At 41.1% G+C, this 279,699-nt stretch overlaps 7 protein-coding genes across 10 annotated transcripts; 3 read left to right on the top strand and 4 right to left on the bottom strand.

Moving 5' to 3' along the window:
* Positions 1 to 368: 368 nt before the first annotated feature.
* Positions 369 to 22,075, bottom strand: LOC117252775 (uncharacterized). 2 transcript variants are annotated; one of them, XM_033619932.2, is made up of 8 exons: positions 21,799 to 22,075; positions 16,152 to 16,309; positions 9,511 to 9,694; positions 6,408 to 6,551; positions 5,855 to 5,988; positions 3,243 to 3,454; positions 1,473 to 1,579; positions 369 to 674 (listed from the first exon to the last, which is right to left on the bottom strand). In XM_033619932.2, the coding sequence occupies exons 2-8, from the start codon at positions 16,276 to 16,278 to the stop codon at positions 617 to 619; spliced, it is 966 nt and encodes a 321-aa protein (XP_033475823.2). In that variant the 5' UTR covers positions 16,279 to 16,309; positions 21,799 to 22,075; the 3' UTR covers positions 369 to 616. The 2 variants fall into 2 exon arrangements, with proteins under 2 accessions (XP_033475823.2, XP_033475822.2); XM_033619931.2 differs by lacking the exon at positions 21,799 to 22,075 and adding an exon at positions 16,660 to 16,889.
* A 21,059-nt stretch (positions 22,076 to 43,134) lies between these two features.
* On the top strand, positions 43,135 to 67,338 carry LOC117252593 (uncharacterized). The gene is made up of 11 exons (XM_033619627.2): positions 43,135 to 43,311; positions 47,557 to 47,670; positions 50,435 to 50,629; positions 50,730 to 50,907; positions 55,392 to 55,575; positions 55,807 to 55,904; positions 56,077 to 56,472; positions 56,654 to 56,830; positions 57,218 to 57,405; positions 60,081 to 60,304; positions 63,079 to 67,338. Exons 1-11 carry the CDS (start codon positions 43,135 to 43,137, stop codon positions 63,680 to 63,682), a joined length of 2,535 nt encoding a protein of 844 aa, XP_033475518.2. The 3' UTR covers positions 63,683 to 67,338.
* A 15,098-nt stretch (positions 67,339 to 82,436) lies between these two features.
* col27a1b (collagen, type XXVII, alpha 1b) lies at positions 82,437 to 196,448 on the top strand. The gene is made up of 61 exons (XM_033620158.2): positions 82,437 to 82,992; positions 85,953 to 86,017; positions 94,295 to 95,616; positions 101,315 to 101,368; positions 109,177 to 109,230; positions 113,955 to 114,008; positions 114,112 to 114,165; positions 125,626 to 125,670; positions 130,111 to 130,164; positions 133,149 to 133,193; positions 134,162 to 134,215; positions 136,774 to 136,818; positions 138,818 to 138,871; positions 139,736 to 139,780; positions 141,942 to 141,995; positions 142,254 to 142,298; positions 142,514 to 142,567; positions 142,879 to 142,932; positions 150,204 to 150,257; positions 150,369 to 150,422; positions 150,510 to 150,563; positions 150,647 to 150,691; positions 153,002 to 153,055; positions 153,284 to 153,328; positions 153,493 to 153,546; positions 154,979 to 155,032; positions 155,232 to 155,285; positions 156,221 to 156,274; positions 161,349 to 161,402; positions 161,856 to 161,900; positions 164,206 to 164,250; positions 164,449 to 164,502; positions 165,184 to 165,237; positions 165,319 to 165,372; positions 166,912 to 166,965; positions 167,207 to 167,260; positions 171,852 to 171,959; positions 172,058 to 172,111; positions 172,381 to 172,488; positions 172,571 to 172,624; positions 174,384 to 174,437; positions 175,499 to 175,555; positions 175,645 to 175,698; positions 175,790 to 175,843; positions 177,738 to 177,791; positions 177,922 to 177,975; positions 178,083 to 178,190; positions 178,276 to 178,383; positions 181,490 to 181,597; positions 181,698 to 181,751; positions 184,817 to 184,879; positions 185,045 to 185,098; positions 185,201 to 185,236; positions 185,776 to 185,793; positions 185,946 to 185,981; positions 188,432 to 188,458; positions 189,048 to 189,113; positions 190,514 to 190,685; positions 190,781 to 190,890; positions 192,717 to 192,935; positions 194,815 to 196,448. Exons 1-61 carry the CDS (start codon positions 82,940 to 82,942, stop codon positions 194,959 to 194,961), a joined length of 5,118 nt encoding a protein of 1,705 aa, XP_033476049.2. The 5' UTR covers positions 82,437 to 82,939; the 3' UTR covers positions 194,962 to 196,448.
* Positions 196,449 to 196,712: 264 nt separating this feature from the next.
* On the bottom strand, positions 196,713 to 209,030 carry LOC117252900 (3-oxoacyl-[acyl-carrier-protein] reductase FabG). Its single transcript, XM_033620160.2, has 8 exons — positions 208,879 to 209,030; positions 208,553 to 208,723; positions 200,924 to 201,102; positions 197,598 to 197,691; positions 197,443 to 197,512; positions 197,323 to 197,359; positions 197,102 to 197,165; positions 196,713 to 196,926 (listed from the first exon to the last, which is right to left on the bottom strand). The coding sequence occupies exons 1-8, from the start codon at positions 208,900 to 208,902 to the stop codon at positions 196,768 to 196,770; spliced, it is 798 nt and encodes a 265-aa protein (XP_033476051.1). The 5' UTR covers positions 208,903 to 209,030; the 3' UTR covers positions 196,713 to 196,767.
* Positions 209,031 to 210,148: 1,118 nt separating this feature from the next.
* Positions 210,149 to 213,353, bottom strand: ppil3 (peptidylprolyl isomerase (cyclophilin)-like 3). The gene is made up of 6 exons (XM_033620154.2): positions 213,249 to 213,353; positions 212,925 to 212,999; positions 211,319 to 211,412; positions 211,147 to 211,214; positions 210,925 to 211,043; positions 210,149 to 210,766 (listed from the first exon to the last, which is right to left on the bottom strand). Exons 1-6 carry the CDS (start codon positions 213,249 to 213,251, stop codon positions 210,640 to 210,642), a joined length of 486 nt encoding a protein of 161 aa, XP_033476045.1. The 5' UTR covers positions 213,252 to 213,353; the 3' UTR covers positions 210,149 to 210,639.
* A 1,274-nt stretch (positions 213,354 to 214,627) lies between these two features.
* lrrc8ab (leucine rich repeat containing 8 VRAC subunit Ab) lies at positions 214,628 to 226,538 on the bottom strand. Of its 3 annotated transcripts, XM_033619944.2 has the most exons (5): positions 226,403 to 226,538; positions 225,642 to 225,766; positions 225,352 to 225,438; positions 220,681 to 222,799; positions 214,628 to 220,520 (listed from the first exon to the last, which is right to left on the bottom strand). In XM_033619944.2, exons 4-5 carry the CDS (start codon positions 222,790 to 222,792, stop codon positions 220,245 to 220,247), a joined length of 2,388 nt encoding a protein of 795 aa, XP_033475835.1. In that variant the 5' UTR covers positions 222,793 to 222,799; positions 225,352 to 225,438; positions 225,642 to 225,766; positions 226,403 to 226,538; the 3' UTR covers positions 214,628 to 220,244. The 3 variants fall into 3 exon arrangements, with proteins under 3 accessions (XP_033475835.1, XP_033475833.1, XP_033475836.1); XM_033619942.2 differs by lacking the exon at positions 225,352 to 225,438; XM_033619945.2 differs by lacking the exons at positions 225,352 to 225,438; positions 225,642 to 225,766; positions 226,403 to 226,538 and adding an exon at positions 225,010 to 225,227.
* On the top strand, positions 226,506 to 234,390 carry hscb (HscB mitochondrial iron-sulfur cluster cochaperone). Its single transcript, XM_033619941.2, has 6 exons — positions 226,506 to 227,045; positions 227,149 to 227,245; positions 231,542 to 231,631; positions 231,795 to 231,939; positions 233,931 to 233,978; positions 234,142 to 234,390. Exons 1-6 carry the CDS (start codon positions 226,687 to 226,689, stop codon positions 234,234 to 234,236), a joined length of 834 nt encoding a protein of 277 aa, XP_033475832.2. The 5' UTR covers positions 226,506 to 226,686; the 3' UTR covers positions 234,237 to 234,390.
* The last annotated feature ends 45,309 nt before the right edge of the window (positions 234,391 to 279,699 follow it).

Below are 279,699 nucleotides of genomic sequence, written 5' to 3'. Positions count from 1 at the left end.
GCCAGTCTGCGTTTGAGGGGCGGGACTTAGCACATGGTCAATTACCGTCATATACCATATACCCAGGTGACATGTCAGGAAGGTATGAGGCTATGAAAAATGAGATACTACCCAAGCCTACTACTTTGTCTGCTAGAGTATCATGATTAAGATCTAGACGGATATGTGAGGCCAGTGTATAAAACATCCAGTACTGGCTGGGCCATTTTTATGATAGTACCAAATCCAGTTGTTAAATCTAAATTCAAATATTTTACTTATCTGTTTTTTGTGGGGGAAAAAAATCCAACCTGAAATTTATTTGCCGCTGATTCATCTCTATGAAAGAGCTGTGTTTTGTAATCTAGAGACATAAAAAGACCCATAACTTTAATGGTAACCTGGTAGCCTATAATGTGCTTTAATTTAATGCTCGTAGTCATTTTGTATAACAGCCCCTGCCAGCTTTGACTAATGCAGCGATGTCTCATTTTGGAGTGAACTCTTCAATTATTCAGTCATTATGCTGCCTTACTTGAAGCCTATCACAATGTGTCCCAGAGCCTGGCGTACATCCATTAGGCTATTTCTCTCTAACACCTCTGTCCTGTTCATATAATACAAGCATTGTCGAGGCTCAGCACAGCACAGCCACTCTGCCTCCTGGATGCTTGCTCTTCATGCTTCCAAAGTGTCTAAAAACAGATGGAGAGGGAAACAGTCAGACTCAGACATTGAAGTACTCAGATTCTGTAAGCAGCCTGGAGGCATATATAAGATATAGGAGCCTTACATGAGCCTGGTGCATGAATCACAAAGTGACTGTGAGTATTTGTCTGGCTGTAAGCAGCAGACTTTCTTGATGTAAAGTATTTTTGTCCTTAGCTTGAAATTCATTTGACAACTGTACCCAAATGGCAAGATTATCTGTAACATTAATTAACATAATGTTACATAGAAATGTTAATGAATAGAAGTAATTACTTTGGATGATAAGGTTTTTCTCTTTTTCCTTATTCATCGTCACTTTTTAGTAAATGTCTCACCTGACTTTGAACAGTTGGAGTCAATATTTGCTCTCCTTTTATAGTCTGCACCACACTATGCCTGTGTGATTTCACACTGAGTGCAAATGTAAATAATTTTATTCCTCACAAATGTGGGATCAGATGATACATACATTACTTTAAGTTATCCAGCTCACTCCTTCTTAGTTAACTCCTAAAAACAAAGTAGATCCTATTGCTAAAATATTGACTTTAAATTCAGATAAACACAAAATATTCTATGTTTTCTGCTACTGTATTAAGTCTTGGTTATCCCTGCATCCTTAGTGTGTTGCGTGGCTTTTATGCATCTTGCATTAACAAACAAAAAAAAAATATTTTAGAGCTCAGGGCATTCTTTGAAAGATGAGTAATCTCATGGCAGCCAAGTTTAAAAACGCCACAGCACTGAGAACAAAGATGTCACGGCGTTGTTTTTCCTCTTACCTCCATGTGTTAGTTTCATGACAGTAAGCCTCTATTGTTTTCAGATTGGTGACACCGTCAGAGCCTCCCACAGCCAGCAAGGCACCGTTGAAGACTACAAGGGACATCTGAGGCACAATACACAAGAGTGAATATGAAACTGTTATATGCCATTACACTCACAAATGAGATGAATGAAATATGAAATAAACTGAACTTGTTATTTTGACCTTTTCTTTTCAATATATCAAACCAGCCATTCACAGCATGCATATAATAGTTTAGTAGACATCTATTAGACTTGATAGCGGCATGGTTTTATAGATAGTATTGTTGGTCGGTCAGTCCACCATTTTGGTTCAGACTGAAAGATCTAAACAACTATTGGATTGACTGCCATGAAATTTTGGTGATCCCTTGACTTTACATCTGGTGCCACTAGCAAGTCAGTGTTGAGTAAAATGTCTTGACAACAACTGTATGGATTGCAATGAAATTTGTTACCGACATTTAGGTCCGCCTTAGGATGAATTGTAATAATTTGGCAATTCCTTGAGGGGTAATGTTGGTATTTTTCAACCTGAATCCTACTTTCCTATGTTTTTTGTATCAAGGAAACTGATGGGAACAACAATTTTTTAAATTGTCCCAGTATCAAGTGAGCTAGCAGCGGCGAAACAGGCTGCAATATCCTCCCCAGACCCTGTGTCCTCATATGAGGGCAACACATTTTGGACTTACTTGACCTTATACTTCATTCTTCTTAACTCAGACCTGTTGTCCTTATTCGTGGACACTTTTTGTGCCATCTAGTGTTAGTAAGAGCACAATACAGTAATCCATGTAAAAATGTATGGTTAATAATGTTTGTAGTTTGATATGGCAAAAAATTTGACCAATTCTAGCAACAGTAACAAGCTAAGACACTGTTATTAGGAAGCACTCGAAGACAATGGCACTTTATTATCATCTCGTGAGGACATTGGGACTTATTTATCATTGAATGTTTAGTTATTTTATACTTATTGGGTCCTACTAATCCCAAATAGCTAAGAGAAATAAAAAATACATACCAAATAAAAGTTTGGGTCTCAGGAGGGTATACCAACTTATGGACATTTGGCACCGTCAATTTACATCCACTAAAAGTGCTTGTTTTTGCTACTAACAGGCTCATATTGTTATTATGGATGTCTGACAGTATTATGGAAAGCCTCCCTACAGAGACAGACCTTTTTGTTAAAGAGCAGGTGCTTTTTGTTTAACCAGAAACAGCCCAATAAATATTATTGCCAAACCCACCAGACTCCCTTTAAATAAACAGTTATTTTAGCACATGTAGAGGCAGTGTATTTTCACACCTTACTGCATGAATTAAGGATTTGTTTAACCAAACCAGAGTTGGTGATTGTTCAAACAGTGAAAAGACAAAGCAAAATGGCTTTTGTGAGTTTTATTTTGTTTCTGTTGACTTTGAATGAAGTGTGTTTTGTGATGTTGAAACTGTGTGTAGTGTGTGTGTGTGTGTGTGTGTGTGTGTGTGTAGAGGAGTCTTTTTAAAAACAAAACAAAAACTGACTGTAGGATCCAAAAATAGTAGTGAGACCTTAAACCTCTGCTGAAATATTTTGGGTAATCTGTGAAAGAAAACCGTGTTCCTCCCTCTGTCATGTAAGTCGTTTTACTTCTCTCCATCCTCTCTTTGCTTATCATTTGAATGTAAAAATAAACCAGACTTTGAATCAGGAGGGAGGCCTGATATCTGATGTGCCTGAGTGATCCATTACTCACATCATCCCTCTTGCTCCTCATACGTTTGACAGGAGTCCACCTCATAGTGTCCGGGTCAAACCTCTCAGCACTGCAGAGCTTCAAGTTGAGCTCGTCTTTGCCCCCGGCCACATAGATGTGTCCCAGGTAAACGGTGCAGCCGGCGTTCTCCCTGGGACTCAGCATGTGGGCGCATATCGACCAGGTACCGTCTACAGGGTTGTATCGCTCCACTGGGGGACATTTAGAGGATAGCAGGAGTCAAACAAGGCCAAATGTACCATAAAATAAACAACTGCATGAGTAACACTACTTTACAGACAGGTAGTGTTTATATTTATATATAAAAGTGTCTAAGGCCACATTGAACTGCTGCAATTCTAGATGCACATAAAAAGCCTAAAATGTCTCCCAGAAAGCAAGATACCAATTATGTGAATATATTTTCGATTTATTTTCCAACTAAAGCCTATTTAAAACAAAATAATAATGTAATTTTCAAACATTTACCATGACCGTAAACTTGATGGGAACCACATAAAGGTTGTGGGAATTTCACTGACGTACATTTCTCACAGACTGAAATAGTCGGTAGCAAGTGGCAGCACAACATAACCCTTGTTTATCTTTAGCAAGGTCAGGGGGCTAAAGAATGTGTGTGTGTGTGTGTGTGTGTGTGTGTGTGTGTGTGTGTGTGTGTGTGTGAATGCAAATTAGGTGACTCGCCGAAAAATAAAGGTCAGGCCAGTCATCATGTGTGACCTAAGTCCTGCCACACATCAAAAAGCTGTCAAAGAAAGCTGAGATTTATATCAAATAGCATTGGGAAAGAGTCAATTTACAGAAATGCCTTAAAGCAACTATTCTAGTTGAATATTTGCACAGTAACATTCCCACATAAATAAATGATCAGTACCATGTCTTTCGGGTTGTTTTGAAAGTTGTGCTACTTTGTATGATTTGTGCCGGCGGTAACAAGTCACATTATGACATGAAAACTGGCAGATAATTTAAAAAGAGGTGGTTTAATTACATTTTTAATAGAGTTTTCCACTGGGAATTTAAAGAAGTGCTTAAACTATTAATCAGTTAATCAATTAGTAAACAGGAGAAAAATTAATCACTTTTATTTCAGAGAATTAATTAATCCTTTAAAGCTACAGTAGGTAACTTTTTTAGCCAACATGACAAAAGGTTATTTTTTATGTTACTGTCACTATCCTGACAATAGTACATGAGGCAGATAATCTGTGATAAAGATAATTCTCCTCTACCTCTTCATAGAGCTCCTAATGGCATTTGCAAAGACAACCAATCAAAGCAGAGGAGTCAGAGCTGTCAGTCATGTCAGTCACTGCTCGTGAACTTTGATCAAATATAAATAACGATTCTGTCACCCCATTGGCTCTTTTTTACCTCATATGTTTTCAGAAACATTTTAGTGCACTGTTTAGCTTTAAAATGAGAATATTTGCTTTGGTTGGTGGGCTTTGTTTGGGCTTGACTGTGTCCATCATGGCGACTGGGTCACAAACTTCCACATTGTACAGCTAAACAATACACTAAAATATCCATCCGTCCTTTTTCAACCACTTATCCGAAGTCGGATCGTGGGGGCAGCAGGAGGCTGATGAGATATGTAATCCCTCCAGCGTGTTCTGGGTCTACCCTGGAGCCTCCTACCAGTGGGATGTGCCTGTAACACCTCCAACGGGAGGTGCCCAGGAGGATCCTGATCAGATGCCCGAACTACCTCAACTGACTCTTTCGATGCAAAGAAGCATCTGATCTACTCCCAACTCCCTCTGGATGTTCGAGCTCCTTACCCTATCTCCAAGGCCGAGCCCAGCCACCCTCATTCTTTCGGTTACTATCCAGAGCTCATGACCATAGGTGAGGGTTGGGACATAGATGGACCAGTAAATCAAAAGCTTTGCCCTCTGGCTCAGCCCCTCTTTACCACGACAGTTTGGCACAGCGCCCGCATCACTGCAGACGCTGTGCCAAACCGCCAATCCATTTCACACTCCATTCTATCCTCAATGGTGAACAAGACACAGTCACTCACTCCCAACCCGGAGGGGACAATTCACCATTTTCTGGCAGAGAACCATGGCCTCAGGCATACACTAAAAAATTTTCTGAAAACATTTGAAGCGAGAAATAAGCAATGGAGTAACAGAATCTTGATCCATATTTGATCAGCGTTGGCACTACACAGCGCTGACAGTTTGACTGCAGTTCATGAGTAACAATTGACATGATTGACAGCTGCTCTCTCTGAAAATGGCCTGTGTTTGGCCAAAGTCTCCCATCACAGCTCTAAAGGCTAAAAACAGAGCCAAGCAGAGGTGCAGAAGTCTATTTTTTTCTCAGACCACTTAAATGACAATATACTCAAAGTGTGCTCTGGGTTTTTTGCCCAATGACGCCAAAATTAAACTACCTACCCCAGCTTTAAGTCATTTATTAAAGCAATAACAACAGGTATTTGTTGGTGCCAGCGTCTCAAATGTAAGGATATGCTGGATTCTTCTGCTTTCTATCATTGTAGACTGAAAAACTGTGACAATTTGTGACTGACCGACGTTCAATGTCAATGACGCTCTTTCATTTGCAACCTCATCACTCACCTGTGTTCAGAGCCATATCGTCATCATTCCCCCCGATCACATACAAGTAACCCTCCAGCACAGCAGCCACAGCTCCGGTGCGCCTGGTCGGCATGGCTGTCTGCTTGCTCCATGTGTTCATTTTCGGGTCATACCTGGAACAACGACACAAAGGTTGGCAAGACCAATTTAACAAATGGTCCGTCAGTCATTTGTGTTTTTGCATAACTCAGATGAATCATGTCTTTGTTCCTTCCTCTGAGTCAGCCACTTCAGATTGCTCTCAAAGTAATGTGAGATGTCAGGTCATTAAAATCATTATTACTTTCATTCTATGATATATGTAAGACACAGCCTCGTTTTGTCTCACAGAGACAAATTAAAATGTGCTTTCAAAATGTTTTCTTTGCAAAAACCAAGAAACCTTTTGAGTGGAGGATTTTACGTGGAAAGTAATAGATAGTATCCCTTAATATCGTGGAGATGTCTTAAACATAGCCTTTACAGAATGCATTAAGAGGATTCACAGTTTAAGGTAAGATATTGACCTTCTGTAGCGCTCATGCAACAGTACCTCTCCACAGTATTTATGGCAGTAATGCCGTCATGTCCTCCAATAGCATACAGGTATCCGTCCATCGCCACCAGACACACTCCGCTGCGGGGGCTGCTCAAGGGTGCTACATCTGTACTCCAGCTGTCCATGTCTGGGTTGTACCTGCCATGAAGGAGGTCAAGGAGCGGTTATATCAAAGTGTTGGTGGACAGTTATATCAGCTGCTGGTAATAACAACCAACACAGGCAAAAGCTTTCATAGAAATGTGTGTTTTTTTTGTTTTGTACGCCTGCAACTGTGTGCTTTTGAGGAACACATTCACACTGAGAGAAAGTATTTGAGGAGTGTGGGCATCTGTGTAAACATCTGCCGGCGTTTCCTCTCCACTGGAAGGCTATTAAAAAAATGTTTGCTCTCCATTCAAGGCCATTAGATGAAAACCCACATCCCACAAAACAACACTTCTAATTGGCAAATTTCTTGCTTGAGTGGGATGTCGGCAATTCCCCAGAAATATCAGTACTGTGGCCACCAGTCAGAGATTAGATGCACTCTGGTAACCAGAATGAGAGCTAGCTGGTTCAGACCACTGACAGCTGATCAGTCTGGGGGCAGGTCTCTTCCTGCTGGTCTGCAGCCGGCTGGCCGGGGTCATCTGGCTGGCATTCAGTTAAGGAGTGTCCTTCTGTGGGAATTGGGAACAGAGCCAGCTGCTTCGAGACATCTGATAGAGTAGGAGGAGAGGAAATGGGAAAAAATGTGCAACAGGAGAGCAGAGTACATGTGTGTGTGTATGTGTTTATGTTTTATTAACTCTGCTTATGAAGAATTAATACCCTGGCAGTATGAAAAAAATGAGGGGAAATCAGGCAAAGTCAGGATTTTAGGAGGTCCATTGCTCACTAAAAAAGATGCCTTTAGGTTACAACTTGGGTTTAATGTTAATTTTCGCCTCACTGCTGGCCTCTGCTGTTCAGTAATGTTAACAACAACAAGAAATTAATTCATATATCTCTCTCTCCCTCACCAAATCTAGTGATAAAGTAGACAAAAATTAGTCAAAAAGAATTGCTTTTAGCATCAGATTTGTACTGTTAAAAAGCAAACCAAAGGTTAGGCTAAGTAAATTTCTTCAAAAGGGGAGTGGGTGGAAAATTTTGGGAAAGAGGTCTTTTTGCATCATGGGTAGGAAAAACAACTCAGACAACAAAATTACAGTTAGTCCACTCCTCTTATTTCTAAATACAGAAATCCCCAGAACTGTTTTTCCACGAATTACTCACTTTGTTTCTCTCACTAGCATGATGATGGATTTTGCTAGTGAGCACTTTCAGAATGATTAGAGCAGGGTGCCAAATACAGGAGAGCCAAATGAGCTTGGCTTCTCTTGACAAGTCTTCCTTTCTTGGAAGCAAGATTTGTGAAAGTTTGGGGCTAAAATTATGTTGATCTGTTCTGTACGACATCTATTGCACGTCTGTCCGTCCTGGAAGAGGGATCCCTCCTCAGTTGCTCTTACTGGGTTAAAAAGAAAACAAGGGAACTTAAAGATTCAATAGTCAGTTTTGATACCTGTGTGGATGTTTGGCGTGGCCACTAAGTAATTATCATATCCTCATATAAGGACATTAGATTTTGGGTTTACGTCACCCTTATACTTCATTCTACTTAACTCAGACCTATTGTCCTCGTTCGTGGACGCTTTTTTGTGCCATCTAGTGGTAGTAAGACCACAATACACTGATCCATGTAAAAACATGGACATGGACATAAGGACATGAACAAGGTCCAAAACCTGATCACATTTTATGGTCGAAACTTGTTAATTCATGTTTGATAATGTATGTTGTTTGATATGGCAACACATTTGACCTATTTAAGCAACAGTAACAAGCTAAGACACTGTCATTAGAAAGTGCTCATTTGAGGACATTGAGACTTTATTATCGTCTCGATAAGTGACATTTGGACTTAATTATCGGTGACAATGTTAGTTTTTATACTCATCAGAGTTTGAGTCTCAGGAGGATATATCGGATGTGCTGACATAAAGCAAGTAGGCCTATATGCTTGAAGCTACAAATGTGTCTTTGCAATAAGAGTCTCAATCAGTGTTCTCTCTGAAGCATGAAAAAGCTCCACTCCGCCCCCCTATAAAGAAAAGAGTGAGCTCCCCTGAAAGCCATGATTTAGCTCACACACTGGGCAAAGGTTAAGATTAACTACAGACCTGTAATATTGATGGTTACGGTTGACATCAGGGAATAGGGGTGGGTATGATATAAGAAATGAGAAAAAGTGATTCAGTGAGAAATGCACAGCAACATATTACTGTCTGTGTAGCAGCCTGTTTTCTGCGCATGATCCTCCGCTGCAGCATATCTGTAATTCTAATATGTTTTACATAACGTGCTTTGGGGTTAAATGACATGCCTCTTGGATTACAGTTTCCTCATATCTGTAATAATTCAATATTTTTGTGCCCTTTATGTTCTAAAGTGCTGCTGCTATCTTGGCTACTCTCATGTAAAATAGATTTTTAATCTCATCTGGGTCCATTTCATGGTTAAATAAGGTTATATAAACAGTAGGGCAGGGGTTTTTTCCATGTACAGAGGTCTCCAAGTTCAGACTGTAACCTTAAGTAATTTCTTGCCCTACATGGTCTCAAGCCGCAGCACATTCACCACTCCACTGTCAGCACCAAGGTCACAAGTGGCTGACTGATAGCACTTCGATGTCTGCACATGGCACCTACATTACATTTACACGACTTCATCCTCCACAGATCAACCTGGGAGGAGTTCTCTGTAACAACCTGACTGTCAGAGCCAGACAGCTTTTGCTTATTAAGATATGACTGGTATCTCACACTGTCACCGCAGCTTCAACTCGCTTTCACTTTCTCTGGCTGTGATAATCTGTGTGAGGTAATGAAATGTCAGTTTGATTCACCTTTCACCAGAAAATCAACATAAATCCCAAACTATTTCAGTCACAGCCTCTCATGTAGTCAGGAGTTAGATGTTTAACTGGAACATGAGATGTAAAATAATTGCAAAATTGAGACACTATGCGCGAATTGTCAGTAGAAGACATTTAGCAACTGTGTTGTCTCACCTCTCCACACTGCTGTAACATCGGATGTTATCTTCCCCGCCCACTGTGTAGATCTTGCCATCCAGTGTGCCCACGGCCACTTTGCCACGACTGTTGACCATGCGTGCTGCTGTCCTCCACTCATTGTACTCGGGACAGAACTGTTCTACCAAACAGGATGGGTCATCCTGGGTCCATCCTCCGACTGCCAACACAATACAAGACACTCATTATTTTATGTCAGTTCAATCAAAAACATTTTCTGTCCCCATTCAGCTGATGAGCACCAGGCCTATCTTTATGGTGCTGCCATAAAAGGAAAAATAAATCTTTTCCTTGGCACCTGGATGAAAACATAATCTTTAAACTGCAAATAGAAATGTCAATCAGCAACTCACATTTTCAAATGTGACAGTTTCTTTTACAGAACTTCCTCTTCTGGCTTCTTTCTATCATATCTCACTTTTTTTCCACTGCTCTATATGCAGTAGAAGCAGTAAACAAATTTAGGCATGGATCCAATAGTGTTGAGCTGTTTTGACTGGTTTCCATGGTGATCCTTGGCAGAACGAGGTGCGATTCAGGAAATGGATAAATCGCCAAAGTGAACTCAAAATTATGAGTAATTTAAAAGACTGCAAATGCACAGATGGGTGACAAATTACAGGCAAGAAAAAACAACATTAACTGTCTTAGTCAGGTGTCGGGCCACAAAGAGCCTCAAGATTTGATTGATTGACTTCTTTATTTTTTGTCATGCACACAAAAATGTGCACAACTCTCACGGGGTTTACAAGACATCATTTTAATAATGTTGCAGTGATCCTTCCAAAATACATGTTTTCTTACTGCTCAGTCCCAAACAAAACACTCTTCCTTCTATCCCAGGCTTGTCAAATAGAGCCGGCCGCAATAAAGGTTCCCTTTCTGAAACATAGCTCAGATTTTTTTATGGTCATCTAACCAAAAGAAATCAACAAAATGTAGGTCATTTTACTAAAAAGTAAATCCCTTATGTCTAAACTTTAGGTTACCTGGGTAACCCCAGTTCTCTGACAACTTAGTGAGGTATCTCACTATGGGAAGTGCTCTCAGGCGTGACCGATCATGGAAGCTCCAATAACACCACCTCTGTTTGGGGACAGACCAATCATCTTGAGTTGCACAGACCAGCCTGTCCCCCTTTATTAATGCCTGCAGCGTCCCGCCTATCATTCTCACTTTCTTCCACGTGAAGATCATGAGAGCTCCTCAGCTGTCCTGACACAATCGTCAAGATAGTCACTGATCATGGAGATCTGGTGTCAGGACTTTTGGATTGTATTTCATTAAGAAACCTTACAATTGTTCATGTGGGTGTTTTCAGGTTGTGGTGTACCTTAAAGAACAAGTTAACACGTCCAGATGAGCTGTGTGTCTGTTTTTCCTACTGCTTTTAGCCGTTGAGGTTAATTTTCATTTTAGCTAACGACAGCGTTAGCGATGGCAAACACCGAATCCTCTAAAGCCTGGGTCTTCAACAGGGGGTCCGTAACCTCTAGGGGGTACTCAGAGTTACTATAAGCCTCTAAATAATCTAATTAACTAATGAAAGTTTTAGAAAGTAAAATGTGTCTGAAAATCCACATTAACGTGAATCTAACATATTATTAGCCAACATAAATCAGCGTATTCATCAAACCTATTAGTTAACAGTACACAACATTTTTGATAGGTTGACTGTTACCCAGGAATCGCTATGTGATCATGTGAGCTAGCTAACACTACATCACTGTGCAGCACCTGTAATTATTTTTGCACATTAGCCAGTTAGCTGTATTACTATGTGTACAGACATTCTTGTGTGCCACAATGGATTGTTTCATAACTTTTTAACAGACTCTGACACACTGTCCACCGTAGAAACCACCACTGAAAGTGCAGAGGGTGAGGCTAACGCACCTAGCAATGCTACAACTGCTGCTTAGTTAGCAGCTAGGCAACCAAGAGAAGACCTGGAAAATATTCAGAACTATCTCAAGTGCAACTCTTTTTTTAAAAAATATATGCAGTAAGGGTCCCTGCTGTCTGTGTTTGGGCCAAGGGGTCCTTGGCCTGAAAAACGCTGAAGACCCCTGCTCTAAAGGGAACGCTGGTGGCAGCAAAGGCAAGGCATCAAGTCCCGCCCTTGCCCAGCCACTTGTGGACTCACCATATTGGGGAAAGACCCCCATCCTCTCTGCATTACATGTATGGGTGTAAACATGCCCAGGCTTCTCACACAACAAAAAAAGGTCTGTCCTCTGGAGTGGCATTAAACCAGCTAGTCTCTGAGGCGAATGGTAAAGTTTCCTTAGCATAACTGTACACATAGGGATCATGTTCAGATAATATTTCACCTAAGGTTTTATATTGTAGCTGTTCTTTATAAGGCAGTAAGTTTTTACAGATCATTATTCTTCATACATGAGGCACATTTTGCTCCTAATCTCCTGAATGTCACAAAGTAACCTGTTCTGGAAGATAAATTGTTCAAACAGAATAAGGATTTCATTAGCTCAGGCATAACCATACGAAATGTTCCAATTAAAAATATTTTTAGTGAGTCATTGATCAGAGACAAATCACAAATCTATTCCAGAGCCAAAGCATTTGAAATTTATGTCTGATGATGGGAGGTTGCCACCATATATCTTCACCAATGACCAAAACTGAAGTAAATTTATGGACTCCAAACGCCAGAGCAGCTTCAGTTCTCTTTGGCAGAGATGTAACAGGTCTCTGAACATCACTCTTACAAAATATGCACCCTCTTTTTGTGTCATGATTAAGTTGGTGGAGAGAGGACTGTTAAATAAAATCTTCTATTCTTATGAAGCTCAGTGTAAGTTCAATCAGGAAGACTTTCTTTATGCTATATCCATTAACATTTCTCTCTCCATCCCACTCTCACTGCTTTCTATGGGTGTAAGCCAATCAAACTTTGCCACAATCTCCTTCAGCCATTCATGTTGCTCCTGCCAAACTTTAAATTTGTTCTCCTCTCTGCTCCTGTCAGCTGTCATTTTAGACTGAATCGTCATGCCCTCCTCCACCCCATTCACCTCCAGTCACCTTATCCAGAGCCCCGGATGAGCTCATCAAAAGCCCACTCCTCTTCACATCCAGATTCTCACCTCCCTCTTCATGGTGTTCCCCAATTAATACGTCTTTACCATCCTACTGGATTAGATGACATCACGATGGGGTGTAATCGCCAGACTTTTCACATTTCTCGTTCTTACGTGCACATGTAAATTAATATTCTTTTCTCTCAGAACGAGTCTTGCTGGTTGTGAAAGCCTGAGCATTTGATTTACATCATTTTCCATTCATCAAATATTCTTTTTTTTTATGTTTCTCCGCCCCTTTTATTTAGGTTTGTCCTTTAATTTGTCACCTGTCAGTATGTTTTTAATGGTCTTTACTTTCGCCTTGAAGGTTCCACTTTTATTTACCCTTTTTAATTTAACAGTCTCAAACAACTCTCCCTTTCTTGTACAATATGATCAACACTCTCCTTAAATACTACTGAGGCTGAATTTATTGCTACAGAATGTAATCCTGTGTTTGCACAGCAGCTCTGTGTGCCGGTTTCATGCTCCCAGCCTCTTAATAGAGGCAACTGTTGTTTTGTTCTGGAGAATGTGTCGGTGCCGGTGCCGATAATCACTTTCATTATTAACTGTGATGTAGATAATAATGGGCAACTTTGGCAGGGGACAGAAGCTGTTAAATACCCATTAAATATTAACAGAAGATTCTCTTTAGCACCTCTTTAACAGACTGGAGCAATTACAGTAAAAGGTTACCACAGTACAGTAGTCTCTAGACAGCATGGTATCCATACAGTGGCCACGTGAGAACAAGATGTGAGAAGGTGTCACTGATGCTTTCGTTTAATGAGCATCACACGTTCTTTTTAAAGCAGCATGTTTACTTTATAATAAAGATGACACAAAATAGGCCTTTTAAACAGAAAATGTTCCACTGAGCTGCCTCAGTTTCAGGGTCCTGGTATTGTGCATGCTGACTCACGGTCCTGGATTACTGTGATGTTTGAATAGATCAGAGCCATTGTTAATGTTATTAGGAACATTTTCCTAGCATGACAAATTGAAATGTGCTGTGAAAAGGGCCTGATACCCAAAGATTTCTTGTGATTCAACCCATTTTAGTCAAAGTGGTTTTAAAGGGGTTATCCAGCAATTTAGTATTGGGCTAATACAAAGTTTCTAAGGCCCTATTTACACCTGGTTTTGACATGTGTCTTGGGTGATCAGATTACAAGGGTACAGCCAACCTGGTCTCACTCTGAAGTTGTTCAAATCCGGCGTTTGGTCAGTGACTTCCGGCGTTAGATGCTGACGAAAAAGCTTCACATCACCATGATACGCAGCATTAGGGGGAAATGCGTTGGGACAAGAACGATTAAGATGGCGAAAGTCTGACTACGATGGGTGTAAGGGGTGGTGAATGGGTCCAAAAACCACCAACTTTCACCAGGGATGCCGGTGTTTGCGTCCTGTAAGACTGAAAAACCAAACCCTGTTTTTATTCCCTAAACCCAACCACATGTATGCCGGCAAAACGTAACCACGTGTGTTTGTTGATGAAGGAAAAAATACGTCAATTCACGGTGTTGTACCGTCACAGTGTATTTATTTTGAAAGAGACTATATACAAACCGTAGATTCCTGTGAAAACCAAAGGGTTTGTTGACAAAAGACAATGCATGTAACAGGCAGAACTTGACATGGCATCCCAGAACATAAACAACCAATGCACCCAGACTACGTACGTATCTGGGTGTGGAATGTCCATGACCGTACATCGATATATGACGAGGTCAGAGTAAGAACGTGTTGGTACAACGTTAAATACAAGTGTAAATGACCACTAAGACACATTGTGATCCGATCACTCCAATTATATGCCAAGGTGGTCTGGGAAATGTAAATGTAGTATAAATGCAAATATGTCATGATGCTTCCCCGACAAGGACTACGTTCCTCAACAGTACAAGACAGGATTGTTGATGTAGTGACAGTGTGCTAACTCTACATAACTTGCCCATTTTAGGATGAGTTGGACAAAGTGTTACATGACCGTCCATTGTTTTGCACATTGGAAGGAGTCGTGTTGAATTCTGCTGACAGTGATTTCTCCAACTGTACCGACACAACCATAACTTGTCTAGCAAGTAATGAAGTCTAAACACAAGTGGTCAGCTGGAGATGAGATTATAGACCAGGTGTGAAAAGGGATGCGTCTCTGCTGTCCACTTGGGTTCGGATCGCTAAAATGCATGTTTAAGACCAGGTGTAAACAGGCTCTGAAAGACTAAAAAACAGTTCAAAAATATTAGAAAATGGGCAAGGCCCCTATCACACAGAAAGTGTTTTAGCAGCTGAAAGTGGCTTTTTGTAATTGTTTTTAATGAGAATGAAGCTTTTTGCATTGCAATGCACCTCACATTTTTGTCTTCTAGGCACCTTGGATTTTTTCTGGAGTGCTCTGAACTCCTTGAGTTGAAAAACCTTCAACTCAGAGCGGGAGAGCAGCCCACATCATCTCTTTTTTCATCATCTTTTTTTCCCATTGTCCAGTTGGATGATTTGAGAGGTGGGCCTTCTGTAGTGGCCACGACAACAAGTTAACAGTTTGTAAACAGTGGAGGAAAAACTGGTGGTGGCGGTTGCTGGATTCCCAGAGCTAGAGCAAGTACCCTCTGCTGGGCCATCTTACTAACAAGCTACTAATTACTGTAAAAAAAAAAAAACAGTAGATTGATTACACAGGAAGGTCAGTGTAAGGATGTGATGGGGTGGTTGCCTGGCAACAATAAAAGGCGCACAAGTTTTTTTTACTTGTGGCATTCACTTTAAAAAAAAGGCATTTTGCAACCTGCGAAATGCTTTCAGTGAGATCGAGGCCCAACTCTCTCCCAAATCAAAAGCTAGAGTGCTAAAACTCAAATTGGTGATGTCATTAAATATAAAGTGTAAAGCCACTCCATAGACAGTGAATTGTGAGAGATGTTATAGATGACACTAAGAGCAGCCAGGGAAATGTTCTGAGTATATGGGTGAATTTTCTGTTTCACAACTGAGAACACTACATTCGGTGGGTCACAAAAACCAGGCTTGAGCAGCTCCAGACTTCTATCTGATGATATTACAAGTTTGTGACTTTCATCTCTGGTTTCTGGCTTTAAGGAGGAGCAGCTTACATTCCCAAATATTGATTGAACTTTTCTAGGTCATGGAAATAACATAATGGAATTCTTAATTTAGGCATCGTTCCTCTTTAAATTAATGAAGGAATGAATGTGTGCCATACAGTGCCATAGATAACTCTACTGTAAGCTCCAAAGATGCTAGATCCTACGGGTGCATTTCCCATAATGCAACTCAGTAACATCTTTCATTAGACTTCCCCTGCCACTTCTTTCAAACTCCATTCAAACTCCTTTGATTGCTAAAGAATATTCCAGACAATCAGCTCTCATTATGCTATTGAAACTGTGCTCTTTTTCCATCCTCCATCCAGAGAGCAGAACTAGAGCAGCTTAAACTGCACTTGGAAGTAAAATCAGTTCAATAAAATATATATGTCAGATGTATTCAAATGTAGCAACTGACCCACAAACATCATGTCATTGAAGACGTCTTTGGGGGGAAGTTTGCTGAGCTGCTTGTGAAGGGAGAGGGGGCTTGACATGTGGCGACGGTGGCGGGGAGACCCCTCTTTGCAGTCTTTGATCAGCATATGGCGGTGCTCTGGTTCCTGCAGGGCTGCCCTAAAGTATACAGGGATAAAGGAGACATGAAATAAGTGCAGTAACTATGAAGTCACAATTTATTCTTGAGGGAACTATTCAGTAAATGTTATCATTAGAGATACACATTTTTTTAAGAAGTACCATAATTTGTATAAATCATTCAGACTGAACAAAGAACCTGAAATTCATTGATTAGTGTAAAAAATCTGGTGTACTGTATCATCTCACACTGTTTCCTCCAAGTGCTAATTACATTGCAGCAAATGATGATAAATGAATTAATACAATGCAAAACATGCCTCAAAATCAACTTTGTGTCTCTTAAATGTACCACAACAGAGGCTCTTAATCAAGCTTAGTAATCTTACCCTTGTTCATTGTACACCCCCATGTTTTATCTCCTCAGCTTTTTACTCAGGGTCTGAAGTCACGATCTGTGCTTCTGTCTCACAGCAGCACCTTGGTGTCACTCAGGTCTCTAGTATTTTATCAGTACGCGCCGCTCTGTTCCCTGCAGTCTGTCCTTAAACTACTGGCTGTCACAGCTTTCCGCTCTGAAGGACATTGTACTCGACCACTTTGAGTAAAAAAACTCCCCTTCCCTTAGCAACACCGGCAACCAACCCCCACACAACTTCCCCAAGTGATTCATCCCACCATCCCCGCAACCTGAAACCCAAGACTCCTCTCACACACCCTACTTCCAGCTTCCTTTTGACAACTGTCATGCTGGAGGAATTTTTGGCATGTACTTTATTTTAGGTTCAGATGAGGGTCCATCAGTGTCCTTTAAGTTACTGTGTCAATGGTGTGAGTTTTGAACCAGGAACAGGCAACCATGGACGGCTAGTAGATTGAGATTCACAGTAACCAGCACTACTAGTCATGTGCTGGTTACTGAAGAACAGGGATACACAACTTGCTTTGCTTCATGATCAAACATTAATAATATTTATCAGTATTTATTATAAATCAACCAGTTGTTTCAACCAAGCAATAACCTCCAGGGTTATAAAATAAAGCCAATGCAGAAGTGCCAAAAACTGCAGTTTCTTAAATGACCACTTGAGGCTGGCTGAGCAAGTCAATCCCCATAGACCCCCATGTTAAAATGTCCAAATTTATAGCAAAATAAACATGTTTACAGCCTGGTACAAAAACAGTTTCGTTAATTGTTATTGACAACTGCACAATTTAAATGAGAGGTGGGTGCCTTCTGTTGAAAAGTCACTACCACTGTGACAACATTGTTGTAACCATGGCACACACCAAGTTTCCCAGAGTACAGGCGTAACAATAGCTGTTGCTATTTCAGTGTGTTTTCAGTTCACGAGAGTCACCAATTTAATTGTCTAAAAGTCTTGTTCAGTTATGTTGTACTAAAAGACCCTCTAGGGAGTCTGATGTGCTTTATTTTGTTATAATGGCAATGTTTTGTTTTAATAGGTGTGGTGAGGGCCAATAAGTGGAAAAAGTAGGAGGAGGACCGACAATGCCACCTGGGAGAATTAGAGCCCAGGAAATACTTTCTCAAGAACTTTAAATTGAGTTGAAAATTCAGGGATAAGGCACACAGACTGGTTACTGAAGCAAGGAGACGTGAAGTCTAAAAAAACCCAAATGTTTTTGTGAATTTATTAAAAATAAGCAAATAAGCAGGGACTGGAGCTGCTGGGAGAAAAGAAAAACACATTAATAGTCAAATCAACACAATATAGGGGAATTAAAATAGTTTTATTACAATTATCTTAAAAGAGTCTTGATACACAATATAAATTCACAAGTTAAGTAAAATATCCAGTCCAAATAAAGCTAAACTAAACAAAACCAGGGAAAGTGAAGCAGAGTGCCATCTCATTGGAATCTATGGTGAAGTCCCTGCACTTTATGCATGGGAGGCCCAATCCCAATTCCTATCTTAACCCTCAATCTTAACCCTCAGTCTCAAAAATCTGCGCTCCCGTGAAGTGCTAGTGCTGTCCCGATTCTCAGTGGGTTGGGTTAAGGATTAAGATTAAGGGCTGTATGTCCCTTACTTTTGAGATTTTCCAGCACCACACTTGGCGGTGAGTGCTATCCCAGAATCCCTTGCGCATCATCGGCTGAGCCCCACTGAAATCAGCTGAGTCCATACGATTCATTCAAAGCAAGATGGTGGCGGAAAGCGGTAAAAAGGGGAGTTATAACTGTGAGTATTTTCCTTGTAAATACGCATTGTAATATCTTAGTTAAATGTCATTTTATGGATTTTAGACCTCATTGTTGCGTAAACACAAACACATTTTTCGATCGATAGTAACGTTAACATTAGCCGTTGCGGTGCACACAAGCCATAACATTAGCTGTCGTTCAGTTAACGTTCGAAATATCATTTTTCTTAGTGGTAATGTTGTTAAGTTTTACCAATATACGCGAAATGTTTGCACCGACATTTTTGTAAGATGACCAGACGGTGTCATCTACTGTAGCCACAGCAGCAGACAGCATGATTCGTATCGTTCGTCTGTAACCTTCTTCTTCTACGACTACTGATGACGCAATGTACTTCTTCTTCTTGTTCTTTTGAATTGACAGACCGGACGGAGCTTTGGCGTAGTGCTGCCCCCCACAGTGAAGACGTATCTGCCTTTTCTAAGTCTCAAGATAGCCCTAACACTTGGTTTTTAAGGGCCAGTGAGACTGAGGGTTGAGCTTGAAAGTTAAGATTGAGGGTTAAGATAGGAATTGGGGACGGTGGCTACTAACTGGGACACAAGTGTAGATTGCATCAGTATTGCTGTGTTGCACCTTAGGTGAACAGGTGGTGGCACCCCTGGGCTCTCCTCAGTGTAGTCTGCCTCTCCGTGAGTGGCCTCTGCTTTACTAAGATAATTGTAAGAATACCAGTATTTTAATTCCCCCTTATTGTTGTGATTTGACTATTAATGTTTTTTTTTTTCTTTTCTCCCAGCAGCTACAGTTCCTGTTAATTAGCTTTTTTTTTGCTAAATTCAATAAAACATTTGGTTTATTTTTGACTTCAATTTAAGCCTCTTAAAAAAGTATTTCCTGGGGTGTAATTCCCCCAGGTGGCATTATGGGTCCTTTTCCTACTTTTTCCACTAATTGCCCCTCGTCACATGGGTTTAAATCCATTTTCCCTACCAATAACTAGCATTAGTATTAGTATTATCAAAGTAACCCATATCTGTAAATGCACCATGCTAACCAAGCTAACAGCTAGTGTCAGGATTAGCTCCAACCTCTCGTCTAAATATGGTCACTTCTGGCTCCAAAGCAAAACAAGACGGTGTCAAAATGCCAAACTCAAGGCTTCAATATGAGAGTACATCTGTTATTTTATACAGTCTGTGTTTTCAACCTTTCCACATTTTGCTGTCCACACTCATCTTTGCCAATGGGCATGTCCACTCACAGGTCATGTGTACACAGAGGTGTTGGGGCTTAGCCCTGACCTCTGTCCTGCCGTGGCACTTTTTTCCCTTTCAAACAAGCTTTATTTTTATGCTTTTAATTCACTCTGGCACCATATGTGCGTTTAAAATTTAAAAAAAAAGTCACAGTGGGAGTCAGTTTATTTAATGTGAATAAGAAAATGCCCCCACTCAGCACCCTTTCTGTAGGTTGAGTATTACTAGTGGCTTTCCCCTCTATTTTACTCCAAACGCAGCATTAGTGTTGACAGAAGCATCAGTCTTCCTCTCACCAAAGGTCTCCAGATATCTGTAACTGTCTGAAAAGGAACCTGTCAGCTCCCTCCTTCAAAATCCATTCCATCACTTCTCCGCGTGACTACCTATGCTGCAGGACGCCTATATTTATAACTGTGTCCAGCGGAAATGCCTCAGATGGTATGGTGAATCATCTCATGTAGGTCGGGGAAGATAGGTCAGATGCAAATTCTATGTAGTCACTGCTGTTCTGTTGTCGGTACATGACTTCTATAAGGCTGACTAAGAAATCGTGTTTGACTCGTTAGCATTATGCAGATGACTCAGATAGATAGATAGATAGATAGATAGATAGATAGATAGATAGATAGATAGATAGATGTGGTACTTTTGTTATTACTCCACCATATTTCTGATGGACATTATATGTTGTACTTTTACTTAACTACATATTTTATTTCACTACATTTATTTAACAGCTACAGTTACTAGTTTTACTTGTCAGTCAAAGATTTCACAAACAAAATACATGATCAATTTATAAAATATAATGCATTATTGATTAAACCAGCCAACAGTATAAGAAGCAGTTTAAAGTAGTTCTACTTTTACTTTAATAAATGATCTCAGTGCTTCCTCCACCCCTGATTAAAGCATTTTTTAAGTCACTTGGACTTTTTACTCGACCTTTCTTGTGTTGCAATGTAATGAAGTAATAACATGTCATTACACTACAACAGTACTTAAGTGTTTTTTGGGAGTATTTGGGAACAGTTGCACAAAACACCTTAAGATTTCTCCTTAAGTATGACATTAAAGGCTTAAATTCTCCTTAGCTGAGGGACTTAAACAGTTGCACAGAATCCCTTAAAGGGTTTCCTTGGTTAAGAAAAACCCTTATCTGTTTTTTTTTTTCACTCATCATTTCACTAAGTTGTTTTCAAGTTAGATAATGACAAAACGGCTGAAGGAAAGAAGACGAGAAAACCATATTGAAGGAGGAAATGATTATACTTCTGGAGGCATACCATCACACAAAGCACATACTACAAAGTAATTTGACCCCCAAAACAGAAAACAATTGTAGGAAGAAATTGCAACAAAAATTAATTCAGTCAAATCAAAATCGTATCCTGGGCACAAAACACTCTTCCTAAGTTGTGTTAGTTTTCTTCATTTATCACTATAAACTTTGTCATGTAGCAGTTAAGATAGAGTCAGAGATACCTTAAGTATTTTTTTTTTAACCTTGCCTTGGTTGCTAAGGTCTTTTGTGCAATGGTCTAGGGATTCCTTAAGTATAAGACCAAGACCAGGAGCAAACCATAAATACTTAAGTGGACATTTTAAGAAAACCTTAAGGAAAAGACTTAAGGCTTATTTGTGCAACCAATTTTATTATGAGGAAACTTTAACTAGGACTTTAAGGAAAATATTAACTTAAGGTGTTTTGTGCAGCCACCCCTGTACTTTACATGAGTTTTTATATTTCTGTCAACTTTTACTTTAACTTCACGACATTCCCTGAATAAAATGTAGACTTTAGCTACAATACATTGCTCCTGAGCATCTTAGTTACTTATAACAAAATAGGGAAGTAAGAGAGGAAGAAAGGAGAGATGAAGGGATAAAAGGCATGAATGGACGAACGGACGGCTAACAGAATGGGAGGGAAGGAAAAAAGTAACGAACATATCTCACTTTTTCTGTCCTTCATTTTGAGTATGACACTTGCAGAAATAGCAGGATTAAAATCATACATAGACATTTAGGTCCTAATTGTGTTTGACATATAGGTAGACAGACAGACAGATAGATGGATAGCTATACACACACCAGTCAAAGCAGCTGCTGCTTCCTGTTGAAGAGGCCCTCAAGAGTTAATCCAACAAGAGATGAGTCCCAGGTCTTCAGGTATAACAGCAGTCAATAGATCCTTGTATTTATCCAGATATTAGTGGCTGAGACTTCCCCACAGGCCCTGCTGAGGTGATTAAATTATCCTCCTCTGAAATGTCCTGTACATACTCCCCTGAGAATCTACACTGAGACCTAAACACTTGTCTGGCAGCATTGGTATTGCCACATTGTGACCTTGGCAGCTCAGTCTCTCCCGCCTGCCTGGAGCCGCTTGAGCCATTCGGCTGTAAAATCCCAAATTTTTAGGAGGTCAAGGGTTTATTTAGGTCTGTGAGGGTAAAAAATCTGCTGACAGGCTGCTTTGCGGGTCATAAACAGGTCCTTCACATAAAGTCAGCATTTCCTCCTTGACCTGCGTCAACATGGAAACATAAAAGGTGAAAAATATCAGTGAATGTTGGTTATTAGAAAGAACATTTGTTTTTTAAAAAAAACTGCAGCAGTCGTCAGAGAAGAGAAGTCGTGATGAGAGATGGTGGACATTCGATGTTTAATCATAGCCCTTCATGTTAAAAACTCTTTTGTAAAATGCTGTTACCTTTTTCAATTAAATAGCCTTGACTCAGAAACTCAAATAAGTAATGGGAGCTGTCATGAATCAGGCATAATTTGGACAGGTACAGATGGCATTTAAAACAAGGAACGGCTACAGATGGCATTTAAAACGAGGAGCCATGTAGCACAAGAAGCAAAAGCAGTTATTCTAAAAGCAATGCATCAAATCAAAGTGACAAAGTAGATATGAAGGGTAAAACTGTTTATTAGCAGCCAGTGAAAAGTAACTGATGGACATTTTACAGAGAAACAGGTGGTGAGCCGGAGTTTGTTCTGCTATCTTGTCAGTATCTATGTCATGGCAGTGATGCGATGGAGTCTCAGGCAACACATGCTGTTTGAAGGATCACTCCAACATGTTTGCAGTCTTACTCAGATTCTAATAAGAGCATCTATATCGATTTCATCTTTTCATCTTTAGTACAACGATACCCCATGGCCTTAAAGCAAGGGAAACATCAGCCACCAGTCACCAGCTCCACTTCCAACAGCTTCATAATAGCTGTCTTTTTAAATGTGTGTGTTTTTAACACAGAAACCAAAGATGAGATGTTACTTTAAAGAAGTTATGTAGCTCATGAATCTGAGCTATTTCTTGACCAACAGCTGGCTCCAAGAGATGCATGCAACATTTCAGAAGTCCCTTACGCACACTCATAAATCTGAACAAAAGCCAGGTGAAGATTGAACGCCTTTGTGATGAGACTTGGCTGTCTTTGAACTTTGCTGCTGTGGGTTTGATGGCAAACAAGCAGAACGTGAGTGTTCCTTCAAAGGTCCAGTGTTAGGGGGATGTATTGGCAAAAGTTGAATATAATGAAGTATGTTTTCTTTAGTGCATAATCATTGAAGAAGAATCCTTGTGTTTTTGTAACCTCAGAATGGGCCTTGTATATCTACATAGGGAGAAGGTCCTCGTCTATGGAGATCACCATGTTGCATTACCTTGTTTCTAAAGTAGCCCAGAATGGACAAACCAAACACTGTAGGCACACTCTAGACAGGGCCATTTGCAATTTTTTAGTTAGCAGCCCCTCCACAACAAGAGTTTTGGGGAAAGCATACATTTTTATTTGGTATTTTACTGGTTCATATCACTGGATCTGTTGATTTGGAGAGGAAGAGTCTGCTGCAGATAATTTGGCTCACTGTTAAAATCTCCTGAACGTCTGGATCTTAAGGTGCTTTCACACCTGCTCTGTTTGGTTCCGTTCAATCGAACTCAAGTTTGTTTGCCCCTTAAGTGCGGTTAGTTCGGGCAGGTGTGAGCACAGCAATCACACTCGGGTGTGCACCAAAACAACTGGACAAGACCTTCTTGAAGAGGTGGTCTCAGTCTGGTTACAAACAAACTCTGGTGCAGTTCGTTTGTGGTGAGAATGTGTTCTGACCTGGATCTGAACCAATTGCAGTCACATGACACATTGTTTGGGTTAAACATGAGCATGTTACAGTCCTGGAGGATTATTAATGTGCACCTCCTCCTGTACTGCCTTAATATGCACATTCAGCACAGTGAGCTGGGTGCTGGGCTAATGGCCCTTCTCTGATATGCCAACCAGCGTCTCAGTAACCCAAAACTACTTTATTTGGTGTGTGTTTTTTACCCGTTAAAATCACCTCTTCCATTTATTTTGAAGAAGAAGAGACCTCTGTGGGTAATTTGGCTCCCTGTCAAAACCTCCCGGATGGTTGGAACTTAAGTTATCAGATCCAAATAGCAATAGAGACACACGTATTTGTAACGTGGAAGTGCTTTACTCAGTGTTTTTACCAGTTTAAATCACCAGGTTGTTTGTTTTGGAGAGGAAGAGACCTCTGCAGAAAATTTGTCTCCGGTAAAAACCTCCTGAACAATGAACACTGAAGGAATTCTAACCGGGAGAACTTTTAGCAGGTTGTAAACTGCAATCCTCACCACTGCATGTCTCCAAACCCCTCTAACTCTAACATACTGTTCCTTTAACATAGAAAGCAAATGTGAGATGTTATTTAAAAAAAGCTATGGAGCTTGTGCATTCAAGCTATTACTTGACAAATAGCTGGCTCCTTTGAATGCATGCAGCATTTAAGCAGTCTGCACTCACACTCATAAATCTGAACAAAAGCCCAGTGACTCTTGACAGGATGGCAAACAAGCATAATTTCCCAGTGCTCCCCAGTAAGTGTTCCTTTAAGTTAGCCTCAGAAACTTTGCCAATGTATGCGTGTATAAATGGAAGTCCTGATATGTGATCGTAAGCCCTGGACCTTTTTTTAATGGGTGTTAATGCAACAAATGTCCTCGCCATAAGTTTTATGGTTGAGGGAAAAGACCTCATGAAAGGCAAGGCAAGACAAATGTATTTATACACATATACATTTCATACTCAAAGGCAACCCAAAGTGCATTAGGGTCAACGCACAAGGAAAAAACAACAAAAGCAAGGAATCAAAAGCCCAAATATGATAATGTAAACAGGCAAAAGCAAACAGAAAGTTCAGAAAAGTTCAGACAATATGTATTAAAAACATCATATGAATTTGGCATTGATTAAAGTGACCCTCCATCATTACAGTTAGGCATGAGTGATGCAGTTTACGGCACAGTATGGTGGTCATGCATGAAGACCTCAGGCAGCAGCTGACTCTCCTGAGTCGTCGGACCTCTCACATGCCCGCCAGCTGATGACACACTAGCCCTCCTGCAGCTGTCTCTGGACACTTTCCTGCCAATCACAAGTCATAACAATAAGTGAGCCTCAACCTTAACACGTCATCCCCCCAGACAGTGGGGGAAGATGTATTCTGGAATGTGTCTGAGGTGTTAGCACTGAAATGTTAGCGCTGGTTGGGTATTTGTGTTGCTGGGTAAGGTTTTGGTGATTGATGATTTGAATATATTTATTAGAAAAGGGCAGGATCGGAGTAGATAAATAGATAAATCATTTCATCTGGACAGAATGCAAAGAAACTTGCAACCACATGATGATAATTTCTTTTACAAAACCATTAAAGATAACACACATCATACAACTTTGACAGATTTGTGTCCAAGTTATGAGGTTTTAGTCATGTGCATGTCCAAAGTATGGAATAAATTCAACATTACATCACGTTAACTGAGCCCCTCACAAAGTGTACTGTACATTTTGAAAAGTAGGCTAAGTGCTGACTAAGATAAAGGCCACATTTGAGTACTAAAATATCTTCCTTGATGCAACTTCACATTTAATGTGGTTGGAGAGGCAGAGTAAACAGCTGAGGTTAGTAAGAAGCTAAGTGAAAATGGCCATGATGTCATTGTATATAATTCCACATGGAGACACATATCTTCCTAATGGAAATAAAATGTTATTACTGTGTGATATATAAAAATATTTTAGTAATCATACAGTACACATTTTCAGTCCTTCTTCCTTTAAAATAAGCATAAATAAGTTAAGAGCCAGTGGTCGGGCGACCGTGACCCTGCATGCCATGATCTTTAAATGTTCCAGAGATGTCACATGTCATTTTGGTGTTGTAAAAAAAGTGCTGACACAAAAACCCAGTTGAGGAGAAAGTGATCTAGAGGTCATGAAATGGACCTCAGGAAGATAAACCCTTCAGAGGACAGTAAAAAGTTAACAGCTGCCCGGCTTCACTTGGTGTCAGAGAGGAGCTGCTGAGAAGGATATTTAAGGAGGTGCCCAGAAAGTCTTAAAACATATCTGTATATCTATATAAATATTTGGACCTTCATCACCTAAAAACTGTCCAGGCTAAAGCTGCTCACTGCCCTATATATTGAGCACATGCCCCATTAATTCTTATTTTATGAGCACCATGTACAAGATAATAAAAGAGAGTTATTTACATCACTAGAAATAAAAAAGTTAGGATCACATTAGCTGCTAGACACATGTTGTACATGTTAACATTTGAAGAGTGGTGCATGGTATCCTGCTTGAAAACCTAAATGACATGGTGTGTTGTGAGCACCCCTCCCAGGTCTGGCTCCAGTGGGGGGCCCTGGAGTCCCCATACTGGGCGAGGTACTCTTTTCATAAATGTGCCGTTTAATGAAAGTCTTCTTGAATCGCTCTTAGTCTGGCCCCTCCCCTGGGACCAGTTTGCCTTGAAAGACCCTACCAGGGGCTATTAGTCCTGGACAACACAGCTCCCAGGATCATGGGAACACACAAACCCCTCCACCACTAAGGTGGCAATTCTTGGGCATGTCCCACTGGTAGGAGGCCCCAGGGTAGACCCAGGGGAAGCCATTATATGCTTCAGTTTCCCATCTATGCTCTTGTCAAAGCCACCAGACTCCAATGAGAAAAACAGCAATTTTAGCATGCTAAACACAGCAGCTGCTGGTTGACTGCTGCTTCAGTCAGTTAGTTAGTTTGTGTAATTGTGTGACTTTCGTAACCCCAAACTAACCCTTTCAAATGCCAAAGTCACACAGTAACACAAACTAACTAACTGACTGAAGCAGCAGTAGTCCAGCAGCTCCTGTATTAAATCACTGTTTTTTTCAATGAAGTCTGGCTCTGAGTGGAATTATATAACAGCTTCATTTTCCTGTTGGATATCACTGAGTGCATTTACATGGACAGTTTAATTCCCTTTTCATTTGGAATGAAAGTTCATTCCTATTAAAAGTGATCTTGTAAACACCTAATCTGGAAATCCATCAGTAAAAAAAAAAACAACCTTTTTTTTTTCTTCCTTTACCTCTGGAGGCACAGCCCGGAGTTTTTTGACTAAGTGCAGGGGCCTCGGCGATCGCTCACGCCCTTCAATTCCGGCGGCGCCCCCAGGGAATCGCCGTGTTGTTTACAAATACTTTGGGTAGAAAACCAGAGTTTAGCTATATATCACATTTTTCACATCACTATATCACCGTGTAGAGTAATCTGATGTTTGTTAAGTCTATAAACACAATAATTGAACAAATGTTACTATTTCTGTGTGCACGTTTTGTAATTAATAACATGGTTATCGTAGATTAGCTGGGCTAACCGTTAGCTGTTAACGTTAGCCGTAAGCGGTGTCTGTAATAACGATAAACTGTATAAAAATAAGGTAATAACTCAATAAACGGTCTGTGAATAAAATATTTTTTCCAGCGGATATCTTAGTTACAACATGATTGAGCTAGCAAAGCAGTTTTGTGTTGCTATGTGTGGTATTTATTCAGTTATGGGAAATCACAATGTCTAGAAAGCATCAGTGGCTGCAGCTGACAGGGACAGTTAGCAAAGCTAACATCAGGACGTCATCTGTTAAAAGCCTCCCGTTGTCGGATACGACATGAAATTACTCCAGTTAGCTCAATCATGTTGTAACTCAGACATCCGCTGGGAAAAATATTTTCTTCACGTTGACGAGATGGTGTTTTGGGTGGAGCGGTCGCTATGGACGCGGAGCTTGCTGTTTCTGTAGGTACACATTTCCTGGGGACACCTGCACGTCTCGGCCACGCCCCCTCCATTGTGACTGGCTAAAGCACAGCATCGTTCAAACTCAAAGCCCCGCCCTCCCCCCCTCTGTAGTCGTCTTTCACACAGGGCTGCCAACAGATTCTACGATGTAAATTGTAAAATCTGTCTTGAGAGATTAGTAAACACCTAATTCAGAATGAAAATGGCCAATGCGATTGAAAATTCAGTCCGATGTAAGGGGCTGGAATATTCCGTTTCTAAATCTGAATGAAAGAATTTCTTGCACTTGTATACACTCATTCCCCTTTAAGTTTATTCCAGTCTTTCTGCGCCTGCTTGTTTCCTTGCCCTTCTGGTGCGACGATGTATATAGCGCACGCAACAAGATGGCAGCTTCGAAAAGCATGGTCTTCTATCTCCCTTCTCCGACCTTCTACCTCCCTTCTCCTCCTCAGCAGACGAAGCATTAACAGAACAAGGTTGTTGTCGTACTGCTGCTTCAAGAATATAAGCAAAACAAGCCCGAAAAAGGCACTAACAACGGCGTTGTCAAGCATTTTGTTATCCGGAGTGAGGACTACAGTGTTTTCTTTCAGTAAGCGTAAACACGCAACATCCGCCCTGCCCCCTATCCAGTCAGAAACCTTCCCTGCCCCAAACCTTGCACGGACCGAATAAAGGCAACTAAAAGTGTAAACCCTCATTCGGAATGAATATTTCCCATGTAAACTACCTGGAAAAACTTTAATTCTGAATGATTTCATTCAGATTTATTTCATTCCTAATGAGAAGCCATCATGTAACCGCACCCATTGTCTGACATTAAGGTGAAGCAGTGACAATACTCTCAATATAATGTACTCTTAAACTGATATTAATTTTTTTAGGTGGCTAAAATATGTTGTGTTGCTGAACCCTCCACAGCAGTACATTGCTTAGCTTCGGTGTCCCACTTCAGCCTGCTTCTCCAAACTCTGGGCGTGCTGACTGACATTTACTGTATGTAATACACTGTCTATGGACCCCATACAACCCCACTTCAGAAAAACTGAACTCCCCTTTAATGGAGGTAACCAACTGGAGATATTTCATGGTGACATGACCCTGACCTGCTTCACTCACCAACCTCCTCATTAAAACATCATAAATACCCTGAACTCTGTTTTCTGCATGAGCATATGGATTGCTATTATTAACACTGAATGATTATTATGGTTATAATCACATCATTGTGAATCCCATCAACAAACAGCCATCAACGAAAGCCATTACAGACAGACTGTTTATAGCCGAGTGTGGGCAGCTCTAATGCTGCGCAGCAAACGCGAATCAGGAGTTCATTAGTGTATTCCTGAAACACAGGGGCTTAGTAATCAGATTCACGTCGTTATTGGCTTGCCAGACAGGTCTCACAGGAGCCTTATACAGTATCTAGCCCACACACCACTATAAACCTGCACAAGGCTCTGTACGACTGTTACCTTCAGCTTACATTACACAGGGGTATAATGAGAGATTACAGGAAAAGGCATCACGTTGATACTTATACGCTTATATATGTTATATCATCAAGTTTAAGTGCAGACTGCAGGATGAAGACTTTTTTGATGTGTCCTCTCTCCCTCAGCGTATGTTCTCCTTCAGTTAGCAGTTTCCTTCATCCCAAAATGACTTTTGCCAACCAGCAGATTACACCTGGAGCTTGTCAGAACTTCAGCATCACAGGAAATGAGTTTTTCCTGTGGAGGAAAGTCACTGTGGCAACGTTGCGTTCTGGTCTATCAGAGCTGTTGTCAGTGGAGAAATGATAGGGTTCTTCCTGTTTGTTACACTGTGGGGTCTCAAGAAGAAAACATTAATGCTGGCTGCAGAGCTAGTCTTGATATGTGACTTCTAGGTGCGCTTAAGTCTTGAAAGAAACATTTAAGTCTTAGGTCTGTCTAGTTTGAATAATCAAACCACACCAGCTTGAATATTCATGTATTTGGGCTGTTGATTGGATGGTCTCACCTACTGTGGGTAAAAAAGCATCATTCTCACAGCTTTAAAAAGAAAGTGTTCAAATGCTGTGTCACGTTAATGATCAGCATTTAGGGACAGACTCACAGTTTGCTTGAGGAGCTGTGACTTGAAACTTGATCTAACAGGACAGGAACTTGTTGTCTCAGATCACTTGACACTTTACTCACACTTAAAGGAGCTTTATGACATTCAGAGCGTGAATATAAGAGCTAACAACTATTTGCTATGTAAAGATAGTTGTTGTTATGGTGGGTCTTGTGAAGCACACATGTTAATGCATGTGAGTCCTATCCCACTGGTTAGCTAATTGCCACTGCACTGTGCTCATGCAGCAGTTAGCCCACTGCTGATAATGCCATCCCAAACCCACTGTGTTGTCACAGAGACATAGCGCCCACCCTCCGGTTCCTCCATGGTTAAGATTAGCTCTTTCTGCAGACCTTTTTCTTAAGAGTTCTTTTTGCAGCAGACATTCTGACATGTCATTGTAGGAAAAGCACAAGTGTATTCAGCAACATTAAGAAATAGGTGCATTCCACTTATTGGAGGCTCTGGTATTGCTTGAATAGCTTACTGGGAAATTTAATATAACTGAGCCATTGTTAATGTTCCAATTTCTCCTGTGCCTTTCCTACTATGACAAGTCAAAATGTCTGCTGTGGAAAAGGTCTTTTTTGCCATTGTTAAAGCTGTTCATGCTGTTAGCATCGTTAGCTGCTAGCCGCCAACTCAGCCATCTCTATCAATCAGACTTTAAATATTAGATATACAGCTCCTTTAAAAACTGCACTACTTGGCCTAATTCCTTTAAAGAACACACAAAAAGGCAATGAGCAACTTTACAAGAAATGACCCAAAAAATAGCAAGGATTTAGTTAAAGTTACAGGCAAATTTCCTGACAAACAATTTCATTTTCTGGAATATAATTTTAAAAATTCAGTTATAATAATTATTAATACTTTTTTCTGGGCATTTTTTCCCCCCAGTTTTATGATAATTTTCTAATATTTTTTCCCATCTCTTTCTTTATCAGGTTATCTTTCTTGTCATATTTACTATTTTCTTGTAATTTGCAGAACATTTCTTGCTAGGTTCATCATCACCATTTTAGCACGATTTTAAAAGAAACCAAACCAGTTAGCTTTGGGTGTCTCTTAAGGTTTCAGAGGGTACTGCTCCGTTTGGCCCGTATCCGTAAGCTTTATGGAAACGTGCAGAAATACGGACAAAATGAACACGGAGCACGGACAGAAGGCTCCGTCCGTATCCGGATCCGTATTTAACGTTGAGCATAAATGGGCCTTTAAAGGACGCCTTTTTTCTGATGCCGCAAGTCACTGCCCAAGCGCCGGATTTCGACGACTTCGGAGTGAGACCGTGCTCTAGTTTTTCTCTGGCGCTCTCATCGTGGAGGGGCTGCTAACTACAGCAGCTGATGCGAGAACCAGCCAGTGTTTGGTTTGTCCGTCCTGGGCTACTGTAGAAACATGGCGGTGCAACATTACCATCTCCATGTACGAAGACTCACTCCCTATGAGGATATAAGAAGCTCATTTAACGGTACCAAAAACGCAAAGATTATTATTTTCAGTTGATTTTACAATAAAAAAAACATACGCATCCATCCATTTCTGCCAATATATCTTCCTAAATCCTACACACTGGACCTTTAATATCATCTATGGATAATCACTTGAGATCAACACTGAGTTAGTGTTAAAATTCTCTGGGAAAACATTTATTTTAAGACTCAATGAAACTCAGCACCAAACAATATAATAATCCTTGAAATACAAAATTCTTAGAAGCTAGTAGCTACTTCTTTATCATTGTTGTCGTAGGAGTAGATTGTTTTTGTGTCCCTGATAACCACATCTTTTTCTTTCACTCAGCCTGTCTGAAAAAAAGAAAGCAGATATTTGCTCAGTGAGGACACTGTTGTGTGATAAATGGAGATACAGAACCACAGATGCACCCCTTCCTGTCGGTAACACTCCAGCAGGGATTTGCCGATGACTCCACTTCACCTCCCATCAGGCAGAAATCATCTGAGAGCTGAGAAGAGGGTGTCTGTCCTGGTATTACCTGCCGTATGTCTTATACTCTCACTTTTTCCATCTTATTTTGAGATTCAGTGCTTATATGAGGATTTGAATCTTGATCTCAGCAGGGGAAAAATTCAAGAGGAATATTATTTATCTTTTATTTTAAGAGAGAATATAGACCAACACTGCTTGCCAATGCATTCATAGCTCAAGTCAATTGGCATCAATTATCCACTGATATATAATGACCTGAAATGCTGATTTAATCATTCACCTCCCTCTTTAGACTCTCTACACTTGTAATTAGTGCTCCGGGTGTCTAATAGGGTCAGCAGATTGTAAGCTACACTGTTATCATGATGGTTTCTCAGGTGTCTTGGAAAGTGAGGTCAAACTTACAGCAGTAACATAATCACCCGTCCATTCTCCTTTCAGCTCAGGCATCAATCTTTCTCTGTACAGTGTTACTACTCCAACACAGATTTTGAATCTAATATACTGGAATCATGAGGATGAAATTGCAGACAGGATGGGGTTCAGCGTCTTGCTTAAGGACACCTTGCCATGTGGACAGAAAGAGCCAGGATTGAACCACCAACCTCCAGCTGATTGACTCTGCCTGCTGAGTCGCAGCTTGTGAGATCATATAGGAAGTTTTCCAGCAGGCTCATGGGACACAGGAGCCTATCTCAGCATGCGTAAAGCACACTGGATGAGCAGACTGAGCTAACACATATACAGGCAGATATATTCACATATAGGAAAATAATAATGATCTGAACTGTGAGAGTGAATAAAAACAAGCCCAGCACAGGGGAACATGCAAATTACACACATGCAAATCTCACCCACAGAGTTAGCTTTAAACCAGGAGCTTAACCCCGCAGCTCTGCCACTGATCTACAAAAAAAGCAGGTGAGACCTGTGAAAAAAAATCCAATAATCACCATGTAGCAGTAATTCTGTGAATGCAATGCATGAATATGTGTGATTATTGGGAGCAGGTAGGAACATACTGGGTGGTTTTACAGTTTTCAATTTCCACCATAGCAGGCTGTCATACACCAACTACACATACTTTGATACCTGTTTTTTTTCCTTGCATATATCTAATGAATAATGGAACATACATTTTGGAGGTTAGAAAATTGCATAATTTCTTTTTTAGCTGGTGAGGTAGCCTCAAGCAGCCCGCACCATGTCCCAGTCAAAGAGATGCCAGCTTGCCACATGGCTCTGCCAGTCTCCAGCTGGGAGCAGCTCCGGCACCCCTGCTGCTCTGCACAGATGGGACGGGCCACTCGTGCCATCCACTGACAGGGTACATGGATGTTGTGTTAACGTTAGATCCCAGATGGGTGGTATCGCATAAGGTGCCATTGTTAAACATTATGTATGATGGGCCCCGAAACACTATTGTTATTAGCAGAGCATAAACATCGAGTGAAGAGATGCTGTGTTTAAAGCTACAGGTGGTTACTTTTGGTTATATTTGCTGAAACTGTTACTACATTTATATAGTAGTACATGAGACAGATAGTCTGTAGTGTTTCTGATGGCGAGCTAGGAAGGAAAACAACCAATCAGAACCAAGGAGTCTCTTTTGCAGCTGTAACTAATGTCGATCTGCAGCACTGATCAAACATGAAACCACATTCTGTTACTGCATTGCCTATTTCTCTCCTCAGATGTTTTCAGAAAAATATTTTAGTGTACTCTTTAGCTGTAAAATGAGAATGTTTGCCCTGGCTGTTGGGCGGTGCTTTGTTTTGGCTTGACTGTTTTTAACATGGCAGCTGGGTCACAAACTTTCTGATTTCACGTTTCACGTCAGCGTTTGGTCATGGACTTTCCACTTCCTGATACAACGTGCAAGGTACCCTGGGATGCCATGTCAATTTCAGCCAATTTCAGCCATGTCGTGTCTGTTTTCAAAGTACACTTCTGTTTTACACGTGTAACATTTACTTACAGTCTCTTTCAAAATAAACGCACTACGTCGGTACAACCGCAAATTTATGTATTTTTCCTTCAACAACAGACGCATGTGGTTACGTTTAGCCAACACACTCATGTGGTTGGGTTTAAAAACAAAAAAAGGAACAGGGTTTGGCTTTATAATCTTATGGGAAGTGAACACCAGCCTCCCAGGTGAAAGTCGGTGGTTGTTGGACCCATCTACCATCCCTCCTCCCCTCCTCCTCAGCCTATATGGACTTTCGTTGTTGTCCCGCCACGTCTCCCCCTGACGCCGGCGGCCAGTAACGACATTTTTTTTCATCAGTGTCATCAGTCACTGCTCAAGCACCAGATTTTGACGACTTCAAAGTGAGTAGTTGGATAATAATAATAATGATACATTTTATTTAAAAGGCACCTTTTTAAACATCCAAGGTCATCTTACAGAGATGAGTTTACAAAAAGTTAAAAGCTTATTTATTCACAAAATAATGATGAATAAACAAATAAACGTGAAAGTCAGTAATCAGTCATGTTTGTGTGTATGGGTGTGTGGAAATGTCTGTAGACAAGCAAAAGAACAGCAGCTGCACCGTGAGGGGAGAGCGAAGTCTGATGGAGGGTGATGAGTTTTATATCACGGCGCACACTGGCCCAAGTGTGGCTCCTGAGGTAAATTACAACCTGCTGCCTTGACCCTCATCCTTCAACAGAAACAGCCAGAAAAACAGGTACAGGTAGTGGAGCAGAGGGGTCGTCACAACATACAGTACACTAAAATATGGTTCTAAAAACATCTGAGGTGGGAAACAGGCAATGCAGTAACAGAATCTTAATTCATATTTGATCCTCTGACTGTTTTCTTTCTTGGATTTCGTAATAGGGGCAATAGTTGTAGAAGAAAGGACTTGATTTATTTTCACTCTCCCATGATCAAATACTGCATTGTCCATTAAAAAAGAACACAATTTTTTTAGTTGATTTTGATTTACGATATTTAAACTGAAAGAAAAAAAAGAAGGCTTGATGTTTATTTAAATTGACTTAAATGCATAATGAATTAGCCAATAAACTATTTTTCTGAGTCAAAGTGGACACATATGTGGAGCTGGTCATAGTCTAGTGGTTCAAAATGCATCTTGGGCCCATATGTGGCTGCTTTGCCTGAGTCTGTAATCCAGCTGAGGCAGGTATAGCACAATGACGTCAGTATAAACTTGTCCATTTGTTCACAGATATAAATCTTAAGCACCACGACTGTATATTCGCCTAATGTCCTCCCAGGAGGTGAAAGCCTGGAGCAACAGAGCAAAGGTCACCTGTCAACAATTGCTAATGTGAAAAAAGGAAACCTGAAAAAGTGCATCACTACAAACATGCTGAGGAAGCATATTTTATATGTGTGTGTGTGCATGTGTGTGCGTGTTGGTTGGCAGCATACTTAGATTAACTGCTAATGTGTGAAATCAGTGTGCAATAAACGCTGCTTCTCCCATCTGCCAATTCCCAGTTTCAGGAAATTACTGTTCCCCCCTGTGTGATGTACTGCGTCTTTTTGGCATTAAAATAATTAAACCATAACACAAAATTTGATCCAGTGCTGCAACCGAGGCGCCAAACTGCTCCATCCCCAGACTGCCTGGCGAGTCGACATCAGCAGTGTGTGCTGCAGGTCTGCTGTATTTTGTGGAAACTCGACTGTACCTGCCAGTTAGCAGCCTTGCGTTAGAGTGTCTGACAGCAGGAAGAGATGATGCAGCACTTCACACAGAGTGGTAATTAGCCACAGTGGAACAACAGACCGCCGGGAGAGCTTTGAATAGAGCTGCCAGCCCTCTTTCCTATATGCAATGTAGAAATATGACATGGTATGAGATGGTGTGATTGGTCTTCTTGCGCCCTCAAGTGGTGAAACACTGACATGACAGGATGAGAGAGAAGACATGGCAGCTGATTGTTCATTACAGCAGTGAGCTGCAGTGCTATATATTTTGTAATACACCCAACATTAATAATAACACTTCTGGAGAATAAATGGCACATTAAATAAACCATGGCTTGAGAGAGCGAGACATATGAGAGCTCTGACTGTAAGTGTGAGACATCAAGATGAACGACCTGCAGTTGCTCCATAAACAATCCCGGAATGGCTTGATTAATTATGATTAATGACCCATACTGCTGGAATTTAACATAATTATTAAAAAAATAAATCACTTTATGTATCACCACACATTCATGCGTAATGAATGAATGAAATAATTTTTAATATTGTGTCACTGGCCTGGCTAACAACGACTTCCAATCACCAACCGCCGACTCCAAATCTAAAGAGCTGCACATAAACAAAGCAATACTGCAAAATACAGGAAACCAACTTTATCAGCTTTCACTATCATGTCCTCAGACCCTCATTGTCTCCAACAATTTTCATAAGCCACTGTCAGACAAATTTGCTGTAGAATACTGGAGATATCACAGTAAATGCTAATTAAGTGCTCCATCTTGCCTTCCCCTGCAGGCCTGTGAGACAAAGTTGGCAAACTTACATTACACACATTAAAATTAAACTACTCCATTTTGTACAGCAGTATACAGTATTTCAGAGTTTTGTGGAGCCACTTCATGAAGAATCTTAAATCACTGTAGTGTGTACAGTAAAGCAAATGTTTCCACTGCAGGTCACACAATCTGTTTTCCTTCAGAGTGTTTTCTAAAGAATACATATGATTCGGGGTCAATCTTGTGTTTCATATCCTCCTGAGTCCTGAACCTTTGTTTGGTATACATTTTTAATTTACCCTAGCTATTTAGGATCAGCAGGACCCAATAAGTATAAAAAACTAAACACTGATTACAAAACAGTCCCAGTATCCTTAAATGGGACAATAAGAAAGTCTCTATGTCCTCAAGCAAGTACTTCCTAATTAACAGTGTCTTAGCTTGTTACTAAACTGTTGCTAAAATCGGTCAAAATTTGTTGCCATATCAATCTACAAACATTATTAATCATAACTAAACAAGTTTTTTTTAAAAGATTATTTTTGTGGGCTTTTGCCTTTAATGGATAGGACAGTGTGTGAAATGGGGAGACAAAGAGAGAGAGAGAGCGGCGACTGACATACAGCAAAGGGTCAGGGGCTGGACTCGAACCCGCAACTGCTGCAGCAAAGCAATGTCACTGTACATGGGGCGCCGGCACTATCCACTACACTACCGACGCCCCTAACTAAACAAGTTTTGACCATAAAATGTGATCAGGTTTCAGACCTTGGCCACTTTTGTATCGGGATCGGCTGCAGACTGACTTGGCAGAGATGGCTGCCATCTTGTTTTTACATGGATTAGTGTGTTGTGGTCTAACTGCCATTAGGTGGCACAAAAAAAGTGTCCACAAACGGGGACAACAGGCCTGAGTTCAATAGAATGAAGGTCAAGTAAACCCAAAATGTGATGTCCTCATATGAGAACTCAGGGTCTCAGGAGAATACTGTACTGTACATGTATGATATTGAAGAGCAATGCACTTTTTTCCAGAAAAGTTCACACTAGCACAGTTATCCAGGGCCGTAATAACCTATTTAATACTGTGGGGGGGGGGGGGGGGGGGGGACGACACCATTTTAAATCTACAAACTCTGTGACTCAACCCTCAATGAGCGTCTGGTCTGGTCTGGTCTTTTTCTTTCTCTCTCTACTTTAGACACTTAACAGCTAAACTGCCAATTTTTGGAGCATTTTGAAACAAAACTCGTACATCAGGGGTTCTCAAAGTTTTTTGATGGTTGGATGCCATGTAAAAGAGCCAGCACATGATTGAGGACCACACAGGAAAAGTGCACACTGTGGCATTTTTATTGAGACAAATAACATACACAACATAAAGCGACACACAGCATGGTACACATACACATATTTGGGGGTCATGTAGTCATGGTTAGGCCTCCCTCTGGCCGCCAGTTTAGACTTGCCATTAACATGTTAACTAATTCCCCCAGACAAGTGCCCTAACACATACACATATACAATACATACACACACCCACACACATCTCCACAAATGATGTAGTACAAAAAACAGGCAAAAAATGCTGACACACACACTGTGGCATTTTTAATGGCTTTTTATATGACATACTATACTTTGACTTTTTATAACATTTTTTATGACAAAATAGCACTCACAGTTAACAGTGATACAGCCTACATGAAACTCACATCACTTACTAGTCTTCTGCTTTTCAGTACATTAGAGAATACAGAGAACAGTGTTAGAAATTGATTGTACTTTCCTGCAACGGTCAAGCAACAGCTTCTGCTGGGTTATGGCGATGCAGCTTTGACAAACTACTCACATAACTGCAGCACACTGTAATACTAGAACTGGTGGAAATAAACTAAAGACAATTGTTGAGTTTATTTGTGATTATTTATTTATTTAACCAGAAAAACCTCTTGAGATTAAAAATCTCTTTATCAAGAGTGTGCTGGGCAAAACAAGTAGCAATAAAAGTTACAGACAAACAACACAGAACAATAATACAGAATAAAAACATAAAGCTTTCAAAGACCAGCTAAGACAGAGCATGACACTGGCATATAGAAGATTGTGTACAAAAATCCTGCAACAGTGCTTTGAAACGGCTGAGAGGAACCAAAGAGTTCAACTTTAAGTGCTTCTGCAGACTCATGCTCATGATTTTTTCAGACCGCGGTATGTGGTTGTTGTTTATTTTTCTTTAGATTAGACATAGATAATTTATATAGGGGGACATTTTTAGCATATATGAATACTTGGGGTGATGCGTCTGCCTTGAGAGTTACACACATTCATACTCGAAAGCCACTGAGCAGCTCCACTCTCTCCACTCTGTGTGTACAAACATAGATCAGAATCTTGTGTCAGGTGCTCATGGAGGATGTTGAGCAACAGGATCGACAGGAAGGCAATCCAGCATCCAGTTGATGGATCCAAAAGCTTCCCTTTGATTAAGAGAAGAATTGATGCCCAGTGATGTGATTAAAGGTGTAAAAAAAGTAGTTAGCAACCTAGCAAAATAGCCGACAATTGCTAAAAGTGATAGATCAAAACATTTAATCGCATATTCACATGTGTAGACACAGATCCACTACGCTCAGTGTGCTTTTTCACATTGAATTTCTATCAAACAAAATCTTTGAAGGCCATCCCATCTGCCAAAAAAGTTCTGGAGTCACTGCAAGGCCACTGCCACTTTTTATTAGATACAAATCATACAATAGGAGCAATAGAAGGAAATAAAATATATTCTGCTCCTGTGGTTCTCACAATGAGAAGCAGGATGAATGGTCAGTAATCTAAACTGTCCCCTGAGAGCAGCACATTACATAAGCTGTCTATAAAGCATGCTGATATATGGCTCCAACACAGCTTATAAACTCCAACATCAACAATCAATTTGGCCTCACTTCCAAATGTTCACTGCAGCAACTTATATTTCCACATTGATCACTGATGACTTTTACAAATCTTGCTCCTCAAAAGATGCTGAGCGGAGGAAAAATGACGAATCGTGGCTCCTGCGAAGCGCCGCTCACATAATGCGTCACATCATGAACGCTGGAGGGCGAGGGAGTGTGGCGAGCACGTAATAAACTGACACATTGCTCCAGTGAACATGGCAGGAAGCAAATGCTGGACTGCCAAGGCAAATACACTCAGACCCCCTATCAGTTTATGGATGTAATGGATCCAGCAGGCACACGGGGCCCATTGGCCTCCAGTGGCCCTTTGGATGTGCCACAGCACATAAGAAACTGCATGGAGCCAGTGAGTGCGTGTGCGCAGGGGCCAGGCTTTTTTGAGAGAGCTGAGGCGTGCACACAGTATGACCATTCAGACAGCTCACAGAGGAGAGATGAAGAGAGAATGAGCAGGTCTTTATGGGGCAACAGCAGGAAAATGGCTGTTATATAACAATAACACCATATGATTGCAAGGGCTACACAGGCGCCGGGTAACTGGAGAGAGATGCATGTTGATGGTCTCTATTTATAGAGCAAAACCTCTTTTCAAAAGGATGACGTTACAATTGTTTGCATATGTTTTATATCCCCTGGTGGAAATACTAATGATGGCGATCACATGTCCGACTCGTCTTAATCTCTCAGATGATTGTCTGTATTTTCCTCAGCGTGTCTGTCAACCAGCCACGTACAGTCAAAACTTCCATGCCACTAATTGTGGCAATAATCTGCCAATTTATCTGACCAACAGTCGGATTGCAGCCAGCGATAGGATTGAGGCTCCTTCCTGACGACAGCAACAAAGCCTTATTTTGTTGCCATGGAGCGTCATTGTCGACCTTGTAAATTTGTTCTTTTGTCGAATGGTAGCGTGACAGAACAGGCCCAACTCCATTTACCAGCTTTTTCCAAAGCTTTCATCTGTATCACACGGTCTGCTCGTGGATCTGTTGACATGCAAGCTCAGCAGCTGTTTGGATTTTACTCATAGTGTTTTAGAGTTCTCGTCCATGTAGGCTTTAAAGTTAAGCATGTGCTATGTTGTTTAGTCTTTTTATAGGCATCTTGTTTGAAGGGATAGGGTCACAATTTTCAAGTCTGTCTTGGGTGCCCATTGATACGATAAGTTTTGCTTGCTGTAATCATTCCTCCTGCTCATACTGACAGTTAAGAGACCTCGTCTTATTGTTTGTCCACTGAGAGGGATCTCCTCCAGAGTCAGGAAACAGGCGAAATCACCGAAGACCCTTCACACACTAGGTACAACCTATTTCAGCTTCTCCCCTCTGGTGGGTGCTACAGAACACAGTTTGCCCAAACAACCAGACACAAAACACCGTCCACAGTGTCAGGAATAATCCCTGTGCAGTAACCCTGTATCACCAAACATCACTTGAGCAGTAAGTTACATATTTCATAGTCCAAACACCCACTGATCTTAATCATGTTCATATCATCACTATCTAAAGCAACCTGTCACATTAACAGTTCCATATTTATTCCAGCACCCTTTACACTCTGCACCAGTGCACTATAGCAACCCCATCACCACGAAAAATGCCTGCATCCTATCTTTCTGCAGACCACAGGTATGTCACATTTGCACATCATTTTGCAGTGCATTTCTTGTACATCCAAGGATAAACTCTCTAGGATTGTGACAATGGCCAGTAAAATAATTGGCAAGCCACAAAAACCCTCGACCCAACTCTTTACAGAAAGGATGAGGAAGACAGCAAGGAGTATCTTGGCAGATAGCTCCCCGTCTCTTCAGCCAGTTTGAGTTTGAGCTCCACGAGGTGCTAGAGTCCCTTCGACAACCAAAAAAGTATTTAAGATGTCCCTCATGCTGAGTGCCATCAGTATTCTTAAGTCAAGAACGTGACTGATGAGTTTTAAACCAAAGACAGACAATGAGCTGATTTAATATGTTAAGTGTTTTGCACTGACTTTGTATGTTTGTTTTACTGACCATCTGTCTGCTTTTTACAATGTTGTCTTTTGTGTTCTGGTGAGCCCAAGACAAACTTCCTCTCATGGTGGACGATAAAAATATATTCTATTCTCAACAACACTGTGGTGAAGGTGTTGTTTGGTTAAGGCACAAAAATCACGTGTTTATGGTTGGGTAAAGATTATGTTTTGGCTTAAAGGAAACGGACACTTTAGAATGAAAATACAGACAGTACTTACTGACCCTCATGCCGACAATTAGTCCAGTGTAGTTTTTTAATCCACAAAACCCGTTCGGGGTATCGGAGGATAACAGCTAGCCGGAATAACAGCTACACTTGAAGTGCATGGAACCCACATTTTGAAAATGTAATAAAACTCCACCAGTGCATTTCAAAAACTTCAGAACGGCTCGTCTGTCGTAATCCAAGTGCCCTGAAGCCGTGGCATGCAAAATTGACTTGAAAAGACGTAATTTACTCCACTTTTATAGCATAATTTCTCACCATGCTGTGTTTACATGGCAACTCGCACGAGACTCAGCTAGTCTCGCGCTGTTATCCTCCGATACACAAGTTTTGTGGATTAAAAAACTACACTGGACTTCTTGTCGGCATGAGGGTCAGTAAGTACTGTCTGTATTTTCATTCTAAAGTGGTCATTTCCTTTAAAACACCCATACTTGGTGGCACAAAACCAGGTTTGGTGTTAAACACCCTGGTTTCAGTGTCTCAAATGCCTCTGGTAAATGACACAATTTGTTGGTAAAAACATCCTCGTTTGTAGGCTCAAACACTGCTGGGAATCACCTGATGTGCTGCTAAAAAGACCCAGGGTCATGCCACAGACACAGGTGGAAACACCATGAATGTCAGGAATCAGCTCAGGAGGGACCCAAATGCAGAGTAGCATGCCGGTTTGAGGTTAAACAAAAAGCATAACACCATCTAGAGCAAGCAGGTAACAGAAAGTCCAAATAACAGAAGAACCAAAACTAACTGAAAATTAGCAAGGACTGACACCAAGAACACAGTGATGAGCACAGGCAAACTGACAAGGAACAAAGGGAAACACAGGTGTATATATACACAGAAAACTAATCACAAGAACGAGACACAGCTGGAGTAGGAGGACACGGGCAAAAGGAGGGAAATGGGGTTTGGCTAACAACAAGGTGTGGAGGGGAACACTAGGGTGGAGCAAATAAGACTAAAACAGAACAGGTGTGAAGGGAAGACTCTGGGAACAGGGAAGGACTAACGAGACAGGTGTGACAGAAAACAGGCGGGGAAACACATGAAGACAGGAAGTAAAACAAGCAGACACGACACATGAGGAGAGAATCTACAAAATAAAACAGGAAGCAGATGAAACACGAATGAAAAACATGAAACAAGGGACACAAACAGAAAACCTCAAAATGCCAGAATGGAAACAAAAGCTCAGGACCATGACAGTGAAGGGTTTTTTGTCAAGTGCGGTGAAGCTGAGCTGTGGTGTTATACTGAATCATAAAACTAAAACATAAAACAGTGGAAAACTGGCATGATGTTTCAGTTTTTGGCTGCCTATGATTCACTAATTAAAAATATTGGCATCAACCCTCCAAAAACCAAACAAAAAAAGCAGTCAAACTGCAGCTGAAATCAAGACACTGACACAAAGAGATTCTAAGCATTGTAATTAATCAGTTACATGTCTCTGATGTGGTGCTGAATTTGTTACTTTAGCTGGGAAAAAGCATCATAAGTGACATCAGTTGTGGCCTGAGCGCGCAGACTGAAGGTCAGGGGCGATTAAAGATGGATGAGGGACCAGTGTCAGGAGGCAGGGGGCCCGGTGCCAAAGGTGTCGGCTGCTCAGGTGTCACCAGCTGGCCGTGTGAAGAGAGAGCAGAGAACAGGAGATCAACAGCTGAGCAGGTATCAGATCACCTAGTGGAAAGACACATTCAGCTCCGTACGCGGACGAGACAACAGGTAAGATCTTTGTCCTCTGAGCGTTTCATGGAAAATTAGGGACCTTATTACAGATATAATTAGAGGAAATCTCGACACAGCAGTGAGGGACAATATGAGGGATTAATGTGAACAATCTGAAGTGATATACATTGATATCTGTTTTTATTAGGTAGTTGAATAGTTAAGTGATTAATAAGTGTTTTAAATAACATTTTCTTAAAGATGGTGATTACCAGCAATGACTAAGAAACGAACAATACTGTAATTCAGTACAATTTTTGATGAACTTTACTTGATTGTTTTCATTTTCTGCTACGTTGTACTCCTTCTTGACTACATCTGATGTGGAGATATTGTATTTTTTTACCACGACTGGTCCTGCAGATTGCTTGCTTTCATGTTTTACTGCTTACAATCAATGACTCAGGTGGAATATCAGTATTGTTAAACTGTGGAATATCTTTACTTCCATCGCTCAATAATGTAAAATCAGTCATTCAGTCATTCTCTTTATTATATTCTGCTTCTTTTTGATGCTTCCTTATCATATTATTTTGTGTTTTTATACTGTTTGCTTATTGTTCTGCTCTTTGTTTTTGTACAGTTTACTTACTTACGTATTTATATTGCTTTGTATTTTACTTTTTTCTACTGATGCTTCCCGTTTGCATCATCTCTGCTGTAATGTTGCAAATTTCCCTGCTGTGGGACAAATAAAGGATAATACCGTACCGTACCGTATCGTATCGTATCAACATTGTACTAATGAGACATTTAATCTAGGCATAATATGATGCATTGTTAGATGAAACCACTACTGCTGGTATAATTAGCTTTACTTGGTCCGACTGTCAATTTAAAATGCTGCATACACATTCATTTATTATTACTTTTACTCTTAAAATATGTTTTTGCTGAACATATCTTTGTGTTTGTATTTAAGTAAAATGTAAACTGGGTAACTTTGACTTGACCTTGACTACTTAAGTTAAGGATCTCACACCACTGGAAATGAAAAAGATAAGGAATAGATTTACTGTACAGTGTATTTTGGTCACAGGCATGTGAGGAATGACATTTGGTTTGAGAATCAGAATCAGAAATAGTAAAGCAAGAAAAAGAGTATGAAATAGAAGTATGTAAATATAAAGCAATAAAATAAATGAAATAGAGATGAAAATGTACATTAAAATAAAAAAAATATAATGTGCATTGTGCTACAGTGATTAACACTAGTACTTAAGATATAAAAATATTAAAAGTGCTGTGCTCAGGCTGTAAGTGTGGAATGTAACTTCCATATACACATCAATAGAATAAACAAGAAAAGAATAAAGTAAACATAGGAAATATGCACAGTTAGGTACATGATAAAGTCTATTGATACTAGACTACAGTTCTGGATTTATCACAAAGACGCGTAGCTATTTACCGCATCTTTTCTGTGTTCTTGTTGTGCTGATGATCTGTAAGAAACTGCAAAAGTTTGTTCTCTTTGCAGCCACTAAAGGGTGTAAAAAAGGTGGTGGTATCTGCAGTAAGTGCTTACAATGAACATTTCAGGGACTTAAAGCAACCCTCAAGACAATAAGCTGCATTTGAAATACAGAAGCATCCACTTCCTTACTGTCCTACACTGTCCTTACACTTCCTATTTCTTGCTCATCTGAAGCCGAGGTGCACTCATGCATACGTAGGCTGCTAATCTCAGGATGCGGCTGTCTGCCTGCTGCCTCCTCTCCCACCAGCTCTCAGCCTGGCAGATGACATGGCTGCGGATGAAGTGATTAGGTTACAGATACTGTAAGTCACTGACAGGCCGTGCGGAGAACAATGGCAGCCTGTTATCTTACAGCGGCAAAAAGAAAAGATCGGTGTCAGCTTAATTCAATTTCCCCAAGGTGGATTTATTTTGTTTTTAACACATGACACCCAGGTGGGAATTGGACCCCCAAACAAGGCAGATTTTGTGCCTGACTCTATTCATTGATCACAGTGACCTTACAGCTCCAATGAAGAGGAGAAGACACAATCCAATTTCACCTGTACACTTTCATCTCAGTATATATCATCCCCGGCAGACTGAACCATAGCCGAGCCCACATCTTCCTCTCACTGAAAAAGATGTGCTCCATTTCACACCTAAATTTTCATTTAATCCCATCTCACTTCTGTTATGTGATCATTGGGTGGCACTTTACATTACAGCTCAGTAATGAGATTATGAGGTGATATTAACCTGGTTTCAGACCTCTGAATAATGGTCTGGAATAATCTCTGGTTTTTGTCTAATTGTCACTCTGACCTTGTCACATATCAACTTTTGGTCATGGACTTTCCATGTCAAGATATGATGTGCAAGGTACCCTGGGTGCGTCAGTGGTTGTTGGACCCATATACCAGCCCACTTCACCCTGCTCCCTACTTGGACCTTTACACCCTTAACTTATGTAGTTGCCCAGCTGCCGCCAGGCGCTGTTACCAAATACCAGCGACTGACCACATGTCATGCCCAAATGAAAGGACGGCTAGTTTGTCTGTGTCTGACCTCAGAAGTCACTGACCAAGCACAAGCCCTCCGGGTGAAAGTCTGTGATTGTTGGATCCATCCACCATCCCTCCCACCCACCTTACTCAACGTTTCACCCCCTTAACTTTGTTGTCACCTGGCCACATTTCCCTGCTGTTTCATGCCGACATGAAAGGACAGCTTTTCATCACTGTCTGACGCCGGGAGTCACTCCCCGACGACTTTGGAGTGGGACCGAGTTGCTAATATTTTCTGCTCCATATGTTTTTTGGCCATTATTACCTCGTGTTTTGTTCTTTTATCCTATTGCAAAAATGAAATTATATTAAAGCACAGGTATCTCTGAAGAAAGTCTCTGACCTTTTGGAAATTACACTTATTTGTTGTCTTGCCCAGATTAAGATCAGAAAATCGACACCACTCTCTTGTCTGTGTGTTAACAACAATGCTAGTGGCAGCCTGTCCTAATATTTACAACATGCAACTAAGTAACCTCTAAAACCACAAACATATTCGGAACATATTAAACAAATGAATTACAGTATGGTAATTAGTGAGCTTTTGGATCAAGCCAAGCTGTTTCCTGTATTTTCTCCTGCTATCATTCTTCATCCTAAGGTAGGCTAACCCGGATTCTAGATCAGGAGTAGGCAACCTGCAGCTCCAAAGCCACATGTGGCTGTTCAGCTCCTCTCCAGAGACTCCCTGTGGCTTTGACAGAAAACTATATGGAAATGAGTGACCATTATGTTCTTTACATTGAAATTTGTATTCATTTTGTAGGCCTAAAGTGATTCTTACATTCTTTAACTGTAAAAATTCGTAGCCTATACACCGATTAAAAAATGTTTTAACATTTCGTCAGCTAAAATGTTTGTCATATGGCTGGCCTGGAATCTTTTCCTCTAAAAACATCACTAGCCATGTCGACAGTGGTCTTGAGTCTTCCTGTGGACAAATAATCATAAATAGCTCACTGCAGTGTAGCCACCTTGTGCCAAAACATATTAATGAATGCTCTGGATCTGTTAGGCCAAAAATGTCTCTTTTGATAGGAGAGGTTTCCGACCCCTCCTTGAGGTCTTCAGCACACAAATATAAAAGTGGTATCAATCTCCCCTACTAACTTTTTGTCAGGGGAGCAAATATATTAAATAAATAGGCTAATTATTTCTCAGCATCAATAAATGTTTCATTACACAGGCCTCTGCGAAATAAATTGACTCCAAATATGGGTATCTTGTCATTTCCTATGTAATTACCACAATATAATGCTAATATTAAATAATATGTCCTTGTTATTACCAATATATTGGTATCATTTCTACCACGTTATTACCAAGTTTTAATGCAAAGTGCTACATATCACTGTATGATAAGAGAAGTTAACATTTACATTACATTTTACCACTAGTTTCTATTTTGTGATCTATACACAGATCTTTTTATATCATTGAGGTAGACTAACTCTGTATAACCGCATGACTGAAATCCCAAACACCAAAGTTAATGTTTTTAGGGCTGCATGGTAAAATCCGTACGGTGCTGTTTCTTTATCTGCAGGAATCAATGAGAAGAACCAGGAGACACAGCCAGACTCTCCTCCAGGATCTCTGTTATAGAGGGGTCCATGGAGGAGACAGAGATACTCCTGTAAGTGTCTATTAAGCACTTCTCAGCCCCGTGTCTGAGTGTGTGCTCCACAGCTTTATTAACCACTGTCTGATTCACAGATCCCAGCTCAGCCTGGCAGAGACGCTAAAATGATCCACTCCATTGCCAGTCTGATCAGAGCCAAGAGCAAACTCCTCCTCCTCGAGAATCCTGACACTGTGGAGATCTATAAGGTCAGCATCAAAGCTATCTGAATGTTATATTATTCATGATTATGATTACTACTACAATGAGTGATGCTTTAACTTTGTTACAGTTTGAGGGCTCTAATTCAGTCATAACTGTTAAACATTTCTAAGGGTGCAGATTTTGTTGTCCCCCTGCATCTTTATACTTGCAGCACTCAAAATACATAAAATGGAAAATAATCTTGAATTGAAAAAATACTGTTGTTTCAGTCAGTTTTTTTTTTAACTTTGTAAACATTAATGACAAGAAGTGCTTCCCAAAAGTTGACGCCCAGTTTTTTAAAAACTTGTATATTAATTAGGAAAAGAACAAATACACATTTTATGAGAATTTTGTTTTTTCCTCTTAACCCACCCTAGAGCACCTACCTGACTGACAGTAAACAACTGCATACAACTTATAACCAGACGTACAAACATACTTACACATAATGACAGGTCAAAGAGGTTGTATATTAAAAATGGGATTCAACTCAAAAAGCAAAATGTTGTCTCAGAAAATATTAGAATTATGATTTTAAAACAAATAAATAACCATTGCAAATATACAGCCCAGTCACCAGAAGAAAATGTTGGCATTTGACATCTCTGCCAACTGCAGAGTATGCATGTAACATTCATATGTATGTATTATGTATGTATTCATACATATCATATCAACATTTCTTCAGTGACATACTGTAAAGTACTGGGCTATTATTTGCTTAAATCACTGAAATCAACAGGCCTATATATGGGACAGGCCTTTAATTAATTTCACACAAAATTGTTGTTCAGCAAAGATGGGAAATACAGTACAATCAAATTATCTATTCAAACCAGTATAAATATTACTTGTATAAAAATTACGCTTCAGAAATTATGAATCATTCATTTGATCCAGCTCAGACAGGCAGAGCATCAGAGAGAGAGTAATGGCACTCGAAGATTATAGCACCCGGCATAATGACACAACACCACTTTATCCTGTTGAAACAATACTCACAACTTAGATTCATTTTTATGAAAAACTCTTTTTTTTGGTCTAAGGACGCTTACACATTAAAGAAATATAAATAAGTTACAGGGCAATCGAGGAATGGACACATAATGAAGTAGCCAACAACCCAGTTTTATACATCCAAATAGCTAAAAAAAACTGCCTGGCAACCAGTCCAGGCATCTAATTGAGACAGGCATTTATTTGCCAAAGTGTGTAGCCACACCAGGCTAGTAAAATGGACTAGGCATTTAATAGAGTGTGCCAGTAAACCCAGAGCTCCGTTAGCACTTTTAGCACTTCCGGTTCTCTCGTCTAAAAGTCAATACGTTTTTTTGAATGGGATTTTGGTAAAATGCCTGTAATAAGATCTGTGGTTAACAAAAGCTTAAGCGAGTTTCAGGTTTTGTTCTACGACATATAACACGTCAGTAAATACCCTACTTGTGAATTTTGAAGCTTTTACGTGTCGTAAAAAAAGGCGGTTGCTAACAAGTTGCTCAATACGACTACAAACCCTGTCGGGGACATTAAACGTCATCACCCCCGAACAGGCGAGAGCGCTGGCAGTCCGCCATTACAGCTTCTTATTTAGCTTAAACAGTCCGATTTCCCCATTATACAGTGTTTTTAAAATAAAGCAGCCGAAATCAATAGAAAGCTTAGTGGCGGTGACGTCAAGAGTCATGCGACCGTGGAGTAGTCACGTAGTCCGTTAAAGCCCAACGTTAGCTGATCGCATTTAAGCTTCAAATGCGGTATGAAAGGTGTTCATATGTGAAGATTATCTCGCTGAACAAAACCTGTAAGTATCATAAACTTGTGTTAGCCACAGAGCTTATTTTCTGACATAATCCAAAACGCAATGCAAAAAACACATTCACTTTCTCTTCCGGGAAGAGATGCTAAACTTCCGGGTTTTGACGTCAGCCCTGGCACACTCTATTGGGACTAGGGTTTTAATTGAAGTTTTACATTAGCTGAGATTACATTTATATGAGGTGACTTTGGGAATTCAAGCTGTAATTGAGGCCTCAAAACCAAGTGTTCTGTAGCAAGACATTACAGTATTTCCAGTCGTGTTTGTCATGACAAAATCAGGTATTTAAGGCCAAACTTGAACCTTTTTTTAACCCTAACCAAGTAGTTTTGTGCCTTAACATAACCACACATTATCCACAGCTTTGTTAAAGCGTAAAGAAACGTAAAGTTTCAACAAATCTGCTACATTTACATACAAGCATACAAAAGTAACATATCCATGGTTCTATTCATGGTTTGGTTTACAATACCCACTATTCTTTTTTGATTGGGTTGCAGCATATGTTCCTTATGTTTGCCAGAAAGTCATTAGCAGTTAAAGAAATATACAATACATACACACATATTGATGTTGCCTATGTTTGAGGTCAGTTAGGAGGCCTAATTTCTCTTGATGACTATCACTACATTTGGGATTTGGGAAGTGTTGAATAAACTGTCAACACCAATCACAGGTGTAGAGCATTTAAGCGTTCATTGTAGCCTGTTTAACCATGTTTTACAGCTAGTGTCAGATGTAATAAGTCATTTCAATTATGTCATCACTTCAAATCATGTCTATTAGCAATTCTCATAAAATTAGGAGAAGTCACAAAGTACCATGTCGATAAAACAAAGTTAAGTATGCATTTTGTGCTGCTAAAGAGGTTTATAAGGGTTTATATTAATGTTAAATATGATGCAACATGATGGTTTCACCCCTTTAATTATTGCATGAACTCAATACAGCTGGATGATTCAACGACCCGTCCTGGAAGAACTGCTAAAGACGATGTTTACCTGCCAGCAATCACAGCAAAGGCATCAAGCCTCACCTCACTGAGAGGTGCTCTGAGTCAGTCCTGTCCTTACCTGTACGACAAAAGAAGAGGATCTCTCTCCTCAGTGACCTCTCAGAGAACTGGAGCTCTCCCTAAAAGACAGGTAATTTCACACCTGTTGAGCTCCCAGTAGAAACACACTGCAGCTTCTTTCAGAGGTCAAACCTTTTTGCTCTTTCTACTGATCTCTCTCTTCACATCAGAGTACCCTGAAGGCACAAAAAGAGGCAAAGAAATCCAACGTTACTGTAACAATGACCTACCTGGGACAAGGTCGTCGGGGGTCGAGGCTGGGGTCGACCCAGGATGAGCTGAAAGTGCTCCAGCAAGTCAACGGAGGGGAGAATATCTGTGTCTTCAAAGGCTTGGTGACTCCAGGAGGTGAGAGCTGTGAAATTGAAAGCTGTTTTGCTGAATTGGCTGAGAACAAAAGAGCATTTAATTTTTAAAAGTACAAAAAATTCTGTCTCCAAAATGTCGTCTTTCAATTAGAGTCATTATCAGAAATCTGTAGAAGACAATGAGGTGTTTTCCACGTTATTAAACAAGCCCAGAATAATAAGTTAGTTTAATTAGAAGTGTTGAAGCTTCTCCCTCTTTTGACACATTTAATCATCTGCCCTCAAAGCAACATTGTAAAAAAAGAGCGATGAGGCCGTCGGCCCGAGGCGGTATTTGAGTTGAAAGAAAAATAGAGAGCCGATGTGTGACCTGATAGACTTCACATCACATAGAGAAAAGTCAGTAGACAAGACAAGTTGTTTCATCTCTGCAGCCGGTACATGACGATACACACTGTACGGCCGTCACTCCGCGGAGAGAATCACAATGTCAGGCAGATGTACAAGAAAGAGGTTATAGATTTCTACTTGAAACTGTTTGTGTGATCTGTTTACAAAATCTTCTGTGGCTGTGTACGTCAAAGGAATGAAACACAGAGGCACATTCCAGACAGTCTATAGGATTCAGCATGTTTATGAGACTTGTCATGACTTTATTTTCTATACTTTTTATTGACTTTTACTGCACTGATGCGACACTATATACACTGTGCTGTGCTTCGCATACATATATTGTACACTGTGTGATATGACTTTGTTGTGAAGGTTGTTGAAAACAGCTTTCATTAATTTTTAAAGAAGATATATTCGCTAGGGATGATTCTGACAGTGTGTTCTGTAGATTACCGAGAGTCATTTTTCAACGCTGTGAGCACCACAAACAACTTTCACCTGTTTTATTTCGGGGATGAAACACAAAGGTTAAGGACAGACATCTTAAAAATTGGACAAATAAAACCAAAGCCGCCCGTGTGGATAGATGCAGTACTGTTAAAAAGCGAGTGACAAGTGTGTTTTTTGTTATTTGGTTGTGGGAGCCTTTGAAACTCTGAACATATCTGAGTTTTCTCTTTTGATATAACTTCCCTAGAAAGTACGAGTGACTGGCTGAAAATGGTTTACAAATGACTAACTGCAAGGGGCGGCATTGTCGCCTCACAGCAAGAGGGTTTCTGGGGTGGGAGTTTGCATGTTCTCCCCGTGTCAGCGTGGGTTTTCTGTGCATGCTCCTCCCATAGTTCAAAGACATGCAGGTTAACTGGTGACTCTAAATTGTCCGTAGGTGTGAATGTGAGTGTGAATGGCTGTCTGTCTCTATGTGTCAGCCCTGTGATAGTCTGGTGACCTGTCCAGGGTGTACCTCGCCTCTCACCCAATATCAGCTGGGACAGGAAATGAATAAATGAATGAATGATCACGAGGACGAAGGATTCATTTCAACCTTGGTGGGGGACACATAATAAACTGAGGTTTGGGATCCTCCAGAGGAAAATATGAGCAGCAAAGACGCATCAGTTTATGGTGGAAATGTCTTTGTTAATGTAAAGAAACACACACAATTCATGCAACAGGTGATGATTCAAAATATAAAAATTGGCTATAATGGAATATAATGCAGTAAATTTAAATATCTATTCTCCTGTAGATTATCTATCTGTTACCAAATCAATATGAGATGCAATTTGTCCTGTATTTTCCTGCACAGACATGTTAGAATGAGGATAATGCGAACAAGCTCACTGAAATTTTGGTCGGGAGGGACATGTCCCCAGAACAGTCTTTCTCTTGAATTGCACCCATATCTCAGATCTCTGCTCTTCCTTTGAGTCTTACTCCTCTTGATTGCTCCTAAATGGGACTGCAGAAAGTCTGATTTCGGTCCTGATTTCGGTCCTTTTAAAAATAACGTGACATAGCGTGTGCCAGTTGTTCCCAGCTGGGGGGGGTCACAAAAACAAAAGAGAGGAAAAAAGAAGAAGAAAAAACCCACAAAATTACATTGCTTTTTCTGGCTTTTTTCAAATTGTTGCTTTCTTTCATGTGGATTACAAAAGAATTTCACCTCTTCAGGCCTCTGAAACTATTGAAATAGAGCAGTCTTAGACGGGAGCATCGCTCTTTGACTGTGGTGCTTTTAGCTCATAGATATAACTCATGAATATAACAAAGTACAGGTGTTCAGAATAAATCTTTAACTCTAAATCCTCAAGCTGAACTGACAACTGTGAATCGTCATTTTCACTGACTGAATCAGTAGCTTTTAGCATCGGAGCTCCCCTCACTGGTGACTTGAAGCTTTATCTTAAAGGTCCAGTGTTGTAGGATTTAAGGGGATGTATGGGTAGAAATGGAATATAATTTAAGTATGTTTTCTTTTGTGTATAATCACCTGAAAATAAGAATCACTGTTTTTTTTTCCGTAGAATGAGACCTTTATATCTGTGTAGGGAACGGGTTCTCGTTTGTGGAGAAAGAGGCCTGATTTGTAACTTTAAACTGCTTTATTCAGTGTTTTTACTTGTTTAATCACCTGGTCATTTGGTTTTGGAGAGAAGGAGACCTCTGCAGATGATTCAACTCCTGATACAAACCTCCAGAACATTTGGATCAGAAGTAAGGTGAGCACACATTTGCAGGTACTGGGCAAGCAGCCTGTCTGGGACCTGCTGAACATAGTAGAAAAAACACTGATTTGTAACGTGAAACTGCTTTGTTCAGTGTTTTTACTGTTTTTAATTACCTGGTCCATTTGTTTTTCAGAGGAGGAGACCTCTATGGATAAATCGCCTCCAGTAAAAACCTCCTGAACAATAAAGACTGAAAAAATTCTAACTGGGAGAAGATTCAGCCTCTAGACACCACTAAATCTCCCTAAATCGTACACACTGGACCTTTTAAAAGAGAATTACAGTATGTTGATGTCTGGTTAAAAGATTATTGAAAGACTGCGCAAACCGCAGAAACAATCTGGATGTGATAAGTCCAATACGTGCTCACTGCACGCCAATGTACTTTCACATTGCGGAGCTATTAACCTTACGATCAGTGCCTGTGCAGGCAGTTTGACTCACTAAACTGAAGATAGAAGCGATGAAGTGAAGGTAAATAAACAATTCAAACCAACAAAGTGATTTCCATCACCAATATGCAACCTGTGACAAGTGGCTGCGAGTGGCTATCATGGGTCACAAGCCAAAACCATTAGGCACCGCTGCTATTTGCTACTTCCTGGAAAGTGCCATCCCAAATGTCTCACAGCACCGTGAGGCAGAGTGAGTTTATTCAGCACATTACAGCAAACACATTGTAAAAGGACATTTAAATACAATTAAAAACAACAGTGAAGTCATTAAAGAGCCAAGAGAACATTGGAGCATTGGCCTATGAAGCCATAAACATAACAGAGCCTCCCATTTCCCGAAGGACATGGACTCACCCCTGGTCTCCATTGACTGAAATAAGCTTTTTTCGGGTTGACCCAGAACATCTTCCCACTGGTTTAACCACAGTGTGGGTTTTATCTGTGTCAGGTGCAACCCAACCTAACCTGGGGGGAAAAAATAAAAATGTGGTGCTTTGGGGGTTCAAGGTCAAGTGTGTAATATTTAGGGAGATTTGGTGACATCTAGAGGTAAGGACTGCAGATTGCAACAAGCTTCCTTCAGTGTGACTTGCTCAGGATTTTTTTACGGAGAGCCAAATTATCCAGAGAGGTCTCTTCCTGGTGACTTAAAGTGATTAAAACCGGTAAAAACACTTCACTTTACAAATCAATGTTTCTACGCTGTTTGGCACATCGTAGACGGGCCGCTGCTCGCCCAGCTCCTGCTAGGTGTGCTGACCTTTCCTTTCTGATAACTTAAGAGCCAAACACTCAGGAGGTTTTTACCAGGAGCTGAATGATCTGCAGAGGTGTCTTCTCCAATACAAATGATCCTGGTGATTTAAAGTGGTAAAAACACTGATTAAAGCACTTTCAAGTTAAAAAAAATCTGTGGTTTTCCAACACTGCTTATCACAAAAGTGCTTCCAACGACGGTGGCTGACGTGAAAATGTAAATGAACCTATCTAGAGGCAGTGCTCAGTAAGTCCGCTCAGAAAGACTGAGGTGCAACATGACAGTCTTGATAGATGAGGACCCTGCTCCTAGTGTAGATATATATGGCTCATCCTAAGGTATTGAAAACACAATGATTCTTATTCTTTAGGTGATTATACACTTAATAGAACATATTATATTCCATTTCTGCCAATATATCCCCCTAAATCCGACATACTGGGCCTTTAACAAGCACACATCACAGTGTTTTTCAAGTCCTCCAGTCTCTGACATTAATACAATGAAAAACAGCAGAAAAGATGTTGAAAATTAGCGTAATACACGGGGAAAACCATCTGAGAACCTGTTGACCTTCACTGCAACATAAACCAAAGACAATCCATGCTGACTCCGTTAGAACGATCAAACATAATCACCTTCAACCTTCAAGCTTTTCATAACATTGTCTGTGTGTATCTTTCAGAGCAGTTCCACTTTGTCTCTCAGAGACACAGAGGTTTCCCCTTCAGCGCCACTTTGTATGTTAATGGCATCATGGTGGCCAGAATCAGTTCCTGCTGCGAGTACCGCTACGCTCCTGGCTTCCAGCAGGGCAGGAAGAGCTGCTTCAGATTGGCTTGGCTCGCTGGTGGGATACCCTGCTACAGGTCAGATTTCATCCTCCGGGAGACGGACAGCATAACATTGGCAGAAAATTAGAAATTAGTAACAGTCAAAACTGATCGGGTAAACCCATTGCTCTGCAGATATGATGTATTGTCAGGCCAACACAGGAGGGAGAGGGGATGCATATTGCATGACATGAGGGAATGGTGTTGCTGGTGGTACCGGGGAAGAAATGTGAGTCATGATGAAAGCACATTTTTCATCTTTTTCAGATGTACAAGTCTCCGAAACAAATACAGCTCCTGCCAGCAGCTGAACAACGGCACAAAGGAGAACTTAATTCTCCCTCCAGAGCCGGGCCCTGGCAATGGTACAAAGTCTGGAAATGAGTATCTCAATTTTCCATTACTTCCTAAAGCTTATTCATCAACATTTTTTTGACATTAGGCCCAGTCCTTAATTTCAGCGGACTAGTCTAAAGACAAAATGTCCCACAAAGCATTTTTTTCCCTTTAAATTTGTCTCTGATGTCTCCAACACAGGCACCATCGAGTCATGTCCATCATCCCCTCTGTTTATCCCAGCCAAACCAGAGAAGAAATCAACAAGGAGGTCAAGAAAACACATCAAGGAAGGCGGCGGAGGATCCACAGACAGCGAAGACCCCGCTGTTGCAGGGATTAAAGAGACCTCCAAGAAGAAACGACGCAAGGGTCAAACTAATCAGAAAGAGAGCAAAGGCAAGACAGCCGGAAATAAGAGGGAAGAGGGACGGGACAAAAAGGGCTCGGAGGTCTCGCGGAGGTCAACAGTGACAGAAAAATGTGAAGCCCGAGCGTCGTCTACCACACAAGAGCAGCAACAGCAGAAAACAACCAGCGATGTCACGGCACTGCAGACAGAGCAGCCGCGATCCAACAAGACAAGCAAAGTTCTCGGTGAGCACTGTTTGATTCATTTTCATTCCTGTAAGAAAAGATGGAAAAACAGAGGATAAAAACCTTCCACACTTTCAAGTGGTGATACGGATGACCTTCAGTCCATCTGCATATGGTTTTTCCATTTAATACTCTTTGTGGGGGGAAAAATGTGAAAGAACAAGAGTTTTTCTTTTTAAAGATTCATTGCAGGATGAGGAAGCACTGACTAAGCAGAACGGAGAGGAACAGAAGGAACCAGGATCAAATGGGAAAAACAGAGATGGGGAAAGACTGAAGGACTTCTATGAAGAATGTGTGGAAATGAGCGCCGCGCTGGAGCGGGGCCCAAACAAACATAACTGGTTCAAGGCAAACAGTGAGTAAGGAAACCGCAGCACAGTAGGAACGTACCGGAATCCCCCCGGAGTGCCGTAACTGATTTACATAATACACTTCAGCAGAAAAGGTTGAATTTGCTAAAAAGTGATATATTGAGCAAAGTCTGCTTGAAGGGAAGATGGATGACGTGCAGGACAGGCTATGCAGACATCGTTCACACAGACACACACACATGCCTGCATGCATAAATCTCACCGCAGCAGATCTGTTTTCTCTGAACACGTATGCTCAAACTGAATTTTACATTTCATTATTACATTCTCACATCAGCAGTGGGTATCAGTATCACTGTGTGCACTTGGCTTTAGAAGGGACAGTTTTATTACGCCTGAGTTGTTGTTTTTTTCTCTCTTTTCATGCCAAGTCCTGGAGAGGTGCCGACTCCAAAAGAGGCTGTCATCGTGCCCCAAAGCTCCGGGCTCAGATGTGGAGTGCAGTGCAGAAAGTGACACGGTCCTGCAGCCTGATGGAGAGCCAGAGGAAGAAGAGGACACGGCCAGCCAGAGTGCTGGCAAAGAAGAGCCTGTGAAAGAACAAGACCTGCAGGCGCAGGTGTGTGTACAACACAAATTACTGTGGTGAATCTGTGTTTTTGCCAGAAACACTCTTGGCATTAAATCACTGGCCCTTGAAATAACCACATTCCTGCATAATGCAGCAGTGTGCATTAATTTGCGTCAGAACCAGTGATTTCATTGCCAAATATTATAATGAAGTGATAATATAAAAACAATTTGTCATGGAAAGTGATACATTTCCCATTAATCTTTATAGTTACATGCAGTACTTCCTTCTGTGCAATAATCATTATTTCATTTTCAACCTGGAAAAGGCAAAGAAAAAAAAGGCCGACTTTGAAAATACTCTCTCCTCCTGCAGCTCTCCCTTCTCTATTCTAAACCCTGACTACTAGACAACCATGAGCATATGCACATGCTTCATACAGTAACCCAGTGTTTATCATACACTGATTTATTTAATCTTACTTTATTAAGTTGCACAAAGCTCATTCACTTAGCCCTCCTGGTTTTTCTTTCTCTGTTTATCAGAAACAAATGAGATAAGAATTAGCTAGCTAACATTAGCCATGTCACCGTCCCTCTGCCTCACTCCCTGCCACTGTGCACTGCTTCCCCTGAGGAGAGCTTCCCCAGTCACCCGCTAAAGTACATTATAGTTCAAGTATAGCTTTAATTCAGCCAGTATAAACCCCCTAGCTCCAGGTGTCACAGCGGGCTGGTAGCCAGTGGCAGTGCCAGGTCTAACCTGTGTAACTGCAGCAACAGAAAGTTTTCCGATCCAGCAGGGAGTCAAGGCTGTCAGAGCTGGGCTTTGCACTGGCTGGATTCAGGTTGCTGCGGCTGCTGACTGGGGGTCGATCTCTGGAGCTGCTGCCTGCTATCCTCCTGGCGAGGCGGTCTGACCAAAAACACTGGGGCGGCTCTGGCTCAGAAGGCAGAGCGAGTCGTCAAGTTATCGGAAGATCAGCGGTTCGATGCCTGGCTTTCCAGTCCAAATGTCAAAGTATCCTTGAGCAAGATACTGAACCCCAAATTGCTCCTGATGGCTGTTCCATCAGTTTGTGAGTATGTTAAAAACTGAGTAGCAGGTGGCACCTTGTATGATAACCTCAGCCACCTGTATGAATGTGTGTGTGAATGGGTGAATGTGACTCATAGTCTAAAAAGCACTTTGAGTGGTCGGAGGACTAGAAAGGCTCTATACAAGTGCAGGTCCATTTACCATTTAGTGGCGGGGAGTGAGGCGGAGGACACACTGTGATTCAAGGCTCTAGCTAACGTTAGCTACATGAAAATGAAGCTGCAGCTGTGAAGCTAAACTATTTTGTTTCCTTCTCTGAAACACCTTTAGGTGTTTTATTTCATTTACTTTCAGACTGTCTCCTAGACTTTCTTTTTGATGAGTCTATCATCCTTTTTTGGGTTGCTTCGCAGTGGGCAGTTGTTCAACAATGTTGGAATAGTAACTTTCTCTAAAGGATTCTCCACCATTGAATCAGGCTTTCATGAGGTGCATACACATCTGCATTTGAAGGACAGCCAATAGGAATGCCCTCTCTCTGAAATGACCTGTGATTGGCCAAAGTCTCCCATCACCGGCTAAAGCCAAGAGGAAGTGCAGAAGTGCAGAAGTCTGGTTTTCTCTCAGTCCACTTTTATAACAGTATTCTCAAAGTTTTATTACGGGATTTTTACCCATTGACACCACAATAAAACTGCCCATCCCAGCTTTAATAAAACATTTTAATGCGATTTTTCCATGGTGGAGATTTTGTAATAAAAATAAAAAGTAATTCAGGATGCAAATGTCACGCATTCACATAATAGGATTTAAAGCTGTTTAAAAAGGATTATAGTGTATTTCAGTATCAGCGCATTTTATGGTTTTTTACTGCACATTGTCAGATATAAAACTCAAAAATATCATATCTTCAATAACAGGGAAAGGGCAGTTTCTCATTAGTATGTAGCGCTTGTCTGCCTAATAAAAAGTTGATTAATTTAACAAAAAATCCATCCTGACTCAGGAGGACTACTCCATTATTGGGAGGTTAATACACACATAATTGTAACAAATGGTCACTGAGTTTTATCTGGGACAGGCAGGCGTTTTTGGCTCAGTCGAACCCATCATGATGAAAAAGCTTCCAACAGCAGCTGAAAAATTCCTCAAGGTCTAGCAAAGTGGCACAGTGGATGTGGCGGACAGCCAGACCATATGTCTTTCTGGACTCTCACCCCAGCTCTGTGTTTAGGAAACCTCCAGCACCTGTCCCGCTCACATCTCATTCCCAGCCACAGTTTGAAGCTGCAAAATGCGGTTTCTGTATTTTACCAGACGTTGCTTTCTGGCAATTGAGGTGAACTAAAAGTTAAATGAGATATTTCTATTTCTATCATTTCGTTGTGCAGCCTTGCATCTTCTTGTGGGAGACCTTTCCCTCCAGGATTACAGAATAAACTCCAACATTTTTTCAGAGATCTGCAACCCTTGGCCTTATAAAATGTTTCCCAAGCCCAGTGGGTACACTCCAAAACGCATACCCATCATTTCTTTTCACATCATTTATTTTATTTTTTCAGTGAAACGATGACCTTTTGGAGCTATGAGAGAGAACTTTAGGACAGGAAAGTTTCTACTGACAGAGTCGAACCAAATCCAATAATAACAGCACATACTTTCATGACTTTCTCTTGTAACTGTAGCTCGATGCCATGATGACGGTGCTGAGCACATCACATGAGGTGGAGCAGCTGGTTCTGAGGAACACGGATCTGACAGACGACCTTCTGCTGAGCCTGGCGGGGGCCCTGAAGAGCAGCCCGTCCGAGGTCACGCTGCTCAACCTCAACCTCAACCTCATTGGCCCGTACGGTGCTCACATCCTGCTGGACGTTCTGAGAGTGAAGCCTCAGGTCAGAGGCTTACAGTAAGTCCCAGGCTCCACTGAACCGTGTTACATCAAAATCTGACATAGAATGTCAATCCAGTATGTTTTTCCAAAATCAGAAAATACACTGAATAAAAAGCAGATCCAGGCAGAGCTACCTTTTGAAAGTGTTCTTATATGACTTTAGAAAAAGAACATAATAAAATATAAGCGACAGTAAAAAGACGCAGGTAATCCAAGGACAGAATAAAATCTCAGCCTATACACTGCTGAATTACACAATCCATCTCTTTTATGTGAACAAGAAATGCTTCCAGTGCCTTACCTCTCTGAGTTATTTTCTTTTCCCCCACAAAATACAGCAAATGTGCAAGAGGTCATCTTTGTCACACTGTTTCCGAGACATTTTGACAGATGTAGAGACTCGCAGTGGATGCTGACATGTGAAAAATATAGCACAGGCACAGCTGGTCATAACATACAGGAGAATAAAAAATAGTGTTGGGCTTAAAGAAATAGTTTTGTGAAATATGCTTCTTTGCTTTCTGGTGGAGAATTACATGAGAAGATGAATACCACGCTGTCATCTTTCCATTACATATAAAATTACAGCCAGCAGCTGGTTAGCTTAGCTTAGCTTAGCTTAGCTTAGCATGACTGCTGTGAACAGCTGTCAGACAATCAGCGAAGACTCCAGAAAGTTACTGAACTGTAGTTTTAACATGGATTAAACAAACTATTCCTCTAATGATGCGAGACACTTTATTTTGACGTACACTGACTATCCAGCACAGAGCTTTTATTCTCAAGTGCTGTTTCCTGCTGTAGAGCAGACGTTGCGCTAGATTTTTTCGTCACCGGTCATTTTGACCGAAAGGGTCATAAAAATCCGGTCATAATCTATTTTTACCAGTCATTTAAATTTTCCTTTAAGATATTCAACGATATTTAGTTTTCATTCGTTCCTTTTTAATAAATCCAACAAGCAAGTTATAAAGTGTGAACCGAAGTGTGAACCGAAGCGCAGCGGAGGCAGTTTTCAATCGGGGCCCATGTTAACCTATCTGACTGTCCACACAGGCCGCTGAGCAGAGCGGAGCGCCCGCGGAGGCAGCGCTTCAGTTCGGTGGTATTGAAAAATGTGTTCGGTTATGCATTGTTGTGTTATTTTAAATTATAAACACGGTATTTTCTCACGTTCCTCAGTGCGTGCTGTTATTTTATTTGGAAAATTGGCCGGATTCTCTCGTCTTTTCTGTGTCCAACTTCCTGTTTGGTACGATCCGCTCTATCCAGCTTGACAGAAGCGCTGGGTCGCGGGCTCGCGTGAAAAATAGACCAGACAACAATCACTTCATTACAATTTTAATTTTGTGTCACCGAGCCTACAGACATAATTACATAAATAAAATGGTCAGAACAATATGCCCTATTCATTCAGTGTTTATCCAACACGCTCAATACACGGACATGCAATGACAAATTGTAATTAACTTATTACGTTATAAAAAACGATTAAAATATGGACTTACCCATGTTTAAAATGACCTGTTGAAGTGAAAAAACGAGTACTGATGGGAACAGACAAGTGGAGTCGATGTTTAACCGGCGCGGAGAGCGCAGAAGAAATGCGTTGCCTGTGTGGACAGTCACGGCACTACGCGTCCGGTGTGTCCAGGGCTCAACAACGCTATATGAAGCAGATGAATGACTTTTTCTCTGCAGTGTGAAAACGGCAGCCGCTGACTGTGCACTCCGCCGCCATGTGGGCAGGGGTGGTAATTGCAACCGGTCAAAATGACCGACGGCCTTCAGATTTTCCGGTCATTGCTGTAAAAAAACCGAGAATATCCGGTTAACGCGACCCCTGCTGTAGAGTGAGCGACCAGCGCACGGCTACTTAAAACAGAGTCAGCAAACTAGCTTGACGACATGTTCAAATGCAAGTATGACACTGATATATTGTGTGTGGACCTTGAACTAATGCCTAAGGAGAAACTGGGACCCTGTGGCTACACCAGTTGGGACCCACTGCTTTAATATGTACATCAGATCAAACATGGCCCTGTAAGGAATGGAAGTATTCACTAAAAGATGATGAAAATCCAGGTATGAATTTCAACAATAGCCCCCTGGATGCATCATTTCAAACACATGTGCAATTGTTCAAATCCTTCAACCAGGAATACTGAACTTGCTTTGCCTGGGGGCCACTTTTTCAACATGACAGAAAGCCAGGGGCCAGGTAATAAAAATGTTAATGATATTCATCAGATAAATTGAATAAACGAGGCAAATCCAGTCCCAGCAGTCCCACATGGGTCAGATGTGTGCAAGGGCCTTTGAAGGATTTGAGGACATTTGCGGGCACAGGAGAGTCTGGGGGATTTTTTTTTTTTTAAATGAACAAGCTCTATTTGATGCTTTCATATGCACTAAGGCACCTTATTCAGATTCAAAGCACAAAGAATTCCCAGTGTGAATCATGTTATTTTATTGTGGGCCAGATTTGAAGTATCACTGCCAGAGACCTTCATTAAATAAAGACACCAAATATGTATGACTCCATAACAGGAAAATATGTATAAAAATCACCCATGAGATAGCCTACGCAACATTGTTCCATGTTTCCATAATGTAATGATCTTGAAGCTGCAAAACACACAGATAAAAAATGTTTGTGATATTGTCATATAATTTGAAAAAGGAATTTTGTAACTTACGATTTATATGTCACATACCATCTGAAGTGAGCAGCGCATCGAGAAATCCAAATAAATCTCCATGGTTACCACTTTTTTCTCTCTCTGCAGCCTGTTTGGAAACAAACTGCGTGACCATGGAGTGCTGACCTTGCTGAATGGAATAGCTGAGCTGCAGGAGCAAACGGCGAGAACTGCTGCTGCCATCCAACAGGCCACGCTCTTCCCTTCGGAGCAGAACATGCTGCTGCAGCTCCCCATTGGCTTGAGCTCTTTCAGGGTTTTTGCGCTTCTAGAGCTGGATATTGGAGGAAATGGCTTGAGCAGCGACGGGGTGAAAGTGCTAGCATTGTACATGAGGCACCACTCGTATCTTCAGTATTTGGGGCTGGCGCAGACTAGTGGGGCTGATCTGGCGGCGTGGAAGGAACTTTTCGACAGCCTGAGAGGAAACGGCTCACTGACTCAGATTATCTTAGATGAGAACAACTTGGGGGACCCGGGTGTCAGGCTGCTGGCCGACATGCTCAAAGAGAATGTGAGTCTGCGGCAGGTGGATCTGGACAGGAACGGCATCAGTGACGTAGGAGGAAATGACATCATGGGGGCGTTGCTTTGCAGGACGCAGTTCCCGCTAAGGCATCTGAGCCTTCAGGACAACAACATCAGTGCGGGACTAATGAGTAGGATACAGGAGGAGGTAAAATATAAGTGATTCCTGCAGGAGTGGAAGAACACTGTAAACCATGAGAACCTATGGAGCACAACAAACAAAGATGTGACTTGAGAGCTTTGTTTACGTTTTGAGATCAGAGGGAAAAAAACTGACTCATTTGACTTGTGTGACCTTCAAACACACACACAACGCTCTCTTCCTTCCTATAAGTGGGTGGCCCCGCTAACAAACGCTGCATCTTAGTTTAGCCCAGGCAGGTAGTGTAGGAGGCATGTTTGCTTTAGGGCTGCACTGTGGTCTGGATGCATTTTCAAAGACATCTCAATGAACTGATCCTTTCTTCTTTGTGGCGAGGTTTCATCTTCACCTTGAGGTTTTTTTTTTTTCTCCTTCGTCTTCCCACCAGCGTTACCACTCCTCCACACCTCCTACTTTGCTAAAACTGATTCCAGCACACGGCTCACTGATTCCTCTGTCATTTTATTGAATAATTTGCTGCCTCCTGACAGAAAAGAAACCACAGTGATTCATTCCACCCACAGCATTTACAGGTCGTGGATGACTTACCCACGACTTCCCCTCCCCTCTCCCCAGAACATTTCAATAACCATAATCAAATTCCCTTTCTCCACTTCTACAAATCAAAAGAGAGTTATGGACAGCTAAGCCATGCCACGTCAACTACCCCCATTTTGTCATTCTTGTCTCTTTATGTGCGAGACAGAGCTTCTATTCAGAATCTAAGCACTGGGGGAAAACTAGGGCAAATTCATCTGAATTTCGAGCCCGTCATCTCATTGTTCTATCAACACAGACATTCTGAGAATAACTGTACCTGTGATCAAAGCTTGTCAAAGTGGTAATTATCTCCTCCTCTCAGGGCTGCCAGTAGTGACTCTGCTGAAACCAATCCCTCCATATTTCATCTGCAGTCTTTGCGAATTCCTTTCTGTAGAAACCCCGATGTTCGGCGAAGCCCTGGGAAAGTTGACAGATAAATGAGACCGGAGCACCTGAAGATTACATCTGGAGAAGTTATCTTGCTCTGCCATATCAGACTGAATGAGTCTCTTTTGTGGTGTTGTGGTGGCGCACATTCAAATCTCTGTACAGCGAGGAGAAGATGTCTTTTATTTTGTAAGGTCATCTCTTTGTATCTAAAGTCTTGCAGATGAGACGGGTAAGATTTTGTTTCTTTTTCTTTTTGACTGCTGATCCGCTAAGATCTCAACAGCTACATCTGCAGCAGGTTGAACACAAAACTAAGTGGTACACCGTCATGCCTGGCTGAGCATAAGCTGCCAAACAAGAGCCGCACTGTAATTCGCAGAGTCCTTCGATAAGGCTTCGTGCTTCTCCGTTTCGAGTAAAACTTGTATCAGTGACCCCATTGTCCGTCTGCTAATGTTATCTGTATTTTGGCCTGAAGCAAATCCTGCAGTGTTACAAGCTTCTTTCAACTGCTCTTCCAAAAACACGTCCTTCAATCACAGGAGCTCAATCTGTTAGGAATTTACAGGTTTGCCGGAGAGACAGTTTCCCCTTTCAGGCCCTTGTAGGTTACTGTATCGTATCTCCTGCTGCTGTAGCTGTACAGTGAGGCCTCGCTAGTGTTGTACAGCCCAGAAATAATCAGGTTCATTCATCAATGCTTTGCTGATAAGAACTACACAACTAATATGTGAACTGTTACTTATCTGAATCTCTGTAAAACAAGGAATTACTCTATTTTACAGCTGAGGAGTAGATTCGTCTGATACACAAGGGTTAAGTTTCAGAGAAATAACACTGTGCTGGAGAGAGGGGAGTCTTAGGAATTTTGTTTCTTTGCTGTGACTTCGGGCCAAAAAACAAAACAAATGAAGTGAACAATGGTTACTAACCCTCATGGGAAGTTCAGTGATTCAGACTTCCTTTAAGTTTCCAGGGCAGAGTGATGCAATTTATTTCCACTCACAGTATATGAAGGGTCAGTGTCTGTTTGCAGGGCCGTTAACTTCTGATGTGTTTGTAATGATGTGGCTCTGGATACACACAGGTAAGCAAAACGTTTTCAACTTTTCATTTTTAGCTGACTCATTTTGGCCCAGACTATGATATCCCAACAAGTACTGGATGGATTGCAGGGAAATTTTGTGCAGACATTCATGATTCAGACGAAATCTCAACAGATGTCGGCTATCGGATTGGATCAGATCTTAAAAATAGGTTGTTCAACGGAAGAAAGGAGTCTGAAATTAGATTAGATCACATAATCCAGTTTCGGTTTTGATCTGGATCAAAGACTCAGTATGAGTTGTTCAAAACTTTGTAGCAGGATTGGAGTACCTTTGATCCAAAAAATCAGGATTATCCTGATCCCCAGCAGAAGGGGGGATGGAGAGTGGATTTCTAGAGCGAAATGCAATAAAACTTTTAAACTGGTTAAATATATTTACATTTATCTATATTTTACACTAGATTAGTTTTACTGTTACGGTAATAAAGTTGATAAAATAGACATTAGGCCACCTATTAAATAAAATACAGCTGCAAGCGACTATTTCCAGGGCTCAAGCCAGCGCAGACCTTTAAAACTTGAAAGCTGGGTAAGATCAAGACCTTTGACAGTTGAGAACACCTGCATTAAAGATAAACAACAGGTTTTATGACATCAGACAGATGCCTGGCTGATTGGCATTTTATTTCTTCTGCACCATTTGCACACAACTTCCAATCACTGGTGAAAACATTACTGAATAATAAATATTAATACTATATAACAATACTACTAATGAAGCCTTGCAATAGTTCATGCAGGACAAGGCAGTCATACGCCCAGCAGTGACCGGCTGATTGGATCATTGCTTCTGAGCAGTCACACACCAATCACAGCCCATTCCCACAACAAGGCAGTTAAATATGGCTTCCCCCTCACTGATCCCTGCCACACCAATGCTGCCACATACTGCTGCTGCTGGCAAAGCTTTGCCTCCTTCACCCCAACCTCCACCCTCCTATTCAGAGTCTTAACATCCTAACATGGCTTAAAGGTTGAAAGGGTATTTAATATCTTGCTCTGGGCCCACTCTTGTACACCCGGGGACGGGGGGTTCTGCATTGCAGCCCCTGTATTAGTTTGGCATGCTGCTTGTCTGATCCAGGGAGCATTTTAAGATAGGAGCCATCAGCGCCAAGTACAACTGTATTTCCATTTGTTGCAATAAATGGTTAAATCTATGATGAGAGTGTTCCTGACTGAACTACTACTAATCCCTGAAGCAGCTGTCAATAGGGATAGGAATCACCAGAGAACCCACAACATGATATTATGACGATACTTAAGTCATGATTGGCAATACGCTTCACAGATTTAAAAAGATATTTAAAAATAATATTATTAGTAAATACAAAACAGAATTATGAACACTATTCATATTCACACCATTCACCAACTGCATTGGGACCTTATGTGTACACAATATACACATTTTGTTTCGTTTCTTTCATTCTTTTTTATCTTTTTTTCAAAGGGAACTGACAAAACCTTATTAATGTAAGAAGGGTAGGCAAAATAAGCTAAGGCTTCAGCCTATACCTTTTCGGTCAGTGCATTTGTAGATATTTATGTTTTGGTTTTCAGTACTGAAAGGAAATTAACTATTGTTTTATTCAATGTATAAATTATGTGTATGAGTTATTGTTTGTGTACTCAAACTCTACAAGTTGTAAATGACCGAAATAAATTCACTAAACTAAAAAAAAGAGATACAATTTTATTGCAATTCTATATGTTTTACGATATGCTGAGTATTGCAATAACATTTATTGTGATATATTGCAATATATTGTATTTATTACATTTTTTAACTGCACATTATGTCCCCAAAATAACTTTGTCAACATAATCTTTATCTAACAAGATAAAATTGCAGTCTGTTCATGTCTCTCTAGTTATTTTTATTGTAGCAAATTGGACTGGAAAAAAAGATTTTATTATTCTACTAGGCTACCAAATTTTAATTTGTATTTGCAATATTAATACTTTCTATAATAACCTACCTTGCGTCCAATACTATGCTGTATAGATGTTTTACCCCTTCCCCTTGTCAGTGACCAACAAAAATTACTTTATTTTAACTTCTATTTACCACTTAAAGGGCCAGTGTGTAAAATGGGTTGAAAACAGTGACATCAGTGGTCAAATTCTAGATTGCAGGGCTCACTCGCTCACCCCTCCCGTTGGGTAAATGACGGTGGCCTCGTAGGGACAAAAAGCCTTGTGCACGAGTTTTTCAGGAGTAGGTCTATCTAGCAACAAGGTGAATGTTTATTTAGAAATCTAAACCATGTTACGATATTGTAATGAATCCCTCTCGAGCAGGAGACCAGAGGAGCGTTCGGGAAAAAGGCCCGTTTATTTGAGCACTCCAGAAACTCCGGTAACACTCCAGGGGCTAAAAGACTCCGTCCCAAACTCTGACTCTTCTAGCGTAACAGACACACTTCATAACTTTACACACATACTCGTTTACCATACCGAGTGGGGACCCCCCTCCCCTCTCTGCTCAATCTCCAGCCCGCACACTGACTGACAGCGTAGCCGGTAAACAGAGCTCAGCTGTTTATTTAGCCTAGCGATATCTCCGGACTATAGTAGCTGCAATGGACGACTGTGAATGCGATTTTGAAGAGTTTCTTGTAGCGGACACAGACCCAGAGCCATACCTGTTTGAGCCGGAGCATACAGATGAGGAACTCCATGTGTTTGATGCTGAGCGGGCGAGAAGAGAGGCTGAAAGCACAGAATGGGATTCGGTGCTACTGCTACCATCGTTGGGGAGATATATCATCAGGAGGAAAAGCGCTGCAGAGAGTGCATCACAAGGAGTGAAGTTGCGTCTTCTTTTCCTGGCAGATGACGGTTCGGGTTCATTCTCTCCTGTTGCGTGGTAAGTGTGGTCCATTCACAAACTTTATAACTAAAAAAACTTTTCACTACTCTCCATCGACGAACTACTAACACTCTCTGCTGTTTCCTCCTCCTTCTTCCTTCCTCCCGCTGTCTTCGTTGGTTCATTTATACACGCGAAACGCGTTCTCTGGCTGGCTGGATTGTCCGCTCGGTCTGCCGTACATACATGGCGGCGCAAGATGGCGATCTCTCTAAAGCAAGGCCCTTGCTATATATATATATATATATAAAAGCATAATTATAAGGCTACGAAAAACAAACGAATTTTATTTTATAGCGATTATACACTTGTATAAACATATTAATGAGTAGAATATTCAGATTCAGATTCAGATTGACAATAAACCATGCCAAATATTACACACTGGCCCTTTAATATGAATTACAATGACACAGTCAAAAGTAGTTTCTGACATTTGCATCCCCCATGCTGTTCTCTGTCTCCTCAAATAAAAAAAAGGGACCCCCAAGCTGACTTTAGTCAGTGTGAATGTGGATGTGAGTGGTTGTCTGTCTCTGTGTCAGCTCTGCAAAAGTCTGGTGTACCCCACCTCTCGCCTGATGTCAGCTGGGATCAGCTCCAGCTCTCCTGTGACCTCTAAATAGGATAAGCAGATATAGACGATGGATGAATGGATGTCTCTGCATCAACTGAATGGATTCAACCATCCGACACTCCTGAAGAAGCACAGTGGCTGTTTTGATCTTGTCACGTCTGTATATGTGTATAAAAGCTATGTGAGACAAAACAGCCTTTATTGAGACAGTGTAGACAAGGTCGTATTTCAATGCATGTCCAAACAGCAGCACATTGAGGGTTCCACACTGCGTCATTTTCACCACCACCAAAATTAACACCAAAGTGTGCAGGGACTGACTGTATCCACTTAGAGGATCTGTGCCACAGGAACAGTCTGAGTCAGTGTATGACATGAGGGAATGGATGGGCAGGGGTGTATGTTTGTGTACAGCAGACCTGCTTTCAGCCCACATGCAGAAAGCCAGGTGGTGTTTACGTGTTTACGGAAGCCCGGGGGCGGTGGACCTCTGTCGGAACAGCAAACCCTCTGTTGGGTCCATTTAAGTCCGATGTGTGCCGACCGCAGGCATGTGCTAATTTGTTTTGTCTAGTCTGTCCAAATCAGATGTCTTTGAGGCCGTTTGTTGTTAATTCAATAATATCTTTTTCACATGGAGATTTGCTGCAAGCCCCAAAACATTTCCTGGCTCTGTGGCTGGCTAAATAGAACCATTCTGCCAATTTATGTCAACGGAAAGCTAATCAGGTTCTCACAGTAGACCACGATTTGCTCATGATTAACCTCAATATTAAGAACTTCTAAAGTCTTCATTTTCTCTACAGTAAACAGTGAGAGGGGAGCAGGAAGTTGATGTTGGCTCATGCTCGCTGCACACAGTGTAGCAGAGGACAAATGTGGAAAGGCCTGGCTGAGGATGAGAGCGAAGGCTTCTAGATTTGTGAGATGTAGCGCTGCAGCGAGACCTCTTTGCGGGGCCTCGATATAACAGATCTCCTTTTATCGTCCAGAATAGGAGAGCAATTTATAGACTGCGTACTGCTGTGATGATGACGCATGCAAAGCTACAGTTACATTAGTAGTACAGTTATAGCTAATATTGGTGGGACAGCCAGCTGGAGTCAAACCACTGGTTCCAAACCACAAAATGGGTCACAGGATAAATACGAGGGGTCAGGATGAAGAATTTAAGGCATTTTTTTTATTATATCCCTTTAGGCTTCCAAAACGTATAAAATTTGAGAATGGAAAATCACTTGTAGGCTTACACATACTGAATTAAACCTAGGAGACAGGGCTAAGTTGCTTCATTTTAAGTGCACACATGTCAAAAGGAAAGGTTGGAGGCCACATATTCAGACCATATTCCATAATTGGGGGAGATCCACCTTAAAGTAGGCCCATTAAACAGTGGAATCCTTAAGAGAACGGATGACTGGGGGTGATGACTCTTTAGAAGGCTGTGGCACACTCATTAAAGCTACCGCGAATGTAGTGGTATCAACATATGGCATCCATTGCAGTGGCGGCTGCTGGTCTTTCAACATCATAAAATGTGTCCGTTTATTTATACGTAAATTCTACCCTCTGGGGCTGCTGCGCGAGGCTAGTGTGACCGCCTGTGAGTGCTTTGGGACGGTGGAGCGGCTCACAGCAGCACTCGCTGCTCATTGGGGACAGTAACTGCAGAGCGACAGAAGTCAGAGTCTCCAAACAAGAGTACAGTCTCTATTAACACCAGAAAAAGATGCTAGATTTGTCGCTAGTTGTTTTTAACAAAGAAAAAGTCACTAAGAGGATTGGAAAAGTCTCCAGATCAACTCGGAACAACTGAATGAAACTTGAAAAATGATCGCTGATTCGCTCATTTCGCTGTCAATCAAAAAGGGATTCAGCCTCAGACAGATCATCCAATCATCATGCAGAAGCCCAGCGTCCAGGCCAGCCGAGGCCAGCCCACTGCCCCATAGACCCCCAGAGACGCTGAGCGTCCGATGGGCGGGACAAAACCGAGCATTTATCCAATGACTGTCTAGTTTCTCTGCAGTGGAACAACCCACTCTATGCTTCCCCATTGAAGTCTTTGGATGCTGAGCTTCCACTGTTTAATGCACTGTGACGCTACAGGAATGAATGAGAAGAAAGTCGTGTCAGTGACCTGTGATAAGTAGCTGATTCTGAACAAAAGTTGAACGCGTTCTAGCGCATATTTAGTCAATGAAATGTAAACACAACAGTACATATTTGACCACTTATTTTCTGACATTTTAGGGGAAGCTGAGCTTCCCTTGCAGTCTTAGAGCAATCGCCACTGATCCATTGGTACGATCAAGACAGGATGGCAGAAGAGATACATGCACACCAACTCAACTGAGCTGGACAGCCACAAAAAAGGTTCACAGGCTGAGATCAATGTCAGAAAATGTCGCAAAAAGAAGAGTGCTCAAAGTGCTCAAAGCAAACATTTCAGTCCTTGACTATCATCAGTGTTACTGACATGAGTGCTTCACAGAGCAGATATAGACACAGACAGATCGCCACCAGGTGTGATGAACTGTTACGACCTGTGTGTGCACACCACAAGATTTCTCCACCGAGCCCTCGCCGACAGAGCACCAGATAACACGGTGACGTCACCAAACTATGTTTTTTAACTTGGATGACACATCGTAAAGGCATGGATATTCTTCCCAGTTTTGAATCAGATCTGCCTCCAGGGCCTGGGTCCAAACACAAAGCGCTCCCTGTGATCCTGTGGACGCCGCCATTGTTGTTGTTGTTGCTGCTTGCTGGCTTGTCAGTGTTGCCAGATCTTGGGAGAGAAACAAGCAACCAGGGTTATGGAAACAAGCCCAAAAGAACCGACTATCATGCGTTTAAATAATTTATTAGACGGATATATATAGAGAAAGGTGACGTATAGAGAGCAAGCCCAAATAAGCAACTCAACTTTAGAAATAAGCCCAGAGTCGTGGCAGATAATTAATAATATTAACTGTAAAATAAGAAACCAAAGTATATCAGTGTGTGAGTCCTTAAAGAACGAACACCACTGACCACTTGGTGAGTTTCATGGCTTTGAAACCGAATGTTTAGAGTGGTTTTAGGACAGATTCACACATGTTCATATGCAGCACTGTTAAGCCAGGCAGGGGAAAGCCAGATTCTCCGAAAATGAGCAGTTGTCACTATTTTGGTCTTAGCCACTCTATTTCATCATAAACAACCCAGTAATGGGGCTCAAAGTGCAAAATACCAGACTTCTCCTTTAACACTCCATATTGACACAGTGTTCAACTGGCCTGTAACAGAATAAACAAATTCTTGAAATTCAGTTGTGGCTTTTGTTTTAGTGCGCAACTCCAAGATTTTCAGTTGCCCCATCTGGCCGGCCTTGTGAAAAATTTCTAGGGGCGCCACTGTAATTACAGTGAAACTGTAAATTAAAAAGAAATAATGAAATTCTTTAAAGGCAGAGGAATTCATTTTGTCAACTGCATTGTACACTTCACTGCCTTCACAATTACAGCTGCTCAGAGAACATTAATGTTCATTAGGTGAGAAAATGAGTAAAGGGCAGAGTCAGTGAGGGAAGTCCATAATAATAATGATGTGACTGACAGTTTATGAGTCCAGTGCCACAGTCTTTAAACTCTACACACCATAAACAACTGTGTGTTCAGTGTGCCCTGCATTGCCACATTCACTACAGCGTGTGATACAGTAGTGTGATGATCATGAATGGAAAGTTGTAGAGTCCACTTACTGAACAATGGCTCCTGCTGCTGTTTGACATTTGGCAGAAAGAGCAGCTTTTCAATATGGATTATTCATCAGCGGTTTGATCCTCCACTCAAATGTCACCACAACAATGCCCGCGACTTGGCAGCAGCGTCTGTCTTTCTGCAGCTCCGCGGGGTGAGGAATTGGCAATAATTACCACATCTAATGTGGCCTTCAGACTTTGTGTTCAAGCACTTTTGCTTCTCAAATTATCATCATTACCATTTTGTGGAAAAGTAAAGGAAGAAATGAGAATCTTGGTGTGCGCTGACTGATGATGTGTTGTGAATAAGTTGTACAGGTGCCTAATGCAGGAAACGTGTGAACTGCTGCAGCATAACACGGAGCCTGAGTTGACTGATGGGTGTAACAGACCTGTGGCCGCAAAGAAAATATCAAATGCGTTTACTTTACATGCAGCTCGACCCCAGAACATGTCGCTAATCAACGACCTGCCATTCATAGAAACCTAAACTCCCCTGATATTTCATAACTTGTTATGTATATGGACAAGACCCTAATGAAAGCATGTTTTCAGCTGTAAATCTCAACACTTATTCGTATGCACTGAAAAAGCACCACCCTTTTCCTGTTTTGTGCCAAAAAATTACCTGTCTTTGTTTTGTAACGGCAGAATCTGACCTAGTGGCAGATGATTTAAATTAGATTTTTTTTTCTTTTGCATCTTTATACCTGCATTAGTTTAACTTTTTAGGCACTTAGAGTAAGACCATAAGCTGTAACCACAAATCCGTTGTTAGGGATGGGCATTTGAAGTGACTTCCATATGTGAGTACTCATTAAATTATTGTGGAGTGCTCAATTACTTGCTGGGAAAATATCTCACATAAGACTAAGAATGTAAATGTGTGATTGTGGACTTTCCACGTCAAGATACAATGTACAAGGTACCCTAGCTGTGTTGGTTGTTGATGGTCTGGAGCGCCATGTCAAGTTCTACCTGTCACATGCAGCATCTGTTCTCAAAATACACCTTGGTTTTCACAGGAAATGTACAGTTTGCATACAGTCTCTTTCAAAATAAACACACTATGTTGGTACAACACTGCAAATTGACTGTTTTTTTCCTTCAACAACTAACACACATGGTTGGATTTAGGAAAAAACAATCTTACAATCTTATGGGAAGCAAACACCAGCCTTCTGGGTGAAAGTCGGTGGCCATTGGACCCATCCACCTCCCCTCCTGCCCACTGTACTTGGACTTTTATTGCCTTTACTTTCATTGTTATCCTGCCACATTTGATGCCACCCCTGATGCTGCCACACGCCACTACACAAAAATGGTGATCAGCTGCATATAATGTTGACGTGAAGGGATGGCTTTTTTCATTGGTGTCTGACACCAGAAGTCACTGATCAAACAAGCATCGAGCTGGTAAATGGTCCAAAAAAACTCACTCCAACACCGAAACAGCTTGACTCTGTGTGCGTTTATTGATCCAATCTGATGCTCTCACTAAAATAAGAGCGTTATTGTAAGTGCTATATTGTAGGCAACTGAACTGGAAGCAGTTGTTTGGTCTAAAAACATCAAAAATAGTGAGAAATGAACAATTTCCCAGACTGCAGAGTGACAGAGTTGACATATTAAAATTTAATGTTTTGTTGAAGGTGAATCTTTGTAATCTGTGCTTGAAAAATTACATTAAAAATAACTATCAAAATTGTTTCCATTAATGCTTTTAATCCACTTTTGTTTCATTGATCTGTTCAGTCGAGTTCATGGTTTGTCATCTGAGATCAGTAACCATTATGTAACCATTAAACCTATTCAAAACAATCCCCTAAGCAGGAGCTATACAGTTCCTCCCCGAGGCAGCAGCATATTAGAAACAGAGAGATACTATTATATCACCCTAATTTGGACTTACTTAACAAGAATGAATAGAACTTTTCTCTAAATTTCCTGTTGTAATGTATGGAATGGGTAAACACAGCACCGGGGCATGCCCTTATTGGATCCAGCTGTGCCTGGACAGAGGTTGCTGCATTCAGCTGGCCTCAATTCCCTGAGACATGGGAGTAAAACAAAAGGCTCTGTGTTTATCAGACAAGAGTTCCCATCATAAGAGCAAGTCATGCAAGACTCCATGTGCTATTCTCAAAGTTCATATTTGGAGGCCTGATATAAAAATAGCAAACATGAAGGAATAACCTAAAATTATCACAGTCCATCAGGTCTGTTTGCTAATCTGAGAAATGGCAGCCACAGTCAGAGGAATAAATCACCGCTGCATTTGGACCGTGCACAAGCAAATGTGGCTCGTAAATGCTCTGTCAGCTAAAGATGATTCATATATGCATATGGTATGGGGACACTAGTTACATTGTCACTGTGTCTGCAGGAAAATCCTCAAATTTCCTGCAGACACTGAACTCCTAATATCCATCATAATGTCGGGGTATACAGGCCAGCTGACTTCTATTACCCACCATTGGTCTGGAGTAAAAACAGTCAAAGCGTCTATCCACACCTGTCAATGGTTAAAGACAGGGTCCAGGATAGCAGTCATATGTGATGAGTGGAAGAAAATCAACTCATAAAACACTAATAGAAAAACTCGCCTCCGGATCTCCTTTGAAAAAAAAAATCGACTCTATTTAATTTCTCTTTCCATCAGAGCTCATTCGCGGTTTCCATGAAACAGGCTTTTGGCCTCAGTAGTGAGTGGAGGAAGGTCTTTGCTGGGATTAGAAAGAGACTCTTGTTGAACTGCTGTCAGGTAGGAAATCAGTCATGAAATTGTGGTGCTCTTGCCCTGAGGCGCAGCGTCCCATAGGCATAACATAAAAAGGGTTCTCCAACATTTTCATGCTGAGGACCACCGGCATATCAGACCACAAACACCTGTCTGTCCCAAGGAACCAAATCTGGGAAAGCTTTACATAACAATAACGTATGTCTCTCCAGCCTACGTAAGAAGGGGAGGGATGGATGCTGGCAGCTATCACTGACCCGCTTCCTTCAATCATTATGCATTGAAGTATGAGTCAGGTGAAATTTTGTCTCCTATTATCAAAAAATGTTGCTCAGTGTTGCTCAATTACCATCACCACAAGGATAGTAGTAAATTGAGTCAGTCTCCTATATCAGTGGTAGGCAACTATGCTCCAGCACATAGATGCAATTATAACTAGACACTGAACTCCAAGATGGCGCCTATTCATTCCAATGGAGTTGCTCCCCTGGCGCATATGCCAAAAACGTTTCTGGTTTACAGGTTTACTTAAGTATGTGGCCGACTGACTATGCACTGTAGTGTTTCTCCTGCTGGCCCCGCCCACAAGTTCCTGCTTGACTTAGACTTTATGTCACAGATTTTTACATCGCTTTTCTCGGCTTGACTTGAATCATAAAACCACTGTGGCTCAAAATTTCACAATATAAAGATTTATAATTAACCTCTTTGCAGTTTGAGGTGTCCTGTCAATAGTTTCATAGATGTCCCTTTTACAATGGTGGTCTATGGGGAAAATGCTTTTGGGCCACACATTTTGTCGCTGCAGTACCACGAGGGACCACTGGGAAAATTTTGCTGCAAGAATGAGCAGTTTTGGCGATCTGCTCTACAGCCTCCTGTGGCTTTTTACCTCCCTCCAGTGTCCACATGTGGCTTTGACAAAAGATTATATGGAAATTAACCCTACATGAATCCTGTGCAATTCACCAAAACCGCCTATCCAAAACATAACAAAAGTAAAAGCTGCTCTTGTTCTGTATTTAGTACCTGCACAAGCTTGGTCTCATTTAGTTTGAAATAAACACAAGAAACTTCGAAAAAGGGATCCGCACCCAGTGAAAATAGCCTATGACACAGCTTACCTATGCAGACCAGTGAGCAGTGATAACTAACATGTCTTTGGGGTCATCAGGTGGGAACCTCCTTTCATATAGTTGGTCCCACAACACCTTCAGGAGGCTAGACCGTAATCTCTGGCATCCCAGATTCACCCCCTAATGCCGGCTGTCACTGCTCCTCACCACAACAAAACAACCCTCTTTTCCACTGCCACTGCTCCGCAGTCAAAACAGCATGCCACCTTCAACATACCCTATCTTACATCTCCCTACAAACATGGTATTTCAAATATATGGTCAATAACAAAGAGAGGGGGAAAAAAGGGATAAAGAAACTAATTTACAAACAAATAAGCTCACCTAAGATGGCCGCCTGGTCCCAAAGAGACTCAAACAGGCCATACCCACACCTTATATAAGCTTCCTCTTCCTGGATATCTGCCTACTGGGAGAGGGAGTAGGGGAGGAACGTCTATATATATAAAAGGTAACACTCTGAGTTAACTCTCTCAAGTTAGATTTAATAGGTGTTTCCTTCATTACAGGGCCCAATTCTGTTTTGTGGGTCCAGACAGATATTTTTTCTTTAATAATTTAGTAATACAGGATGCAGACTCCTTCTCTATACACTGTCCTCATGGTGTAAATTCTCATTAGTGCATCAAATCCCCAGTTGAAAATAGACCCCTACAAATGCAGTTCATACCCCCACTTTGACCAATATGAAACTACAGTGCCCGGCTGTTTTAAAATATATTGAGCCTCTCTTCAGTAAGAATGAATATGATCGCAGCTCAGTGCCAGAACTAATACACTGTTGGTTCAGAGCCGAGAGTTAAATAAAAATAACTCTCAAAGAGTGTATTACAACCAGCAGCTAGTTTGCTTAGCTTAGGATAAAGACTGGAAGCAGCTTGTGTGGTTCTGTCCAAGAGTAACAAAATCCACAGCATCTCAGCACCAGTGTAAAAACACAAAGTCATTGTTTTATGAGGAGATACATGCTGAACTTTCTTTTACTTGGCTGTGAGCAGTGACTTCTCAACTCCTTTTGAAGCTGCAGTTGGTAACTTTTATTTTAACTTTTGTCCTATTTACTGAAATGGTCGCTTTATTTACAGAGCACTAATGAGACAGATCATCTGTGAAAAATCATACTGGTCTGCCTACGCTTTTGCCTTGTTGAGCTTCTAATGGCCCTATGCATTTGAATGAATACAAATAGTTAAAGCCAAGAAGTCTCCAATGGAGCTGTCAGTCATGTCAATCACTGCTTGTGAACTGGGCTGCACTCATTAAATATAAATGCTGTTACTGCATTGCCTGTTTCTCACCTCAGTTTTTTTCACAACCATATTTTGGTGTACTGTTTAGCTGTAAAATGAGAAAGTTGGCCCAGCCGGTGGGCGGAACTCTGGTCGACTACTTCCATCCACAGCAACCAGATCACAAACTTTTCATTTTACAGGTAAACAGTACACTAAAATATGCTTCTAAAAACATTTGAGGTGAGAAATATGCAATGCAGTAACAGAATCTTGATTCATATTTGAGCAGCGCTGCCGAGTTTGACAAGCAGTGATTGACGTGATTGATAGCTGGGTTGGAGATTCCTTAGCTTTGGTTGTTTCCTACACGCCAGGTTACATACTAGCAAACACCATTACTAAGCCAACATTTGTATGTTGTGTCCATGTGGGTAGTAAATGAGCTGAAAATGGGCCCTATATGGGACTATCCATGAGGTCCATAATGGCCCCATGCCAATTGCCTATTTGGGTGGTTTTACCCAAGTGGGCCCAAGATCGGATGCCCATTTCGGGCCTATACCCACTTGGTACCCAGGTAGCTGTGGCATAAGCCATTTGGGGCTCACTTGGGTAAACCCACCCATGTTGGCAAGCTATTATGAAACTCGTGCACAATCCCATATGGGGCACATTTTTCAGCTCATTTACTAACCACATGGGACCCACATACAAATGTTGACTGGGTAGCGGCAATAGGAGTATTGGAGGGCTATGGTTTTGTTTATCTCATATATTTGTTGCAGAATTTCAGCAAATATGACACAATTTTACTTTCACAAAGGTTATCAACCACAGCTTTAAAGCCCAGTATGTTGTTCATACACTTTGGCTTTCGTATAGATTTAATGAATGTGTTAATTTGTGAGCTTTAGGTGCTGGTTGGCATTTTTTGCTTCCTTTTGATGGAGCTAGGCTAGCTGTTTTCCCGTTTTTAGTGTTTATGCTAAGCTAAGCTAACCGGCTGCTAGCTGTAGCTTCATATTTATGAGAGAAATATCACTGTCTTTGCAATAGAAGCATACAGTATGTCTAGCAATACCTTTAAACTATTCCTCTTCTTGCTTCAGCTCCCCTGGTATGCCTTCAAGAACACTTGGCAGTCCCTGGGCCACAGTTTGAGAACCGCTTCCATAAGCTGCTGCAATAATCATTTCAAACACCATGAAACTTTACACCCCAGATTGTAGATTTTCCCCTGTGCTCCTCCACAGACTGTGAGGACATTGCCCTTCTTGTCTGTGAACTAAAACTCCTGGTAACAAAAGCTCACATCCGACGTAGCTCAGACAGGTATATGGGAAGTGCTCTTTCAAGGTGGTGAGCTCCTTCCTTCCTGGCCCTGAGAGGACGAGCTGAGAGGGGGCTCTGTGTGAGGAGGAGGGATCCAGTTGCAGGCGGCTGAATCGGTGCTCTGTTGGGTCTCCCCTGGACACTGTCATAGCGTGTTTGCTGAAGGCGGGTCAATGAGGACTTTCTTTAGCAGAGGAATTTCACAGCACACGACAGCGCACACACACACACACACACTGGAGCCAGTGCAGCCCTGCAACCCAGATCTCTGCTTCTCTGGTGAGAACGGAAGTGGATGTTGGTGGAGCAGGGGGTGAAGGAAGGCTGTCACAAAAAGCTGGTTTAACTTTTCACTTGATTAAATGAATTGGTCATTTGTTGTAGTTGAAACACGTCCAAAATATTGTACCATAGTTTGGTGGGACTTAGTACAAACAGTAGGAGGGGTGTTTACTCTGTAAATTTTCATCTGTCAAACAGATTATGCTGTAAAAACTATACCTCCCCTCTTACAAGACATAACATTTATTTCAGAAAGCGACAGTTTATTGGCAGAGATGATTACATGAAGGTTCTTTTATGTGACTGGGCTTCAAGTATACTCATTCTACAAAGAAAAAAATGCTCTGGATATCAAGGTTTTTTTTGGTTTCTAACAATTTCAGTTACAATTTTTGTGACCAACAAATCAACCAGCTGATATTAACTTATCACATAAGTTACAATTATACATCACCACACATCAGCAGATATTGCGTGTATAAATTTCAAATACATGTTTGTGATATTTTTTTAAAGATATTTTTGGGGGCATTTTTAGCCTTTATTTGATAGGACAGACAAGCATGAAAGGGGGAGAGAGAGAGGGAGTGACATGCAGCAAAGGGCCACAGGCTGGAGTTGAACCCGGGCCGCTGCCTTGTACCACTAAGCCTCTGACGCCCCTGTGATATTTTCACAACAGAGTTGCTATTGCGCACTTTGTCCACAAGAGAGCCCTGATTAATTTGACAACTCAAGGTCCACTAACTCGCTTGCTGTGGAGCGTTTTGACCACATCACACAGTGTTTATCACAGTTCATTGTACTTTAAGTATTCAAACTTTAAAAAATTTGGATCATCTCTAGGATTTCTTGTTAATGCCATCTTTAGAACTGAGTTTGACAGTTTGTTTGCTGACCTTGCAATGACGACTGAGCAAACCCTGTTCCTTAGATGAAGACGTGTGGAATCGAAATCACCAGAACTTGTGAGTGCAAGTTGACCTGAAATTGATTCCCAGCTGCTGTTTCCAAGGTCACGACTGAACTGTTTAGCTCAACTAACTTACTTTCTTCTTAGTATTTTCATTATTAAGGAGAACATCTGTAAACAATTATGCACTTCAGTAAAGTTTTTTAAAATGCTGATATAATCAAAACAAATATTCATTCATTTCCATAACCATTTATCCTGCTGGGAATCGCAGAAGGGCCGGAGCCTATCCCAGCTGACATTGGGCGAGAGGCAGGGTACACCCTGGACAGGTCACCAGACTATCACAGGACTGACACACAGAGACAGACAACCATTCACACTCACATTCACACCTACGACCAATTTACTGTGGATTCCCACCAAAAGCTTCATGAGCATCATAAGCAGCCATTCATTTTCAATGCACGCTGGTGACGAAGGGCGTCAGGGGCATTGGCTGCAGTGAGCGGCATGATGCCAGCGACCAGAGCGTCAAGTAGAAGTTGAGAGAAGCTGAACTTTATGCAAATGAGCAGCGCCGCCACTGAAGCAGCAGCCAATTGCAGGTCGGGTTTGCAGGACTCTGTGGACCCAGACGGACCGACGGCTTCAGGCCCTGCGTTTCCTCAGCCAATACGCTGATGCAATACAAAGGAGGCTTCCGAAAGTGCAATCCATGGTGAAAGAGGAAACCGAAGATGTGCATGCTATATATAGGCTACGCTTTTTGCCCTCCAAATGTATTATTATTTACCACCAATGACAATTCTCAATGGTCCTACGTGCCAACAGGAGGGTAAATCATAATAATAAAAGACTCATAAAGGCTATGTGACTGTGTTTATTAGAGTTATTTTAATTGTGTAATGAAAGTCATGAATAATACATCGTGAAGACATATATGATTTGTTCATCCTTGTAAAATGCACAGCCGGTCAGCCTAGATGGACACATCTGCAGCGCCCAGCCCTGCCCCTTTGGCTGGTGCAAGCGCCTGCTGGAGCTGGCAGTGTGAGTGATGTCAGAGCGACCAGAGCGCCCGCAGGCGACCATGAAGATTCGAACCCTCCACCCTCTTACTGTGAGGTGACAATGCTAATCACTGCACCACTGTGCCACCCAGTCTTCCAATCAGATTATTCATAGGTATGCACTATATAGATATTTTTTTGCCAATATGCAATATGCTGATAGACAACAACTTATATGGCCGATAACTGATATGGATATTGATATAGCCACCTTTTTCCCCACCTTATTGTAGCGATCACCCTCGGACCATCCTCTGTAAACCGAAGAGACGGTTGTGTGTGAAAATCCCAGTAAATCAGCAGTTTCTGACAGACCAGCCAGTCTGGCACCAACAACCATGCCACATTCAAAGTCACTTAAATCACCTTTCTTCCTTATTCTAATGTTCAGTTTGAGCTTCAGCAGGTTGTCTTCACCATGTCTACATGCCTAAATGCATTGAGCTGCTGCCACATGATTGGCTGACTTGCTTTTTGCATTGACAAGCAATTGAAGAGGTGTACCTAATAAAGTGGCTGGTGAGTGTATATCGAACCTTGAATTAATAAAATGTGAAAAATCAAAAAATCAAAAATAACAGCAAGGTTTAAAAGGAGTTTTTGGTGTGGTGAAAGTTTCCTGCAGGTGGGTGTGGGGTGGACTGAGGGGGCTCAGACTCATGGCCCCCAGATTTTAAAAATTCTCGCTGCAGCCCTGAAAAGACTCCAAATGCAACAATCTGATTGTGTTGTGTCCCTGCTTCCCCCCAAAAGACACACCTTCAGCTGAAGGAGCTGAAGCTGCACCGTCTCTGCTTCAAATCTGTTTTCCCTCGATGTCAGCTGAGGGCGACAGAGGGAGGTGTTCCCCCTTTCCCGGTTCTCAAGATTTTTCCTCAGTCCGCAATAAACTTTCATTTTGGGAAGCGAACACACACACATGCACAACACACATACAACGGCGGTCGTCATCTTGTCCTGCATCGGTTCCCCGTGGAAAGCTGCACCAGACTTGACTTGACGCTTTATTGTACTTTACAAAACGCGCGAGTGGAAGAAGGAACAAATACAAGAAGAAGCGCACAGGTGGAGCTCTGCGGAGCGTCTTTTTTTAAAAATCTAGTGACATCCTCAAGAAGCAGGAGGCTACTGGGACAAGAAGACAATGACAGACAGCATCCTTGTCACTGTTGGGTAACCCTGCAGTGTTTGAGTCGTTTGTGTTTTGGGGTTGCTTTTTTGGCACGTTCACTCCACGCGCGACCCTCAAGGAACACCTGGAATGGAAAAACTTTATCTGCCTCGTCCGGACTGTAGTAAAAACTCCCAAGAAAGAATGAAGTAACCGCAATGGAGCCGGACAATGCCCCGTACTCCAAACTCAAAAGCACTGGAGTCGGGGGGTGAGTCGATTCATTTTGAATTTCAAACTAAACACCATTTTTCCGTGTGTTTGTAAGGGTTATCAAGTTCAATATGGAGTCTTTCATGTGCTTGTGAACATCACCTGCATCTAAATTAGTGTCTGTTTGACAGTGCAAGTCGTGTCAAGTTGTAAGTAAGTTGTAATATTATAAACAAGTAGTCTTATGCTGATTTTTTGTAAATATATTCAGTGAAATAACACAAATGTAATATCCATGTCTGGAATATTAAGCAGCCATAAGCTGGGACAGGTGTTATACTTTAATGGGTTGCAGGACAACCTATGGAAACAATCTTTCTCATCTCTTCACACACTTCAGTGGAAGCCAGTGTAGCCTGCTGTACTGCTCTTGAAGTAGTGTCTTTGCAGCTTGTACCAGACCAAGCTGCCAAATGATCTGGGACTGATTTGAGGGGAGATGTATGAGAGGAGGAGACAGTCCTCTCCTCCCCTTTTCTCTCCTCCCAGCTGTGCATCTCACTCAGCTGGTTGGCCCGGCTGTCCCAATGGGAGGGGAAATAAAAGTCAAAATGTTGCATCATATAACCACTGCTGGACATATGAAGAACTTGGTCACAAACTTGCACTGTACAGCACAGCACCCCCCCTCCTCCTCCTCATTTTATGTGTTTCTGCTAATGCCAGTGTGAGAGCAGTGAATGGGACATAAAGAGAGGAAGGAGGGAAACTTTTAAAAGCTTCAACCCAGCACTCAGTGTGCCAGCGGTTGACCAGTGGCTTCCTGTGGCTCTCAGGAAACCCGCAAATGTAATAGACTTCCTGTAACTGCGTTCATTATGGCACTTGTCACAGAGCCTGGTTGACTTCAGCCATCGCTTCCTCGAGGTCCAGTTTCACACACTGCACACGACCACATCATTAACTCCGAGAGAGTAAAGGCAACATTATCCTGGTGATAATGACTTCACACTCATCAGAGATAATTTAACACCTTTAGAGACATTTCATCTCTACGTGTGAGCCATCGACACCTCCTTTATCACCTGTCTTGAGTCCTAAACATCTCAAGAAAAATCAGTGGTGTAAAAGTAGCCGTTTATCTGCTGACGAGATGATAAATGCCACAGTAATCATGTGAAAACAGAGATGATCTAATCGTAGTTTGAGCACTACGTGGTATTTTATGAGCCGATCAAATTGTGCACCTGTTTTAGCTCCATGAAACCCTCTCAAACCCTGCCTTCAAAAAGGTTATAGCAAAGTAATGTGTTGGAGATAAACGGTGACATTGATGTGTTACATTAGTCTCTATCTTTCAGTCAGGATTGTAGGTTTTAAGGTGTGTTTCTTTTTAGGTTTGTCAGCAGTGGTCCTGCAGGAGCACTCACCTAGCTCTGCTGAGCAGTAGCTTATCTGGTCAGGCAGCGAGATAAGACAAAGCTTGTTGTCTTGAAATAGATGTTAGACTCTTTGAGCAAAGCAGAGATGCTGCTGCAGTCGATGTGATCGCTGCAGGAACTGGGAGTTCAGGAGTTTATAGCAAATGAGTGTCAAGAGTTTTAGTGTGTCAGATTCATCTTTACATGTTGGGCTATAACTTAGATGTGTTATGCAGCTTCTGGTTGCGACAGATGATCTTGCTTTTCTTAGTTTCATATCCTTAGAAATGGGAATTGATAAGATTTCTTGATACCAATTATCAGTCCAATTCTTTATGAATTCCCGATCAGTTCCTGTGTGGAATAAAAGTAGACCCAAACAGGTTTTCGGCGTCAATGCAACAGTGACACAACCCTTTCTCCCTCCCTGTGCAGCTGAAGGGGCGAGCTGATTGATGAGTTGAGCTCACTGTAGCCTGATAGCTAGCTGCAGCAACAATCTGTCTGTCATCATTAGAAATGGATGAAGTGATATGAGAATAAATATTTGTACAGCACTGGTTTTCATTTACTTTTTCCTTGTCAAATAAAAAAATCTGCCAAGCCTGCCTGAGTGGCATTAATGTTATTATAACACAGGACATTTTGCCCTCGGTAATGGACGTGCTGCTCGGTCGAGTAGCAGTGGCTCTCGTGCGTAGATTATGAAGTACATGGTATTCGTGGAATTTAAGTCCATGTTGTGTGGGAGGATGTTTCAGCATTTTGCTGGTGTTTTTACATTTTATGGACATTACAGCAGCACTGGTGTCCTCTTTCTTTCTTTCTTTGGACCTGTCTTTCTCTCTGCCACGACTCCTTTTTGTTGCAGGTTTCCAGGAATGTAGACACATGAGTTTGACGTCATTGTTTTGCAATGTGCAACTGTCCAAAAAACACGCTGCCATTGCTTAAAGAAATTGATATATGGATGGAAGATTTGGAACTGGCTCTCAACTTGGAACTGATTCCCATCCCTAATCATTATTAAGACTTGACTGAACCCCGGGGTGGGGGGTTTGGACCTCAGGGTGGGGGAGCCCTATTGTGTGGAGTGTGAGTGTTCTCCCCGTGTCAGCGTGGGTTTTCTGAGGGTACTCCAGCTTCCTCCCACAGTCCAAAGACATGCACGTTAATTGGTGACTCTAAATTGTCAGCAGGTGTGAATGTGAGTGTGAATGGTTGTCTGTCTCTATGTGTCAGCCCTGTGATAGTCTTTTGACCTGTCCAGGGTGTACCCTGCCTCTCACCCAAAGTCAGCTGGGTGACCCCTAATAGGATAAGTGGTTATGGAAATGAATGAATTAATGAATGAATAAACAAATGAAAGCATAAACATGTTTTTAGCTTGTGATCAGACAAAGTAATAGAATAAATGACAAGATTTTACGGCTCTGGTTATCTTTGATGGGAATTGGTCATTGCTTTTGGAATTTTAGAGACTAAACAATCAGATCATACTTGAAATATTAATGACTTGTAAAGGACAATCTCCCAGATTATCTGTGTCTTGAATGTCTGACATTATTTTTCTAACCTTTTGCGTCTTTCTCTTTAGGAGAGTTCTCATTCTTTGGACGATACTCTGTTGCACCTGCTCTCTGAGGCTAGCACAAGCACAAGGTAAGCCACTTTAGGACAAGGGTGGGCGAAGGTAGTAATTATCTTTTCACGCAAACACAGGTAGTGTTATAATTGTGCCTCAGAGACATTGTGGTTGGTGACACTTTCAGGTATGCCCTGCGCACTGCACCTCGGTGAGACTGTTCAGATAAACTAGGTCATTTCATCATTATTCAAAGTTGAATCATGACAGAACGCAAATTGAATAAAGAAAGTGAAAATAACCACAGTCAGTAATTACATTACCCAGACACCGGCCCCTTGTTGGGCCCATGTTTATCCAGGGATTATCTATGACTGATGTGATCAGCATCTACATTTTCCATGTGCAGCCTGCTCAGCTGCTCCTCTTTCAGCATCACTGTTTGATCTATCAAGGCCAAAAACTCTGATTCAATATGTTTACTCTGCCCTGGAAAAGATTTTAAGTCTTTGTTGGAGATCGGCTGCTCTGTTCTGCCCCTGGATGTTGTGTGCTGAGCACTTGAACTTGATTAGTTTGAAACTGCAGACGCCTCTCTCTCCCATGCAAATTGAGCGTGAGGTACATTGCACTCTGCTCTCGCCTCACCCCATACTCTCAGTGGAAACATGAAAAAGTAGCTTAAAGTAGGGCATTCCTCGTACATATCACACAACTCTGAGTTGTTTTGGGCGTATATTTTGATAGATTTAATTGGAAATGGCTCAATGAAAGTCAGTCTCAATTTCCACGACAAACCTCTCTGATGCCTCAGTAAAGGTTTCCAAGGTATTACATGACCTGTCTCCCTTGATTCCCAAAGTCTTATCTGCCAAGTTGAAGTGCACCCTTTCTCCTGTCGACACACATTGAGCTGTGTCTTGATGTCTGATGCAGCCAGCTTCCTGTTACACAATTTAAAGACCCCTGTGAGAATGTTTGTCTGATTTTGCTGTCAATCAAAATCTGCCAGATTTCATTCAATCAGAGCTCTTTCCAGTTGCTAGATGCCTCTGATAATGTGAGCCACTGTGCTCAATGATAACTGTTTCTGGCAATTTCTCTGTAATTCTGCCTTCATCAGTTGATATTTCCCTCCAATGATGACTGCTGAGTGCCTAGAGACATGTACAGCTTTATATGTAAGGATGTGTTCAATTGCAAACTCTGAGAGACTAATGAAATTTGTCCCTTAATAATGCAGAGCTGCACCAGCAAAATATAAAAACCTGCACAATGTTCAGTCTCATTTGTAGGATAAATACTCTATGTTGCCTTCTGGTTTCATAAGTCATGCATATGGGAAATGACTGCAATCACAAGCTATTGTATTCTTTTTGTTAGGTGCTGGCAATAGTCCATTGTATTAAACGCCTAATCTAGCATTGGTGAACTGCACCCTTTCCTTTGGAGTCATTTCTACCACATGGGCCGCTGTTTGTACATTTTGACCTGCACACACCCAAACGAAACTTAAAGGGACAGTTTACCCAAAAATCTAGCTGTAGTGCTATTTATTAATCTAGATTGTTTGGTGCAGGTCGCAGAGTGTTCTAGATATTGGCCATAGAGATGTCCGCCTTCTCTCCGGTATAATGGAACTAGATGACACTCGGCTTGTGGTGCTCAAAGCAGTATCTCTTTCCAGAAATCATGACCCAGTTACTCAAGATAATCCACAGACCTTCTTGTGAGTAGTTTCATACAGGAACTATTTTCTTGCTACCAAACTACACCCACCAACTATATAGCTGAAAACACACCGGCCGGAGCTGCCTTGACATGCGACAAGTACTGCTCCACACACTGGACGTTGCAGCTCATTAATGACCCACCAGACAATTTCTTTTTGGCCATTGTCTTTATAATGACAGGATTGTGGGTCATTAAGCTCAAGATATTTGTCATACTCAACAACGAGTCTCTCCTCATCCATTCTTTGTCACACACGAGACAGCAACAGCTACAGAGTTCTCTTTATGCATCAATGGTGAGGAGAAGAGTTGAGCTGCCATGGGAGCTGAGAAAAAGAGCTGCTACGGGAGCCGGTAAGCACAGGCGGAGAGTGAGTGGGGGAAAAATGCGTTTAATTCGTTGGGCAGCGAGGCTGGGAATAGGACAGTCGGGTGAAGGGGTGGCGCGTTCAGGAGCGCTGATGCATGTGTGGGGTTGTACATTGAAAATACCAGGGGTATAAATTTTTTGACGTGTGGCGTTTGCTGCTAGTGTGTTTTGGCCTTATCATCGTGCAGAAGGAAGAGTGCATCTACTCATAGATGGTAAGGCTTGCACTCGTGACAATGCAAGATGTAAATAGTAAAGGCTTCCTCCTTGGTGGAGCTGTAATGTTAGCTAGCTCACTGGTGCTAGGTGAGATAGCAGAGGATGTACACTTTCCTCTGTGAGGTGATACATCTGGTGGGATTTTTTTCAGTAGGAAGAAAGTCATTTCTACAAACCACTCATAGCAAGTAATCATCATGATCATGATTTCTGGAAAGAGACATTGATGTGAAGTTTTTCAAATATATTTTTTTGGTGCTTTGAACTTTGCAATATAGTTCCATTATATTTGAGAGAAGGCAGACATCCCCACATAAGATACCTCCAGCTCTTGGCAGCTCACCCTAAAATAATCAAGACTGATAAAAAGAACGACAGGTAAGAGGAAAAATATGTATTTTTTTATTTTGTTGTGAGCTGTCCCTTTAACTGGCAGTGTGCACGCTGCACAGACCTTTAAATTGCGTCTTTTAGCACAGTTGCCATAGCGACACATTTGTAAGCTGCCTACACTGTTTCTTTTAGCAGGGTCATCAAAGTCAGCCACTGTGCAGCATCACTGGAACAGATTTTAAGATTCAGTGTGTCACCGTAGATGTAATACTAGCCTTCTCCCAGATGATGGCTCAGTGCTGGGAATCAAACCAGCAACCCTGTGGTGACACCCCTCCTCCACCTCCACCTCTACCTTGATGCCATGTAGGCAGAAAGCAAACCATCTGAATAATAATCATGTTAATAAATAGTTCATGTGGAGTAAGACAGAGACATATAGACCGTGGGAATGCACCCACTGATGTTAGGAATTGTGATGTCTCATTGCTCTCTCAGTGCCTTTTGAAGAAAAAAATCTGTTTCAGTGTGGCATGGCAAAAGTACAACTGAGACAACTTTTGACTGAGTTTAAGAATTTTGGTAATATCCTCTGGCCACTGGGTACATTATTGTGCATGTGAGTCAGAGGCCAGATATTCACTCCCTGTTTCTTGAGAATCACAGTGTGACCCAAAAACATCTCTGGATGCAGAGCTCTGTGAAGACCTGGTGTTGGGATTTATCTTAGTTGTATTAAATGCTAAGAATCAGTTATGTTGCATTGCTTTTTCTAAATTAACAAATTTAGTGTGAAAGTTAAAGGGACAGTTCACCCCAAAATAAAAATACATATTTGTTCTCGTACCTGTAGTGCTGTTTATCAGTCTAGATTGTTTTGGTGTACATTGCTGAGTGTTGCGATATCGGCTGTAGAGATGTCTGCCATCTCTTGAATGTAGTGGATGTCTCTTTCCAGAAATCATGACCTGGTTACTCAAGATAATCCACAGACCTTGTTGTGAGCAGTTTCATGTAGGAACTACTTTATTTTGATTGAGCTACACCCGTCAACCATATCACAGTGAGAGAAGAGAGAAGTATCTTCGACTAGCTCACCCGGCATCACTGAGCTACCATTACAGCTGAACTGAGGAGGATGCCATTCGTGTTCACATCTCACGCTGTCACGAGCCCGAGCCTCTTGTTCATGAGTAGATGCACACTTCCTTCTGCGCGGTGATTTGGTAAGCTGGTGTATTTTGGTAGAAAGAAAATAGTCCTACATGAAACTGCTCACAACAAGGTCTGTGGATTATCTTGAGGAACCAGGTCATGATTGCTGCAAAGAGACATTGCTGTTGAGTTTTTCAAATGTATTTTTCTGGCATTTTGAGCACCACAAGCTGAGTGCCATCTAGTTTCTACTATATTCAAGAGAAGGCAGACATCTCTGCGGCCAATATCTCTACACTTGGCAACTCATGCCAAAACAATCTAGACGAAAAATAGCACTGCAGGTAAGAGAGAAAATATTTTTGATTTTGGGTGAACAGTCCCTTTAAAGCTGCAAGAATGTTGCTCGTGGTGGAAATACATTAGTTTGTGAATGTGCCTGCTCTCTGAGAAGAGTTGTGTTGTCTGATACACAGCGCTTTGTCTCCAGGATGTGTTCTACTCAGTTCTCAGTTTTTTTTACCCCCAGCTCATCAGGAGGTCACAAAAAGCCTTAGGCGGCCCGTCTACCCTCTAAGATTTAGATACGCAGGGTAAGCCCTAAAGTAGATCACAAATCACACAATGAAAGAACAATTTTGCTTCCATCGTACCATATTAACAATTCAAATGAGTGCTATATGGGAAATTCAGCTGCAGAAAATCTCTGGTCTTTTTTCAGTTTCTGTTTGATGTTTCTCTTCCATGTGTGGGTTTTTCAATCGAGCTGACCTCCCACTGCCTGCACACATTGAGCAGGGTTTCCCTCCCAAACATGTCTAGTGTCTATACTTGTTCTGCTCGGCTGAGCCCTAATTCATCATTTAGCAGTTTATTTCAGTCTTGCCCACATTTGTTTTGTATTAGTCCGGAAGAGGACGGATATTTGAGATCTATATATAAGCTTTTAGTTTCCATGCTGCACGTTTTGAGAGGATTAATGTGCTGAACTCGGGATATGCTGATTGGCTGGGGATGATCAATTCTCCTTTATATTCAAACCTTACTAAACTAAACAAAAAGCTTTTTGTTTGACATTACTGATGACTTGCACCGGTGCCTAACAATAGACAATAGTATGATAATGGGAACGCTTCCAGCCTGTTTTGATGTTCGAACCAAAACAGATTTTACTTTCTAAGAGTGCTCAATGTTTTGCTTGTAAAAGTAATATCCTAGATTTAGCGTAACCTTGGTGTTGATGTTCCAGTGGTTCTCCGTTTGGGGGTTGGGGACCACTGTGTTGGGTTTAGGGTCATAAAGGACATAGTTTGTTGGAGTTGAGAGATAATTGAGAGGCTGAAAACATGATTCTGTTTGTTATGCATCTGTGCTGGTGACAGCCATGGCTGTAGCATTAGGTTTTCAGGCTGTCCATCCATCCGTCCCATTTTCGAGAACAGGATATCTTAAAACGCCTTAAGGAAATTTCCTCAACTTTGGCACAAACATCCACATGGACTCAAGGATGAACTGATTAGTTTCAGACCTCACAAAACATGTTTTTGACCATAACTCAAGAATTAATACTATAATTATGACAAGATTTCACACATATGTCTAATAGACTGGTGAAGCTATGAGTCTTAAAACCCGGAAATGAGAGAATTTTTGCATTCCCAGTTCCCTCGTCTGAAAGTCAGTGAGTTTTTAAATAGGTTTTTGGTGAAGCCTGAAATAAAGGACTGTCAAGTTTTGTTCTACAACATAAAATATGTCAGTACGTACCTGACTCGCTAACAAGTGGCTTGATGAGACTACAGAGCGTCAAAACTCCAAACACAGCTGAATAGTCTCATTGTGGTGGCGACACTGAAGTCATGTGACTGTACAGTAGTTTGTTTGTAGCCTAATGTTAGCTTTTCACTTCTGGTGATTGCATTTATGCTTCAAAAATCATAAAAGCGGTGTTCAGTTGTGAAGATTATCTTGCTGAACAAAAGGTGTAAGTATCATAATCGATCATAAGTCACAAAGCAATAAACCACAATCCCAGCAATCTAGAAATCCATCGGTAAAAAAAAAAAAGAAAAACATTTTTTTTTTTCTTCCTTTACCTCTGGAGGCACAGCCCGGAGTTTTTCGACTAACGGAAATGCAGGGGCCTCGGCGATCGCTCACGCCCTTCACTTCCGGCGAATCGCAGGGAATCGCCGTGTTGTTTACAAATACTTCGGGTAGAAAACCAGCAGAGTTTAGCTATATATCACATTTTTCACGTCACTGTATCACCGTGTAGAGTAATCTGATGTTTGTTAAGTCTATAAACACAAAGATTAAACAAACGTTACTATTTCTGTGTGCACGTTTTGTAATTAATAACAGGGTTATCGTAGATTAGCTGGGCTAACCATTAGCTGTTAACCTTAGCCGTTAGCGGTGTCTGTAATAAACATAGACTGTATAAAAATAAGGTAATAACTCAATAAACGGTCCGTGAATAAAATATTTTTTCCAGCGGATATCTTAGTTACAACATGAGTGAGATAGCAAAGCAGTTTTGTGTTGCTATGTGTGGTATTTATTCAGTTATGGGAAATCACGATGTCTAGAAAGCATCAGTAGCTGCAGCTGACAGGGACAGTTAGCAAAGCTAACATCAGGACGTCATCTGTTAAAAGCCTCCCGTTGTCGGATACGACATGAAACTACTCCAGTTTGCTCAATCATGTTGTAACTAAGACATCTGCTGGAAAAAATATTTTTTTTCACGCTGATGAGACGGCGTTTTGGGTGGAGCGGTCGCTATGGACGTGGAGCTTGCTGTTTCTGTAGGTATACATTTCCTGGGGACACCTGCACGTCTCGGCCATGCCCCCTCCATTGTGATTGGCTAAAGTGCAGCATCGTTCAAACTCAAAGCCCCGCCCTCCCCCCCTCTGTAGTCGTCTTTCACACAGGGCTGCCGACAGATTCTACAATCTGCAGAATCTGTCTTGAGAGATTACAATCCCAGTGACTCTTTGACGAGGGGTTGGCCTATTAAAAGTTATCCCTGCAGCACTCTGTAGAATAAAATGATGAATTGATTCCATTTTATATCAAAAGGTCAAAGGTTAACGTTACTGTGACATCATAATGTTCTGCAAAAACACTTTCCTGGTCATGATTTAACGCCATAACTCAGGAACACAAGGGGAAGACATGTGGTCTGATACTGAATAGGTGACACTAATCTTGGGTGTCCATCTTGAAACTGTGCTGACTGTGTAGATCTTGTGTGCTGATGCATGTGAAGCATCCTTGTTTTGCAATTTGTAGCTCCTTTGCAGAAAACTCTATATGTGAAGCACTGTCAACTGTCATGGCTACAAAGGAGTCTGGACAGACGTGGATGTAAACTGGGAATTGACTGGTTGGCAGAGAAGCTAATTCTAGTTTCTCACTCTTTAGCTTTACTTCTTCTGATATATTAAATTGCATCAATTCAGTATCACAACGTAGAGAGGAATATCATATGTTCTTTAATGTTATCCTTTCTCTGTTAGTACTGTAATGGATGGTCACCAACTGAGAGTGAGAAGCTTGAAGTTGAAAAGGCTGGGACTCACTCTTGCTCAAAACTGAGCACTTATTGTACAGAATACTCTTATAATAAAGGCTCTTTCTCACCACAGTGAAATGTGGATTTAATTAAACCCTGCTGTGGATCCAATTAGGAGAAATATACAGTCCACACAAGACTGTAATGTGTGAAAATTACCCGCATCTTCCTCCCATGAGATGCAAGTAGCAATTAAAACCTGCAGAAAACACTGCAGTATGTTTTCATGATCTTGGACCCCTGTCAGAGCGATCATCTTTAATCAACAGACATTAGCAGAAATAGTGAGATAGCTTTTCTGTCTCTGTATTAATACACCTCTGAAAACCCCAACACTGTCTACTCCAGGGACACGTGCAGCCTCCTTTTCCCGACATTGTTCTAATTAAGACTGATGTAATGATTACATAATTTGCGGCAATCCTCAAAACTGGATGTTGATGTGTGGCCCTCTTGGAAAGTCTGTGCAGTCGTTTTGAATTACTTTTGCCGCAGGATTCCCATCAGTCTAACTTTAAACTTGTGAACTCCCAGCTTGGCATCGCAACATAATTATCAGTTATATTAATGCACTTTGGCTCTTTCAGTTTATACTTTGATGCAGATCAGTGCACTTGAGTGGGAGGTTGTTAATAGGTATCTTACGCGAATTAATCTTCTTTTAAATAGCTTATTAAGGGCACACATAAAGTGAAATGGGTTATGTAATTGGCTTTTTCCTTTTTACTTTGAGTTTTGACATTTATGTGTAATTGTTTTTCTTTTATGCACTTCTGTAAAGCCCTTTGTGGTGGGTGCCTTTACCAAAGTGCTAGCATGCAAAAGACAAACCTATGTTCTGTTATATAAACTCAGGAATCATGATATTGTAAACAAAGTTAGTTCTTGTTCAGAATCTTAAGATGCTTTAAGTCTCCAAAACCAAGTGTCAGTGACCTCTATCTCTTCTGTTTCTCCGAAGATGTGGATGTCCTGCAGCAGCTCGGGCTTTCTGGGAGAAGATCAGGCGGATCATCATCTTCAGGCGCTCGATCCGTCCCTAATGGCATCATCCCCTTCAAGTCTGGAGTTATCCTCACCCCGAGGGCACGTATCCAGGTGCCTCTGCGCACCGTTATCCCTGCTGCGTACAGCTCCACTAATCTCTCCCTGATACTCAGCCTGTCTGTTCACCGCATCAACAGCGCTTTTCTTTTCTCAGTGCTGTCTAAGAAAAGGAAAGTGCAGCTCGGAGTGCAGTTTGTACCGGGGAAGGTCCTGGTACATGTGGGGCAGAGGAGCTCTGTGAGTTTCGACTATGATGTCCACGATGGCCAGTGGCACAGTCTGGCTTTGGATATCCAAGGCCACCTGGTGTTTTTACACACTTCTTGTGGAAAGACGAGTGTACATGCAGATTTGCATTTGAAGAAAGAGGAGGCTCTGGATGCAGAGGGCTCCTTCCTGCTGGGCAAAATGAACCATAACTCGGTGCCGTTTGAAGGTGCCATCTGTCAGTTTGACATTTATCCCTCTGCTAAGGCAGCTCATAACTATTGTGATTACATTAAGAAACAGTGCAGAGAAGCCGACACGTATCGGCCCGTGTTTCCCGCCCTGCTACCTCTATATCCCGTAGATCCAAACATCACTGTCACTCATGTAACTCCACTGTCATTGACGGAGATATCCAAAAAGGCCCAGAGACCTACTTTGGCCTTGACTGAGGAAAACACCAGGACTACGATTCTTGTTCCAACTGACAGCTCGCTGATGCTGAACAGAACATCTGTGTATCAGACTGTGAGCACTCCAAAACCTGGTGCTGTGTCTGTTTCTCCATCGGTTCATCCAGGGTTGGAAAGCTCGTTTAATTTTCCGACTCAAACTGCTACTACATCTCTTAGGATCAGCGTGACGCCACCAAACTCCAAACCAACTTCACATGGCAGTGCAGGAGAGAACACAAACCAAGGAGATACTACTTCTCAGCAATCTTTTGGCGAAAGAATGGATTTACCTGCTTCCACCCGACCACCTGGGACGAAGCCAAGCCTCCACACCACAGCTGCTTTCACGCAGGGGTCTCCTTCAAACGCCTACCTTCCCCAGAAAACGCAGTTGACCACAGTAGCTCCAAAGAAACCTGAGCCAAAAATGACCAGTGTGCAGGATGTCAAACCCACCTCGCTTATTCCAGTCACTCCAGCTGCAACAGATGGCTTCCAAACATTTGACCTGGAACCGACCCAGTTCTCACTGCTGGCTGGACCACCTGGACTAAAGGGAGAACCAGGACTGCCGGTGAGTGTGCGAGATCTAAACAAACACAACACACACCTGCCACTGAAACCTGTGCATGAGTATGTGCGTATTTATCACAACTTTGAACCACAATTAGTGTTTCTTTGTGCACACACTACAGGAATGTCTATTTATCTTACGACTTGTTTACATTATTGTGTTTTAGTGATTATTTATGAATGAATAACTTATGAATGAGGACATCTGAATTGTAATAGATGAACGTTTTAACACTTGGCTGCCCCATTTCTATGCTTTGGGCCAATTACCTTCTTGGATCACAATGATATACAAGTATGACAGCTTGCTGTTTAGATTTTGGTTTTCCTTTCTTTGATGTCCGGAACTGCTGCTGACGTGGATGCTGACGTGTCGTGCGGTTTTGTGAATCTAGCAGTCCCCAGGCACTCTGAAATGTTTGCTTATGTGACAATAGTGTGTTGCTGTGTTAATGACTCAGGATTGTTCCATTCCCTGTCCTGACTCTTTTCTTTTTGTACTTGCATGTGGTGTTAAAGACTTTCTTTCCCCACGCAATCGGTGCTGATTAATGTGTGATTTTCTTTTCATCAGCAGCAGTAGAAATAGTCAGGCTCACAGCTGGCCTCTGCCAGTTAGTGTTTGTCTGTGTAGAGAGGCTGGCAGTGAGGTGTTAGATTCCTCTGAGAGGAAGTGTGACTGTTCAGAGAATGGATACTTTTAAAGCAGGGTCAAAGGTAAAAAGGGATAAAGCACTTGAGCACAATTAACTATTTAGAGTCAGAATCGAAAGGGCTATACAAAGTGAAGGCAGTGCTTTATCCCCATTATTCAAGGCTGTTGTATTTTTTTTCCATTTTATGCACCACAGACTCTCTTGGTAGGAGAGTCGGTGCAGAAATTGTAGGAAATGAAAAATTCTCTTCTGTTTTCTTTCAAATACTGACTCCACAATGTTCATATATATTTATATATATTAAAAGTTAAAGACCTATGACATGGAGTATTAAATTTCAAGACACGTTGTTTTGATGGTAGGTCTGAGGTTTTGCATGTCTAAGAACACAAGACCTACTGCTGTTGCTCACATCACGCTATAAGCTTCAGTGTAACAATGTTAGAACTGAAAAGTTACTAATGAAGAGAAATTAAAACAATCCTTTTCACAGGATTATCTTAAAGGAACAGTGTGTAAGTTTTTAGGGAGATATAGTGGCATCTAGTGGTGAGGACTGCAAATTTCAACCCGATCAGAGTTCCTCCAGTGTTTATCAGTCAGGAGTTTTTTACCCTGAGCTAAATTGTCCGCAGAGTTCTCCTCCTCTCCAAAACAAATGGACCAGGGGTCTCATTTATAAAAATAATTGACAATTTCTACAATCAGGCTTCTACATCTCTATCTGCATCACCAACTTCCTCTCTCCAAAATGTTCATATGTATGGGTCAAAGTTTCTCCCATCAAGTCTGTTTTTATAGCTCACAACTCAGGCCTTGTTTTGTGCGTACGCAACTTTTATAAATGAGACCCCAGGTGATTAAAACCAGTAAAAACACTGAATGAAGCAGTTTCATGTTACCAATCAGTGTTTCTCTGATGCTATTTGGCACGTCGGAGACAGGCAGCTCTCCCAGCACCTGTGAATGATTGCTCACTTTTTCTCTCTGAGCACTTAAGATCAAAACATTCAAGAGGTTTTTAACAGAAGCCAAATTATCCACAGAGGTCTCTTCCTCTCAAAATAAACGGACCCGGTGATTTAAACCAGTAAAAACACTGAATAAAGCAGTTTCACATTAAAAAAATGGTGTTTTTCCAATGCAGGTTGTCATGCAGGAGCTGATGCATAAAGCAAATGACTATCTAGAGCCAGTGTTTGCTTTGTCCCACCTGGTCTACTGTAGAAACACGGCGGTGCAATCTCCATAGACAAGGGCCCGCTCCTTATGTAGATAGAAATGGCTCATTCTAAGGTAGTAAATACACAATAACTCTTATTTTCAGGTGATTATACACTAAATAAAACATACTTACTAGATTCCATTTCTGCCAATATATATCTCTCTTAATCCTACACACTGATCCTTTAAGACTGCAGAGTCAGACTGACCTTACTAAGTTCAGAGCATCAGTGATGAACACAGACAAAGTATTTCATCTTGTCAGTCATCAAGCAGTGTTGACTGTAGATTGTATACATTCATATCGACCATGTGGTCCTGTCAGGCACTGATCCTCTGTTGAACACAGTATGGTTACCCACATTTTCCATTGTAAAAAAGACTCCTCTGTCTTGTATTGGGTCATGTTTGACCAAAAAGAATGTCTTAAGTAAAGCTTAGCTGCTTTGGCAGCGAGAGAAACCGCAGCTCTGCATGCACCCGAAGCCAGTTTTTATGAGAGAGAAGTACTGTAACTGATGCCCGTCAGTCCCTGGTGTATGGTAAAGACTACCTTCTTGAGAACTTTCACTACTGGATTGGTTGTTAACGTTTTAGTGTAACAACTGAATTGAGTGCTGACTCAGGTTTAAATATTCTATTTTGTAACATTGTCCTCTGAGTCATTTTAGTGATGACTGGAAACCCATTGTTACCCCTGCCAAGGAGGTTATAGCTTCGGTTCGGTTTGTTTCTCAGCAGGATTTCGGTAAAACTACTGGCCCGATTTTGATGAAAATCATTGGAAGGTTGTAGCGTGGGTCGACGAAGAACCCATTCAGTTTTGAAGAGAAACTGAATCACGGTGCAGATACACCTATTACTTTTTCTTTTCTGTTAACGTTGCGAGATAGGGCATGTGGCTTTGGCGCAATACAGTGCATGCCATACATCTTAAAATTCAGTAGAAGTTCAGTAGTGACAAAACATAGCTAGTTGTAGAAATGCGATGATTCAATATCACAATCCACATTTACTGGTACCAGTAATCCTCTGGGGGAGCACACATGTATAGTTTGAACAAAGTTAATGCAGAAAGCAGTTGTGATAGAGCATTCCTTCTTAAACATTTGGAAATATCTTCAGACATAGTGGTTACATTTGCAGATTGCATGTCAAAGAAGACTACTGGACTTGGCAAAGGGCTGCGCTCTCCAAGTGCCCCTCTAGTTGAGTGTTTGAACCCTCTCCACTGGGATTAGGACTGACATTAGTGGGTCATGGACTGTTTAAGAAGGCATACATTTCAACTGATCAGAAGGGCAGGAATGTCTTTGAATGTATATGTGAGTCTACTGCAGCAGTTCTGGTAAATAACGTAAGTGCTGATGAATTCGTCAACAGGCCTTAGCTCTGAAGAGGGGAGGATAAAAATTGATGGTTAGATAATCAAGTAAGGTCCTCAGTCTAATGGAGAGATTTGTCCAAAAAAACCTTTTGGGGTTTTAGTAGGCTGTCAACACAAGATCAGCAGCAGAACTGCACAGATTTACAGGCTTGATGCACTGGATCGTTGTCTTGGCTGACAGTGAACCAATTAACCAGATCTGGAATCAGCCAAATGTGACCAATCCACATATGGTTTCTGTGAAAATGTCATAAAGCTGAGTGTTTGAGTTAAAGGGACTTTATGTCTCTTTCCAGAGATCATGACCCGCTTACTCAAGATAATCCACAGACCATGTTGTGAGCAGTTTTATGTAGGAACTATTCGAATTTTACTGAACTACCCCTGAAGAAGGAAGTGTGCATCTACTCATGGATGAGAGGCTCATGCTAGTGACAGCGCAAGATGGAAATATTAATGATGTCGTCTTTAGCTGAGCTATTAAACTAGCTTGATCAGTGTTGCTAGGTGAGCTAGCAGTAGATGGTCGCTTCCTTCTGTGTGGATGTACATCAGTAGATAATTCCAGTGCTGCAAACAATGAGGTATACATGTTGTTAATTTGGCTAAAATAGATCACTAGTATTAGTTTGGTACTCTGTATCGGCACATACACTGAGGCTCTGGGTTGCAGTTGGTTTAGTGAGTGGAAAATTTGGATTGTTGTAGGCTTGGGTAGTATCAAGGTATTACAGTGTACCAGGGTATTTAGAAATCCCAAAGGTGTGGGTTTCAATACCGTCAAAAATACAACTGCTTCTCTTTCTGTTAAACTGATACAGAGATGCTGTATTGAGGCGATGTAATGTACAGCTAACACCACTAGAGGTCACTCTACTGGTAGAACAGGAAGCTGAGCTGAGAAAGATGGTGACTGTAGGTGGTGGGGATAACGTTACAGGACTAGCAATAAAAGAAAAATTCTTCTGCAGCTATTTGGGAGTATTGACACATATAACTTTAACTTGAAATGACCTCTTCCAACTATAAAACAGTTTATTAGTTATATGATTTTAGTCAACACATCGTCTCTGTTCAACCCATTGATATGTAGGTATCCACCATCGACAAGTGTTATCAAGTCCTCCAGCAAGTAATGGGTGCCTATTTCCTATCTTTAGATTATTCTATGAGCCATAATTATTCAGACCCAGCAAGACTTACCTAAGTATGCCAGATGCATATTGGAAACACAGCATTGTAGTCAAGACAATGACAAACATGCTACGATGACTTCTATCACCACCAGCTCAGCATTTATGTTTGTTTGTCTGCTTTTTATACCAGAACCATCATATACCATCTACCCTGGTGAAGGGCTGGAAGGTTTGAAGATGTGAAAAAATAGACACCGCCCAGGCATAGATTGTTGCATCCTTTGCCTCTGGAGAAAGCGACGGTCTGAACCTCGCAGAAGGGCTACCCTGAAAATTGTGCATCCATATTTTACACCAGAGCTCAGATAATATTGATCTTTAATCTTGTTTGTAATCGTTACTTGTGACAAAATAACCTGAAGTTATGACTCAAACGCACAGTTTCAAATCAAGAATAGTTATTGTTTGTAGTTTCTATAAAGATGTGAGCTCTGGCGCTGCCTTTCCGCCCATCCCAGCAGGGGCTGAAGCTCAAACAGCTTATCATGTGTGGACAGACTGATGGTTGCAGTCTAAAGAATCTAAAGGTTGCTGAAATCCTTTTGGCTTTCCAGAGTGTATGCTGGCTGAAGGAGTATAATTATAGCTGTTGGTCCTGTCCAAGTCAGACAAAAGTGCTCTATACATCTGACATTATTACAGTAGCTCAATTTCAGCAAGAGTGCCTCGAGCTGTTTTTAGGCCCATTTCCTTTCTCCTCTTTCCTTAACCTTCTGAAGCCATGGGAAAATAAATAACAATCCCAACATCTCAAGCAAACTCAGGTAGTTTGGATTGACCCCTCATTAGATTTGACCTTTCAGAGCTTTGCTAATCCATGTATGAAATTGTTTTAAAGCTAGCTGATGCCCATAATTAATGTGATTGGCTGTGGCTGGAACCAGTGCCGACCTGCCTGCCACTGCAATGAGTCACACTTACAGCCTGTGCACTGTAGTGGATTTGGGCTCAAATTATATTGGCTGCAAACGGGACAGGGCTGCTCTCGCCTCTAACAAGACATTCAAGTGCCTGCCAGCATCTCACTCACTGAGTGCTTTTGAGCTCTCAGCTAATGTAATGCAGAATCAGGCAAAAAAAAGCACAAGATGTATTTACTGATTCAATATCTGACTTCAAGTGACTTTTATGTGTCTCTTTTACTATTTAAGACTGTTCGAGACTCTAGAAATAACACGGCAAAAGGAAGTGTCTCTTAGAAACCCTGTTGTTGACATATTTTATCTTTTCTTTTAGGGCCCTGAAGGACTTCCAGGTTTGCCAGGAAAGCCAGGGAAGAGAGGTCCAAGGGTGAGTTTCTCCCAACCAGCGACAAGTTTCCCCATTCACCCACAGTTCCTCTTTCTTTCCATTACCACTTTTCACTCCTCGTCCAAAATCTTCCACATGTCGTCCACTTTATCTTAATGATGCCATAATCACGTCTGATCTGCATTGTAGCGAGATTACATTGTTAGCAGTGCACTGATATGGAAGACCTTTGAGCAGTTTGATCAAGCACTCGGTGACATCTTTGGATTACGGAGCATTATTCAGCCAGACGTTAGTTTGCTTTGGCTCTGGGTTTGATCAAGCTGTGCTTCTCTGCTGCCAAGGTCCATTTGTAAAGCTGGAGAGCAAACAACCATACGCTACAAATCTGTGAGTTGCCAATGTAAAATTAATTGAACACACATGGTAGGTATTAGATGGACATGAAAAATAAGGTAACGTTTGTGAGTGTACATATTTACAGAACAAGTACTTTCTATCCCGTACACAAGCAGTACCAGTACTTGAATTAGGCATAGCTCCTATGTTAACATTGGTGAATGCTTCTAGTGTATTAGAGTCCTCTGGTGCCATATCTTTCATTTCGGGGCTCAATGTCAGCCTGTGATGCTCCTGAGCCAAACAGAGTGAGAGCAGATGTTGTTTCAGGCTCATGTTTTCAGAAGAAATATAAGAAGAGAGGAGATGATTTGTCCCAAGGGAGAGTTTGTTATTTTAATTTCTGTCTAAGACCTTTAACTGATGGCTGTGTGTGTAGCTGCTGCCCTTTCAACTGCCCTGATATGAAAATGAGTGAAGCAGAAGTTGAACTTGGCATCACAGTAAGTCCTAAGCTGAAATAAATATGCTAGAACTTGAAAAAACATTGAGAGATACCAGTTTTGGTTGCTCTTTTTGCAGAGCTCCTGCTGAACACCTCCTGCAGAGTACTTGTGCTTCTGAGGAGTGTGCGTACGAGCTACCTGCCGCAGCCCGTGAGACTGTGCCCTGCAGTCAGGCCTCAGAGGGGTGGACTGTGGGAACCCAATCTCTTTAAACAAGGAAGAAAGAGGGCTTTGTCCCCATCTTATTAAAGGCATTTAAGACCCTGTCTGGAGCTCAGCAGCTCTATGCAGTAGCACACCAACCTCTATAGAGTTCATTCATCATCAAGCTCTTGAGACCAAACTGCAGGCCACACCGACTCAGAGCAAAAAAAAAAAAAAAAAAAGGACGGGTGTAGTTCAGGTTTTTACTGATTGTTTTCCTGAGCCATCAGAATTTTCCTGGATAGTTCACGTGATTAGCAAGAAATACCTCACAGCTACACACATGATCTACAGAAAGCTCTAAAGTGGACTCTGGTCTGGCCATTGCTTGTACAAACAGTAGGAATAAAAGCAACATTCACTATAGCAGAGGGTTTTATATTCTAAACATACCAAACATCTATATGCACAAAGATGATGAACAGTAACTCCCCTGTTCAAACTGCTGTTGTCGTGCTTTGTTTCATGCTTGTTTCCCTGATAGTTGTCTTTAAAAAATTGCTTTAAAGGTTCAGTCTTTATATCTACCGTACATACAGAGTTGGTTCACTTCTACCGAGTTCACCATGTTGCTTCTACAGTAGCCCAGAACAGACAATTCTAGATAGGGCCGTTCACGTTTTTGCTTCGTCCACCAAGCATGGCACATGGGAGAAATTTAAGTTCTGCAACCTCACTGCTGGAGGCCATTTAATCTTACACACTACTCCAATGTGAGGTATTCCTTTACTAGCGATCACGGATACAAGCGACCAAAATGAGTTTGGACGCTGGAGGGATTACATATCTCATCTGGCCTGGCCCCCCCCCAGGAGGAGCTGGAAAGCGTTGCTGGGGAGAGGGATGTCTGGGGTGCTTTGCTTGGCCTGCTGCCCCCGCAACCTGGCCCTGGATAAGCAGATGAAAATGGATGGGTTTTCCTTTGAGTTAAGTCCAGCTGCAGTATAACAGAACAATGTTGTACAACTTGTGTCCATTTTTCAAGGAAGACACATTGGCCCTCATTTATGAAACGAATGTACGACACGCGCGATAATTTCCACATTTCCGCAGCAATGCTCAACATTTATCAGTGTGGACGTGAGCGAAGGCTACAATCAAACTCACGTCGGCGTGTATTTGTGGTGCAGCATTGTAAATCTGGCTGAGGTGGAGAATTGTTTTTAGACCGTACTCTGACTGACATCTACGTATTTGCAGCCACACATTAATCAACCTAAAATTGTCTAGTCGCCATATGGACGTGCGCCCTCTGTCACAGCTGGCAGGTGCCTGTCTCTGTGGGACTGACAGATTGACCGAGGCTGAACACCACTGGTTGCCGGCTCTATCTGGAACCTTTCTATATTTTTAAACACTGACTGTTTTCAGCCATCACATTTATTAACACTGGAATATTCCTATGCTTTGATGGGCACGATAAGAACGTTTCATGAATCACATGCGAACCCTATCGGGAGATGATTTCTACGCTTGGATCTGTGCTGGTTTGTGAGAGAGATTGATCTATGAGGGCCATTGAAACTTAGAGTAAACTTAGAGTAAATCAACTTTTGTTTGAAAGATATTTACTGGAAAGAAGGCTAAAAGTAACTATTAATTCTTATTAGTACTGCTAATTGTTGATAGATGTATTTAAGAAAAAATTGCAATGCATGTGATACAGTGTTTGTGAAGTTATAAAGCATAAATTTAGAACATTGTTTGTCCCAATCTGTGTCCCTTTTTCAGGGAAATGATGTAGAAACTTCATAGAGACTTATCATGAGTCATGTTTCAGTTAAAACGAAATTCACTGGAAGGACTGCTGAAGATTGTACAAGGAGATGGAGCAGAATCCTGTTTTAGTTGGAAAGAAATTCACTGGAAAGAAGATTTGAATCCTTGGTGGTGCAGCTGCTAATGGTTGATGGTTGGACTCGCACTGAAAAGCACCAAATCCCAATTATAAAGCTTAAACTTTTTAGAATGAGATTTTAAATGGAAATTTGTAAAGAGATGAATTGCATTTTAGTTGAAAAGAAAGGACAGTATAACAAGTTGGCTGCCTTTATTTTGAGTTTAAAGCAGTGACACAGCACCATTAGGGCTTCACCCTCCTGACAGTAAGGTGTCATCTCTGACTGAGCAGACAGTCTCACCGTTGCTACCAGCGAGCAGCATCCTTTACACGTGACAGCGTCCACGTTCCTCGACACAGCCATAAGCCCAGCAGAGCGCTGGAGTTCACCCGGGCCTGAAGGAGAGGCTTGAGAGTGGATCAAAGGGGGCTTTGTGCAGAGAAACTGACCTGCCAGTGTGCAGTCAGTACGGGACACCGGGCTTCTGTGAAATTGAAAACATTTGCATAATTGCTTAAAGAATGGTTGACACTATTATAAAAAGAAATAAGGAGTCTGTGGAGACTCCAGCAATGGAAGCTCTGTTTCTGCCAGAGGTTGATTGGTGCAGAAAACTCAGCTGATTTATGTATCTTGTAAAATTTAGATTCTTCTGAAATGAATTACATGTGTAGGCACAAATTAGCAGTCTCTCAGAGGCTTGATTAAGTTCTTCTCTGTCATTATCGGCCACACTGACGGTTTCCACTATATCTTGTGCTGAAGCTAATACGAAGCACATTTAGAGAGTTGAAGTTGCAGGAGCTTCACGGGAGATGCCAGCAGACAGTTTGTTCATGATCGCTGAGTTGCTCATTGACAGTAAAACTGTGAGCATATGTATCTCCATGGCTTCGTACACCTTTAATCTAAACAGTTTACTATGCATTACCTATATGTTACAGGGGTGGTTTGGATCTTTTAAAGTGGGGTTGTATGAGGTACTCATCCATAGTCAGTGGATTACATACAGTAGATGTTTGTTGCATGACCATTGAAGCAAAGCGATGTAGCCTTCTGCTGATTGTGGCAGCAGCAAAACGTATTTTAGCCACAAAAATTAATATGAGTTTAAATGTACACTATAAAATAAATACATTATAAAATATTTCAATGCTTTACCTTGCTATCAGATATGGATTTCCAACAGCTGCAGTTCCCTACACCTCTCGTCAAAGCCACCAGATTCCATTCACAAAAATTTTGCTTGCTGAACACGGCCCGTTCTTCACCATCCCCGTCATCTGACAGTTAATTGTCTCTTCGTTTGCCAGGGTAAGGAGGGCGTGCAATTCCTTGTCTCCTCAGTTGCTCATCTTTACAGTGTCTGTCAGGTTTGTGTTTCCCTCTTGCTACTAGCTGCTTGCTAATTCCTGCTATCAGCTGTTTCCTGTTTATCCACCGCCAGTGGCTCGCACGTGCAGCGTCATCAACAGCTCCTCCCACAAGTCTTCAACAGCCCCTCCCATTGCGGAAGGCCGCCTCGGTCTGTTTAAACTAAAAGGGTTCCGCCAATATGACTAGGCTACCCTACGAGGCGGAAAATTGGGCACCTTGGATCAACTCACCATTCCAGCTCTGTGTGTCTAAACGCTTGCAGCTTGCCGGCAAAACGGCCCAACATTCGTGGAAAATCTGGCAGTGTAAAAGGGGCTATAAAGTAAATAGTCCATGTGGAGAGGGGGGAATGTTGCAATCTCGGGCCCTATTGCCTTACATCTATTGTACGTCTGTCCGTCCTGGAAGAGGGATCCCTCCTCAGTTGCTCCTCCTGAGGTTTCTACCAATTTTTCCCATTAAAGGATTTTTTCTTATCCGCTGCGAGGGTCCAAAGGACAGAGGGATGTCGTATGCTGTAAAGCCCTGTGAGGCAAATTGTTATTCGTGATATTGGGCTTCATAAATAAAATTGATTGATCGATAGTCTGATGATGATGTAGCTTTAGCAATAATGACAGGGGCACGGAAGAGGAAGTCTTGTCCCAAATATCCGCTTGCTACACCAAATCAGCCCTATTATTGGCCCTCGTCTCCAGAGGATTTATTGTTGTCAGACAATAGCTGGTAGGTTCTGAGACTGAATTTGAACTAACCCTCTTAAACACCAAAATCACAATATAAGGCGAACTAGCTGATTGGGGCAGCGGTAGATAGGGTTGCAGTGATAAACTGGTTTCAAGGTTTACCGTGGTTGATGGTTAGCATACCGTGTCCATTTGCTTATCTGCGGTATTCAAAAAACCCATCCAACTGGACGGACACTCTCACCTGCGTGCAATTGCCTGTCAGACTTTTTAAACATACTTCTATTCAAAAGAAGAAGAAAGCATTTGTTCAACCAAAAATAACCTTTCCGTTTTCATTTATTTGAGGGTCATTGTTACTGATGATAATAGTAAAAATAATATTTGTGTAATTTTCTGAGATGGTTATCGTACCATTAAAACTACTCTAGCGGTAGACCAGAAGCTTCTGTGTTCAGTGATGTTATTTATGGAGACATAGCAGCTTCAGTTACCTGTCCGAAATCATTGTCAGACAGTAAGGTAAGGCTATGAAAATATTTTAAATATAGTATACACTTAAACTGATGTTTATTATTTTAGGTGGGGCTTTTTTAACACAACATGCTGCCTCCATTCACAGCAGTTCATTGCTTAGCTTCTGTACTCTACTCCTGCCTGCTTCTTCAAACTGGGGTCGCGCTGACTGACATCTACTGACTATGGATAAGTACCTCATACAACACCAAATCAAAAGATCTGAACTATCCCTTTAATGCGCCGTAACACAGCAGTCACTCAACCAATATGCAGTTGATGAAAATATTTACATTTGCTGCTGTCGGTATGTGGTACATCTACCTACCGCACGTCACCTCTGGTGCAAAGCAGATGATGCATTTTACATTTCCAGCTGCAGAAACAGTCGTTTGTTTTAGATAGGTGCATAAAATAGAACACGCCACCTTAAAAACATGACTGCGATTCATCAACAGAAAACCTAGGAAAGGGCAGATGCACTTTGTACTGAAATGTTTTGTCAGTTTAATACTGAAAATGAACGGTGGATTAAAGAAAACACTGGTTAGTTTCAACTCCAGTTGCACTTCTGGCCACACAAGAGAGTTTCTGATCTTAGGGAAGCAATTAGCACTTGGTTAGCACCGAGCATCTTGCCAAAGTCAGAGTTAGGATCCTTTTAATATACATTATATTGAATAATCATCAGGCTAAAGACATAATGTTTCCTTATGTGCAGTCCAGCGAAGGTGTTAGTGGTCTGTTCGGGGTTAATAGCCTATAAAAACAGTAGCACTCCACGTGTCGCTCCTGTAAAAGTCATCGGCCCACATCGTAAAGCTGGTCACAGCTCTGGTATACAGGTGCCCTTCATCTGCAGGCCTCAGGTGTGAGTGTGTGTACATGTGTGTGCGCTGATCTAGGTTAACACATTTGCGCTCATGTGTTTGTGTTTATTTGCAGGTGGTCTCTAAATGGTTTCCTGTCAGGAGCTTTTTTTTTTTTATTTATTTATTTTTTTTTAGTAATTAAGCAAAGAGGATCTTCATTCCTGTTTTCACCCACACAAAGATAGACGGACAAAGTGACTCACTCTTTCCATTATGCTCGTCTCCATCGGGATTAGCACCCGCCCACCTTGTCATCAGCGCCATGCCTCCTCACCTTATGTACTGCGAGAATGCAATTTGTAATATTCTGTCCCGACCTCCCTTTTTTTCTACGTCTCCTCCTCCCTTTGCTTCCTATCTGGAGATAATGACTTCCATACGTTTTAATATCGAGCGAGTGAAAAGGGGAATGCTCTGAATAGAGGAGGAGGAGGAAATCTGTAGATGAGCTTCTGTTAAGTGTCTCCATATGTCCAGCACCGAGCGCCTGCGAGGGGAGAGGTCTGGCCAGTTTGAGGGGAGGGGAGCTACCCGGGCTGTTCGACTCCTCTCCACAGCTTGATAATTTAGCACAGATAAATAACAGAGACGGGCTGAATCACCCGACCGTACACTTACACCTCTTGGCCTCCTCCATCTGTTTGACTCAGAGTAATCCTACCCCTCACTTTCACCTCCAGCTCGGGGGAAAAGGTCCCCCTTCACAACCCATGGAAAGTCTGAACAACTCAAAGAATGGGCTGAAGATACAGTAGCTTCCTGTTTGGGCCATCTGAACATGTTTCAGTGCTTTCAGTTTTGCTGGGGAAGATTTTCCATGCTCAGCATTTCGACCCCTCTCCACTCAAGTGCGCAGTTGAACTGAAGGCTCCTCACTTGGATGCCTCAGGAAGTTGTGGCTTTATTTTTCCAAACAATCCCTCTCTACAGCTCGCTTGAATTTATCGTCCCTTCAACCAGAAAAAAATAGATTTTGTCTTCTCATTCTCTGCTCCTGTACGTCCACCCACCTGGCCCGACTTGCAGGAGATAGTCCGTTTTGATAAAGCGTTTGGCACAGATAGCTCAATGAATTACATCTAAGCATGGTATATATCACAGATACCTACAGTTTGTGGCACAAAGCCATCGGGGAATATGGTCTGATGGATGAGTGGCCTTCACTTTGTGGGACCCCAGAAACCAGTGGAAAAGTGTAGGGATGAGGAAAATCACATCCATATGTCATAACTTGGACGGGCAGGCAGACAGGCGAGGCAGGCAGGGAGACACAGTACATCTCACAGAGCACCTATACACAAACACTGAGGGACTTCGGGACACAGCTGACCTGTCCTATAACACAGACAGGCGGTGAAAAGGGAACAATACGCGCATACATCTGTGAAGACCTCACTCATGGCACTAGCTCACCCCCTTTTGCTGCTGAAATGGAGGCCTGTTCAATGACCCCAATAATCACCTTCACTCAGTGTCTTCCTCAATCATGTGTGTCTCTGTTTTCAGGGTCCTCCTGGCCCACATGGAAACCCTGGTCGGCCCGGACCTCCTGGAGTGAAGGTATGACTTTAACAAACCAACAGTTTCATGTCAAATGCCAACTATCTGTATTTAGGAAGAGAAAATAAAGCTCATCTTGTAATAATCATAGGAATACAAGGATCCAGACTGTAATCATTTTTAAAATTTTGCCATCAACAATGACTAATGGCCCCGAAATGATACATAGTCATCGTTTAGGGCCATTAGTCAACTACTATATATTTTGGGCGGGGCAACACAATGGTTTGAGTTGAAGGTGTGAGAAAGAATAGTATCAGTAACATTGTTAACACTGTGCTACATTACAGAGAAATACAAAACCGTACTAATGAACCTTCATTAATATAGGCCTATATTTTATCTACAAGTGCACGTCACACACTGAGCGAGCCGCCTGTTAATGACGCTGTGGGCTAATGGGCATGTAGCTACTTCCATGTTTCAGATGATACGTCATGTTTGTAGTCGACCAATGAAGATGAGTTTACATATCACCTTGGGTTCGTCCTTCACCTTCTCAAAATGATCCCACACTTTGGATTTCCTGCCCGACATGTTATTAACTAGCCTGTGGAATAACTGCAGGTACCAGCCCTGGAAATTAGGGGCCGTACACATGCCGTGTGTAGAGCTGATCTTCTTCCAGGAGCTGTTTATAAGTGTGTAGGCCTATCGTCCATGGGACAGATGTAAAGCTCTGGGTAGCCCTGCACTAACATGATCAACTTTTCCGTATTTATCAGACTGAATATTTACAGAAGAAGGGAAAGATATCTGTTGGCTTTGATTGGTTTGTAAGATGACTCCTGCCTGGCTGCTGAGCGTGGCCACTTCCTGTGTCTGTCCTTTCAAATGAAATTCCCATGTGGTCCTCAAAAACGGTTTTGATATATTTTGACAAGGTGCAACTCCTAATAGAGTTTCAGTCCCCCCCCCCCCACCGCAACCATGTGACCAATGAAATCTTGCCGACTAATGACCTTTCTGGTCGACTAATGTTAGTATGCTGCAGTGCACTTCCAGCTGGGGAATGACTAGAATAGCTGCACTTCCTACTGTAAAAAAAATCACTAAAAGCTAAACACAACTGGATGTGCTCCAGCAGGAATATGGACCAAAACTGGGGAGAAATTTACAACATTTGCAATTACGTTAACATGTTTCCCTAATGTTAGCATGTAGCTTCATGTAGCGGTGTAGGCTGTTTAATGTACACACTCGACTTGACATCATTTTGTAGCCAAAGTTGAAAAAATGTTGGACACAGTATTCCATGATGAGAGCCACAAGCCAAAACATGCTGGTAGTAAAATTAAGTTGTTCTAAATACTACAAGTGTCACTGGAGTTTCGATTCCTTTGATTTATCTCCCTTCTACATGCACCGTAGAGGTAGGTTGCCCCAGAAACCCTATCCCTGCTTAACCCTATGGGCCTGAATGACGCATAGTGCATCCAAATTCAGACCTTGTTCTTCTCTGTGGATTTTCTCCGCAACCGTCACGCATATCACATGAAACAGCGGAATCATAGCTTTCCGACAAGATCAAGCACTTGTCGGTAGTCCAATGTTTTCTTTCAGATAAAACACATTTTTGATTTGTGAATGAGTCAATGGAATTTCTTGCAATAATGAAAAAATACTGGCAATCATATCTGCCTGGCACAAACCACATGTTTTGGACAGCTGTAAGTGACAGAATGTCCCAGCATCATGGTTCTTATATTGCCAGATTCCAGAGAGTCTCCCCTCTTCATATATGGCAGAATATGTCTTCTTCCAACTTGCTATGGTGAGATACATGTAAAAATGTAAGAATTTAGTAACACAGATTTGTTTTTTTCAGAGATATAAAAATTAATATAAAATACAGGCACATAGAAGGATATGGAATGATGGCAAATCTGGTTAGCCCAGATTGTCCTGAAAAGATATAGCATGTGTATGTAGCCTTTATAATGACTGTGATATGAGCTTAAAAGTAAAGGCAGTAAAAATAACCCAAAAATGCCTAGGGCCCATAGGGTTAAACAGAGGGCTCAACATGGTCTGAAGCCTGAGGTCATCGCTCACAGGAATTACTTTTACATACATTTACCTCATTATTCTGAAACTTTGGCCACATTAAAAATGAACTTCTGGCTCTTTAACATTACATATATGAGAGAAAATAAGGAAAAAGCATAATGGGCTCACTTTAAGCCAATTCCAAATCCACCGTCCTGGTGAAGTAAATCATACACAAAGTATGTGTTAATCCATGTGAAAATAGTCGCCATCAAATTACACAATTTAAAAAAACTACTGCTTCCAGCTGTTTTGATGACTCTGTATTTGTGACCTGTCTTAAACGCCTCATGACTTCAGTAGGAACAAATGGACTCAGGGCTGAATGCCACAGGGAAAGTAGGAAAATTTGAAGTATTGACACACGGACTAACTCACTGTTTGTTTTGGTCTTTTCATGGGATTTGTTGAGCAAGAAAAATACAGGATAACAGCAGCCTTTTCTGAGGACATTAAGAGGTTTGTTTACTTCAAGACCACAGCTGGGAAAAGGTCTTTATTTTCACTTCGGATGAGCTGACAATAAAAAAAATGCTTTCTTATATTTAGAATAAACCTTAAAATTACATATAATCATGATTTCCGTAACCTAATATGGTCAGGAAATTGACTGAGTGGGCCTTTAAGTTAATTACTATCCATTAAGTGGTCGATGTTTCTCTCAAATTATATTGTTTTCCGTGTCAACACACAGCTGGATCCTTGAAGGGGATCTAGGGCTACACATTGGTTGTCCTCTTGGGGATGCAAGGATGATAATGTAAATAAAACACAATAAAATTTTATGGTACATACAGCCTTAATGCTCTTTTACGATCCATATCTAACTGATGTAACAAGGGCATTTAAGCAACAATGTGAATATGAAGAGCAAGTATTTCTTGTGGTTACTCGTGGTCATCCAGTGTTTGTTTGTAATTTCACTCAGTTTGCATGTCTGAGGTCAGATCCTCTTGGCTTCACAGTGCAACTCTTCCAGCCTCTCAAAAAGCCATTTGTTTCCCCTCAGGAGAGAACAGCAGTTTTAAGTCTTCCGCACTCACTAATTTGCAAGTACTTGACATCCGTCTGTGTTTCGCGCTGATCTGAATTGTCAACAGAGAGGTTTAGCTCCATAATATGTCAGTCTGATATCACAAAGGGAGTCTGTATATTAAACTGCACCGGAATAAAAACAGAAAACAGCTTGTATGTCAAGCCTGCACCCAATTCGTTCCAGTGCATTGAATTTCAGCATTTTCCACACTGTCTTTTAACATTAAAAACAACATAATTGATACCATGCTTTGGCCTCCTTAACCAGGGGAAAACCATAACTCCTATACTGTACATATGTGTTACTGGAGTCTAACCAAACCTGGCCCAGCTCAGTTTGACCTACTTGCACACAAACCTCACACAGCAGACAGCCTGGCCTGCCACATTTCGTTTCTTTTAAAATATTAAAAAGCTGAAAACACAGTGTTTGAGCTGAATTTTGTTTGAATATGTCACTTTATCTGGACGTGATAATGATGAATTGAGAGGCACTGATGATAATTAAACGCTGCTGCAAGACATCTAGCAGCAGACTTAAAAATGAAATGAATAAAAATATGTGGACAACCAGTGGAAGGTGCAAGTGCTTATTAGGGTCTTAAGCTTTCAGAAGAAATTACCTCATTTAGCTCCTCTTTGAGTTTAAACTCTTCAGATGATGGAGCTGAGGTGAAAAACCCTCAGACAGTGAAAAGACACAGTGTTCAGGGTACGTATGTGGCTCTTGGCTGGAGTCGCACTCCTGGCTCTGTTTGGAAATCAGTCTGCAGAAAAATTCCCACAAAGACTCCTCGATGCCAAGTTGTAGCTGTCACGTACATGTAGGTTCAAATGGGCCGATATACGGTAGATGAGAACTCCTGTTGTAGTTTTCTCTAGAAACCCAGTGAAATAAAAACATACTCCTTTGAAGCAGTTCGTCTTTCCACTTTGACTGAACTCTTGCCTTTTGCACTAAGAGGTCTGGATTAAAAATGGGCATATTACTCCTTAAAATAGACGTCTCAGCTTCAGGATTGCACAAAGTGACTTTCAACGTGGAATTTCCCTCCATGCCTGAACTTTAATTTGCTCAATCAAAATTGCAATCAGGCGATAACAGCTGTTGTTTGATTACAGTCCAACCACCTCAGCGCTGCAAGATTTCCCTCTATATACTTGTTTCTTTAAATGATAAGCACTAACACAGGAAGTTATCTATTTCTCCACGGGCCTCTTACATTATAATTGCGTAGATATCTGGGCCGCACTTTCACCAGTGAGATTGGACGTTGCATGCTGACCCAGAAAGCACTGACAGGATTCCCACTGCCCGAAAAGGCAGAAGAATGTACACGATCACTCCCCATCACTTCTCGCTGGCTTGGTGTAAACTGAGTCGCTGGAGGGCATAAATGGACTGCACGTTTGTGTAAATACAACCGCTACACTCACCAATAAGTAGGATGAACTCATTACTCTTTGATAGGGTAAATGCACACAGCGAACTCCTCTGCGCCTTGCGAGCTGGAATGCTGTGGCAATGCAGAAAGTATGCAGTGAACATTGGTGCAGAGGAGGCTACATCTCGTACCCTTGGGAGGAAAAGTGTGTCTGAAAGCATGAAAAAGAAAATTCTGTTTGTTTTTATGTTCTAGGGACAAAAAGGAGATTATGGACTGTCACCTGGTCAAGCCCCAAAAGGACCAAAAGTACGCATATGATCATCTTTCCTTTCATAGAACTGCTTGATTATTAGCAGACACTCATGCAAATTGTGTTGCTGTGTTGAATGTGACCTGATTTGTCTTGTAGGGAGAGCCTGGTGTTATGGGCCCCCCTGGACTGCATGGACAAGCTGGACGAAAGGTATCTGATTCGTCTCACACGCTCAAGCTGTGCGTTTGTTTGTGTAAATCTGAAAGGAAGTAGCTGATATCCATTAGATATCACTGATCCTGTTCCTAATGTGTCAAAGTTCATTATACATGTGTGTTTGCATTCTCAGAATATCTTGCGACATGAATCAGACTCTCTGAATGAATAAGCGACTGAATGAGTGGAGTTCTGTATATCGAGGATCACTAAATCAAACCCTCTCAACCCTGACACACCCTGAACTGCCTTTGAGGGGGAAATCTGTGAAATTGCAGTGTTTAGAGACTCCAGCCAAACATGAATGTTTGAGCTCTTGTTTGGAAAGCAGCCTAACATAATGCAGGCGTCAAGGAGCACACCTGTGTTCTGGCTCCCCTGTGGGTCAGAATACTAAAGAGCTGGATATCTGGGCTGTTACATCATCCGTATCAAAGGCCTCCGAAATGATGAAGGGAACTGAGGAGCGCTTACTCAGTGTAACTTAAGTTTTACAGCCCTCTTCCAAACTCATGTTATGTCATTCGCTCTCTGGAGAACAGTTTCTGCTCAAAAGTAGGACAAGTTATGATTGTGGTTTAGTTCTGTGATCTGGTTCTGCTTTGGATTGTTGGTCTACATTATTTGACTTCTTTACATGAGCCGGGTTATCCTGACAGAGAGTGATGGTTAGCAGCAGAGCGTTTTCTCCATGGCCTTGTACATTTTATCCTTGGCCTTTTCCCAAGGCCTGCTATCCCCCCCACAGTAATTACACATCTCAAGTGGGCCAGAGCCTGTTGGGTTTCCTACTATGCAGAGTGTGCAGATAATATAGTACTCTGTGACTGACTTTGTTTTTCCATATTCTTTGTTTTGAGACAATATTTTTGTATTAGATTTTTTTTCCACATAAGAATATTTTCATTTTGGTGACTTCAAAGCTGGTTTTTTTCCCAGTCGTATTTTATTGGAAGGAACATTAGTGGTATGTAATCATACAATTGCAATGCAAATGGAAATGATGGTCCCTCCATATTGTGGCATTTTTCCCCACAGCCCCCTCCCACCCAACCCTAACCCACTGATGATGCCAAAAAGGTGAAAAGGTTCAAGTTGAAGGTTAAAAAGACTAATTGCATAACAGTGTTTTTTTTTTTTAAAGATTATTTTTTGGCTTCTTTGCCTTTATTGTATAGGACAGAGTGAAGGGGGGTGAGAGAGAGAGAGCGGGGGGTGACATGCAGAAATGGTCGCAAGCCGGAGACGAACCTGCGACCGCTGCAGCGAGGCATCACCACTGTACATGGGGTGCGAGCACCACTATGCTACCGACACCCCATAACAATGTTTTTTAATCAGTGTATTACAGACATTACTTATTGACATTATAACATTGTCAAACATGCTCAATATTTCCTAAGACTGGCAGGCACTGGTTTTGCGCTTCTTGGGTACTATTTTCTGCTGCGGATTAATACACAGTTGATGCTATAGTGAGTGTTTACAGCAGTAGGATGGCGGAGGGATTGACTGAAAATGTACTACAGTGCCCATGTTCACCCTGATGAAAGAACATGTTGCCCCATGTTGCTCATTGACGATATCCATTCAAAGATAGCTTTATGATAATTTGCGTGAACCACAGCCGCAATGTTTGGTTATTCCTTTCCCTGAATCGATGCCTTTTCTCACTTTTTGGGAAATAAGTGATGTGGAAACATGACTAGTCAAACCTTAAACAGGGTAATGTGATCACACCTCTGCCTTCGACAACCCTGCCTTTAACCATTGTCAAAGGATCTTTACTGTGCTGCCAAGAAATGTTGATTATCTTATCAGGTCAATTCAGAGTAGCAGAATATTTTGTTCAAAACATAGTCAGTAGCCAGTTTTTGGACATCAAATCGTCTTGAGGGTGGGGGGTAAAATGAGAGACAAGGACATCAGTTGATGCACCAAAAATAACGCAACAGTCGCTTTGTTAACATACAGGTCGCGCATTGTTTTAGATTTGTGATGTACCAGTTTCCTTTGGCAAGTCTGAGACACTTGACTTTTGGGGGTCATATTCACAAATTTTAAAACTATTCCAGACATTTGATGTTTTCAACATCTTACTAGCGTATCAGTAAGTCTGCATGTGGTCAAACTGCCCCAGTTTCAGTAGTGCTGGACTGCTGGTGACTGACATTAGATAAGAGCTAGTTGAATTCGCAAAACTGAGACATTCTCAGTATAGCTAAAAGTAATTAATGTTGATGCATAATTAATAATGCTCGATAACTGATTCTTAACTTAGGGGCCATTCACGATTTTTGGGTAATTCATGTCATTTCATAATACAAAAAACCACATACAAAAACGTTTAGCCTAAGTACTGATTTTGATGTCAATTACAGGGTTCCTCTGTACATGGAAAACCTGGAAAAGCCATGGAATTTCACAATCTCATTTTCCAGGCCTGGAAAAGCTGTAGAACTAGCAAAAATCATTTAAAGCTTTGGAAAACTTATGAATTTTTTTTTGTTTTTAACTGTCACAGTAATTTTCTGGAGATACCCCTCCACGTAATGTAACTGTAGCTACTACTATCAATGTAAAAAGCTGCAAAGAGGCTGAGTAGGTTTGTAGCTGTGACTCGTTAAATTCCGTCCATGCTGAAGTCCAAAGATGCGTTTTATGGTGATTTATTAAAAAAACAACTGATATAACTAAAGAAAAATGAGATGAAATCAAATATTACGTGATGTGATTATGGTCAACAGAAAATATCGGAAACAAAAACTCACCCTCTTTGTCTTTAAGCCGCCACGCCAGTGAATGAGCAGGTGAAATAACGTGCCAATTACAACTACCAGACATGAAAGTGACCAAAAGAATATGTGCAGCCAAAACAAATAATAAACAACAAAGGTGAAATACACATCCCGGCTCCTACAGTAACATAATGGAAAATTTATTTTCTGTAAGTTAGCAGTTGACATAACGTAGCTCTGATATGCGTCAGCGTAACATGATATATTGTTTTAGCATTAACACTGCGATGCGCGATAGTTGCATCAAAGTATGTGCAATGTCAAGTAAGGCAGATCAACTCAAACAACTTACTTGATGCTTTACACTAATGGAAAACTTGCACATTTCTCATTATCCATGACTCATACCAGCCAAGGTTTCTGCTTTTAGACGTTATGTGTATATGTGACGTAGTGAGGCTACGTTTTGTATGGGAGGTGAGACTCTCCTCCAGTACCATAACCAGGCTGGCAAGTGCAGCAGACACTGGCTACGGTTACATGATGGCTTCTCATTCGGAATGAAATAAATCTGAATGAAATCATTCGGAATTAAAGTCTTTGCAGGTAGTTTACATAGGAAATATTCATTCCGAATGAGGGTTTACACGGGAGATCAGTTCAATCGCCTTTATTCAGGTCTGTGCAAGGTTTGGGGCAGGGAACGTTTCTGATTGGATTGCAGCAGTACGACAACAACCTTGTTCTGCTAATGCTTCATCTGTTGAGGAGGAGAAGGGAGGTAGAAGGTCAAAGAAGGGAGATAGAAGACCGTGCTGTGGCGAATGGAAACCAGTGAGTGCAACAAGTCCGACTGCTCTATCTCAGCCCGTTGCTATGCAGCCCGTTGCTATGCGCGCTATATACGTCATCGCGCCAGAAGGGCAAGGAAACGAGCATGCGCAGAAAGACCGGAATGAACTTAAAGAGGAATGAGTGTATACATGCACACAAAATTCTTTCATTCGGAATGACGAACGGAATAAACCACCCCCGTTAATTGGATTTCATTTTCAATCGGAATGACCGTTTACATGACCACTTTTAATCGGAATGGCCTTTCATTCCGATTAAAAGTGGAATTAAACTGTCCATGTAAACGTACTGACTGTCAAGCAGATGCTTTTCCGAAGTGAAAACTTTATTATGGGTCCTTGAAAAGTCATGAAAAGGTTTGAAATGTTGTCCATGAACATGTGTGGGGACTCTGCCATTGTCACAGCAGCTTCTGGTCAGCCCTAACTGGAGGAGATATGTTTCACACTGTGTTAGGAGTTTGTCTCCTATAATGAACAGCACAAGTCTAGCAGAATATTTGTTAGCTGCCTGTAGCGATGGCTGATTCCAATAAACAGCAGGCTTCACAGAATCTTCACCAACAACTCTGCCATCTTTGCTATCAATTACCCCCCAACACTGGAGAGGCGGATGATGTGTGTGGCTCATTGCCATGCCAGCAATTTCACAAACTCAGCATTACCCCAGATTCATCTTGTTAAGAGAGGATAAACTTTGGAAACTGCACTCAGACCATTATGGGACACTGAAACTCTGCACTAAAACCCAAATGTTTGAAATTCATTAAGGCTTATCAGCTGCAAGCAGGGGGACCCACCCTGCTTACTTATTGGCAGGGAAATCTCCAAGATTTAGATTAGGAATTGAATTAATGTGGTTTTCGAATAAATTTTAATTTCATTTCAGGTCGCAGACTGTTTTCATTTTGGATAAAACGAATGAAGAAGAGAAGCTTTTCAAAGGGAATCACTGCAGAGTTACCTGACAGTCGGAGAGTGCAGCAACATCTGTTTAGAAAAACAAAAGCTTGCGGAGAAAAATCCTCAGATGGTGCTTTTTTTAAATTACACTCAGCAGTTTATCATCACACTACTCCTTTTGCGGCCTGCTGTCAGAATTATACTCTGGAGAAGATAGAAACAAACGCTGCGCATCAGTACAGTAAAGGGTCAAAGCAAAGTCAGGATTCGAATGCTAATTAGAAAACGGCCGGCACGCAATATGAGAAAACCTCTGTAAGCAAGTTTCCCTCTTACTAAGACGCATACACACATACACACACCCCTGTCCTCATTTGGGATACAATAGTATGAGTGTAATAATACCTTGGCGGGAGCTCCAACAATCTGTTATGCAATCGGACAGCGCTGACTGTGAAAAACCATCTGGTGCACTCACGGATGCTCCATTCCGTGTAGTAACGGGGAGGACTCCAGCTCGAAAAAAGGAAGACCTCTTCTCACCATGTGAGTCATGGAACGTGGAGTCATGGGAAAAAGCTGATATTCCTCTCGCTGATTTATGGTAATTAAGGATCTTTGCTGGGCGTGGACCGGCATCCTGGCTGAGGTTAAGTGGCTGTAACAGATCCCCCTCTTCCTGCTCTGATTATCACTTCAGGTCAGATCCTGGTCCCTCTGATCGAGGCCGTGTTAACCTTCAAGACACTTGGATCCCCCAAAAGTAACTGCTGACAGCCATACAAAGTATTAAATGCATTTGTATCCAGCTAATAAAAGTAAGGCAATCAGCTTGGCTCTTCGGAGAGCCACCAGACACCTCATTGCTTGCAGCTGTTCTTAACTCACTTAGACTTTTTTTGATCATACTCTGGCACTGGGAGCCAAAACTCCTTACAGCGCACTTTTGTATTCAGATTACACCAAAATTCCATCATCGGACACAGATGAAGCCCGGGGTTCGTTCTGTTGCCTGCTCTTGTCCAGGCAGCCAGTAAAACCATGACCTGCCGCTGCTTTATGGACCCTTTTTTCACTCAGTTTTGTGCTCAGCGTTTGGCCTGCTGCCAGAGAAAGCCTTTCTCACTGTGGGAAATGTGTAGAGATGTAATGGGGAGGTTGCCTGGGAGTCAGTCAGCGGTCTGCGCTGTAAAGTGACTGGTGTTTGTGTATATGTGTATGTGTGTGTGTCAGACCAGTGGAGTGTTACCAGCCCTGGACCAGCGTGCCTTTTACACAGCCAGCTCTGATCATGGCATACTGGAATAACGCTCAGCTTTTTATTAGCTGTGTGCAGCCCTTAAGATTTTTCCTTCCTGCTCCTCAGCTTTGTATAATAACATTCTCATACTGTACCTTTATTCGCCGTGTCTGATTTGTCCAAGAAAAGGGGTGTGAGGAATGCCAGGTGGGAATAAGGTTTTTGTGTTATAATAAAAATAAAAGTCTGTGGAAAGAACATCGTATTTTTTGTCTGCCAAGGAAAGTCTGTTCCTTATTCTGCTTATTCTGTAAGCAGGGGAGATACTGCTGCCGCCGCTGCTGCTGCTGCACTTTGCCTGCTGGCTGCAGGGTTGATCTGGTGTGAGTTACACTAATTAAAACTGTTTGCTCTTTATACAGAGGGAGAACTAATGGAGAATGTGATCCTCTGCCATCTTTGTGTCACACAATGGATTTACAGAACTGTGAAAGCTGTCCAATTTTTTTTTTTTTCGAGTCCATATATACGATACACATGCAGATACACATTCACACACACACACTTCCTCTCTCGCTTTTACTGTACTCAGCTGTATCGGCCTCGCTGGAAGGCTCAGACGCATTCTTTTGTCTTTTCGTGGCTGTGGTGCATTGGCTCCAGACTCATCCACTCCAAAAAACTCCTGTCAGATAGCTCCAACTTGAAGCACTTTGCTGTCTGTCAGTAGATAAATAGACAAATAGTCATCAATAAGGGGTTTGACAGAACTGAGGAATAAAAGCGTTTGATAGAATTACTGTGGCTGATGGGCCGGCATCTGCGGCATCTGGCTTCACTCTGTGTCCAAAAGCTACAGGAGATGTGACAGAAATTTTTAATCTTAAAAAAACAGTTGCGTTTCAAAGTGTGTTTATTTCTTTCTGTCTTTGTCAGGACTTTTTTTTAAATTGGACTCAGGAACAAGCTTTGGCCATTTGTTAAAGATTAACCCACGAGTGTTTTTCATCTCTGTTAAATACTTCTGTGAATGCACAAGTTCAGCTTCCTGCTGATTTAAGGATTCCCACGTTGTGACATCACAGGCCTCAGGTCTCAGCTGATTGGCTCTTGGCTGTGAGTTGATATGAAACGTTCCAATTGCATGTTATTAATGTACTTTTCTAACATAAGATGACACACCACACCGATATTAGCCCTTTGATCATGGGATGTTGGCCTGCCAGCGTGATTTTACTCAACAGCTTCAGGCATGTCAGGCTCACTCACTCACTCAGCCCCTCAACCCTGCCTGACCCACCGGTGGGTCCATCATTATGAACTCCTGATGTGCAGCCAAATGATTTTCAAGCCTCATTTTAAATTCTAATCAAAAGTCCAAAGTTTCCAAAGACAGCAAACATGTCAGGATCCATTACTGCCAAATATGTGATAAATCCTGTGTCTTCAACAGGGGGTCCCAGATCCCTCAGGGGTTCAGAGTTACTGCAGGAGGGATGCAGAATTATTGTTGGATTATGTTTTGAATGTTTTTTTCTTGAAATAAATGTCTGGAAACTTGAATCCAACATATTTTGCCTTTTGCAACAGCTTGTCTTTGTGCGAGTGGAGTTTCCTCCCTCACCCTCCTGACAAGCATATACAGGTCAAGAGTCCAGCCTGAGGCTCATATGGCTTTCTGCCGACAGCCTCCATCCGCCCAGTTTAATATGCAGTGCAGCTTTGTACTACATATGCAGTAGGAGGTCCCTGCTCCGTCTCTCTGTCCTGAAAAATGTTAAAGACTCCTGTGTTAAATGACAAGACAAATGCATCATGTAACAGTTTGTAGTAAAGGTCGACGGGGGTTTATCAGTTTATAGGTTTGGCCAGTTGATTGGTGCTGATAGGACATTTTTCAAACTATTGTTATTGGTGGAACTTGCCCCTGAGAGTGGCCAATGGCTGCACAGCCTCCTCCAATCATGTATACGTAGCGTACATCGCCAGCCGGAGTTGAAGGAGGGGGTTGTGTTTGAATGATCAAAAAGGAGCTGTACCCACTGATCAGAGAAAGCAGCTCCCCTCTGCTGTGCGACCGTGTCTAAGTGTAGGCCTGCTCTTCATTTTAACTTGTATTTACATGAAGTTTTTGCCTGGTCCACAACAGCTGAGTCAGTGATTGAGGGAAGGCTGCCACTTCCTGTTTGAAATTAAAAGCCCTCAATTCATGTAAAAGCTCTCTAGTATTTTATACACAGTCCAGCTGTACACCATGTTTTGACCTATTCTTATTTTTATGTTTTATGAATCATTGAAAAAATAATTTAATATTTAAGAAATACAAAAGTGGCCCTGTATTCAGTTATTGGCTTTTCCCCATTTTTCCCAAATTTTCCTTGAGGGTTTTCCACCACAAAGAGTTCTTTGGGTTAAGTTTGGGGAAAAAAGTCATGGTTTGGGTTCAAATTAATAGATTTCTGTCAGAGATGGCTTTCTTGGAGAAAGCCCACAAGTACAGCTTCTCCCATGTGCTTATTATAACTGCCTCTAGATATCCATTATTGGTCGACCTTTTGTTTAAAGAGCACCAGCCCATGTTTAAAGGAGTATTTCAACATTCAGGGAAATAATTGCCATCTTGCTGAGAGTTGGATCAGTACCACTGTCATGTTCATTCATTCATTCATTTTCCATCACTGCCTATCCTGTTAGGGGTTGCCTATCCCAGCTGACATTGGGCGAGAGGGTCGCCAGACTATCACAGGGCTGACACATAGAGACAGACAACCATTCACACTCACATTCACACCTACGGACAATTTAGAGTCACCAGTTAACCTGCATGTCTTTGGACTGTGGGAGGAAGCTGGAGTACCCAGAGAAAACCCACACTGACACGTGGAAAACATGCAAACTCTGTTTTTTGTACGAACTAAACAAACTGATGAAAATAGGTGCTTGTAGGTGGTAAGGGTGGGAATCTCCAGGCACCTCACGCTTCCATTCGATTACGGTTCAGAGGGTAATGATTCAATAATAAGAATCAAAATGTTTGATTTCATCACCTGATTTATTTTTCTCTTTCTTTCAAAATAGAGCATACTTTATTTTTGGTAATCCATAATTAAATAAACAGATTATTTTAGTTGCATACGATGTGGCTCTTGTCCAGGTCCCTCTCCACTTCAACCCACATCCATACCCTCAGTTTTGAACCAGGGGGTGCCAGCCGGATTGTATCCATGATCTGCGGATGCTCATCCATTGTGGGATATACATATATATGGGATATACACACACCTGTCCAGTATTTGCATAGCCTACTGTAATATTTCCCCTGAAACAGTATGAATATCACAAAATAATAGATAACTAGTTAACTGCATTGATGAATGAATGAATGAATGAATGAATGAATCATCATCTCGTCCGTGCTGTGGACTGTCCAGGTGCTACACTTACTTCGCAGTTGAGTTCCGCCTTCCTTTTTTTCTTTTGTTAACATTATTTTACGAACAAAAATCAATATTGACATTTGTGAATCGATGCTGAATCGTCCCCCCCCCCCCCCCACCCACCCTTAGTAAGTGGATGGATAAAGCCAGGCTAGCTGTTTCCCCCTGTTTCCGGTCTTTAAGCTAAGCTAAGCTAAGCTAACCGTCTCTTGGCTTTAGGTTTATTTGTACAGACAGATGAGAAGCTTGATACCACTGCCTAACTTTAACCAAAAAAGCAGACAGACATATTTTCAAAATATCAAAAACAAACCAAAAGTTATTTAGTGATGTATTAGTGATTTTAGCATACTGGCAAGTATGGAATCAGCAGAATATGAGCACTTGAAGAGGCCAGTCACAGTATTGACATTATCCCAATCCTGATATTCTCCTTCCCCATCACTGTCAGCCAGGCCTGCATAAACTCAGTGAAGTAGCCTTTAAAGTTGAGCCCTGCTTTACATCAATACAACCAAATGTCTCACAGGACTTGTGCAGACTGAGATTTTAATCCTCATGTATACAGTCTGGCTGCAAGGCTTGAGAGAGCTCGGTATGGGGACTTGTTTGTTTACACTGATGGATTTTTTTTTCTACATCGGCCTCTGGACGTGTCTGGTTTACTTGTTCGGCTACCGACAGGCTAACACAGCTGGTGGCTAATGACTTCACACTTGAGGGGATAGACGTGTTCTTCCCTCAGAGACGACTACACATGACTCTATCTACTCTACTGAAAGCCGTGATTGTGTAAAGATTAATATGTTTTGCAAGCAGCTGGCACGCTCATTTTAGACCACAGGGCATGAAGGTGACCATTAATTACCCTGTTGGGTTTCACTTGTTCCTGTCTAATTGGTTTACTGGTTTAATTAATGCAAGATGGTTCTGAATTGTTTTGTCACAGAGCATTGGTGGCAGGGGTTAGATAAACTCATAGCCAAGCAGCTGTGCTGTGACAGTAAATAAAAACAACGTTGGTCTTGTGCAGAAATCGTAAAGAAGTGTTTTATTCAGGGTTAACTGGCCGATGCTGCAGATAAGTGGTCCATTAGTTTCACAGCTAATAAGTTTGTCTTTGCTTTGGACCCTTTTAAACTAAATCTTTGGGGTCTTTATTAAGTTATTTTATTTTATAAGGAAACAAAGTCAAGTCCTCTCTGAGGCAATGGGAAGCATAATTTCAGCCCCTGCAGTGTTGACCGAGATGCTCTTGAAACCAAGGTAACAACAAAAATTAGAATAGATTTGACCATGGACTTAACATTTTCTAACCAAGGCTGCCATAATCTGTTTCTCCAGAGCGCATTATTTGCCACTTACCTGTGACTTTGTGATCAGAATTTGAAAAGAGAAGATGCCATGTGCGGAGTTTGCATGTTCTTTCCATGTCAGCGTGGGTTTTCTCCAGGTACTCCAGCTTCCTCCCACAGTCCAAAGACATGCAGGTTAATTGGTGACTCTAAATTGTCCGTAGGTGTGAATGTGAGTGTGAATGGTTGTCTGTCTCTATGTGTCAGCCCTGTGACAGTCTGGCGACCTGTCCAGGGTGTACCCAACCTCTCGCCAAATGTCAGCTGGGATAGGCTCCAGTGCCCCCGCGACTAAGATGCCATGATGTTTTCACTTAGACTTATTGATCCTGTTTACACCTGGTATTAACATGCATTTCAGGGATCCGAACACAAATGGAAAGCTGAGACACATCGCCAGTCACATATGTGTCTATCATTCATCTCCAGCTGACCATGTGTGGTCAGATTACGTTGCTGCCTACGTTACTTACACTGGAAGGTCAAAGAGCCTCACGCACAGTTATTACATCCACATTCTTGTTACCTGCTTGCTAGCATGCTCACCAGTTGTGTTAGCGGTTGTGTCGGTGCCAGAAGATATCGCTGTCAGCAGAATTCAACATGTCTCCCTCTATAGAGCAAAATGATGCACGGTCAACACTTTGTCCAACTCGTCCAAAAATGACCACCACATCCTGCACCGATGACATAGTCTTTGTCGGGGATGCATCAAGACACATTAGCATTTACACTACAAAATATATGTGGTCAAATGCGTCCCAGACCAACTCAGCAAGTGGTCTGAGCGATCGACTCACAATGCGTCTTAGTGGTCCCGTACTTAGCGCTTTCCACTTGTGATCGGATCACCCATGTCAATACTAGGTGTGAACAGGCTCATCGTTTAATGTGCTGAACTCTAACGTCTTGTTTCTCTATTGACAGGGACAAAAAGGTCATCCTGGTCCTGCTGGTCTCCCAGGTGAACCTGTGAGTACTTCAATTCTCTGTAATCATGGCTACAGCTCAATGTCACACATTTTCTCTTGTGTATAAGGTACACTTACTAGAATTTTACTCACAGTATCCTCACCAGTCTACTGCTACTGTAATGCAATTTGGGCAACATAGTAAAAACACAGCAGTAATCGCAGTGCCCCCCTTAGGTCAATAAGTATAATGAGAAAGTGCTGGAATGCAATTTATGCTATTTTGTAAATGCGTACGATAAACTGTGAGGTGAGATGCATCATTGCCCCCTTAATCTGAGGTGAGAAGGCGAATGCTATCACAGGGGTTTGAGACAATCTTGAGGCACTCGAAGGGGATTTTCCGAACAGCAGGAGTGGCATCTGAAAACAACTAAAATGTGATTTCTCTGGTTCCTCTGACACAATCCCTCCTCCATCTCTTTGAAGTGTTATCACGCTGACCTAATCCGCTGCATGCTGTTTGTCTGTCTGCTGGCTGCACTGTGTTAGCTGTATGTCAATGTATGTTTACTCATCGAATAGGAGAGCCAAGAGTCTCCAGAGACAGTTCCCATAAGGCTCCGGCCTGTCTTTCCATTTATAGTTACAAAACAGGCAAAAATATTAGCATGGACACGTTGGCGCGTTAAAAAAGAGGTGTGGGGCTGTGGGGGATTACAGTAAGAGAGGAGAGACATTACACATTAGTTGTTCGGGATTCTTGGCGGGAAAAGAGAGGGAGAGATTTTTGGCAGGGGTACAACTGGGCTAAATAGTTTGGACACCCCGAGGTCATTCCTCCTCCTTCCCCCCCTCCTTCCTGAGTCCAGACCCTGTGTACTATCTTTGAGAAGAATGTGCTGTGTCACAACGAAAAAAAAAAAAGAAGAAGAAAACTTTTCCTGTCTCCTCCAGCGCTCTCTCTCAAGAGACGATACGCTCTTTTCAGTGGAAAATGAAATAGCACATGGTCTAACATGCAGAACAGCCAGTTATGATTGGCCCTGTAATGCATTCTGAGTCTTGTTATTTTTATTAGTGAAGTCGATTTGTTTTATAATCCAGAGAAGATAACTGGCGACACCTTGTGCCAGAGAGACATTACTTCTTGGTTACTGAAGACACTGTTGATTGACTATTAATTGGGTGGAACTCACTTAAAGGGACCCTGTGGAGTTTTCTAAAGAACAAGCATATGGCTTGTTTTCAGTGTTTGCCACCAGAATGCATTGTGTGCAACAGATGTGTTGAATCCATTTAGCATCTTCTTGTGTCTGAAATCTGTTCCTATTTACTATAGAGTGCGCTTCTATGTAATGGTCTAAATCTATGGACGATATGGTGCCTTAAAAAAAAAAACAGTTGACATGGCACGAACATTACCGTCTGCTAACAATCCCACAATCCAACGCACAAAATTACAGTTGTGTTCTTCACCTTTAAGTGAGGCTTAAGTGTCCGAATTGATTTACTGCTCCCTAAAAGGTAAACTATTGAGCGTCTGTTACAAAGGGAGAAGTGAATGTGTAAACAAGGGAGTGATTTTGGACGCAGATCGGCAGTCTTCTTCCCTGCCTTTAACTAACACATTTCTATGTTTCTTTGCACGCTACTGCCACCGACTGCCGATCAGTGGAACACTGTGGTTTGCATTCACAAAGCATTATCGCCCACTTCAGTCAGCAGGGATGTGTACAGGGTTTGAACGACAGCGGAGGCAGATAGAGCTCCTAATAAGACACAAGCTCCCCTGAAAACATGATGTGTGAAATTTTGGAGGATTTCTAGACTATTGACAACATGCTCTTTTTTGCTGTGCATCTTCATCATCATGGATCATGTATGCTGGTCTGTTGATACATGACCCTGGCATTTGGTGTCTTAAATTGGAACACCACCTAAATTGAGAATTCCAGTATGTTATTTCCACACCAAGGAAAGTGCCATCAGTATTTCTGAACATGAACTTTTCTCTCTCAAAGCCAGAAAGCAGAGAAGTAAGACCCAAACTTGTGAGGTCATACGGTATAAAGGCTGAAGCTGCTCCATAGGCAATGAACGGGAGCCTGATTTTGTGGACACACAGAATGTTTGTTTTCTTTTTAACACCCAAATGAGCTTTAATCTATTGATGTGTTCAGTTCTTTATACCCCATGACATCACAAGCTTGAGTTTTAGCACAGTAGCTTTTGGATTAGGGACAGAAATGTTCACTTTACTAATACTTTTGGCCTGTCGTAGACCATAGGAGTTAAATATATGACTTTTGAAAATAGGTGAAGTTCCCCTTTAATTGCAGCAAGGAATTACTTTGCTTATCTGAATTTGTTAGGTAACTTTAAAGGAATACTTCACCCACAAAATGATCCTTTGTAGATCAAAAGAAAACTTTGTCTATCTTGCATGCCCTCGTAGAAAAAACATATTGATTTATTAACTGATAGGGCCACATTAAACAACAGCAAAAACACATCAAAATATTGTCTTACAAAACTCTCACACAACTCCTAAAGTATAATCCTTAGTAGTGGAGTCTGGCTTTGAAGAGAGCAGCCATAGGTTTCACTCTAAGTTCAGTTTAAAAGGTTTTTCAGTAAAAATGCATGTGTTTGGGAAGCACTGAGCATATGACTGGATAAATGAGACTTGGATTGTACTGCACGAGTTATACGAGAATTTGTAAACAGATGTTTTGATATAGTTTGCAGCTGTTAAACGTGGTCCCCATTTAATTAATAAATCAATATGTCCGCCATTTTCTGTGGAAGCATGCGAGAAAAACAAAGTTATCTTAATGAATTCAAGGTAACAAGACATGACTAATTGATTTACAAACGGTCATTTTGTGGGTGACAAATTCCTTTAACAGCTGGTTATGAGGACTAAATACCTTGTCGGCAGCCTGGCTTGATTTCATGCTCATACATTATATGTTAATGGGCTTATTTGCCGTTTGACCTATCTGTGTCTTATTTGTGTCGATAAACTATAGACCAATGGTTCCGAACTGGTGGGTCACAGGTACATTCTGAATGGACCGTAAGTGACTTGCAAACATGTCAAGTTTGTAAAAAACACACCATATTTTAAAGTACAGTGAATTTCTGGCACACAGCTTTTATTTTGAAGCCCTATTTCCTGCTGTGGAGTGAGTGAATAATGGACAGCTACTTAACAGAGACAGCAAACAACCTTGACAACATGGCCAAACACAGTTATGACACTGAATATAATAAACTGTGTGGACCTTGAACTAACGACTAAGGAGAAATCTGGACCCCATGGCTGGACCAGTTGGGAACCGCTGCTGTAGACCATTTTAAACTTGACAACGTAAACATTATAAATGGATGCTTTCGTATTTCCTGTTGAAATATTTTGTAGTTCACACAAATTAAATCAGCTGACAGGAAGTAAACATAGTCCCAGGCAAAAAAAACAAAACAAAACTATGTGTCCTTACTAGCAGAATATAAGATAGGAGCAAAACATGAACCTGCTTATCCAAAGAAAACTGAAAATCAAACAAATAAGGTCTTGAACGTCCTTGGTCAGCAGCCTTTTAATGAACCAGGTAATAACCAGTAATGAACCTGTGTTTATTTGCCAGCGTCTTACTTTACCTCTCTGCTTTTATTCCTATGTATCCCTTTTATTACAACTATGCTTCCATTACTACAACATCTTTTACTACTGCGACTATGACTACTGTTTCTCTGTGGCCATTTGCAAGATTTACCATATCATTTTTGTTATTACATTAACATTTTGATCTCTCATACCGCATTAATTATCTGGATCTCTGCAGTAACACATCTGTCGCCAGTGTATAATGACTGTGGTGAGCTTTCAGTATGCTGTACGAACAACAGCCTGTAATTTCTTGCATGCCTTCGCTAACTAATCCCGTTTTACTCTTCCCATACATGTCGAATTAAACATTCCTCTCGGAGGGTTGCATTCGGTTCGGTCTCACCACAAGGAGGGAATGACTCATGTATTATACTGTGCGTTGATGAGGGTAAACATATTAAGGCAAAACTGTGCTCACAGTAGTCTTAACAGCGACTGCATTATAATAGCACTTACTGTCGGATTAATTGAACGGTTCGAGTGGTAATGTCGACAGTGGCGCCGCTTTCCTGAGGCAGCACTGACTTGACTAAACAAAAGGTCCTTATTGAGAAGCGGAGGGATGTAAATTCCTCTCTAGGACCAATTGACTGTTGTTTATTACTTCATAAATAAAGCGCTTGTTTTCCATTTTTATACTGTCTGTCTTATTATTGCAATCAGTGAGGCTCCAACAGAAACCATGTGTGCATTAAAGGAACCCTTTTTTCCTATAAAATACTGCCTCCCTCCCTCCCTCCTTCAATGCTTTCTCTCGTCCTTTCCCCTCTTTTAGTCTCAAGCCCTCCTCTGGTGCTGATTTCTCTTCCGTCTTTCTCTCCACAGGGTGAACGGGGAGATGATGGAAGCCCTGGGGCCAAAGGCTATCCTGGCAGGCAGGTGCAGTAAATCTAGTGTTGCGGTGCTGGTTGAGCAGGGCCACACACACACACACACACACACACACACACACATCAACATGGAAACACAGAAACACACTCACATAGAGTCAAAAATAATAAATGGAGGCGAGGATATCAACTCTATTGCGAATTTAGCTTTTTGAAAATATTTTGGCCTTTTAATAAATCAAACTTACCGTCAGAATGATGAATAAAACCAGGGTTTCGGGGAAAACGCCAAATCCTTGTATGTTTTCTGTAGCTAGAAAATAATCTAATTTAAAGATATTGGATGCCGGCGAAAAGTCCCAGCCATCGGCGTCTCAGTGTCAGCCTGAAAGAATCTCATTTGGTAAATCCAAATAAAAAGTTTGTTGTGGCTGAATGAAAGGAAAAAGGTTCTGAGCTGTTGAGAAACACCTGTGGTGGAATTTCAGCGACGGATGCCCCCGGTCTAGCGAGGAAATAAAATGTCAAAAGGTTTCCATAGTCAGCACTGCTCTGAAGAAAGGAAAGGTAATAAAAGTGTGACTAATGCCACAGCTCCCTGGGTACAAATAAGCTTCCAGTGTCCTTCCAAACTGCCAGCGTCATTCCTCGCTTCACTTCTAGGAATAGTGTTTAACTTAAGAAGTCAAAGCTGGGGAGCATTAGGGTTTTTCTCTGCATTTAAAATCTGTTTCCTCTTAGCTTTAAGAAAACTCAAACTCCACAAACAGCTGGTGGACTGCCTGCTCACTTGTCCACTCCTGAATGTTTATGATAAGGTAGAGTTCAGGCACGGGTCTTGCTGTTTTCCTCTCTGCTTTAGCACACTTACTATGTCAGAACTCTGATCCCTATAGACACTTAGTGATGTGTGATGGATTAGGTTTTAGCACCCCCTACCATCTGTGGGCTGTGAATCACCAGAGCTGTAAGTTTATGTCAATGTGTTGTACTTTGCTGTGGGGAGTTCTCCTGAGCCGAGAGTTGATCTTTAAAGTTGCAGAGGGAGATTTTCTGCACTGGTGGATTTGCTGGCAGTGTCTCTGAGAAATTAATGCGAATGCTGCTTAAGTATTGACACTGAAGATGCCAGCCAAGAGGCTAATTAGAATTTTAAAACAGATGCTAAAATCTGGATAAAGTTGCTTATCATCAAGTAGTGAGAATTTCTAACCTGGTTAGAGAGGCCTATCATAACATTTTCTTTGTTCTCCACTTAAAGGGACAGTTCACCCCCAAATCAGCAATTCATATTTGTCCTCTTAGTAGTGCTGTTTATCAAGCTTGATTGCATCTCCAGTGTTTGCGATATCTGCCATAGAGGTATCTGCCGTCTCTCGAATATAATGAAATACGATTGCACTTGCCTAGCAGGGCTCAGAGTGCCAAAAAAATTGATTTTAAAAACTCAATAGCAATGTCTCTTTTTAGAAATCATGACCTTGTAACTGAAGATAATCCACAGACCTTGTTGTGAGCAGTTTCATGTAGGAACTCATAGTCTGTTTCTTTGCTACTCTTCAGTTTACTGCCCTGCGCACCACCCAGGTCTGGTGGAAGCTAGATAGTGCCACTGCTCATTTTGGCAATCACCACTGGTAATGCCATCCTGACCCAACAATGTTGCTTTTGAAACACTGTGCCCACCCTCTGGTCTCCCCTCAGTTTGCCTTGGTGAGCAAGCAGCTCAGGTTTGACCGGCAAACCCCCTTTAACAGCTCTGTTATCACTGTTAGCTTTGTTAGCGCTGTTAACAGTGTTGGCACGGCTTGTGGTGCAGGCAAGGTGGCTAAAAATGAAGCTGCTTACTCACACTGAGGGAGAGACTGGAGGGTGGCCACCAAGTTTCCGCAGCAAAATCTTCCTGCTGCCAGTATGGCATTACGCACATCCTGCTGTTTTGTATATATTTTGCAGGGAACTGGCAGCAGGGCTCTCTTTGATGACATCACAAATGTTGATTGACTGAGGCAGTTGTTGTCCTAGGGCTATCATACAAAATGTTTTTCTCAGTACAACAACCACTTGGCAAAATCAGGACATGCATGGCATTACCAGCGGTTATCGTGAATGAGTTTTGCCACTAGCAAGCTAACCTGTGGAGACCGGAGGGTGGGCAGTGGCACTGTGTTTCTGCACACCAAGTCAGCAAGCCGACTGTCTGTCAGCAAAGCCAATAGAAAATGAAATAAAGGCAGGACATTTACATTGCGAAACATTAAAATTTCACCACCTCAAAATGAATAGTGCTTTGAAATGTGGTGCTAAAAAGTAAGGAGCGCCAGGCCAAAAGAAAAGGCCTCTTGTACTTTATGTCATTTTGTAATTTTTTTCCTAAAAATTAACTGATCAGGTACAGATTCAATGGTGTTGGTCTATCAAAAGCAAAATAAACCAAACCCGACATCCATCGTAGGCACTTTCTTCCTACTGTGCATCTAGCATCAAGCTATCTCTTGCTAGCTCACCTAGCACCACTGAGCTAGCTAACGGTACAACACAGCTGAGGGGGATGCTATTAATGTTGATGTCCCACACTGTCACAAACACGAGCCTCTGGTCCATGAGTACATGCATGCTTGGCGATAACAGTTGGTGGGGATAGTTTGGTTGAAAGAAAACAGTTCCTGCATGAAACTGCTCACAACAAAGTCTGTGGATTATCTTGGAGTAATCAGGTCATGATTCTGTAAAGAGACATTGCTGTTGAGTTTTACAAATTTACTTTTTGGCACTTTGAGCACCACAAGCTAAGTGCCATCTAGTTCCATTATGTTGGAGAGAAGGCAGACATCTCTACAGCTGATATCTCCAACATTTGGCAACTCACACCAAAACAATCAACACTGATAAACAGCACTACAGGTAAGAGGAACAATATGTATTTTTTATTTAGGGTTGAACCGCCTCTTTAAGTACATAAACAGTGACACAAATGAGGTTCTGCCAATGTTTGTAACCACAGAAATATGTGTTGTCATGTGTTGCATTTAGGGTTTACCGGGGCCTGTAGGGAAAATGGGGCCAAAAGGAGTCAGGGTAAGTAGATGTTGGAGAAATTACAGCTTTGGCATGGATCTGCATTGTTAAACTCATTAAGGCAGTATGTTTCGGTCATAAACAGGTGCTTTAAAAGTAAATACTGTATATCTCCCACTGTAACAACCAAAGTGTTTAAAGCACCCTCTGAATGACTTTCTCTGTTTACTTGTATTTCATGCTCTCATCATGCACCCTCACTCGGCTTCTCCTGAAGGCCACAGCGAAGAGAGGCATGACTCTCCTCTTTACAATAAAGCGTCCTTTCTTTAACTTTCTTAAACGAACTGTGAAATGCCTGCTAAATGAATTACCTAACCAGTGTGGGTACATAAAAAGGCCAGTGCCATAAACGCCACTCTTCTGCCGTTGTTAACTCCATGATGATAACGACAGATGGTTTTGTTAGTATATTTGAAGAACTGTAGGAGCAATTAACTCTGGCTTTCTCTTATATCCCTTTCGGTGCTTGCTGTCCTCGTTAATGTTGGCCAAATATCATAAAACTATATTGCTCTGCTGCTGAGCATAACCATCATGCATTTGTTAGCTTCTCATTTAATGTCATTGTAATTTGCTTTTCCGTCCTTTTCGCCGCTTTTTTCCTCCTCTTCCACTGAGCAGGTTTGGCAGCGAGTTCTTCAGAGATCCCTGATGTGAGGGTATGTGCCCTTGGACTACATCGTGGAAGCCAGCACCATGCAGTCCATGGGCATATACACTTGCCTCAAGGCTTGGCTCTACAAGACCAGTGCGCCGTAGCAAAAAGCCTGTGGTGCTGTAACAGATCAAAGCGTCACAGCTGGAGTCTCTGTAGAGATTTTTACATGTGTTAGTGTTGTTGACTTCTAACAGTTCTTCACAGTGTCCATCATCTCTGCTCAGTCTCATTGTCCACCCTATTCTGCTTTTCCACTTATCTTTTGCCTTATCTGTTCCTCCACTCCATCTTTTATTCATCTCTCCAGGGTCACATTGGCATCCCTGGGCTTTTTGGCTTTCCTGGTCCTGATGGCGAGAGAGTGAGTATTAGTGGCTGTCAGAGTAAATGCCTGCTGGGGTGCATTATATGAACGTCCATGGGCCACAATGATGAAATAGAAATAGATTTCATTCTTGAAGTACTGGAGGCACACTTAAGTAAATCCTATTATAAGCCCAGGGTAAAGCAAGCTGCCTTATACTGTATTGGGTCCAGCCCAGGGGTAAAGACAACCAGCACCCCAACCTCTATAATGTTTTGGAAAATGAAAATGTAGTGGTTGGATTTAACTCCAGTCATGACTCAAATTTCCATGGACCTTTAGGGCAGGTTTTGTTTTTAGCCACACTAGTCAAGTGGCGCTGTTTGATATTAACCTTTTAACTTTCAGAAAAACGTCACTAATGTTGGGATAGATCTTCTTGAACTTTGTCATAAGAACTTACAGCATAGTCTTTGGGGGATGAATTGCTTTGGTAATTCCTGTCCTTTTTATCTTGTAGCAATAGTAACAAATCAAAATTCCCACAATGACAGTACAGCCGATGACTGAATTCTCTCAGCTGTGCCTTGAGCTTAATGCTGACATGGCATGTTACAATTCTAACATGCTAACCACAACTTAGCTTAAGTACAGCTGAGGCTGACTAAGCACAGTTCAGTCTGATAATAGCTGAGTCACAATGTAGAACTTGAACCTGACCAGCTGAGTCTGAATCATCATGAAATGGCCACCCTTGAAGATAAACTACCATGATTTAGTTAGTAGACAAAATTATCTCACCTCAAGGTCCATTTGGAAGCTGTTCTGATCTTTAGATTATATTTCACACATTCTCTCACTCCCAACTTGTCAAATACCGACGCCTGGTCAGTGTCTTTTCAAACTAGACTTCCGCTTTCACAGTAAATGTACAGTTTCCACTTGTGTAAGTAATGTAAATGTAACCCGCTGCCTCTGCATGCCCATCACCAGACTCTCTCTGCTTCTCCCCTAGACTCTGCACTGTGATTTTTCGTTATAGTTGCGGTGGAGTGTCCTGCGGAGAGAAGGAGGCACCACAGCAACACTTAGTTACATATCTGCTGCTCTTTATCACAGTGACTGCTGGCATCCCATTCAAACTTGCAGGGACAGAGAAAAAAACTTAACTTAAAAATAATAAATCAATGACAATAAACACAACTGTCAAATACGACTCTCTGAAATTAATAAATTACCAACATAACATTCTCAAATAAGCTTAACAGCTAACAGAAAAGCTAGAGCTCCGTCGCACCAGGCTTACACAGTATCAACTGTCGACTCGTTTACAGCATGCTAGCCTCACTCATAGATTTACCTCAATAACATCGTCAAACAGTAAGAAACACGGTTTATTTATAGTCAAACCCGTGGCGAACTGTAGCCTGAAGTATTAATAAATAACAACAGTGAACAAATTGACAAAACGTGTGATTTTAGCGCTGATATTGTGACATAATGCAGGAAACTGTCAGTGTTTACCTCGCAGGGCAAGAGAAAATAAACTTTGAAAAACATGTCCATTTATTACTAACGTAACGTCACATGACACAAGTCTGTAGCTTAGTACGCTACATTGTTACTAAAATAACTTGGTTGACTTTTGGTCTCGTACAAGACACAAACAGAGGTGTCCTGGGTTTAAGTCCTGAGTTTGTTTGACACATCCACCTACGCAGACTTTAGCCCCGTTTCCACCACGTTAAAAGTCTCTGGCAGTCGGCCCAGTGAATTAAATAATTTTTTCTCAGACTCCAGCTGCTGCAAGAGGCAGCAAAACATTCGTCGTCCACTATTGACCAATCAATAGACTGCAGTGTTCACAGCTCCACCTTTTAGTACCAGATCTGTGTGCTAGGTACCCCAACAGAGGGGGGACCAAAAATGGGGACAGTACGGAACAGATCCATTGGTACCATCCACAACTTTTCACAGTGGAAACAGATAAAAAAGCGTACCAAACTGAACTGTACCGTACCATACTGCTTAGTGGAAACAGGGCTTTTATCAGTCTTTATATTATGGCAGTTGCTCGGAGCGTCACAAAATGACGCCACCCTTTGCCTCTCATACCGAGGCTAACATCGGTGCATTGGTATCTGATGGCAAGGGCCACTGCCCCAGTGTCAGTAGTTGTTGAGTTGGGGGTGAGACCGGGTTGATCACACTGCATGATCTTCATCAGCAGATGAAGTTTATTCATGAGCACATTAAGGACTTCTTACCTGTTTTAGGTTAAAAAGCTTATCTACTAATGAAGATGATGATGTAACATTAAAAGCTTCGAAATGGACATTTGAGGTTGTTTTTTTGCTCTGCTGTAGCTGAGCTCAGCAGTGATCTTTGAAGCTCAACATTTTCATTTATAGAAAAGTCGTTCCTCCGTTTTTACTCCATCCAACACTTTTCTTCTCTCATGTGTCGGGAGCATCAAAGACTCACAGGGCTGTTAGTGTGATTAAAGGCTTTAAGTTTTTATCATCTTCTGTGTTTTTACATTATGCTCTTTTATCCCTCCTTTAGCTCCTCATCCATTTTTCTGTCTCTGTCTCTCAACTCTTTTCTGTTTCCAGGGAATTCCTGGCGTTCATGGGAAGAAGGGCAAGATGGGTAGGCCGGTAAAGTTTTCTCTCAACATACTTCTCAGAGAACATTTTTAATGCAGCCTCATGAAAGTGAGGGTGTTTTGTCTTGATCTATGGACCCTTGCTTTGGTGCAGAGCTACTTTAAAGTGTATTAAATGAGCATTACTCTGACAGAGACTCCAGTTCAGTGTGAAGCCCCTTCTGACCTTAGTCGTAAATCTGTGAAGAAATGTTATGGTAACTTCCTCACTGCTAGGGATTACTATAGGGGTTGTTATAAGGGGAGAAATTCGCACCCTAAATGGTGTAAATTAATGTATTGGAAGCACAAATGTTCATGTGTCAGCAGATTACAGTTACAGTCAGATTCCTTTTCAAGATCAGAAAAACCTGGCCTCATGTTAAAGTCAGTGACTCTTCGTCTATAAATCTTGTATGATTAATTTTCTCTGGCTGAAGCTGATTAGGAAACATTGCATGTTATAAAGTGAGCATATTACCGTGCTTGTTTTGCATGAGACTGATATGATAATGTGATGTGTCAGTTGTGGGTTTGGCTCTGCCGAGTCTTTCCCCACAGATCAGAGAAGTCTATCGTCATTGGCGCCTGGAAGTAAATTTCCCATCCTTCCAGGCTTACATGGAAAATACTAATACTGCACATAACCGCTTGTGTAAATCTGATATTTTCCCAGGCCTTGTCTGGTTGTACATGTTTTTTTTTAGATTATTATGCAGTAGCGGTCAGTGACTCAGGCCGAGGCCAAAAAATACGCTCGTAATAGCCAAGTCATGAGCGAGCCGTTTCCCTTCCACTGCGGTGAAAAGTGAGGTCAGTCACTTTACGCAAGGAGTTTAATTCTGTCCTGAGTCAGCAGTAACACAGTTCAACAAACTCTGGAAAGACACACAAGAGACAGAGTTGGCATGTTTGATCCACATGTCACAAAGCCGAAAACGTCGTGAGCCACAAAAAAGCTAATTTTTTTACTTTGTGTAATTTATAAAGTTTAACAACCCCCTCCCTGATGTTTTTAACCCCATAGATGGAAAATAGTACATTTTTCCAATTTTGTTTTTTATGTAATCAGCGTTATAGTCTGTACACAGCACAATGGCATGATTTCCATTGGACCAATCACATAATGAGAAGTGTCTCACCAGCCTCGCTAAAAGTTGTTGTCAGTTTGAGAACAAAGACTTGCATGTGTTTCTGATCAAACCAAGTCGCTTATTGACATTTTTGGAAAGAGGCAAACTTTTCCACATTTCCTGTGGGCTTCATGTTGCACCAATTACTGCTTATTACTTTATCCACATAAGGCCTAATGTTCTAAATCAGCAGTCTGCCACACAAACAATCCCATCTCTGCCATCTCTTGAGGTCTTCATGCTTTCATTTGATCTTTTCCTTCTCTGTCTGCAGACAGACGACGAGAGATCTCTCCGCCACTCTCCGCCATTTCTCATTTGTCAAAGCGTGGCGCTCGCCTTCTGTAGGCGAATGCTGAGCCGTGATGTGCGGTTGGTTGCATGTTGACCTTGGCAGATTGACAAGCACACGTTGAGCATGTGGCCTCGCGGCTGCATCACGCCTCTTGTTCAGTCCCTATAATGGAATTACGAGCACCAAGCAAAAAAAAGGACGCAGTCATCAGTTTCTGAGCCAAGCAGCTTTATTCGGCCATTTAGGCAAGTCCTGGGGGTTTGGTTCGCAGGGCTGCCGAGCGCTCCCTGCCAGCGCGTGCACACACAGACAGTTGGTCGCTCAGAAACACTCAGCCGTGGAATTTCCTGCCGGTCTCCCAGGAATGAAGCACTGGGAGCGCATTTGAGGGGATTTGCTTGGCTTTACTCTGCAAACTTCTGTTTTGGGAAACACTCTGTTGATCCTCTGTGTATGTTGTGATAACTTCACTGACAAACCATGTGATATCTAAATAAATTAAAGTGTTTTGACAGTATGAACATGATGAGGCCGCTCAGTTTACCCTCTGATTACATGACCATCCTGTTTGTTTGTGTGCTCAGGGGTTTCCTGGTGACTTTGGTGAGAGGGGACCTCCTGGCCCTGATGGGAACCCAGTAAGTGAAATGATGTAGCTAAATGCACCATCTACTCACTCTTGACACGGTGCAGATCTTCATGTCTGGCCTTGAAGCCCACAAAATTACATCTGACTGACAACAGATTTTAGACTTAATATAAAACTGCACTACAGTGTGATTTACAAGAAATGAAAAACACCATCATGAGAGGAGATACAAAAAGTAGACGCATTACAGAGTTACAGAGTCGGAGCTTACTTGCATATTGTTTACAGCGAGAACATTTCATTCCTGCACAAGACTGACTGTGAGGCAAATTGGTGCAGTCATTCAGTAACTCACTCACCCATCATAATCCATACTGATATTTATGAGGCCAGCATCAGCAGTTTCACTCGCCTCTCCTCTTCCTTAAGTTTGACCCTCACTGCTCGTGATTGACAGGGTCAGTGTTAGATTTTGATTGGCTGACCCCCGAGAGCCTCCTCCAGGCCTCATTTCCTCTGTCTCCAGAGAGAAGAGGGAGGGGTGTTCCATTTGGTTGAATTCATCTTCTTTCATTCACAGAAGAGGCGACAGGAAGGCCACACTGCGCTGTGTGTCATCCATCTCTCCGCTGGATGCGTAGCTTGGAGAGGATGTAGGCATGGCATGTGGCTGCGGGTTAGATCATTTGGAACAAGCCTCTCTGTGTGTCAAGTGCCAAATGCTCACTGGCTATGCTGAAATGAGTGCACAGACACATTACTCAGGCTGCTGGTGGAAACACTAGTAAACAAACAAAATGTAGAAACATGTCTTCATGTGTGTCCTCCCCCCACAGCTCTATGACTCCATCTGACTGTGCGTTTGCTCATCTCTTCTTTATCTCTCATTCTTTGTCCTCTCACTTCCTCTCAGGGTGAACTGGGATCTCCTGGCCCATATGGAGTCCCTGGTCTTATTGTGAGTGTTGTTGTATTCTCCTTGCTCATTTTATAATTTGTAGCTTGTACACTTTGGTTTGCTTAGAAGTCTGGTAGCTGCTATTTTGAAAACAAAAAAAAAAAAAAAAAAAAGATTCCTTACTCACTAGTTATATAAATCTCTTCCACATCTTCCTACAGAGACATTGAGCTCAGAGAGTACATGCTTGTTGTGTATTATGAGCTCGTAAAGGAATACTTCACCCCCAAATGATCATTTGTGTATCAGTTACTCACCCCGTGCTATGTTGAAATAATGAAGAAAACAGTTTTCTTCATGTCTCCACGGTGAACGAAGAATCCAAAAACAGAAAATTCTTGATAAATTGAAGTCATAGGGGTCCATGTTTGCCAACAGCAAAACTATGGCTCAGAAAGTAGAGCTGGTTGTCCACTAATTGGAAGATCAGTGGTTCAATCGCCAGCTCCTCTAGCTCTCTCTTTGAGGCCATGTTTACATGAAAACGATCCACTGAAAACAGAATCGTTTCTCATTTTCGTTTTGAAAAAAGCTCCACGTTTAGAAGACAACGTTTTGATAACAATCGCCATGCACACGGTTCCACAAAAATGACCAAAAGCCCTGCAGTATACATGCCAGGCCGGTAGTTGGCGGTGTGACGCTTACACTTCCTTCTACAGAGTGGCAATGTATAAACAAACAAAATGGCAACCACACGAACGTTTGTCTGGACGGACGATGAGGTGGAGTTGCTACAGTAAATCTACACTATGATGGGGAAGCGTTGATAAATTCAATAGGGTGAGCAGCACAAGCAGAGCTCAGGAGTCCGCCATTGTTGTTGTGATGGTCAACTTTCTCGTGCATGCCTAGTGACTGGAAGCGTAATGCGCATGTGCGAAAAGTCTCCGTTTTCAGAGGAACTGTATATTGCAAGTTTACATGACAACAGAGACGGTGCTGTTTCCAAAAAATTGCACTCTGGAACCCGTTTTCAGGCAGCCAAAACGCCGCTGTTGTGTAAACGATCAGCCAAAACGCAACTAAAGTTCACTGTTTTCAGTTGAAATCGTTGTCGTATAAACGGTGCATTTATATCAAAATATTGGTTTACAAACTCTCACACAACTGTTTCTGTATAATCTAGTCTCATTTATCAAATCATGTACTCAGTGCTTCCCAAGTTGAACACAGGAAATAATAGTCTAACCCTACCTTGATGGGTATTTTGTTGGTATTTTTTTCATATTACTGTTGCTGTGTGATTTTGGTGAAAGTGGATTAACCTTCTAAAGGTCCAGTGTGAAGGATTTAAAGATTATTTTTAAGGTGCTTTATGCCTCTATTGACAGGACAATTGTAGAACGGCAGGAAAGGTGGAAGAGAGTGGGGATGATACGCAGCAAAGGGCCATGGGGTGTAATCAGACCCAGGCCGCTGCAAAGGACTCAACCTATGTGGGGCGCACACTCTACCACACTAGTCACCCTAAGTGTGTAGGATTTAGGGGATATATTTGCAGAAATGGAGTATAATATTCTAAGTGTATCACAATCTGGTAGTATAAATCGTTTTTTTTGTTTGTTTGTTTGTTTTTTACCTTAGAATAAGCAAACACTGGCTCTATACAGGTCCATTTGTGTTTTTGCATCAAGCACCATAGTTCTCCTACACACTTGGCACGCAGGATAAGTTCCAGTTGCATGCAATCTCCAACTTTACCGCTAGATGCCACTAAATCCACACTGGAACAAAACATACTAACTGATCGAGGCAGCAGCAGTCCAGCAGCTCCTGTGTTCAGTGAGGTAAAATTACTGTTTTTGTCAGTGGGAGTTTCCCCTTTGCCGTTTGCTTGGGAAGCAGTAAACATATGATTGGATAAATCAGACTTGGATCATGCTGTACTTGTTGTGTAAGAGTTTGTAAAGCAGATGTTTTGATATAGTTTTGCTGTTGCTAAAAGCCCCCTATGACTTGAGTTTATCAAGAATTTTCTCTGTTTTTGGATTCTTCATTCACCTGAGGCATGTGAGAAAACATTCTTCACAAATTCAAGGTAACAAAGGGTGAGTAGTTAATACACAGATGGTTGGTGGGTGAAGTATTTCCTCTAGATTTAATCCATTTGGACATTCAGTGTGATAAGTACGTGTTTTGTGTGTGTTGACATGTGCAGGGAGACATGGGCCCTGTTGGCGTTATGGGCTTACCAGGACCTCCAGGGCTCAAGGTAAATGATGTGGTTTTGTAGTGATGTCTCTCTGGTTTGGTATGACTCCAGTATAAATAGGCTGCATTTTGGCAGTTTAGTGATCGGTTAACCAGAGTGTCTCCAAGTAGTGGTTGAGCTCACTTTGACGAGAAGAAGTGATGAGTGCTTGGTGATTCAATTATTCCACAGTCTGAGCATGTAAACCTCAGTGAACAGGGGAACGCCAGGACTGCTCATTAATCACGATGAATCATTAATCATGTTTTTTATTCCAAGGGTGTACCTGGAAACCCGGGGGAACCAGGACTGAAAGGTGATAAGGTGATCTGCATACGTCTTTCTCACTCAACCTTCTGTATACAACAATGCTGGAGGTGACAAATCACAAAGTCGTATCTGTGGCTCCTGAGAAAGCTAAAAGATAACACACAGCTATAATGCATGACTTGTGTGACTCGGCACTCCTGTGGTGCATGTTGAATCATTTTTTGTTAACCTTTGGATTATTTATTCATGCTCCTTTGTGTTTTTCTCAGGGGGATGTTGGCTTACCAGGAGAGTCAGGGGAGAGTGGATTCCAAGGGGACAAGGTAGGTGTATGTCTGTGTGTGCTCAGGTGGTACAGCGGGTCATCCATAAATAATAAGATTAGTGGTTCGATGCCTGGTTTCTCCTATCTGCATGTCAGGGTGTCCTTTAGGAGACACTGAACGTCAGATTGCTTCAGACGATTAGACCAGTGACTGTGTGTGCATGGGTTAATGAATGGAAACTGCCTTGTTGAGAAGTGTAGGTGGTGTTTTTCTGTATCAAAGTGTCACATTTATGTGCGTATTGTTTTGTTTTTTTGCATTTTTTGTCTTGTTGACATGTTTACACTGAGCTGGCCTTTATTCCACAGGGTATTCGTGGCTTACCTGGGTTGCCGGGTCCTTGTGGAAAACATGGACCACAGGTATTTCTATCCTACATTTAAACACTGAGTACCAAAAAAAGTTGAAAACTAGTTTCTAGCATGGAAATCCCATACAAGCATGCAGGTACATCCCACCAGTTACCCCTCTGAGACCCATCGGAGTGCCGGCAATCCTGCCCGACATTACTGTCTTAGGATCATGCATAACTAGACAACCAAAGGCATCCATTGGTACCAACCATATCATGATGGCTTGTCGGGAAGGGGGCTAAAAAGTTAGCTGCTTAAAAGTTAGGCTTTGTTGAGGGAAAAACTGGCATGTCCGCTTTCAAAGGGGTCCATTGACCTCTCACCTCAAGATATCTGAATGAAAATGGGTTCAATGGATATCTGCGAGTCTCCCCTTTGAAGACAGCCCACTTTACGCTAGTCCCATGCAGTTTTGGGCATGCAGTACCTATATGTTATTTTCACCTATTCTAAAAATGGTGCATTTGAATATTTCTGCATACTGGGGTCCCTCAACAGTCTTTGAATTGCATGAATTGGTTATAAATGGAAAGCTGAGAGTCTTGTGGATTGAGTGGATTCAATTTTTTTTTATGTGTGATGATGTTTGCCCCGACAGTAGCCATTTCATCGCAGTGAGACCATTGTTTGAAACTTGACCTCACTGTATACAATTACCTATTGTGACCTCTAATCACAGCATTTGGAAACATTACAACCACAAACTAGAGACCTCAGGCATTCAAAAGGATGTATGGTTTTCTAAGCAGTTTTCCACTACAGAAGCGCTCACCATCTAATCGGAGATAAATGCAGTTCTTACAGAAATCTTCAAATGTGAAAAGTTTTGATACCTTATCACAGCATGGATTTTCCTGTGGTGCTCCTCAAGGTCTTGGTGTCTTAAGGCCTTTGTACACTAGTCCATTTTTTCATCCGAAATTGTTGCACGTGTGAAAATAAATAGACTTCATGTTGTGTCAATCACGTTTGCACACTGAGTCTAAAACTTTTCGTCTGTCATAAAAATTTTCACAACAAGTTCGATTTTCTGTGTTTTTTCCCATCTGTCAGAAACCTTTATAGACGTTTGACCAAGAATCAGTGAAAAAATGTGGCGGGACACAGCTGTGACAAGACAGAGGAATGGGGCGGACAGAATCATTTCATGTCAGCTCACTCTCAATAGGTCAGACAGTAATATTCCGGTGGATGATAAAGAAGAGGAGGAGGATGTGGACTAGGGAGTACAGCTTTGCCCCGTCATGCAGCTGCAGTGCCAAATAACCACGGAGGTGCAAGGTTTCTGTGTGCAACGTTTTTTTTTTTTTTTTTTCGGATGACGGATTTAAAAAAATGCATCCGAAAAGGACAGACTCAGTGTGCAAAGGCCTTTAATGTGGTAATTTTGAGGGACTTTTATTAACTCTTGAGTGGTAAAAATGCTTAAATTTCACACCAGATCTGTTTAACAATTGGTATCAACCCAAAAATTGCTGTAAAAACTTAAATTGAGCATGGGAATGGCCATCATATACTTCCATTGTAATGTTCTAAGTCCTTATACACTCTAAACTTTCAAAGTTTGGATAGGGGCCTAACCAAGTCGCGGTGTTTATAACAGATTTATCATCAGAAAACTTGACACAAAACAGGAGCTCAGTGATGTAGTTCCCAGCAGCAGTGCAGAGTTGGGATAATTATTATTAGATTACACACTTAATCTGGCATTGGTGATAGCACAGTTCATTTCTACACTGTACAGTATTACTCTGTATAGAGAGAGTACTTCTTTCATTTACTGAGTGATTCTTTTCATGCTTAACAGCTTTGGTGTGTGTTCTCAGTGAGTGATTGATAAATGAAATGAAGCACTGTCTATCTAATGGAGCACACAGGAGGCTGTGAGCAGACACAGCCTCTCTAAAATGTTATTCCGAAGGCTATTACTTCTTTTTTTTCCCAGAGCTGCTTCAGATAAGAGTTTTGTTCTGAAAACATAGTGGTGTGCTCACAGGACATAAATAAATCTAAGGATGCACTCAAGTTAAAAAAAATAATAAAAAATGCTGGTGTTCTAAAAGGGAAAATGGATGGAAGTCTCAAAATGTATACAAAAGCAAATTTCAGGCACTCGTGCATGTGGAAGATCTTTGGTCTGAGAAATGAATGCTAATCACGAGGTGGCATTAACAGCCCAGCAAAGAGCACGGCGCTGGCAAATTCCCCGTGCATATGCTGCCTTAGCGTTAAAACTAATCCACCAGAGTTGGCACTTGTGTGGTCTGAAGTGCCCTTAATATTTTGAGTGCTCTCTGATCTGATTTGAGATTTTAGCATGGAAAAGGCACCATACTCTCTCCTCCTATCAGAATCTTACCTCAGCCACAATGGTTCATTTGCTATTGTGATTACTATAGCTATAAAGGAACACTTCAACCACAAAATGACCATTTGTATATCATATACTCAATTCAGTTTTTCAATTTTATTTATAAAGCCCAATATCACAAATCACAATTTGCCTCACAGGGCTTTACAGCATACGACATCCCTCTGTCCTTAAGACCCTCACAGCGGATAAGGAAAAACTCCCCAAAAAAAAACCCTTTAACGGGGAAAAAAAAAACGGTAGAAACCTCAGGAAGAGCAACTGAGGAGGGATCCCTCTTCCAGGACGGACAGACGTGCAATAGATGTCGTACAGAACAGATCAGCATAATAAATTAACAGTAATCCATATGACACAATGAGACAGAGAGAGAGAGAGAGAGAGAGAGAGAGAGAGAGAGAGAGAGAGAGAGAGAGAGAGATGCAGGTAATGACAGTAGCTTACAACAACATTAATGAAAGTAATAATATTATAGTTATAGTTCTGGCTACTGTGGTACAATATGTTGAAAGTATGTATTAATATCTGACAGTATACTTGTGTGACAATAGTCATATGTGTATAATAACAGTAGAAGTATGACTAATGACTAATGATGGCAGCAGCAGCAGGAGGCATCTGGCAGGACCACGGCAGCAGCACAACCACACACGTCACACTGTCCAGGCACCGCTGCGGTATGAGTTATTCTGAGAGACAGTGGAGCACAAAGGCTCCGGAGAAGAAGCCGAGTTAGTGACATCCAGAATGGCCGAGTTAGCAAGATGCAGTAATAGGATGAGAGAGAGAGAGAGAGAGAGAGAGAGAGAGAGAGAGAGAGAGAGAGAGAGAGAGAGAGAGAGGGAGAGAGAGGGAGCCCGGTGTATTATAGGGGGTCCTCCGGCAGACTAGGCCTAAGTCAGCCTAACTAGGGGCTGGTACAGGGCAAGCCTGAGCCAGTCCTAACTATAAGCTTTATCAAAGAGGAAAGTCTTAAGTCTAGTCTTAAATGTGGAGACGGTGTCTGCCTCCCGGACCGTAACAGGAAGATGATTCCACAGGAGAGGAGCCTGATAGCTGAAGGCTCTGGCTCCTGATCTGCTTTTGGAGACTTTAGGGACCACGAGTAACCCTGTGTTCTCAGAGCGCAGTGTTCTGGTGGGATAATATGGCACTATGAGCTCTCTAAGATATGACGGAGCTTGACCATTTAGAGCTTTATAAGTTAACAGTAGGATTTTAAATTCAATTCTGGATTTTACAGGGAGCCAGTGCAGAGAAGCTAAAACAGGAGAAATATGATCTCGTTTCTTAGTTCCTGTTAGTACACGTGCTGCTGCATTCTGAATTAGCTGGAGAGTTTTTAAGGACTTACTAGAGCTACCTGATAATAGAGAGTTACAGTAATCCAGCCTTGAGGTAACAAAAGCGTGGACCAATTTTTCTGCATCTTTTCGGGTCAGGATAGGCCTAATTTTCGTAATATTACGCAGATGAAAAAATGCAGTCCGTGAGGTTTGCTTTAAATGAGAATTAAAAGACAAATCTTGATCAAATATTACTCCGAGGTTTCTTACGGTAGTGCTAGAGGCCAGAGCAATGCCATCTGGAGAAACTATGTCATCAGATAAAGAGTCTCTGAGTTGTTTGGGGCCAAGAACAATAACTTCAGTTTTGTCTGAATTTAACATCAGGAAATTGGTGCTCATCCAATTTTTTATGTCTTTAAGGCAGTTATGGAGTTTAGTTAATTGATTACTTTCTTCTGGCTTCATCGATAAATACAACTGTGTATCATCCGCATAACAATGGAAATTTATAGAGTGATTTCTAATGATGTTACCTAAAGGAAGCATATATAGAGTAAATAGGATTGGTCTGAGCACAGAACCTTGCGGAACTCCAAAACAAACTTTGGTACGTAAGGATGATTCATTACGAACGTCAACAAATTGAAAACGATCAGATAAATAAGATTTAAACCAGCTTAGTGCTGAACCTTTTAGGCCAATTAAGTGATCCAGTCTCTGCAGTAGAATTTGATGGTCAATTGTGTCAAACGCCGCACTAAGATCTAATAAAACAAGAACAGAGACGAGTCCTTTGTCTGAAGCAATCAGAAGGTCATTTGTAATTTTAACTAGAGCTGTCTCAGTGCTATGATGCACTCTAAATCCTGACTGAAATTCCTCAAATAAATTATTATCCTGGAGAAAATCACACAGCTGGTCTGCGACTACTTTCTCAAGGATCTTTGACATAAAGGGAAGATTAGATATTGGTCTATAGTTGGCTAACACCTCTGGATCCAGGGTGGGCTTTTTTAGGAGAGGTTTAATTACAGCTACCTTAAAAGACTGTGGTACATAGCCTGTTAATAGGGATATATTGATCATATCTAATATATGAGTGTTAACTAAAGGAAAGACCTCCTTAAGTAGCCTAGTTGGGATGGGGTCTAAGAGACACGTTGATGATTTAGATGAAGAAATCACTGCTGTCAATTCTTGAAGAGAAATTGGGGAGAAGCAATCTAAATATATATTCGATTCCACAGCTGTGTTTGAGGTTAGATAGGTAGGCCTACCATCCGAGGGCAGGAGGTCATGAATTTTGCCTCTAATAGTTAGAATTTTGTCATTAAAAAAGCTCATAAAATCATTACTGCTAAGGGCTAAAGGAATACAAGGCTCAATAGAGCTTTGACTCTCAGTCAGCCTGGCTACAGTGCTGAAAAGAAACCTGGGGTTGTTCTTGTTTTCTTCTATTAATGCTGAGTAATAGTTTGCTCTGGCATTGCGGAGGCCCCTCTTATAAGTTTTGAGACTGTCTGTCCAGATTAAACGAGATTCTTCCAGTTTGGTTAATCGCCAATTCCTTTCAAATTTTCGCGATATTTGTTTTAACCTACGGGTTTGAGAGTTATACCAAGGAGCAAACTTTCTTTGCTTTGTTAACTTCTTTTTAAGAGGAGCTACAGAGTCGAGCGTTGTTCGCAGCGAGCCTACGGCGCTATCAACAAAATGATCAATTTGGGAGAGGTTAAAGTCGGCACGGGAAACCTCTGTTACTGAAGGTATTGGTATTGAATTTAACGACGAAGTAATCTTTTCCTTAAATTTTGTGACAGCACTATCTGATAAACATCTAGTATAGTAACTGTTGCTGAGTGGCGTGTAATCGAGTAAAAAGAAATCAAAAGTAATCAGATAATGATCTGATAGCAAGGGATTCTGTGGAAAGACTTTTAGGTTATCAATTTCAATTCCATACGTCAGAACTAGATCGAGGGTATGGTTAAAACAGTGAGTGGGTTCATGTACACCCTGACTGAAGCCAATGGAGTCTATTAATGAGATAAACGCGGTAGCCAGGGAGTCATTATCAACGTCGACATGAATGTTAAAATCGCCTACAATAATAACTTTATGTGATTTAAGAACTAAACTGGATAAAAACTCTGAGAATTCAGATACAAATTCAGAATACGGGCCAGGAGCACGGTACACTATAACAAATAAAAGTGGCATACTCCCTCTGTGTCTCATTTAATATGTAAAGGAACCTTGTTTTTTTTTTTTATGCCGCAACGGAAAACAAAGAATCCAAAAAACGGCAAATATTCCTAACAAACTGAAGCAAAAGGGGGATGTTCAACAACAGCAAAACTATATCAAAACATCCATTTACAAACTCTCACACAACTCATGCAGCACAGTCCCAAGTTTTTGCTAAAACCTCAATATTTAGAATACTTTGTCATTAACAGCGCAGGCGTGTTGCTTTATCGTGCGCTAGTCTGTTTATGCAGAAGTGTTTTATGTGGTAAGGTTTTAGCCAAAATGTCTGTGTTTGGGAAGTACTTAGCATACGACTAGATAAAAGAGACTTGGATTATACTGTAAGAGTTGTATGAGAGTTTGTTAACAGGTTTGGATTGTATCCATTGATGAATTTAAGGGCAACATGAAGAATGGGGCAACAGAGACATGTGCTTGTTTTTCTTGAGAGGCCACTGTGTTTGAATAGTTGTTGTTTTACTGTGGATATTGTATTACATGTTGTATTTGTTGTATTTTGATTTGTTTTAATTGGCTGCTACCCTGGCCAGGTCTCTCAGTGGGACTTCCTGATTAATTCATTACTTTTCATTCATTCTTTTTCTGTAACCACTTATCCTGTTAGGGGTCGGGGCGGGGGGGGGGCTGGAGCCTATCCCGGCTGACATTGGGCGAGAGGCGGGGTACACCCTGAACAGGTCGCCAGACTATCACAGGGCTGACACATAGAGACAGACGACCATTCACTCTCACATTCACACCTACGGACAATTTACGGTCACCAATTAACCCGCATGTCATTGGACTGTGGGAGGAAGCCGGAGTACCTGGAGAAAACCCACAGGCAAACTCTCTCTCTCACTCTTTCTAACCAGGAACCCTCTTGCTCTGGGGCAACAATGCTAACCACTGCACCACTGTTAAGGTTAAATAAAATATATATTGATATAGTTTTGCTGTTATTAAATGCAGCCCCATTTTACTCCAATTCATCAGGAATTTTTGGATTCTTCGTTCACCATGGAGGCATCCTAGACAAACAAAGTTTTCTTTATGAATTCAATGTAACACGGGGTCAGTAAATGATACACAAACGATCATTTTGTGGTTTAAATGCTCCTTAAAGAAAATGAGACTTTTATGTAACTTACATATGGTACATGATGTAGAAATGCGCAAAGAAGATGGCGTTTTTTAGAGGTGCCATGACTGAGGCTGATTTCTTGTCATTTTCAGAGTTATGTTAGATTGTTTAGGTAACATACATGATGTTCCCTGCACAAAACATTTAGTGAGTTTAGGTTAAGGTATTTTGTTTTCTTGTTTCTGATCTGTATGATAACAGTAAGATGATTTGTGTCATTGTTTAGGGCAAACCTGGTGAAAAGGGCCCTGATGGTTTACCTGGACCTCCTGGCCCAGAGGTAGGACAGTTTCTTTTTACTATTATATTTTGACCAGATGCATTATTGTTATGTTATTCTGTCATTGTTTATACAATGCTATGTACAATTGTGTGTGTGTCATTTTCTCAGGGTTTTCCAGGTGACATTGGCCCACCAGGACAGAACGGCCCCGAAGGACCCAAGGTCAGAAGAGAGACATTAACTCTTTAGATATGAATTGTCAGTGAGTGGAAATGAAGTAAAAGTTCACTCTCGGTGTTTCATCCACAGGGAAAGCAAGGGATTAGAGGTTTGCCAGGTCCGAGAGGAACACTTGGACTCCAGGTGGGGTTGACTTCATACATTTTAAAAATGAATTCAAGATATTTTTTTCTGTCCCTGACCTTTAGTGACTATTCTTTTGTCAGGGTGATGAGGGACCCATTGGGCCTGTGGGACCCGCTGGACTCGAGGTGAGTGCTGATTGGATAAGCCCTGCAGCTCAAAACCAGTTAGAAAATACAATAATAATCTTTTCGGATACACACACAATACCGCAACAAGTACGCCATGTGTGTCTCTGCCTAAATTTAGCGTTGGAGGAATAACTGTGACCTGTAATGGACAGTGAGTCCTTTGGCGGAGTGGCGCCTCTATTGTTCTGAAGCTGTTTTGAAAGACTTCCTATTGGACTCTGTGCACTTATATTACCAGATTGGTCAGCAAATTGCTATGCTCCTTTCTGTCATAAAAAATCATGCACAATCACAAACAAAAGCAACTGCCTTTAAATGTCAAGCTAAAATGTTTGTTTGTCACATATAAGTATGTCAGGTGAGGGATTCAGTGTAGAAGATTTAGGGGGATTTAGTGGCATCTAGTGGTGAGAATTCCAGACTGCAGCCAGCTGAAACGTGTTTCTCCGATGCTCTTTGGCATGTTGGAGACAGGCTGCGTGCCCAGCACCTACTAATATGTGCTCACCTTTTCTCTCTGGTAACTTCAGACACTCCGGAGGTTTTTACAGTAAGCCAAATTATCTGCAGAGGGCTCTTCCTCTCCAAATAAACACACCAGGTAATTTAAACTGTTAAAAACACTGATAAAGCAATTTCCCAGGAAAAAAAAATAGCATTTTTCCAATACTGCTTGTTGTAAGGGGGGGTTTCTGTCTAAAGTGGCTGACATGAAAATGCAAATGACTCTATTCAGAGCCAGTGTTTGGTCTGTCTGATCTAGGCTGCTGTAGAAACATGGCAGACTGTGGATGAGGACTTGGGGCTGGTTGCACAAAGCACCCTAAGTTTGACCCTTAAGGTTTAGTTTTTCTTTAGCTGAGGAAATTACTTAAGGGTGTTGCACAGAATATCCGAAAAAGGTTTCCTATATCAAGAAAAGACATTAAGGCATTTACTGCGCTGAAGGAGATTTTACAACATCAAAGAAGTGTGCCGCTATCTCATCCTTCTCTTGTTGGCACAGGAACTTCACAGCGGTGTTTGCAGACAGGTGCGGGCGTTTGAAACCCTGTGAATGATGCGGCACACCGTTGACTCATGTACATGAAATGCCTTGCCAATAACTGATTGGAAGGATCCCATTGCATAAAACTCTAGAGCAATTATTAATTGTAACGGGGCTGGAAGAGCGCAGCTCTGGAAAGTTGAGTGATCCAACTTCAGACATTGACAGCAATCATAAATTGACCTCCGGTTAAATTTATAGTGCAAAATTAATTGCTCATTATTACCATAAACTCAGCCATGTTGCTGTTAAGATGCAGTCAAAGGTACCTTATGTTTTTTTACTTACACAAACTTTAAGCATTTCCTTAAGTATAAGACCAAGATAAGGAAATAAACTAAAGGAAACCTTAATTTGAATTTAAAGGAAAATCTTAACTTAAGGTGCTTTACGCAACCAACCCCTGCTCCCTATGTAGATATTAACGGCTCAGTCTAAGGTGACGAAAACACAGCAATTCTTATTTTCAGGTGATTATACACCAAAGAAAACATACTTATTATATTCCATTTTTGCCAATATATCCCCCTAAATCCAACACACTGGACCTTTAAGATAAAGGCAAAGAAAAAGGAACATTTTAACCCAAATCCTGACAATAATTCATTATACTGGTATTTATGTGGGAGGTCAAATGTGCAGTTAAAGTTAAATTAATCAAAGGATACTATGAAGTAACTTAAATAGTCCACTTATGTTTGTTTTTATAATTTCTCTGCCATGTACTGTATATACACAGTACTTACATATTTCTATATATTCTCAGCTGTTAGCATAGTGAGGCTGTGCGAGACACACTCAGGGCTTTATAAGAGACAAATAGGAAGGCTTTGAACTGTTCTGCAGTGTGAGTAAAAGTTCGCAATGACTATCTCAGTCCAACAACAGTGTTTGTTTGGAGTCATCCCAGGCTAAACAATAGAGAAGACTCTCTATTTTTGCAATGGTTGATTCCAGTCTGCCATCTCCCAAAGGTTGAACCCACAAGTGATTACTGAAAACAAACACAAATGACCCAGTGACTTCTGTGAGCAATAAGAAGCCTTTGATGCTGCAAACAGCTCTCTGTTTTATGGATCATTAAGTTTCTTAAAGGGATGTTTTTGTTTTGGCATCAATTGTTGGTTTGTTTTGTGCCACGGCCTCTCGAGGGACGGCAGACTCGCAGACTGCACCTTTTACAGGAGATACAGAGAGTTTATTGTTTGTTGTGTGGAGCTGCAGTGCACTTCTCTGTGTCATTTTCGCTTTCTGTTCAGGGCAGGCCTGGGAGGCAGGGATTCCCTGGACTGACAGGCCCAGATGGACTCAAGGTCAGACCTAATAGTCACACATCCACCGCCGAACCACTGTTATCCTTAACTGAACATCCTCTCCCTGGCTTTCTTTTATGATAATGTATCATCTGAATATGTGTAAATTAGATGTTAATTCTCTGTTACCACAGGGGAACGGGCCTCCTGGCACATTTCAACTGATTTGAACTAAAAACGAAAGGCATGAATAAGTTTGTGATATGCTAATTGGCTGCTTTGCTGTAGGGCGAGACCGGGATAACTGGCGAGGTCGGAAAGCTTGGCGAGAGGGTAAAGGCTTTTTCTCTTCTCTTTCTGCTGATTTCTGTTTGATGCTCACTGTGTGTCTGTTTTGTTGGAGTCCCAAAGCTGTGCAGCCTGTTATGAGATATATAACTTCAGTCGAGCTGAGAGAAATAAGAGACAGTTAAGACAGCGTATTCTCTCTCCTTCAGGGACTGCCTGGCTTCGTCGGTCCTGTCGGCGAGACTGGCATTGCAGGAGAAAAGGTGAGCGTGGTCTCAATTTGTCACACTTAGCTAGGATCACAATTTGCTGTTGTTCGTTTTAATCTGTTAAATTGCTCTATGTCGATGTAGCAAGTGATTAGTGCTGACACAAAAAGTCAATTACAGCTATAATCAACGAATTGTTTTTATCAAATAAAAATGACAAACATTTGCTGACAGCAGCCTCTCAGATGTGCAGATTTGCTGCTTTCCTCAGTATAATATTGTAAATTAAATATCTTATAGTATTTTTATTTTTAGAATTGGGAACACCAATTTGAAGGCATCACTTTAGGCTCTGTCAAACTGTGATTGGTATTTTTGACTATTTTGTAGAAGGAACAATTTAAGGCAGTGGTTCCCAACTGGTGGGTCACGGTCCAAAAGTGGGTACCGGGTCCATTCTGAATGGATCGCAAGTGACTCGGGAATGTGTCAAGTTTGTAAAACACACACTTGATTTTGAAGTACAGGGAATATCCGGCACACAGCTTTTATTTTGAAGTGCTGTTTCCCGCTGTAGAGTGAATGAATACAGCTACTTAACAGAGACAGCAAACTAGCTTGACGACATGGCCAAACCCATGAATGACGCTGAATATTTTAAAGTGTGTGGACCTTGAAACAATGACTAAAGACAAATCTGGACCCTGTGGCTGGACCAATTGGGAACCACTGATTTAAAGAATACTTTGCCTCCCAAAGATCATTTTCACATTAATTCCTCATCTCATGTTATGCTCAATTTGTGAAGAGAACAGACACAATTCTGGATGGGTTAAAGTTATAGGCAACCCAGCGTTTTCCAACAGTAAAACAATATCAAAACATCTGTTCACAAACTTTCTTGTGCAGTTTAATTGAAGTCTCATTTATCCAGCTGTGTGCTCAGTATTTCACAAACAGACAACCCTTTCCAGTATGCTCTTTTCAAAGCCAGACTCCATTGACAAAAAGAATACTACCTGCTGCTGGTCCACCGATGCCTCGCTCAGTTTTAAGGAGTTAATTTGAATTCACCAAAGTCACATGGTAACACAAACAAGCTACAAATCGAGGCAGCGGTAGACCAGCAGCTCCTGCGTTCAGCGAGGTAAAACTAGTGTTTTTGTCAATGGAGTCTGGCTTTAAAGAGGGCATAGATATGTTTCACTTTCTGTTAAGCTCCCCTCGAAAAGGGCTGTCTGTTTTGGAAGTCTGAGCATTGGATGAGATAAATGACACTTGGATTATGCTGCACGAGTTGTGTGAGAGTTTGTAAACAGATCTCTCATGGAAGCATGCAAGATGCATTTACAAACTCCTATTTACTCACACTGTGTGAGTTGTTGATATACAAGTGTTCATTTTGGGAGGTAAAGTATTCCTGTCATAATTTTTTCCTGTCAATAATTTAGCAATGTTTCCCTAATCATGGCTTTTGGCTCCTTAGGGGGATCGAGGCAAAATGGGCGCCCCCGGGCCGCCAGGTGAAATGGGGCCGATGGTAAGGAGTAAGTCTGGACCCCGTCTCTCGTACCAAGGGGCATTCAATTCTACCTATGTAAGGGATGGGGATGTGATATGCTGGAGAGGCTGATTTAAAGTTATTAAACAATAATCACCTAATAGGCAGGTTATATCAGACCATCCAGTTTTATGATTTCTTTATACAGATATTGTTTGAATAATGTTGTATCCATCAGGGTCACACTGGAATACCTGGAGTTACGGGGCCACCTGGACCGCAAGGGATCCCAGTAAGTTTACTGTCATTGTCATAGCTCTGTGTGCACTGCATATAAACTACACTGACCTGTTGTCTGGACCACATAACTGGACCTTGTCTGATAATTAGTACCAGGCTGAAAAGCAGTGTTTTACTGCCCTCTCAGGTTGAGGGGACAGTTTGTTTCATTTCTGACTGCAACCAGCATCAGTGATAGGTATTGTGTGTTTGGAGGAGATGTGCACTGTGTTGCACTTGTCAGCACACCCAACAGTGATGCCATGGTGTACTGACACACCCTGAAGTACACATTTACTTAACTACAACAAGTTAAAAATATACTATGCAGGCTTTTACCAAAAAGTATAGTCTCATACAAAAGTAATCCCTCTCAGTCATCACTTAAGACCCACTAGAGGGAAGTTGGTGATGCAGATGGTTAGGTGGAAGCCTAATTATAGAAACTGTTGAATATTTTTTGGCGTAAGCCTCTTTGGGCTTTTGTCCAAACTGTCATTTTTAGTGTGGATATCACCCATTGTTTTATAAATGAGACCCCAGGTGCCAGACCCTTAGGTGCACGCATCCAAGAATCTACAAAAACTGTGGACACAGCACCAAAAAATGCAAATATAGAACCTCGAAACGCCAAGTGGACAAAGCTGAGGTTGACATTCACTTTCCTGGCGATACAGTTTACAAATTGTAGCTGACAATACCTGCATAGTAAACGTTAAAACCACTGGAGTTCAGCAAAATAAGATTTCCAGCCAGGTACTCAATAAAGGCACTACAAAAGCAGCCGTCAGGAGACTATGGAACTTCTAACTGTGCTTTCTATGTACCTGCATTCAGGTTGCCACCATTGATAAAGATAAGGCTGAAACTTAAACAACTGTCCTTCATATCTTAGTTTCCATAATTTGCTACAGTCAAACTCAGATAATATTTTTCACACACATTCAGGGGCCTCCTGGTTCTCGGGGATCCATTGGCATCAGAGGACCGAAAGGCAGAAGGGTAAGTGACTGGCATCTGTTTTTAAAGGTTGTATAACAATTAGCGTAACGTAACTACTGCCAGTTACCAAATAATGTGACACGTCAATCTCGAAGTAGCATCGTGGCTCTAAGGATGGCAATGCCAATGTATCCTCTGGTCCAAACTGAAATATCTCAACAACACGGTCCCTTATGAAAATGTAATCTGCCCTAACCCTTTGCTAAATACCTGCAAAAGTAAAGACATTTCCATCAGCCTCAGCTGTACTTTGTCCATCCATCCATCTATCCAACCATCCATCCATCTATCCAACCATCCATCCATCTATCCAACCATCCATCCATCTATCCATTGGGCAGCAGGCCAAGCAAAGCACCCCAGACGTCCCTCTCCCCAGCAACGCTTTCCAGCTCCTCCTGGGGGACCCCAAGGTATTCCCAGGCCAGATGAGATATGTAATCTCTCCAGTGTGTTCTGGGTCTGCCCTGGAGCCTCCTACCAGTGGGACTTGCCTGTAACACCTCTAATGAGAGGCGCCCAGGAGGCATCCTGATCAGATGCCTGAACCACCTCAACTGACCCCTTTCGACGCAAAGAAGTAGTGGCTCTACTTGCGGCTGGACTTTGTGTTTAGTCATTATATGCCAATGTTAAACCCTCTAAACTAAGATGGTGAACATGTTAAACATTATACCTGCTAAATATTAGCATATAAACATCATCATTGTGAGTGCGTGCTAGCATGCTAGCTTTAGCACTGAGCTACAGCCTCACAGGGCTAAGTCCTGATTTATATTTGCTTGGAATTCCCCCCCTAGAAAAGCCTAATTCTGCTGAACAGGAAGTCGTGTATTTTACATCCCCTGCAGCAGCAACTGAAGTTTATTTGGAATAACTGGAAGAGAAGCTGTGGAACGTTACAGTAGTTAACATGAGCAGCGATGGTCACATTCAATTAATGGACCATGAAAGAGCACAAAGCAGAGAAGCGCTAAACTTCACTGATAAAATCCAAACATCCAGAGAGAATTAAATCTCTCAGAAGTGCAGAGCAAAAACAGCAGAGCCAGGATTGCTAAGGAGCCCTCTCCAAAGACTAAATAACTTTTCAGAGAGAGAGAGATAAAGCACTATATATATCTGTAGATAGTAACGACAGGATGAATCTAAACATGTGTTAGATCAGATTCTAATATGCTAAGAAGCTCGTCCCAGTGAAACGCTCTGGAGTTTCTGTCCATGTGTGTGTGTTGCTGTGTCTCCCATGAGCTCAGAATGATTCCAGTGTTCACTGGCTTTTCTATAATTGAGTTTTCTACTTTGGGAAAATAGCCCATGGTTGCACAGCGGGATCATTGGACTGAATGAATAATTGATCTTACATGAATAAATGGTATAATTAAGGCATTTCATTCTGATTGGTTTTATACGGCTCCCCTGATATCACAAGCAGTCACAAATGTAATATTTAATAACTATAATAGCTGAAAATTACATCAAGGCTTTGGAAAATAGAATAAAGACCAGCACAATTAAAATCCAGTCGACTTATTAGACTATCTGAAGTAATGCCCAGTCAACAAACATGGGGAAAAATCACAACCTTTTGTGTGCCCCAAATTTTGCAATTAGAATTGTCATGTTGCCTCCAAAAAAAGAGACAATGCCTCTACTGTTCAGGACACATTTTAAAAAATGTGGTTTCTGTGTGTGTTCCCTAAAAGGAGTAAAAACAATATGTGCGGCACAATAAATAAATCACAGGACTCCAACAAGTAGTGACAGCTATTTGGAGGATGTATCCAATCCTGTTACTTTACTTTCTGTTTGCTCTCGCATCTTGTTAAGTTGATAAATTTTTCCTCAAGAGGGTTTAGTCATACGTCAGTCATACTTCAGCATCTTGTCACCCTGTCATTCTCCTTTGTTTAAGAGCTGAATCTTCCGTGTCCTCATCCAAACTGAACTTTCCAGTCTTGATTGATGATTTGGTCTCAGGGGTTTTCACTGCACTTTTCAGTAAAAGCCCTAAAATTGGTGAACTATTCTAAAAAGCATCAGGGAAGTTTGCTGTTGGGGTTGAATTTATCTGAAAAAATGGATTATAGACGGATGGATGGTAAATGTCTGCCTTATAAAACATGTCGATCCTAATTAGTCATGTTGTCAATATAATTTCCCTCTCCTAAAAATCATGTGCTTTTTAAATGTTTTTTTAAAAAACTAGTGGCAGTAAGACAGATCACTCCTCTCGTATCGTAAAGGCGTGTCTTCATTGTAGAAATTTTAAATTGGACTGGAAAAAATTGAAGTTATCAGCTCTTATGTTTAAATGCCTCTCAGTATTAGATTAAATTAACTGAAATGACTTTTTCAGTCAAGTTATCAAAGCTCCTCTCTCTCAAAGCCAGAAACCAGAGAAGAAGGTTTCAAACATGTGATATCATAGGGTATAAAGTCTGGAGCCACTCCATAGACAATAAATGATGAGTGTGATTTTAAGGATGCACCAAAGGTTTGTTTTCTTTTTGATACCTTAATGAGCTTTATTCTATTGTAGACTCCAGACGTTATACCCTGTGACATCACAAAGTTGAGTTTTAGCACTGTAGTTTTATCTAGGATATGGGAGAGAGTTGTTCATATTTACTAATATTTTCAGACTGTCTTAGGGTGCTTTCAGACCTGGAGTTGTCTTGCTTTGGTCTGAATCAGGGTCTAATTTTGTTACCAAGCTGCGTAATTGCCAAAAAGGTTGGTTCGTGTTCAGCATTGACAAGCGGACCAGATCAAATGCCTTGCGTGAGAAAGCTAAACAAAACGCTGAAGAAGAGTAGACTTGCAAGATAAATGTGACACTTTCTAATGTCACAATGGAGGGACAACTACGCAGGTTGATTTTAGCGCTGCTCATCGTGGACTATATTGCTGTCATTGTTCATTTTAGTCAAACCATACAGTTTGAAAACAATGTTTTGATGCATTGGATGTGCTGAATGTGCATATTAAGGCAGTACAGGAGGAGGTGCACATTAATAATCCTCCAGGACTGTAACATGCTCATGTTTAACCCAAACAATGTGTCATGTGACTGCAGTTGGTTCAGATCCAGGTTGGAACACGTCCTCACCACAAACGAACCGCACCAGAGTTCGTTTGTAACCGGACCGAGACCACCTCTTCAAGAAGGTCTCGGTCCAGCTGTTTTGGTGCACACCTGAGTGCGATTGCTGTGTTCACACCTGCCCAAACGAACTGCACTTAGTGGGCAAACGAACTTGAGTTTGATTGAACCGAACCAAACAGGGGCAGGTGTGAAAGCACCCTAAAACCACAGGAATAACATGTCTGAATTTTGAAATGGGCGTAGTTCCTCTTTAATAACAAAAGTTAAACAGGCAGAGAAGGCATGAAGAGGTCCAGGCCAGTCGCTAGAAGAAAATGCTGGCATTTTACATTACTGCAAACCACGGATACCTTATATTGCACATTTTCAACCTATCAAATCATCATTTCTAAAATGATGTAGTTCTGATTCCATGTATGAGCTACGTTCCTCATTTGGAGATAGAGGGGATGGCATGAAGTGAGACAGCTGCCAATCTGCAAACTAATGTTCAAGGCCAGGTGTGTTTCCAGCGGTGATTGTGCCACCAAAACTAGGTATTTTAAGCCAAAACATGATCTTTTCCCAACTCTAACCAAGTAGTTTTGTGCCTGGACATAACTACATGTTCACCACAGCATTGTTAAAATGTAAGTTTCAACATATCAGCTATATAATAATGTATATGTCACATGCCTATGTTTCACGAACCCAAAGAAGAAGCATCAGGCTAAAAAAGCCAATTGTACATAGTGGCTAGATGTGGAATAACAGTGACTGGGTCCATCATGTGGTCAAAAAATACTTTTTCTGTGGACTTACATTGTAAAATAGACGTCTGTAAATCAATGGATAAATATTTTTGCGCATCACAAAACTGCAAAATGACTCATTTCACCATCGGGATTTTAACCATTTGGTCAGGTAATGTTTCCTAAGTCTAGATGAGTTGCACATTTTTAACCACATAGAAGTTAGCGGAGGGCTAAACTGGAAGTTACCTGCTTAACCAGTGAAAGTCACTAAGACGCCTGCTCAATGGGCTTCATAATGCGGGAGATCCAGGTAATTTGATATCGCTGAAATCTAACTACTTTGTCAAGCAACTTTAGCAGGAATGAATGGAGCCCCGCCTTCAACGCTGTAGCCTGTTCTCTTTATACATCAGTGGTGGTTTGCAGAATAGTAACATGCGAACATTTATTCTGGCAATTGGGTTGAAAGGGCAGCTTTCTCTATGTAATGCTGCTTATTACTTTTTTGGATGATCAGAAAGCTTATTAAATTAATATTTTTACTTAATGCTTTGACAGTCATTTCACAGGTCTGATAACTGTCATCAGTCATACTTTCCCTCATAACTAAACACCACTACGTCTCAGTCCCTAAACAACAGTCTTTAACAAACCTGTCTTTTATTACCAAGCAGCAATGGAAATTTTAAGGCCTTATATACATGTATAGAGCTGTATTCTGCTCTGGCTCTGTTTAAATCACCATTATATAAGATGCTTATATGAACAACCAGCGAAAACACACTAAGTCCTTTAACATTTTCTGACAGCGAATAGTTTGGTTCAATTTTATAGGCAAGGATGAATCAGCTACAGGATTTGTGACCTTTTCCCGAGGCGCCTCTACAATAACCCCAGTGTGCGGGCGGTGCCACTATGTGTGATCGTGGACAGATGGGGGACAAAGTCCACACAGTGCAGACTGGGCATGCTACAGAGCTAATGCACAGATGCGAAGTATTTGCAAAATAGCCGCAATCTTTGATGATGTCTCTCCGATGTGGGCTGAACCACAGCACACAATAAAATCAAGAGAGCTGCCTCGCAGGCTCCACTAAATAGGGATGACAAAAATGGAGATGCATTGCCCTAATTCATTGACTTAATATGTTAAATAATGTGTGCCTCAGGTCTGTTAAAGGCCAAACTTTCCCAAGCTATTCATCAGTGACAACTTTTGTTTTTTCTGCAGGGTCTGAGGGGTCCTGATGGCCCAGTGGGGGAGAAAGGGTCCGCTGGAGTTACGGTGAGCGCATGGTCAGAAAGTCAAAGTTGGCAACATTAATAAAACATACTCAGAGTCTCAGATTTAGTTCCAGTTTGTGGCTCTTTATTAATAATGTTACTTAAACTGCCTTAGAGAAAAGTCTGACCTTCAACTTCCTAAATGCACACATAGAATCTGTCCCACGGAAAGCAAGGATAAACAAAATGTTTCTCTCACAGAGTTAAAAAAAATAAATAAATCCTGAGAAGTTTTACAAGCAGCTTTGTTCAGCAGACTGTAATTATTAACTATTTTTAACATCTGAAGAATCTTTAGAGGACACTCTTTGTTAGCTGCAAATCTAACAACAGAACCTTAAATCAAAGAGTACTAAAATATTGATGGTGCTGGTGGTGCTTGGCAGTCGGGAACATTTTAACTCTGGGGGATTTCAGAGAGCTCAGTTAACTGAGTTGGATGTTTTCTTTGCAGGGCCCTGATGGTCCACCAGGAAAATTAGGCCTCCCCGGGGAGACGGTAAGAAAAATTGGGCTTCTTTACTTTCCCCTTGTAACAGTAATGACATGATTAGCAGTATTAGCACAATCCTGGTTAGATTAGGCCTTTTGAAGTCCTCGAGGAATTACTTTGTTGGATAAATAGAGTGTGATGTCTTAGTGAGGAGTACAACAACAGTCTCATTACAGCATTCACACACACAAGCATTCATACAGTTTGATAAAAGCTGCATGCATGATCATGTAGGATGCACATCTTTATTCATTCCTCTGTCTGGTATAACTGTGCTGTTGTCTATCTTACAATCCTTTCTTCTTGGTAAGGTTATAATTTGGCGCATCCTCAGCTTGCTAATGGGCTCTGGAGATATTTAATCAGTGCAAAATCATGAGTCAATTAATTAAGTACTTTGATAACCAGTCATTTTCAGTGGTGAGAAGTATTTAAATAATTTATTTAAGTAAAGTAGCCATACCACAATGTAAAATAGTTCGTAACAAGTAAAAGTCCTGCATTTAAAATCTTACTGAAATAAAAGTTCACGAATATTATTAGCAAAATGTACCAAACGACTCAGAGTAAAAGAACTTGTTATGCAGAGAAACTATTCATGTGTTACTATAAATCATGATGGAAATGGAAACATTTTACTGTTGCTGCTGATTTAAATGTCCAGTGTGTAGGATTTAGGGAGATATATTGGCAGTAATAAAATATAGTATTCATAATTATGTTGTCATTAGTTTATAATCACCTGAAAAAAAAGTGGTGTTTTCATTACTTTAGAATGAGCTGTTTATACTGACAAAGGGAGCGAGCCCTCTTCCAAAGACTCTGCCATGTTGTTTCTACAGTAGCCCAGAGTGGACAAACCAAACACTGCCTCTGGATAGCATATTTGCTTTTTTTGTGTTGGCCACAGTAGTTACTCTACATGCTTGCAGCAGTGTCCAGGGATGAAAAATGAAACCAATACGAAAGTGCCAAAACTGCAGTACATTGAATGGCCACTTGAGGCTGACTCCAGAAATGAGTCAATTCCCATAAACCTCAAAGTTAAAATGCCCAACTTTACAGCAGAAATAAACACGTTAACAGCCTGGTGCAAATGAGGGTTTTGGTCATATAGCTAATTTTCCCGTTCACGACAACTGTACGGGGGTGAATTTTCATATAACTCAGCCGTATTCATTTTGTTAAGGCTTAAAGTTACACATATTCAAGGACGAGCTGCTTTGAATGACAGCTGTCTGCGAATAGTGCCTTCGACTTCTTAATCTGGTCCACGCCTCACTCCTCCACAGCCTCAGCCTCTCATCCAAATATGGTCACTTCTCGCTCCAAAAAAACAAGATGGTGATGCCCGAAATGCCAAACTCAAGGCTTCAAGGCAGGTTACAAATTACGGTTTTGGTCTCTGTAGCTAATTTCCATGTTCATGACAACTGTACGGGGGGTGAAATTTTATGCAACTCGCACGTTAAAATGTTATTGAAGCTTAAAGTTAGGCATAATTAAAGGAATGACTGCTTTGAGTGACAGACTGCCTGCTGATAATGTCCTTGGGCTCCCAGTCAGATCCACCTGTCGCTCCTCCATAGCTTCAGCCTCTCGCCCAAATATAGTCACTTCTGGCTAATAAATAAAAAAACAAAAACAAAAAAGAAGATGGCAACAGCCGAAATGCAGGAGTCCACAAACCAACAGGATGATGTTATAGCTGCTACATCATTATTTTATCCACTCAGTTGGTTGCTATTTGCAACCTCACCACTAGATGCCACTAAATCCCACACACTAGACCTTTAAGTGGAGTCAGTGGGATGTAGTTTTTTTTATGTTGTGTGGTTTAATCTACAGCAATGCAATATACAAGATTATATGTTTCACAGGGAGAATCGTATTCTGGTACCTAGTATAGCTGCCAGACACATGTAGTTTAGTTTATTTAATTTAATAAATACACATGGAATGAAAATGCCAGAATTAGCCAAAAGGCTATTTTTCATCTGTAGTCCCTTGGCTAAGATGTTACACGAGACTACCTAAAAACAAAGTACAAAAAAGCAAAGCAAAAAACAGCACAAAACATAAAGACACAAAAAAGAAAAAGAAAACAGGGCATACAATATAAAAGATGGTAGAGACAAAACCATTTCAGATGGAAATGTTGTAGTGGTAAAGCTATGCAATTGCACAAAATGGAATAGGACATCACTTACATTACTTATATATTTATCCTTCCACTAGTTTGCCATGTTGTAAGTCACTGTTCACCTCTTAGAGTAGAACTTACCTTTGTATTTGTGTCACTTTGCTGCAGGGAAAGCTTGGCGAGCCAGGTGAAGCTGGGCCTAAGGGATTTCCAGTAAGTGATTGGGGCTAACAGAGGTCTCTTTTAGGTCAGTCTTGATTTTTGGGGTGGACTCATTTTGGGGAACAGTGGTGGATACGTGGAGCTTGTGTGGCACAGTGTTACTCTTGTGGGTGCTTCAGCATTTCAGCATGTGTATGAATACCAACAGTGTGTGTGTGTGTGTGTTATAAACGCCTGTACTATTTTCAGGGTGTTCAAGGACCCTCGGGACCTCCAGGGGCCAAAGGAATTGAAGGAGAGCCAGTGAGTTTATTTTTCTATATGAAGTATGCTGTTTTTGTTCCTAATTTAGGAATGAACCCCATTATGAAAGACCTACTTTATAATAATGTTTTGTCTCTGTGTTTTTTTAATCAAATCAGGTTCAATTATGTAAAAATGTGGAATTAGCTGAATCTTTTTAAGAGGCTATAGGCAGACACCATAGTATCTCATTATCTATAATGACCTGAGGCCATTCCCAAGCTCAAGTCCTCTTCTCTCCCTTTGCATATAAACTTTAAATTCTCCACACTGACACCTTTTATTCAGTGCCTCCTATAAACCCATATCCTGGTCAAAAAGCCCTGAACAACCTAATCCTCTTTCTCTCATTCTGCCCAAGTCTCGCAGACACAAGCAGAGAGGTAGTGAGTCTGAGACAATTTGATTTACACCATTCCCTTCCTGGAGAGGCAGCTTTATTGTAGCCTGAATGTGTCTCTATAACAGCAGGCCTGTTTCCATCACTTACAGAAGCTTTGGCTCAGTGTTTTGAAGGCTCTTAGCCCTGCAGATTAACTTATCTCCACAAATCCACACTTTCTGCCTGGTTCTTATTTCTTTTCACATTTTTCCTCCTTTACTGTCACTTTCAGAGGCATTTGTCCAAGATTAGAAAGTACTCTTAACCTTTTTATTGGTGCCTCTGCGTTGTCGCCGCAGGGACCAGCAGGGCCACCGGGAATGATTGGGCCACTGGGGGAGATGGGGCCAAGGGTGAGTTTGATCACACAGCTGGTGCGAGAGCTCCCATTGACTTTTACATTAGCATCAAATACTAACGGCTGTTTATGACAGGGGCCGCCGGGGAAGGCTGGAGAGCGGGGACTGCCCGGTGAACCTGGAGAGAAGGTGAAGATGATGATATGGTGTTGACATTTTCATTGATTAGATGTTAGGCTAGTGGGTGTGTACTTTTGTTTGTGTTTTACATCATAAACATTAGGTGGAAAGATGACATCGTAACAGCTTTTGATGCCATGACTGGTAATGGCCATTAGGGGGAGCACCTCCTATTCCACTGAATTATATTTGTACCTCAATCTTGAGAGAGAGATGGGATACAAGACACATGAATTATATATTATACAGAAATCATTATCAGGATTATTGGTTACACAGGAAGTAGGGAAGCAGTGGGAGAGTGATAAGTAACTACTGTTAACTAAGCTGGTTGTTTACAACAGTGGTGTCAAACATACGGTCTGCAGGCCAGAACTGGCCTGTCAAAGGGTCCACTCCGGCCCACTGGATGACTTTGCACACTTAATGTTGATGCACTTGTGAAGTCAAAGAGGTCTTTTACATTGTGCAAAATATTGTCAATCATCTGTATCAGACTTGTCTTAAGGCACTGCCAAAATATTTCATTTGTAAATGGGTTGTAAGACAGGGGTTAGCTTAGCTTACCGCCTCAATAGCATCCATTTTAAGTGGAAGTGTGGTGATGCCAGTATTGTTACACAGGAGTGGAAATGTATGGAAAAATGCATATGTAAATGACAGTGAGAATTATCTGAAGACATCTGTCTGTTCATCATCTGTTTTGTAAATGGATGAATGCTTTCAGAATGTACTTTTTTTTTTTTACACCACAATGTTATTTATAGGCTATCATGCACTGGCTTTACTGGTGCAGCCCATTTTAAGTACCTGTGAAATGAAGTTAGAGCGTCTTCAGCTTCTGTTTTTGACATATTTCACAGTGAAATTGAATATTTGAGTGCTGTACAGTTACCAAACTGATTTAAATCAAACCCTTCGCATTTGATTGGATGGCTACAAAGAGGGCAAGTTAAGAAGTTTAGATTCTCAGCTCCACACATGCCTCCCTCACCGTTAGATCAGGAGGAAGATGAGAGAGAGAGGAATGAATTAGACCTCTGCCACGTTGTTTTGGAAATGAAAGCAAAGGCTCTGCCTGCTAATACCCCAAAACACATCTCCTCCTATCTCTCGCCATATTACTCCATTAGCTACTGCAACCAGAGATGGTGTGTTACAACCCATGAATGGAAAAGTGTAGTTTTATGTGACCAGCATAGCTAGGTAGTCGCCCAAAGTCTTATTTGATCTGATGAACTTTTGTAAACGCCCCTGAGTATAGCAGCAGTTTTTTTTGAGAGCAAAGAATTCACTCAGAAACCACCTACTCCAATTTTCCAATTGGTTGAAACTGTGGCAAGTAGAACAGGGAAAAGCTTTTTGCACCCATTAGTAAATCAAATTAAAATCAGTCAGTCAAAATATAATTAACATGCGAGCAAATGATTCATTTTGCTATAGTCAAAATGCACTCAAAGCGAAAACACAACCATGGTGGAAGCAAAGGTTGTACATCAAAAGAAAACATCATCAATAACATAACCATTACGCTTCTTGTCCTAACAGGGTGCCATTGGTCTACCTGGTAACATCGGGGAGCAGGGTTTGATTGGCCAGAGAGTGAGTATCCCATGTTTTCTTTCTGTAAAGTCTTTGCAAGTTAAAGTGCTCTGGATCAAATATTCCAAAGTAGACACATCACTCCCAACACACAGTAAACCAGTTTGTTTTTAAAATGTACTCATAGTCAGTTTTTGCCAGTGTTTGACTTTCTGCACATCTGTTTTCGCTTCCTGTGACCACTGTCATCGTCACAATAAAACACATTGCAACCATAATATTTTTATGATTTGTCTACCAGGGTGAGCCAGGCATTGATGGGGAGGCTGGACCGAGTGGACCTGATGGAGCCAAGGCAAGTTCAAAAATAAAAGACAGACTGTGACTCAAAATTTGATTTATTCATCACTTTAATAAACCCAGTGTCTTTTACTCTAAGAGCCCACAGTAAATGGAAAAACATTGCCGTAAGAGTTTGGCCGGTGATCAAAATGTTGTCGTGAACTTCAACAAGGATGAATTCTTCCTGATTCTTATACGTCTGTGAACTTGGTGAGCTCTCCGGTCTACTGTAGCAGCTTATTGTAATTAGGGCAAGTCGACTTTTGTTTGTGAGATATTGGCCTTTGTACAGTTGGAGCTGCATGGTGTTGACACTTAGTGAAAACAGATAGTGGGGCTATTTTAAGAGCTCCAAAGTCTGGCAAGTATTGTGACAGAAAAAAAAAGATGGAAAGCACAGAAAGCCTGTTCAGCAGAGCCACACTGCTGGAAGTGTCGCTGACAAACCCTCAAACAACGTTTGGCTTAGAGAAGGTGGTAAAATGTGAGCAGGGAGAACACTCAGGATTAGAATAGACTCAACCTGAGAGTCTCTCTCAGCTTTGTGCTGTACAGGATGTTTTCTGTTAGTCAGGGGAGTAAACTGCTTTGAGGGCTTCTTGGCCGCAGTGCAGCTCCTGAATGGAAAACGGCAGCTCAAGAGGAATTTGCAGCTTGTGCTGTTAACGGAGGGAAAATCAGCACTTAGTTATGGTTCAGTGACGGATTAGTTGGTGAAATTTAAGATAGAAATTTAGCACATAATCAGAGGATTGTGACATTATGTTCTTCCAGCAGGCTGTAGCAAATTGAATTTCTAGTTCTTGTTTCCACACTTTGTTAGAGTTCTGTTAGCAGAAACCTGTGGTGCTGTATATCTGCAATATCAGTTACTACAGAGAGAAGCCACGTTTGTTTCTTAATAAACCTCCATTAGGTTGACTAGGTTGAGCATGGAGACCAGGAAACATGGAAAAGAGGAAGAACAAATGAAGTGTATAGCCTCTCTCACACATCGTTTCCAGTACATTACAGGGAAAACCTTTAAGGCACCACTAGTGAGTTTCACTATTCACACATGCACTACATTCAGGAACTTTTTTTGCTTGCAAGTTGCAAGATGGAAATGTTCCTGAGATGGTCAGATCAGATCGACGGATAAGAGGAGCGGCTGCTGCAGAAGTGAGTGAGTGAGAGCAAAGTCTCTGTTGATGCAGTTACACAGGTTAGACCCAGTGCTGGACAATGAGGTCGCGATGTCCATGGTAATGCAGCTGGTTTCCTCAAAGTAGGTCGGAAAATTGATAGAAAAAACTGAAATGAGAGTGCAGTTGTTCTGAGAAATAAATTCTATTTCTATATGAATTAATGAAGTTTAGTCTTCACTGCAGCTTGTGTTGAGCTGCTCCGTCTGTGTCCAGAGTTCGCTCCACGAGTGTAGTGCTCTGAATTATGGAATGGTACATGTGTATTTCAGCAGCACTCCAACTTAACCAGCTCCAAAAAACAGAAAACCAATGTGTGGCAGCAAATGCCGATATTAAGGTGGGCCCCCACAAATACATGAATTTGTGGGAAACTCCAGTGTTGGCACACCACAGCCAAACTTAACTAGTTTATACGTTGTGAACATTTATACTTGTGCTGGTGGTGTGTTTGTGTCACTCTGCAGTTACACCTCCAAAACACTAGATGGCGGTGGAGGTTTCTGTGAAGTGCTGTAAAATTTAGTTGATTCAAAATACAAATTAAATACATATTAAACATGGTGTAATAGCGAGATACTTTCAAACACATTACACAAATCAGCTTCACTATAACTCGCAACATTCACTGACAAACACTTGTCTTTATCTGGACACATTTTCCCCACAAATACAATATGCTAACGTTATTAGCACAAGCCTATGGCATTTTACATTGTAAAAATTAGCCTAGCGACTAGCAAAATTTTCCTCTTCTCATATGAAGCCAGGGACAACAGCAACATTTAACAAAGGTAACCTCACAAAATTCAACTCCATTACAACTCACAAGGTTCACCGACAAAACAACTGTCTTATACTAAACATCTTTTCCAAACAAATACAACATGCTAACGTTATTAGCACAAGCCTATGGCATCTTGCATTGTAAAAATTAGCCTAGTGACCAGAGAACTTTTCTTCTTCTCATATGAAGCCAGGAACAACTGCAACATTTAACAAAGGTAATGTTACATAATTTGGCTCCATTACAACTCACAAGGTTCACTGACAAAACAGCTGTCTAATAATAAACACGTTTTCCAAACAAATACAACATGCTAACGTTATTAGCACAAGCCTATGGCATCTTGCATTGTAAAAATTAGCCTAGTGACCAGAGAACTTTTCTTCTTCTCATATGAAGCCAGGAACAACTGCAACATTTAACAAAGGTAATGTTACATAATTTGGCTCCATTACAACTCACAAGGTTCACTGACAAAACAGCTGTCTAATAATAAACACGTTTTCCAAACAAATACAACATGCTAACGTTATTAGCACAAGCCTATAGCATTTTACATTGTAAAAATTAGCCTAGCGACTAGCAAAATTTTCCTCTTCTCATATGAAGCCAGGGACAACAGCAACATTTAACAAAGGTAACGTTACAAAATTCAACTCTATTACGACTCACAAGGTTCACCAACGAAACAACTGTCTTACGCTAAACATGTTTTCCAAACAAATACAGCATGCTAACATTTTTAGCACACTGAGGTTTCAGCTTACAAAAATAGACAGGAGGTCTGTGTCACCGCGATGTGGTTACATTCACAAATTTTTGTGAATTTTCACTTAGAAATGTAGCTATCTTGGTAGGTAGCAGGTAGCTAATGTCTAAGCTCTCGGCTTAGTTAACAATGATTGCGCATTACTCTCCTAGAGCTACGTCAGTAACCAATAATGCCACATCGTTCACTCATGCAGGCGAAGGACAGTCCAGCAGATGGCGGTAATGCAACATTTACAGATGCCAATTGCTAAAAAAAATCAACAGAAGAGGGAGATGGTGCAAGGCTGGATGTATGTGTACGCAGTGGAGGATGTCTGGTATTATTTTAAGAAACATGGCAGACGAGGAGCAGTTTTTATCCAGTGCCAAATTTCTTAAGCAGGTTTGCAAAACAGTTATCAGAACAGCCCTGGGGTGAATGCTTAACTGTAACCAAATTGCAGATTAAACTATGTCATCATCAGAGTCTTGTGATTGGTTACCTTGCTGCACCTCACAGCATCTTTAGTCAGCTGGATGAAACCCTTTATGTGCCTGTCTCTGCAGTTTTACGCTTTTCATTCACAACACAGCTGTTCCAGCATTTTCTCTGAAAAGTTATTAGGTGCTGAGGTGGGAAATTGGCAGTACAGACTTCCCTGAAAACGGATCCCTGTTCCCATTTCCATATGCTCCCATCCATGCAGAAAATGCTCTTGAACATTATAGGGATAGACTACAAGCTACTAAGAATTTATAAGAAGTCAAAGCTAAAAGCATCTTAACATAAAGTCGAATGATGGGTTTGTCAGTGTGTTGTAGATTCCATTCTGTTCTCTAGTATAATCAGTAGGTGGGAGCACATTGCACTGGTTTTCATCTTGTCTCCTCAACAGATGTTTCTCAGTGTCTGTATGGAAATATCAGTCTTCCTCTGCTCCTGTTAGGCTATTCATGTTTCCATATTCCAAAAGGCTTTATTTACATTTTTTCCACTTGGACAGACTATTAGTGTTTTTGGTTTTGCTTCCTACTCTTGTTACACAGACAGGCCTTGCTTTATTTTCCCCTGAAACTACTGTTGGACATGTTGGCTATTTACAAAACCGCTTGTTTGCTATGAAAGGTTGTTGGCCCACAGTTTTTTAGTTGTGATAATGTAGCATCAGATGTGCAGCTGAGCCTCGGCCCACTTTTAAGCAGCAAGCGATGCACCTTGAAAATGTCAAGTCATGCTGACTGTCTTATTTTCCCTTGGAAGAAATATGTCCAAATTACAGCCTGTTGTGTCTCACTAATAAATCATTTATGTTTTATTCTGTCTAAACAACTGTAACTCTACATGCCCAAGCTGCCAGTGTAGTAACTGCAGCTAGGATGCTGCATCAAGACGTTTATTTAGAGCTCAGATCTCCCCTGTCCTGGGCTCACATCTTTGTGGCGTGTGAATACAGGATAAGATTGAAGTTTTATTTATAACCTGCAGTGCTCCCAGAATCAAACTGCTGCTCAGACAGGGGTTCATTGGATCAGTCCTGCTGCTGTCAGAATTCAAAAATAAGGGTGACAGAGCTTCGTTGCTTCGTTGCTGTGGCCCTCCAGGCTTTGCAGTGACCTTCCTGCAGACATTTTGTCAGCTGATAATGTGGATTAAAAACTATAAGCACAGACAGTCGTGGGTGTATTATATGTGGTGAAGGTCTTTTGTCATTTATTTATTTATTTTTGACTCATAAAAAAAGTTTTTATTGGATAAAAATATTATTTCTTTCAGTCTGAATATTTTATTCAAATTTATTCACACTGCAACGGACCTAAATCCTGGCTAAGGCAACTCTATTGTGTCATCATCTTCTTCATTGGACTTGTATTGCTCCTCTCAGGGTGACAAGGGGGATGCTGGTCAGGAAGGAGCGAAAGGAGACAGGGGTGAAATCGGTCTAAAAGGAAAGGAAGGACCTCCGGGGCATCCTGGACTGGTGGGTGTAAGGGTGAGTGTCTCAACAGCTCCAACTCCAAATTTCATTCAGTTCCCATGAAAGGATGGCTTTTTGTCCTCTTACAACCCTGTTTGATTTTCTTCCACCAGGGTCAAGAGGGTAAACCTGGCAAAATTGGTGACAGAGGAAAACCAGGAGAAAAGGTTTGTCAGTTCACTCGCTTGGGGCTTATCCACACCTTTCATTCTTGGATGTCGGTCAATTTGCTCTCTTGTACGAGGGGTTGAATAGTTCTCTGCTGTAGGGGTAAACAAACAGTAACAGGTCGGTAACCTCCGTAAGCGTGACAGTGGAAGTGCTCGTCAAATAGACTTTTCAGTATTAAATGTTTGAATTGTGAAACTACCCACATAACTGCTCGGGGAAGTTTGTACTCTCACTGCATACCTGCTCACTGACGGACTCTCTCCAGGGGAGCAAGGGTCACCAAGGTCACCTGGGTGAGACTGGGCCAGCCGGTGACCAGGGAGAGGTGGGGTTTGTCGGACAGAAGGGGGCGAGAGGAACCATCGGGCCAGTGGTAAGACATCCACAGATGGTTTGAAAGGCTTGCTTGGTTGTTGGTGGATGTGGGCTAAATATATTTGTATTTATTTCCCCAGGGTGCTCCGGGGAGAATGGGCCAACAAGGAGAGCCAGGTGTATCAGGTTATCAGGTGAGTAATGTTTCTCAGTGTGAGTGACCTCACAAACATCTTTAATCTGCTGTCTATTCATAAATGTTAAAAACAGTGACTGTCAACATTTTAAGCCCCTAAAATAAAGGCCTTCTATCTCTCTATGAAAACCTTTGATTTTTATATCTATGCCACATAGTCGTGTATGTGGTCTGTGGGTAGAAAGACAAACATTTCGGTTGCTAGGCCTGTCAGTTATTTTTGTTGGACGAAGATATAGTCCCAGAATTATTGCAATAAACAATATTGTCATTTTAAGACTATTTCATGCCACTTATGTAATGATAATGACCCAAAATAACCACATAAACACCTTTAAAACAATCAAATCCATGGGATTTATTAGATTGAAAACAAGCAAACAAGACAACAAAAATCCTTCGGTGAGAGGCAGCAGTTCACACACCAGAAGCCTCTCTCCTTTGCTGCTGGCACAAGAGCTCTTAAGCACCTCCTCCATGCCAGGTGTAGTGCACCTCGTTAACTAATGCAGCACACCTGGGCAGATCTACAAGGGAGGGAAAAGGGACAGCAGCACAGAACACATACACAAGCCGTAACATAATGCAAGTCCACCCTTTCAAAGAGTAATGACCTGTAATTAACGTGTGTTGATATATACAAGAAAGTATACATTAAATCACTTTGGTGTCCATAGGGGGCGTGGTGATGAGAGCCTACTCCAGATGACGTATTGCTAGTCTGATTTATGTAGTGTGTGTGTGTGTGGGATTTAACTTGATATTATTTCTACACTACAAAGCACTTTTCCCCCTCACAACCCAAAAGCCTGGATTGATTTCTTGAAGGTGTTTCATCTGGGTTTATATTTCACACAGAACATTATCGAATGATAATATTGACCTGCGAGTGGATAGTGTGTATTGTTCTGGTGTTGATGAATCACAGGCTGGCCCTCGTTTGCTGGCGTTTTGTTCTTCCTCTTTGCCCCACAGTCTGGGGAATCCTCTGCTCCGATGTGTAGTTTTAGTAAATTTATGTTTAATGCAGTGCAGGTCAAATAACTCAACTTTGCTTTCTCATTATTCTTTGCCATTTAAAAGGTATAAATGAGGGTAAAATGTAACATATTATCTTGATTAATGGCGCTGCGTGACGTAAAACCTTAGGTGACTTAAATTATTTTTTCGTTTTAAAATTGGCCACTAGGGGGCAAACACCAAAACAACTTTTTTTTGTACTATGGTGGACATACAAGGACAAATACAAGATGGGAGTGGCCATGTGTGCTTGCAGCTAGCTAAATGTACCTCTGATCTATCTACCCATGCCAACGAAAAAGAGACTTTATGTTAGGTTACTTAAAAGTCTGGAGAATCTTCTCATTTGCAGTAGATTTTTGACAACAAACTATCGTTTTTTGTACAGCAGAATAAAAATAGCAGTATTACTGGTCATTACCAGTGCATGCACATAATAGATGCAGGGTAAGATCAGGGTTGAGAAAACGATCATTGCAGATGTAAGACTACAGTATAATCAAATTGTCAACACACATAACCACGACTCGACTGATGGTCCCCAAAATTGCATTCTCCATGGCAACAAAAGATGAAGTGATGATTGATGACGCTGTTACAACCTCAGTTTACACAAGTTTCATCCCCCTCTGTCTCTGCCTCCATGTGATTCTCCACATTATGAGCGTAATATTTCACACAGTAAATTGGGAGTGAAGGCTGAGAGGTTGCGATCACAAACTCTTTTCTTGTCACAGGGTCACATGGGACCGCAGGGCCCCCTGGGACCTCCTGGGCCGAAAGGTGAAAAGGTAAATTACCACATTTACTCGCTGTCCCTAATAGCCGTCTGCTCTTTGATTGTATCTAATGAGCTCTGGAGGCCTGGAGTGGGTGCATTACTTAACACTGTAACACTGTCGTACAGCTTATTGTCTTTAAGTGCATGGTCAGTTTTTTTTATGCATTGAAACTACAGTTGTGTCCCTAATGAGTGCTCCCTCTGTCTGTCTTGTTGCTCTTGCAGCACTCCTGAAGTCATCCCTAATTTGATCAATGATATGAACTAAGACACATCCAATTAACTCTGTGCTGTCAAATGTATATAATTAGCCAAACACCTGGTCTGCTCATGATTTTGGGGATATTAGCACCATAACTTGTGTTTATTTGACAGGAGCAGCACACAATAGAACACATTGCACCAGAATTTAGTGAGACACTAATTTGCATTTTTTTTAGTCCCTTGGCAGGAGCCATCTGGATGTGGATATTTGTTATTTTCTCTTTGCCAATACCCACGAAATAACGCCGGCGCTTGCTTTCTAATTAAATCAGTGTCATGCTATCACACAGGTCGCTGCAAAATGCATGATTGTCAATTGACAGAGCCAGGTAACTCTGGCACTGAAGCAAACTGCTGATAAATACAGATCGCTATCACAGTTTTATTAAAAGGACTAATGCTGCAATATATTGCTTTCATCCATGTACGTGTCAGCTTTGCTCGGCCCCCAGCCACCACTAATTATTCTCCCACTTTTAGATGCCTGTTGGGCTCTACATTTATTTATTTATTTAATTTGACACATGCACCACACATGAATATTAAAATTATACGCACATCCATGGTTATTGTTTAATGAATCCCATAAAGCGCCTGCAACAGACATTGGCTCCATTTATGTAAAATGGGATCATTGTGGGTAATAGCGCATGTAATGATTTGCAATTCATATAAAGAGAGCAGGCAATGTGTTCCCATTGTTGTACTCTTTCAAACAAAACATGCATTGATTTTGCACAGACCATTGGCTTTGAGGGAAATTCCATTGATTGCGGTTGTTTGTCTGTGTCTATATTACTCGTTCAGGGCGAACAGGGCGACGACGGCAAGGTAGAAGGTCCTCCAGGTCCCCAAGGTGACAGAGTGAGTTTCTTACATGTGCTCGTTTTTCCTGTGTGGTTTGTTAGCGGTGGTCACGATTGGTTAATTAATTTGTTTCCCTGTGAACAAAGGGTCCCCCTGGAAACAGAGGAGAGAGAGGAGAGCCAGGCGACCCCGGATACATCGTAAGTGGATTAAAAAAGCGGACACACTTTTTGTCTTCAGATATGGTGTCGGTAAGGTTTGAGCTATGATCTGTTCTGTTCTGTTTTCCAGGGTCATATTGGTGTAGATGGAAAAAGAGGTGAAGCTGGTGCCCCGGGGCTTCCTGTAAGTGTCTCATTCATGTTGTAGGTGTACTTATGCAGGAATTGTTTTCACGCAGCACTGCTTACATTCACTACAAGTTACTATTGCAGGAATATTACATGTGTTATAATAGGACAGATAAGATGGAGCATGCTTTTCAACATTCCAAACAAGATTACTGTATTCATTTTTGTTTGTACAAATTTGGAGTGAATAAAGAAAGGAGCATCATGCAGTAGTTTGGGCACCCTGAGACATTTGAGCTCTCATGCAACTTCTACCAGGGTCTCAGACCTTAATTGGCTTGTTAGTGCAGTGACTTGTTCACAGTCATCGTTAGGAAAGTCCAGGTGATGCAAATTGCAAAGCATACTGTGACTCCTGAAACCCTGTCCCGTCAATCACAGCCAACAGCAGCTTGTGACTTGCTAAGCTATTCACAGTAAACAAGATTTTCATCCGGGGTGCCCAAACTTTTGCATGTTGATAAATGATATATTTTGGGCGGGGCAACACATTGGTTTGAATTGAAGGTGTGAGAAAGAATAGTATCAGTAACATTAACACTGTGCTACATTACAGAGAAATACAAAACCGTACTAATGAACCCTCATTGATGTATGTAGTATATTATAGAGAGAACTGGAGCCAACAGCGTGACTCAGACAGCTGTTCAGTTTAAAGTGGATTTATTTTCACTAAGGCAAGACAGGGTGTCTTGGGTCGATCCAGGGCATTTGGGGGAAACAGGTTGGCAGGCGGGGGTGGCAGGCAAGTGGGTGACCAGCAAGTGTGGCTCTGAGGCACAGAGAAACAAGGTTTAAGCAAAAAAAAACCTAGAGGAGAGAAAGCAACAAGCAACAAACTGGCTGTAGTTCACACTGCAAGGTAGACTGAACGATCTGGCAGAGACAGGACTGTGAGCCAGGGTATTTGTACTGCTGGGGTTGATTAGTGGATGGCTTTCAGGTGAGCAGGCTGATTGGCAGCAGGAGTGATGAGAGCCACGCCCAGACACACAGACACAGAGAGACAAACAAGGAGCCACAAGAAACAACAGCACGAGGAATGAAGGAAAGGCACAAACTATGACAATATGGGCCTATATTTTATATATGTTCGTCCTTCACCTTCTCAAAATGATCCCACATTTTGGATTTCCTGCTCGACATGTTATTAACTAACCTGTGGAATAACTTCAGGTACCAGCCCTGTAAGTTAAGGTGACTCCTGTCTGACTGCTGAGCGTGGACACTTCCTGTGTCTGTCCTTTCAAATTAAATTCCCACTTGATCCAGTCCAGTGGTCCATTTTTTTTTTCCTGCGACTAAGCAACCGGTGAAATCTTGCCGACTAATGACCTTTATGGTCGACCATTAGGGGCCAGCCCTACATGCAACTGTACCTGTCCAACAGAAAACTAGCCAGCTCCGCGTTTCTCTTCATTCCTATCCTTTTGTATTCACCAGCGTAATTGAAAGCCAACCCCAGATTCAGTCTTGTTTAGGAACGAGCTTTGTCTGCTTGCACCTCTCTATATTTGCTATTTTTTCTTTGCTGTTTCTGCGATTTTCGTTGCTTTCTTTTAGATGTGAGCTGCTTACGACCATATCTGGTTGCTCCTTTTTTTATAAAGTCCGGCCCACAAATCCTGACCTCACCTGTGTGCTGTTATTGGCTGGGGGCTCCACATCCACCGGGGCCCATAAATGTCCGCCTACAGCAAATTTAAGAGTCCCGACACACTTCTAGTGCGTTATAAGTGAAAATTGAGAGGGATTACTTTTGTTATGAGGTATAGATTGTTGTGTTTTGGGAAAATTCTGCATAGTATCACCAGATATCAGATATATAGACACTTCACTGTCCAAACACAGCTAGTATTATTTAACTCACACAGTGATGATCTTTTCAGGGACATCCTGGACCAAAGGGACAACCAGGATTGAAAGGATCCAAAGGTGACCAAGTAAGGACATACATATGGTGGCATGTTTATTTTCTGTATTAGAAAAGTCATTTCATGTAGTATTATTGGCCTGGGTTTTCTGTCATGCAACCGTGTCAGAACTGTGGAACATGAAGTCTTTCTTCTCCAGGGTAGGAAAGGAAAATCAGGGGCGAGAGGCACATCAGGAACCAAAGGACCACCAGTGAGTTAATTTCTCGTCCTACTATAGAGTGAGACATTTGAGCTACCTGTTAGTGTTTAAAATCAATGCAAGCTTTGACATTAACATTTCAAACTGTCTCCTCTAAGGGTCCAGAGGGTCATCTTGGCCCGCGGGGAGTCGTGGGCAGGGAGGGACTTGAGGGCCCGCCTGGCACAGATGGACTGCCTGGTAAAGATGGAAGCAAAGGAGTCAAGGTGAGGACGCTGTCAGTGGTGCACCTTTTGAATGACTGAAAATAAAACCAGCCCTCGTTGCTATTCACCAATCGTCTGTGTTCAGGGGGAGCAAGGAGATGATGGACAAATGGGCTTACCTGGTAAACCTGGGCATCCTGGTACAACTGGTGTGATCGGGCTTCCTGGAAGTCAAGGCTCTATCGGACCAAAGGTGACAATGATGGGTGGACAGTATGTCCTGCTTTTTTTTTCTTTCATTATTTTATCTGCTGAGCCAAGAGTGCAAAGTTTTAATCTGGCTCACAAAGAACTTTAATGTTAAGCTATAGCACAAGCTTTTTCTGTACATCCCAATGATTTTATTGCCAATATCAAGTGGAAATTGCCAGCTCAGCTTTAATCTGCCAGGGTTGCCTCCCTTGGCACCGCAGTGCTGCCTTTATGTTTGGAGTGTGTTCTAATCTCAAATGCCAAACTCTGCACAAGTCTTTACACCACATCTCTAAAGACCTCTTATTCACAGCATTAATTTTGGGAAGTTCGTGTTGCAAATGTTAATGAGTTGGCACTGTCTTGATTTGCACGGCCCTGCCAATATAACATTAAATTTAAATATGCATGACTGTGAGAAACACAGAGAGGCTTTATGTGTTAATATTAGGTGATTTTCACTTCCCTGCACAAAGTTAAAGAGTAAAGTTGCATTCTGATTTGGTCGTGTTGGTGATCCATGTGCAAACATTTATAAAGCTACGTTCAGACTGAAGTATATGGCTTAAATTTGTTTTATTTCTTAACAGTGTGAACAGCACAAATCTCATGGAATCTCATCTTTTCAGTTCCGATTTAAGTTTAGATTTTTGGTCACTCTAGATCAGGCCCGCCATCAGGGGGTCAAACGTCAACATTTTGTACCCCTGTCCTTAATTTCTAATGTCTAGTCTGCTCTAAATCAACATTCACCACAATTCTGCGCTAGTGGAGAATCAGTCACTCAGTGAAATACAAACATGGAAAACAGCTGCGATGATGTATTTGAATTTTGCTTGTACGGAAACACACATCAAAGGGTCGTAGTGTAACTGGTCTGTGTTTAAAAGCATATCATAACAAAGGCCAGACGGGGGCCACAGAAGACATGGCTGCAGTGTTAGAGAAAAGTTAAGAGCCTCAAAGCCAAGTTTTGTATTCCCGCACACCTCCATATAAAAGCAGCCATTGCTCCACAAAACGCCATAATTAAAGTGTTGTCTCTCTTTCTGCTCACCCACATTATCATCTGCTCGTAAATTTGCTGGCTTCCACTGTATATCAACTTTTAAATTAAACCATAAATGCTGACTTCAGTGGCTTTTATGTTTACTTCGGTATGACAGCACGTTGTGTGTAACGTCTTTGTTGTTGTTCTTTTGTGCATGTGGATAAGTTAATAATAAAATAAATTTGAACTGAGCACTTACGCTGCATTTATACCAAATCAGGGGTTGTAGGTGATTAGCCAGTGTTGTGCGGCAGTGTGGGAGCGTCACTTACATGGCCCGTTTGTGAGACTCGCTATAGAAAGCCAGTCATCCCATCTCAGCAACTAAGTATTTCTCTTCAGTAAGTTTCTTGATGTTGGCTTGAAAGATCTGTAGATTACATACATTTATTTTACTCACTATAATATTTACAGATAAAAAGAGACTCTATTACTTGTTCCTGTGAACTGTGGGTGTCATTCAGTCTGATTCCTGGTTAGCAGGGGTGTAACGATACACAAAAATCTCGGTTCGGTACATACCTCGGTACACAAGTCACGGTTCGGTTTTTTTTGGTACAGTAATGAAAAAAATAGACAACTATTAAATATCTTTTACTTATTGGTAACCTTATTAAAACATACCACCACAGCAGCTAACTCTTTTTACACAATTTTTGAATTAAACAAATATATATAAAATCCTGCTTTTTCACATTGTTTGAATGAAAATAGAAATATAAAAGTGAAAAATAAAATCCTGCTGTTTTTTTAACACATTTTTTGAATGAAAAATATAAATATACATTTCTGCTTTAACAGTTTTACTCAATTAAAATAAAAAGTATAGTGCAGCTGGTCAGCTTTAAAGCCTGCTCAGATTCAGTTTTACTAGGAACTTACTTAGCTTTCCCACTTTGTTAAAGTGCAGTAAACAAAACATGCTTATATCTAAAGTGCAGCTTAAACAATTTTACTCAACTCCATTGGCGTTGATTATTTCTTTAGTGCAACAGTCAGGGAAACGCTCCTTCTTTTTAAACGACGACGATATCGTAGTTTGCACCAGATTGCTTTTTCTAGTCGTGCCGGCTAACGTTCAACCTCGGGTGGTGTCGCTTTAGATGCGTTAGCATGTTAGACGTGTTTCCAAGTACATACCCGACCGCTGTTCTGCAGTGTCGGCACACTGCTTTTGTCTTGTCGACTTGTTTATTTCCATCTTCGTATTTTACCCTGAAACCAAAGTGTTCCCAAATGGAGGACTTAAGGTTTGCGGGTGGGTCTTCAGGTTCGTCAGGCTCACTTGCCATGTTGTCAAAATGCGAGAATGCGCTGCACAAAGTGAAAGCGGAGATTTACGGGACTCGGTCCGTCACTCAATTATGTCCGTCGGGAAACTAGATATTTTAAATGGTTCGGCTCGCAAAAACGGAATTAAAATAAAACAAAATAAAATAAAATAATATCCTGCGCCCAATAATTCAGTACAGGGTCGTGCCAAACCGAAAGTCGCGTACCGAACGGTTCGACACAAATACATGTACCGTTACGGCCCTACTGGTTAGGTTATGTGATTGGCCACTGGAGCGTGACCTCAGGTTGCATTTCTCCAAAAGTTGATTCTATTTCAACTTTTTAGGGCAGGCCGCTGCGTATTTTCCAGCATTACCTTGTGGCCCCACCGCCGCAGCCTAGAAGCACTACTCACATTGAAATAAATGGGAGAACTGGTGTTTTCGCCACAATATGTGGTGTGAATGCAGCCCAGGGCCTGCAGTGTGAATGCAGCCTTAGATTTGGACAGTTTGTGAGGAGGTTTGAAGGGACACCACAGTGATGCAGGGGAAAAGGCACCAGCGCTGTTGAGATCCAGGTTTAGTTCTTGGCAGTGGTGCTTCCTACTTGGTTAGGTGCCCCATTTAATCTAATAAGCAGTGTCAGTTGGTAGGAAGCCAGTGGGGGATCAATAGCCTATACTTCCACTGGTTTGTCTGGGCATCTGTTTAGAGTTTACTGGGAGGGGTATGAGGAGGATGTGCATGTGTTTACATGTGTTTATGTGTGTGTTCTCCAGGGGGAGAGAGGTCTTCCAGGCCAAACGGGTCCATCAGGAAAAAAAGGCTCAGTTGGCGGGATGGGATTGCCGGGGAAACAAGGAGAGCAGGGACCTAAAGGGCAACCAGTGAGCGCTGATTTATCAAATAACTTCAAATTTCTGTACATGACAACTGACTTGCATGTTCAATGACGAAGGTTACCATATGTTCTCTTCTGTTTATCAGGGGGATACTGGTGAACAAGGATTTCCAGGGGTGTTCGGTCTGTTTGGACCAAAGGTATGCGCAACCGTCAAGCTCCATTCACAACCACAACGGTGACCTCAGGTCAATCAGGCCTTAAAGTTTTAGTTTTCCAGTCTGAGCAAAGTTCTTATCTCTTAGTCCAGACTGATGATACGGCTCTCAGACTGTAAGATGACCCAAAAAGTAATTTTCAGGGCTCAACTCACATTTTGGTTGGAGTACTTTCTGTGAAGTTTGAACGCCTAAAACTGTCTGGAGGTACATTACCTTCTATTGTCTTCAGTAAAAATTGATATGAAAGCTGTTATGTATTACAGTAACATGCCCCAGCGTGACATCTGCTGTGCCATAAGTCTGCTTTACTTACAGCACTGCTGCAATATAGATTATTGCCAGCTGAAGAAACACAACAGGCTTTCCTGGAGTCTCACTCTTTAATTTAAAACCCTGAGGGGCATGTTGGATATTTTCCTACTGCGGGAGTTGAACAGGAGTGTGAAGCAGATGAGCTTTGTGTTGGTGTTCAGTGGAGTTTATAATAATTGTTCTAACTAAGAAGCAGTGAGTAAGGATAATTAGAGTAAAGTCATCAGATAAAAGTGCAGGCTCTGAAACAAAGTGTTTAAACATCCCAGGTCCTGGAGTGATGTTGAATGGTTGTAATCACGTAGCAGCTGCAGCATTGACCTTATTCTAAATAAGACGAGAGATTCGACTGTTTACACAAGTTTCTTGTAAAACTTTTCCACTTTCCACTCAGAATTATTACAATAAGCTGTTTTTATGGTGTTATTATGATAAAAGCGACGTGCTGCAAACCATTAATTTTTACGGCTTTATTAGAGAAGATTAAAACTGGTAGCACATGTATCGTTAAACAGCGGGGCAGCTGTTTTGTCGTGGTATATGAAAATGTTACGTCTTGGATACACTAACAGAGCTGTTCTGCATGGTGTTGCCGACAGACTAATGTAGGAGCATTACACATTGTAAAAGGGAGGGATGAGGGGTGAGTAAGTGGCAATCACCCCCCTGAGAGTAACAGGCTGAGATTGCTGTCAGTAAAGCAGACTTTCATATCTCCTTAAAGGTGATGCAGGGTTTTTCTAAAATAATAATCTATAGACCATCACTTATGACCCAGTAGCAGTCTGTGGCTGCGTATTTATCAGCAGAGGCCCTTCCCTCTGCCTGCGTTTTCTTATTTCTGTCTCATTTTGCTGTTTTCGGGATATTCTTGGGCATAGCGTGTAGGTGAGCAGTGTAAGCAGGAGGCATCCAAGAGAAAATTGTGGACACTCCTACAAAAAATTAAATATTCAAATTAAATTCCCACATGGTCCAGTCATATAGGTTTTGATTAATTTTAAAAATCAGTATTAATCGATAATGCTAATGGTTTGTTGCTACCTTAGTCTTGTGGAAAGCAATATATAAGAGAGAAGCTGAAGCCTTGAAAGAAAGTCATTGTATGCAATCTGAAACTGTGTCCCAATTCCATACTACATGCCACTTCGAAGCAAGTTTTCAGTGTGCACTGTGCACCATTAGGCTCGTTTGAGATGAGCCAGACCTGTGCAGAATTCATCACCGACTGTTGATCTGTGTCCAACTTGATCTTGACTTGCTCTGACATCACACACACATATGAGCAATGATAACCTCACAGATTGAGGCAGCCACAGTTTTAGAGCCAGGCCCCACAGTTGCTTTCCACTAACTTCAAGATGCATGATGGGAAATGCCTGGCTGTTGCTTGATCAAACAGCTGATTATCTCTTAGTTTTAACCACAAACACGAGGTTTGGTAGAAAATCCTAACTTTCTGCGTAATTATAATGTTTAAAGCTAGATTCTAGACTGTTGGTCTCATGTTGTACAATGAAGGTTTATTCTGTTTACAAACATCTTGTGTGGCTGACAATTATAATAATACCTGTTCTGCAAACTACATTATGTTTCTATGACCTTTTGTATATTCTTTGAAGGCTGCAAGAAATAGGACATCTTTGATGGAAACTGTCCCACTTTTTGTCACTGCCCCCTAATCTTATTTTCCAGGAGAGGTGCAGTTCATCTCGAATGAGCACATTGTAAACGTTTGTCTGCACACTGAATCCATTTCATTTTTCAGTGTTTGTTTAAACAACACTGTAATGCACACAGGAAATGGATAACCTGCTCACAGCTGCAGTCAATTAAATAAACTGCTAATGGTGTATAGTAGGATAAACTCTAAAAACACCTAAGGAAACAAACAAAAATAATAATGCATTTATACTTTAGGGGGAAAGTACTTTGTCTTTGTGAAGTTAATCTGGCAATTTTAAGTTTGATTTTGACCTCGACATTCGTCAAAGTATTGTATTTACTTTTGGTACAAATGAAAAATGACTTTTAGATTCTGTATACTAATTGCAAACAGTATAGGTGATGATTAGCATTAGCACAGCGGGAGAGCACAATTAAGTCCCACCCCACCAGAGGAGGAAACAATACATCGCTCTCTTCTGACTTTGTTTTGCTTGAAGGTGCCTCCTTGTCATCTTGTCATTTATGTCTGCCAGCAAACAACAGAGAAATGCCCCAAGGTTGTTGTGTGATGGGATGCACTACCAGAACTATGTTTTTATTTAGCTGCAGAACTGAAAAAAAAATGAGGTTTCAAAAGGCCAAAAGTGGATACAGATGTGAGGCATCAACAGGAAGAATGGGAAACGGTGGGATCCTGACGCTCAGTGTGCCATGTGCAGCAAGCATTTTGCTAATTTGACCAGACAAACTGTTGAGGTTGGAGCTAACTAAGCTATGCAAAGCCTGGTTTTGATCTTTGTTGGCTTAAATGTTTGTAATTAGCATGTAGTCTGGAAATGGGAGTGCATTCTCCTAGAGCTACCACCTAGTGGCCATTAGAGGAACAGCATCTTAAGACATCTTTGTTTTAGCATCCAACAATTGCAGAGACATTTATCAGAGTACAACTTCTGCTTGTTGCAAACAGAGGTCAACAAAGGTCACTGATGATTTACTACAGGTGTAACCTTTAAACTTACCGTATCTTATCCACTGTTATAAATGACAAGTATTTGTCTTCCTAGGGACCCCAGGGAGACATGGGCCCGGCCGGGATACAGGGACCAAAAGGGCCGCGTGGTTTGTTGGTAAGATGAAGATTAATGGTAGTTTGGTAACTCTGTGCAGTATTTCAGCCGATGCCGGTGCTCTTAACTCTCACAAACTGCACAATTCCCGTGAAAAATAAGCAGCGCGCCATGAGATGCTCCATCATATGTGTCGTCAGTCACTAACATGCCTCTGCTTTCCAGGGTATGGAGGGAGCTTTGGGCCCCGTTGGCATCATTGGCCCCAGCGGTCATCCTGTATGTACCTCATATCTCATCCTATCTGCCAAGCTTTATGTGACTTCTCTCTGCTTTTTCGGCAGTGATGGAGTGATCCTCTGTCTCCTTTTTCTCCATCAGGGACCCCAGGGTGACAAAGGAAGTCGGGGGGAGACGGTGCGTGGCGCTGTTTTGATGAATCCTTTTCTGTCTGTACTGTGAGCACAGAATAGGATACTTAGTATGGAGAAGGCGCACCACTCAGCCTCCTTTGCCCTCAGCACTTTTCATTTCCTATTGTGCTCCACTGTTTGTTGTTACACTCGCAGTGACACTTAGCTGCTGTGGAATTCCTGTCAGGGTGATAAATGTTGGCTGCATGCTCATCTCAAGCTTTTTAAGGGGTTTGCTGAGCGTTCGTACACGGGCATATTTCACAAGCTCACTCCCCAAACGCCAACATTCATGTATGAGTTTCCTGCGTGAAAATAGGATTTGCTGTGTAGAAATAAGATTTCTGAGTGTAGGCTTGCAAAGAGGCAAGAGGGCAATTCAACATACAATAGATAAAGATGTCTATTGAATTGGCTGCACAAAGACGACGTTCCACTTTGCATGACAGAGTAATATTTGGTCTGCTCTCAAACTCATTCTGTTATTGTGGAACTGATTGTCCACTTGTGAATATTGATTACTTTTTCTCTCATCTTTAACAGGGGTTGCAAGGACCAAGGGTGAGTAATTATTCACTTCTGTAGCTTAATCATTATTCTCTGCACGGGCCTGTGGCTGCTCAGCACTAGAAGAAATGAATTAACTTTATCATCTTCTATAAAGTCCAAGTCCTAAATAATTTGAAAGCTAATGTGGTGATGAAATTTTTCAGGGATTGCCTGGCCCTCGTGGACCACCTGGACCACCAGTAAGTTTATCATTTTGTATGAATGGTATATCTTCCTTTTTTGGAATTTGGACTAGATTTAAGTGTCTGAAAAAAGTCAACAACGAGAGTCATGCTTGGTTAAAAGTGCAATGTGTAATGCCTGGTCACATGCTCCAAAGAAATGGGGGGCAGCATTTCACCGGTCTACTACTAGGCCCATACCATCTAAATTTACAGCCATCAGTTATAAAAAATAAAGCCAACTACACAGGCTGGGCGATGATGTATTTTCAAGCAAGATCACATTTTCTCCATCAGCACTCAGAGAGACACAGAGCTGCTCATCTGTTTAATCTGTCTGTTCATTAGTCTACAGTGTGACATCGGTCTGTATGTTGCATGTGCTACACTAAATCAGTCTGTGAGGTGACACTACAGCAGCACATGTGCAGTCCAGTGCTGCGCTGTGAGTTTGTGTGTGAGGTGGATCATAGCGTGTCACTGGCAGTTGTACTCTATTGTATGACATGGAGACAGCATCTGGATGCAGGCGACAGATGTGTTTAAAAAAAAATGCAGCAACAACACAGATGTTTTATATAGAAGATGTGTATAGCGCAGATAGTGTCTCTCGCTCCTTCCCTCCCTCGGCCTCGCTGTTGAAGCTCTGTGCATAAATAAGACTAATAGCCTAAATAAATAAAAATATACACTAGATTCATTTGAAAGGCCATGGAAAATGAATGAAATTTTTAATTGTTTTAAACTACAATGGATTAAGGCCTATTAAATACATTTACAGTCATGTTATAGTTTTGTGTCCTGTGCTGCAAACCTTTAAACCTCTGTAGCTCCAGTGCTGTGTGCAAAAATGTCAATGTACATTCATTCATTTTTTTGTAACCTCCTATCCTGTCAGGTGTTGCGGGTGTGCCCTAGCCTATCCCAGCTGACACTAAGCGAGAGGCAGGGTACACCCTGGACAGGTCACCAGACTATCACAGGGCTGACACATAGAGACAGACAACCATTCATGCTCACATTCACACCTACGGACAATTGAGAGTCACCACTTAACCTGCATGTCTTTGGACTGTGGGAGCAAACCCATGCTGACACAGGGAGAACATGCAAACTTCTACACAGAAGGGCTCCCCTACCCTGAGTTCGTACCAGGAGCCCTCTTGCTGTGAGGTGACAGTGCTAACCACTGTGCCACCATTGTTAATGTACAGGCCTGCTATTTATTTTATAGAAATTTTCATTTACACGTTGTGCAGCTTTCAAACGGGAATACAATCCCTGTCTTTGCCTTTTATTTTGATCACAATTTGTTTTCATAAAAGTGCTCGTGACATCTCAAATGTGGCTTTGACTTGCAACTGAAAACATGTAGTCCATTTTGCAGAAAATACCAAGAGATATATAGTGCATTGCCAGTCAGCCTGTAAATACCGAGATATGAATTTTTGTCCATATTGACCAGCCCTACTAACTACTAACAGAACAGCAAGAATACACAAAATTCAAAAACAAGGCTTTGCTTAGTTTTATCAAGACCATAGCAGCAAGAAAACAGCCGCGTCAAAACCATATCGACACCATTTGGCATCTCATGTTGGACTGAACACAGGTTGGATGCTGCAGTGACTCACTGTTGCCTCGTAGGGTACAAGCTGTGCGACAAAACAGGACAGGCCCTGGTTAGCATGCTCATTTGGGTAGATATCACTGCAACACAGTACAAAGACGTTTTTAACATAATGTCTGTTGATGATATGAGCTCATTTTTTGGATGTTTTATACTGAAAGTGTAGCTCTATCTGACACATTATACCTTTAAAAGTGTTCTTTAAGCATCCTCCAGAAATCAAGATCAAGGAGGGAAGATTTCAGAGGGAGAAGAGACTGGAACACACTCATTGATTTCACAGCGCACAGAGCAGAATAGTCTTTTGACTCTAATGTGTATCCATAAAAGCCAAAAAGTAACGTGTTTTCATAATTCACATCCCAAAGTTACACTGAAAAAAAAGGAAGTGCTCGGCTGTGGGTGCAGTATCTGGTCCCCTGGAAAATCATTTGAGGTGTAAAAACTAATTTGTGCATCTACACCCGAGCTGAACTGTGAGCATTTGAAGTGTTATTGGGAGAATAATCTAACTAGTTAGGGACCTGCTTGTTTTCCACTCTGATCTGATTCAAATAGCTGTTCGCCAGCGGCTCCTCTTCTCTGCATTTGACATGCTTTATTTCCTGTGCGTTCACGCCTCATTTCCTGTGCATTCATGATTGTTTCTGTGCATTACTGCATATTGGATGAGATTGGCAGAGCCCACCACCAACAGTGTCGATTAGCGTTTGCAGAACTGCTCTCCAAACACAATGCACCGAGTGACTGTTTCTACAAAAGTGCCAACAAGATAAACAACTAAAGTGTGTCAGTATACATGGAGATTATAATACAAGCTTGTCTCTTTGGTTTTTAGGGTCCTCCCAGTTCTGTCCTCTTACTTGTAAGTATGCTTTTATTTTTTAAGTCACAGTTTTGGGAATAATGACATGTTATAGTCAGGGTGTCTGCAGGTCCTTAAAATGTCTTAAATTCAATTATGTAAAAAATATTAGGATTTAAAAGTCATTAAAGAGTCTTACATTTTAATTTGTGAGGTTTTAACCGCCACAAACATTTAATCTAATTTTATTTATCCACCTTTTAATTACTATTTGTCAAAATGAGTCAAGCTCTTTTGCATAAAGGTCCACATTTCTGATGTTACAAATCTTTAAACCTACCACTGAACTTAACCTGCACGCACTTGTTGACAAAATGTAGATTAATCTAACTCACTCTAATAACCATGTCTCTGTCTGTATGAGACCACATATACACTGTCTCCCTTTATACTCACCTGCAATGCATTAATAAGCAAAACATGATTTGTCCAAAAAATCTGTCTTAAATTGGGTAAAAATGATCTTAAAAGGATCTTAAAAACCATAAAATGTAAGTGTCTTGACATCTGTAGACACCTTGGTTGTAGTACAAAAGTAAAAATGACTGTCGTCGTGGTTACCTTGTTGTCTTGCTGTCTTCTTTGGTAGAGAAATGAGGCTCTTGATGCCACCTTTCAAGACATCATTGACTCCCACACTTCACTGAGGCCAGAGGTTAGTTTTGAGGGGAACTGTGTACGTTGCAAGGAATCAGTGTTGATTGTTGGGGTTCTAATGGGTTTTATTAACACTTGGAAACCTGGAACAACATTGCTTTTCATGTGATGCTTTCAGACGCCTTTCGCAAGTATTTAAACCTTTTAACCCTGAGCAAATTGATGTGATTTCTTTAATAAATAATAAAAAAAAAAAAACATGGGAAAAAGGGCTATGAGCAACTTGGTAAGAAATGTCCCACAAATTTAAAAAAAAAAAAAAAAAAAAATTTTTAGAAAATTACTTAAAAAAATAGGGAAAAAAGAAAAAAGTTAGGGAGAAACTATAATAATAAACTACATTTTAAAATTTTGTTACAGAATTCTTACATTTTTTAAGCACTCTTTCCGGGCTATTTAATTGTTTGCTTGTTTTTAAACTTTATTTATTTTTATTTTTTCTTTTATTACTTTTCTTGTTTTTTGATTTTCTCCTTTTTACTAATTTCTTGCTAATTTTTTGGGTCATTTCATTTCTTATTACCATCTTCCCATGTTTTTAAAAGAAATCAAGCCAGTTTGCAGTTTGGTTAATCTAACGGAGTCATTATAAACCTGAACAAGTTAGAGATCCAACTAAGTCTGTCAAATAAGTTATTCTCTGATCTGATAAAGATTACGTTACATTTTAAATTATGCCTTCCTACGACAACCGGTTCATGACTTATGAAAAGGGATGTAGCAAAATGGCATATGTATCTGTTTATCTGTGTGTGTCTTTCTATAAAGTTTGGTAATGTTACGTGAATTCATTTAGAAACTATGCACCTTTCTGTTACAGGCCACTTCCACTGCCTTTTAGACAAGGGAACTAGAGATGCACTGATTTATCACCCGCACATTCACATCAGCCAATATTTGCCTTGTTGACTGCCATTGGCCTGTGAGCAAACAAGATGACACTCACTGATGGCAGTGGCTGATGTTTTTCTGTTGTGTCACATCAATTTTGTGCAGACTAAAAAGCAGGGCTCGAGACTAACTGTTAATAATTAAGATAATTAAGATCTGTTTCCCCTGTGCAATAGGGGGAATAAATAACAAAAACAAAATGTACAACAACACAAAAACATCAGTATTGGTATCAGACCAGGATCAGTGCATCCCAAGCATGAGCAGTTAGTCAGCTGTCCTTTGGCTCAGAAGCAATCCACATCCATAATAACCATTAACAAGTAGCATGAACACAAACATACACACACAGTTGACCTCCATGGCAAGTTCATCCTCCTAGGGTAAAGACTTTGGCCGCCTAAGGTTGGAGAAATTGTTTTGGACGAACCAATTTAACTGATTGACGGAGCGACCTATACAGCTGCTAGTCATGGCTAAAAGTCATGCTCATATTTTTGTCCAAAGCATAACTATCAGAGCATGGACCTGCCCATGTTGGACCAGAGCGCAGAGATCTTCAAGACCTTGCAGCATCTCAACACTATGATCCGGAGTCTTAAGAACCCGCTGGGAAAGCGTGACAACCCTGCACGAATCTGCCGAGACCTCTACAACTGTGAACAGAAGATGCACGACGGTGAGGAGACATTTAAACTGCTTAATTATTTCCTTGCACATATCCTTTCTGTTCCTGTTAATTAAGAGCTCTGTTCTGCTGCTGCTCTTTGACAGGCACTTACTGGATCGACCCAAACCTCGGCTGCAATGCTGACACTGTCGAGGTGACGTGTAACTTCACCAGTGGAGGACAGACCTGCTTGAAGCCTATCACAGTATCAAAGGTTCGGATCACTTCTTTATTAAGTCATTTGCTTCAGCTAGATGAACTCATATCACTTAGATGCAGAGAAGAACACTTCAGGAGCTTGTTATGCCGTCAATGGATGAATATCAAATGCGTGATTGCTTGTGTGCATGTGGAGAATGTTTTCAAAGGATTTCTCAAGAAGCAGAGGAGCTTAGAGTTTACTGTTCATGTTATAAATTAAGGTGCACAGCTGTTTGTTTTCTGGCCCTGTACTATAAACTGTAGCTCTTTTTTGATGGATAATCATCGCAATGAATCTTAGGGCTTCCCATTTAGTCCTGTTGGCCAAATCACTATCACAGGCACGCTCAGTTGGCAAGTAATGCTCCAGGATCTTAAGCTCTCCTTTTATGCTTTTGTTTTGGAGTTATACTTCAGCCAGAAGATACTGCAGTGATACATCGCAGCACACAAGAACAGATATACAAACTCACAGCCTGCGTGAACTGCAAATTAAATACTGAAACAGACATCCATGTATCAAGTCACAATGTGTGATACAGATGTAACTCAGTCTAATTAATAACAGGACTGGAGTCTGTTATCAACTCCCAAATAGATTGTGCCTCTTCTGTTACAGAGACTAATACTTGCCAACAACTTAGTTCAGTAATTGTTGTTTACATCAGGAACAAATAGTGTTATTAAAGCTGGAGCAGGCAGACATCTGGAAAAGGCAAAAGAACCGCAGAATGTGAAAATCCATCCGCTTCCTGCAGGTCCCCCCTCTCTGTCCTGGTACTTCATACAGTAACCCAGTGTTTCCTACACATTTTTACTGTTTTATTGTAGAGTTGCACATACGCTCAGCCGCTCCTTGCGCCACTCTCTGTTTATCAGACCACGAATGAGACCAGAGTTAGCTAGCTAGCCACCCAACGGTCCCTCCGCCTCGCTCCTTGCTGCTGTGGACAGCTTTGCCGGAATGAGAGCAGGCAGCGGCTTTTCCAGGAAAGAAGCTGGAAAAGGAACTTCGATTGGCAGCTACAGCAGCTCAAATACAGCTAGTATGAAGCTCATAGCACCGGTTGTCACAGCGAGCTGGTGGCCAACGGCAGCTCCAGGTCTAATCTGTGTAATGACAGCAACAGAAAGTTTGCTGATCTGGCGGGAAGGCGGGGCTGTCTGGTCCCCTGGAGCTGGGGCTTGCGCTGACTGGATTGGGGTTGCTGTTGGTCTGTCTCTCGATCTGCTGCCCATTCTCCTCTACGCAAGGTGGTCTGTAGCGGCGGGAAGTGAGGCAGAGGTTACACTGTAAATTTGAGGCTCTAGCTAACATTAGCTCCATAAATGTGAACTGGAAGCTGCAGCCTTGAGCCTTTAGCTCCGGTTAGCAGAAGGCTGAACCATTAGCAACATTTTCTCTCCATCTCTGAAACATTTCGCCAACATTGACACATTTTACTTCATTTATTGTCAGACTCTCTTTTAGACTCTCTGTTTGGTAAGTTCGTCTTCCTTTTTTGGGTTGCTTTGCAGTGTAGGCAGTTGTTGCCAATGCTGGAATAGCAACTTTCTGCCATTGTACCATACTTTTACCAAAGGCTTGTGCATGTGCATCTGCATTTGTAGGACAGTCAATAGGAACACCCTCTCTCTGAAATGGTCTATGATTGCTCAAAGAGCCAAGAGGAGGCGCGGAAGTCTAGTTTTCTCTCAGATCACTTGAATTAAAATATGCTCCAAGTTTATTTGGGGATTTTTGCACAGTAATGCCTAAAAAACTGCCTCCTCCAGCTTTAAAAGAAGCCTGTTCCTTAATTTGTAATTATTTAATAAATACAAATTCTTGCTTTCTAGTTGGAGATGGGAGTGGGTCGTATCCAGATGAACTTTATCCACCTTTTAAGCACTGAGGCCGTGCAGCACATCACCATCCACTGCCTCAACACCCCTGTGTGGGCAGCAGGACCCTCCATGCAACCTTCATCCAGGGCTGTGAGCTTCAAAGCCTGGTCAGGGGAGAAGATTCAGGCAGGTGACCTCCTGGAGCCGCTAATACCCAGGGACGACTGCTGGGTAAGCACTGTTACTTTTCTGGTATATGTAGTACTTACCCCTTGAATCCAACAATCCAACCATGTATACATCCTTGAAGGACAAGTCCAACATTTCGACAAATGTATTCGCTGTCTTGCTGAAAATTAGATGAGAAGATTGATAAGAGATCAAACTGTGTGTTGAATGAGGCCTTTGGAGTTTTCTTGTAAACAAACAAAAGTTACATAAAGATATTCTCAAAAAATTTTAAATATAACCAAACAATTTGTGGTTTTATGGGGAGTAACATGCTATAACTATTTCTCATCCAGGTGTAGAGACTTTATGGTGTCTTGCATATAACTCCCTGTAAAGCCACAACATCAGGTTCCTTTTGTGCACTGATGAAACAAACGTGATATTATGTGTCAATTACGTGTTAATAGGCAGATGTTTAAACTTTGGAGTGACCCAAGCTAGCTGTTTGTCTGCTTCTAGGCTTTATGCTAAGCTAATTGCCTTCATGTGCGACCTCCATACTTTGACCACAACATAAAAATGTCCTCACTTACCTCATTTGGCGTCTAATCATGCAGATAGTTTGGGATTTATTTCTCCAGCTTTTGAGACATCTGCTTGTAATATTTCTGCCTCCAACCCAACACAGTAGAGGTGATTAGAATTAAGTTTGACGTGCACACAGCAGTGTCACTGTTACTGTGACTAATCCACAGACCTCAATGTCAGTGGTTTCGGTAGAGAATAATTCCAAATTAAAAAAAAAGAAAACAGGAAGATAACAATAAAGCCTGTGGATTATTCAGAGTGACTTGGACAATAGCCGATTTTGGACCAGATCAACTCTGTCATAGTTCTAAAAGAACCCCCTTTGTATGATTTCTGGACCTCCAGAACTAGGAACCATTGTGTTTTTTTAAGGACCAGACACATCAAATCAATGTCAAAGAACTAGTGGCAACAAATGCCCACTGTTGTGTTGCCTGTGTCTTGGCCAAAAAGTTGCACTTGAACACACAGCAAAGACAACAGCCAGCGGTCAACTAGCATGAACGTTCTGTGCCTGCATAAGAGGAAATAACTCTCTACACCAGCAGATGGCAGTAGACTGTATTCATCATTCAAAAAGAAACCAGAGGGCCGACAGGGCGGATTCCAGGTGCTAGTTAGCCAGTTTACATGGTGCTTTGGCAAACAATCACAACATCAGGAACTGTTTCTGCTTAAGAGCTCAATGGCTTAAAAAGAAACAATCGTACCTCATATAACAAGTGTGTTTTTCGATCTTCACGCACTCTTGAATTTAGCGGTTTGCTTTCCTCACTGTTTTTCTTCTTGTACCCTAAGTTGAACTGCCAATCAGAGTGATTTCATTCACCGACAGCGCTGCTATCTCAGATGCTAATCCAACATGATGCTCCTGCCAAAAAACAGCCAACAAGGGCCAACTTTGCAGGACAAACCGCAAACACGGTTATGATTCATATGAAGCGCAGAAGTGATGTTGTTAAACCACCTGCCAGCTGTTTTACATCACTACACGTTCCTAGCGGCGGTGCAAATGCAAACAGATCAAATACCCTTGAAGCTATGTAGTTCTCGGGGGGAGATCCCCAGCGTACGTTTCCCCTCAGAGAATCCCCCGAACTATAGGGTCTGGAAACAGCTATTAACAGAACGCTTGTGGAGAGGCAACCTGCTGCTGAATTTAATGTAGGTTCCATATTCACCTCCTTTGTTTCGGGGGTGGAGGCAGACATCTCAGCGACAGATGTCTCCAAAGCTGCACCAAAAATCCAAAACTATCTACATAGCTATATAAAACTAGAAGTAAGAGAGAGAGAACTGACCCTTTGATGTTATTTTGTCTTCCACATCATGTGACATCTTCCACTTTCAGATCAAAGATGACCGCTGGCATCAGACCCACTTCATCTTCCAGACCCAGGACCCAAACTTGCTCCCCATCGTGGACGTGTACAACCTCCTGACCACAGAACCTGGCGCACGCTATCACCTGGAGGTCGGACCAGTGTGCTTCTTATAGGGCCCTGAGGAGGGGCTGGGAATACTCCTCAAAGGAGTGACTCCATGGAAGAGAGTGGACGGGGGACACGAATGCTTCTGTGGTTTCCAGAGCAACTGACCCCCATTTTCTCTCCAAAAAATATGCTCGGACTGCAGAAACAGGAGGGGGCGCCAGCGAGAGAAGGCCCGTTGAAAATGCAGAGACTTCTAGCACTAATCAGCCTATGGAAAACAATAATAAGCTCCTTTTTCAGAGACTTGTTTGTGAGATACAAGACCTGAATGCCCCTTTTGGAAGGAAGTAATATGAACGTCTCGTCTGTCATCTCTCGGACCATGTTGTATCATATTTTCTTCACGGTCTGATAACCTGATTTTGCAAAAACATACGTTTTTCAAAAGAGATCTGTACAGAAATATGGAACAGTTACATCTGCAAATGCAACAATTCCTATTTTAATGTTTAAGTATTATTTATACATGTATATGTACTGTATATTGTAATATAAAGTGCAATAGTTATTGTTTCACAGGCCTTTAGGCATATACAGTATCATCATATCACTCATTCAGGTATTCAGTGTGCTTCAGACACACAGGCGTACTGTCTCCAGGTAAATCTTTTTGAGCCTCTAATAACTGTCCAGTGCTGAGAGACGCCGTGTTTATACAGATATCCTTACACAAACAACTGCTGTGTGGTACTATCCGTGCTAAAAATGGATCGAAGCTTTCCACAGTGTGAACCGAGAAAAGTGTGTCAAGATGCTACCTCGTACTGCGCCTCTCATCTCGCAGCAAACAAGACGTTACCTGATATAATCTGGGATGACACGGAGGTGACACCTGGTGCTGCAACGGTTGACACTCTTTATGATAAACTCGTGTCAGCTCTCAGCAACGCAACAATATGTCTGTGCTTTATGAAATAAAGGGAAGATTGTAAAATATACATGCAGGCCAAACTCATTAAATTATATTTTCAAGGTAGTATTTTAACGTTTTCAATATTCTTTGTACTGACACTGAGTCTGACAATATAAGTTAAGTTTTTGTATCTGTCAAAATGTAAATGTCTAATTATGCAACCTTTATTATCTACAGTGGATTCTATTTAAATTTTATTTAAATTCTGATTAGCTTTCCAGTTCAAAACCAGGCATCGGTCATATTTTATCACATTTTCTGAGTCATTTGGAGCTTTAAGGATTCTACAGTCTGTATGTGTTTTTCTAATTCAGCTGTCCGAGACAATCAACTGTATTTAAGGACATTACCATCCTTACTATTTACTGTTTATGCATTTCTCACTCACAGGTGCAGCATTCACGGTTGGTCCAGCCAATCCACAAACTCAGAGGATTTCTTACAATACACAACACTACACAACACTACCAGGGTACACAAGCTAATAGTGTTTGGTCTGTACCAACGTTTTATGCTGCATGAATGAAGTCTAATGACTCGATAGGTAATTCAATAAAAGTCTGAAACCTTTGTTGATAAGCAGCTTTCAATTTTTTTCTCATCAAAGAAAACTTCATAGCAAAGTGAGAGAATAAAATGCATTTAAACTGCCTACTTGTGGCAGTGTGTTTGAGCTTCCTCCTATTCATTTCACACCTGGAACTGTCAAGTCCTGACAGCTAACACCGTTGTAAACATGGAGAAAGATTGTGTCCTTGAAGTAATGCCTTGTTTTTTCTTCCCCGAACAACTTTCCTCCCCTGATCAGTTTTACTAGCTCTCGATACAAAAACACAGGAAGACTTAAAGAGTTGAAAGCACTATATTAGCAGACTGCTGTATCTTTACACACATGATCTTATCTTGGGCACATGGCATGGCGGCCCCCGTCAATGGGCAGGTTGACTCCAGTAATGAAGCTGGCAGCGTCGGAGGCCAGGAAGGCGATGCTTTGGGCCACTTCGTCCACCTCCCCTGGTCGACCGAGGGCATGGGTCTGCTTACACTTGGCAAGAAACTGGTGGTGAAAAAGATCGAAGGATACAAGATGTTACTTACTGGATCACAGATCAGGTTTGCATGCGATCACTTTTAAAACAAAACACAAAAACAGCTCTCTTATGTGTAAGAACCTGAATAAACCAGACTGCTGGGTGGAAACGAGGCTTTACAGTATTGGCATGATGTGTTACCTGGGCGTACTGGTCCTCATCTAGTCCTGCTCTCTTGTGGACGTCTGTGATGATCACACCAGGGCTGAAGAGACAAAATATGGTCATTTCTAGCAGAGACAATGGATATCAATGCTATTAAAATCAGAAATTTTATTGGATCTGTGTTAACCAACTGTGTGTATCCCACATTTGAATATCACTCACTGACCGCAACCATATATTTCTCATTAAACACTTACCAGACAGAGTTCACTCTGACCTGCTTACATGCCAGCTCTGAAATAAAAATGAGTCATGTTACATATATTGTGAACTTTTACTCAACATAAAGTACAAGGAGGAAAAAATGTTTCACTCACCAAGTGCTGTACAACGTGTGAACTGATCAATGGCGGACTTGGACATGCAATAGGCCAGCACACCAGGGAACTACAGAGAGAACACAGTGTCACAGCTCTCAGAGACATGTTAGTGGGTGTGGTTTTAAATTTCTGTCCAGCTGAGTGATACCCACTGATCTCTGTCCGTTGACACTGGATACATTGACGATGGAGCCTTTGGTCTTGATCAGGTGGGGCACACAGAGTTGAGTCAGGTGGTACACAGATCTGGAATATGAAATTGAAAAATTAGAGGAAATTATAACTAAAAAACTAAATGTCTATGATCTAGTATCCTTGGTCGGTTTATGACAGCGTAGCCTGATGTCCTCTATTGCGGAATCTTTAAGTCAACTGCAATTCTGTATTAATGTTCATATGTGTTTGCAGTACGACTGAATATAATGCAACAAACTCCACTTCACAGGTTTCTTTTCAGCACTGTAGCCAGGCTGACTGAGAGTCAAAGCTCTATTGAGCCTTGTATTCCTTTAGCCCTTAGCAGTAATGATTTTATGAGCTTTTTTAATGACAAAATTCTAACTATTAGAGGCAAAATTCATGACCTCTTGTCCTCAGATAGTACCTATCTAACCTCAAACACAGCTGTAAGACCTAATATATATTTAGATTGCTTCTCCCCAATTTCTCTTCAAGAATTGACAGCAGTGATTTCTTCATCTAAATCATCAACGTGTCTCTTAGACCCCATCCCAACTAGGCTACTTAAGGAGGTCTTTCCTTTAGTTAACACTCATATATTAGATATGATCAATATATCCTTATTAACAGGCTATGTACCACAGTCTTTTAAGGTAGCTGTAATTAAACCTCTCCTAAAAAAGCCCACCCTGGATCCAGAGGTGTTAGCCAACTATAGACCAATATCTAATCTTCCCTTTATGTCAAAGATCCTTGAGAAAGTAGTCGCAGACCAGCTGTGTGATTTTCTCCATGATAATAATTTATTTGAGGAATTTCAGTCAGGATTTAGAGTGCATCATAGCACTGAGACAGCACTAGTTAAAATTACAAATGACCTTCTGATTGCTTCAGACAAAGGACTTGTCTCTGTACTTGTTTTATTAGATCTTAGTGCGGCATTTGACACAATTGACCATCAAATTCTACTGCAGAGACTGGATCACTTAATTGGCCTAAAAGGTTCTGCACTAAGCTGGTTTAAATCTTATTTATCTGATCGTTTTCAGTTTGTTGATGTTCATAATGAATCATCCTTACGTACCAAAGTTTGTTTTGGAGTTCCGCAAGGTTCTGTGCTCAGACCAATCCTATTTACTCTATATATGCTTCCTTTAGGTAACATCATTAGAAATCACTCTATAAATTTCCATTGTTATGCGGATGATACTCAGTTGTATTTATCGATGAAGCCAGAAGAAAGTAATCAATTAACTAAACTCCATAACTGCCTTAAAGACATAAAAACCTGGATGAGCACCAATTTCCTGATGTTAAATTCAGACAAAACTGAAGTTATTGTTCTTGGCCCCAAACAACTCAGAGACTCTTTATCTGATGACATAGTTTCTCTAGATGGCATTGCTCTGGCCTCTAGCACTACCGTAAGAAACCTCGGAGTAATATTTGATCAAGATTTGTCTTTTAATTCTCATTTAAAACAAACCTCACGGACTGCATTTTTTCATCTGCGTAATATTGCGAAAATTAGGCCTATCCTGACCCGAAAAGATGCAGAAAAATTGGTCCACGCTTTTGTTACCTCTAGGCTGGATTACTGTAACTCTCTATTATCAGGTAGCTCTAGTAAGTCCTTAAAAACTCTACAGCTAATTCAGAATGCAGCAGCACGTGTACTAACAGGAACTAAGAAACAAGATTATATTTCTCCTGTTTTAGCTTCTCTGCACTGGCTCCCTGTAAAATCCAGAATTGAATTTAAAATCCTACTGTTAACTTATAAAGCTCTAAATGGTCAAGCTCCATCATATCTTAGTGAGCTCATAGTGCCATATTATCCCACCAGAACACTGCGCTCTGAGAACGCAGGGTTACTCGTGGTCCCTAAAGTCTCCAAAAGTAGATCAGGAGCCAGAGCCTTCAGCTATCAGGCTCCTCTCCTGTGGAATCATCTTCCTGTTACGGTCCAGGAGGCAGACACCGTCTCCACATTTAAGACTAGACTTAAGACTTTCCTCTTTGATAAAGCTTATAGTTAGGACTGGCTCAGGCTTGCCCTGTACCAGCCCCTAGTTAGGCTGACTTAGGCCTAGTCTGCCGGAGGACCCCCCCTATAATACACCGGGCACCTTCTCTCCTTCTCTCTCTCTCTCTCGTATTCTATTACTGCATCTTGCTAACTCAGCTTCTTCTCCGGAGCCTTTGTGCTCCACTGTCTCTCAGATTAACTCATATCACAGCGGTGCCTGGACAGCGTGACGTGTGTGGTTGTGCTGCTGCCGTGGTCCTGCCAGATGCCTCCTGCTGCTGCCATCATTAGTCATTAGTCATACTTCTACTGTTATTATACACATATGACTATTGTCACACATGTATACTGTCAGATATTAATACATACTTTCAACATATTGTACCACAGTAGCCAGAACTATAACTATAATATTATTACTTTCAATAATGTTGTTGTAAGCTACTGTTATTACCTGCATCTCTCTCTCTGTCTCTGTCTCTGTCTCTCTCTGTCTCTCTGTCTCTGTCTCATTGTGTCATACGGATTACTGTTAATTTATTATGCTGATCTGTTCTGTATGACATCTATTGCACGTCTGTCCGTCTTGGAAGAGGGATCCCTCCTCAGTTGCTCTTCCTGAGGTTTCTACCGTTTTTTTTTTCCCCCATTAAAGGGGTTTTTTTGGGGAGTTTTTCCTTATCCGCTGCGAGGGTCATAAGGACAGAGGGATGTCGTATGCTGTAAAGCCCTGTGAGGCAAATTGTGATTTGTGATATTAGGCTTTATAAATAAAATTGATTGACTGATTGATTGAAATGGACAATGGATGGATATCTGGATTAAGTCAAACATGTATACACACTATGAATACAATAAGATTCATACAAAAAAAATACACAAATATGACTCCTGTCTGCCTCGTCAAACTGGGGGCATGCCGACTGACATCTACTGTATGTAATACACTGAATCTGGATAAGTACCTCATACAACCCCACTTCAGAAGATCCGAACTATACCTTTAATGGCTGTATTTTGTATTTATTTTAAATCCACTTTTTCTTTTTCAAAATACATTTTACCACTGTATATAGTTTAGGGACTCACTAAACTTAGTATCTTGGAATTCGTTTTTTGTTTTTTTTTTCATATAGATCACTTTTGCCAACTTTCAGCTAAAATCTACTTTTACGAGCTGTCTCATCTGACACATCCCAGCTACTGCACACTCTGTACGACTGCACACTACACTAATGATGTAATGATGTCAGGTGTTTGATATCCTACCTGACATTGATGTTCATGATCTTGTCATACTGAGCCAGGTCGGTTGTCTCGATGCTGCCCATGGCCAGGATACCAGCGCTGTTAACGAGGACATCCAGCTGGCCGAAGTGAGCGACAGTTTGCTCCACTGTCTTTTTCACAGTCTCCTCATCCGTCAGGTCCCCAGGAACGAGCAAAGGCTGATAGACACACAGAGGATCAATGTTTCATTATGTTCTGCATTGTTGAAATGGTTTCAAAAACCTATTCACACACAAATCACATTGTTAAAGGCAGTAATGTTTAAATTATTAAGATGGTTTGCATGTTTTTAAATGTAAATGCATGTGCTAATATCAGCATCAGAGATGGACAGCATGTGTAGTCCACATGCATTTATATTCTTCTAGATCTATGCTGCATACACATTGACACAAAATATTTAAGTTTACTCTAAATATAATAGTCTAAATATGCCTACATTTAAAAATACTTAAAATACACTACGCGCTCATCCCACAATACATTGGGGCTCAATTTACTAATTGGAGGCCTATTAACACTACATTTTGACTCACATCCCTCTGCAACTTAAAGTCTCTTCTTTCTAAATGAATACTTGAACCACTAAACATCTTAAAAAATATTCTGTGTCTGACTGAAATGATTTTATACATAAGCATTCATAATAAGTGAAAGATAGCTTAGTTGTTTATTTTATTACTTAAGCCTTGTGTGTGATTTATCCTTCAGGGTTTTATACTTTAGTATTTATCCTGGCTTAATATGAGCGTCGCTAGGCTAATTTTTACAATGTAAAATGCCATAGGCTTGTGCTAATAACGTTAGCATGTTATATTTGTTTGGAAAACGTGTCTAAGACAGTTGTTTTGTCAGTAAACCTTGTGAGTTGTAATGGAGCCAATTTATGTAACATACCTTTGTTAAATGTTGCTGTTGTCCCTGGCTTCATATGAGAAGAGGAAAGGTTTGCTTGTCGCTAGGCTAATTTATACAATATAAAATGCCATAGGCTTGTGCTAATAACGTTAGCATGTTGTATTTGATTGGAAAACGTGTTTAGTAGAAGACAGTTGCTTTGTCAGTGAACCTTTTGAGCTGTAATAGAGCCGAATTTTATAACGTTACCTTTGTTAAATGTTGCTGTTGTCCCTGGTTTCATATGAGGGGATGAAAATTTTGCTAGCTCGCTAGGCTAATTTATACCATATACACGTAGATGCCGCTTTCAACGGTGCTCCTCATTGGAGCGATATGTCAACGCGGCCGCCATCTTGCCCAGGTGGAGCCGCGCTGCCTAATGCATGCATGTCTATTGAGGCAGGAGATTATTTATGATTAAAATCATCATTACTCGCTGACTTCTCAACCGATTTTCATGCGGTTTGGTTTGTTACAATTGTCAGACATGTAGTTATGATACAGGATACTTGATTAAATAAAAAATGCAGCTTTTCATACCAAAATATTTGATCTTATGTAGATAAAGTAACAGTAATAGTTCTACAACACATTTAAACTAAACTTTCCCCATGTAATAAATATTCTTTTTTCTTATTAGATGTACAATGCCCACCATGATGTCATTTAATTATTAATTTTGACTATAAATGTTTATTCACATTTCACACAGTGTGCAAAAAATAGTGTATCAGCAGGGTTGTGCCGAGCTGCAGTGTAGTTACACATTCTGATTAACAAATGTTGGTTTTGTACAAGTGAAAATAAATGACTTAGAGCTGCATGTTTACACAAAATTTTGCTTTAATCTCATATGTATGACACCACAGTGCTCATGGGAGCCTGGACACAGAACTGTTTACATTATTAGGTCATATTTACAAAAAATACAGTGTACAGTAGCTAGTATTATTTTTAGGAGTCTGCCCAGTCCTGTTGAAGTCCTCAGGTCTTAAGTGACAGCTACAGATGACTGAGGAGTCACTCGGGACAAAGTCCTTTCTCCTCACTGCTGCTACCCATGCCTGTCTCCTATCTGTGTTTTTTTGGAAACTACACACAAAGTAAGTGTGTCAGAAAAACGCAGTTCCACATAATTTGTATTTACAATTCAGGCCATAAGTTAACTACTAACGTTATACTGCATTATGTCACGTTGGTGCCATGAAACAGATAGTTGACAATTTGGAATAACACATACACCGACGTAGCTGTTTGACAAAGCATCATAATTTTATAAGTAATATTATATAAATGTTAACCTTTTTTCTTTAAGTTGTGTGACATAGCGTTAGCTTAATTTGACATTAGGACCAGATCAGGACAGTTACTTAACTTGATTAGCTTAAAAGAAGGATCACTTTTTGAGATATATATCTCATTAAACATGTTCGTAACAGTAAAATATTGTAAAACAACTTCTTACCTGTGGAATGTTATTCCCTTCTGCTTGGTTTTAACACTTCTTTCGTTCGTACACCCAAATGCAGAGCAAAAATGTGGCATTTTTGCCTAGTCTGACATGGGTCTGAAGCGATCAGAGCACCTAGGCAAGATGGCGGCGGTATTGACGCATCCCACAAGCCAGGGTGCGGCATCTAGGTATATATATCTATGAATTTATACAATGTAAAATGCCATAGGCTTGTGCTAATAACGTTAGCATGTTGTATTTGGAAAACGTGTTTAGTATAAGACAGTTGTTTTGTCAGCAAATCTTGTGAGTTGTAATAGAGCCGAATTTTATAACGTTATCTTTGTTAAATGTTGCTGTTGTCTCTGGTTTCATATGAATAGGGGAAAAGTTTGCTGGTTGCTAGGCTAATTTTTACAATGTAAAATGCCATAGGCTGTCCTTGTGCTAATAATATTAGCATGTTGTATTTGTGGGGAAAATGTGTCCAGATAAAGACAAGTGTTTGTCTGTGAATGTTGTGAGTTATAGTGAAGCTGATTTGTGTACTTGTGTTTTAAAGTGTCTCTATTAAGCCATGTTTAATGTGTGTTTAATGTGTGTTTTGAATCAAACTTTACAACACTTCACAGAATCTCTGCCGCCAACTAGTTTTTTGGAGGTGTAACTGCAGAGTGACACAGACACACCTGCACAATTACTTCTCCTCCTTTCTTTTTAAAATAGTCATGCCCTTCTTCTAAAGAAACTTTAAATATTAGAGCCCCCTCGAAACTGTGGAAGGGATGCCCTTTGTTGCAGTGCAGATGCTCTGCTGCTTGCGCTTCGCTTTACTTACATTCTTTTGTGGATATACTTGTTTTTTCCTGCTAAAACTCAGGAGTGTCTTTCATCTCTGGACCTATCCCAACACTCGGCAGAGGTTGCGAGTCCTTCAGCAGACTCCTTGGCTTAAGCACCTGGCTGTCATCAGCCTGCCTCGAGCAACAGGTTGGATTTATTGACAATTTTAATATTTTTTGGAACATAAAAAGCCGCTTCATGTCAGACGGGATTCACCCAAACAACCTTGGCTCCAGATATCTTGGCTGCAACATACGTCACACCATCAAGTCATCTTATCAGAACATATATGCACTGATAAGCAGGAAGGTCAGCACACAGGGAGCAGACAGACAGACAGACAGTTACTGCTCCAAAAACAACAACCACCTCCCATGATGATGACGTCACGGTCTGTGACTCTGTCCTCCATATTACAAGAAACCTGCAGAGATTGTCTCTGTCCCAGCAAGAATGTCAAGAAAAGAAGAGATAGGACAGTCACCATGCTGCTTTCCCCCTTATGCCGGCAATGTCACTCAGCCGGCGACATGGCGAAAATAAAAACTGCTGCAGAAAATCAAGGACAGTCAACCCATCAAATCTGATATGTATCTCATGTCAAACACAGTCTGTCTCTAAACTTATGCCAGATAACGTTTCACAACTAGCACTTCTAAATATCAGGTCTCTGGCTGGCAAATCCTTCTTAATCAATGATTTTATTAACAAGCACAAACTTGATTTTATGTTTTTAACTGAAACTTGGCTAGGTCAGAAAAATAGTGCAGCAGTTTTAATTGAGACAGCCCCTCCAAATTTTAGTTTCTTTAGTGAAGCAAGAATACATAAGAGAGGAGGCGGAGTTGCCACTCTGTTCAAGGACAGCTTCCAGTGTAAGCAAATATTTTATGGTCAATTTGACTCCTTTGAATATGTTGCCACTCTTAAAATCCCCCTGTCAAGCAATTTTAGTGACCATCTACAGACCCCCCAAATATGATTCAAGGTTTTTTGATGAGTTTGCCAAATTGCTGTCTATTGTGTGCATGGATTTTGACTGTGTTGTTTTAGTGGGCGATTTTAACATTCATGTTGATAATCTTACAGATGGGTGTGCTAAGGAACTGTTAAATATTCTGGATAACTTTGGGCTTTCTCAGCATGTCACAGAACCAACACATAACAGAGGACACATATTAGATCTAATTATTTCCAAAGGTCTTAATATCTCTGAGGTTGTGGTGAACGATGTCGCTTTATCTGACCATTACTGTGTTTCATTCATAATGACCACCCTTGCTAATCCTATGAAAAGTGAAGCAGAGGTGATCAGAAAGAGTTATATAAATGATAACACCTGTGCATTATTTACCCTGGATTTTACACCATCACAAACCCTGCCCTCAGCTCTAGTTGATGACCTTGTAAGCAGTTTTAGTTCCAATGTTATGACTGTTACTGATTCTATCGCCCCAATTAAGACCAAAGTTATGTCAGGCAGGAAAAAGGGCACCATGGAGAAACGCCACACTGGTTAAAGAATACAAAAGAGTATGTAGACAAGCTGAACGCAGGTGGCGAAAAAACAAACTCCAGGTATATTACGACATTTATAAAGAGAGTCTTCACAACTATAACCAGGAACTGAAGAATGCAAGGCAATCATATTTTTCAGAGATTATCAATAGAAACAGTAATAATGCCCGCACACTTTTTTCTGTAGTGGACAGACTGACCAACCCCACAGCATCACTCCCTCCTGAACTACTGTCTAACAAGTAGGGATGTCCCGATCACATTTTTTTTGCCCCCGAGTCCGAGTCCGAGTCATTTGATTTTGAGTATCTGCCGATACCGAGTCCCGATCCGATACTTTGGCAATGCAGTAAAATTTTTTACTGTAGATTAACTGTATCATCCCACTATTTTTCTGTTCTTTGTGCTCTACTAGGGATGTAACAATATCACAATCTCACAATATTACAATACTGTACCCCAATAACAAGCCCATGACCCCCTCCCCCCAAGCATGTTGCACCGAAGGCGCGCCGCTGGCATCGCTCTGGGTTATGAGCGCACATGACGCACGTCTACAGTAAAAGTAATGGGCTACATCTGAACGCCCCCCATGCGGCCCGTCTTGCTTTAGACAAATAGGGAAAACCCTGACATGTATCTGATATGTCATAGGCCTATATCCGATCCCTGATCGGGATGTAACTTCCGATTCCGATCGAGTCTGAAACCACGTGATCGGCCCCGATTTCCGATCACGTGATCGGATCGGGACATGCCTAATAACAAGTCATGTAATGACTTTGCAGCCGTCTTCACAAACAAAATATTACAAATAAGACAGGCAGTGTGCAGCTCCAGCTCAGGAATGATAACACTTGTGCCTTCCTGTCCTCCGGTTAATCTAGGACATTTTAGCCTCCTAGATTACACAACTCTAACAGAAACGGTTTCAAAATTAAAGCCCACAACATGCTGCCTTGATATTCTGCCTTCACACTTTTTTAAAACCATTTTTAACTGCATAGCTCCAGATGTACTGCAGATAATAAATACTTCTCTTAAAGCAGGCCAGTTTCCCCAGGCCTTGAAAACTGCAGTAATAAAACCTCTCCTGAAAAAAATCAAATCTGGACGCCACAATAATTATTAACTATAGGCCAATATCAAATCTGCCATTTTTGGGGAAAATCATTGAAAGGGTTGTCTTTCAGCAAATCCATACTTTTATGATGCAAAACAATCTTTTTAACACATTTCAGTCTGGATTTCGGCCACATCACAGCACTGAGACTGTACTTATCAAAGTCTTAAATGATATTCATCAGAATAATGATGCATGCAAATCCTCTGTCCTGGTATTACTAGATCTCAGTGCTGCATTTGATACAGTTGATCATAATATACTACTTAGCAGATTGGAAAAGTGGGTGGGACTCACCGGCACTGTGCTACAATGGTTCAAATCTTACTTACAAGATAGGGACTTTTTTGTGTCAATTGGTAACCATGAATCTGAGCGAACTACGATCACATGTGGGGTTCCTCAAGGGTCCATTCTCGGACCACTTCTATTTAACATCTATATGCTACCCCTAGCCCAGATTATAGAACATCACAACATCTCCTATCATACGTATGCTGACGACACACAACTCTATATGTCAGTGTCATCACACGACTACAGTCCCTTACTCTCATTGAGTAACTGTATTCATCAAATCAATGACTGGATGTGCCAGAATTTTCTCCAGCTAAATCCAGAAAAGACAGAGGTATTAATTTTTGGCCCTAGAAATGAAAGGGCAAAGATCAGCGCCCACCTTGGCTCTATGTCATTGACAGCTACAAATCAAGCCAGAAATCTTGGTGTTATTATTGACTCAGACCTGAACTTCAACAGCCATTTAAAGTTTATTGCTAAATCTGCCTATTACCACCTGAAAATTATAGCTAGAATTAAGGGGTTTCTGTCTAAACAAGACATGGAAAAACTTATTCATGCATTCAGTTTTAGTAGGTTGGATTATTGCAATGGCTTATTTACAGGCCTTAACAAAAAATCAATCAGACAGCTGCAGCTGATTCAGAACGCTGCCGCCAGAGTCCTTACAAACACCAGGAAACTGGACCATATTACACCGGTCATTAAATCGCTACACTGGCTTCCTGTGAGTCAAAGAATAGATTTTAAAATCTTACTGCTGATCTACAAAGCCCTGAATGGTCTCGGACCAAAATACATGCTTGATCTACTGGTTCCCTACGAAGCATCCAGACCCCTTAGGTCATCTGGAACAGGTTTGTTGTGTGTTCCAAGAACAAGAACCAAGCAAGGTGAGGCAGCATTCAGTTATTATGCTCCTCACCTGTGGAACAAACTTCCTGTAGATCTGAGGTCTGATCAAACTGTCAGCTCCTTTAAATCAGGGCTAAAAACACTATTGTTTACTGAAGCGTACTCTTGCCTGTACCCGTACTTTTTAACTACACACTGCTAATTTATGCCTTTTATTATTTTACTTCTTTTCTTATCCTGACTGTTCAATGTATTGAGCCTGTTTTTATTTTATGTTACTGTATTTTATTATTATCACTATCATTCTCAATTTCTATTTCACTTTTTAATCGACTGTTTTTATTGTTTTAAATTGTGTCTTGTTGCTTTTAATGTCTCTGCAAAGCACTTTGAATTACCTTGTGTTGAATTGTGCTATACAAATAAACTTGCCTTGCCTTGCCTTGCCTTTGTTGCACCTGGGCACCTGCCCTGCCAAATGTCTGAGCACGGCAGTGATTTTATAAATGAGGCTCCTGCTGACTGTAGGTTTGCGTGACGTCACACCAAACGCCATTCAGAAAACACGGTGTTGTACTTGGTTACACGTTCAGTCACAGCTCGGTGTGAGACTCACCTCAGCAGCTCCACAGTCGGTGCACTGTTTGGCTATCTTTTTGAGGTTCTCCACGTCACGGCCGTTCAGAGCCAGCTGAGCTCCAAGTTTGGCGAACAGGACGCTGGTACCTGCCCCGATACCCGAGCTGGCACCCGTTATCAGGGTCACTTTCCCCTTCAGAGAAGAGACCTGCAACACATACAAACACATGTCTAACAGAGGTGTCCACACTGTAACGTCATCACACCATGGACAAGTTAACTGTAATTTAATTTATAAAGTTATAAAACAACGCTATTATACATGTAAGCAACAAAAAACCACTTGCAAGAAAGAAAACCTACTTTAAATGCATCGTCTGAGGCCATGACTGATTTTGAATGGGGAGATTACATCACATGTACGGCTGTTCGCGTTTCGTCCCCTAGTGATGACGTGCAGGGACTGGCTGATTTGTGGTTTTTAAATGCAAACACTCTTTTTGAAGGTTTAGAAATTTTTGAGAGAGGTCAGAAGAAGTCAGTCAGCCGATAAGTCGATACAATCACATTTTTTAAAAAACAAACATCAAATTTAAAAACCAGTCAGACTTCTTGTGTCAAACATCAGGTTTAAAAGGGTTTAGGACTCATGCTGCATTCAGGTGTTCCTCGGACGATCCCATTTCCGCGTTAGGAGGTCTTCCGAATTTGGTGTGTTCATGGGCTTTCGAAATGTAGAAACACACACTGTGAAGATGTGTTGAATTATTTATACATTTTTTAAATATATTTTTAGATGTGTTGTATGTCATTGCACAGAGCATTTAAACAACACGTTGATAATAGTTTGAAGCTTCATGCTACAAAGCCATTTTGTCCCAGACTTGTTGTTGCCCATCCCCTAAAACCACTAAAATACTGCTTTACCTGACGAATGCTAATAAATATTTTTTTCTAATTTAAGTCACTCTACATGGAGAGTAACTAAAGGCTACAACCTAATACCATATTACAAATTACATGTGAGCAGACGTTCACTTTCGTCCTCCATGTAAACAAAGACAACTACAAATTATTCAGGAGTAACTGGAATTCTGTATTCCTAAGTTTTGTGTAAGTAAATAGAAATCATTTAGTAGTTGTGTCACCAACAATATAATTTTTAACCCAGCTATCAATAAAAGTTTTATTTTTAATTGTAGTATCTTTATCACTCCAAATTAAACATTTACATGTAGAAAAAGTCCCGCCAACTTAATGTGTCAGGCTCTGGGGCCTCTGTGGAGAATCCATACTACATGTTTGCGTACGTACAAATGAGGAAATACGTAAAAATGAGGAAATGAGGAAATATGTTGTGTAAACACGACAAAAAATATTCTGATTTACAAAACCCCAGTTTCCTTTTATAAATCCCTAATTAACTTGGAATTGTCTGCACGTGGACCAGCCTCATATTCCGGCCCTCTACATGCCCACATTCAACCATAAATAGTCAATGTAAAGCATCTTATTAACTCTGACAGTGTAGGCAGTGAGGCTGCACTAGGGCCTGTGGACATTTGGAAATATATATTATTGTATATATTTGTCCACAGAACATTTTCTGAAATAATGCTGAAAACAAAATATATTAATTCTTAAAGTTTTATTCAGTACAAAACATTGGTAATTTATTTACAACCTACTAAGAAAAAAGATCGGAATCTGTACAGCAGTGCACCTATACAAAGTCAGGCGTGTTTTTGATGGACTGAAATGTGACTGCATGAAGATGAAAAGGTGAAGAATAACCTCTAATTGTTCATTACAAAGGCTCTGTCACACTGAGATGGGTCTGAAGGGGGTGCACACCATTTCTTCAAAGTTTTTGAACTCAAATTACATTGAAATTCTGGGTCACACTTTGGAAAATGCTGGTATAAAACAAACTTTTGTTCAGACAAATAAGCTTCTTACAGTTTCAGCGTCGGTGCCCTGTTCGTTTTTGATGTCTAGGGGCTTTCTCTCTCTGACAAGTTATCCAAATTAACTAACAAGGTACTATACAGTGTATCAACAGCCTTACTGGCAATATCAGAGTGTGTGTTAAAGGCCCTTCCACATATTTGAAGAGAAAGCTATCTATACAGCAAAAGGGTTGGCGTGAATGGTCACATCCTTTATTCTGGTTTCAGTCAGTGGTCGGAACGTCTTTTCATTGACAGGCAGCTTCTCCAGTTCGTCCAGTGTTTCCAGGCCATCGATAATCCTGTAAACATTTTGACAGGAAAGTCAGATGTGAGCTGCAACTCTGAATTACATTTTGATGAATCAGTAACTTTCAGGCACACTTTAACCGGCTTTCAAAACAACTATCAACAATCATTATTCCCACCCAATCCATTTATCTGTGCAAAGGTTACATACTTTCCAAACACTGTGTACTTCATGTCCAGATGGGGCTGTTTGGCGTATGTGAAGAAGAACTGGGAGCCGTTTGTGTTGGGGCCATTGTTCGCCATTGACACCACTCCTCTGACATTATGCTGAAAGAAAAAAATCACAATGTAAAAGACTGACCCCTAATCAAATATTAGGTTAAACTTTTTACTGACACAGGCAAAGAAGTTAGAGTTCGTAAATACTCACTTTCAGGTGTTCACTGTACTCGTCTTCAAATTTGCGACCCCATATACTTGTTCCTCCTTTGCCTGTGCCTGAATGGTTTGATCGAAACACAGGGAACAACAGACAAATAGCGAGGATGTGAATTCTGAGATTTCAGAACTGAAATGTGACAGATGCAGCAACAATCACGTACCTGTAGGATCTCCAGTTTGAACCATGAAACCTTTAATATTTCGGTGAAAGATGCAGCCGTTGTAGAACCCACTGGCACACAAGGCAAGATAATTCTGTAGGTCGTAAACAATATATTTCAGTATATTCCATGACTCTGTTTGGGAAAGGATGTATACATCCCATTAAGTCCTTAAGTGGACAGTTGTAAACGATGATTCAAAACATATCTTTTTAATATGGCCTATAACTAGCAGCTATTTGTTTTAATGTTTTTAATGGTATTCTAATTACTTGATGAATCTATTGGTTGCTTGATTGATTGATCATTGTATTAAGTCTTCTCATTTCTCCTTGAATGAGTGTTGTATAATGTATGGTTTTTATTTCTTTGCCGTTTGCCTCTGCTGCTGAATTATAAAGCACTTAAGTTCATTCATTTAAAAAAAAAAAACAGTGGCACTGTGTTCACAAAGAGTGTCTGCGATACATTTTCCACTAAAACTAACCAAAACATGACCATTGTTACAATGTCTGTAGTGATAAATCATATAAAAACAAGGAATATAACAGAGACTGCAGTGTGGAAGTGCTTTACTGCAGCACAGTTTTGAGGTACTTGTACTTTGAGTGTTTCGATTTTATTTTACGTCTATACCTCTACATTTAGGAGGCAAATGTACTTTTCACTCCATTTATTTTGTCAGCTTTAGTTACTCACTCTACTGCTAGAGTCAGATTATTACCACAAAATATAATCAACAAATTAATTAAGATATATTTGCTAGAAGTGGGAATCAACAGAGGATCCACAATAAGATATCATCACAATACTTAAGTCACAAGCTAATGTTATTGCAATTTTATATATATACTGCGATATGCTGAGTATTGTGATAAAACATATTGTGATTTATTACCTTATTTCAACTGTAAATTATGTCCCCAAAGGAAAACTTTATCAAAATCTGTTTTACCTAATAAGATAGTTTTCAGTCTGTTCATCTCACCTCAGCCACTTTCTTGCAACAACTAAATATATCCAGTGGACTGAAAAAGCAATTGATTATATTATTCTAGCAGGCTGCCAAAATTCTAATTTAAATTTATGATATTAATAATTAATATAATAAAAAATGTGATGATACAATATTGCCACAAAAAAAAAAAGATTGCAATACTATGCTGTAATGATTTCCCCTGCCCCCACCCCTAATATTTGCATGTTTTACACCACCTGGCTGTATATGAAGTTTAACACCTATTAACCCCATCTTTACCAGCTGCAACATTAAGGATGCTTACACATTGATGCATCAATAATTACAATCCAGCAATATAATATTTATATACTAATACTAATTCTGAAATGGCCCATTCTGCAAAATGAGTACTTTGACTTTGGGTACTTTAAGTATATTTTGAAGCTAATATTTCTGTATTATTACCTAAGTGTGTAAGTAAGTAAATATCTGAGCGCTTCTTAATTTTTAACAGGCTAATATAATAACACAATTTGAATGCATTAACGTATCTCTTGCTGGTCTCAAGCCGACTTTTACACCAGTTGTGAAATGAAATGAGACCAGCAGGAGCATGTTTGTTAACACTAACTGTAGTTGACTCACCTCACATGCTCTCGGTGTCCGCTCACAAAACAATTCAATTTTAATGTCTCCTAGATCCGTGTGAAGTGTAACAGCCTGGAACATTTACAGAAGAAACACAACGTTAATTTTTAAGAGGCCATTCATTACTGTTTGCCACCTAGCTTAGCCTGTTAGCCCGAGTGCTAAGACAAGTAAGTTCTACATACAAACCGGAAGTCCCTGTACTGACTCCTAACAAACTTAAAAGTGTTAAAACATTTAATTAGTTATTAGCTTCTTACACTGTTCTCTTATATTTTATATTAATAAATAGCTACTGGAAACGTTTACAATTAGATTTACCATTTCAATTGTTGCGTCTTCGCACAAGTGCGTCGGAGAAACATGTCCGTGTTGGTGCAGTAGCTTAGCAAAGAAGGGTTCCGCAAGGACTTCTAGTCGTTTCAAAAGGGCACGCCCATGGCAAAATGAAGGTGACGTAGTTACTTTTAAACTGATACTATGATATTGTGCCGATCATAAAGCTATTTACGGATATTATGGAGGTGTTAAAGCAGAGAAATTACACCTGTGATGCTGTTATGACACGGCCAGATGAACTTGCTCTTGGCCTCTCTGCTTGAGTATTACCAGATTTGTAATAGGGGAATTTATTTAAATACATTAATTTAGGAACATGCAACAAACAGGCACAAAACTTAGTTTATGAGCGTCTTAAAATCAGTGGTGATGTTTAACAAAGTATACTTACTCAAGTACTGTACTGTAGTCCATATACAAGGCACTTGTACTTGACTATTTCTGCTCCATTACATTTTGGAGGCTAATGTTATACTGTTAACTTTACTAAATTTGTTTGATGGTTTTAGTTAGTGGTAACTTTGTAATTTAGATTACAAATAGAAAATATAATCAACTCAATAAATTATGATATATTATTATGGATGAGGATTTTCACTCTGTTGTCACACACAGGCCCGAAACACACACAAATGCACGAACAGGACCTACACATGCATTGCATGGAGAGATGTCAGAGTGAGGGGGCTGCCCATGGACACTCCACTCCATTCCTAGCGGTATATATAAAATTATTATCACCCAACAATAAATTGATTAACACATTAATGCATCCAAAATTTTAATCCAGTAATATAATATACATATTATTGTGAAATGGGCCATTTGGCATGAGTACCTTTACATTTGGTACTTTAAGTCTATTTTTAAGCGAATACTTTTGCACTTTTACTTGAGTACAATTTGAATAGATGACTTTTACTTGTAACAGATTATTTTTAATGTAGTATTGCAACTTAAACAGTTAAGTTAAAAGTTAAGTAAAAGATCTGACTACATCTTCCAGCACTGCTTTAAACTAGATTTTGATATGGGAGTCGTCTTCATGACAAGGGCTCAACATCAGGTTCAGCTGATTTCGTGATCATATCTCATAATTCCAAAACACATTTTCAGTTAATAATTCATCTTTGTGTTGACAAACTTTAAAAATGGCAACTGTAGTTTGACTGTAGATGGCCTTGAGTTTAGAGAGACTATCCTGTAACCAGACAGCCCCTGCTTTTGTCAGCAAAAGTCGTACACCCTGCACTGGAGTTCTTCTGTTACTCCTTAAAAATATCATGACTATCACAATATCTAATATGTTTCTGTGCAGTTTCTCAGACTCTCTACCCACCACCAAAATACAACAAACCAGGCAAGCTTGGTCGAAGTTTATTTTATTTAACCTCTAGTGGATAATGTGCAGGAGAAGATGGGACACATGTTCAAACAGAATACTCACTGTCACATCATTCATGTCAATACTGATGCACTGATAATTTTCAAATTAATGAAAAAACAAAACAAAAAAATAAAAGAACTTTTGGCAACCCAACACTGCATGAAGCCAAATTTGTACATCACCTACGATTGGATTTAAGTTGGGAACTGAAAAAAAAAAAAAAAAAAGATTTTTGTACCCCAAAATAATAATTCTAAGAGAAGAAAGAAGATAAACATCATGGGATCAGAAAGTCTCATCATGCCAACGTATACACACACACAGGTAACACTCACATACACACTTTATCTGTGCTACTCACGACGAAGACACAACTCTGAAACAATACAGCTCAATTTGTACATGATCACTGAGGAAAAACACAAAGTTAAACTGAGTGGCTTCTGTAAAAACACAAACACATCTTGTTTTAAACCAGCAAGTCAATATTAAATACACCAAACTAGAAAAGAATGTATAGAAATGCATATAAAACTGGAACTGTATAAAACAATTTTTAAAGTTTAAATTAATAAAAATACCAGGTGTCATAATAATAATAATTAAAAAAAGGCAATCAACTCAAAAAAGAAGTGAGTACTAGCTGGTTTCCTGAGAAATTTAGTTAGAGTGTAATAATACTAATAGCTGTCAAAATGAAGAAATAAAATTAGTGGAAATTATTTTAAGGGAAAACAGAGAACAGAACAATTAACATCGAGATAAAAAGCAAATCTATTTACTAATACAACCTTACTAGCAACCTACACGATGCATTTTTTAACGTACTGACCATTGACTTGCAGTGCTCGGTGAAATACATGTGACATACTGTTCTCTGCTGTCAGTATTAATAAGAGTAGTTGATTGTCTTAATGTGTGGTGTATTGCTGAGGTGTCGCTGGGTGTCATAATTTGTTTTCCTATGAGTAGCTCTACGAAAAACCCAAACAAAAATTAAAACGCTTATCTAATACATTTTAATCTCACAGCTGGCAGTCGTTCGGTTCAACCTTCCCATTCTAAACACACACAAAACATGTCGTATACCATTATTTGCATTTATCTAAATGTAACTTGTGGGAGAGGTGCTACAGTGCAAAAGCATTCTCCAGGACCAAAATTCCTCCACTTGAAATTGTCACCACCACCTATGTAAAAATGAACGTGACAAAAAGAATGCCCATGCACAAAAAGGAAAACTACGTCACTACTAACCTTTACATTGTTTAAATAAAGGCAATATTGCACAATAGAGCATAGTTAAACAGGTTATTCAAATAAATGTACATAGCTTAAACTATCCCTCTGCTTCTCAACCCAGTTGCGGTATTGTATATTGCTACTGTCCGAGTTTTCTTTGCAGTTAGGTTTATTAAAACATAAACTGGTATTGTTATATTCTCCCCCTATTGTGTGCTGTGCTGTGTCAGAGCTGTGCATGGATCTGGAATTCCATATTTTGAGCGTGGCGCTGCTGCTTACTGTGGCAAAACACAAGTGCAGAAAAGTCACTGTCAGGCAGAAAGTACTAATATTTCTCTACAAATTAACACACTTTGAAACCAGGGAAATAAAGTACAATTGAATGAGCTGAACTGAAAAGTATGGAGGCCCATTTGTGACAGGAAAATAAATGGTGAGAAATTGAGATTGCAAATTTAAACATCTCCTTCAATTATGAATGAAATGTGACACTAAGTCAAAATTATGTGACACAAAAATATTTTTAAGGTTCCAAGTCAAATGTGAAATTGAGTTTTGAAATGTTAAGATATTAGTTTGTAATTCTGACTTTAACGTTAAGCAAAATCTTTATTTATTTCCCTGACAGGAATGGGTTTCCACAAGAACACAATGTGTCTGGCACCAAAAAAATCCATCACACAGCATTTAAAGAAACCAAAGCAAAGACCACTTTTATTCCCCAAATGAGCGCCACTTCAATAATGAATAAAATAAAAATCTAAACCCAGCTGCTAAATGTCGAGACCACTTTTATTTGCCCAAATTTATAACTGGTGTCAAGTACGGTCACTTGTGAGAAGTCCACAGGAAGTGATGAAATTAAAACAAAATATAAAACAAACAGTTTTACTCCCACTAACATCTGGGGGAGGGTTGTCTAGTGCAGCTACGGTCAAGGAAATTGATCATGTGTTTTCAACTCTGCGGATGCCACAACAAAAATAACAAACAGTACATAGCACAGAAGGAGTGAAGTTAAGGCAAGTGACCTGAAAACCATGGCTATTTTTTAAAAATGTCTCCTTATCTTTCTTGCCAGTGTCGATTACAATTTCTCTTAGTTTACATTAAATGAAATGTAGTTTTCTCTTTATTTAAAGCCCTAAACTTTCAGATTCAATTACGACAAAGTGTCAGAAATGGCCATTTTTGACCGTATTGCATTCTTTTACATAACTCAGATTAAATCTCCTATTAATCTCACTTTAATAACCCCATAGAGCAACTTAAGTAATTTTGGGTTAAAGATGGCTGTTGTCTCACACACAGGTGAACATCTACACTGAATATTGCACCGTATTTTGACTAATGCAGTTCAGCACAGATTAAAATTAAAACAGAATACCTACCCCATGAAGGTAGAAACATTATATTAATCTTACAATATTATAATAAACTGAAATGAACACAAGGCCAGGTAGTTTGAAAACATACAGTAAAACTTTACTTGAAGGTATCTACATAAGAGTGACATGACACTGTCATAACTATGACATGATGTCATGAACATTATGTACATGTCATAAACGTTTATGACTGCTGTCATTAAGTGTCATTGGGTTTTTGTAATGACAAGTTGACATTGTTTGTGTTGTCTTGATTATGACAACTTTACATTAATCAAAGTGACATTACTAGAAGATGTCTTTGTCATGACAAGTTGACATTAAATTTGTTTGGGATGTCCTTATTATGACAACTTGACATTAACCAGGATGACATTACAAGATGATGTCTTTGTCATAACAACTTGACATTAACAAGAAATGCACCTCTTTTTGTGTTTATGACAAGTTGACATAATGATTATTATTGTTATGACAAAGACATCTTCTGGTAATGTCATCTTGGTTAATGTCAAGTTGTCATAATCAAGACAACCCAAACAATGTCAGCTTGTCATTATAAAAACCGAATGACACTTAATGACAGCAGTCATAAACGTTTATGACATGTACATGATGTTTATGACAAGTCCATGACAGTGTCATGTCATAGTTATGACAGTGTCATGTCACTCTTATGTAGATACCTTCACAGAAAGTGTTACCAAACATACTTGAGGACATGTCTGGTTCTTTTACGTGTCATTTGCAGACAATAAACACTCAGCTATCAGGGTACACAAGTAGATCAGTGCTTACTTCATATCCACCACAAAATAAGTAATAAACCAATCTAGTGTTTCAGGTAAGTATCTACACTCTTGTCAGATATATTACTAATATTTTGAGGCTCCATTTCTATGACAGTATTGTGTTATCCTGTATAAACTTTATTTTGATGCAGACATGACTCATTTAATTCAAAACCTTTTCAGCATTTTCCCAAGATTTGTTCATTTTGTTCTGTGCAATTCATTACAAACGTCGTGGATGCAGCATGACCATGAAGCAAATTCTGCCGGAGTCCCGCTGAACAGCATACTGGCAGTAAGGGTTGGGTATCTGCTCACTGATAACATGCTCCACTTGTGCGACTGTATGGGGGTGATATTTTGGAATAACAGTCGACTGGTTAGCATTCAACAAAATAATTGCCTGTCCTCAAGCACCGAGTCAAACACACTACTCATCTTTTCCCAGAAAGAGGCCATCAGTCCCTCCACTCTGCCAAACTGGCTCCATGTTTCGTCTGCACTCTCCAGTCTAATACCACATGTTGTACTGCTGCTACCAAAGACTCAGGCCAACCGAAGACAACTCATCAGTCTCTACAGCACTTGCAATACCAATAGTCTCCTCGATGACTCTCTGCCTTCCACCTTATGCAACACTCTCTCAGACACAAGGGTTTTAGAGTCCATAACTTTTCTCGCTATAACTCATCATTAGTTATCCCTGATTTATGATTGCTTGTCATACGCTCATGATTTTCCGATTCATTTCAGACTGAGAACATATGAGGGCCAGGAAAACAGCAGAAAAACAACGACCACCATGGTTACAATTTACGTTAATAGGTCAAACTTATGGGATTGCAGACTTGACTGTGTATAGTTTTCCTGTCACTGGGTTCCCACATTACTAAGAATGAATTTTTAAAACATTTCCATAATATTTTACCACATTTCCATAACTTTATCTAAATTAGTAACAGCCTGCCTGGGCGCCTCTCTGACCACAAACGATTTAAAGTAGGGCTAAAATGTGGAGAGATCACACACTTCATCTTCTTCCAGCTAAATTTAGCTACCGACGTTTTGGTGCAGAGCCTTCGTCCAGCATGGCTATGGTCTGCCTCTCTAGAGACAATGTATTATATTTGTCGTCCAAATGCCATTCATTATTAAAAACACACTTCCCAGGCATTTACGAATTAGCATGTTAGACATTCCTGCCCCCAACTAGCTGCATACGCAAATGTGTATCACGTGATATAAGTAATGTTTCAACGGTCATGCAGTGCGGATCTAGAGCTTAAAATAGTAATACAAGGAATTCATTTTGCCTAAACCTAGACACATTTTCAACAATAGCTGAAAACCATGAATAATCAAAATGTTTCCAAACCATTCTGCTAAATTCAAGTAATTTTCAGGGTTAGAAAACAGTTTTTCTAATTTCATAACTTTTCCAGGAATTTCAGGAACCTCGTCTATGTACAAATATAATATTTGGTGATTTAATTAGACAACTTGTCAAATACTGTGAGTAAAGATGTGCATAATTTTTACTTAGAAAACAACCAGAATTAAAGCATCTCGCCTGTCGTAATTTCATGATTAATTACTTTTCATTTTATGATAGCATTGGGAGTTTGGGATTTGACAACCCATACACACAAATTAAGAGGCAGATGTCTGAGTGATCACTTTGCTATCTTATCTGTAAAACTATCAATACTGGACAGATTAATTTAATCATTTATTCTATCTTGATTAGACAAGAATTTTATGTTATTGTAAATGTGAATAGTGGAAACTTTGCGTTCTTTTTCTGTATTTAACAAAGTTGGCCGACAGTTTTGAATACTGAGATAACTGAGAAGCATAACATGTAAACACACCCTGCAGATCACACTGTCCCTGCCACATTACTGCTGAAAAGCATCATGGGAAGGCCTGAGAAGTTGTTTGTAAAGGAAGGAAAATCAACTGCAGGTAAGAATTTATAGAACAACAGGAAGCTATCAGTACTCCCTGCCCAAGTGTCTCTAATTCTCAATACCCAACCTTACTGGCAGTACACTGCAGCAGGACTACTGCCTGCTTCAACAAGCCCTCTGGGACAGCAGAGGCGTTCCTCCTCTACGCCCGGGCCCAAATGCTCAGTATCTGTTTTCACTCACGGCCACACACCTCTTCAAGCCTGTTCTTTGTCAACTTTCCATAACTGTTCCTTGACCTCCGTGGGCAGGGTGTTGAAAAGGTCCTCCTCCACCACAAGGCCGGTCCTCTTTAGCTGTCGGCACTCGCCCAGCTCCACGGGAAGACCCTCCAGACGGTTTCCTCTCAGCTCTAGCTGTGTCAGCCCAGTCAGCTCTCCAAACCGCGACGGCAGAGACTGCAGGCAATTGTTCCCCAAGTTCAAAGTGCGAAGCTTCTTGCACTGGAACAGCTCATTAGGCAGGCTCTCAATCTTTGTTTCAAGGTGGGGTGATGGGAGGGAAACGGAGAGATAAAAAATGTATAACTCAAACATTACTCAGCAGTAAACGAACCATAAATGATTAAAAAAAAATCTGATGTACAATAAATAAAGATTAAACTGATGGAAAACTGATTATTTAAGTACTCACCCTGTTGGCTGTAACTGCCAGATACTGAAGATTCTGGAGGAAGCCAATGTCTGTGGGGATGTAGGTGAGGTTGTTATGGCTCAGGTCCAGGAAGCGCAGCTTACGGCAATAAAACAACTGGCTGGGGATCTTCTCGATCTTGTTTCTGTTCAGGTAAAGTTTCTCCAGGTTGGTCAGCGTGCCAATCTGGATGGGAATATAGGCGATCTGGTTGTACCAGAGCTTAAGGCAGACAAGCCGATGAAGGTGCTGGAAGCTGATGATCTCCTCGATGGTCTTCAGGTTGTTGTCCTTCAGATCAATCTCCTGCAAGTTGTGCAAGCTGAAGATTGAGTGCGGTATGCGTTCAAGATCACAGCGAATGAGCTCCAGTTCTGTCAGGTTCACCATCTTCTTTAGGCTGTTGAGCACCATGAGCTTGGTGCCTTCGTTATTGATGGAGAGCTTCTGGAGGTGCATGCCCACATCAGTCACCACCTGAGGTAGCTTGGTGAGATTGCTCTTCAGACGAAGAACTTTGAGCCTCTTGAGCTCCCGGAGTCCATCAATGACAATATAACGGTTGTTCTCCGCGCTGAGATTCCCTGTCAGATGAAGCTCGCTGAGATTCTTCAGACTGTAAATCCATAAGGGAATCTCTTTGATGTCAGTGAACTTGATGTGCAGGGACTTCAAGTTCTCACGCAAAAACGCCAAAGCAGGAGCTTCGATTTTGGCTGGTGTGTGGTAAAGCCACATCTCTCGCAGGTTGACCAGCTGAGCGATGATGGGCGGGATGGTGACATCAGGGATCAGTTCCAGCTTCAGAACCTCCAGCTCCATCAAGTCAAATACTGTGTCTGGGATGCCGCTCAGCATGAAAAGGTGCAACTCAAGCTTCTCCTGAGAGTTCTTGGTAATCCTCTGCCTGAGCTTGTCCAGTGTCCACTCGTTGTTGAGGTTGAGCTGCCTCAGCTTGTTTTCGCTCACTTCTGAGAGGAACACGGCGAAGCGCTTCGAGTACAGAGGGTCATACTGATCTATCATGTGCATCATGAACGCAAAGTCATTCTTCACATCAGGTATGTCGCTGTAGCTGCTCTCTTCCCGAATCGACTCAAAGGAGTACTTCTTCAGAGAGCGCCGAAGCATCCAGCAAAGTGTGTACATGCAAATCAAACCATACACCACCACTAAGCTAATGTAGAAACAGGCTAAGATTTTAAAAAGGGTAGCCAATGGGTGAGCACAACGGTACACGCTGTATCCTGTCAGGCTTTCTATATTCACCGAACAGTCAACACTGAATTTAATATCATGCACATAATACCCTGTGTAGCAGATTATCAAAATGAACTTGATGACTTTGATGATAGTCTGACGGATGTACAGCCTGTACACAATGTCTCCTTCTTCGACGTGTATACGGAACTTTTTGACTTTTTCAAACAGGGCTTTTGCCTGTTCGCCCTCTTTCTTGTCCAGCACCCCAGTTTCTGTTCTATCTACAATGCCCTGCTCAAAGCGTGTCTTTGTCCTTTGCAGCATGGGGACACTTGCTTCGACATCCTCACTGATAACAGACTCCTTGTGGTCCATCGAGCCGTTCATTTTCATTGGTTTTGGGTCACTCTCTTCAACCACTGTCTCTGACAGTGCCCTAGTTGTCCATGGGGAGTCAAAGCATTTCAGCAAGATGGATACAAAGTGCTCTAGTTTGGAACTAGTCCGTGGGAACTTAAACCAAAAGTTGCTGCAGGCTAAGAAAATAAGGGTGTGAAGTAATACTAGATAAGGGAAATACTTGGCAAACCAGTGCAATCTATTCTCGTAGCACACCGCATCCACATAGTTGTACTGGTGGCGGTCCAGATCGTACTGGATCCCTCTGGGTTCCAAGAACAACGATGCAGAGAGGGTGGCGTTGAAGTTCTTTTTGCAGGTCTCATTGACCACCCATTTGCAGGGCAGGCAGATCATCTTGTCCTGAGTGACCTGCAGTGTCCCCCCGAACACTGAAATCATGAGCATAACAATGGAGATGTAGTCGGTGAACACATCCCACCATGGTTTCAGGATGCGGTATGCCGGCTGTGTGTCCACAAAGTACCGCAGCTCAGTGATGGGGATCATGGTTTATCTGTGGGGAAAAATGAGGACATAATCATTACTGAGCAAAGTGATATACTGCATTATAAAGCCTTGTCAAACACTAAAACACTACAGATATGGCTTTCCTTCAAATTAAAAAGAAAAACCTCCATCCCCTACTGATTGAACAGCCTTTACCTGAACCACAACCCAACATCAAGCCGAAAAATCAATACTACAATGCTAACTAACAAGGTCATACATCAGAACATTCCAGACGGTTAATTTGAAGGCTGCCAAGAGAAATGGAATATAGATTCACACAGGTTGTGACAAAGAATTGCCTGATTGACTTTACTGAGTGGGCTAGAATGTTATTGATTTAACTATTGTTAAATAGTCACAATTAATCTTGCTTTTAGAGGGGCATCACGCTGGACATCGCATCTCAAATGTTGTGGCCAAATGGCAAAGCAGTCATCGATAAAACATGAAGGCAATTTAATTTAGTCCAGACAAGATTTAAGTGAAGAGTTAACATGTTGTCCCCATGAAGACAAAGAAAGAAAACATTTCACACAGGCAATGGGACAGCTGCCTTTAAAGTGTATGCAGGTTAAAAACACAATAAATGAGTAAATTAACAGAAGAATCATTTCAGATTGGCTTAATCAATAAAAATCAGTGCACCTGATTTTCATTGGGAGGGCACCCTAATTAGCACGGATGCACTGAAACCACTTTTTCTCTTCTGATGCTGATTACAACATCTAAAGTAAGTGTTTCAAACTGCATAAAATACTCTAAAACTGAGTAAAGGAATATTAAGAGAAGTCGAGAAAGTCAGTTGACCTGCACTGTTAAACAGTAACGACAGATGTGATAAAGAAACAACAAAAGAGGGTGAGGAAAAGGACAGAGAGTACAGATCGTTTTGTCAAAGTTCAACATATTTTTTTGGGAATTTCTGGGAATTTTATTATATCATTTTTATTTATTTATTTTAATATTTTTTGGTTGTCATTTTTCTTTCATTTTCTTTCTTGCCTATTGTAAGTGAAATGATTGATTGAAGAGGTGTTGACAGATAGGGATATGCAAAGGTAGGTAGATATGTATATTAATATATGTATATAATGTATGTAAGTACACAGAAGGACAAATAAGCAAGGATATGCCCAAGTGGATGAGACAAAAAGTGTCTGACCGAAAGTGAAAAAAATAAAATAAAATAAAAGAAAGAAACAATAAAAGAAACACAGATCAATAATTACTGGCCAATGTCCTTTTTCATTAATTGTGTATTGATCCAGGGTAATTTGTCAATAATATTTATCTTAACATATCAATACTAAATATTTGAAACTGTATCAGTACACATTTTCCGCAGTGTCTACACACCAGTACCAGCTGTACTTTCTCTCTCTCTCTTATTGTTAATGTTATCATTCAGCTGTTCTCTGCTACTAACCAAAAAAAGAAAGGTCATCATATTGTAGCCTTGATATAGTTTTCTTCAAATAAAAAAAATAACTTGTATGCCCTCAATGTCAAATATTCACTGTGATACTGAAAATAGTATTTTTCAACGTATTCTATTGAATCAAATACGATTGTGACAACACTATCCAGCGTATTTAAAAGATGTATCACTACTACTATTTTTTAATTCATGTTCCAGAATATGAATTACATCATGTAGGGCTGGGCAATATATTGATATTATATCAAGACCTACATTGTGATATCCTAGTTTTTTGATATCGTAATATAATCAGTGTTGTGTTTTCCTGGTTTTAAAGGCTGCATTACACTAAGGTCTTACAATTTTCTGAACTTACCAGACTGTTTTAGCTGCTCTATTATTGGCCTTTACCCACTTACTCATTATATCAACAATGCTGTTGATTATTTCTCAAAAATCTCATTGTGTAAATATTTTGTGAAAGCACCAATAATGAATCCTACAATATTGTGGCAATATTGATAAGGGTGTTTGGTCAAAGCTATTGTGATATTTTACATACACCATGATAAAAGGATTTTATCCATCTTGCTCACCCCTAATTAGGAATACATTTTTTATGTATCCATGCAACCTCATACCTACACATGGCATTCAGGCAGCACGACCCATTCAAGTTATTATTCCAAGTTGTTGTTATGAAATAGAAACAAACTTTTAAAAAAAGCACATAATGTGTGTGTAAGGATAGCTCCAAAATGCTCTTAATCTGCTTGAAAAATGGTTGTACTTACAGATCCGAAATGTAAAGCACAATAACTCCATTCGTAAACAGTCAAGAGCGATCCACAACTACTGCTTTGTCGCTGCTCAACATCAGAGCAAGATAAAGCCCTCCAAATCAACCCCTAGCCTTGTGTGAGTGCGACACACCCAGCATCTAAGCCCGAGAAGTCACTCTTCTAAAGATGATGTTCCGTTTTGGCTTGTTTAACCCAAACAACACTGCCGCCAGAGGAGCCACCTAGCTCCCCTGCTCTCTATTCTTAGCCATTTCCGTTAATAATACCCAGAGTATTGTCTGTGGGGGCCTTGAGAAGCACCTCCCTCGACCTTCAGGAGGAGATCCTGTTTACCTTACAGAAGCTGCTGTCTCCAACCAGTGTCTCTCTGGAATACTCTACCGTCACCTTTTGCACCCCCGCCGCCCCCAAAACACACACCTACACACACACACAACAAGAGTCAGGAGCCGGCATTCATCAGAGCCTGTACTTTGTTAGGAAATTGTAAAGTCAAGACGCCTAGTCTGATCCCTGGCCAAATAAGCATACCTTCTCTGGCCACAGTTCAGAGGAACTTTTGCACACATAACTTTTCCAGTGTTGTGACAGCAACAAGCACATTATGTAAATATAATACTCACCAGTTTGGAGGTGTTATCTGTACTCCAGTGCCTGGTGATGACCGTGGTGGACGAGCCACTCTCTGTGTATCCAAAACTCTTCATGGACCATTGCCTCTCTCATCGCCATGGGCTTAATAAGGAACCTGAAAATGACAATGGCAGATGAAAACGTGGTTCCAGCTGTCTTCTAACAAACTTGGGAGTGACACACTTTAGCAAAATGGGTCCAGGAAGTTACCTGCATGCGTGTTGATTATCCAAGTTATGTTTAAACAACAATATTTGTAAATAACCGGGCTCTGCCTTGATAGACAATAGCTCTTAATACAAGTATGTAATATATTGTGCCAGATATTAGTTATATCGTCAAACACACGTTAATTTAGATACATATACCGACTGTACATCACTCACCACTGGCAACGTTAGCGTAGGATGTCTTTGTCATCTGGCTAGGTAGCTGAGCCAGCACTTCATAACAGAAAGTTAAAGCTATGTGTTTTAGTTTATATACTATAAAATAACGTGACACTCTGTCTTTAAAGAAGCACACAGAGGTCTGGCAACAAGCAACTAACAGGTGTCGATATCAAACAGCAACAATATTTGATGTTAAAACTCGTTAGCAAGCTAAGCTAGGCTGCTTTAGCTAGCAAGCTAACCTAGCTACACCGGCTCTCTGTCTGTCATCGGAAGTTTACATCCTAGCAAAGGCTGTAGCTAACATGACAGTGATACACTGCGAACACATATTAAAACTGCTATCATGTTCAACTTACTACGTCTGATGGGCTGCGGTGAAATCCAGTGCTACTTTAATATCTATAGTTGCTAACAAACAACATCTAGCAGCTCCGCTTGCTAGCTGTTGTTTTTTCCAGAAGCAGTTCTCCGCTTACACCGCCAGGACGACGGGTGGCAGTGTGGCGCGTGTAAAAACCGTAGAAGAAGAACGTTCTTCCTCTCTGATTTTTGAGGATGTTCATGATTTGACAGCAAGAAGAGGATTTTATGTTTTTATTGATTAGACAACGGGGTCAAATTGTGTATTTTAATACTGGAAATGTTGTCTTTGAACTCTTTGCGGATTGGGCGCTCGTCCCGGGCTCTACTGCACTCAAACTGGCTAATGACGAAACGACAGTCTGTTTATAAAACTGTTACATGTTCAGCACATTGCATGTCCACCGCCTTCCTCAAAAAGGACACAGGGAACAACAACGTGAACTTTAAAGCACTGGGAAAAGAAAGGAAGCTAATTTCCTACACTAATTCACCTCGGAATTACAGCACAGGTCAAGTTAAACTGAACTGCTGGAACTGCAAACTGCCTCTTGACCAAAGACCTGTATTCTTCTGTATGTCATGCAAAGCTGTTCAGCCTCCTGATGAAGAGGCATCCTACTTTAAGCTTATGGATTGGTAAGTACATTGTCTTATGTATTATTACCCACCATCATCTTTTTATTACTCATTAACTATATTTATTAACTCAGCCACGTTCCCGTGTGTTGCCTCTTTTCAGTGACTACACATTCACACTGGACACACACAAGCTGCAGAAAAGATACCTGCAGCTCCAGCGGTCTCTACACCCAGACAACTTCAGCCAGAAGTCTGGGGTACGCAGGCCAGGGTGACTGTGAATGTGAATGGAGATCAGTTTGGTAACATATCTCATCATGACTCAGCTGAGGCTGCCCTAGCTATTAGCACAAGTGTTACACAGGAAACTGCATTTGACCCCTTTGTCCCTATTAGGCCACTTCACTGTGCATTTTTGTTTTGTTAGTATGATTCACTGTGATTTGGTCAGTGGAATAACTCTGTGCAAAGTTGAAAGATGGGTTTCTTAAAAGACATTGACACATTTGGGCCTTTGTAAAGCAGCTTTCCCAAGCTAACAAGGTCGAGGGAAAAGGAAGGAAGTTCAAGGAATCAAAAGCAAAACAACTGTGGAGATGAAAGAGCACTGCTATAGGAAATAAAGAAGGACAGACAGGAGGAAGACATAAATGACTTCTATCAGAAAAAGCAAGGTGTATCTAAGAACATTAACTGTTTTCACTAAGCCAGCATGCAAAATATCAAGACCCTGGAACTTGTTTAGCTAAACCTTTATGACTGTTATTAATTACACCTTTGTTTTTCCTGCTATGATATGTCGAGATGTTGATTGTGCAATAGGCCAATTAAAAATACTGTACATTGGAACATAAAAATATAAAAGGTAGAAGGTGAAACAAGGTTAAATGATCTCCATTTCAATGGTAAAGAATAAAGTATTAAATGTAAAAGTAGCACCTAACCAACACTGCAAAAGACAAACTTGGGAGATGGAAGATGTTGAACATAAAGTTTGCAAAAAAAAAATTAAATGGTACATTGTAAGTATGTAAATGTCAAGTTAAGTTACATAAAGTAAACAAATGTTAAATAAAGGTTAAGTAAATGATGGTCAAAAGGGAAGTAAATAGTCTGACATGTGGAGACCTTTTGATTCTTTGTGTATCTCATAACTCCCGCTAGAGTGGTATTAACAGCTTAATTCATTTAAACATTTTTAAGGGAGAAATAATGGCTTACATGTCTAAAATAAGCTCAAAACTGAAATCTTAATTTTGACATATTTAGTCAGAGAAGACAAAAACTGAACCCCCAGAACAACTGGCAAAATTAAATAAAGGGCAGAACTAATTAATTCCCCTAATTATTTTTTTTAAGTAAGCAATCAATCATTTTGTTAGTTAAAGGTCAGAAAATGATGAAAAATGGCTTTTATAATTCCCCAGCTCCGAAGGTGACATATTCAAATTGCTCACTTATACCGACAGGCGAAAACCCAAACATGTCCAATTTACTGTCATAACAAACGAAAATATCACACTCTTGTATTTTTAGAAAGCGACTGTTAAAAATGTAATTTCAAAGGGGCGCTCACACACAGGTCATTTTCAAGTTGTGAGGAGTACTGAGCCTGTTTATAGCTGGTATTAACATGGGAGATTCACTCACAAGTGGTAGCACTAAGTTTAAACAGCCATCAAGACACAAGACTCAAACCACCTGCTGAGATGAGCTGGGACGCCTTTGACCACATCTTTTGTAATACGTCCTGATGCGTCCCCGACAAGGACCGTGTCATTACTGCAGGACATCATGGATGTTTTGGTGACAGGGCTCTATAATTTGACCATTTTACAAGTTGGACAAAACGTTGCATGACCGTTTATCGTTTTGCACTATGGAAGGAGTTGTGTTGAATTCTGCTGACAGTGATATCTCCAGCTGTACCAACGCAACCGCTAACATGACTAGTGAGCAGCTAGTGAGAGTGCGGATGTAATAACTAAGGTTGAGCCAAATACTTGAGTGAGATTAGTATTCGACACAGATAATGTACTTTTAATGTACTTTCTGTACGAGTACAAGTATCATACGAGTAAAATGTGTCATTATCTGTACCAATCAATCAAACACAAAGTGCTTCCCACAATAAAAACAATAAAACAATACCTTCGTACACACGCGCACACACACATGCACAAAGCAAAGACTGTAATGGTAAAAATTAAAATAATAACAGCACTCATAAAAAACAGGAACAGGGGAAACGGTATCATAAGTGGGGAAACACAGGAGGCAGGATATAAACATAGAATAGAAAACAACTTTAGATTAGTCAATAAATAAGTAAATAAATACGTTAAAATAAATGAATAAGTAACAAAATAGAAGAATGTGCCAGCTAGAAAAACTCATTAATAAAAATTAATAAATACACAATAAAAATAAATACAAATTTTAAAAAAAAACAACAACAACAAAATCCTCATTTGGGTAGCTGTGTTTAATCTGTTACTCTTGTGATAAAAATGATCTGAAGCTAATTTCTGATAATACTCTCTCATAGGTAATAAATATGACAATTTCTGATTAATCCATAAAAATTTCAGGCTTAAAATAACAACTTCTCACTTTCGATTTAAACCCCAACCACTTCTGGCATAAACTCCGCCCATTAGGAGTACAGACACAGATAATATAGTTGCTTAACCAGACACAGACACAGATACAGATAATGGTGTACTCGCTCATAATAACCGTGTACGGGGTCCTTTGACCCTAACCCTAATTGACATCAGGCAGTACAAAATCTGAAGACAAGTGGTCAGCTACAGATGCATGATAGACACAGGTGTGTAGGGCGATGTGTTTTGGCTGTCCACTTATTTTCAGACCACTGAAACCAATGTAAATAACAGGTGTAAACAGGCCCTATGGCTCTGGACGAGCTTTGTCAAGGCAGAGATCATCATCACCATGATGATATCACAGTGGTGTCATCAGGGTTATTTCAGCTGGGGCTATAAGACTACACATGTTACACTCTAGGGAGTGCAGTTTAAAGACATGGGTGTTTAGCCAGCAGGGAGGATCTAATGAAAGCTTCAATCAAGTTGCATTTTGGGAAATGTATGACGCAGTGTTCTGGGAGACTTGACCCATACGAGGGACTTTAACTCGAGATATCTCAGCCTCCACTGCTGTGAGTCTCCCTTTAGGTAATTATATAGAATGTCATCAATACAATACACACAGGAAACTCATGGTGACGGTTTGTACTCAGAGACACTAAAGGGAAAAGACAGGAAAGAGATCTAATTTTACCTTGTCCACTTGTCTTTGGATGGAGCACTCACTCACTGTTGTTAAGGGAATACATTTGCTCCTTTCTCCCTCTTCGCTTCTGATTTGTCACTTCTTACAGGCAGACAAGTGTACCTTTCTAATACCAGATCTTTGTGAGGAAAAATAGGTTTGGTGTACTTGATAAATCACATTCAGCCCAAAGCACAGTCAGGCTGATGAGACAGGTAGGCCTATATTTTACATAAAAACCCCGACTGGTGTAGCTTTAAAAACGTCACGAAGAGAAATAAGACTAGTCCAAACGCATCGGAGCAGTTTAAAGTTGAATATGTTTATCGGTTATTTTACAAAGTTGTAAACAGTTGACTAAATGTTCGCATTATCCAGTTCCCCTCCCCCTTGTGGATCATTAAAAAAAATTGCCTGGCAGTTTGGAAGAACAAGCATTATGAGTACAAGGAGGAGCGGAGGTGTGATGCTTCGCACATAATTTATTCTGTACACCCAGGTGCAAAAGCACAGTGCATGTTGTCATGATAAGATATGAAAGCTTAACTCATATTCAGCAGAATGTGAGTGAAGAGAGGCAGCCTAAATGGTTTCTTCACACACAACCTGTCCAATATTGTACCGACTCTGTTTTATTTATCAGCACCTCTGGCCATTTTTTCTTAATTAGACATCTTCCAGCCTCAGGGGTCTTCATCATATATAGAAAACTCATTACTTATACAAGGCTACAAGGCAGCCACCTACTGCACTGGTTGTTATTACAGAAACAGCTCCACACGATGGGCCCATGGGCCTGAGCTTGAGACTATTGATTTTCACAAGAGCTGACAGACCTGATAGCTGCAAAATGTACTCGGATCTGCCAACCATTTCCAAGATATTTTCCTCCCCATCTTGTTTCCACACGTCTGTCGTGTCAAACTTACACCTGGATCCCTTGAAGGGTCCCAAACTGCTCGACTACAAAAGAGTAGTTGTGTGTCATACACCTAATTGTCAGTATCGCCAAGGATTTGGTGTTTAAAAAAATGACATTGGTATAGATTGGGATGACAAGGTGTTGTATAGCTCAGATGTTGTTCCCCTTTGTGACAGCTTGATCTGTAAGTCTGGATTATGTGAATATGTGTTGTTTGAAATGCACAGCACGTTTGTTAGAAATCACAATAATGCAGATTCTCCTTCCCTTTTTTAATGAATGAAAATGGACTGAACATCATTAGAGGCAAACTTAACAGAACCCTCTTTTGCAGAGAGAACAGGAGTATTCAGAAAGCCACTCGGCTCTTGTGAACAAAGCATACCAGACGCTGCTTAAGCCTTTGAGTCGTGGTCTTTATATGGTGAGTCTGAAATCCCTCTAATGAATAGTTTATTTTCATAACTGCAAGCTCTGCCTGTCTGATTGCCTGTTCTAGAGAAACATCTTCACCATATGACAGTCAAAAGTAGTAACATGCATTTAAAGGAGCAGTTGAGTTTGATGAAGTCCCATCCTGTGTGCAGCTGGAGCTGGAGGGGATGCGTATAGATGATGGCACCGACTCCGGGGCTGATTCGGAATTTCTAATGGAGCTAATGGAGATCAATGAAGCCCTTGATGAAGCACAGACTCCAGAGGAAGCCAATAAGATTGGCCAAGACACAAAAGGTAAATAAATATGCCCGTTCAATTTATTGTTTGAGAGTGTGGTTGAGTGATTTGAGCTGAGTGCTGATGATAAATTAGCACATGTGGATGAGAGCATATGCCAGGTTAATTGGTGCTGACACATCAGATATGTAGTTATTTCATAGTTTTCACTAATGTATTGACTAGTTTGTGTGACCACAGCTCCAAATCTGCGAAATGAAACAATATAATAAACTAAACTCACTTTATGGCTGAACTGCTCATTGGCTGAGACATGTAATCATTAAAGGACCAGTGTGTAGGATTTAGTTCCAGACTGCAACCAACTTAAGCCCGTTTTTGCCAAGCAATACGCTGCAGTACAGTTCAGTTTGGGACGCTTTTTTTTCCTGTTTCCACTGTGAATAGCTGTGGATGGTACTAATGGAACCATTCTGTCCTGTCCCCAATTTTTTTGGTCCCCCCTATGTTGGGGTACCTAGCACACACATCTGGTGCTAAAAGGTGGAGCTGTGAACACTGCAGTCTGATTGGTCAGTAGAGGACGGTCACTCTGCTCAGGGCTGAGTTGTGTCTGGTTTTGAGGCTCATGTAACCACTGTTCATACTGTGGAGAGTTTTATTAGTAAACTGTAACTATAAAATGAAAGGATGTTTTGCTGCCTCTTGCAGCAGCTAGAGTCTGAGAAAAAAAAACTTAATTCACTGCTCCGCCTACTGGCAACTTTTAAGGTGGAACGTCAACTTCTAATGTTACTCAATGCATGAGTTGATGACATGAATCCATCAACACACCTTAAATTTCACTGTGACAACTTTGACCATCCCTTTAGTTTTTATGTGACATACACTTTTAGTAATGGGTGGATCTTCAAGTGTTTATATTAATTTCGACTGGGTTATGTGAACTGCATATATTCTAAACCTCACTCAGAGACAAAAAAAAGCGTTGCGGAGTGTCGTTCCTGTCGGCTATGGCAACACTAAACCCCTGAGCTTGCCTGACAAGGACTAAATGCACAAACCCGCTATTTTGAAATATCCCATGGAGAGGGACTCTCACTGCAGCCTGTTCTATTTTGCTCTTAAAATGTGGGCGTGCAGCCTCTTTCTGTGGACGATAAACGAGGGGCATCTGTGTCACTGGTAATTAGGAAATACAGAGATTGCTGGACGGTAAGCAGTAAGTGACAACAACCCCGCCTGCATTTAAGAGTACTGTTTGCAGTGGAAACACTAGGGTCTAGGTACCATGTCTGAAGGGTTACTGTTGGTTCCAAAGGTACCTTACTGAAAGCATTTGGTGGAAACGCGGCTGTAATGCCCCTCCCCACACTCCTTCCTTTTCTAAGAGTGTAAGAGAAGCTTAGGTGAAAGGCCCTCTCCAGAGCCAGTGTTCGGTATGTCCATTCTGGGCTACTGTAGAAACATGGCGGTGCAACATGGCAGGGTCTGTGGAAGAGGACTTGCTTCCTATGTAAATATGAAGGGAATTTGTGGTTTGATACTACAGCCAGCAAACCTGTAGCAACTGGTATCTGTTTACAGTGCAACCAAACAAACTCAGGTTGTTGGTACGCATATGTGGGTAATTTAAATCCAGGTACAGGAATGGCGGACTCCGCCACTAAGAAGACAGTCTACTACATAGAAAGGTAAATACACAATCACTGAATGACTAAGGCAGAAAAAAATGATGACCATGAATGGTATCAAATATTGGATATGATAATATGAAAACCCCAAAGATTGTAACTGTTGACTTACTGAATGTCTGTACAGTGCACAGCAAGGTTGAAAAAGTCAGACCAATGAATGACACAGACATGACAGATTTATCTTTGTCTACATGGTCTGCCCAATTAAAATATTTTATTATTTCCATTTGCTAGATGGCACACACATCAAACTGTGTTAACACAGTATGTCTGAGTTTTCTAATGTGGTTTCAAGCAGTTCCTCTCAGAGGCGAGGCGCAGAACTGAAACTTGTCTCCTCCTCACTTGCAGGGAAGCTGGCAGTCTTAACAGAGGAGATAGACGCTGCCCTTCTTAAAGGTATTATATTCAGACGTTGCATTGAAACATTTTCTGTTCCTCCCACTCGTTCCTTTGTTTGTTTAGTAATCTATGCTGAAGCTTTCCTTTAAGTCACCGAGTGAGTCGGTGATTGAACTTCCTTTTACACTCTCATTCTCTCTTTCTGTTTTTTTTAAATCAGGAGAGCTTCAAGCCGCCAAAGTCCTGCTTGCCCAAATGAAATATTATGCAAACATTGAAGAGAAAGTGAGGGAAAAACTTTCTGAATTCATGTAAGTTTTCCCCCTACTTAGTGTCACTTTATTTCATATCTTTAGCTACTTAAAACAAAGTTTTGTATAGAAGCGCACAAATTATTGTATTATTTGTCTTGGGATTATGCAAATCTATTGTTCGAGTTGAATAATAAAACCACTTGTAATGCATAATACACAACTGAATTAATTGTGATTTGTACTTAATCTGCTATTTTTTGATTAAAAGGCTGTACAGATATGAGGGTGTAATTAGATGCATACAGTATCTCCCTTGAATTCCACTAATTTCACAACCCTAATCATATCCACTTGTACCTAATGTATCATTTAATATGACAGAGATCTATAATTGGCTCTGATTAAATGTGCTGCTCTGAGTGGTTATATGATTATCCTGCCTATCAGTTCAGCATTTTGTCATGTGGGGCTCTCGCACAGAAACGGGGCTACCATTCAGTTCCTCAGGGTACCTTTAGGTGGAGACATAACACCTTGGCAATCATCATACAGAGGAGCAGTACATGTTGTACAAACTGGATGTGAGGGAAGAAGGAAGTCCTTTATAGAGGCAGACAAGCTATTGAATTATTTATGCTGGCTTCATATGTAGCATTAATGCCATGATAATCAGGAAGACTCCACTGAATGACGATTACTTGATGAGCCGAAGATCTATGATCTGTGTAAAGTTCGAGTTCATAAATTGATGTACATTGACCCTGTGCACTTATGTCTGCAGCACACTGACAGGTGCATCAAAATGTAAATTCATCCCTCATTTAAGTTGTTTTTTTAACACCTGTAAGAAGGAATGTCATAATCTATAATCGTGTTTGCATATTAGAGCTCCAGTCACATCGAGGCTTTCGATCCCAGACACTGATACAGGTGTGATCACACTGAAATAAGGGGTGGTGTCACTTTATCTGATGGCAGTAAGTGAACTCAGATCATATATCATATGAGAAATGTTATTTGAGACACACCAGCATCACAGCCTTAACCACTGTGTGTGTATTAGTGGTTAACACTCACACTGTTTTTCTATGCCCTACACCCCACTGTAACACATCCTGACTGGTTGTTTATTAAGTCTGGAACAACAATGTCATGTGTCTCAGGCTGTTTCGTTTTTTTGCCGTGGAGAAGCAGTTTCCTTAATACACACGGATAGACATTGAATTAAACAGGGCTTCTCCCACCACAAGGAGACTAACAGGCCTATTTATTATTCATGTCGTAATCGGAAGGCATCTACGGCGCCTTTGAATTAATGAGAAAATGTGATCGACCAACACTGAGGCCACTGCCGTCTCCCAGAACCCTTTAAAATTGAGTTTGAAAGAGACAAAAGGGAAAAAACCTCACTACATACAGCTGGGCTGTGAAATTGACTTGGATGGGAAAATAAACTAGGCACATACGATCACCACACTGGTCATGGTGCACTGGGTTAGTTCAAACATTCTGTGCAGGCCTACATGACCCAGTTGATAGAATTCCTATTAGCTGTGCCTCCGTGGTGGCGACAGCCGTGGCCAGAGGCGTTGTGTGTTTGGGTTGTCCATCCTTCTGTCCATCCATCCCATTTTTGTGAATGCAGTATCTCAAGAGCTCCTTGAGGTAAATTCCTCAAATTTAGCTCAAACCAGCATAAACATCCTCCTGGATTCAAAGATGAGCTGATTAGATATTGATGGTCAAAGGTCAAGGTCACTGTGACCTCATATCTGTCTCATTGTCATGATAGCAATAGCTTAAGAACACCATTAGGGAATTTTCTAAAATTCATCACAACCATCCACTTAGACTCAAGGATGGACTGATTAGATTTTGGTGGTCAATAGTCAAGGTCATTGTGACATGCAGCTGTCCCATTGTTGAGAACGCAATATCTTAAGAACATTGTGAGGGAATTTCCTGAAAATTGGCACAAACGTCATCTTGGGCTTAATGATGAAATTATTAGATTTTGCTTGTCAAAGGTCAGAGTCACTGTGACCTTGCATCCGTCCCATTCTGATGAACGTGAATGCCTCGTGAATTTCTTCAGATTTGGCATAAACGTTCAATTGATTCAAAAGATTTTGGTGGTCAGTGATCAAGGTCACTGTGACCTCACGTCTGTCTCGTTGTGATAGCGATATCTCAATAACACCATGAGGGGAAATTGCTCATATTTAGCACAAACATCCACTTAGACTCAAGGATGGATTAAATTTTGCTCATCAAAGGACACTAACCACGCATCCCTTACATTTTCGTGGACGTCATATCTAAAGAACGCCTTGAGGGAATTCCCTTAAATTTGGCACAAACATCCACTTGGACTCAGGGATACACAGTTTAGATTTTGGTGGTCGAAAGTCAAAGATCAAGGTCAGTGTGACCTCACAGAATATGTTTTTGGCCACAACTAAACAATTCACATGCTAATTATGACAACATTTCACACAAATGCCTGATAGAATCAAATGATGACATGACAACATTTTATATCCAAAAAGTAAACTTCAGTGTGACATCAGTGTTTTGCAGAAACACTTTTCTGACCATTATTCAACGCTATAACTCATGAACCGAAGGGGGGAGACATTTGGTCAGGTACTGAATTGGTGACACCAATCTTGGGTGTTCATCGTGAAACTGTGCTGATTCTTCTGTGCTGTACTTGGACTGGTTCGTGAAGGCATACAACTGCGAGGCAGTAATTCTAGTTTAAGTTATCGCACTTGTTTTACATTTTGAAGAATTAATTTCTTCAATTTTTATTGAAAGTCACATGAGATGACTGATACCACTCTCGCATCTGCCCACTGCATCTGGCTAGCTTAGCTTAGAATATTGACTGGAAAGAGGTGAAAATAGTGAACGTGGCTCTGCCCCAAGGTAAGAAAACCTACTGACCAGCACCTCTACTTAAAATCTCATTTGTTTAATCCATACAAACTTGTTATTGTTGAACTGACCCAAGCTAGCTGTATCCCCTTGTTTCAATTCTTAAAGCTAAGCTAAGCTAACTAGGTGCTGGCTGTAGCTCAATATTTAGTGTTTAATATTCTTGTAGAAGACAAGAGAGCAAATACACATGCATTTATTTGGGCTTATTATGTGTTTCACTTCTTATATCATTGCAAATCCTCCTTTTAGTGATGTTGTTTTCTTGCAACCCAAATTAAGACTCATTTCATGAAGACTGCATGTGTAGAGCCGGGGAAAAATCAAATTATTCTAGGCATATTGGGCAAGTGTTGTGACTCGGAAAATCACTTGAGAGCAATTTTACCTGGATTAAGGTGTCATAATAAGCCTGCAACAACGTGACTAATAGTGCATGTCCTAATTGCCATATTAATCATCTCCATATGGCCTTAACGTAAATATCATAATAAGATTAATGTGTTCTCATGACCCGTGTCTTAATCATAATGTTCTCTTAATTGCATTAAGACTGTAATGTTGGTGGGCCACTGAAACACAATTCTCCAGACAGAAAACTAATGGAGAAAAGAAATCCTCATTATAGACTATTTGTCTTTCGCCGATGGAGTACAAACACCAGCGAACTACACAGAGATTTTCTCTGTGGATACACACAGTAGCCAATAAAAGGTCTGATTGACAAAAGTCTAAACCGATGGAGGATGACTCACTGGAGCTGAGCTCTTTTTCTACTCACATCCATGCAGCAGTCTTTATGATCCTCGCCCCTTCGCTCAGCTCCTGTGTGACTCAACCGTGGAGTGTCAGTCCCGTCATCCCACAGGTACCTCAAGCCTGCTGTGTGTACTTGTTTCTCACCAGGTAGTAAAGCCATTATAATCTACCACTATTAGGCTTTCTTCCCGCCCTTAATCCGTGTTTTTATGTTGTTTGCTTCATCTCTTTACCTAACTGTGTCTTGCCTCCCTATAAAGCTCTTGAAGTACAGCCTACTTTGAAACCTGTTACTCTCTGCCTTTCTTTGCTTAGTTTTGAGTGTGCATATTTTGAAATGGTGTTTCAGTCTGAACCCACTCATTGCGACGTGGTGACACTGTGATTCGTGTAGACAGAGGGATGTGACAGTGTTCACAAAGATCAAGAGCACAGTAGCAATCTGCGATTTACGCTGTCTGCTATTGATGACAACAACACAACACCTGGTGTGCCCCATATGCTAATGCTAATGTGAGAGGATACAACAAACATATTGGAGAATAGACGCTGGCAGCAGAAGACAAACACTTTTCCTTTTTGCGTTTCAAACATGCAAGTAAGCGTTCATCCATTTTCTCAACTACTGTCTCCTTTTCCTGCTTAAAGGGACAGTTCACCCCAAAATCAAAAATACATATTTTTCTAGTGTGAATCGCTGAGTGCTGGAGATACCGGTTGTAGAGATGTTTGCCTTCTCTCCAACATGATGGAACTAGATTGGCTTGTGGTGCTCAAAGGGCTAAAAAGAAGCATTTAGTCATGATACGGTTGCTCATGATGACCCACAGACATGGTGTGGGTAGTTTCATGTAAGAGCTGTTTTCTTTCTACCAAACTACACCCACCAACTGTATTACCACACACAAGTAAGCATGCATCTACGTGCCTCTCAGGGAGTGCGCCAGGCTTTGAAGCCAATTTTCGTTGTGGCCAAACAGTGGAATGACAACTTCCAAGTTTGTCATGTGAAGCCATTTGGCCCAAAAATACATTTTCCCATAGACTTACATTGTCAAAGAGTCATCCATAAATCTGTGGATATTTTGAGCGTCATAACACCCTCATAATGACTTGTTTTACGATCAGAATTTGATCCATTTGGTCCCTAACATTTTGAAAGTCTAGAAGAGCCACATGATTTAATCATTTTAAGCCCATCCAGTTTTTTTTACAGGCAGCAGTTGAACTTTTTTGGCTTCATGCACCACTGAGCAGCTTATGTAGGAATGAACGGGGTTCTGCCATCAAAGCTATATCAAGTTCTCTTTAAACATCTGTAGCATCTACTCATCATGGACTAGACTTGGACTTAGGCTTGTGGTTGCAACAGCGTGAGATGTAGACATTAATGGTGTCCTCCTCAGCTGAGTTGTAACGTTAGCTAGCTCAGTTGTGCTAGGTAAGCTAGCAGTAGATGCACGCTTCCTTCTGCACAGTATTACAGTTGTCGGTTGTAGTTCGGTAGAAAGAAAGTAGTTCCTATATGAAACTGCTCACAACGAGGTCAGTGGATTACCTTGAATAACTGGGTCATGATTTCTGGAAAGACGCATTGCTGTTGAGTTTTCTAAATGTATTTTTTGCGCTTAGAGCACCACAAGCTGGGTGCCATCTAGTTTCATTATATTAGAGAGAAGGCAGATATCTCTATGGCCGATATCTCCGACACTCAGCAACGCACACCAACAGCAAAAGGGAGAATGTGTATTTTTGATTTTGGGGTGAACTGTGCCTTTAATGTTAACATCTGATCTTTAACTTCAATGAGAAAACAGTCCTTTACTATGCTTATGATGTGTCAAGCACTCCAGATTGCTTTGTTTTTTCCTCATTGAATGTAATTATGAGTCAAATCAAACCATGCTTTGACGATAACTGCCTTTCTTCTCGGCTACATGTTTGTGGGGAGAATTCCCAGGGGTGATCCCTGCTGCAGCAGGCGAGCTGCTCCTCTAAGCTTTTGATATAGGCTCTGCTGAGAGATTTCTGGGGGAATCTCTGCTCTCCTCAGCAATATGAGGCAAAGGCCGCTGCATTTAGACACAGCATGTCTGTGTGTTTGTGCACACATGGCTGTATGTGTTTGTGCAGACCAGAGACGAGAGCTGCTGTATCTTCAAATCCCTTTGACTTCTCAGAATGGGTAATCGGCCCACCAAAAAGCAGTTGTCAAGTAATCCCCTTATCAATTGCCTTTTGCTGAACCTCTTGTCACATGTTTTCCGCTAAATTATATTGGATTTGATCTGGTACACTGCACCAATCAAATATGTTTACTGTTGTGTAGCAATCATGTGTAGTAGCCCATTATCATGTTATGGTATATTCCAGGATTAACAGGAAGTGGCAGTTTTTTTCAGTTATCTGTTTTCATAATTCAGATAAGGCAGAATTGCCAAAGTGCATTGTGGGTTTCTTTTGTTTGCTAGCAAAACACATTCACAATCCAGCTATTGGTAAAGGTTGTGCAAAAGTCTGAACTGCTATAGATGTCAATGTATTATTCTGTGGCTCGCGGGGGTCACTAATGCAACTCAAACTTTCTTTATTGAATTTTCAAGAATGGGAGGGTGCCCAAACAAACCAATCTTTTTATTCCAGTGTTTGTAAGGGAAACTTATTTCAAACTAAGCAAGGTCTTGATATTCCTACAGTTTTTTTCAAAAATGGGAGAGTCTGTGAATGCAAATTGATATCTTGTTTGCATCCCCAAAGTCAAATGGCACACAAAAACAAATATCAGGAATGTTTACTACATTTCCCCAGTGCCGAGGTGCATCATCCCCATGGAAAAAGAGAGGTCCAGTTTTAATGAAACATCTGTGAAGCGGCAGGCTGTGGGTGGATCTGCAAGTTAAGAGGGATTTTTGGGCGCTCGGCTGTCCCATTGAAACACCAGGAGATACTGCTTCAAAAGACTCCTTTGTGGTTCTTGAGTTCGGAAAGCCTTTGAAGGTGAAGAACCGGGGGTTTTAAACAAGGTGTATGCGTGTGGAAACACAGATCAGCCATTCACTTTCAGCTGAGTTGAGTGCAAACCGCTCGCCTCTGGTGAGATCGCTCTCCTCACCTTATCTCCTCTTCTGTGCTGCAGACACTCCCCACCGCCTATCTCACAGCAATCACATTGTCCACGGTTCAGATCTGGTCGGTTTGTTTCTCATCTCATCTGAATACCTTGCAAAACATTCAAGCACTGGATTCCACTCTGACACTCTGGCTCTGAAATGGCTCGGGGCAAAAACTTCTTATGAAGCTCCAAAAACTAACTTAAGTAATCCCTGCACTTCTGAGTGCTTCTTCTTGTTTATTGAGTAGCAATCAACACTGAGCTCAAACTGTAATTTGGACAGAGGAAACAGAGAGGAATTTCTCTTAATATCATGAAATATTATATGGTTATCTAGATGTCTGTCAATGTGTAATGTCAATGAAACTGTGAAGTGAACAGACCTTTGTTACCAACGTGAACCAAAAACAGGTAACGCACAGCCATCTCTTTGAGCTTTGCCAGAATCAGCTGCCTGCTCTGGCTCAAAGTGACGATGATGAGAGCAGTGACAGTGAAGCAACACAGTGAAATCACAGACTGTCAAACCAAAACAATGAGCTGAAAGACACTAAAATACTTGTTGGCAATGTACATTTCTGCAAACCATGCGTACGTTGCATTTGTATTTGTCATATGTATCGTATCCATATTTCTAAAGTGGCGTAGAACATGAGCAGACCTTGTCATTGGGAGGACGAGGGGACAGTGGATGGTGCAGCACCTACAGTGTAGGTGGGACACCTGCCAAGCTGCAGACCACTGTTCAAGACCAATAAACAGCATCAGGTATTTTTAACAACTTGTGGCCGCTTTTCCAGCGGTTTTTGTGCCACTGAACGTGGGTATTGCCCCTTTTTCCTGCAGCTGTTATACAGTTGAATGTGGGTGTTTTTTAGTGACCCATTGCAGCTTTTCCAGCAGCTTTTACGCCATCACACATTGTGGTTTTTAGTCATCTATCACAACATTTTCCAGTGGCTGTTGTGCTGCTAAACGTGGATGTAGCCCTTTTTCCAGCAGCATTTATACAGTTGAACGTGGGTGTTTTTAGCAACTGGTGGCTGCTTTTCCAGAGGCATTCATGCCGCCAAATATAGGTGTTTTGTAGTGACGCATTGCCTCTTTTCCAGCAGTTTTTGCGGCACTGAACATTGTGATTTTTAGTGACCTCTCACAGCCTTTTCCAGCGGAGTTTTTTAGCAACTGCTGGCTGCTTTCCCAAAAGGCATTTGCCAAATATGGGTGTTTTTTAGTGTCGAACATTGCGCTGTCGAACATTGTGTTTTTTAGTGACCTGTCACAACTTTTCCAGCAGCTTTTGCACCATCAAATTTGGTGTTTATTAGCCACTTGTTGCACTTTTTAACTGAGATTTGTGGCGCAGAACATGGGTGTTTTTAAGGCACCCATTTCCACTATTCCAGCGGCTTTTGCGCCATCAAACTTTGTGCAGTCTTTTAGCAACCTGTTGCCGCTTTTCCAGCAGCTTTTCTGCTAATAAAGGTGGGTATTTTTAAGCCAAAACATAATCCTCTTCTAACCAAAACCAGCTAGCTAACTTTTAATGCCCAGACATAACCGCACATTATCCATAGCACTGTTTTAAATGTAAAGTTTCAATACACTATATAATAATGTACAAATGTATCAATGGTTTGCAGAAATGAACAATGCTGATATTTTTTTTTCTGGCAATCAGGTAAAAATGCTTCAGAGAGCTGAAAGGAACCACACAATGAAATGGTAAGTCTCCGTGGGTTTGTCGCTACATGCATTCCCTTTCATGTACATATAATCATTTTATCCGTTCCTGTTATCAAAAATTTGACTGCAGCAGCTTTAACCCTGAAAAAACCTAAACTGTCACTTCACTGTGTGGAACTCTGACTAGACCTGGAGATGATTTTGCATCAAATACAAAACGTCCTCCCCTACCTGGCTGAACGCACCAGGCAATAATGTGGGTTCCATGTGTGAAAATGACTACACACTTTGCAGATCTCTCGCTGTCTTCCATCTTTGTAAAATTGAATTGAAGCGCAAACATTGGTTACAAACAGCCTAACGTCTCAGAGATTGTAAGCAGTATCGGGGACGCTCAGTAAGCTCACCACCAGTTGGAGTGAAAGCTAATGTGCAATTCTCAAGTATAGAGACTTCACACCGTGCCTCAGCTTTACTGCAGGTGGGCCAGACAGGATTCATTTCTGAAGGACGGCCAGACAGACAGGATGATTGCATTATGGTGCAAGTACAAACCAATCCTGAGCTCTGAAAACAAAAATTCTATCATTGAGATTTATTACTATGCAGGATTTCAGCCAAATCCCTGCACCTGTGGCAGTATATTGCCTTGACTCAATATTGTCCCTGAGCCTCACCATATTCTCCTGCATTTTCATACGGGGGAAGGGAGAGTGTTTTGCAGTCACCGGCGCACATTAATTTGTAAGGCCTCGCTTTTCAAGCAAACAAAAGAAGCAACAGTCCCCTCTCCGCTTGTGCCGCTGATATCTCACATAATGATGATTCTCGTTACTCCATGCATCCTACCAAGTTCAACAACAAGCTAACCTTTTTCCACTGCAGCTGTTTCTATGACAACGCAAGGCCCCTGCTGCAACTTTAAAGCGTGATGAACACAAAAGCCAGAAAATGGATTTGATTGATCTTGCTTCTCTCCGCGGGATTAATATCAAGACTGATGGGGGTGTTTAGGCTAACAGGCAAAGATCAGAAGGTGATAATGTTTTTGCTCCACTCACAAATTCGCCGCAGTTGAATATTTCTGAACAGTGTGTTAGAATTACACCAGGATTTCTTAAGCTGTCATATTGTGTTGAATGTGCATTTCAGTGTGCAGAGTCGGAGGAGCGAGCACATGAGGCAGGATGAAAAGATCATCCTGTATTTATGAAAAAAAAGAGGAGAAGAGAAGAAGAGCTAATGAGAAATCAACACAAATAAACAACTTTGCTAATAAACAGTAATAATGAATAATAAAAGAACACAGTATGTGAACATTTTGTCTTTTTCTTCTTTTTTTTTGTACTGCGACCCGAATGGCCTTTGTCTGTTCATTTTCTCTTACTCTAATGCTCTCCACACACAGCCCACTCCACTCCACCCATCAATGCTCCAGCATGTTCTGACTGAGACTGATGATCGCTCACTGATGAACACATACGCTCTGCTCAAGTCAATGTGTTAAACTTAACCTGTTTGATCTGCCTCTACCTTTTGGTTTAGCTATGTTGTGCAAAAAGCCATGCTCAACCAAACGGTTCATTTGTCCTTTTATGGTAAAGGTAGTATTTGCTACAAAATAAAAACACTTCTGATCGTTCATTGTTGTTGAAAAATCATTTTAATGTTAGCCAATATGTGTATATATATTGCTACGCTAATAAGGCTAACAAGCCGGTAACTCAGTGCCTCTATACGTGTTGCATTAGATGTGAGAAGTGTACCTTGACTTCCCTGGGTGAGTGTGACCTTTCCTATCTAGGGGGTTTGTGTGGTTGACTCACTGCCAGGCCACCACTCCTGCTCCTCGGGGACCGGCTCACTCAGACTGGATGACTTCGCTGAACACCCTGTAGGATGAACCAGTCGGCTAGCTCGCTCTTCTTCATGGTTGTTCAGAGTGAATGTGTATTTACATGGATAATTTGTGGTGGCGTGTCAAGCGCCTTCTCGGTCTCTTTTGTCTCCAGAATGTCCTGCCTCTGGTGTCTCTCTCGTGGCGTGCCCACTCAGCTCAAAGGCCTCTCCAGCTCTCAGCTCTCCCTCCAGCTGCAGCTAATAGCGGCTAATGAGTCATTACCACCAACCCCCAAGTATGACGTCAGCCTGCCTCCCACCACCTGCCTAAACCACACCCACATTTACAAGACATCCACAAAGATAATGATGCTAAGATAATAAAATTACAATCTTATGAAATAAAAAAGGACAAATATTCCCTGTTTTAAATGTTATATACTTAATGTTATTCCATTATTATATTTGATGAAAAAAATATATCAGTATGACTTTACACCATTACTGAGATGTTTTTAAAGTACTTTGGTGGTAAAATCTGGAATAAATATGTGGAAATATGTGGAAATAATAATAGTATTGGTAATGCTACTAATTCCATAGTAACAAATTGCTATACTTCATTGTTATATGAACATATTACTAGCATTATAACAGTGTATGGTTTGCAATTTTGATTACAGTTAGCATGAAGTGACTTCTTAACCCTTTAGCAGAGGCCTACATTTAAAAGAAATATGGGGTCTGTTGAAAAAAAAATATTGATTTTTGCCTCAAGGAATTAAAAAAAATGTAAAGAAAAACAATTTCCATTGCTTTTTTCTTACTGTGGACCCTAGAGGGTTAAGGACTAGAGGCTATGGAGTTAGATTTGTGTCTTTATTATACGCGAGAAAATAAATGATATGAGAGAAAAAAAATGTTTGAGAGAAAAAGTTTTCACAATGATAGCAAAAAATAATATTTGAGACTAAAAAAAGTTTTGAGAGAAAGTATTTTGTCATAGAATATAAAAAAATAATAATAATTTGAGATTTAAAAAATGATTTCCGAGAAAAAAAAACTCTTTTTTACTCTCAAATGTAATTTTTTTGCTGTCAGTGTGAAAACATTTTCTCTCTCTCAAAAAAATGTTTCTCTCAAAACATTTTTCTTCTCTCTCTCAAAACCTAAGTCTTTGCTCTCGTGTCAGGATTTTGCTTTAGCTGCGAAAATAATGTCATGGGCGGGGCCACATTCCTATTGGCCAATCTCAATCGAATTGACAGCTGGGTGAGGATTGTCTTGGGAATCGAATTCAACTGAATCATTCATCGGTTTTGAGAGAGAGAAGAAAAATGTTTTGAGAGAAACAATTTTTTTTTAGAGAAAATGTTTTCACACTGATAGCAAAAATAGAGTTTTTTTTTCTCGGAAATCATTTTTTAAATCTCAAATTATTTTTTTATATTCTATGACAAAATACTTTCTCTCAAAACTTTTTTTTAGTCTCAAATATTATTATTTTTGCTATCAGTGTGAAAACTTGTTCTCTCAGATATTTTTTTTTCCTCTCAAACATTTTTTTTTCTCTCATATCATTTATTTTCTCGCATGTAATAAAGACACAAATCTAACTTCATATTAGGCCTGCTACAGACTGACCATTCACATTAGTTCTTTGGATCATTGTATTGTCTAAGCAGAAAATGTCGCCTATACGAAGATCCACTACTAACAATGCTGAGCTTCTGCAGGGAGGTCACATTTATCAACCTGCTACATTCAGGTAAATCTTTTTCTAAGGAAAAGTTACAGACCTGTCTTTCCATGATATGAAAACATGTCTGCATCACTGCCCGCAGCAGCCAGCAGCTCTGTGCGTTATATGAAGCTCTGGATGCACAGAGGGAAACCTTGGGCTTTTCTCCACCTTGCTTTCCTTATTGCATTTGACAGGACAGAGACCACATAACTCGATCCTGTCACCAGCTCAAATTGAAGCCTTTGAGAAAGTGCTGTGCCATTGACCCTTGGGCTTCAGTCAGTGCCTCTTCAGCTAAAAACACCCAAGAATATGTTGTCCACTAGCTCGCAAAGTAATGAGGATTGGTGCTGTAATCCCGACTCAAGTAACATGTGATGATGCGTGGCACGATTATGATGCACTATCCTCAGTTTGAGTCTCTTGCCAATCACCAGAGTGGAGTGAAATTAATCACTCTCTGGGCTGTCAGTTGGCGTCAGCCAGGAGACATTTATCTTTGAACCCATGTCAGTAATTTGGCAATAACGGTTCCTTTGATTAATTCACTGCCTGAATCTGTGCCAGGAGAGCAAGAGTTCAGAGACAGTGACAGATTGATGATGCTTGTATCCTGTAATTCTGTGGCCCTCAATCTTTACAGTGATTAGGCTTGGGTATAAAAAAAAAAGAAAGCACAATATATATAATGGCAGACTCCTGAATGTGATGATATATATGAATCATTGTTTGAGTGAGGACCCGTAATGTGAGGTGTCAGCATTAGCGCGCAGGTTTGCTGTATGCACTGTGTTGTCAGGAAGTTACAGCTGATTTCAGGCTCGTTACGGAGCGGCGCTGAAGATTGTTTGGCAGCGCCAACTCACTGTGTCCTCAGATCAGCTTCATGCTGCTTAAGCAAAACTGTTGACACATCTCGAGCTAACAAAGTTCATTCCAGCACGCTTCCGAAAGGTTTCAGACGGGGAAGAGACGGCATCATGATATTTTGTCAAGCCGGCAGCAGAAAAAGCTCATTCAGCAGATGTCGTTCCACATTTCGCCACCTCCCCTTGATTTGTTTTTTTGGACAAACTTGATGTTTACTTCAAGGCCTCTCTAGGGGCTTACCTGAGAGGTAAACAACACTCTCAGGATATCTTATTCTTTTTCATTTGACAGCTCAGAATGCAGTCCTGCTTTCTCTGGGTGCTGTCTTTTGCACAGATTTCCACCTTGTCGCCGAGCTAAATGGAAATTAATGGCTGTTATCTTACACACAATTGAATCTATTAGTGGGGAGCATCGGGATCTTAATTTGAGAATCACTGGTGTTATTATTTTAATCCAGCCATATGTCAAGATGAAAAATCTCAGCATTAATACAATTAACTGGTATTCAGAATTAAAAGTTTTGTTTTTACCACAGATATATTTAAAATAATGATGAAAAAACATAAGAAAAAAAACCCCCTCTTTGGGCTACTTGTCAAAATTAATAATGCAATAAGCTCAATGTTTGCAAGCTGTCTAATATAATTGGTCTCAAAGAGCAATGTGGTAGGGTTGTTTTGCAACTGGACGCTCACATACAGCTGAATTGAAGCCATTCACGTTGCAGGGAGCGAAGAAAATAAAGCTGTTCACGGTCGAGGTATCTGACTTGTTTGTCCGTGTGTTTCCATCGGGTCCTGTGTGAGATCGTAGTAGCATTTTCGACAGTGCAGGTCTCGGAAAATATGATTTTTCCCAGCAGATGGTCTCATCTGGCTTATCAGAGTTTCCCACCTCAATATGGATCTTCCCCCATCTCTCCTTTTCTCTCTCCCTGCAGCCCTCCCTCTGCCAGACATCTAAAAAAATGTGTGCTCATTTCTTTTATCTCACCTGTGCATTTACTGCCTGCCTGTTTAGACAAATATCATCCTCCACGTATCCATCAATTACACAAACTCATACTGACGAGTGTGACTCCATCTGTTTTCTCTGCCAGACAGCTACTTGCCAGCTGATGGGGGGGAATATTTTGAAGTCTTGAAGCCACGCAGTGTGCGTGGGTGTTATATTCCACTCTATATTTCATTTAACTGTGGGTTTCTGGCTGTAGCCATGGAAACCCAGCCGCACCGTGACCCCTCCCATGGTAATACCTTATTAAAGTGAAATTTTGTAATTTAATGTAATGGAATAGCTGTAATTGGATTAGTATACTATTACAGCCATTATACTTATCTTCACAGCTCTGCCTGAAATCTCTTAAATGTTCCACTCACTGATGTACTCTCTACACTGGTTAGTCCCCTGGCAGAGCAAATGCAAGTGCAAGCATATCATTCACACATTCTTGCAAAGATAGGCAATAACCATTAGAATCCCTGATAGCGACCTGTTAGACATTACTGCTCTTATGAGAACACTTTATAAAAAAAAGATATTACAGAAAAGGGTTTTATTTTCAGACTGGTAACTTTTGGAAAATATATAAAGAGTTGTGAATGGCTGCGAGGCTGCCACCTGCTTCTCCATCTCTGGTGTGTCCCCTTGGCTGATTCCAGCTGCCTGCTGGAGGAATTAAGGAGGAGATTTGGAGAGCCTGGGCAGATGTAACAGCTGAGTTGACATTAGCCTGCGCGGGACAACATGCTGCTCAGATAGAGAGAAATGCTCTGCACTGGTAACTGGGAGGCTTAAGGCTGTTGCCCGCTTCATTATGTCCCAGACAAGCTTTCCGACTTGCTAGCCAAAATATATTTTCTGCCCAGTGCCCACGCGTATTTTAAGGGATGGAGATAGAGGGCTGGTTTGTCCAGGTGTGAAAACTTGCTAGACCTGCAAAATTTGACTACATGGGTTGACCTCGCAAAAACCAGCTGTCAACTTCACAGCACCTAGAAGAGATTCCAATAAAGGGAAGCTTTGGTTACTTGGAATATATAGAAAACTTTTCCCCCAAATGTCAAACAAGGGATGAAAGCTTAAGGGACAGATTATACATTATGTACAATATGCCACCCAACTGAGAAATAAGCAAAGTCAACATGGTGACATTTAAAGTAAAAATAGAAGTTCTTGCTTTAACTTATCATCATGACGTAAATGTTGATTGCACAATGTAATGGCTGCAGAATAAGGACACTGTGGGCATTTAGATTGGATCCCCATAAACCTTGCTTCCACTATGCAATTCTTTCTGCCCCCAATGCAATCCATCCATCCATCCATCCATCCATCCATCCAGCCATCCATCCAGCCATTTTCATCTGCTTATCCGGGGCCAGGTCGCGGGCAAGGAAAGCAGGCCAAGCAAAGCAGGCCAAGCAAAGCACCGACATCCCTCTCCCCAGCAACATTTTCCAGCTCCTCCTGGGGGGGGGGGTCCCAAAAGATTCCCAGGCCAGATAAGAAATGTGGTCCTTCCAGTGTGTTCTGGGTCTGGCCTGGGGCCTCCTACCAATGGGACATGCCCGGGATACCTCTAATGGGAGGCGCCCAGGAGGCATCCTGATCAGATGCCTGAACCACCTCCACTGACCCCTTTCAACATGAACACTCTTAACAAGAGTGTGTCAATATTAACACAACATGGGGCGTTGGTAGTGTAGTGGATAGTGCCGGTGCCCACACATAGAGGTGATGCCTCGCTGCAGCGGTCGTGAGTTCGACTCCGGCTTGCGACCCTTTGATACATGTCGTCCCCCCACTCTCTCGGTCTCCCCATTTCACACTGTCCTGTATAATAAAGGCAAAAAGCCCAAAAAAATAATCTTTAAAAAATATTAACACAACATGTGTTGAATTTCTGTACATCAATGAGTTGAATTTGGGACAACACGTGTTATGTTAATTTTGACACATTCAGTGTGTTAATATATCAACACAGTGACTGTGTCACATAGATTAACACAGAGATGTGTATAATGTGTAAGTACTAACACATTCATGTGTTGATACATAAAACTTATATTAACACATTCATGTGTTACTCAGAATTACACAGTGATCGAACACAAGCTTGTGTTACTCTAAACAAATGGCAGAATACAATGAATAAAAAGGAAAATGCCACTTGGAATCATTTTGAAAAATTATTTATTTCAAGAAATATTTTTTGTGTCTTGTTTCACTCATGAAACTTCAAAGTTTCTTTAAAAACCTTTTTACCTAGCATTAAGACATTTGGTCAACAATTCATTTCATTTTCATTTTAAACATTAAAGTGAAAAGTCATAATCATTAACATTCACACTCATCCACAGTCAATGTACTCTTTAAAGTCAGTGTTATAGCGAAGAAATCTTTCCAGCTGCACGGGGTGTGCAAACTCTGAGTAACAGGCATCCAACAGTTGTGAGGCACTGTTAACATGGAACAGACAGCACATTTCAGTGCCATCTTTAAAGATTAAAACAAGGACCGTCTTTGGTGGTGGTCCAGGGTCCAGCGGTGGTCCAGGGTCATTTCCAGAGAGTTCCATTTTAGCTGCTGCATAAGAAAAAGAAAAACGTTTCAATACAAAATTTAAGGACAAACTTCAATTTTCTACAAATGATAAATGATATTTACAAAATAATTTTATTTGGAGCATACAGGGCATAGGCACTTTTTGCGGTTCCCATTTTGACATGTCATTGCAGAAAATAATGAGCAATATTATGGACCTGCATGTGTTTATATTCTATACATAATCATCACTGTTAAAATAATAAAGGCACATGGTCAAAAGCCTTAAATATTAATCATTCCCATTTTATTTAAGGTAATTATTTCTTTATCTCATTTACTACATAACACACATTAATAATCGTGTCATTAATATTGTAATAAACTTACAAGTCTTTGGCTTGTAAAATCTGTCTAAGTCCAATATTTTGAAATTAAAAAAAATATATATATATATATATATATATTATATGGTCAAAATTTCTGGTGGAAATAATTCCCTCTAAGTACAATCTATCCTGAGTGGAGCACAATGCTTATCTTCGTCTCTAGTGTGTCAGCACTAAATGAGTGGTTTCCAGCCCGAATACACCTTTATTTTGCCCGGTTAATACTCAAATAACAAGCAAACATGTCTGTCTATCCATAAAACACAACTGGCAGATGCCCAAATGATGTTACTTGCAGGTCCCGATTCATGTATCATTAAATGATGTACTCAGCATTAATAGAAGACAATAAGAACAACCCCAGGTTTCTTTTCAGCACTGTAGCCAAGCTGACTGAGAGTCAAAGCTCTATTGAGCCTCATATTCCTTTAGCCCTTAGCAGTAATGATTTTATGAGCTTTTTTAATGACAAAATTCTAACTATTAGAGGCAAAATTCATGACCTCCTGCCCTCAGATAGTACCTATCTAACCTCAAACACAGCTGTAAAACCTAATATATATTTAGATTGCTTCTCCCCAATTTCTCTTCAAGAATTGACCGCAGTGATTTCTTCATCTAAATCATCAATGTGTCTCTTAGACCCCATCCCAACTAGGCTACTTAAGGAGGTCTTTCCTTTAGTTAACACTCATATATTAGATATGATCAATATATCCTTATTAACAGGCTATGTACCACAGTCTTTTAAGGTAGCTGTAATTAAACCTCTCCTAAAAAAGCCCACCCTGGATCCAGAGGTGTTAGCCAACTATAGACCAATATCTAATCTTCCCTTTATGTCAAAGATCCTTGAGAAAGTAGTCGCAGACCAGCTGTGTGATTTTCTCCATGATAATAATTTATTTGAGGAATTTCAGTCAGGATTTAGAGTGCATCATAGCACTGAGACAGCACTAGTTAAAATTACAATTCTGATTGCTTCAGACAAAGGACTTGTCTCTGTACTTGTTTTATTAGATCTTAGTGCGGCGTTTGACACAATTGACCATCAAATTCTACTGCAGAGACTGGATCACTTAATTGGCCTAAAAGGTTCTGCACTGAGCTGGTTTAAATCTTATTTATCTGATCGTTTTCAGTTTGTTGACGTTCATAATGAATCATCCTTACGTACCAAAGTTTGTTTTGGAGTTCCGCAAGGTTCTGTGCTCGGACCAATCCTATTTACTCTATATATGCTTCCTTTAGGTAACATCGTTAGAAATCACTCTATAAATTTCCATTGTTATGCGGATGATACTCAGTTGTATTTATCGATGAAGCCAGAAGAAAGTAATCAATTAACTAAACTCCATAACTGCCTTAAAGACATAAAATTTCCTGATGTTAAATTCAGACAAAACTGAAGTTATTGTTCTTGGCCCCAAACAACTCAGAGACTCTTTATCTGATGACATAGTTTCTCTAGATGGCATTGCTCTGGCCTCTAGCACTACCGTAAGAAACCTCAGAGTAATATTTGATCAAGATTTGTCTTTTAATTCTCATTTAAAACAAACCTCACGGACTGCATTTTTTCATCTGCGTAATATTGCGAAAATTAGGCCTATCCTGACCCGAAAAGATGCAGAAAAATTGGTCCACGCTTTTGTTACCTCTAGGCTGGATTACTGTAACTCTCTATTATCAGGTAGCTCTAGTAAGTCCTTAAAAACTCTACAGCTAATTCAGAATGCAGCAGCACGTGTACTAACAGGAACTAAGAAACAAGATCATATTTCTCCTGTTTTAGCTTCGTTGCACTGGCTCCCTGTAAAATCCAGAATTGAATTTAAAATCCTACTGTTAACTTATGAAGCTCTAAATGGTCAAGCTCCGTCATATCTTAGAGAGCTCATAGTGCCATATTATCCCACCAGAACACTGCGCTCTGAGAACGCAGGGTTACTCGTGGTCCCTAAAGTCTCCAAAAGTAGATCAGGAGCCAGAGCCTTCAGCTATCAGGCTCCTCTCCTGTGGAATCATCTTCCTGTTACGGTCCGGAAGGCAGACACCGTCTCCACATTTAAGACTAGACTTAAGACTTTCCTCTTTGATAACGCTTATAGTTAGGCTGACTTAGGCCTAGTCTGCCAGAGGACACCCTATAATACACCGGGCACCTTCTCTCCTTCTCTCTCTCTCCTTCTCTCTCTCTCTCTCTCTCTCTCTCTCTCTCTCTCTCTCTCTCTCGTATTCTATTACTGCATCTTGCTAACTCAGCTATTCTGGATGTCACTAACTCGGCTTCTTCTCCAGAGCCTTTGTGCTCCACTGTCTCTCAGATTAACTCATACCGCAGCGGTGCCTGGACAGCGTGACGTGTGTGGTTGTGCTGCTGCCGTGGTCCTGCCAGATGCCTCCTGCTGCTGCTGCCATCATTAGTCATTAGTCATACTTCTACTGTTATTATACACATGACTATTGTCACACATGTATACTGCCAGATATTAATACATACTTTCAACATATTGTACCACAGTAGCCAGAACTATAACTATAATATTATTACTTTCAATAATGTTGTTGTAAGCTACTGTCATTACCTGCATCTCTCTCTCTCTCTCTCTCTCTCTCTCTCTTTCTGTTTCATTGTGTCATGTGGATTACTGTTAATTTATTATGCTGATCTGTTCTGTACAACATCTATTGCACGTCTGTCCGTCCTGGAAGAGGGATCCCTCCTCAGTTGCTCTTCCTGAGGTTTCTACCGTTTTTTTTCCCCGTTAAAGGGTTTTTTTTGGGGAGTTTTTCCTTATCAGCTGTGAGGGTCATAAGGACAGAGGGATGTCGTATGCTGTAAAGCCCTGTGAGGCAAATTGTGATTTGTGATATTGGGCTTTATAAATAAAATTGATTGACTGATTGATAAATAAATGTAATTTAAGAAAAAATACAGATGAAAACATGAATTAAGTTAACGTTACCGTAAGTCTCAACGGTTGCCCCCCTCCCCCCGACTGTGCAGTGAAACCAGCAAAATGGAATGAATTACTGTGGCATTGACTTCAAACCCAGTGTAATTTTGGTAACAACAGAGATATTGGATGAAGCGAGATACCCCACCGTAGGCTTATCCAATGTTAAGAAAACGGTTACTCTTCCTGTCTCCTAAGTGGGCGTGGTTAGCTCTCCCTCCAATCAGAGTGGTTCTCCCTCAACCCCCCCCCCTCCCCACCACCGTGTTGAACAGAGGCTCTGTGGATGTCTGTGTATGCGGATCGAGAAGCAGGTGGAATGAAAATACATTCTTCCTATTATTGCAGCCTATTGCTGCACAAAGCTTGGGCATTTTTTATTTATTACTAGCGGTAAATAACTATTTGTAAGCTAACTGTGATTTTACCGCCTGTTTATCAAGATCACAAGATCTTGCGAGAACTTGTTTTCTGAGACGGACAGGGCTCAAACAAAGTTAATTTTCTCTTGATCTGTGCGGATGAAAAATACAGCTTTAGTGTCAGAATGTTGGTAAGATGTGTGGCTTGTGGAAAACGAACCCAATATTTACTTTAGTGACTACAAGGTGAAAGAATTGACCATAAATTGTGATCACGTTCATTTTCCTCATTGATGACAATACATTCAGAGCTGCCTCAAGTCTCCTACGGGGGCGTGGCGCTGACATCACTGAATCAGGAAGTGGGGTATCTCGCTTCATCCAATATCTCTGGTAACAAGCACAGTAGAACTTAAGCTAACATTAGCAGCTAACGTTAACGTTAGCTTACTGTTCGACAGCCCCGCTGAACAAAACGGGAAGCTTACCGTATCTGGATTTTCTTAGAGATATGATTTAGCTGGTGGTTTCTACACATGTCGAATTTAACTGACTGATAAACAGTTTGATGAGATAGTTTAAATTAAACTGGTAATGGATACTTACCAAAGAGTCCGACAGCACCCCAGGCGAAGCAGCCTCCATCTTCCTCCCCTTTGTCTGTCTCAGTGTAAAGGAAACGCTTCCCGCCTCTTAAAGTAACACACCCATTGTGTTAAACTGTCCAGCACATTAAATGTGTTAAGCTTTCTGTGCATTTTTGTACACAACTTGTGTTGAAATCCACACAAAATGTGTTACAAATGTAACAACACATTTTTTGTGTCATTTTTTAACACATCTCTTATAAGAGTGAAGGAGCAGTGGCTCTACTCTGAGCTCCCTTCAGATGTCCGAGCTCCTTACTCTATCTCTAAGGCTGAGCCCAGAAACCATTCGGAGGAAACTCATTTCAGCTGCTTGTATCCTTGATCTCATTCTTTCGGTCACTACCTAGAGCTCATGACCATAGGTGAGGGCCGGGACGTAAATGGACCAGTAAATTGAAAGCTTCAGCTTCCAGCTCAGCTCCCTCTTCACCACGACACAGCACTCGCATCACTGTAGAAGCCACATCAAACCGCTGATCCATCTCACACTCCATTCTACCTTCACTCGTGAACAAGACCCTCGCTTGAGGGCAGTAACTCTCTTCCAACCCGGAGGGGGCAATCCTTTGATTTCTGGCAGAGAACCATGGCCTCAGATTTAGAGGTGCTGACTCTCATCGTGACTGCTTCACATTCAGCTGCAAACCGCCCCAGTGCATGCTGGAGGTCATGGTGTGATGACGCCAACAGAAACACATCATCTGCATAAAGCCTCTGAGGTCCCCAAACTGGACCCCTTCCCTGGTATAATCTCCTGAGAAAATGAGCACTCATTTTATGGCACAAAATAAGCACATTAACCACTGCACAACACAGTGACTATCAGTAGCTATCCCCAGTTACTAAGGAGTATCAATATGTGTTTGAAGCCCCCGTTGTTGACTAATAACTTTGCTCGTCTATAACATTACAAATTTGTTTCTGATATTAACTTTGACATCACACCCAAATTCCCTGTGTTCCAGTACAACAAGCACAATTGTTTTAATGAGACACCAATAGGACAGAAGTGTTAATAAACAGTATATTACTGCAGCTTTCACTACTGCAGAGCAGCCATATTGGATTTTTAGGTCAGGGTTGGTGAGGTTCCTCTGGAAATACGACTTCAGGGGGTGTTCTAATTAAAATTTTCCTATTGGGAACTTGGATTTTCCAATTTCCCACTGCAAATGGACTGCATCATTATTACTAATAGGCTACTTGTTAAGGGTATGACTGACATACAGGATGAGGATTTGCTGTCCAAGTGGATCCGCCGTTCTGCCTTTATTCACTCCAGCAGCAAGTAGGGTTGGGAATCTCTCTGTGATAGACAATTCGATATGTATCTAGATACACGGGTTACGATACGATTCAAAAACGATATATTTTTAATACAGAACGATTCGATACGATTCGATACAGTGTAGGATCGATACGATTCTATGGTTAACATTTGTTGATGTAGACATTAATCATACATTATAAAATAAAGAAGCCAATTCTATAAAAGTGACATTCTTACGGTATTTTCAAATTTGTAAAAGACCACATCCCCAAGCATTGTTGCTGTATAACACTGGCAAAAATAAAATAAAAAGTCAAACAACAACAAAATCACATGTCAAATGTATTTATTTTTAGACATGGACCAAAAAAGTAAAATTTAAGTGTTTTAAACCTACTTGTTGTGTTGTTTTTATGGTATTGTCTGTGTTTTTGTATGTATCTTATATGGACATGAATCTGGAATAAAATTTATCATAACGCTGTATAATATAAACATAAAGCAGAATAAAATAATAACATGCAATGTAGGGGCAGAATCTGACATCTCCTGTTATTAGTTGATATCATGGACTGTGATGACTAGCAGCTTATCACTGACAGCATGTCAGACTATTTCTCTGTGTTTGCTACACTCTGTTTGTCATTTATAAAAAGATAAATCACTTTTCTATAATACATCAATGACATTTCAATGGAATAAATTACTTACTGACTTATTCATACTTCAAAAACAGCAGGAATAAGTGATTAACATAAGGGGGGGATCAAAATAAAATAAATAAATAAAATAAAAATCAAACATCCACCCTCCTCCTCTGACAAGTAAAGAACAGTCCCTAAAATGTGGTGAGGTTTGTGGAAATGTGAACTGCTCGTTTCTCCTCTGACACGTCACATACCTGTGTGCTGCCAGGGCTCGCCTGGTATTTCTGGGCAGTCATGACACCGACAAAGATTTCTTGGACCTGGAGCCGGGCTTGTCGATCGCCGGTGTTGTGTCCCTACTGGTTTCCAATTTAACTGGTTTCCCTACTGAACAGCTGCAGATGTGCTGCGCCTCCGTCAACAGATTTGTCACAAATTCACAAACATACACAACATATTACTGGCGATCTTAAAGTCGCAGCCCACATCTACCACAGCGAATATGCTTCTGTAAGTGAACACCACATACCAGCGACATTAAAAAAAGAAAGGAAAGAAAATATGATATACACAAATTTGCGTCAAGCTGGACTCGATTTCACGTCAACAAAAGACAATATAACACAAACCGCACGTCTACCTGTGTGAGCCACTGAGACTCACAGAGCGCACGGCTTTCCTCAGGTATTAGTAAATTACGTCAGCATCCAGGTAACATTTTGATTTGGGCTGACCTGAGACAACTGGTTACCCTCGGCTTGCCTTGAAAATACCCACACATATTTATCAATGTTTCTTGTTCTTTTTCCACGAGTCTACAAACATATTCAGTGCCACATTACAGTCTGCACAACACTGCACACTATGACAAAGCCTGTCATGTTTAAAAAGTGACGATCTAACTCGGAAAATGCTCTCAAAATACGCTTAATAATATGTAAATAAAAACCAAGCACTTATAGCCACTGGATCATTACAGAGGTGAAGCAAGGACTTACATTTACTCACGTCACTGTAATTGAGTAGTTTTTTGTGTACTTGCACTTTTTAAAATCTAATTTGAGTGTTACATCAGTAGCCTATGTTTTAATTTAAGTATTATGCTTCGCTGCATTTTAAATGACTTCCGTGACCGAGTAAAAAAACAGAAAAGTCGGCCGAAATTTTAAAAAAGCAAACGGAATTGTAAAAGCGTTAACTACCATGACACAATAATAATAGTATTACACTCTATGACAACCTGGCAGCTAGCTCTGATGGAGACATATGAGCTCTAAGAACAAACTCACAATAATGGACGCACACTAAAAGAAATGTCGCCATGAGGTGACGTCATGCTGTTATCTCTGTCTCTACAGGTACACAGTGAGCGAGTTAGATCGTCACTTTTTAAACATGACAGGCTTTGTCATAGTGTGCAGTGTTGTGCAGACTGTAATGTGGCACTGAATATGTTTGTAGACTCGTGGAAAAAGAACAAGAAACATTGATAAATATGTGTGGGTATTTTCAAGGCAAGCCGAGGGTAACCAGTTGTCTCAGGTCAGCCCAAATCAAAATGTTACCTGGATGCTGATGTAATTTACTAATACCTGAGGAAAGCTGTGCGCTCTGTCAGTCCCAGTGGCTCACACAGGTAGACATGCGATTTGTGTTATATTGACGCAAATTTGTGTATATCATATTTTTTTAAAGTCACTGGTACGTAGTGCTCACTTACAGAAGCATATTCGCTGTGGTAGATGTGGGCTGCAACTTTAAGATCTCCAGTAATATGTTGTGTATGTTTGTGAATTTGTGACAAATCTGCTGACGGAGGCACAGCACATCTGCAGCTGATCGGTAAGGAAACCAGTTAAATTGGAAACCAGTAGGGACACAACACCGGTAAGCCATTATCATGCGCCGCTGTATTTCACAGGAATACGTATTTCTGTCTGTGTCTGTGACCCCGCGTTCAACCCACAACCGGTGGGATTCGCCTTTAGTTTCTGCTACGGCTTGGCTGCTCCCTGGTTTATCCAACCAGCATTAGCTTCTGTTCCTCAGCTCCACGGGTCAAGCTGGCGCTGATGTTTACCTCCATTATCGTTGTCAGTAAGTGCCTGCTACAGAGCATGCCGCCAGCTCTCGCGTTGTTTTCAAGATGCAAACTGTTAAAGTCAGTCAACCGATTGCTAGTCTCGCGATACCCAAATCCATGACTCTACAATCGATTCATCTAAGGATTCATGGCTGATTTGTATCGATTGAGGAAGCTGCTACCGATGTAGCCGTATCTCTTGCTTGTCAAACCGGATATCCAGTCGTATCGGTTATTCGTTCCCAACCTATGTTCCCAACCCTAGCAGCAAGAGACTCTGCTCTTTAAAATACGCTGAGCAGGTCTTGTGATAAGGAATAAATTAACCTGATACTACTACTACATACTGCAAGATTTATTTCCTTTGTGTATAAAATTACTACAGATGCCCTAGTAAGCTATTCAGTTCTCCACTTTTGCAGCATAAACATCAGAATGCATATGAAAATACTGATAATGATCTTATTTCTCTGTTTTCAACCCATCACAGATCAACCTATTTTCTATATTTTGCAACCAGGCAAGGGCAAGTTGTAGTGCACCAACTTTGCTAATGTATTTGAATAGAACCAGCTCTTCTGGGACTGTAAACAAAATGGCGCCAGCAGCTCCCACCTACGCTCTATTAAGATTTAAATGATCGAACATATCTTTATTAATTTCGTCCCAGTGGAATTTCACATGTATGGAGAACACATGAATTAGTAAACTCTCACTGGAAATGGGTAGAAACTCTCAACTTTATTGCATGTGTTCATTTAAACCATGTAATTGCCTGTATTTAGATTTTACATTCTGTTACAACTAACATAATGGAGCGCAGTAGATGCACAGGGACCTAAACATTTCTAATGGCCTGACTAATCGCCGGCCAGCACATTTACAAGACTCCTTTTCATGCAGTTGTTTTCAAGAGCGGAGTCACAAAGGGTTTGGTGCACACTAATAGCTCTGTTAAAGTTTAACATTTCCTCACACAAACATAAACGGCTGAGATCTCAGCATCTGTAACAAAACCTCTTTCCATCTGTGCTTGGCAGTGGCAGGTCTTCTTTCAGATGACATAGACGGCTGCCTAGGGTGCACAGAGACACACTCACACACACAGCCTAATTTTACTTATTTATTTTGACATTCAAAACTATTGAACATAAGAGAAAAATGATCCAAAGATCTAATGCTAATGGTTGGTCTGTAGTGGGGATATCTCCTCCAGTCCTGCCAATGCAGTTCACCTTAATGTGTTCATCAGTGAGTGACCATCACAGTGAGAACATGTTAGAGCACTGATGGGTACAGTGGAGTGAAGTGTATGTGGAGAGCATTAGAGTAAGAGAAAATGAAAAGGCAAAAACCATCTGGGGCGCAGTATTAAAAAGAGAGAGAGAGAAGAAGACAAAATTTGCAAATGTGCACAGACGGTATTCTTTTATTGTTTGTTGGTTACAAGCAGCAACCTCCAGGGCTGAAAAATGAAGCCAACGGGGGACTGCCAAAAAACTGCACTTCCTTTGACAGCCACGAATCAATCCCTGTAGACACCCGTGTTAAAATGCCCAAAGTTACAGCAGAAATAAACATGTTTACAGCCTGGCACAAAACAGTTTGTGTCTCTATAGCTACTTTAAACATCAGTGTCGACTGTACAGGGGGTGAATTTTTATATAAGTTACCCGTTAACATTTTATTAAGCCTTAAGGCCCTGACACACCAAGCCGATGGTTGGCCATCGGTCAATGTTTGGCCTTCACTGAGCATCTGTCGCCCTCGTCCAAGGGTGGGCAACCTGTGGCTCTCTTTAGCCCTTCTTCTTTTTCTTCTTTGGCTTTGACAAAAATTGTATGGAAATAGATAACAGTTATTTATTTTTTTTTTAACATTTTCTTTAATCATTGTTGTAGACCTGAAGAAATAAGTCACCTATCTACCAAATTTAGAAAAAAAAAAAAAGTTTATATAACTGAAATGTGCGTCATACATCTATGGCCTCTTTTGATAATAAAGGTTGGCAACCCCTGCCCTAGTTGACAGGTGTGTCCTGTACTGTTGCCCCTTATCAGCCCCTATTGGCTTTTTTTGGTTGATTCAGCATGTTGAATCAGCGATGGCAGAGCCTGTCAGTGAATGAAATCACTCTGATTGGCAGTTCAGCTCAGCGCACGAGAAGAGAAACAGAAGTGAGGAACGTAAACAAAGAACTAAAGTCAAGAGGAAATCCGGTTGAAACAAACTTCTTACATAAGATAAGATTTTTTTTCTTTAGCCACTGAACTCTTCAGCAGAAACGTTTTGTGATGGTTTGTGTTATTGTTCACTGGTGCACTGTTAATATGCTTTTTTCTTTCAAAATTGGATTGTGTTGTTATTGTGCTAAGTGACTAACTAGCAACGAGATGGTTGTCCCTTTTTGAATAACAAATACAGACTACAACCTCCTGCTGGTGTGGAGAGTTATGTCCTCTCAGACATGTACAGAGTGTCCGTGCCAGTTGGCCTCTTTGCGGTGTGCTCAAGTGCAACTTTTTGGCTGCAGGCAACGTATACAGATGCAATGGTCAGCTTTTGTTGCCGCTAGTTCTTTGAAGTTGATTTGGTGTGCCTGGGCCATTTGCATATTTAAGGGCTGGGCCACTTGAGTGACAGGATGTCTGCATCCATGAGTCAGATTCACCCTAACTCCTCATCCAAATATGGTCACATCTGACACCAAATAACCAAGATGGCGTTGGCTGAAACTCGAGGCTTCAAAAAGGGAGTCAACAAGCCAATGGGTAATGTCACGGTAACTTCCTCCATCATCTTATACCATCTGTGGTTATTAATTGTTATTGTTTGCTAGCTAAGTTGTTTATCTGCAGTGATGTCTCATTAACTTTTACTTTCATTCATTAGCTCTACATTTAGGTCCAACCCTGGTGCCTGCATATTCAAAACCAAATGTTACTGACACAGTTGCAGGTTGACGGAGCTTTGATTAGCTTCCTCTCACATTCCAAACATGAATTACTTGACAACTTAAATCCGTCTCTGGAGACGAGCAGTAGGAGTTCCCGCATCACTGACACATTTCTGCAGCACAGCCCACCCTAAACCCACCTCAAACTCTGTGGGGACCACTGACTGGAATACACAAACAATTAAGTCACATTTTCCCATTAGAGATAAGTAACCCAGGGAATTAAAGCAGCGATTCAGCAGAAACATCAAGTGAAGATGTGATGTATCCCAATGAAAACTGCACTCATAACTCATATAAATATTGCTTTGTCATTGGAAAGAATAAACCTCGATATATGGTGTCTTGAAATGCCATTGGACTTTGGGGCATTTAAAGTTTTACTTTAAAACAGAGTGTGAGGCAGAAAATGAGTTTTAAAAGCATAACCCTATCAACCCTCTGCAGATATATTATGGTCGTTTTGTGCTATGGGGCTGTAAAAACCATAGTTATTGCCCCCTTAAAGGGATAGTTGGGGGTCTCTAATGAGTTGCTCTGTTCTGTCGCAAGCTGGAATTTCTCTCTGTCCATCCAAAGATCTTGATGTCGCTGGCTGAGTTTTGTTTAATTGAGTCATACCAGCATCACAAACAAACACTACTACTTCCAGTGCTTTAATAAGCATCAACTGATAGCAGTGCTTTTAATTGGAATGCAAGGACTTGTGGGATTGATCAGATTTGCCTCCTAAAATTCTGATCTCTCCCTGAAATTATCCTTCAACTCCTTTTATGTATGAATTACACAAACAGATCTGCACGAGCTAATTGAAAGATCAAATGCAACATTTCAACATGAGACCTTGTAAGCTGACATGAAGACAGAAATCAGAGACTGCAGTTGTCGCATAATCGTTGCTGGTGAGATCCCCGCAGACTGGGATGTTTAATCACAGAAACAAAAAACATCTGCTTTCCCTCCACGTCCTTCGCTCTGTTTTTCACACATTTTGCATTCCCAACACTGTTTTATTTCACACCGCCAAAAAGTTTTAGTCACATTTTCTTCTGTCTCTCAGCGTTGGTGATTACTGCTGTATTGCACTGGTGTCCGTGGCTCCGGCACTGACCTTAACTTCATTGTTTGGTGGATTAATCTGCCAGCAGGTCATGTCTCTGCCTTCCCTTTTGCTCCAGCTACACAGTGTTAACGATGCGTCAGCCACGGGCAGCACTGTCACCATTTCTTAAGGCTACATTGCGATGATTCACATGAGTGAGCCATTAGGAAATGGATGTTTTCATGACCCTGTGAGGAGGAAAGCGAGTGGGTTGAAAGTGCAGGGCTTTCTGAAAGGCAGGCGCCCTAATAGCCCATATACCATCTCGCTGTGTGTGTGAGGCAGATGTGGTGCGCAAACACTCTGACAGATCCATCTTCCTAATTGTGTTTCGGCTTCATTAAAACTTATTAAAAAGTTCATGTCTTGAGCGACTTGTAAAAATGTAATCCATTTAACATAAATAAGACGAGAGCTGTTATGAGGATGTTGATGCCTCACTCTTCATGGATAAGCCCTCCGAGAAGGATTCAATTCTCCATCTCTTGTTTGGACACCCCTGTTAGGCATTCAGCCTGTTAAGAGCTCTGTGAAAACATGAGAAACACTTAGTCCTTGAGAGGAAGGCTCTGTTGTTTACAAAATGCCTGGGCTTTTAGGGATGCTGCATGTTTTTTTTTTCTCCCTTTGACTCAGAAAAGCTTTGGGGAAAAAAGGTCCAAGGCGCTAAGAGCAGCGCTCTCTGATCTTCTCCATTTAAATGCTTAAAAGGGCATCTTTAGCTCAATGTGTTTAATTCCTCACAGCCTTTCTTTCTGTTTGACTTTACCAGCACTTTCTACCTCTTTCTCCCGCTGCCTCGTGGCAGTGGTTGGCTGGGCAGACAGCCACAACACAGCTGATGAATTTGCAGTCAGGGCCACATCTCTGAGCTGGTATCCCTCCCACGAAGAGCCATGAGGCTGACCCATCACACTTGAGGAGAAGCGGTGGGGCCAAAGAGTTTATAGAAGTCCACATGGGAGATGCCTGGGGGGAAATTACCCCTTCTACTCCTCCTCTGTGCTTTTGTACATGCTGCCTATCTTCTCCTTTCCCTGCTCTGTCCTGCGCTGTAAAGGCGTGGCCGGGGCCCCTAAGGGAACCATTTTCCTTCTATAAAGCCTATTGCTATGGAAATTGTGTGTAATTTCAGGGGCCGTTAACGGTGAGAGTGCAGGCATGCATATAGAGCGCTACTATCATCACACTGGAGCAGAAGAGCACCCAGGGCAGATTCTCATATCCGTTGCTCCTTTGCCAGCCTTTGCCCTTACAACATGACATGCATCACCTGATGCCAGCAGAATAAGTAACGGACAGGCTGGGGAGCGGGCAGCTTGGGAAGGGAGATGAGAGGTGGATGGACTGAGAGGGAACATCGAGGGGGAGGCAGGGACACTGAGTGAGTGTCACAAGGAGAAAGAGAGGGAGTGTTTTTGAAAGAAAAGAGACTGGAATACTTTATGAGAGAGACGGAAGCTGCAGGAGGAGAAGTGAAAGGGAATCCGAGGAGAGAGAAGCCCGAATCAATATTTATACTGTGAGGCGAGACAATTCTGAAGCAGTAATTAAATTGGTGTGTCATATTTCATTCCATTACTGGGCCGAGCTTGCATGCAAATGATCCAAAACGCCTCCTTTTCAAGTGGATTTCATTTCCTTTATGACAGTGAATAGAATCGAGCCAGGCAGAGAAAAATAAAATACTACTTCAGTATTCATGAGCTTATTGTTAGGAACTTGGGGACCATTCAACTGCAGTTCAGCAGAGAGCAGGGTACGATACAAATCCCTGCGCTGTAAACTGTTTTACACTAAAACTAGGCGCAGGGGTGGGGAAGCAAATCAATCTCATTTGAATAATGATTAGTGAAATGAGGCAACGCTGTCGTTGATTGGAAACACGGTCTGATTCCCAACATCGCCTCTCCTCCTCCCCTCTCTGGAGTCAAGGAGAATGAATAAAACATATCAAAGTAAATGTTACACTGGAACGCTGCCTGTGCAGATATTTTGGGTCAGACGCAGCCTCCTTCAAACATTCAGTAGATACACATCCCCTGTCATTTTCACAAATATGATGGTTTATAATTTGAATAACTGCTCCAGCACTGTACAGGCTACTTAGCGTACACAGGAAACCGGATGGGTGACTCTGGAAGGTGACCGCCCCTCTGTAAATCCTGTCACCAGTGTTTACAGTAAGTATTAGTTTCAGGTGCTGCCTTCCTATTACAGTGCTCTGCACTTCTGACAAATGGAATTTGGGGGGGGAACAACAAAACGCAGCTGTGCTCTGTGTAGCCAATTAAAAGTTTCCCCTCAACCTCTTTGCCTCACAGTATTGGCTGTTCTTTTTTGGTTTCAACTCTACCGTCCAAAGCACAGCATCAGTGATTTTTTATAACTAACTAAAATTGCCTCGCCGTACCTTTTTCTACTCTTACCCAGCGCAGTCGATGTCCTGCGAGGGGAAAAATGACCCCGACCCGGGAGTGCAGGCAGAGACACTAAATGGCGAGGGATGGAAAGCCTCTGGAGTGCTGCCATGTTCAGAGCACAGGTTCTGCCAATGGCATCTGAAGTGCTGCCAATGGGAAACTCGACATTAACGTCTATAGCGGTGAATAGAACAACAGCTGCTTATGCTGTGTGTTCCTGTGCCAGCGCCCATAGGGAAAAAGGCTGTCAGATATGATGTGTGTTTCTTAAAGTTCCTGGAATGTATGTGTTTGTGCTGCGCTCCTACGTGCACCTATTGACGACTGGTTGCAGAAAATAAACAGCGGTGATAGATTGGTGACACGATGTACTGTACAAATACCCATTACTCAAAATGCTGTAGTACATCAGTATATTACTGGCAAAATATAACCGAGCATCACGTAAAAGTGGTCATTATACAGAATAGTCCCTTTAATCGATTTGTACAATCATATTATATCATCTGTATAAAAAAACATTGCAAGCAGCATTTCCATGTGAGACCTGTGTGTAACGTCTTCTGCTCTAATGAACCTCTCAGAGCTGGTGGATGGTGGAAACAGCCTGGTTTGTTCACCTCATGGAAACCCTTCGTAAGTCTGGGACAGATAGCGAAGGATAGAGGTGTTAAGTGAATTCATGTGGATAACCAGCTCATGCTCGATCTCCTCTGTAGCTCACAATGAACTGTACAATAAAATAATAAAACGACACAGTGATTGAACAGTGGGTTTGAAATTATGGATGAAAACGACTAAATAACGAAACATGGTCAGTATTCCCTCAGATATCAGGGTGCACAGATAGTTTATGTTGTCAGGAGCTCTTCTTCATTCACTGCACTCTGTTCTATGTATATCTTCCACTGACTGCTCAATGTGTTTCCTGTTGTCATTTAACTTTGGTTGTATTTTTTTGTATTTTTGTATGATGTTTATTTTGTTATTATCTGTTTTTATCCTTAAGTCGAGGGGAGGTCTGTTTGTAGGAGCCTATGGTCTTCTTGACCTCTCAACACATTTATTTTTTTCTCTATGTAGTTTTATGTGTGTGCAAATCAAAAATAGAATAAAAAACATGTGCAAATAAAATGGCCGATGCTGCCTCTCTCTCAATATTACAGCATACAAAACAAACTGAAACCATATAGCTTTGACACACTTAACTGTTGTTATATATTAATTTATTGTATATTTCACTTTAATCAGTTTTTGTCATTTAAAGACAACTGAGGGAAATCAACCATTAAAAACAACAAACAAACAAACATATATCACTCTGGAGTGACAGTTGAACGTACCTCGGATAAACACCAAAGGACAACGGCGTTAAGCGACCTGTAGTGGTCAACCCGCACATGCGCTATCTGGAAATACAGTATCATGCTAATGTTAGCCAGCAGCACATAGTCAATGTTTACTAGTGGCAAAACTAATAAAAACGAATATTTGACTTCATAAAAACATGGCGAACTTAATGACTAACAGTAAATATACTTACAAATAAAGCCAGCTAAACTTCTATGTGCTTTTTGAGTAAGTTAACTTTATATTTGTCAACAAGCTAGTTTCCTCGGTAGCTCTGAAAATTACCCACAATCCTCCGCTTTTTACTACTTGATGCCGATACTGAGTTTTGACAGCAGGAGGCACTGTCGCTCCCTCAAACGGAATATAATGTGAATTTAAAGCATCTCAACAGCATATATCTAGGACACACAAAATAAATAGAAAATGTGCACACATAAAAGTACTATTATCAAATTTAGCTGGATTTAACCTTATTGACCATGTTACACATGGGGGCTGGGGTTCAGGTTGCTGAATGCGGTACGTCGGACCAAACCACCAATACAACTTTCTTTCTCCAGAATTGCATACTGACCCTTCCGATTTTACTAAGGCCCAAAGTTATGCATAATTACAGGCTTGGTCGCTTTGAGCAACAGGTGGGTGCAATCCGTTGACAAGTCACTACCATGGTGACAATGCTGGTTAGGTAAAGTAACCATGGTATAACCACAGATACAGATACAGAATGTAGGCGTATGCGTAGCCATTAGGCTGACCAAACGTCCTCTTTTGCCTAGACATGTCCACTTTTCTCGTGCTGTCTGGAGCGTCCGGGGGGTGTTTATAAATTGATGATAATGTCCGGTTTTCCTTGTGTGTGTGTGTGTGTGTGTGTGTGTGTGTGTGTGTGTGTGTTAGAGTGCGGCACAGGCTGCATATTTCTGTCCGAACCCAGCAGTCATGATGTTTTGTTATGTCCGAAACCGAACCGAGCCTGACATTATTTAATTACTAAAGCACTGAATTTGTGTCACACAGTTGTTATGGTTACAGGCTATTTAACAGGCCGGGCGTGCGCTGTGGGTGCTCCGCGAGAGGGACACCTCCGTGTTTGAGACGGGAGCGGGTGGCGCGAGGTCCGAGGCTTCCAGCGACAGGAGAGGGAGAAACAAACAGCCAGTGTGTGTGTGTTGTGTTCAGGTGTTGTCACGTAAATAACAGTCCACAAGCAATAAACAGGACAGACAATAGGATTTTATTTTATTATTTTTACTACTACATTTTCACTGAAAGCTGACCAAATCCGACCCGAGCCCGAATACAATTTATACATTTTTGACCAAACCCAGCCCGACCTGTCGGGTAGGCCTACCATCAGGACCCGTCGGGCTCGGATCGGGTAGCCACACTCTAGTGTGTGTATGTGTCCCCTACCTATAGGGGCCTATCTGAATTTCTGTCTTTGAGAGATATTATTTTGTAATATAACTGAATTTTCTATCCATACATATAAACTTTAAATATATTACAATTATAAGGCATCTTTGAGTAAACTGTGAATATCATTTAAAGGAGCTATATGTAAGAAATCTAAAGCAAATAGTCGTAAAATCCTCCTAATATGTCACAGAGACTAAGGAATAATGTTCATATAACATACTGATCTCACCGACAACAACAGTACAGCCAGAATATTCGCATTTAAAAAATTTTTTTTTACAGTCCGCAAATCATGTTTATGTTTTGAATTTGTGTTTTGGCCTGTTGCGCCACCCACCGCCATCTACCAGTCACACAGTCAGTAGAGTCTCAGCATCAGTTAAAGTTATGAATGAGCTACAGCAGCACGGCAAGCAGCATTAGCAGTGTCCGGTACATAGCATTAGCAGCCGGCTCCTCTGCTGTATCCCGGCAGCAGCGTTAGCAGCAGAGAAGCCGGACTTGCTTGAACGGTCCGCTGGAAAACCGAAGATCAAGGACGCAGCGACGCAGCCGTGGGCAAACAAATCAGTCTCCAGCGTGCCGCTGTCCAGCAACCTCGAATCTATAGGGGAGGGGGGGCGGACACGACTCACGGCAGTATTTTGAATTTGAGTGCAGTAACCGTGGCCGGGCCGAGTGTCCTCTTTTTTGGAAATCAAAATATGGTCACCCTAGTAGCCATTTCAGTGTTTTCAGTTGTAACTTGATTGTAATTGTAATGTCTTGGTCACCTATAAAAGTCTTTGGTTGTACTAAAAGACCCTCTAATGAGACAGATGTTCAGTTTTTCTGGTAAGCTAAATTTTGAAATGGGTTTTAAGCCTGTTTTTCAGTAGCAAAAATTAGCATTAGCATTGTAATCAGCTAACCATAAACTGTATGCAACATGCTAACAAATCTAGCAGCTAGCATTCAGGTTAGCTTCACCCTTTCGTCCAAATATGGTCACTTCTGGCTCCAAAAATTTAATATGGTGACAGTAAAAAGGTTCAAAAAAAGGCTTTGAAACGGGAGTGCACAAACCACACACAGCGGCTACGTACATTATGTCTGTAAAGTCTATGATTTGAAGTAGCCTACAGTTTGATGGAAAATAGTCATGTCACTATCAGACAAGATTAACACGTTCAGCAGGAAGAGCACGTTTTCCGCACAGTGAAAGAAGAGAGGTGAGAGGGTGGCGGTCACAAGAACCTCTGTACTCAGTGTCACCTCATGTGTTGTTGTGTTAGGAGCTGTTAACATCCTCAAAAAAAAAAAAGCATAAAAAGTCAATCCATGTAACAACAGCGATGCACTGAGGGATAATCACTCTGCTGGTGCAGACAAGCTGATAAAACTTCACGCATGGCTTCTCGCTTTGTCAGGAGCGGCCAGCCGGAAGAATGACATATCTACTCATTATTGCGGTGAACATATGGAGACACCACACAGCTGCCAGACGCAGGGACCAGTGCGTCCTGGCCCTGTGGCGAGCCCTGTGCTGTTTGCTGGTCCACAGCTGAGGATGAGCGGCCACTGGGGTGCTGAGTGCAACATAAAAGTCTTAATTTGGTCATAACAAGCTTTAATTACAAGCAACAGAGATGTTTAATCATTTACTTCTCTGGACCTGCCTCTTTCTCTCAGGGTCATGAAGGGCTGCAGCTTCATTGAAGGAACAACTGGCAGTCGCTCATAATCATAATGTGAGTGATTGACGCTCAAAGGCAGCAGCATGCCTTTAACCAGTGGGAAGATGACATATAAACTTGGCAGACTGCTTCCTTCTTGCTCTGAGCCACCATGAGTACAAACCTCCTGAAGTCATAATCCTAATATTAGCATTTATTATGCACATTTCTGCAAACCAACTCTAGATGGCACTGGAGACCCAGTGGACTATCTCCCTGTGTGTGTGTTTGTGTGTGTGTGTCTGTGGAGCATGCGTGCATGTGAGTGTGTGTGCACTGCATGCAAGCACGTCTGTGTCTGCATCTGTGTGTATGCCTCCCAGATTCAATTATTCATCATTTCCAGTGCAAATATGGTTTGGCTTTTCTATGTCTCTTCTTTTTCTCCCAGTTTTGTTTATTATTTATTATGCTGAGGCTCACAATGTTTGGGTAGAATAGAAAGCCGGGTAGCAATAATGTCACTGCGTGGGTGTCATAATTATGTTCTGCTACAAACACACAGGAAAAAGGTATTGGCCAAGCGTTGCCGTACCCCAGTGCTGCCGAGTCAGACACATTTGTTTGCCTTGTGTCTTGGCGCTGATAGCCAGCGTCTGCAGACTGCATTATTTCACCAATAACATGATTTTCAAATACTATATCTGTCTGTGGCCTGGAATGGATATCTGTCAATATATCATCCAACGTGTTCCCTCAGTCCACCATGGCAACGATTCATTTTGCTTTCTCCATTCATGATTTTTTTTTTCCCATGGAGGGAGATTTCCGGTATACAAAGAATTATTCATAATGACATATTGACTTTGGAAAGAGACTCTCTATCTATGTTAAATTCATGAGTCACTCAGCAACCATGGTAAATACATTTATCGATCACCGCAGCCCACCATGGATCTTCAGGGCACATGGAGCGATTTGTGATGCATTCCAAACACAACATGAAGAGTGTTTTTCACCGTTATGAATATGATTACGACTTTTTGGGGGCAACGTTCATAACATTATGAGAAAACTTTCGAAGAGCTCACGACTTTGCCTAAAAGAAAAAAAACCTAGCAAGGTGTGTGAGTGTGGGGGTGGTTTAGGACTCAGAGACTCAGAGAGCAAGAAAGCGGCAAAATCTGTGTAAGCGAGGAGGTATTTTGTTCATTTCCAGAAATCTCTGCACGCCTACTTCAGTCATTCATGAACGCTCACATGAATCCATTATAGCACTATTTAGTCTACATTAAAGTGCGGTTTTGTGATTCCCTCACAAATGAAAATCCTTCCTCATCAAATATTTATTATGATTAAATATTTGGAATGTAGTGAACATGGCTCTCAGTCATCGTGGAAAGGCTTCATAAACCTGGGCTGTTAAATGAAAGCCGGCTAGCAATGATGCAAATGTGTCCCATCTGTGACCCCCGCAGCATAAAAGCATGGATGTAACATGTATCCATTAAGCACTCATTTGCTGGCTTGCACACATCAGGTGAGAGTGAGGCTGAAATAACATTCATGACAAGATAGGATTATTACAGTGACAAAGTAACCCAAATACATCTCTAATGACATCTCTCAACTCGCAGTTGTTAAGAGTGGAGTACTTTCCTCCCGTCTCTGCTTCCTGTAGACATTTACTTAAAAAAAAAATTCTAAAGCTCCATAAGAAACCTCCCCCCCTAGTCTTAACAAGTTTTTCACCTTAGGAGCCATCGTCGGAGCTAAGAGGCTTTGTGTTAGCTTTTAGTCTTGCTTGGAACATTTTTTTTTTTTTTTAGATGAAATTCTTAAAAGCTTATAGTAGCTCCTAACTGGCTGATGTAGAAGAAATTCAGTCAGTGCTAATGTTATGACTAAGAAGTGTTTGGTCTGGCAGTAATTCAAGTGCTCCACATCTAGGTCCTTCATCTGTGAAAAGTTAAGGGCAAAGAAAAAAATGAGACTGATGCATAATCTGTATGAAATACTGCTGAGAAAGTTGTAAACTACTTTATCCAACTGGTTATTATTTTATGTTTGTTGTAATCTAAACAGCCCTGTCTTCTAGAGGTTGCTTTAAAGGGGAACTAATGTTTTTTTTTTTCAACCTGGGCTCTATTTTCCGATCTACTTTTGTCTAAATGAGTGATAGGATGTTCAATATTTGACATTTCTCCAGTACGAAGCTTGGGCTGACCTGCCTGCAGCCCGTGAGCGCGCACTATATTAAATAATAGGGCACTCAGACAGCGTCAAACAACATCAAAATACGTCCACTAGAAGTGCATTTTTTTCACACAGATAGGCTCGGATTGTTAGTATAACTATCCGACAACAAAACGGAAAGGGGAAATGAACGTCTGTGTTTACCTTTAGCTGGATTCAGACATGTTCCTCTGCCTGTTGCTGCTCCCTCTCTCTCCTCGTCCGCTCTTCAGTTTCAGTGAGCTCTGCATCCGTGTACGTCTGTGTTCAAATAAATACAGGCGGTCATCAAATTCAATTGGCTCATCCAGATCCAGTTGGTCAAAATCGGGTAAAAATTCAGCCATGACTACTCCAAATAGAGTAACTCCTCGCGTTTGTAAGGTCACTCCAGCTGTAACTTCCTGCAACAACCCAAATCTCGCGAGAGGTAAGATTTCAGAGAAAGACTTTCACTCTCTGAGTGAGTGTTTTGACTTGCCACAACAAACGTCTGAATTTTTACCCGATTTTGACCAACTGGATCTGGATGAGCCATTTGAATTTGATGACCGCCCGTATTTATTTGATTATGAGGGGTTGCCTAAACCTAACCAGAGTCTGGACGTGAACTCAGGATTCTGGAGTCACAGTCCTGCAATCTGTACGTCCACTGAGAGAAGTCCTGATGGGTGATCCCCTGACCATTCTTCTTGTGCCAACTTGAGTTTGACATTTTTGGATGCAACTAGTGGATGTGCAGACATCAAAAGTGGTACAAATATTCTGAATGACTTTTCATTGAGCACCACCATCAGGACAACATTTTTGTGAATGTTTTTGCAAGTTTTGACATTTTGTGAAACTGTAAATGAAATCACTTCTGCGCCAACAAGCAAATGTTAGCATGCTGCTAACAGGCTGACATTAGCATTTAGCTCCAGGCACTGCCATAACCAAAGGTGTTATGCCTACCAAAGTGCTCATCGGACGGTCGATTAGCATCTGAAACTGCTTAATTCCAAATTTGGGATACGTGGGAATTGGCGGGGCTGCGTTAACAGTTTCTTTCAAAACCACAACTCATGTCCACTGCACGTGTTGGCGAGACAATAGGCAGGGTTTGATCTCTGAATATCTCCTTTGTCATTCTTCACACAATTAGTTTGGTCACTTCTGCATATGTACAACCTGTGACTGTATAAAATAACGGACGTAGCCACGCAATCTGTCTGTCAAGCAGCCCTTCCCTTAATTATGCGCAACTTTAAGACTTAATAAAATGTAAACGGATGAGTTATATAAAAAAATACCCCCCCTGCACAGTTGTCATGAACGGGAAAATAAGCAATAGAGACAAATACATTTTATGTACCAGGTGATACATTTTTTTAATTGTCTTATTTCTGCTTTTGGAGCCAGCCTCAAGTGGCCATTTGAGGAACTGCAGTTTCTAGAACTTCTGCATTGACTTCATTTATTAGCTGTGGAGTTTACCACATGTGTGCAACTCAAGAGCAACAATACAAATGGAGAAACTATGCAAAAAGTGTATGCTGATATCCCAATTTTAAAGACCATCCCATCTCGTGCATCTCTATGACGACAGGGTTTTAACTCGCTCTTGAGTGTGGCCATTTGGAACAGCGATAAACACTTTTGCCTTCAGATGTGGTTGACCACATTCTTGGAACCCATCAGCTGTATTCGGCGTCTGATAGACCCCCGATTTTTTGGCATTCCGGTTTGATTTGGGCGGAGGAGGCGAATTTCTGTTTCTGACTTCTGTTTATATATAAGTAAATATGCTGAACCATTGCGATGGATTCAGAGTTTGCAGTGATGCCAATTATGTTCCGCCTCGTTAGTTCACTGCACGGACCGTTTAACCTGGCAACAACTGCAGCCGGCTCAAACGTGATTGATCAATATCACGCGGACTACAAACAGCCTACAACCGGAAACCAGGGCTCTTCCGCTCTTCTTCCGGAGGCAAGATCTCCGGGGTTTGCCTACAGACTCTACATTCACTGAATGTAGAGTCTGTATATAGACTAGGTTGACCATAACTTTGCACAAATTAGTTAATTTTAGCATACCCCTGCATTTAGTACAGCCTGAGACTGTTTTGATTTATATGGCAACAATAGGTGTACTCTTCTGCTGTTGTGTTTGTCTGATAAAGTCACTGATACACACTGCTACCCCATGAACCAGTTACTCTGGGCATATTGCATATTATAAGCAGCACTAAAAATAAGAGAAACCTTTTTCTGACAAAGTTTCAGTGCTCTTTTGAAGAACTCTTGAGGCTAACATGAAATACTTTTTGGGGAATATGTCCTCAGGTCACTCAAAAACTGAGTTTTCCCTTTCTATACAAATCTTCAGCCGCCGTACACAGACACGTACACATGCGTGATAGCTGAGTTGACTGCTTAAACTTTGGAAGAGATAAGGTGTTGAAGGTGCTAATCTGCCAACTCAAGGCAAAGTAAAGCACCCTTTGCCTGCTTTCTTTTTTTTCCTTTCTATATCCCTCCTGCAACTCTCTGCTCACTGGCAGGCAGATACATGACCCTGCCGAAGCCGTGGGGAAGGAGAGAGGCAGAGAAGATGGCAGCCAGCCAAGGAAATGTAAGTCCTCACTGTTTTTTGGTCATGGTTGGCATCGCTACATGGAGGCTGGAGATAAGATGGGATTTTTTTTCTTTTTTGCTTAACATTAAGAGTGAGGGATCGAGGGAGAGATGGACTGGAGAGGCAGAGGTAAAGTGAAAGGGGAGGAGACAGAGGGAGATAAGGGACGAAAGAGAAAAAGAAGGGAAAGAGAGAGCAGGCTTGAGCAGTGGGAAACATCAAAACAAGCCGGGAGTGAGATATTTAGGGGAAAGAGGAGAGGGATGGGACTGCTGGGATGGAGAGAGAGGCAGAGTTAGAAAGAGAAAAGGAGACAGCCAGACACATAGAGCATGTTTAAGCTGGCTGCTCTGTTTGAAGACACAGAGGATTTTGGTGAAAGACACGATTCTCATACGTTCAGATCTACTGTTATTTTTACTTGAATCAAGTTTCACAGTTTAAAACATGTTGTGATGTTTTTTTTTAGCTGCACTTGGGGAATAAAGGGTGGTTTTTATATCAGGATGTATATGTAGACTAACATGTATATATGTTTTGAGTGACAGAGTTTTAAATATAACAATGTACCTTAGCTCTTTCAATTAATAATGAAACAAATTCTCCCAGGAAAGCTGATAGGCAGCTTTGACTAATGCCTTGTGCCTGTGACGGCAAACAAAAGAAATTAGGAGAGAGTTGAGGAAAGGGTTGCATTGCTGAGTCACTCTCTCCAAGGAGCCACTGGGACGGAGAACTTCAATGAAGATTAGATACAAGATCTTACTGTGGAAGCTCCCAGTGAAGGCTCTCTGGGTAGGAGAGTTTACTTTGAATCATGCTCATTAAAAAATCACGCTCAACAAAATCCAAGCATTTACTAGAATTTCTTGCCCTGGAAATCTCAGCCTTCTTAAAAATAAGAAAATTCCACAGTGAAAGCATTAAAGCCTCGGAGGTGGCGGAAACAGAGAGAGGACAACCACTGCATTGAGGTTTGAAATGTGTCATCTCGTTGCCCTAGGAGAGTTCAGCCTGTATTAGTGAACAGTGAGTGCTGTCTGCCATAGACAGAAACAAGAGAAAAGAGTTTGTTCCTCCCTGTTATCATAGTTAATGGAGCAGCTCCAGGCTGTACATCGATGTGACAATGCAGATTAGAGTTTCAGCACTCTGGTTTTTAGGCTTTGGAGGAAAGTTTTTCCAAAACCCCACATGAACTTTCCAGGGCCAAAAGAATAACACACATGAAGTCTCAAAATGATTCTTATTTCCATTTAAGAAGGCTCCTGCATAGGAGTGGGGAGAAAAAAATGATGCTTTATAGCGTTGTTATCTCGGTGTGCAAAGTAACAGCGCTGCGGGTTGTTAAGGCATGCATAGAGTGAGAATACCCTTGACAATATTTTGCAGTTCTTCTGACGCTCATCAGAGTACCTTTAGACTGTAGTATCACTGCTGACATCCTTTACTGACACTGTGACATGTGTTGACAGGAAATGTCATTTGCTCCCATCTATCCTCTGTGGGGGTCCAGGCATCTTAAGCATGGCTGTGTAAGTCACAGCAGGAACACTGCAGGGACCAAAATGTGTGGAAGATATATGTTTTTGATATGTTGTCTCCCAGCACGATGGATTGAACACAACCTATGTGTAATGGAGTGTTTTCACAGACGTGTTGGATTTTCTTTAAGTAACGTGTGTCTGACTCTTCATCAATCCATGCTTATCTGCGGTGGTAGAGTGCCAAGAGCACATGAATTTCTAAAGAGGACTGGATTCAGCGATGAAGGCAGGTTCCCATTCATCCATCCATTTTCGTAACCGCTTATCCTCTTGAGGGTCGCGGGGGGGCTGGAGCCTATCCAAGCTGACATTGGGCGAGAGGCGGGGTACACCCTGGACAGGTCACCAGACTATCACAGGGCTGACACATAAAGACAGACAACCATTCACACTCACATTCACACCTGCGGACAATTTAGAGTCACCAATTAACCTGCGTGTTTTTGGACTGTGGGAGGAAGCCGGAGTACCCGGAGAAAACCCACGCTGACACGGGGAGAACATGGAAACTCTGTGCTGCCCCAGTTGCCATTCATTCCTATGTAAAATGATCAGTGGTACATGAAGCCAAAAACACTCAATTTCTGCAGTATTAAATTACTTGGATCTTCCACATTATGTAGCCCATAGAGCAAACGCAGCAATGACTCACAGCATCCGAGAGGCTAACTTCTGATTTGGCCCTTCAGTAGCTTAAATTGGGATAAAAATGATTTAATCTTGCAGCGCTTTTTCAAAATATTATCGGAGGTCCAGCACTGCCTATCTGCCTTTATTCTTCATTTGTGCACTGTAATTTTGCAGACAGGGTCATTCTGTGTCTCACTGATGACAGCCATCCAAGGAAATCAAAATAATCTGTAAAAGCAATCAAGTGCTCTTATTAAATCGACTGCTGTCTGTCACAGCTGATTTTAATTTAGTTTGTCAACAACAAGTGACCTCTCTGTCATGAACGTTCAAATCCAATGGCTCAACCTTTCTATTGTTGCAGCAAAACGATGTGATCCTGTTCTTCGTACTCTTCTTACATGCTTTCCATATAACCCCCTTCCAGACCTTACAAATTTAAATTCAAGAGTAATGAAATAATATTCATCAATTTGCATCTGGCAGCAGTTAAACAAGCATCTTAACCTATGTTCTCTTGAAGCCGATTCATGGAAACCCTTCATTTGTACCATCCTCATTACATATCACCTGGTAGAGCAGGTGCTCCATGTACAAAGGCTGTGTCCTTGCTGCAGCAGCTGGGGGTTTGATTCCAGCTCAAGGCCCTTTGCTGGATGTCATTACCCCTTTCTCGCTATAGCTGTCGTATCACATAACGACAAAAGCCCCAGAAAATATCTTTCGACTTTGCTTCATTTCAACAACTGGCTGACAAACTCAAATTACCCTGATTTAACCTCTTCCGATACCTTCAGCTGAGAGACTGTGCTCGGAAGTTCTTACAATCTTATGAGACTATAACTGACTCCACACTTAGATCCACTGTCAAGCTCCCACCATATACTCCCTGCTTGGTGTCTATCCTTTGTTCAGCTCTGCAGGATGGAAAAGTGGACACTTCTGGTATAAGAGAAATGGGAAAAAGATTTTAATATCAAGATTGTAGAGGAACAGTAGAAGCATAGTTAAAAACAGATTAATGAATGTTCTGTTAATATCAGACCTTGCCCAATTTAATTTAAAACAGTACATAGGTCACATATTTCCAAGTCAAAGATAAATAAATGGTTCCTCTCTGTTGAAGCCACTCTAATACAGTGTTACATAATGTGTCCTAGGACAGTGGTTCCCAACTGGGGCAGGCACAGGGTCCAGATTTGTCCTCAGTCATCAGTTCAAGGTCCACACAGTTTAAAGTATTCAGTGTCACACTTGGCCATGACATCGAGCTAGTTTGCTGTCTCTGTTAAGCAGCTGTCCGTATTCCCTCACTCAACAGCAGGAAACGGCACTTCAAAATAATAGCTCTGTGCTGGATATTGACTGCACTTCAAAATAAAGTGTGCTTTTTACAAACTTGACACATTGCGCGAGTCACTTGCGGTCGATACAGAATGGAGCGATGACCCACTTCTGGACCATGACCCACCAGTTTCAGAAATTCCTGATTGAAGAATTGAGCCTGAGCCACAAACAAGACAATTGATAACTTCACATCAGCTCAAAGATGACTTATCTATTTCCTTATGTCTGCTGATAAATGCTTGCTGATGTTTATGGAAGGGTAAAAACATCCCTAACGCTAATAACAACAACTCAGAGACTCTTTATCTGATGACATAGTTTCTCCAGATGGCATTGCTCTGGCCTCTAGCACTACCGTAAGAAACCTCGGAGTAATATTTGATCAAGATTTGTCTTTTAATTCTCATTTAAAGCAAACCTCACGGACTGCATTTTTTCATCTGCGTAATATTGCGAAAATTAGGCCTATCCTGACCCGAAAAGATGCAGAAAAATTGGTCCACGCTTTTGTTACCTCAAGGCTGGATTACTGTAACTCTCTATTATCAGGTAGCTCTAGTAAGTCCTTAAAAACTCTCCAGCTAATTCAGAATGCAGCAGCTCGTGTACTAACAGGAACTAAGAAACAAGATCATATTTCTCCTGTTTTAGCTTCGTTGCACTGGCTCCCTGTAAAATCCAGAATTGAATTTAAAATCCTACTGTTAACTTATAAAGCTCTAAATGGTCAAGCTCCATCATATCTTAGAGAGCTCATAGTGCCATATTATCCCACCAGAACACTGCGCTCTGAGAACGCAGGGTTACTCGTGGTCCCTAAAGTCTCCAAAAGCAGATCAGGAGCCAGAGCCTTCAGCTATCAGGCTCCTCTCCTGTGGAATCATCTTCCTGTTACGGTCCGGGAGGCAGACACCGTCTCCACATTTAAGACTAGACTTAAGACTTTCCTCTTTGATAAAGCTTATAGTTAGGGCTGGCTCAGGCTTGCCCTGTACCAGCCCCTAGTTAGGCTGACTTAGGCCTAGTCTGCCGGAGGACACCCTATAATACACCGGGCTCCCTCTCTCTCTCTCTCTCTCTCTCTCTCTCTCTCTCTCTCTCTCACTCTCATCCTATTACTGCATCTTGCTAACTCGGCCATTCTGGATGTCACTAACTCGGCTTCTTCTCCGGAGCCTTTGTGCTCCACTGTCTCTCAGAATAACTCATACCGCAGCGGTGCCTGGACAGTGTGACGTGTGTGGTTGTGCTGCTGCCGTGGTCCTGCCAGATGCCTCCTGCTGCTGCTGCCATCATTAGTCATTAGTCATACTTCTACTGTTATTATACACATATGACTATTGTCACACAAGTATACTGTCAGATATTAATACAT

The sequence above is a fragment of the Epinephelus lanceolatus genome, chromosome 9 (genome assembly GCF_041903045.1).
Source record: "Epinephelus lanceolatus isolate andai-2023 chromosome 9, ASM4190304v1, whole genome shotgun sequence".
Lineage (NCBI taxonomy): Eukaryota > Metazoa > Chordata > Actinopteri > Perciformes > Serranidae > Epinephelus > Epinephelus lanceolatus.
The sequence above is the reverse complement of the archived record's forward strand: the minus strand, read 5'-3'. Positions and strand labels throughout refer to the sequence as shown.

Bases quoted from the DNA above. Each gene is read 5' to 3' on its own strand.
- LOC117252900 (XM_033620160.2), bottom strand. From the start codon at position 208,902: ATGGCCTCAGACGATGCATTTAAA. The intron at 197,513-197,597 runs GTGGGTATCACT...TTCTCTCTGTAG, and splicing joins GTGTCAACGGACAGAGATCA to TTCCCTGGTGTGCTGGCCTA. The intron at 197,360-197,442 runs GTGAGTGAAACA...TTTTTATTTCAG, and splicing joins CACACGTTGTACAGCACTTG to AGCTGGCATGTAAGCAGGTC.
- LOC117252775 (XM_033619931.2), bottom strand. From the start codon at position 16,682: ATGGGGGTGTACAATGAACAAGG. The intron at 5,989-6,407 runs GTACTGTTGCAT...TCGTTGTTCCAG, and splicing joins GCCATAAATACTGTGGAGAG to GTATGACCCGAAAATGAACA. The intron at 3,455-5,854 runs GTGAGTGATGAG...AATGTCCCCCAG, and splicing joins CGATATGGCTCTGAACACAG to TGGAGCGATACAACCCTGTA.
- col27a1b (XM_033620158.2), top strand. From the start codon at position 82,940: ATGGAGCCGGACAATGCCCCGTACTCCAAACTCAAAAGCACTGGAGTC. The intron at 138,872-139,735 runs GTAAGTGAAATG...ACTTCCTCTCAG, and splicing joins CTGGCCCTGATGGGAACCCA to GGTGAACTGGGATCTCCTGG. The intron at 172,625-174,383 runs GTGAGTAATGTT...TTCTTGTCACAG, and splicing joins CAGGTGTATCAGGTTATCAG to GGTCACATGGGACCGCAGGG.
- LOC117252593 (XM_033619627.2), top strand. From the start codon at position 43,135: ATGGATGAGGGACCAGTGTCAGGAGGCAGGGGGCCCGGTGCCAAAGGT. The intron at 55,576-55,806 runs GTCAGATTTCAT...CATCTTTTTCAG, and splicing joins GGTGGGATACCCTGCTACAG to ATGTACAAGTCTCCGAAACA. The intron at 56,831-57,217 runs GTGAGTAAGGAA...TTTCATGCCAAG, and splicing joins TAACTGGTTCAAGGCAAACA to TCCTGGAGAGGTGCCGACTC.
- hscb (XM_033619941.2), top strand. From the start codon at position 226,687: ATGTTGTCTTTGAACTCTTTGCGGATTGGGCGCTCGTCCCGGGCTCTA. The intron at 227,046-227,148 runs GTAAGTACATTG...GCCTCTTTTCAG, and splicing joins TACTTTAAGCTTATGGATTG to TGACTACACATTCACACTGG. The intron at 227,246-231,541 runs GTACGCAGGCCA...CCTCTTTTGCAG, and splicing joins ACTTCAGCCAGAAGTCTGGG to AGAGAACAGGAGTATTCAGA.
- ppil3 (XM_033620154.2), bottom strand. The intron at 211,215-211,318 runs GTACGTGATTGT...CAAACCATTCAG, and splicing joins TCAAACTGGAGATCCTACAG to GCACAGGCAAAGGAGGAACA. The intron at 210,767-210,924 runs GTATGTAACCTT...AAATGTTTACAG, and splicing joins AAGTACACAGTGTTTGGAAA to GATTATCGATGGCCTGGAAA.
- lrrc8ab (XM_033619944.2), bottom strand. From the start codon at position 222,792: ATGATCCCCATCACTGAGCTGCGGTACTTTGTGGACACACAGCCGGCA. The intron at 220,521-220,680 runs GTGAGTACTTAA...CTTGAAACAAAG, and splicing joins TGGCAGTTACAGCCAACAGG to ATTGAGAGCCTGCCTAATGA.